Below are 218,712 nucleotides of genomic sequence, written 5' to 3'. Positions count from 1 at the left end.
AACCAAGCACCTAGGCATGCAGACTTCTACAAACATTTATGAAAGAATGGGAGCTCAGTGAATTCCAGCTTGGTACCATGATAGGTTGACCATCTGTGCAACAAGTCCAGTCATGAAATGTCTTACCTACTAAATATTCCAAACTCAACTGTGAGTGGTAGAAGCAAATGGGAATGACAGCAACAGCCAAGAAGCGGTAGGTCTTATAAAATCACACGACGAGGTTATAGCATAAGCTGAGGCAAATAACAGATCAAGAACAGAGCGCTTCAAGGACCGAGTTTCCATGGCTGAGCAGCTGCGTCCAGTGCAATGCAACGCGTCAGATGCAGTGGTTTAAAGCAGGGGTTCTTAACCTTCTTTTGACCTCGGGCCCCAACTTTTCCACTACAAAGTGCCCCAGGGCCCATTCAGATATTAACTGTATTGAATACATTATTGCTTTTGGTTTGATTTATATTTAATAACTAAATCAAATCGACTTCATTTTAACAGCTAAAACCCATCTTTTCTCTTCATCTGCATTTTTGATCTGAAAGTAGAAACAACTATAACGAGGAGAAATGGAATTTTATAGGTGACAGATTGTTCTTCTGACCAATAAGCTGGAGTCAGAACCTGTGATTTATCCTCCCTGACTATTGAGTGATTTTATATGCTGATGTTATTTTCTTGTTTTGAGTCAAACTAAATTTCTATAGGAACTCTGTGTTAAAGGCTCAATGCACCAAAATGAGTTTTGATAAGAGTTTTTTTTCTCATGCAAGGAAAGACACAAACTGCTCAGAGGGATTAAAGTTAAATGAGCTCATAGCACTACGTTGGCTTTATCAGCCCTGCACAGAACAGATCGGTCTTAGACTCTTTGATTCTCTTAAATAAGTAGAATCTGAAACTGAAGGTTTTAGATTAAATCTGATTCCTAAATTAAGAAGTAAATCTTAAAGAATAATCTAGGTTTGTAATTTGGAACAAAGTTTGGTTAACTAAAACTATCTTGAACTGTGGAGGGTTAAGTGTGACCTTCTTAGCTGCAAACCTAGAACTGGTCTTGTACCTTTTATATCTGCCTTACTGTGACATAAGTGCTGCAAAAGGGTTTTATTTCTCTCTCTCTGTGTCTCTCTCAGTCCCTCTCTCTAAAATATTCATTTTACTTTATTTTCTCTAAATATGATGTAGGTTTGAGTTTTCCCTGCTAAATTGTGATGGTCTGGGAGTCTCCTATGTTCGACCTGCCTGTATGTATGTTTGTTTATGTTTTGTTTTGGCTCCCCTCCCAGTCCCCTGCTTCTTCCTTTAAGTGTGTGTGTGTATTCTAGCGTGCCAGTTTATGGGCGCCATCAGGCCGGAAGGTGTTTCCCGTGTTGAAGCCGCCACACCTGTCTGCCGTCTAGATTGGCCACTACTTAACTGTTTGACTGAGCTTCAGTCAACGCTGGATTGTTGAGTTACCAAGTAAGTGAAGTCCCAGCTCTGAGTGGAAATAGTCTGTACGTGTGTTTCTCTGAGTTCACCGCTCTGATCTCTGTACCTTGTCTTGTGTGTCACAGGAGCGAAGTGTTTGTAAATGTCGAGTGTTGGAGTTGTTTTCCTGTCACACCTGGACCACCAGCACAATCCTGCAGGATTGGAAAGTCCTGCATTTGGGCCCCATTCTCACCACGCACCTTAACATAAATAATAAACACTTTGATTGAGAAACTGCATTTTGTGTTTACTTTTTTTTTTTTTTTTTTTTATCTTTGTCTAATATTTAAATTTGTTTAATGATCTGAAACACTTTTTCACATCAATGTATGCACGTAGAAGTTCTGTTCAAAAACTATGAACAGAAACATTTCAACAATGTGAACCAAATCAAAGAGAAGTAGAGGCATGGCAGTATATGGATGATTCAGATCCACTAACAAACACAAAAACTAAATTTGTACAGGTTTTCTGTATTTTTGTGTGTGCATTTGTTTTTTTGTTTTGTTTTTTACACGAGATAAGAATGTTTCCATACACATACTGAGTGAGGCCCAATGTTTTTCATATGAAAATTGTATCTACTTAGTCCTGCTTGTATGTTCCTTACATTGTGCATTCATATCCATGTAGCAATGTTAAGGGTTTAACCAGCCAAAAGGAAACGGTCATGGTTGCAGGGAAATCAGATGTCAAGAGGGAATGTGCCACTCCACCTTGGAAGATGAGGGACAATTCAAACTTTTTATATTTTGTGTTTACTGGTTCTTGGAACATTCAGAGAATATCCTGACCACATTATTGAAGTTTACAGATACAGTACATCTGTATGTGCACAGCTGTGGTCCAGTGGAGCCTCAGCAAGGATGAATACTGTCAGAAACTGAGGTTAGACATGAACCACCTCATGTTGTGTAGCTTTCTGGATGTTATACTTGTTGGACTAAATACTTATTTATTACAGTATACAGTACATAAAATAAAAATTCACATGTTTTATGTAACTAAAATGTTTAATTACGTGGGTTAAAGAAAATACGAACCCCTAACACCTAATGAAATGTTTCTTATATTTTTTTAATGACCACATTTTGTCATATTTATATATTTATTCATTTTCACATTTTCATATTGAGATTTACGTTCACATCTATTACCAAATCTTAATATTTGTATTGTTAAAAATTCTCTCGTTCTGGTTCCAGTCTAGTCTATAAACTTTAATTTACACTAATTTAAACTTTTCGATTGCTCATTGGATAATGAAAATATTCTATCCACCCTATATAACAATAAATTTAGCTTATTGCTCTTTTTTTAAATACACATAGGCTGTTGCTATTGTTTAGCCTAATTGTGGGTTTAAGATTTTTAAGTACGCCCAAATGCAACAGAAAAGTTTGATGTGAAAAAAAAAACACATGAAGGAAAAACGAAACGGATATGGGACACTTTTATTTTATTATATTTCCTGTTAGTTTGGAAACCGGCGACAGGGGACGTACCATAATACAAATAACCTCGGTGATCATATCTATGGTATAAACTTTTTGTATGAAATATATTTCAATTACTGATAATCTTTCGTCACACAACATATAGTTCACTCAAAATGAATATCAAAAAGGTTCTAAAACTTGATTTGAAATAAATATAATGTTAAGCGCTATATAAATACAGGCCATTTACCATTTACCATAATGTTGACATAGTAACACCCCTCACGGCAGAGTTGGTCTCGCCCGAGTTCCCTGGGCATCAAACGCACATGTTTTCACGTCGGGTGTGTTGTGTTAAGGATTGTTCCAGCATTAACAGCATTTCTGAAATATCTGTTTGTTGTCACGCTTCTGTTTGCTCTCCAGAGACTACAGTTACAAACAGTGAAGCACCACAGTCAATGAGAAATACTTTCAAATCAGCGTCTGTCGAAAACACTAGAGCCGAGGAGGCTGACTCGTGGCTGCATGCTGCCGCTGACTTCACCAGACTAGAGGTATGAATGCTGTCAGCACACATTATATGTGTGTGTTTGTGTAGCCTTTCGTGACGCTTCTTTATTTCGGATACGCATGACTTCGTGTTGGTATTAGCATGAGTGATCGTTGCAGCGAGTTTGCCGGTAGCAGCGCTGGGCTAGCTTCTCGTTCCTTGTTGTTAACAGCCCCATGTGAACAGTGTGCTGCTCATTCGGCTAACAACAGTATCAATTAATCTAATCAAAAGGACACAAAGAGGCGAGACAATTCAGGGACTAGTGAGTCAGCTTGTGCATTGAATAGGTCTCGCTTTTAGGCAAGAAAAGTTAGAAAAACCCGAGTTAGCCGGCGGCTGCTGACCAGTGCCACGTAGCTGGCCGGCTAATGGGAGGAGAGCCGCGAGCAAGTTGTTCACAACCGCTGCAGGAGGCTGCATCATGAAACCAACAAGATGGACTGCCAGTGGGAGAAGCACTACCCTATAGACCTCTGTAATCCGAGTAAAAGTACTGATACGGCGGGGTACAATTCTCTTTTACATGCAATAGCCTCCGGTATTCGAGGGATTACCCTCCCAGGGGGCCACAAGTTAGAGACCACCTGTGTTGTGTTGCGCCCTGCTGACCTCATGCTTGGATTACTGAACAGGGAGGAGCTCCGGGAATTTGAAAGTGTAATATAATATAAGTTTTAGCATCAAAACATGCATACACTCGATGATCCGATACTGTGTGCAAAGCAGACAAACTTGGACTCGTCAGTTATTATACGTGGTGATTTTAAGAAAGCAAACCTCATCCTGGAAGTGCCTAAACACAGCTAGTTTGTTACATGCTCGTCCAGATCCCTATTACACTACAGTAGACAGTGCTAATCACATGGTCCCTGTGACATAACTGGTAACATTTCTTAACAGAATGTAAATCCAAAGACCCAAAGTGATTATAAAATTTTGCAAACTGCCCAAAAAGAGAGGCAGCATAACTGCACACATGTATAATCAAAGGTACAAAAAACAAAAGATGTCAGTGGACCACAATGAAACGCATACCGACTACAGAGACACAAGGTGGCTCCTTTCCTCTTTCTATGTAGGGAGCCAGTTATGTACTTAAGCTACTTCCTGTATTTACTGGCCTTATCTTTTCCCATCAGGCTTTGAGACTTGAGGAACGACACCATGAGCTCCAAGGTGTGTAAGAACTGTGGCAGTTCGGACATTGATGTCGACCATGCACGCGGCGATGCGGTATGCATGGGCTGCGGCTCTGTGCTGGAGGACAACATCATTGTGTCTGAAGTGGAGTTTGTGGAGACGGGAGGTGGAGGGTCGCTGGCTGTTGGACAGTTTGTCTCTGCAGAAGGTGAGAAAGACAGGACATTTGCTGCCTGTTGCTCTGCTGTTTCTCTAGATCTACTGTGGATTTCTTTCCTGTGTGGGTTTGAGCTGAACCAATACATGAAGGACAGACTAGTGGACTCACTGACTGGACAGTTTGCATGAAAATAGGGTTTTCTATTGTGTACATGTGTACTCGAATTATATATCCACTGTACATAAGTCAAAATGTGTGCAAATAATTCCCGAGAGCTGAAAGCTCAGCCTTCTCACTACTATAAGCTTTGTTTACCAGCGTCAGCCAATCAGAAAGAAGAACTGCGCTCTTAAAGGGCCTCAAGGTGCTTTTATATTGTAAGGTAAAGAGGCTACAATAATCAAGAGAAACCCCCAACAATCAGATGACCCTGTATGAGCAAACACTTGGCTGCAGTGGGAAGCAAAAACTCTCTTTTAACTGGAAGAAATGTGTGATAGAGCCAGGCTCAGGGAGGGGCAGCCATCTGCCAAGACTGTTGGGGTTGAGGGGAAGGAGATGGGACAAAAGACACAGCCATGTAAAGTAAATGCAAGCTCAAAAAGAAAAAGTGCCCAGAGTCATCATTTTCTTACAGATTGGGCGCAAAGATTAGACACCTCCTCACATGCTGTACACATGTCTGAAAGTTGTGATCGGTTCAACCAGACAGTGATTTAGAGCTCCAAGGCACCAACAGCACACACATGCTCACGATGTTCAGTTCAGTTACTCGATTTAACAAAGCTAAAGCAGAGCGCAGCCTAGTCAGCACTCACCTTTCACCCGAACTTTACTGTGCACCTGTTGTCAATAAAAAGTAAATAAACAATTCTCTTATAAATGAGTGAAAAACTGGAACTTTTTTGTTATTTCATGGAATATTAACAATAAAAATGTAATTACTTCAGGTATGTATTGGCTTCGTTGGTTAAAAAAAACAACTGTAAAATGTGACAGCTGCAGTGATGGAGAGAAATTTGAGACTTAACTGCATCTATTTTGCAAAGTTGTATAGAGGGCTGGACTGGAAGCTTTGGTGCGCTGGTTCTCGTCCCAAGATGCATAGTTGACACCACTATAAGAGTTGTTTAGACGAATTACACTCAGTTCTCATAAAAGAGTTTTAGCTTTAGAAACAAAAAACATTTTTTCTAAATGGGGAAGCATGGGGGGTCCAGGGGGGAAACCCCCCGAATGAGCATAGGAAAGTTGCATAGAAACTGGCTGTGGCTGACTTTTGTGCATCGTTATTATGGTTGCCATGGGCCTGTGGGATACCCAGGTGCTCGTCGCTGTCCTGTATATTTGCAATTCTGCCTCCTGCTAGCTACCAGGAGGCAGAATGATAACATTTATAATGGAACAATGTCAGACCAAAATGCACTCTAAAAGCTCTAATCTGCAGCATTGTCACTTTGGACTAAAGAGTAACAAAGAGTGTGCAATTAGTGCCAAATGAAATCTCTGTTCTAAATGCTGCTTGTGGCTGAAGGTGATCATGTGGATCAAAATGCTCCACTGCTGGTATAAATAAAATACTGATGGCTTTGGGTTTGTGTCTAATGATTTTACTGTTTACACAGTCTGACTACAAGAAAACTGGACAAATTCAACTGCTGACATCAAAGAAGCATAGACTGCATAAAAAAAGATGGACTTTGCTACCAAGGTCTGAAAAGTGGCATCAGAACCTACATTCTTTTTCATGGCCAGTAGATGGCGATCTCTGTGGTTTCCACAAGAGATTTGGTCAAATGAAAGTGTGAGAAAGAGCCTTACTGTTCACTCTCACTCTGTATGTCCTCAGTAAACTTTCCCAATGAGCTTATGGTCTTAATTGCTGGGTTTGTGTCTTATTTAATACAATGTGATGTTTAATTTGTAAAATATGGTTACACTGGAGTAAAATAAGCTATAACGGAGTGTTTACTTTTGGTTGGGGGGACAAGCTGTTTGTGAGTGTCGAGGTGTGGGACCTGATTGACCTGAGGCGCTGACCAGAGGGCAGCGGGTCAAACAGGCGGCGGGCGGGTGCAGAGGGTCACCTGTGATGGCCCTGGTTATAGGAGGATCTGGCGATGGCTTCTTAAGTGTAAAGAAATGAAACTGTAGGATTTACTTTTGTTTTAAAGCTGCAGCAGCGAGCTAAAAATGGACTGCAAAAGCTGTTTTGATTATAGATGATTGTGGTTTTCTGCCTTTGTGTGTGACTGTGAAACATGGAAGCTTTCTGCTTTATTTTTTCATGTTAGTTAATGAAATGTCTGAGTAAACTCTGTGCTTGGTGGGACATTGTATACATTTTTAAATATCAAACAATGAAGATGATAATGCTAAGACAGGAAATTTGGCCATCTATTTCCAGGAATAACGGCAAAGTTCTTGTTTCTAAATAACTAAATAAAGAAAAAAGAAGAGAGAAACACTTTTTGAGTGTTTTGCTGAAAATCTGTTTCTGTGCATCTTCTGTCCTTCAGATGGAGCCAGACATCCATCCTTTGGTGACGGGCACTTCTCAGGGATGGGCAAGGCATCCCGAGCTCAGACGCTGCAGAGAGGTGAGTGGCCATTAGATGGCACCACACTCCACCTTAAAAGCCTACGGGAGTTTAAGGTGCATGGTGTAACCTCAAGTCAAAAGCAGTTGCGATGCTGTGTGAAATATAAATAAAAACATAATGGTTTGTTTGCAGATCTCATAAACACACATTTAATTTTACAATAGAACACAGAAAACTGAGACTTTACTACTTAACAACAAAAAGCTGAAAACGTAGGCACTCCAAAGAAAGAGCTGGAGCATTGTGCGCTGGCAGCAAATCAGTAACATGACTGGACATAAAAATAGCATCTTACAGAGACAGAGGACCTCCACATTCACACATTTACAAATAGTAGAGCAATTTCAAAATAATGTTCCTTAGTGTAAAATTGTCATGTCTCATAATATCATACAAAGACTGAGAGATGCTGGAGAAATCTGTGTATTAGATGGATTGGATGTTGTGTGCTTGTGGGACTGCTTTAATAACACGCATAATTCTCTCATGCAAATGAGCGGATTGTCTCAAGAACTCAAACACAAATCCCCGTGCCAACCATAAATGCAGATTGAAGTTCTGTCATGCAGCGAAGAGGCCACATGTGCACACGCTGCCTTCTCTGGGCCAAAGTTCACGACTGAGGAAAATGGAAGCTGAATTGAAATCAGCCCTCAGTTCAAAAGCCTGCATCTGTGATAGTACGGAGGCGCTTTAAATAGTTGTTGAAACATCTGTATGCTCTATTGTTTATGAAATATAGGTTTGAGATTTGCAAGTCAATGCATTCTGTTTGTATTTACATTGCACGTGGTATTGCTGCATACTGCAAACTTTGTTTTCTTCATTTGCTTCTTTAGTGTCGGGATCACCCTTCAACACGTGATCCGAGGTTGCGTTTTTGTGTGTTCATGCAAAATGCAGCTTGGGCAATAAATGAAGGAGGAGACGACTTTAGGTCTTTTGCACGGGCATCAATAATTCATTTAATCTTATTTCATGTCGAGTGTAAACTTCTCCTCTGAAAGCAGCTCCGTTGCAACACGTTGGTGTCTTTGACTTCACTCGAGTGATTAAAGTCTTTATATTTTCAGAGGTTTACTTTGAATCATTTTATGCTGTTTGCTCAAAGCCCTCCTCTCGGAAGTGCAGCTTTGAGCCACAGCAGCAGCTTGCTTTCGATCTATAACAGTATGAAACTATTATAGTGTTTGTTCATTACACCCAGCACTCAGCAGGGTTATGTACCAGGAGAGTTCACAAGAACACTGTAAACCCCAAAAGATGGTCCCAATAAGCAGTGTGTGTGGTCAAGCTTTTTACGTGATAAAGCTTTAAGTTTGTAAAAGTTGTGAATAATAATAAACTGTCATTTAGAACAAGTCTCTTATGGAGTTTTTGCCTTTTAAGGGAAAACTGTGAGGCTCTGTTTGCAGACTCCAGTGTGGGTTTTTATCAATCACTTGTATCCATCTATGATATGTCGTACCACATCGTGTGACTCAACCTCAGCTTGTCATTTAGACCAGCACATGCATGCTCATGTGATTGTGTGTTGTCAGGCTTGGTGTAAGTGACGGTTATTTCTGTACGGAAGCTGCTTTTATTTAGTTGAAAATCCTCATCTATCCAATATGAGGTTGTGGGAGGGGGCTGGAGCTATCCCAGCTAATGTTGGGTTAGAAGTGTTTTAAAAGGTCATTTTACATAAAAATGTATTGAGGCAAATAAAGTTTTAACAGCAAGAAACTTCAAGCAGAAGCAGGCTCAGGGAGGGGCTGCCATCAGCTGTGGGTGAGGGGAAGCCTGACTCTTCAGCTGCTAAATTTGCTAGTATTTTAAAGGCGTTTTTTCACTTGTAGTTCGTTTATTCTGGTCCGAATCAGTTGGTGAGTTTGTAAACTTGTAGCTTTTGTTTTGTAGCTTGGTTTGTTTTCACACAGAGAAAAATCCAATTAAACCAAACGGCATCACTACAAACCACGTGAGGATGTTCAGTCCCCTTATTGGCCAGATGTGTCGGGGTGGAAGAAAGAACCACAGCTGGGATTAAAAAGACTAAACGCCACAGCTGTGAAAGCACCCCAACTTCTAGTTTTTGTGTGTGCTTACTGTTTTGGTGTTATGCCTTTTTTGGTAGTACCCAGCAAGATTTTTGTTTTAGTGTTTTCTGTGAAAACAGCTGAGTGTTGTGGTGCAAACACCACTGAGAGAGCAGCAATGGTGAGCCAAAACAGTCTTAACAGTGAATTTAAAGTCACCATCATGTGCTGTAAAGCTTTGAGGAGCTGCACATTTTCTGCCACTTAACCAAGTGACGTAAAAGCTCACCTTTCTGAAAGCAGAGTGTTTCTAGTACATTTGAGCATGCTCTCTTCATCCGAGGTGGTGTGAGAGTTGTTCCAAATGGGGAAAATCAGTATTCACTTTGACTCCAGTGTCCTCCCAGAATGGATTTTTTTTTTCTTTTTCCTCTTTTGGATTTTCTTTGTGTGTAGGATAAGCTGCTGTCAGCTGATATTATCAACCTGTCATGCTCTAAATTGAAGTGCTGGGGGCCCCTGTGGGAACCTCGAGGGGTCTTGGTGGGTGTCCCTGGAGCTCTTGCTGACACGGGACTTTAGTCTAAAAACGCATCAGCAACTTGCAGACACAGACGAGCAACCGCTTGGCTGCTGGCAGCCGGACAGAGAGCCCAGACGTCGACTGCCAGCAGCTGGTTACCGCAGCGACGACCGTCTGCTCAGCTGATGATGTTTAATGCGACAGAGCCACGGAGTCACAGGGCTGTCAGACTGCAGCAGGCGCTGAGTAACGGCAGTGTGCGCATGGATGCAGGGGATTAGCAGGGAGCGATAGGAGGGTGTGGATTGAGGAATACTGCTGTTAAATGCTGCGTGTGTGTTTTGTAACTGGGTGAGGATGGAGGCTTGTATGTAGGATATTTCTACCATGCTGTTTGTGTATGTGTGGGGGGCTTTATTCTGCTGTCACATGGAGTCTGAAGGATGGTTTGAACTTTTAGGAAAGGATAAGCTTGCAGCTTATACATGCTCATCAGCAAGGAGATACAGTGTGGATATAACTGGGAACAACATAAGAGTATAAAAACACCTCGCTCTGTTGTCAAACAACTTGGGTTTACATTAAATACCCTGACGCTACGGAGGGCAGCCTCGTCCATGTTTTTACACTGAACATCATCATGTGGTGGAGAGGAAGCAGGAGGAGCTGCCCGGTCCCCAGCTGAGGTCAAGATTAGTTTTCATACATAAAGCCTTGATTACTGAGTGACCTCACTGTGCGAGTCCACTGAGGTCCGCTCGGTATGAATCACGTTCATTTGATCATCACAGTGAGTGCGAGAGTGCATGTCAAAATAGTGCCTGTCCTCATGTTGGTGACCGTGCAGACCATGTGGTCCACAGTGCACCAACTACACATGGTGGAAGACTTCAAGTGGACTTGGAAGTATAGCAGGAATGACTACTTGGTCATCAGATTTCCAGCTGTGTGTGTGTGTGTGTGTGTGTGTGTCCACAGTGAAGTATAATCAAGGCTTTAACTAATGATGTTTATATAATAATAAACCCTTTGCATGGAAGTCGTGCACATTCATTCATGAACAGGCAGATAGCCAAAGATGCCACGTTGCTTGCGTATGAGATTGTTGGATTAAAAGCAGTTAAATGTAGGAAAAAGTACTTGCATGACTTTCTGTGTGAATGGTTGAATGTTGAAAATGAATGAAAAGATATCCTAGAGTTTCACTCACCTCCACGTATAAACTTTGTTGATAGAGCAAGCCATAATAGCCGTAATATCAGTTATTTTAAGTAAAATAATGAGTCCAAGTTTAATTTGAGTCATGAAGGGGATGATTTTTAATGTATGACATTTGATGTCCTTAGTTCCCAGTGAAGTTTTCAATTTTACTGCAACTATTTATATTATTTATGTATTTAAAGTAAAACAAATCATACATGCCAGGATCAATTTTGGGAGAGTCAAACCAAACTCCTGTTGAAATCTCCAACAGTGGGTTAAATTATTCCACAGGATGCTAAACAGTGTTTAGTCAGCCTCTCAGACCTCCATATTTCACACCATGTAGTAAATGAATGTGATGTTTATTCTTAAGATACTCGAGGCTCTTTAAATACTGGTGTTGCATTTTAAATTAACCTTGTTAATGAAAACTATTGATTTATTTTCCTATTCACAATTCAGTTCTAATGCTAATATTAATCATTATATTGATATGAGACAAACATAAAAACACCATGGCCCAGACCTCCCTCTCCTCAGCCACCTCCTCTGGGTTATTCAGGGGAACACACAGCATCTGTTGTCAATGAATATGTGGTACAACTACTCAGTGGGCTTTCTTGCTTGTGCGGTTGTTGGTGTGTGGACCAGAGAAGTATACAAAGAGCTGAAGAGCTGTTTTTCATTGTGTATTTTTTAGTCTTTTTTGGGGGAGGGGTGGGGGGTTCTCTTAGTCCCGGAGAACTCCCCTCTCGCACGCTTACCTATTTCAGTTCCCTTGTCAACCAATCAGGTTTGACTGATGCACAGCATCCTCCACATCCATAACATACATTTGAGGTATTGGAGGAATGCATACGAGCATGTTTGCAGTGGTAGGCTGTCCAAAGGGAAATGCATACGCACACAAATGCAGTTGCTGGCCTATAAGGGAGCAGCAAAAATTAGCATTTGGAGGGCAACAGGATTTATGACCTGTGCTGCAGCTGACCACCAGGGGATGGTCGAGACGTTCTGGCTTCTTTTTTGCGGAGCTGTCATGCTGTCCATCTTTTTATACAGCGACTGTGCTTCCAACTTTTTTTCACAGGTTTATATGCTGAAATATTGGAAAATGACTTAAAAAGAAACAAGTGAGGGACGGTGTTGTCCTCGTGTATTGGTTATTAGTAATGCCAGTAGATCAAGTTTTTGTCTTTAGTCTGTATGCTACGCTAACCATGCTTGTGCATGCTTCAGTTCTACTATGCAGGGTTGAGAGTAACATTGATCTTCTTAAATATTTCCTAGTAGCTGAGCACTGGTTTTGTGTGTGGGATGCTGTGTTGTGTTGGTGGCTTGTGTTTGCCAGTAGCAGTGAGCTGGTGATGGTGTATACACGTGTGGGCAGATTTATGGGCGTCTGTGGCTGTTTGAGTCTGCAGGCGTCTCTGAGAGAGAAACAACTCTTCTTCTTTCTTTCTCTTCCTCCTACTTTCTTCTGGAAAGGCTCCCCAGTGGCCGTCTGCGCCTTCGCTGTCTCCCCACCGACTGAATCATGTCTGGCAGCGGAGACCCCACCTCCTCCTGTATTTGTGTTGGGCAATAATGTATCACCAGCCCCTCGTGTATTGGTCCACGGTGTGCCGCAGTGTAGGCGTGATGACTGGAATGTAGATTTAAAGACCGCTTCAGGCGAAAATTTTAGTGTGAAAACACGCTTGAGCTCAATATGAAGTTATGATGTAGCAATACAATGCTGTACTAAGTCTTGAGCCATCCTTCATTTCTTTGTATTTTACCAAGAAAATGAGAAATGGGTACAGTGATTTGTTGAAACATTTAGAAAAGCATGGAAATACATTATATAGGAAAGCTCAATAGTTATAGGGTTTATAAGATAATACTAATGATTAATGGTTTAAGAAATATGATATTGGTCAATTATCTATATATGTTTGATTTTAAGTTATTTAGAGTCCTTTATATTATAAGGTGAAGACCCTGCCATAATATAGAGAAACTGAAAACCCCAACAATCAGATGACCCCCTGTTAGCAGCACTTGATGACAGTGGGAAGGAAGAACACCCTTTTAACAGGAAGAAACCTCCGGCAGAACTAGGCTCTGGGAGGGGCGGGGCCATCTGCTGTGACTGTTAGGGAAGGAAGACGGGACAAAGACATAGTGTGGACATTAGTTGGGATGATCACCTTTATTCTTCAGCACATTCTGAGCTCTCTACAGCAGCTTGATATTTTTCTGAGTAGTCTTCAGCTGTCAGGCTTCTTGAAGGAATTCAGAGCTCTTCTTTGGATGTTGGCTGCCTTTTGTTTTGTTCGCTGTCAAGATGTTCCCACACTGCGGAGGCTGATAGTGATAGTGTTCCAAATGTGTGTTTTTCTATGTAAATACTCTTTTACTGTGTTGCAAGTGTGTTTGGGTTTGTTTTCATGTTTTGGCTTCAGCACACCAAGTTGGCTTTTATGTGAATATTCTTTATTTCCAGTTTGAGTCACACCTCGTCACTTTTTTCCACTAGTTAGCTTGTAGTTACTGAGTGGTGCCTTCCATGCAAACTACATGTGGCAGCGCTAATCTGCTAGCAACAAAAAGCAATCACAAGAAGGTTTTTGGTGCAGCACCCTCTTTGGAACCAATTTCCTCCAATGACAGCCAGTAACCACTGACCAGCATGTGTGGGAATACATTTTCCTTGTGCAACTGGTAGTTGTATCACTTCACAACTCTTGAGCAATGTGAGGATGGTGTCACGTGAGAAACCTCCATACAGCCAATCAACAGGAGAAAAACTAGCAAAAAAAGAGATTTAGAAAACTAGAAAAGGGCGATTAGATGGATCAGATCCCTTGTTGTTATATTCTTGAACCTTTCGTGTCTGATTGTAACAACGATGCAGGCCAGTTCTAAAAAAGTCAATCTGCCATTAATGAACTCTTCATTCATTCAGACTGTCTGTACTTCAGCATTGCACGTCCAGTCACATTTTCTGCCTTCTTCTTCCTTTACTGCAAACACCGTGTTTGGTTTAATACGGCTGTCAGTGAGACACTGAAAGATTTAACTGGCCTATATCTCCTCCACTTTGTTGAGCGGTGTACATGTTCGTCTTTGCTGTCCTTATCTTACCTCTTTAAAAAGAAAAACAGACTGGAGTGCATTTATAGCTCCCTGGATGGTTCCATCAGATGTATGTGTAAATGCCACTCTCCTTCAGGGTGTCCCAGTTTGTGTCGGTGTGAATGTTATAAGGTGGTGTTTGGGGGTTTGAGCTGAAGAGTGAGGTAAAGGCCAGTAATCTAACTTTAACCTGTGAGGAAGAGCTCTAATTAAAGCTGCATCCTGAGACTCTGTCCTACTTATCTGTGACGCAAACTTGGTTGGAGAGGATGGCAGTGAACATTTTCGCAAAGGATGCAACAACTTCAGTGCCTTATTCTTCCCTTTTTTAAAACCTTGTATTGGGGGGCAGCCCCCATTTTAAAAATATTTTGGTTCCAAACTGTTTATCACAGGGATTGTGGGATTTTGAGGACACTCGGGCCTAATGTTAGCTAATAACAAGCTGCTGTTGTTGCTTTTCAGGTGTCCAGAGACTGGAGGATTGCATGTCTGATCTGCTGATGATAAGTGATTGGGACAATATCAGGAATAAATAAACATGTTTATGCATGTTTTCAGGTGTAAACATAATGTTGTACTGTGGACATTTATCTGCTTTCTGTGCAGAGTTTTTGTTTCCTGTTCTCATGCTGTCCTCTATAGCCCAGCATGAGCAGAGGTCTCTTTTTTTTCCTCTTGCACTTTCCCATTGTAGTGTACATTTCAGTGTTTTTTTTTTTCTGTAATGCAACCGTTCTCTGACTTGTATCCCCGTGTGTGTGTGTGTGTGTGTGTGTGTGTGTGTGTGTGTGTGTGTGTGTGTGGGGTCGGGGGGGCAGGTTCATTCCACTGCAGGGCAACCTGCCACTTGAACTTGTGTTAGAGCCCTGACAAGTTCAGGAGGTGAGGCTTTAGGTCAGGAGGAAGAGGTGCAACTGAGAGAGGAGAGAAAACGGCAAATGTTAAATGGTCACAGTTTGAAAGAGCGATTTGTGACTGTGATTTGTTTCTAACCACATATGTAACATGTTTTATGTATGTCGGGGCAACATGGTGACTTTCACAAACTGGTGCTCACTCGATTATTTCGAAGTTCATGAGAATGTGTGAATTTGTCTTCCAACAAATTGATGTGTAATTGCACTAATCACTGTATATTTTTGAGTACTTTTTTCACTGTTAAATAACTTAGGCTAACTATCCTATAACTCTACTGTTACCTTTAATTAGATGTAAAATGAACCATCATAGTCGGAGAAGCTGTTTTACCTGTTTTGGCTGTCTGTCCACTTATGTCCACTAATTACTTACTGTGGCGTTAATCATCCGTTCCTGTATGTGAACACAGTTAACTGTGACTCAGCGCTCAGCGGTTGGTCTAACCTTTCTCCTCATACTTGCCCTCTATCTGTGAATAAACAGGGCTCTCCACATCTGTGCAAACACAGCTTTAGAGAGCAGCTACCTACACCCGATTATCTATTCTGTGGACAACAATTGGCATCTTAACAATAGGATGGTGCTTTGGCGATGTAGTAAAAGACTTCCTCCCACCCCGGCTGTCGCATTTATCTTGTAGAAAACTTTGTCCTGACAGTAACGTTACAGTTCTCTCCATGTCGTAAAGTAAACATTTAAACATCATTTAATTATGTAAAATAAGAAACTTGGTGATCAAAATTTGACCCTTTTTCCCGCCACAGTTCTATAACACTGTAATGAAATGAAACAAACGTCTCTGTCAGGCCTCTAAGCAGAGCTGTTGCAGTTACATGTGAGCGTCTTAATCCAGGAGCTCACATAGAGACAAACATACTGCATTTATTGCATATGAATTGTAGGAGGATTAGTCAAATAATAGGAGAAGACGTATAACCCAGGATTATTCATTCTACCGGATTTACTAAGGCCACAACAATCAATTTTGTGCATAAAATTCTCTGCTGCCAAACTAGCACGTACAGTTTTATTAGAGCTGGTGACGCAAGAGATCAAGACCACAAACACTCATCCAGACGTGGTTTAGGCTGACAGCGATGGGGTATGCGTATGTCTGACGAGCTCGTGTTGACATAGGCTGGAGCAGTACGATGAGACACGATGAGCCGAGTCTCTCACATTCCCAGACACCCAACTCAGTTTAGTAGGTTACACACATCTGGTTGCGTGCATGAGAATGTTTGACATGTGGAGTTTATCTAAGGTCACGAACTCACAGAAATGCATTGCAGCACTGTAATTATAAAGTCTCTCTGGAGCCTCCACCTGTGGCTACACCTGTACTGGTCCGTGCAGTGAGCTGTGGAAAACGTGTTTTTTCTGTTATTTGCGTGTAAAGATGTGGTTATGCAGGTCTTTGTGTGCCCATTTACATTTGCACACGTGTGTATAATGAAATCCGTCTGCCTCTCTACAGGTGTGTGTGCCCCGACATGCTTGTAGATGATGCTGGGCATAAAGTGATGCTTGTGTAATTACCACCATACTGATGTAGCAAACTGCTAACAGAATGCTTTTTTTATTGCTCTGAACATGGACTGTTGTTTTACTGTCTGATGGGTTGTTTAGTTTTCCTATAGGAGGTAATTCAATTCAATTCAATTTTATTTATATAGCACCAAATCATAACAGTCATCTCAAGATGCTTTAAACTTAAAAAACGCTACAATAATAGAGAGAATCAGATGATCCCCTTTGAGCAAGAACTTGGCGACAGTAGGATTAAAACAGGAAGAAACCTTCATCAGAGCCAGGCTCAGGTCAGCCATCTGCCCCGAGCGCTTGGGGCTGATGTGAGGAAGACGGAACAAACAACACCTTGTACTACTGGGGGAGGCTGTTCCCTAAAGGATTATTATTGCCATATAGGGTTCTGCTTGGATTTATCATATACGGTATAGTGGATGGATCTAGCGTCTGTGACGTCACCCATTGATTTGCAAAGTCCTGTTATGGAGCCTTGAGCTGAGCATTTTTTCTCTTGCCATGTTTTTCAAAAAAAATTTTTTTTATATCCTGGATGTCCTTAAAATGCTTGTCGCAAAGGTCGTCCATATGGACAGCTGCAAATTTAGGTCGAGTTTGAAAGAGTTGATTTTGGAGCTTCTTTCTTGGCCGGCACTTTCAGTCCATGGAATTTCTGGGTTTTTCCCTGAACATTATAAACAACTTCCTCTAATCTGAGGCTGGCAGTTTGGGTTCATCCAGACGTTGGCAAAGTGGTGACACATCTGAGTAACTTGCACTTATATACAGTTGTTTAAACTGATCTAGGAATCTGAAGTTGTTTAGAAATGGCTCGAGAGATCTTTGTGTAAATCTACAGTTCGCTTTCTTAGATCTTGATTGAGTTCCTTGGACTTTCTCATTGTTCCCTACAAGGTCTTAAATAATCAGGCCCCATCTTATCTTAATGACCTTGTAGTACCATATCACCCTATTAGAGCGCTCCGCTCTCGCTCTGCAGGCCTACTTGTTGTTCCTAGAGTATTTAAAAGTAGAATGGGAGGGAGAGCCTTCAGTTTTCAGGCCCCTCTTCTGTGGAACCAGCTTCCAGTTTGGATTCGGGAGACAGACACTATCTCTACTTTTAAGATTAGGCTTAAAACTTTCCTTTTTTCTAAAGCATATAGTTAGGGCTGGACCAGGTGACCCTGAATCCTCCCTTTGTTATGCTGCAATAGATGTAGGCTGCCGGGGGATTCCCATGATGCATTGAGTTTTTCCTTTCCAGTCACCTTTCTCACTCACTATGTGTTAACAGACCTCTCTGCATTGAATCATATCTGTTATTAACCTCTGTCTCTCTTCCACAGCATGTCTTTATCCTGTCTTCCTTCTCTCACCCCAACCGGTCGCAGCAGATGGCCGCCCCTCCCTGAGCCTGGTTCTGCCGGAGGTTTCTTCCTGTTAAAAGGGAGTTTTTCCTTCCCACTGTCGCCAAAGTGCTTGCTCATAGGGGGTCATATGATTGTTGGGTTTTTCTCTGTATCTATGAAGCGCCTTGAGGCGACTTTTGTTGTGATTTGGCGCTATATAAATAAAATTGAATTGAATTGAATTGAATTGGTCCAGTGAATGCTGTCAAACAAATCTGATTCATTCTGGTGAAGATAAACTACCAGTTGTTGTCAATTACAATCACAATTATGATCAAAAGGTAACACAAAGTTAACACTGAGCCTCATTAAGATAAGAAACCGTAGAACCTTGAACACCGCTTAAAATATTTAAGTGAATGTATGTACAGTATATATTTAAAGGCATCAAAGATGTATGCCGTGCAATTATTCCATCCTGGTAAAATAAAAGTCCAGAGAAATCATGAAAAGCCCAAATGACCATGGAATTCAGGCCCATGTTGAGTTGCTAGAGAAAGTTGATGACAGTTGCTGAGCTTAAGCAACTGTGGGCAAAATAACTCCTGGTGATGCACAGTGGGTAAATTCTGAATTAAACTTTTCTAGTTGTTGAGGCAAGTGACTGAAGGGTTTATGGGCTCAGTGTATCACTGATTGACATATTCCAGCATGGTATATTCATTAGAGAGGTACTGAGGCAATAGGAGCTTGGTATGAGCATCAGCCACAGAATGATGCATGACAGATGAATAGCTTTCTGTGTGTACGCCACTTTAGAATGACCAAAATGTAAAAAAATGAACATAATGTTCTGTTAAATATGATTAAATGAGTGAGTGAGCCTTTAAAATCATCAGGAATGGAGCCGATGGACTTTTTGCCCATAGTCTCCTGTAAAAGAATGGAAGGTTTGGGCACCATTGTTGTCTTTACTTTTTAGATCTGGGAGTTATATCCGGCTTTAAACTTTAAACTGGGTCTGATTGGTATACTTTATTGTTTTTGGTTGAATGGATGCTGGAGTGTGTTACTGTTTTTGGATGATGCCCTTAATTGTAACAGCTTTCTGAATTTTTTTTCCAGAAGACGCCGAAGCGATTTTTGCTGTCATAATAAACCTAAAATGAGGCGAGTATGGAGGGCATGTTTTTCTTTGGATGTGATGGTTTGCTTCTTAAACACATCCACAGAAAAGAAACTAACTCTCCACGTGTCCATCTCTCACTTACATTTCAACTAAATCTTCTTGGATAGTCATAGATGATATATGTCAGATTTCTTTGGAAAAAATCACTTGGACTTCCATGAAATTCTCCCTGTAAATTTATTGAATCACATGTCGTCATCATCAGGTCAAAGCTTCCAATATGCAAGAATTATTTTCCATGACAGCTTCTGGGCGCACTCATGCAGGCAGGAGACAAACCTTGCAGTCACACGCTGAGCTCTCCCCTGAAACTTGTTTTTCTTCTTTTCTGTATCGATCCTAAAAGTCTGCAGGTTGCAGAACTCTTGTACTTTTCTTTGTTTCTGTGAGCTGATGTCTGTCTGTTTGTGTCCCCAGCGAAACAGCACATCAACATCGTGGGGAACCAGCTACAGATGAACCAGCACCATATGGACACAGCTTTGAACTTCTACAAGATGGCACTCATCAAACACCTGACCCGTGGCCGCAAAGCCTCCCACGTCATCGCCGCCTGCATCTACATGGTCTGCCGAACCGAGGGAACGCCGCGTATCCTTTCTGCTCAGAATAATAAGATAAAATGTCCAGCATAGGTTCCTTTTACATATCCTGCTCGACTGCATTATTTCACTTGTCTAAATGTTTTTATGGAGCATTTGCAAAGAAAATACATCTGGATATAAGAGCAAAATAATGATTAAGTATCAGCAAATTGAAGGTCTTTGCCCGTGTTTATATGAAAGTCACCCTCTGAATGGCCTACCATGGCGATGCTGTGCTTCATCCTGTTTTATGGATGAAGCTTGCCTTCACAGCTCTGTCCCTTCTTAGAAGAAACACACAAAACATATTTTTCTGCATGCCTCTTACTGCTTGTGTTACGTGTCCGTGGTGCCATATATCTGGCATCTTTTAAGCGATTGTCTCATGGCAAACAGATATGTGTCCCTCTTTCGCAACAGAAAATAGTTCTCGGTCTCACCACTCAATACACCATCTGCCTTAAACATCAGCTTTGTAGTTTTGTTTGCTAGCTGACTTTCTAGACTGTAAGTGTGTCTGTCTGATGTGTAGGGTCAAGGAATGCAAATTAGCATGACTCCGAGAGCCAAAATTGAGAGATTAATGGGAACTACATCAGGCTGAGTTGAACTAGAATGATAAATTTGAAGTGTGTCAAGCTGGCAAGTTAGCCATCTGCCTGTGTGTTGGTTTAAATGAATGTAATGAAGAATGCTCTCTGAGGGGAAGCCTGATCAAAGAAGTTTCCTCCATAACCGAGCTGCTTTTCCTGCATGCACCAGGGAACCCTTTCCTTTCTATTGCGCTCCTCCTGCAGCGGTTGAGCAGATGTTCAGTATTAGCTGAGACAAAGTTGCAAGTTAAATTTGCAAACCCGCCTTTTATACCGATGGAGGGTGGCACAATAAAGCCAGCAGGTTGCTTTTGATGTGAGCCTGCGGAGGCCGGGCCGCCTGTCACCGCCTTTCTAAATGTTTCATACAGCGCTAACTGCAGCTTATTGAAGTCGAGAGTGATGTGTCATCATCGGGATAATGGGACTTTTTGGTTCATCCTTTTTTCATAAGCACAGAAGCTCTTTATTTATTTATTTTCTGCTCTCAGTGTGGGTTCACTCCTGACTCACTTCACCTCCGAGGGTGATTGCGTTATGTAACTGCTGCACAGAACGGCCGCGATAGGTTTGCCTAATGAAAAGAGGCGAGCAGGGTGTAATGCATTCCTGCTGCATTGTTTGCTGGGCTTTTGTGTTTGTGTGTGTGCGCGCGTGTTGGCGCAGGCCTGTCTGTTTGTGCATGTTTTGAAGAGTGTCACTGGGGTAAAAATAGCTCCGCTCGCTTCCTTTTCCACAGCTGGGTGATTCTGTAATGTTGTCGCAGGGGAGGATGAGGACAAAGACGGAAGGAGAAGGAGAGTGGGGTAAAAAAGGGAAACATCCGTCAAACCTGGGGTTTAATTTACGAGGAGCGGCCACACTGTTGGGATCATTCATCCATTTTCAGACGCTCACCGATCGTTCATGTGTTGTGAATTTTCTATTTGTCTTTCTGATCTTCCTTCAATACATTCTTTCTATTTTCAGTTTTCCTGCTGTCTCATAATTCTGTAGTTTCCCATAAACTTCTTGTTTATGTTATGCTTCTTCTTCACTGTGGTGAATCATCTGCCTCCATCTCATCCTATGCTTAGCATCCTGTTGTGCTCTCAGTATATCCATGACCCTTCTCTGTCTTCTACTTTTCCTCCTGCCTGTAAGATCCATCTTTGACATCTTTTGTCCAGTTATATCCACTGTCCCTCCTCTGCATGTGTCCAATCCATCTTGACCTTGGATCTTTAGCCTTGTCTCTTGGTTCTGTATGATGTCACTGAGAAGGGACGTGCCTAACAGAGCGATCTGCGAGTAGAAGAAAGCTACTTTAAGGGAGGATGGCCTTACATACGGTTGGCATTAAAATGGCTTGCTTCTGACGGTGGATGAACTGGAGTCTTGCACTAAGGACCAGGTTTTTACTGAAATAAAACAAAAACAAGGTTTTAAATGATAAAATTATACAGAATTTATTTAAGCCTTTTACCATCATTAACTTCTTTCACTGCAGCTGAATACAGTCTCTTCTTACATGTTGATGGACCTCTGAGTGTGTCCTTCTGAGAGTGGCCACACTCAGAAAGTAGGGCAATTACTCTGCAGCCACAGCCGCCTCCTGGCTGCATCACACCGCCTCTCTGATCTCGCTCCAGAAACTTTGGGTCTTTTTACCTCTTTTAAGGCGGTCTGTCCTCAAAACTGCTCGGACTGTTATTTTTGGAAATGGTACCTGGTGTAATCATTTTTTTGCCAGATAATTACAGTTAGAGACACACAAACGGGCGGTCATTTCCATAAAGCGTCTGGTGTGAAACAGCAACAACAGCCTTTACCTGTTTTATTTTGCACAGCAGTCTACTCAGTTCTTTTGGTTTTGCAGGGCATCTCATGTCCAAACCACGCGCATTAATCTGTTGCTCCTCCACTCTCTTGGTGTTTCAGGCTTTCAGCAGGTTTTTGTAGCTGAGATTTGCTCCCATTCAGCCACAGGGGCAATAATGGGGTCCAACAGTGATGTTGGCTGATGAGGTCTGACTCACAGCTTGTGCTCCAGTTCATCCCAAAGGTGCTGATTGATTGAGGTCAGGGCAAAGTGGGAAAACCTTTTCTTTATGGACCTGTCTTTAAGCTTTGGTGTCGTTGTTGAGTTTAAAAATAACACTGAATTGATCGGCCAGGGTTTATGTCCCCCACCCCAACCCAAGGTATCTCAACTTCTCAATTTCATAGTTAAACATCAGGTCTGAGGGCTGCAAATTTAGAGGCAAAATGCATTAAGAAGAATTATTGACCAGCATTAACAGGAATGGCTGCTGCAATCAAATGCTGTTTAATATAAGTACGGACTTGTGACTGATGTGAAATATTATAAGAGCCACTAAGATGTGTAACGGGGGAGGAGGGGGGAGATCAGAGGATTAAATATCTCCTGCTGTTGTATAAGATCTAAGTAGCCCCCTCACCCCACGGTCCAGATGTGTTGAAGGACCTGCTGCTCTTTATTTTCCTGATTAATGGAATCATCTGCACTTTCCAGACGGGATGTGCCGGGATTATCTTTTTGCATTTCATCTGCACTGCTGCTAATTCCATTGTGCGGTCTTTTTCAGAGGAGCCCCGCTAATCCACATAGGCAGCCTGGAGACAGGTGCACCTGTCGCCATAGAGACCAGTGTGTTCAAGCTGGTCGGGCACTGGGAGGACAAGCTATCCAGACCCTGGTCAGGCATGTTGTGTCTTTTTGTCAGGCCTATTGGGCGATCGTGGCTCAAGAGTTGGCAGTTCGTCTTGTAATCAGAAGGTTGGCAGGTCGAGCCCCGGCTTGGACAGTCTCGGTCGTTGACACTTCACCTACCGCCTACTGGTGATGGCCAGAGGGGCCGATGGCGCGATATGGCAGCCTCGCCTCTGTCAGTCTGCCCCAGGGCAGCTGTGGCTACAACTGTAGCTGCCTCCACCAGTGTGTGAATGAATGAATAGTGAAATTGTAAAAGTGCTTTAAGGGTCTCGAAAAGCGCTATATAAATGCAATCCCTTATTATTGTTGTTGAAGAGTCGCCTGGTTAAAAGTGACACTTAGGTGTCATTTGATTTGTGTTCACTGAATTTTAATTTGGTCGTTAAGGTTATGCTGGTGCCCTCTGAGCATGTGCAAAGTCATACAATCAGGAAATCTACCTGCGCTTAGTTTCGTGGGTGGGTAGGGGGGGGGATCTATAAAACTGTCTTTATATTCATAGTACTGTGCAAAACTCTTGAACCACCCATCATTTCTTTACATTTCAGGAGGATGGGGACTAGGTGTAGTTAAAAAGCTCAAAAATACACATTTATAAGACAAAAATAGAGTTTCTGTAATTCAGACAAGCTTGAAAATCATGAAAATGGTTCTTCGGGCTTCCTAGAGGGTGCTGGCTACCTTTTTATTTGTTCTGTTAAAATGATTCCACACTGCCACAGTGATGTTGGGCTCTGGTGAGTTTTGCTGTGTTATTTTGTTCTATCCAGGTTGGCTTTCAGTGCATTAGCACTGGTTTGGGATCATTGTCATCCTGAAAAACAAAGTTGTCATTCAGATGCTATTAGATGGTATCTGATGGATCTCTTCTGCATTAATAATTACAGAAGTTTTGTCATGAGCTCCAGCACCAGACTGAAATATAGACCCAAACCATGACAGAGCTTCTACCGTGTTTTACAGATGGCTGTAGCCTGCTGATGGCTGTCCTGTCTCTTTCCTTCATGTGTATTGAAGTTAATTTGAAGCAAAAAATCTCATTTTTGTTCATCACAAATTGGACATTTTTGCCACAGATTTTCATTCCAGTTCTTGTGTAATTTTGATTGCTTCATTTCTTTCTTTACGAATTACTTTGACAGCCATCCTTTTACTGAGACCCTTTCTGATGAGGCTTCAGCAAACGGTAGATGAATCAACTGAAAGGCCAAATGCATCTGTCAGGATATGACATGATTTCAAATACTGTTTATCTGCCCTAAAGAGATTTTTAGGACTGCAGAAAATACTAACATGTTGGTGTTTACCAAAGAAACAGTAACAAAGTGTCATTTAACCTCAGCTCTTTGCTAAATATGCTGTTATATGTAGATAAAACTCTGGCTCATCCACTGAGTACATAACTTTTTGTTTGTTTGTTTGTTTGTTTTATGCTTGAATGACTCAGAGGTCAATCTTTTAAGTTGCTTAACAAACATTTTGAAATGTAATGTACAAGGACTTGAGTGAAAATGAGTGGGAAAAACAGCCGACGTCAAAAGTAAAGACCTTCAGAGAACCTGGAGAACTGTTGTTCAAGATCACCTAAAAACGATGACAGCCTGGCTCTTCTTCTGTTTGACTGTTTGGAAAAATACAAATCATGACCTGAACATTTAGTGTCCTTGACCTGGTTTTTCTCAGACATGCTCTTGGACCTCAGTGATATTCTGCAGGTAAGTTTTACTACGTCTATATTGGATGATTGATTGATTTGTTTTTGGGTTTTTTTCATATTATCAGTGAATTCTTTGGTCTTTAGAACAAAATAGGGTAAAAATGTCCACATCAGTTCGATTTAAACTCTGAGTTGATTAGACTGTTTATATTAGACCATATTTCTTGTATTCTTTCATGAAATCTGCTGTAAATCCCTATTAAAAACTGTTAGAATGAAATAACTTGGATAAAAATGTCTTTCTCACTTTGATGCGTCTTAAGGCCCAACCCTGTTCAAGCAAACCAATTAAACACACTACCTTCTACCACTCCTCCCATAGTGCAGGTCTCCCTAGCTGCTCCTGCACTCACGCTTTCCCTCGTGTGAGTAAATCTTTCTCGTCTGAGTAAATCTTTCTCGTCTGCATGTGTATAAATTTAGTAAGCCCTCCATTTGTCTGCGTATTTAATTCACAGTGAGTCAGGGGTGTGGTGTTGGTGAGGATGGGACATTTCTCACAGTCACAGCTGGTCGGGGGCTTTTATTTTTATACACCCAGCTGTCCTGGAGGAGCCGTCCACCCCTCCCCCACCACCAGCACCACCCTGGCATTTGGGGGTTGGGAATGGATTTGTATTGGATTTTAGGTGGGTGGGGTTGTGGGGTTATTAATGCTGAGAAATGTGGCTGTAGCTGCTGCTGCTGGGGCGGTGGGGTGTGTTCTACTCTACCAATCACTTTTTATGGATCCACACCCAGACCACTTGGTCTTCCTAGCATTGTTTGGGTGAATGGTCAGCTTTGTCTGTCTTAGGCTGTTTTCTCAAAGCTGCTTAAACGGAGAGACTCCATTGCTGAGGGTCGGATCGATACCAGCTGCCTTTGCATCCAGCTGACGTTATGGCAGTTTAGCATGTTGGTCATTAATTGAGTGGTTCAGATGTTTCTTTCATGTGAGAGCTATATCTTTGCACACATGCAGAGTTTTGTGCAACAGGTGCTTTGGGTGGTGACCTCCGCACTATTTGGATGCTTCGTCAGTCTTTGGGGGAGTGTCACCACACCAGATGTTTGCCAGTTGGTGGTAACATGAAATTGAATCATTCCTGATCCCAGTGAGTGTTGTTCTTCATGAACAAATGCATTTGAGTTGCTAGTCTGGCTTTTGGCCCTCAGGGCTACAGGGACGCAGACAAAGATGATCCTTTGAGTGCTTTTTAGGATGCTGTGGGTTGTCATATATTTATTGTCTTATAGACCAATCAGGCAGAACATTCTGTACACTTGCGTAATATTATGTTGGCCCACATTTTGCTGCCAAAACAGTCCTGAACCATCAAGTCATGGACTCCACTGGACCCCTGAAGGTGCGAGCCTCACATGTCCAGGGTCACCACTGTTCCTTCCTTGGATCGCTTATTGATAGATACTGACCTCTGCAGACTGGGAACCCCCAGCTGCAGTTTTTGAGATGCTCTGACCCAGCCGCCTGGCCATCACAATTTGGTCCTCGTCAAACTCGCTTAAATCCTTACGCTTCCCTATTTTTCCTGCTTCTGAGGACTAACTCCCCCCCCTAATATATCCCACTGACTAACAGGTGGCATAATGAAGAGATAATCCGTGTTATTCACTTTACCTGTGAGTGCTCAAAATGTTATGTTTGATTGGTTTCAGCTGCTAAACTTTGTGCTAAGATTTCAGTCTGGGATCCTGGTTAACAATCGGTTTGGGATCATTAAGCAAACTTGCCATTTGCCCAGTTCCATTGTTTGTGGTATAAAGACATGCAGACCTGCTGACAGCAGCTGTTTGCCTTTGTAGCTTTCAACTTTATCAAAGAGCTGTTTATCCTCAGGCTTGTCAGAGGAGCTGCCTTCAGTCATACGAACCACATCAGGAGCTCTTTAATTGAAAGCTGTTCCCCTCTAAAGCCCCAATCACTGTGTCCACCTGTTGAACTGTGACGTATCAGGTAACCACGCAGTAGTTTTGATTGTGGGGTGCTGGGGGTTGAACTTTGACCGTGGAAAGTTTGATTTAACGCTTCGATGGAGAGGAGATTGTTTACTCCTCAGGTTCTCAGGTTCAGCCACTGCTGAACTTTAAAGTCTCAGGCGTGACTCGAATGTAACGTTCAGACCACATGAGTGAATGTCACTTGTCTGTGATGACTGTTTACATCACGATGTTCTGCGTAATAGACGATTGACAGTTCTAACACTTATTTTTAGGATATATCTGCATCTTGTGCATCATACAGAACAAAGTTTCCAAAATTGCGTGAAATATTTGCAATCTCTTCGTTCTTTTTCATTCTTCAACAGATTATAGAAACAGTGTGACTCTCGGTTCCTGTCTTACAGTGCAGCGTGTACACATTGTAAAAATAATTGTGTGCTTTTCAGCCACCTCGAGACTTCTGATTAATTAAAAGTTTTAATAAAGTGGCAAATCCAGCAAGCAAGTATAATTAGGCAAAAACAAACTACTTTATGAGTCCAGCTGAAATTGAGAGTGCCTCCGGTAATAAATCTCTCTGCACAGGAACACGGTGCACAGCTCCAATCAGGGGACGGGGGTCTGAAAACTGTGATAGATGTGTACAGCGGGCAGTTTGGGTCACGAGTTTCCATTTTTGCTTCTAAAAATGACCTGTTCGGCACGGTGTTATTACATGCACAAAAACAGGACCCAGATATAAAATATAAACTTGTGAGCTTTTGTCAATCACAACAAGAAATAGCAATGATGTATTGAGCTTGCAAACAGCTGGTTATTTGTAGTTTTTCTGTATCCAGTAGAAAAACAATATTTGATGAAGATACATCCTTATATTGACACTCTGTTAGCTCCGGTTTTAATGTTTTCCAGCTCCGGAGAAAAACGCCTGTTCTTAAGGTGCTAAAGCTTCACCAGCTCTTCTCTAACTCTGATTGGTGTTTGGTGCTGGGCAGATCAAGCACACTGTGTTTTTGTGCTGTTTATGTCATCATTGAAATGAGGTTGGCTCCTTACTGTTTCATATTCTTGTGCAGATTACTCTGAGGAGTCGGTGTGACTCTGTATATCGTAGTATTAATGATGGCGAAGATGGCGTTTTATCAGTCACACAGTGGTGACTGCACTTGTTCCACTTCCTCCTGCTCCTCTATTTCTGCTTTCATGTAGAAATTCCTCGCTGGAATCAACTTCCCAGAATAGCAAAGCAGCATCTGCCCCTGCTCGACACCAGGGGAGGCCTTGAGCAAGAGTCCGTCTGTCTGTTCCTAAAACCTCCTCGTTTTACTCCCCCCTCCCCGTGTTCTCGGGAGAGTTGGTCTGAAGGAATGACAGAGAAGGGACCCGAGTTCACGACCTGATCCTGCAGCTTTCACTGCCGCCTCCTTCAAATTTCAGCCAGAGCAGAATTTAATTCCAGGCTGCAGTGCTGTTAATTCGTTAAGAGATGATAGATGTGCAGCCTCGTGGCTTTGTTATGCAACAGTATCCATCATCAGATCCTTTCAGATAAAGTAGGGGGTGGGTGGGGGCACCCCCAACCCCCTTTTTTTTAACTGCTGAGCCTTCTGGAGATGTTGTGGGGTCAAACACAATGAAACATCTGTGATGGGAGGTTCCTGTGAGATAACCCTGATGACACACAGCACCATTCACCTCCTGTTACCTCTCTTCCTTTGACAAACCTGGTTTCTAGTTTGCTGCTCAGCCTAGTTTTAACCGCACAAGGGATTTCTTATCAGATCCTCTTCCAGAAAGTTTGAATAGGAAAATGCATCAGCCCCAGTTTATCAAGCATCAAGCACTGATTTTTGCAGTCCAGTGACCGGCAAGTTTACTTATTCAATAACGTAGAACACAATTGACACAAAACTAGTTGTATGGTTTTAACAAGTAAGATATACTTCATATTTTATGACTTTCACTTGTTAGGTGAATGTGTAAAGATCCCAGGAGGAGACACAAATCCCTGGAGTTTTCCTCCCCTCACCCACAACTGGTTGCAGCAGACACTCCAGCCTGAGCCTGGTTCTGCAGGATGTTTTTTCCTATTGAAAGGGAGTTTTTCCTTCCCACTGTCACCAACTGCTTGCTCACAGAGGTTGTTTGTTGGTGTTTTTGCTGTGTTATCGGGTTTCTACCTTACAATACACAGCATTGTGAGGCAACTGTTGTCTCGTGAGAATTGTTTGGGGACGGGAAATGACTGGTCGGACTTTGTGTTGTTAAAAGAGCTCCTCTACTGCTGCGAATCTTGTTAAAGTACTTATACGCACACTCTAAGTTCTGCATCGTATGCTTGTGCTCATCTACGCAGGTCTGCTTTCACACAGTGCTGCAGAGAAACATGCAAACACAACTTTTCAAAGTGACACAAGTGATGCAGCCTTAAAAAATAAAAGTTGAACAGAATAAAATGACAAAATTCACTAGATTAGGGTTTATACAAATTATTTATGGATTCGTGTCAGTTTTGATGCAAAAAAAGGTAAAATTTTTATCTTCACATGATTTATTTTGGCTGCCAATCAGTTCAGATGCCAAAGATGGTCAATTTACTGTCATTTAAAACAAAGATGAACAGCAAATCGTCACATTTGAGAAGCTGAAACAAGTCTGCTACCAGCAGTTGCCTTCACTTTAACATGAACCAGTCAGATTATTCAGTTGTTGTGCTTTATTTGTAAATCTAGAAGTCTCTAAGGGGCTTTCTTAATCATCAGTGACGAAGATATTTAAGTTGCTTTTAAAATTTGATGAGTTCATCACAACAAGCTAAAGCGCCACTATTTTCTGGGCTGTTCAGAGTGAGGAAAAGTCAGGACTGTCCGGACCGAGCAGAGAAACCAAAACATGCGGGCACAGCGAGTGCAGCTGCAGGTGTTTTCATTAGAGATGAGTCTACAGTTCCAAATCACAGACATATTGAAGCGTGATGTTCTGCAACCTTCAGGTCAATTATGTAACCAGAACACTTGTCCCGCCGGTGATGCAACGGCCTTATTTCATATCCTGATAGTGTGCTTAATCGCACTCTACTATAATTCTTTAAGTGGCTTTGAATGGATTTAATGGCTCCTGGACTCAATAGATACACTTTTCCTGGCAGTGCGAGGTACTTTACGTCTGCTGAATAACATCGTTTACTCATCCTGGGTTGTCTCATCCACAGGTGAACGTCTACGTGTTGGGAAGAACGTTTCTCGTTCTGGCCAGAGAACTTTGCATCAACGCTCCTGCTATAGGTATTTGAGCTCCACTTTACTCTGTTTACTGTGAGTCGTGTTATAAAAATGCTGAATCAGGTGTGTCATACCTTTCACATATTGTAAAAACCAGAAATGTTCACTATAGATTTAATAACAGGGAAAAGAAGCTGGAGGATGTCTGCTGGTAAATTATTAAAGAAGTTTAAATCCCCTCAAATGAAAAGCTGTATACACTCATTTATCCCTTCATGCAGTATACCTGTTGAACTTCTCTGTAGCGCATGGCAATCATAGCCAATCATATAACAGCAACTCGCTGCATTTATGTTAGGCAGCTCAGATTCACAGAATGGTCCAAACGTAGGGAAATGTCTAGATAGCAGCAGATCTCTGGGCAAAAATGCCTCGTTGATGTCAAAAAGGACAGCTAGACTTCTTCACGCTGATAGAAGGGCAACAGAAACTCAAATAACCACTCATTACAGCCAGGGAAGAGCATCTCTGGAGTACAACATGTCAAACCTTGTAGCATATGGACTTCACAGCAGCAGACCACACCAGGTGTCACATCTGTGGGTTAAGAACTGGAAACTGAGGCTGTAATTCACACAGGCTCAACAAAATTAGACCATAGAAGGTCAGGAAAACGGCCCAGTCTGCTCAGGTTTGATTTGTGCTGCGACATTTGGATGGTAGAGTCGGAATTTGGTATAAAGAACATGAAAGCGGGGACTGATTTGTATCAGCGGATCAGGCTGGCAGTGGTGTAATGTAATGAGAGGTTATCCTCATGGGTGTGGAGCTGACAGCGACTGCATGACAACAACTGCTCAATATGGACCAAGCTCTGTGAGGAATGTTTGCACCAACTTTGTTGAATCTTTGCAGACATGCATGGAGAGGGTCCAGCCCAGAACTAGAAGATAAAGTGGCGAGTGTATATTACAGCTTTCTGTAAAAATATTATTTGTCAAGTGGCCATAAGAGTGAGTTATTTCTTCACACTGTTGAAAGCTCCTCCAGAGATTGAAACTTCCAGAACTGGGGAAAAACTGTGACGAGGTGGAGGGCGGTCACACCAAAATGTTTTATTCTAATTTTTCTGTTTTCCACACTTTATCTAATTATCTAATAAATAAAAATGGTCCTTGTTATTGTTTCTGAGAGCAGCCTGTACTTTTTGTGAAGTACGGCATATTATTAGCCTGTTAAACTCAAGAGTTTGACTTTTCTACATTTACAAAAACTCAAATGTGACCACCTTTGATTTTTGTAAGGCTGGTCTGGTCTGCAGCTACCTGGAAGATTATGAGCTCTGATGTCCTTAAATTGAACACGACGAGCCGTCCTGCCAAAGCAGAAGTGCATTAATATTAACTATAATGTACGAAATATTTTGGGAAACTGTCAAAGAAAATCACTGGTTTAGGCTTTGCTTTCCTCGTGCATAGCTTTGCATTTCCATTATAGTGTTTTGCCAGCGTTAATGTAACTGTGCTGTCTGTTAAATGCACTGTGCAGTTTATTTAGTAGGAAATGAATCCAAATCCTCACTTGGAAAAAGAGGCAGAACCCTTATCAGTCCTCAAATCTGTGCCTGCCAGACTCCATGCAAGTGAGGTAGAAACCTAATGTGTAGTTCCCACTTTAGTTACCAGAGGGCGCTGCTGCCCCTCAAATCCCCCACTCCCTCACCCAGATCCCATAAGATGTCACATGTGCGGCTTTCTCACATTATAACCTTTATATTTCGGCAGGTGTATAAGCATTCTTGTACAGAACACATCTGCTCATCAACAGCATCAAGCTGTTAACAGATAAATTGTATTTTACAAAAAGACACAACGTTTCTGAGGCCGTCCTCTGAAGTGCAAAACGACTCTGTTCTTGACACGATTTCTACTTTTTTTTTTTTTCTGCATTAGAATCGAACACTACATAAAGTTTGCTCCTCAGGTGATATTGCTGCCTGGACTATAGTAACAACATTGTATATAGACTTGCAATTACACAATTTGAAGCAGACCCTACTTGTTCCAGTTCTGGAGCTCAGCTTGATTACATAACCACAGGTCACTGTATTAATGTTGTTCCTACAGCAGCCGCAGCCCTTGAAAAACACAAGCTTCTGAGCAAATAATGTTAAATCAGCATTTAAATAAAAAAATAACATTAAATTAAATAAGATAAAACAGCTCCGTCGCTTTTAAAATAGTCTCTTATAGAACTAACCAGGCCATTTAGTGTGACATTACTCAAGTGTCTTTTAATGCTACATTACTTTGAAGGTTGGGAGGCAGCGATAGACCTAATTTCCCATCAGCAGTCCAGAGCAGCTTATGCATAGAACACAAGCTCGGGGATCTGTCCTCCCTGTACTCCAGTCCCGTTGGTGCTGTCGGAGGAGCACTGGAACTGAAACGTGACCTTCCCGCACTGCACCTCCGTCATGCCCTCCTGGCCGAAGTAGCTCAGCTCATTCCCGTCCAGGACGGCGCTCACTGTGTAGAACGCGTCCTGCTCCACCTGAACGGGATGCTCGAACCACACCGGGAACGTGCTGCTCGAGCCGTCCGACACAAACTTTGTCAGGTTCTGCGCCAGGATCACCCCCTGTCTCTTAAGCTCGATTTTGACGCTGTACTCGGCTTTGCCGCCGCTCGACCCGTACAGGCCCAAACCGGCAATAAAGATCCGCTTGTCCACAGCAAACTGGATGCTGTCGCACCGGCCGCGGTAGCGCCACTGGTTGCTCCGGTAGGCCGAGGACTGGAAGCGGTGGCACCTCTGAGGAGCCAAGCCCTTCCTGGGATTCAGAGGGAAGTCTAGTTGGGGCTTTTTAGCCGCAGTGTACCACAGGAAGACATTGTGCGTCTCCTCCAGTGTCAGGATGTCCGACTGCGCAGCACCGTTTGCAAATTCGTCCAGGCTCATGGTGGGGATGCGCACCAAGAACAGCGCCTTACCCAGTACCTCTCTTTTGTTGCGAGTGGTTGGCCCCAAACCCTGTCTCTTGCATTCTGCCGTGGCCCAGTTCATGACCGCCTCAAACACCACCACTTCTTTGGTGTTGAGGGTCTCCCGCCGCAAGATGATGTCCAGCGTCTGCAGGTCGATCTCACAGAAGCCCTCCGAGCACAGCGCGAGCTCGGCCTGCGCGTCGATTACTTCCCAGCAGCGCTGCGTCAGCTCGGGCTCCTCAAACAGGCGGCTCTGAGAGAGCAGCACACAGGCATTCTTGGCCTCCAGGCTGGTCTCCAGGAAGGTGACGCAGGCCTTGGCCAGTGCAGGGACGATGTACTTTTTGGCAGCATACAGGGTGGCCAGCACCGTGTCTGCCTCCAGGTCGATCTCATCGCTGTACAAGTACCTGGGAGAAAGAAAAGAGCCTTAAATGTACAGAAATCAGACTGGCTGACAGATGATATGCTGACTAAGAAGATACAGCGATGAACACATTTAAGTGACTCTGGCTCCACGTTTCTTCTTCTTCCTACTGTATCAAGAGACTCGGCAAACAAAAAAGGGAATTCTTTTCCTTCCCAAAGAAGATTATATAACACCATTATACATAATCCTACCGTTTTCCAGAAAGTCTGCAGAGCAACAATCTGTGCTACGCTTTTAGCCAGCGCTACTGAATGAGCAACAAAGGCATGTTATTTATAACTACTAGTGTGCATAAAGGCAAACTGTCAGGATGAGGAAAAGAAGGGGGGGGGAGAATGTTGCCAGTCGAACAAAGAGCGCTGAGAAAACCAGCAATTACAGAGCACCGCGCCGCTGCCACGGCTCTCTGGTGCTCCCAGCATTTTGGCATTCGCCTCTGCTTAGCTTTGGATGAGTAATAATATGCTTTGAAGTGACACTGACTGTGCTTGTCATCTCAGCTTCTGGTTGGCTGTGCGAAGGGATGGTGAGTGGCTTACTTCAGCAGAATTAGAAAAGCAGCAGGTTCCACATCTGGAATATGGATCTCAGACTCCTCCTCCGCCAGATCGCTGTAAAACATGGCACAGAAGACGGAGCTTCCCACGGCCAGCACGTACTGGGAGGGGAGGAGACGGATGCGTCAGAGAAACCAGAGGAGCTCGTCTTTCACAAGTTCAACACTAGAGCCGATATATTACCTTGCATTGTCCTCGGAGCTCGTATTTAAATTTAAAGCTCAAATATCAACATTAGTTAAGTTAGTGCGTAAGCTTCCCGTCTTTCTCTGGTTTGCAGCGATTTTTCCGAGATGCGCTCCTTACCTTGTGTGCGGGAAGCTTCTGCGAGGCCCCCAAGGGCCCGACAATGAAGTGGACATCAGCCATCAGCTCATTGTTAAACATCAAGGCGTTCCTAAAAACAGAGCAGGTTTCACAAGTAAGCCTCAACTATTGTATAACATCAAGTCCTCCCACACTGCTTTTGCCTAGAGACACTGGTTATTTTCATAGATTTAGGGAGGATGCAGGGGAAAAAAGAGGACTACCCTCTTGTTGTTTTCTCACTTTATCCCTCAGCCTCGAAAATGTCAGCTCATTGGGATCTATGGAAAGTTCCCCAGAGTGCTTGGTGACATTTTTAAAATGTCTTGTTTTGGCAGATCAACAGTTCAAACTCAAGTGGGATTTGTTTACTGCCAGAATAAATTAAAGAGATTAAAGAACGGTAGGAGCAAATAAGTAAAACAAACAAAAGCTCATGTTGGTTTAGATAGACGCTCCAACAGTAAATCAGTTTTCTAGAAACTTGTCAAAGTGTGCTCCAAAGTAAAAGTAAAGCGAGCATGAGCGATCCTCACAGCAGAGATTTTCGTGCACTTTGCTGCTGCCAGCTTCCGTGTTAATACACCGAGTCAAAGCGGCTGTCATTACTCTGACAGCGTCTCTTTCGCACTGCGATCGGGCTTTTTGCGCACAGATCAGGCGGATAATTGTCCTCTGTGTTTCTGGAGTTACCTCTCTCGGAGCGTGGGGTGGCTGCACTGCCAGCTGGGTGGGTCTACGTTGTTGTTGTTGATGTTTTGCTGGGTGGTCGGGGTGGTCGCCGCGCTCCCTCCGCCGCCGGCGCTGCTCCCGCTGGCCTGGCACACCTGCAGCTCCTTGGTCTTCTCCGCGTCAGCCACCGTAGTGCCGTTGGCCAGGTTGGTGTTGTTAGCGGGGTACAACTCCGCAGCCATCTTCTTCTCCTGCTGCTTTTTCTTGCTCGACAGGGACAGAGTCAGGATCTCATAACATAGCGGCAGCCGGCCCGGCAGCTTGGTTACCTTCTTGGACTTTTTCAGTGTTTCTGGAAGTAGCAGCAAATAAGTCAAACACCTCATGATCCGGCCATGATGGAGCAACCTGCAGTCTGCCGTTGGCATCTGCACGAGCAGCCGATCTTCTGGGTTTTTTCCTCCTCCCTCTCTCTCTCGCTGTCTCTTTAATACCCGGTGCAATAAACTGCTGTCGGGCTCGACATGAAGCTTGTCGCTGCGGTGGATTGAGTATTTTTCTTTTTTTCTCTTTCCTGTGCGGTCCGGTTCCTACAACGCCGGTTTCAAACGGCACCGACAGCGAAGTTTACGCGACAGCATCTAAATATCCCCCCAGGCCCACTGCTGTCCGTTTCCACATCCACTCTCAACTTTCGACCTCAAACACTTGTTTTTTTTCCCCGTTCCTCGGCGGTCAGCTCATCCTCTCCGAGCGCACAAATGTCCGCGAAGCTTCGCTTGTTTTCTCCCTTTTCCAGCGAGTGGGTAATCCGGATAGTCGCAGCTGGTAGTCAAATCCAGCCTATTTTATTCCCACCCCGCCTCTGCGTTAATCCTCACGCACATTTCTCTCCCGATTTGTTTTCCCCCTTTTTCTCCGAATCGGCTGTAGACCGACACGAAGCCAGCTACGATGTTCCGCTGCTGCCGAGGTAAATAATCATTTGTCGGGAGTTTTTAAGCTCCGCTCGGTTTTTTCGCCCCCCCCCCCCCCCTCATTTTTTTTTTTTTTACTCCTCCCCGCCTCCCCCTCCTCCTTATTTTTGGTCGACTCTCCATGAACGCCCAGGGCCCGCCGAGGACCAATAACAATCACGCACCGCGCTGACGTGAGGCCAAAGAGGCCCCTCCCTCACTAGCTCCGCAGAGTGCGTCACAGGACAGACGCTCTGATCTCTCCTCCTCAGAGGAGGAGCAGGGCTGGAGTGAAAGACAATACACACCAGGGGGACAACATAAGTAACCCCCCCCAACCCCCCACCTATGCAGACACACACTTCTGTTTAGGACGACCCCTACAGATGTGTCTTTGTGTTCCCGTGTGGTTAATAAGTGACTTAAAATTTGTTTGGTGCCATTGGAGTCACTCTGTGGCAGTCCTGGGACTTTTGTCTTTGTGCGCTTTTTTTTGTCAGTTTTGCATCCCATTTGTATAAGTCTTTGGTCATTTTTAAAACATCTTTTATTAGACATTTTTTTGTGCGTCCCATTTGCCAGTGTTGATTTCATTTTATATTTCTTTGGTTGTTTTCTCTCTGTGGTCATTTTTTGTCTGAAGATCATGCATTAAACCTGTAGGCTGACAAGTTGTTTGTTCCTCTGCACAGTTAACAAGAATTGCTCCTCATAGGACAGTGGTCACATTTTAGATTAACTTGCTTGAGTGTTGTGCAGTACTGCAGATTTTGGTGTTTATCCTATACAGAGTAAATGCAGGGCCAGTATTGCTGATACTTTTAACTCATAAAGGCAGTTTATGTAGGGGAGAGCGGCGTGTCATGATTAATAAGATGAATCATCATCAATTGGCAAATTCTGAACACATTTTAATGACCGCTGAATCCGTAGAGTGTCAGAATGTAGTACAGTAGTACATTTAGTTAAATTTTCATTTCTAAAAAATATTTATTTTACACAATTCAGTGGGCTACACACTGAACTCAGAGGATAGAAACAAGGTATCGATCCTACCTCGCTGGTAATGATCTGATACCAATACAGCCTTGCTATCAATGCTATTGATACCCCCATCATTCACCTATTGTTCATTTTACAAACACTTTTGTCCTCGTTGTTCAATTTCTTCCAAATTTTTAAGGATACACTTCAAACTATTCTACATATGCCAGATATGGCATGTTTTTGGCTAACAGCTCTTTGGGAAACACCTTGTTGGTGCAAAAATACTATTTTTATGCCTGTCAAACTGACAGTGATAACAGTGACTGTATTATCTGTATTTCTTTTTTTAGTAATTGCTTAATTAATTCTGTTTAGTTACATTAATAACATTGTAAGTACAGTGATAAATAAAACCATTACTTACCCTGCATCAGTGTTTATTCAGTTATCCTTTTCTGACAAAATCAAGCAGTAAGTAATTAAAAACTAATGCACGAAGGCAACAACGATGATGAAATGGATTTAAACATTCGTCAACAAAAGGAAACGAGATGAAAATATTGTAGATGAGATCTAATTAGAACTAATGAAGTTGTGTAGGTAGGCGGGATGGGTTTGGAAGTGTTCCAATCAGAAGTAATAACCTTGTGCAGTAAGGTTAGTCACGCACATTTGATCTGGCCCCCGGGAAACGGTACAATTAGCTTCCATCCTCCCCGTTTCTCATGAAAATGAAGCAAAATGTCAGCGTTTCAGAGGAAAAGAACGATGCACACGTTTCACATTTGATTTCAAGGAAAAAACTTTAACACTTTATATTATTTAACTGACTCAACTTTAGTTTTAGTCTACTATAGTCAACTAAAACAAAAAAATTAGATGCCTAAATTATGCCTGCAACAAAATCAAAATTAACAGTGCCTTGCAGTATATCAATATAAAGTGTCTAACAAACTAGTATAAATGTAACAGTATTAGCAAAACTTTCTGTTTGTTTGCTACATTGTAAATTCCTAAAAGCTGCTTGACGTCTAATTCTGGTCATTTGTGAAGTAAGTGATCAAACCAACAGCACGATATCATGTACGGCGATTTAGCTTCAGTGGAGTTGAAGACCAGAAAATGATTTATGAAATTTTATTAGGCTTTAGGTCGCACTGTAGTGCTGCCGTCTTGTACTGCCGTTCATCAATCACACACAGAAGGATTTATTAGAGAGACGGAGTCCTGTACCCAGAGTAACACAAACTAGAATAGAGAGCCATTGCAGTTTTGGGGGTTGAGGGAAGGGTGCAGCTTCCCCATGACTGAATGATAACACTTTAATGCTATTCATGAAGCCCTGCTCCCACATTTGATTGAAAGGAGCAAGTTCGCGGCCCTTCTCTGGGGGTGGTCGAAGTAATTTGGGGGAATAGAGGCGAGGCAGGTTGAGGTAAAGTGGCTACACGAAAAAGGTAAACTACAGCACTCCATCACAGAAAGACTCCTGGGCTGTTTGAGCATCACAGATTGATTATATTCAACGGTGAAAGAGGATTTGGGCTGTTTTTTTTTTTTTTTCTTAAACAACCTATTTTAACAGCCTGGTTTTGAGTTTACAGACACAGAGTAAAAAGTTGGAGCAGTGATGGCCAGCTCTGCACACGTATCATTACACGGTGCAGAGGGGGGAAGGGATCACCCTGGATCTTATTACCAGCTGGCTCTACCAGCTTTCCACTGGGCTGCTCTTTAAACAGAGCCTCTGACTTCAAAAGGTATTTGACACAGTCGGGGCACAAAACTCGACTTTTAGTCTTCAGGCTACAGTGGGAACCGGATTCCTCCTCATTTGAGTTTTAAACTGGATTTCAGAGCATGGTAAAATCATTTTTCACAATAAAAAGCGACTAAAGGCAAACGGGCCACCTGCCAGGCAGTTTCATGGTAAAAGCAGGTGGTCGTGATGTTTTTAAAAAGTATTTCGCATAAAGTTTATGACATACAAAACTGTACAAGTCTCTCAGAGACAGAAGAAGCGAGCAGAAAGTTTAAGGAGTGAGCTTGCGATTGGATGATTGCCCATCCAAATCCTTTCGCCAGCTGAGAAAATGTGGATGGAGTCGCTGAATGAGAAACAGGCTGCTTCGAGGTGCACTCAAGCTAAATGCTAATCCTCCAGTCCTCCAGTGGAGCTAATTAGCAGCCAGCAGTCAGAAACTGGTTTTAGTGGGAAGCTCACAGGTGGTAGTAAGTTGAGATCTGGATGTGTTTCAGGCTGGATTTTGGTCATTTTTTTTCCCTTTTCTTTTTTTTTCTTTTGGCCTAAGAGAGGAAAAGTGTACTCGCTCTGGCATTTTGGTCTGTTTACTGTTCACACAAACCAGGGCTTGTAAACAAAAATCCATGGGCACGCGAGCAGCAGTTTATTGGACAGAGCTCTGGCTAAAGTGCCATCAGGAGAGGCCTCTGGCTCCATGGTTGGAGAGAAGCTGAATTAAACTTGAGCACAGTGGCCTTGACTTTCCCGCAGTTTATCTTCTCCAATCAGTCAAACACGAAACAAATGTTAAATAGGATACTTACACTCATAAACTGTGTAGCGTGCTGCAGTTGCTTTAGATTACATACAGGAGCTGCTCATTCCTCAGAAAGGTGATGGGCAGTATCATCAAATCACCTTTGAAAAATAGCAGCTGAGGTATCAACAACAACAATGATGTCCGGTTAGGAGGCAAAGGTGAAGGGCATCATAGATGACGATGAAGCATGAAACAGGATGGTGGCATCTCCTCACAGAGCTGCGCATGATCATCAGGCATGAGCACATTTAGTTCACAACCATCAAAATTAGCTCCTTGACGTCAAACAGTCAAACAACCCTGAAGTCTTTTGTGCGTTCCACCCAGTGTGAGAAAAAGTCTTCTCTTTGATTGGCCTACAGCTTCAGATTAGGCTCATCTAAAATATTCACTTCAGTTCAATTTTAGTTTTATTAATATAGCTTCAAATCACAGCAAAAATCACCTCAAGGGGCTTTATAAAGGCCGTATCAAAAAGAATCTTTTTCAAACGGTTATATATTTTTAAAGTGGTGCACACAGAAGCTTGAAATGAATTTAAAATAAATGTCTGAATGTAAAGTTTTACTGTTAGCTGTGTTGTAAGGTAACCTCCCTGCATAATATAGAGAAAATCCCACCAATCAGATGACACCTTATGAACAAGCACTTGGCGACAGTGAGAAGGAAAAACTCCCTTCTAACAGGAATAAGCCTCCAGGAGAACCAGGCGCAGGGAGGGGCGGCCATCTGCCATGACCGTCTGAGGGGGGAGGGAGACAGGACGAGAGACACACTGTGGAACAGAGTCAGAGATTATAAATAATGAATGAATGTGGTGTATAAACAAAATGAATCACAAAAAGGAAACGTTTTGTTCACTAACAGAATATCGTTTTTTGTTTCACTGTAAAAATCAGAAATTATAGTAGAAACAAGAACTTTGTCATTTTAATTGTTTATCTATGTTTTTACTTTGGCATATTATGAATGGAGATGAGGGCATAGAAAACCTGAATGGTTCCTTGATGCTATACTATGAACTGTGGATGTATAGCGTCCACAGTGTTGCATTATTATGTTGACTTTGAGAACTCTGCTGTACCAAAGAAAAGTACAGTGGGGGGAGTACAGAGGCATTGTTGTACATTTTTAAGGCTGTCCTTGTGATTAACTTGGGGGAAAAAAAAAACTTTCCTTTTGCCACCAGACCCGTGCCTTTATATTCCCCGTTTTGCCCAAATGCTGGAATTTGGCGATAAGACCCGCGAGGTCTCCATGACGGCGCTGCGTCTGGTGCAGAGGATGAAGAGGGACTGGATGCACACGGGGCGAAGGCCGTCGGGACTCTGTGGAGCAGGTAACTACAAGCTGAAGCAGCACTGGGTATCTTCTTCAATTCGCAGGAGGGGTGCTGGTAGCAGCCCCGAGGCTCTGAGCAGCGGGACTGAAAATCTGAGGAAAGAAAGTGATTAATGCTCTCTGCTGGAAAGTCAAGGTGCCCTTAATCAAGATGCTTTAACCTCAGTTTCTCAGAGAGCCGATCAGTGACCGGAACGCTTTGTTACATGTTTTAGTGCAGTACAAGAGGCTCATTCTCTCTGACAGGGAATAATAAAAGAAATTTTAATTTTGCCACATTTTCCTGGTGACTTGATCAGTGTGATAAGGAAGTGAATGTAAGCAGATGCACTCATGGGGCAGCTATAGATCAGTGTAAGAAGGGCTGCATGCACCTTCAGAGCTCTAACACAAGGATGTATCTGACTGCTATATTTTGACAGAAAGCAGTGGTTCCCAGGTTCACACTGTGCATGCTTACACTACTAATTATGACTAATTTTTACCATGAGATTTGTTCCGTGCACTTAAGCCCTCCTGGCCTTTGATGCTTGGAGGCTCACACACAAACAGTTTATTTCTCTCGCTGTCTGGGTTATCGTGTTATCACGACATGATTCCCAGGTTAGGCAGCCTGAGCTGAAAGATGCCTGTCAGCACGAGTTGTTTCATAGAAACTTGTCTTCCTGCCAGTTTTAGTGGTTTTCAGCATGTTTTTCTAAATGCTGAGAACGTCTCTGTATAAGCTTTATGTCTTAGCATCCCACTCTTCCAACTACATGAAGATTTTTGGTTGCAAACGCGATACCTGTCTGTTAACTCTCCAAAGAGAGCTGTAAAACCTGTCCAGAGTGATGTGTTTGGAAAGTGTCAAATCTTCCCACAGCGCTTTTAACATATTAGAAGGTTTTTGGTAGTGTCTAACACGATAACTCAAAAGGTTTTGAATGAATTCTCATAAAGCTTTGTAGGGGTGTAGAGTGGGGTCATGTTACCAACCCATTAACATCTGGCTCACATCCACCAACATCTTCCAGGTCAACCTTTTTAAATTCGATCCCAAAATGTTTTATATCTATAAAGTATTGTTAAGAGAAGCAGAATGAGCTGCCTGTATAGTTATTAATATACTGTAGTATAATATTATCTAATAAGGTTATTCATGTCTAGTTATTTACAAATCAATAGCTATTACCCATGAAAAGTAAATCTGTCATGTTGCCTTTATCTGATTTTTACTGCACTACAAACTTCTTAAGGTATGTTTTTAAAAAACAAAGAAAAATAAATGAATATATACAAATTACAATAGTCTTCCCTTAAAAGTAAATACTGCCCAGAGAGTTAGTGCAGGTTTGTGCTCTCTGACCGCTTCTTGTTTTATTTGCACTTGTTTCATTTCAGCTTAATGTGAGAGTCTTTGCTGTCGTTTGCGTTTAGCTGGTTTCTCCTCTCTCTGCTCTTGATTTTACTGTCGGTGTACTCGTCACACGTGAGTAGTGGAGGAGATTTGACGCTGGTGACAAAGGATAACAGTTGTGTTAGTGCACTGGGATGAAAACTTCCAAACAAGTGTGAGCTCCAACAGTACAGACGAAAAGTGGGAGATAAAGAGAGCTCTGTTGTTGGAGCTCTGTTGCCTGAAGCATGAAGAACGTGTTGTTGTAGCAGGAGGGAAATGCCTCCAACTTCTGAGTCTTTGCTGTTGGCTAACTCTGCGCTAGTCTACTTCTCACCTTAGCAGCTGCTGCACTCCTGCTGACATGCAGCACAGTACACAGAGCAATGTAGACCTGAAGTGCGTCGATCCGCTCTGGATACCCCATCTAGCTTTTGAGGCACTATTGGACTGATACCTGGTCCAAATATCAGAACGGTGCTGGACAGTTAATAAATGATACATGATTCAGTTACTTTTCTAAGTTCACAAAGTCATTTCAGTTAGTTTTAAGTTTTTAAAAGTCCAGTTTTTATCTTTCAGCTCTAAATGCTGATGGGGGTAGTGTAATCACCCCGCCGGGTGTGGACACGATAACTTGGTCGAGTCTTGGTGACCCTGACCTCAAGGTCAAGGTTAGAGGTCAGGTTTTCTGAAAACTCTAAGTTTTCAATGGAGCTTGAAAAGAAAAGCGACTGAACCTCTTTAAGTTCATGAAGATGTTTCACGCCTTATCTGAGAAGCTTCTGGAGTTGATTGCAATGACTCAAGTGCAAAGTCACCGATGAATTTCAGATTGACACCATAGGTGCAGTCTTATAAAATGAGAACATTAGATTATATTAACCAAAGACGAGCATCGTTTATTCACGGGTGCTGCACGCTAACAGTCAGCTGCACCTCTCGCAGTGTTTGCAGCCTTGCTGAGTGTTCCTACTGTGGATCTTTTGGTCACCTGCCAGTGAAACCTGTGGGAAAGCCGATCCTGCCAGCACCTGTCTAAGCTGGCTGCAGCGTGTGAGGTTTTGGTTTCCCACCAGGTACGTCATCGTCTTTACGGGACTTTGGTGGTGCAGTTTATATTAAACAGCTGAACTCAAAGGCCTTCCTTCCTTATTGTGTTGTGATTGCTACAAAGCCCAGTACATTGAGGCTTTGTGCATTACCTGCTAAGACGTCCTGAAATCGAATCGCCGCCTTCTGCTGCTCCCTGCATGTTTACTCCCATGGTTTCAGTTTTCATCTTTCTCTGTTACTCTGCTGGATTACCTTAATATTTAATTACTCATCATAAATCTTTGAGAAGGAAGCACTCAAATGGAAGAAGGAAAAGTTTGTTCCTAAATATGATGCAAATATCACTGTTGACGGTTTTAAACATATGCAAAAAAAAGTTTGTGCCAGGAGAGACGAGTTTATAAGTTGCTTCTTGTGATTTCAAGGGCAAAGAGCTTGTGAATGCGAAGCGACGAATGTATTCAGCAAGGAAAACTTGCAAATCTGAAGTCGTGTGGTTTTTAAGGTAATGGCGATGAAAAATGTTTGAGAAAGTCCTCAGCGGAGCTAAAAAGCCACCACTTCACTCCTCAAGGCTGTTAGAAGTGTGCATGTGGAAGTGGAAGCACGCATCTATCTTTTAACAGGCTCTTGAGCGAGGCAAGTCTAATGACAGTTACATAACTGTTCCCCTTCAAGGCTCACACTGCAATTCATTGCATAATATTAGCGTTGTTGTTTCTTCTTTTTTTAATGTGGGGGTGGATTTGTTGGCTCTGAGGTGCCCCAGTCTTGTTGGCTCCTCTTCACTGTTTAAGGTGCACATCTAAAAGTGCCTAAAACCATAAGCGCATAACTTTTTTTTTTTTTAGTGTTTAGTCACATCTCGGCCTTTTCTCTAATCATACACGGACACACGTTTTGTTATTGCTTCTGTGCAGATTCTGGTTAAATCTCATCCCTGTGTGTGTTTGCTTGTTTGTTTCCAGCCCTTCTTGTAGCTGCTCGACTACATGACTTTCGGCGCACTGTCAAAGAAATAGTCAACATCGTCAAAGTGTGCGAATCCACGCTGAGAAAAAGGTGGGCGATCAAAGTTTGTGATTTGGTAGAAAATCCCGGCTGTGGAGGCTCGAAGTTTATAGGATTTGTCTGTTTTTGCCAAAATGAGCAGCAGAAGTTCCTTCTTTAAAAGTTCTGCTGGTCCAGATGATCAGCCCAGATGTTTAGTTGGATCTTAATTACCTAACTTATCTTTTGCCTTGTAACGCCACTTTGCGTTAGACTGACAGAGTTTGAGGACACGCCGACCAGCCAGCTCACCATCGAGGAGTTCATGAAGGTGGATCTGGACCAAGAGTGTGACCCGCCCTGCTACACAGCCGGACTAAAGAAGAAGAAAGCCCAGCAGGTGTTTTTCCACACAAACCTCAGCCTTCAATTCACCCCAATTAATGTGCCATAGCATTAGAAACGCACATGCGCATCAATTCTGATCAACTCAATTACTCATGAAATGACCCATTCATCCCTCCACAGGGAATATTAAAATTTCATCCTTTATTATCTTGATGGTGACATACAGCCCTCAGGCTTTCCCCAATAATGGATGAAGGGTATTAACCTCTAAACTAACAGCATCAGTGTTGTCGGTGTCCTCACACTTTGTGGGCTCTGTAAAAGGCCATCGTGCTCTTTTTAAGGCATTGTCCCACATACTTGTTGCTTTAACAGATAACAGGAGACATGCCTGATGATTTAGGGGTGAGTGCATGTAGAATATATCTGGTGCCTAATTTTCAGGTCTTAAATTCCATATAGCTTCTGTACTTCAGTGGTTTTGGGGGTTTAAAAGTCCTTTTTTCCCCACTCACCATTATTTGAGTAAAAAGTATTTCACAATAGAAGTTTTACTTTGCTTTATTCCTTCTAGTATTCTAAAGGGATTTTGCACAACAAAAAATGGACTGACCTGCAAGCAGAGCTAATGAAACTTGAGCTAACTGCATGCGACTCCCATTCATCATACATGGCGTGATGATTACTCATTGCAGAGGTTAACGTCTTCATTTTTCTGTCTAATGCCAGCCTTCAAGAGGAATCACCTCACTCTTGGGACATTTCCACAGCGTGACATCTGGCCAGCCTGCCATTTAATTAAATACAATGTGATTGTAAGGCTGGAAAATGTTACTTTAAAAAAGGCCGATGAAATGAAGTTAACATGTGAAGGTGTCGTATTGGGCTCATGATTGAAGACGACCAGCTCGTTAATCAGAGATGAAAAAGGCTTTATTACTTGAAAGGCTGTTACTGCATTAACCCAGGTTCAGGTGACACTTCGTACTAGGATTTATCATAATCATGATTTGAAAAATGAAATCTGAGTATTCTCCATATCAATATTGTTGATGTTTGATGAATGCGGTGGCGATTTCTGTTAAAAATTAGGTATCATTAAAAAGAGTCGTTGCTTTCTGGAGACGTTTACAGCAGTTTGTTCATTCTTGGCCACAAAAACTGTAAACTGTAGCCTGACAGCAGCAAATTCTCAAGATCTTGGGTTTTTCTTTGTGGAAACTGACAGATGGGCTTCAGAGAGTCGGAGCGTACTTGTTTTTCACCCGGCTTTAACAAACAAAAGCTGTGAGATGTGGCCAAAAGTTAAAAAGTGGTAATTTTTTTTTACTGATCTGACTTTACTGGTGGAGCTTTTGCCCAGTAATGAGCTGACCTTTCTCATGCCATAATGTAAAAAAGAGGAAACATTGGAGTTAATGTAAAAGCTTTGTGAAAGTACTCACAGAGTGCTGTTCTTTAGTCGAGTCTCACACCAGCAACATCAAATCAAACTCACGCACGTTATACACCGGGGAGGAAAAAGCACTCTGAGAGCAAAGGGTGCTGCCGTCAACCACCCCAGAGCCCTCGTGTTATAACCTTCTTTTATTCTAAGAGGTTTTATTCAGCGATCGTTTCACCCTGTAGCCACTATTAGAGAGGAAGCTACTTTCATTGTCTCATCCAAACCCTCTCTTTTCTCTCCCTCGCTGTAGCTGGAGATTGAGATCAAGAAAAAAATGGATGACGTCGAAGGTATGAATGTCTCGTCGCTGTCTGTTTGCCACCACAGACACAAAGTCCTGGCTCAAGTTTCTTTTATTTTGTTAAGTTTTCAGAAAAGTTTGTATGTTAAAGATGGACATTTGGTTACATGTTGTTGTTGTTTTCTTGTTGGTGTTTGTTGACCTCGACTAAAAGCAGATCAGTGTTGGATGTGGTTAAAGCAAAGAAAACATAAATAGAGGACATGATTTAGGCTCCGTACAACTTGTAATTAACCTTGCATTATGTTACACTGCTAACATATTGTGCTGTAATTATGGGACTATGAGAAATATAATTGAATGGGTTAGCCTAGAAAGCCCTAGAGAATCACGCAATCTAAGTCTTTATGGAAGAGTTCCTTTGACATTGTTTTACACCTTCAACAGGTGAAATTCAGGAATACCAGGAAGAAATAGATGCAGAGCTGGAGAGCAGCAGACCCAAACTAAGAGGAGTGTACGCTGCCTATGCTAAGGGAGGTGAGTGATTTCAGAAACCCTTCTCATGTCCTCAGCTGTTTATGTGCTGGGGTAAACAAGACCTTGCTCTGCTCCACGCAGGGTTTTCTGGAGGTTTGGGAGGTTTTTAGTGGTGGACCTTTCAGTGACTGAACACTGCTGCTTGCTTATGTTGGCTAATGCATATTTTTTTTGCAGCAGCACTGTATGTATGGAGTGTTTTTTAAAAGCCTGAGAATCCAGACAGTGTGACCAACTAAAGTCTGATTTGCTGTCCATATTCTTCCGAGGTTGTACTCTGGTATGTCAGGAGACAGGTTTGCTCTGGAGCTTTGGCTCTGTGGTAAAAAATGCAAATCCCAATTTTCACAGGGACAGTTTGAATTTGACCTCTAAGGAAATATCTTAATAGGAAATAATATCTTATACTGCTGGAAAGCCTTAAACGGTGCCACATTTGTAAGTAAAATCCATTGTTCAGCAAGGTTGAGTATGTGGGTTGTGACCATGAAACACTTGCCAAACAGTTTATTCTGCTATTTGTTGGGTTTGTTTGTTGGATTGGATGATTGAAGTCCGAAGAAACGAGACATACGGGCGTTTAACAAGCTGGGACCTCAGTAGCATGTGGAGGAACCGTACACTGCCACAGCAGCCTGGTACCACCTGATCATACTGGTCAGCAGCTGTGAGTGTAGCATTGTTACAACAAAGAAATAACTGAGCAGACACAAATGTCTTTTCTTTCTGTGCTACGTTTATTTATATTTATGTTCCCACTCATAACTTGTTACCATTCTATAAGTTTATTTAGTTCTTTATTGGCGTCTCATTGTTGTATGATGGTGAGCAGACCACAGTGGATTTATTGCCAGGGGCCCTAGTTAAAGAGGGTTTTATTTATTTATTCATATTATATTCTTTGTATAGACCTTAAACTCATGTTTAAGGTGCATGAGTTGAGTTTGTGGTGCAGTATTAAGGTTAAACGTGATATTTGAGTGACGCAGGCCTGAAAAGCCAACTATGAAGGCACTACATTCTGTATTGAAGATAAAACCATTGACCTTGGATTATAATAAAATAACCATTTAAAAAATGGCACCATGACCGGTCTGGAGCTAAGGATAGAAAAGCTGTCTCTCGGCATTTTGTCTGTTAAACAGTGTTTGAGCGTTTAGCTGCTAGTGCGGCTACCGATTTGCAAGCGAACATCTCGTAGCGTGAATTCTGAACACCGAGCCGACGTGTCAGCGAGTGAATGCAGCAGCAATAATAGAAGCTGCTGCTGATTAGGTTGAGTGGGACGCCCAAATCCAGATATCAGAGGGGAAACACCGCTGCGTTAATGCGGGATGACGCTTTTATTTGTCTTTCTGTCGCTCACTCGGGCAGGACGAGAACTCTGAGCTGCTGTTTGTGAAAGGCCCACGCAGGCCCACCCAGGAAAAATAAGACACAGCAGACTGCACTCCCTGTTGCTCTCACCCTTTATCTCTTTCTACCTTTGGCTCTTTATCTCAGCCTCAGTCTGTCTTTCTTCCTCGCACACAAACAAGCCCCGGTATCCCTCTGTTTCTACGCAGTGGGGGGGGTCGCAGGTCTGTCACTGATTTCAGGCATGTTGTTCTTCCAGCTGCCGTGACGCTTTCAAATCCGGCAGCAGTTCGTTTCTTCTCAGACCGAGTTGATTTCCCGATTTGAGGTCTCGAGCCTGTGAGGGGACATTTTAATTATGGCTGATTAAAGGACACATTTTAATTAGGTAGCAGGACAGCCACAACTATGATCCCAATTACTTTGTCAGAATATGAATATTTATCACCATTCCATTTTCTGCGACTCGGGAAGCCGAATAAATTCCCTGCACTTGTGGGATTTTAGATCAGTATCTTGACCCTTTAACTGCTGTGGCTGCTTTCAGTGTGCTGGAAAATGTGGGTTTGTTTTTTTCCACTAAATTATGTTTAATTTGAAAACTCTAACTATGGTGTACAATTATGCAGTCTTATTAATCTTCAGGGAATACTCAGGAGTTACGAACTACATAAAATGAAGCAAAGTAAAAGTGGGAATTTTTTCAAGGACAGATGTTTTATTTTATTTTATTGTGAGTCTGAGAATTAAACAAGTCACCTGCCGGTTATTATAGCATTATAACTGCATCCCTATATGCTGTTAAGCTGACACACATGAATGGTTGTTTCAGTCGCCTTGTCCAGACACGTTTGTGTGTTTACATTTTAATAAACATGGTGACAAAAGTTAAAAGCTTTCAGTGTGTTGTTTATGGTCCAATTATCTAAATAGCTTATCATAAAGACTTTGCACACAAAGTGGTAAATGAATGACACATCCCCACGTTTGTCCTGCTCCACAGATTTGGAAAATGATGACAAAAACAACATTCTCTCCATGTCATCGAAGCTGGTGGACGACGAGGAACCAGAAGACGAAGATGAGCTTCGAGCTGTGGCCAAGCACTTTGGCAAAGACCTTAACGAGCTCACACTGGAGGCTCTGATAAAACTGGAGCAGAAGAGACCAGAAGACGAGGAGGGGAACCAGGAGCAAGAGGACGACGGGGACTTCCCACAGAGAAAAGCCCCATCGCTGGCGTTCCTCCTGGGATCGATGCCCTCATCAGCCACACTGGGCCTCTCAGAGTCCATCAGCAGCTGTGTCACAGACGAGAAGGAGAACGGTAAGTACAAGTTATTTATCATCTTGGAATAGCTCCATCCTTTTTCTTTATTTATTTGCAACATCGGACATGAGATTATTGCTGATTTCTGTTATAATCTCATTTGTTTGTCGTGTCAAGTTTCGTATGCGACCAACATTTTAGATTTATTTTCTTTAACCTTATTTGTTCCTGCCTTGTTACACTGCATTTAATGTGCCATAAAAATGATCCAAGACAAGTAGAAGCTTAATAAACCCTGACTGTGCAAACAGTAGTTTAAAAAGCAATTTGAAGACGGCGGTGCGTTTAAGACGAGACGTCAGGCATTATATCGTCTGCCTCAGCAAACGTCTTTATAAAAGCAGGTGTACCCTTGAGAATGATATGATTCAGAGTGCTGCAGTGATATCATTCATCCTTGACTGTGTCTCGTACGTTCAGTATCACCATAATAATCCATAATCATGTTAAAGGATGCTCTCTCAGGTTTAATTGCAGTAATTAACTGGGCTCTATGAATGAAATAGGCTGTGCTGTGTTTGAAATGTCTCCTGTTCTGCGTTACCTTTTCTTTTCGAATGTGTGGGAGGATGTGTAAAACCAAACACGCTGAACAAAGGAACACAAGACCTCTTCAAAATAAAACAGGAAACATAATGACATGACAACAAGAACTTGACAACACAAGACACGCAGACATGAAACACATGAAGGTGAGGGAGACTTAACACAGGGGTTGAATACACAAGGGGGATCTAATAACAAAGAATTATAATGGCAACCTAGGCATAATAGAAATGAACGTAGAAAACCTAAAGGACATAAAAATAAAGCATGTGTACTCCAAACTGAACTTTTTGTCGGTGACACGAACACTTTTCCACCTTTAGTTCAGCATGAATACTTGAATCTGTTGCTGAAATAATTTCAGCCAGTTTATTTTTGCAGCTTCTGTTTAGAAATTATAAAGTCTTTATAAAACTTGTCTGTGTTATAAAGTCTTTCACATGTAAAAGCCTGGTTCTGCTGGAGGTCTCTTCCTGTTAAAAGGGAGTTTTTCCTTCCCACTCTTGCCAAAGTGCTTCTTCAAAGAGGATCATTTGATTGCTGGGGTTTTTCTCTCGATCATTGCAGCGTCTTTATTTTACAATATAAACCTCGTTGCAACTGTTGTTGTGATCTAATGCTATATAAATAAAATTAAATAGAATTAAAACTAAACTACTCGAGTGTTCTCCAGTATTCATGAAAAAAGAGCCAACAGATCATACATCTGATTACACCCTCAGTCAATTTGACTTATTAACAGTTTCAAAAATAAACCATTACAGGAATCCATCATACATTGTGTGTAATTACTTAATTACACGAGTAGGATGCACTGCACCCCCACCCCTTCTTAGCTGGGTGCACAGAGGTGTTGATGGATGCAGTGTAATGGTGCCATGATGCTGCATCTGTTCTGATGTAAAAGCCTGTTTTTACAGCTCTGAATGGGAGGACGGGGGAGTCATGAGAGGCTAAGAGTGGAAGGTGAAGTGTTTTGATTGATTGGGGGGGTAGGAGAGGTTATGATGTGGCTTTATGTTCAGAGAACATCATGCACCTTAAAGGTCAGAAGGTTTGAATCTCAGCAGAAGCTTTTTTGTGACCATAAATATTGACCTAGGTCCCCTTTAAAAGTCATTTCTGAGACTTTTTCTCGACAAATGCTCTTAAATTTTTACATTTATTTCCCTGAACAGCACTTAAGACCAAGTACCCTTTAAATGTCAAGTTTTGGTGGGGCCAAAGAGGATAGCCAACTGTCTGTGATTCATATTGTTAAGAATAGGGATTGACCAAAGGGTTGTAACACATTAAAAAATCATGGCTTTATATTCACCTCTGTTGTTTTGGAACAGTGGCTTGATATAGTAGGAAAAGCAAAATAAATGTGTAAATTATGTTTTATTTTGAAAACTTAAAACTTGGCTCAGTGATGGAGTAGCAGGTAAATTCACCTTGGGTGTAACAGAGCCCCGATTCAAGAGTGGGACGGGACACAAACCCAGCCTCATGAATCACAAACTATTGCACTCCTAGTATCTGTCTGGCCTGGATAAATGGGAGGGTTACATTAGGAATGCCATCCAGTGTAAAATCTGTACCCAATCAACAGATCCATCCTGATGAGGAGGAATTAAAGGAGCAGCCAAAAGTACCGTGAAAACTCAAAACGGTAAAAAAGAATGCGGTTGGCTATAATACTTAATATAATAGTTAAGGGAATCAGATACTGCTCTTAAAAAAGAAACAAAACAAAACTTACTTGACTTGAACTACTTGGCCCAAATTGTCCATCTAGACTGTTTTTTGCTGGTTTGGGAGATAATGACATGTCGATCTTCTCTCAAATATAATGAAACTAAATGGTCTTTGCCTTGAGGCACTAAGAACTCAGAAGCACTATAAGTCTTTCCAGAAATTTCAACCCTGTTGGGGAAAAATCCATAAACCTTGTGTATTTTTGTGTAGTTTCTTACTACCAAACTACAATCGGCATGAGAGAGGCTTGTTGTGCTTTTCTCCAAAACTGGACAACTCGGCACGAAACAATCTAGCTGGATAAAAAGCTTCTCGGGCAAAAGGGAGTGTTAAATTTCACAGTGGACTTTCCTTTTAAATGAAACATTAAAGTCAGCAGGGCAAATACAGTTTTAGATTGTAAAGATGGGAACACCAAGTGGGAACCTCCACGGCCGAACAAATGAAGTGCCAAAAACTGCAGCTCCACTAACTCACACTTGAGACAGTCAGTCCTTAGAGTTAAAATACCCAACTTTACAGCTCTGAAGAGTTGGTTGGCCTCTATGGATAGTTTCTTGTGTCATAACAACCATTAATAACCATGCAGAACATGATTTACTTTTTATAAATCATCATCTGGTTACTGGATAATTTAGTTGTACATGTACATTGAGCTGGCTGCCACTGCAACTCTGGAGTCACTGAACTGGACCTCTGACATGTGTGTGCTATAGGTTAGAAATATCTTCTTGAATTATTCTTGTATCGAACTTTGCACTCCAGTTTTGGGTAGTGAATTCTTTTATTTTAAGTTTTAGCACTAATTTACAAATGTGAGTGTCAGGCGTTTTATATTGTAAGGTAGGCCCTACAATAATAAACACAGAGAAAAACCGAACAATCATATGACCCCCTATGAGCAAGCACTTTGGCAAGAGTGGGAAGGAAAAACTCCCTTTTAACAGGAAGAAACCTCCAGCAGAACCAGGCTCAGGGAGGGGCGGGGCCATCTGCTCCGACCGGTTGGGGTGAGAGAAGGAAGACAGGATAAAAGACATGCTGTGGAAGAGAGACAGAGGTTAATAACAAGTACGATTCAGTGCAGAGAGGTCTGTTAACACATACTGAGTGAGAAAGTGGATTGAAGAGCAAGGTTGCTAGCATTAGCAGATAAGTTAGCACTCTACACTCAACCAAATTTGATTAATTCTGCCTCCAGTGAAACTAACGTGGTGGCTAAAGCGCAAAATGCTGCATTTAGAACCAATTTCATGGTGGATGTGCTTATCTCTTAGTCTGTCAGTAACACTGTCTTCCTCTCTCTTAGGACACACTCATCTTGGACAAATGAACTGAATAATTATGATTATTCATGAATAATGATTTGGAACGTGTTACATTTTTATTCAGTGCAAACTCCACTTACGTAGCCATTAAATCACAGGATGCAAGTTAACGTGCAAGATTCATGAAGATCGCACGTCTGCCACTTTAAAAGCTAATCATGCTAGCACGATAGCATTCAGGTCGGAAGTTTGAGATATCTGACGGATGAACATCTGCACAAAACTCATGTTTTTCAGATGTTTTTCCATCTGGGCTTAATTGGAGCATTGACGGAGCATCAACACCATCTGTACTGTTAGACTGAAGAGTAGGCTTATTGTACAGTCAGCAGTTCTCTGTGTTGGTAGATATAAGTAACTTTAGAGAGCTAATATCTCAGCTTGAACAAAATAATGTCAACACTTTTCATTACCCTGTTTTGAGACTTCTACATCAGTAAGATTCTCCATTTTTATTATTTCACAATACATTCTTTAAGCAATAAATTGCAAAAAAGTGGAAGAATGCTTGATGGTAGCAAATATGTTACAAATTAAAGTTCATGTAAGAAAAATATATTTAATTCTTGTGACTTTTCAGAAGGTTCAGGGCATGAACTCTATTATCATGAAAATATAATTTTCTGGCAGCTATTTCATGGTTCAGGCTTTTTCATGGTTAATGGAGAAGATTAATTAACAAAAAGATGAACATTTTCTAAGAATTTCGTCCACGGTTGGTTCCACAAGCTTTTGTGAAACATGGCCCATTTTCAGAAATGTGGAGAAGACTCCACTACATGTCTAAAATGTAAATGAAGTTCCTGTGGCTGTGATACATGAAGATTATCACCTTAAACACATGAACACAATCTGAATATTTGTGGTCCATGAGAAGGTCTCCATAGCTTGGGTCAAACCAGCCATTAACCTGATGAAGACGTCCCCAATAATCCCACTGATGTCATCCTATCGTGGGGAAATCTGCGACCGTGGTGAGGTTCAGAGTGAGAAAAGCCACAACTGCAGTGAATTACAGCGCTCTGAATCATAAGAGCTTATGTTAATTGTAAATGTGTCTCCGTCTTTATTGGCTTTGTTATGGAGTGACGTTAGTTTGAGTCATCTTACTCGATTATTGTCGCGAGGCTCATCGGATGTGGCCATGAATGACAAAGTTGCCATTAAAAATGAAAAATGGGGCATGATTGAAGGGTTTAATGGTTGGCTGGTGGGAGTGGAGGCTGACCTCAGCGGGGAGCTGTGTGATTACAGGGGAGGCGTTCAGTCCCTGGGGTCTGTCCCCTTCTTTCGGGTTACTCTGGAGGTTTAAATACTTTAACAGTGTTACAAACCGTCATTTGTGGCAGTGGTTTTCAGACTTGATTTGACTCTTACACAAGATCCACACCAAAATCTGTGCTGTTTGTGCGTTTTCTGTCCCCGTTTCTGCTTCCACAGTTGACCTTATTTAATCACGTGATTTGCAAAAACAAAATAAACTTAACCTCCACCATGTTTACTGTGCTGCTGTTGGATTTAAAAATACTGCCTGAAAGCGACCTGTCATGCTTTTACTCTGTAATTAGTCTAATTAGTATAATTTTGTGATGCCATTGAGATACAGCGAAAGGGAGGGGAAAAAACATCCTGATTTCTGGGTTTCGGGTGTTTGCCAATGTTTGACACGGTGTAGATGTATGTGTGACTGCTGCGTGTAGACTTACATACACAAATGTGACGTAATTACTGTGTTAGCCGAAAGCTCTCCATCATGTAGCTCTTTGTTTTTTGTTTGGAGGCCTGTTACTTGGAGGTGGACACACACAGAGGTTTAGTGAATGCAGGCTGGTCCTGGTTCATCTGAGGCTTTGGCTAATTGGGGTGGATACAGGAGGGGCTGCATGAGCGTTGTGGACCCCCTTCCCCCTCCCTCTGCTGCAGAACCTCAATCTTTGAAGTATTAAGTGGACAGGGTACCTTGTCATTAGGACCGAGCCTTTCATCTGCACACTCCAGTGTGTATGTGTGTAGGTTTTGTGGACATTGTTAGTGGAGGGCAGGGCACTGGAGGAAGTGAAAGGGTGTAATTTTGGATTCACTTGGGAAAAGGGAAACGGCAAAGGAAACGAAGTAAACGAAGTAAAACGAAGTAAAAAGAAAACGCAGATGGTCTGGAACAAAGTCACCAGTTGATCTTTTTAGTTTTAAGGTAGATGGAGATACAGAGCACACTTGGGTTTGATTGTGTACTTACCCGCATTGGCATTTTTTTTTTTTCCTTGTTAGTTTTTAGAATCCCACTTTGGTTGTCAGTGATTCAGTATATTGACAGTGTGTAACTCACAGCATAAACCAAAAGCTGAGGCTCTAAATATTCTGCTACTGTATGATGTCAGAGGGGTCATCTCAGCCATACAGCTCTGGCTGTTGGCACAGAAGCCCCGCCCACCTACCGTTTGTGTTTGGCGTGGCGGCCAGTCAAAAGAAAAATGGCTTAAAGGGAGAGAGAAGCTGAAATGGCTTTTTTTTTTTTTTTTTTTTTTTTTTTTTTTGAGATAATCTGTCTTATTATAGGATTATTTTGTAAAACTACTCTTGTAAAAACCGTACCATGAAAACGGAGAGCTGGAAGTTATCATCATAGGTCACTTTTAAAAAAATAGCAAAAAAGCCAGCCTACTTACAGAGAAAATTTATTCAGAGTTTTGTCAAACCCTAAGAAAGAAATCTGAGGTTTTTAAGCTTTTCCCAGACATCTCAAAGAATGAAAAAGTAGAAAAATAAATCTTCAGCTGGCTAAACTGTCTTGCTCTGATCTATCCACACAAATACAATACAGGCTACAATTCTTATTATTGGGTATTTAACCTACAGGCCAGTGCGGTAGAGCTCTCCGGGGGGGTGAGAATAAAGGACAAAGTCGGAGCCTCTCCTAAAGAACCTTACGAGTGCCTGACCTCAGGGGAGTTTCCAGGACTTTTTCTTTCAGTGGTTTGGCAGCGGGAACTGCAGGACATCATAATAATTGGCAGAAATGAATTGTGTGGAAAATTGGCGCTGTGCCTTACTGATGTACTTTATTACATGAACAGTAGCACAGCACAAGAGCCTGCAAATGGGTTTGTGTGGAATAACTGTTTTTCAAAGCGATGAAACAAGTGTTTGGTGCTCGTTACTCAAGTAAAAGTAAAAAGATTCACTATAGAAGTATGTTTAAACTCCCTGATGTAAAAGTTCTCATTAACCATGTGCAATCATGAGCTCGTGCAAACAACAGAAGACTTTCCTTCTGAGAGAGTATGAGTGCTCCATCCATTTGTGTTACTGAAAGGGAGGTGGCAGCCTTCCTAGTTAAACTCCATTCTGCCTCTCCTCGTTTCACTCCTCTCCGTCACTGACAGCCTGTCGGAGTTATGGCATTTTCATTAACTTGTGCTATCAGAGGACAAAGTGAGCCCGAGAGCAGCCTGGCTGACCAGCAAATGCGCCGGAAGAAGGAACGTGACTCCAGCACCCCCCGATGACTTTGTCACATTCGCCTGTAGTCGAGGTCTTCGGGGAACTCTGACCTGCGCCATTAGAGGCAGCATTGATTGAGGCACACTGTTTTCAGCGGAGCACTTAGTTCAATCAATGACGTGTGCCCTGACCTTAACTACCTCGGTGAGAACAGCTCTTGTCAAACCACTCTGCTGTTTTTATTGCCTGCAAACGTCTGGGGAGAGAGCTGTTTGAAGTGAGCGAAACTCTAGATTTTAGCAGGGCCTTTTGCACTTTTAAGAATCCATTTCATTTCAAAGACCTAACTTTATTTCACAGCCCATTTTTGGGATGTTAGGCTGTTTAAGGAAACCAACATCGCTCCCCAGATAAGAACTTGTTCTCCTGAAACATTTTCTTGCATCCATCGTCTGCACTAATAGCAATCGCTGCAGTAAATCGTGGCTCTGAGCACTCCAGGGCGCAGTCGAAGCTCTCCGACAGATCTCTGCTCTGACAGCAGCTCTTTTAAATGAGCAGCATCTGTCTCATCTCTTCCCCGTCCACAGAGGAGTTGTTCAGGGATGAAAGGAAATGTAAAGTCTCATCAGTTTCAGCATCACCATGCTTTCACATCTGACTGCTGAGGTGGTAAAGTGGAAAAAAAGCTCTGCGAGCTCCTTTGTGTTGTGTTGTTGCTGTGCTAATGAGCAGAGAGGCAGCCCTTCAAACCACGAGGTCGCCGGTTTGATCCCAGCAGCTACAAGTGTTCCCAACGTTGATCGAGAGAGCTTCATCTTAAGTGTTTTTCCCTCTAACTGTTTCTGGTTAGGAATGAAAAGAACATTTCCTAAAAACATTTATGCACCTTTTCTGTATTATCAAAGATTTTGAAACCAGAATTTGCGAAACAAAGGAAACTGCGTTTGGATACTGGAAGGATTCGCACCACATTTGCTGAAAATGGGTCAAACTTTGAAAGAAGACAAAGTGTGGAAAGATGAATCTGTGACCAAATGTCTTGTGAAGGACAGATCTCAGTAGTTAAAGCGAGTTGTTGGAAAAGCTGAGACACACACACACACACACACACACACACACACACACACACACACGCACGCGACCTTCTAACAACCCAAGTAATGATTGATTTATCTCACAATTAAAACATGACAGCACTGTTTTTTTTTCTTTTCTCAGATAGAGAGGTATGACATACAGAGTAAGAGTGAGTCTGGCTATTTAGTAGGGCTGCACGATTAATCGTTAGAAAATCGCGATCTCGATTTATACTTATGTGCGATCTCATTTCCAAATGACAACGATTTAAAAAAAAAAAAAAAAAAAGACGACGACGATTGTACCGCATTTTGATCCGGGACGTACTCTGCATGAAAACAAGCGCTCACTCTTCCTGCTCAACAAATGACAAGGGCGGAGCCTTATACCACGTGATACAGAAGCTGTGCCGTGTGATGCTAACATTAGCAGGGAAAAAACAACGGAGAGCACGTCAGGGATGACGAGAAAGTGACAGGAGAAAATCCGTCCCGGTCAACCACCCAAACATCAATAACGGGAACCTTATACAGCGCTTCCCTATACCCGTCGAACTCCCGCAGGCACAAAGAAATTACGGAGGCTATCACTTATCACCTGACCAAAGATATGGCTCCCATCAACACTGTGCAAAACGAGGGATTTAGGAAAATGATCAACACCCTAGACAAATGCTACACGGTGCCATCCCGCAACTATTTTTCTATTGTTGCACTACCTGCTCTATACACGCAGTGTCGAGCAACGGTGGAGACGGAATTTCAAGCAGTACAACATTTTGCGGCAACAACAAAAGTGAGACATTTGTTGTTTTTATGTTTATTTATTGTTTTTATATTTATTGTTTTTATGTTCAGTCTCAACTGTTACGAAGTTGATGTACAGTTAATAAGTGCAATAAATATTTATACTGGAAAAGAGAATCGTGAGAGAATCGTGATCTCAATTCTAAGCCAAAAAAATCGTGATTCTCATTTTATGCGAAATCGTGCAGCCCTACTATTTAGTATGAGCCCCAATTACCAGTCTGCCTGGATACCCTATCAGTCGATACTGGTTACTTGCTTGTACCATTCATCACTGAGCAGGTAAAAACAACAGTTACAGCTGAGAAACAAAGAACTGCACAAAAGGTCAGGCACATTAGTCGTTTTATAGTTTGCTAGATTTTTATTTTATTAGTTTGTTACCTAACACTAATTAGCAGGGATGTAGTTTCTTGCACCTGTGCATTCTTTCATTGAAGGTTGCTAGCCATACTCTTGACCAAACGTAGTCTGAACAAGTTCCCCCCCTCCTCCAGAAAACAACCAACAAAAAGACATGCAAAGTCCAAAATCATGGCCGATATCACAGTATCGCAATGGTAGATAGACGGTGCTCAGTGATCAATAGAAAAAAAGAGTTAGCCCTGCAGGGAAATTTGAATCAGGTATTCCAAGCCAGGGCTTAATATGACTGCTGATAATCAACAAAAACCTAAATGCAGCACTGCTGTGATCACCTATTAAAAAGCACAACATGGGGGGGGGGATCAATGGAGAGACCAATCTAATTACAGAAAGTAGGCAGATAAGTGCAGATAATGTTCCCCTGCAAACAAGCCACAGCGTCAGTTGTTTAGTTAAAGAGTTGATGTGTGTGTGAAGTTGCACAAAACAAAGTGGCAATATTAACATCTGGATGAACAGAAGTAGGAATTTAAAACCTCACTTTGTTATAGATGATGTCAGCACACAGTCTGATTGCATCATTTAACAAAAATGTTAAATGGCTTTAACATGTGGGTCTTCCATATAAAGTGTAGGAGGGGAGATGAGGTGGAGTATTTTAATCTCAGCACCTGCTGAATATATTTAATGGAAGGCTATTGTTCAGTCAGCAGCAGTGCAAACCTGTGGCCATCATCTGCTGCTGATCAGCAAGAATGAAGCGAGTTGTCCCTTTAATTAATGATGGCTTATTGCTAATATATGCAGATAATCCATTCACAAACTCGTCCCATTGGCTCACTGTGAACGTTTTCCTCTCTGCTGCCATGACAGCTGGTCAGGCCTGAGTGTTTGCAGTGCCTGGGGCGGTACAGTAGAGCTTGACGGACATATGGCCGGATGGACACAGGCCCTCAGAGGAGGGGAGGACACAATTGGATGGCTGGCAGACAGACAGACAGACAGGCGATGGCAGTGCAGGGAGACGGGCATCAGTGAAACACAGAGGCACAAGAGGACGAAGCAAACAGTGTAATGTTTATTTCAGGCCCTCAGTGTTCTCCGTGGACAGCCCATCATATGCTTTCAGTGAGTCAGTACAAGCTAAGCTACCTCAGCAGCAGCAGTGTGGTGCAGAATATGAAATCAGGCAGCGCGTGTGCGTGTGTGAGCAGCAGCAGTTAGCTGTCAGTCTCTCTGGTGAGATGGCTGCGGCAGCAGCCCGTCACAGCAGCCAGCTGTGATCGGAGATGATGTGCGTCTTCTGGCCCGAGGAGGCAAAGGGAAGCCGTCTCGTCTGCCGCCGCCAGCCTGACAGGAGATGACAGCTACCGTTTAGCAGGCAGGCAAAGGCAGAACGTGGTGCTCGCCTCTGGCTGTTACGTCATTTCACTGTCTCAACCTCCTCCCTTCCTCGACCTTTAATGCTGTGTCACTGGAGTTTTAGCAGGAGTCCCACCCAGACCAGGCGTGTCTGGAACTGACACCACACGCACAGTTTTTGTTTCTGGTAATCACAATTCCATGATTTGAAATGCAGTTTGAAGATAATGCTTTAAATATGTGAGTATTTCAACGTTTTAGGGAAGAGGTTTTGATGTAGTGATGGGCATACAGATCATCTTACACAAAATCTTTGTCTCTTGTACAAAACAGATGCTGACTATAATAAAAAAAAATGAGAGTATACGCCATAGACACAATAACAGAGAATAACAACACCAGGGGAAAAACACCAAGCAAAACAACTGAGTTTTACTGTTATTCATCAGGTTCTTGTGGCACTGACATTCATTAAATAACATTTTAGGTGCTACTTTAGTCTGAGGCCTTGATTAATTAACACCATCACCTTCAAATCCAACTAAGAATTACTCTTATGAGACTGTGGAATTTAACTTTTCATTGAATAACTAAACCAACTAAACAGTCATTGCAAAAGACCAAACCCTGGGACTTCCCTTCCAGGTCACTTTTACAATAAATATGATTTACTTTGATATAATTTCTCAAAAACAACAGACTTCCTCAGTCTTGGGTCAATTCAAATTGCATTTCTGGCAAAGTCTTGAGTCAAAGTGGAAAGAGCGGAGCGGCGGCTCTGGTGTCTAAATCAAAGGTAATGTTCTAATGTTGTCAAGACGAGGTGCAGATGAGGTGTTTCCCCCTTGCTGGAGGCAGCAGATGGAAGGATTGTTTCTTAGAGGAGCAGGCCAGCAGCTCGGAGGTTGCTGTTTCTGCAGCTCTGCGTTCACAAATGTCCGTTCTTCACAGGTTTTTTGGAAAATGTAACATGATCGTCCTCAACAGATGGGAGTATGGAATTGAAGGCTGTCAGAATTAAAGTTTCTACCTTTAATTCCTCTTCAATTACATTTTTTAGGGTTGGTATAGGTGCTAAGTGCTAAAACAGTGTGTCTTCTTGTTTTCTCTCAGTTGTTTTCACATAATCTCTTTTAGATGCAGTGATGTCCTCATGAAGCTTCACATATGAGCCTTAAATTGGAGCAAAGCCAAAGCATTTCTAGCTGCTTGGTTCCATATCTTCAACCCAAACTACAGCCTCATTAACACCACCTGCAGTCCTGCTGTTTATTTTTAAACATCACTGCAGTTGGATGTGTTCTGTTAACAGTAAGCACACAAACCTGTAATACAGAAGCAAGAAAAGTCAACCCGAAGATCTTTGTGTTCATAATAAACAGGTTAAGCTCACTGTGGGTGTGAGTTTGGAGCGTTCACAGATGTGCAGAAAAAAGGGCATCATCTCTAAGAAAACAGGAGTTCCTGATAACAAATCCCAACGTGTTTCAGCCGTAAGAGTTTTCATTGTTGTTCTGAATCGGGGATGCGATTGAAATTTTTCCTCACAGAACATGAAAACAAGAAGCTGAACTGCATGTCAGAAGTTAAAGTTCTTTGAACATCTCAGACTGACGACGCACAAAAGCAGAAAGGGATCCGAGCAGGGATTCCCCACCAGCCCCACCTTTGATTTGGTGTCTCGGTCTCTGATTACATCCATAGAAAGTTTATAAATGTTTCCCACCAGATGAGCAGACGGTTTGGGTACATGTAAAACACAGAAGGCTGATTCATCGGTGTGGCAACAGCAACACTTGGCTAAACATTCCAGTGGCTGTAATCTGACATTTAGGATGTTTGATACTCATCCAAACCAATACGCACACGAAGCATCGCTCAGTTTCTAACATACATTCTCCAATATTTTACTTCTTTCTTTTTCTCCTCAGCTGTGCTGCTGAGACAGCCGCGGCCGGCCACGAGCGCGCTCCTCCTCATCCATCAAAGAGTCGCGCAGTTCATGTGGGGATATTCTGACAGTGTGGATTCACTCAGTGTGGATGATTTATTCATCCTGCTCTTGTGATGTAAAATAGCAGACTGTTTCGGAAAATATCGAAGCGGGGACAAAATTGACAGAACATCTCTTTGATCAAAGATATTTATTCAAAATATGGAAAACATGGCGCGCGCACTGTTGAAAGGGCCCGTCGCTTTCAATGCAAACATCTGTTGTGTTTATGAGAGAGCACGGTGTAGGCAGAGGGAGGCGGACGCTAAACATCACGGACCGTTTGAGATTGTTCATAACAGTGGAAACAAAAGTGACGCAGTGTCGGCTGGTCCGGTGTTTAGGCCTGTTTGCTTGCTACTGTTTAGGAGATTTCTACTAGATGACTGTTTTGGTTTGAATAAATCTTTACTGGCACCAGTATCAATAAAGATAATGTTCTGTGCTGGAGAAGGGGAGCACACACGCTACAGCATTTATTACATGCAGTCCTTAGCAGACCATTTGTTGTTTGGTCGAATGCTTCAAATCGTGACAGGCGCTTTGTTGTCCAGTCCAGGCATCGGATCCAACTCTTATGAAAGGAAAAAAAGAGAGCGAGCCTGCATAAATTTTTCATCATCTGTCTGAAATGAGATGATTTTTACTCCTTTTTGCATTCTTTGAGTTATAAAAAGTGTTTTTCTTGTGCTTGTTTGTGGATTCTGGGGGAGAGAAAGGCGAACACACTCAGTTTTACTGCAAGCGGCTCAGACTCCTGCAGGACCTCCTGTGATACACTAAGGGAGGATCCATGGTTACACCATCCAGCTCGAAGTATAAGCCTTATCAAAAAGGAAAGTTCAAAGCCTAATCCTAAACTAGAGAGGGCGTCTGTCTCCTGAATCCAAATTGAAGCCTGCTTCCACAGGAGAGGGGCCTGATAGCTTCCTCCCACTCCACTTTCAGAAACTCTCGGAGCCCACAGTCTGAGAGCGAAGCCCTCGAAACCTATTTTGCTGTCTCCTTTTCAAAACCAGATCAAGTTTTGACTTAGAAAAAGAGCAGTTTTGTCCAGCTTGTGCCCCTGTGGCCTGAGGAATCCAGCAGAGACATTATTTGAATGTCACTCTGCCAAATTCAAATGCTAGTGTTTGAACAGCGATGACAAAGTCGTTCTTTAAATATCTTTTAATGCAGGTGTGAGGCAGCAAGCGCATTTGCTGATACCCGTTTAATCATCTCATTTCGTCACGTCCTGCTGAGTACATCTCCATAACAGTAGCCGATAAAAAGGAAAATTAGCATTTTTATTTGACAGACTTTGTAGAATGTCACTTGATCACTTGCTCATTTGGATGGAAGCGCAGCAGCTGACAGAGCTCAGAGGGTTAGTGCATGTGGCTAAAGGTCTGTGGAGTCTTGAGTGGCATTTATTGCAAAGTTACATCACATAATTAGGATCTGGAGCAGATCTGGTTTGTGTTATAGTTGAAATAAAAAAGGGCCATTTAAACAAACAAATGAATAAATAAACTTAAATAAATATTAGAAAAATAAATCCATCATACCTTGATCGCCAGAGACTTTATTATATCATATGTTTTTTTTGTTGCTGCCAAAAAAAGTCATGAAAGCAACAAAAAAGCTTTCGAGCCTGCAGCACTGAGACCAGCAGTTCATTCAGACATTGCTCTCTTGCACACACATTTCTTTAAAAAGTCAGACTCTATAGTTTTTCTACATGCACGCTCAAACCAGAGGCATCAAACCTTCGTTAGGGACTATTTTTAGCAGCAGATTAAGACCCATATGGCCACCAGAGTGAGTATTTGGGAAATTTGTGCCACAGAATAAAAAGACATTGCAGTGTGCACTCATTCATTTTTACATTATTATTAATTATGATCAGTTATGGTTTTGTTAATCATAGTTTTGGGATTTTAATGGAGTTTGTGCAAAATGATGAAATGAAACAAAATATAATTTAAAGTCCACATTTATGAGGAAACTTTTCAAATATAAACAAGTTGGCTTCATTATGCTTTCTGGGGTATTCCCCCCCCCCCTTCCCCCCCCCCCCCTCACTCACTCACTCACTCACACCCATTTTTGTGTCTGGGGGAGGAGGAGAAGAAGCAGGTGGTTGAGTGGGCGTACGCTCAGCCTCAGCTCCTCCAAGGTCAGTGGAGGTCACGTTTTAATGGGCTTGCCCAGCCCACCCGTGTCAGCGAGAATCTCTCACTCTATTTATTGCCTCGGCCGGCTGGTTATTTCTTCAGGGCAGCACTGGCATCGAGCCTTATTACCTCATAGCACTGCAGAGAAGGACTTTTACACCAGAGCTGCCTTTTTTTTTTTACATACGAGGCATTTAGCCAACAGTCTGGTCCAGGCATGCTTTAACATGAGTAGAAGCAAAGAGTAAATATGCAGTAGTGTCCAGCTTGCAGAAAAAAAATTCAAACAAAGGCAATTTTTATCTGTGACGTTCTATATAAATAATATGACTGGCAACATATGAAGTAGCCCTCTTTGCAAAGAAAATATTCAAAAAAATCAATAATCTGCTTTGCTCTCTGCACTTTTCTTTACTTCGATCACATTAAACCCCGTCTGTTATCATATTCCTCATTTTATTAAATGTGTATTTCAAGCTCTGTAATTGCATCTCTGCACTGCAGCTAGCAATCAAAGCGCATTCACACAAATGATTTATGCTACATGCAGGGAAGAAGACTGCATCGTCACAACAGCATTACTGCGTCAGACCGGTTGCTGTGGCCTGTGATCCAAACAATAGTTTGTCAGACATTCGTTCCTGTGTTTCATTTACAGAATCTCAAGAGCTGTAGACTTTTATGACTGGCCGTACAGTTCTGTTAGCTTGGACTATTAAACTAATAATTCTTTAAACTAAAAGCATCCGAGCGTTGAATCCAGAAATCCCTCTCAGCTGCTACACTCACAATTCTATTGGATGTGCTGAAAACATGCCCAGCGCCGACTGGGATCAGTAGTTTGCAGCTGTGCTGTTGGATTTTATCATACGTTATCATTGCAGTCCTCCTCACTTTGTCATAGTCATACTTTGTTTCTAAATGCAATCATCACTCCGTGCAAACATGGTACCTGTCTGCTGAATAGAAACGCTGTTTCCGAGAGAAACCTGGTTGCTGAATGTAAACCGCAGATAATAAGACCGCTGGTTGTACTGGGTCAAGGTGGATGCTTAAAAACTTGGCTAGATGCCACAAATGGGCTGTCAAAAGCTGTACTGCCCCCAGTGGGCAGTAAGGTGTACTGTCTTAATCAACAAGGACAGAAGATTACTAGCTAAAGTTTCTCCTTAGAGCAGATCGTTCCTGCTTGAGTAATTATTTAAGCTGGTTTTTCAGTGCACACCAGAGCCAGTGCGTAGAAGTATCGCTTGGTTGCGTTCTTTGTGCAGCAGTTTCATTCACTTCACCTCTAACAGCCACCGTCTAATCTCAAAGCAGAAAACCTGACAAATGAAAACATCTCCCGTCACGTGTCTCCTCCCTGCGGCCCCCGTGGCCGAGCTGGGCGCAGGTCGAAGGGTTTGGGTATGTAGGAGTGGATCAGGATTGTTGCTGACATCAAGAGCTGAGAGTCTGGATAATGTGGGCTGCGTTTGAAGTGTGGATGATGGGTGATCCTGCAGCACCGAGGCTACACAGCCCCATTCATCCCTTAGATCACACACACTCAGTCTTTGTTTTTTGTTTTTTTGTCTTTTTTTTTTTTTTTCCAGAAGGGGAAGGAGGTAGAGGGGGGAGGGGGAGAGGACATGAGGTGTGGAGGAGTCAGCAGACTGGTGCTTCCTTTTAATTCAGCCAGCGTGGCTTTTTTTCCCTCCATTTTTATCCCCGCTCTCCCTTCGTCTTCTCTGTCTGTGTCATTTCTGTCAGATCAGGCCTAAATGAAATACAGCTCAGGATTAGAGAAAGATCACTGAACTCCTCTTAAGCCTCCCTTTTCTCTGTCTCTCTATCCTAACTTTTCTTTCCGTCTTAACTCATATTTTACTGTCTTCAGTCTTTTCTCTCTGCCTGGTCTCCCAGCTGCTGTCCTCTCATTCCTCCTCGTCCTCCCTCCTGCTGCCTTTTCTCCATCAGTCTGTTTGTCTCTGTGTCCTACCTAGCTCATTCTTTCTCTCTTAATCTCCCCTGCTCTGCCTCTTTTTGTCTTTATCTCCCTGCTTTTCTCATTTTTCTCCCCTTGTTACGACTTCAGTGTCTCTTGCTCTCTTTGGCCTTTCCATCTGCTGTTTATCATGTCTTTGTGAGAGTAAGGCTGGGGGTTTTCCGTTTCTCTTAATGTCAACAAATGTTATCAACCAAAATGTCCTGCTGTCAAAATTTCCATTAGGATCAGTATAGTTTGACTTTCTTAAGAAAAATGAACTATATGGTTGTGCGTGAGTCATGATTTGGACTCACTATACAGAAATCAACACCAACATTTAGATGTTCCTACTAACAAGTATGCTTATCCAAAGCCAGATTTGACTTATTTTTCTACCCCACGGGGGCCGATAACTCCTTCACCTGTCAGTTAGATATGCTTTATTCTACTTGTAGAGAAATGTACTTTCGACCACATGCTGCCAAACCGGAGACAGAAGCACAGACTGATTGCTGTCTTTTGTAGACAATGTGGACAAAGTGGTTTGTGAGGACTTGCGCTGACTTTGTGGGTCTTGCCACCTTAGCTTTCTGAAACGAGACGTCACAAATACGGGGAATGTTTGATTTCTCAACCACAAGTAGGCCCCACCCAAAAGCAGACCCTCTTTATTGTTTTTCTAGACACCGATGAGATCATAATGTACAAAGTAAACGTGCTGTTCGATGTAGGAGTTGAAGTTTAAGAGTGTGACTGTGAGCACATCAGGAAAGTGCTTACTGAGGTCATGAATTAAGGGAAACAAAGTACTTTGCAGTAGAATTTATATACCGCAAGACCAAAGTTGCTGCCCCCTGCTGGTCATCAGAAGGAAAAAGACGTGGGTTTGAAGCAGGGGTGTCCAACTCCAGGCCTCGAGGGCTGGTGTTCTGCAGGTTTTAGATGTGGTCTTGATCCAGGACGGCTATTTAAATGGCTAAATGACTTCCTCAATGTGTCCTGAAGTTCTCCAGAGGCCTGGTAATGAACTAATCATGTGATTCAGGTGTGTAGACCCAGGTTGAGATCTAAAACCTCCAGGACACCGGCCCTTAAGGCCTGGAGTTGGCCAAGCCTGATTTAAAGCATTATAAAGCTGCGTTTAATTTTCAGCCAGCACGACGATGAGAAAATGTCTTATAAACAACAGATTTGGAGATCACTGTTTTCTGTTTTTTATTTGATTTTTACAGAACATCCCAACTTTTTGGAAATCCCTTGGCTCTAACAGTGGAAAACTAAAAGTTAAACATCTGATCATTTGAAAGATTCCTCAAGTTAGCCACTGTTTTTGTTTTTCACTTCTGCACAATGTAATTTCATCATTGGCCAAAAAACCCGTTAAAATCACGAACGAGCCGCGGTGTTGAAGGGTAGGGCTGCAATCTAATCGGTTTCCTGTTTGGAATACATCTCAAACTTTTCACCACCCCTCCCCCTATTGCAAAAAATTGCAAAGACCAAAGCGCAGCATTTGTCTTTTTGAGCCTGGCCTGATTATTGCTTTGATCGCTTGGGATGACAAATGTCACTTGTGCCAGATTATAGGTTCAGTAAGTAACAGGAGGACAAGCTAAAATAAATATTTGAATGTTAATGTGCTTTCCGAAGATAAGCTGAGGCATGGACAGAGCAGACTGAGGTAATTTTCCTTTAAACATGCTGATCAGCCCGGTCAGAAATCAAATGTGTTTGGTAAAAGTCATGAAGAAGTGCAGAGGAGGAGGAGGGATACACAATATTGTTGAAAGATGCATGCACACACTTTTTTTTCCCTCATCTGGTTCTGGGGTCAAACTCAAAGGGTTGTTTGGGTTGTATTTGTGCTACGAATGGCTGAGCAACAAAGAAACGAGAGCTCTGGAGGAAAAGTAGCAGAGCGTTGGATGTGGGATCATCTCTTTCAGAAAGTTGCAGATAAAAGGAGCGACACTGATACGCCATATCCAACATCTAAAAGCTGTGGAGGAAGGGAGTTTCCAAAGCTATCTGACACGCAGTTCAGGCATAAATCTAGCTTAACTCTGCTCAGTACCAGGCTGGGACTGCATTATTCCTGCCTGAAGACACCCGCACAGTGGGAACTCTCAAATTAGCATGTACAGGTAACATTTCTACTCAGTGTGGAGCTGGAGGAAGGCCACGAGTTTTAGTGGCCACAGCTACAGAACTGAGTCATCGAGTTTTAATTGATTATAAATTGAGTTAAACGCTGAAAACCAATCCTCAGTTTAACGTTTGTGGGATTTCAGTGGCTGTAATTAATAAAAGCTGGTTTTTACTAACCGATGCATTTACTTCAGATGTGCCCCAGTAAATGCACATTGCCTCCTATTTTAGCCTAAAACTACAGGGGCTAACTTGTTCAGGAAATTGTAAAGCATGTTTACAAATGAAACTCTATATGTGCGAGGTGTTTTTAAAGCTTTATGTCTTCAGTGGGATCCAGCGGTTTTGGAGGTGGGAGCACAGGGAGGCAGGAAGCATTGAGAAACAGCCTAAACACGTTGTTGGTTCTGGTCTTTTTCTGGGATTTGTGGACACTAAGAAAAATAAGGATCCTCAGCGGCCGCATTATGTCTTACTTTTTCTGCTTGGCTCACTCACCAGCCCCCCCCACCCCCCTTTAAATCTCTTGTTCTCTGCCTCCTTCACCATCTTCAAAAGGCTGTCTACTTCACCTGTTAGCGTTCGCTCCTGCGGGGCACATTTTCTCAGTTTCTTTGTGTTCTTTTATTCTCTCGTCTTTCGTATTAGAGGTCCTCTGCGGTGAAGCATCTTTTTCTCCTGACCACATCAGACAGGCCTGCTGCCACCCGGGACACTGTGATATGTGGGAGACGGCCAAGAAGGGGATAGTATTAGGGGGTAATTCTGAAGCAGTAAGAGAGGGGTTGAGGAGTATACGTTGGGTCAGGTTACCTGGCTGTGAGGGCCACGAGAGAACAGGGTGATAGGGTTAACAGCTTGCGGTGGATTAGGCTGGTTGAACACCACCTTCCTGTGAGTGATTTTTGCTTTCTCCTTGATTTTTCTTCAGGCCAGCCGTATGCCTGAAAAGAAATTGAATTTGGCATCTTCTCAGACAGCTGTCGAACCTGCAGCTGTGAGCAAATAAGTGTCCTTACTGTGATGCCAGATAAAGGAGCTTAGCGAGTAAAATATATCATATGTGGGCTGGAGCCAGTTAAATCACATTGTTTATGGAGGGATGAGCCATCCCTCGTGTTCATGCACAGTGAATACTGAAGTGAAATTTAATGCCAAGACGAGGCATTCCTGCTCTTGTTCTGGAGTCACCTATCAAGGTCGCATGACTGTTGGGACCTGAATGACTAAAGCCCATCCATCTATCCATCCAGATAAAAGGACTTTGCCTTGTAGATGGTAGTTGGTTGCTAGGGGGCTTTAAAAGTTCCAGATGTCTAGTTAACCCTCTTGTGTCTTTATCATGTCATATGTCGATCAACAGTATCCTTTGCTGAAGCTGGTAGTTGCTTCAGTTTACTCACCTCAGAGTTGACACTGGTCTGATTGTATCCTCACGTGGTGTTGTCTGGACCTCTCAACGATGGCTCTCGGGCCTACTCTACGTTACAGTGTGTCTAGTTAGCGTTTAGCTTAGCACTAATTAGCAGATTGTGTTTCTGTATGTGTGCAAGTTCACGGATGCAACTTGCTAAACGAGCTTGTTGATTTTAGCTGATAACTTGGAACTTAACTCTCTGGGTGTTGCAGCTAAAATGCTGAGGCTGTACCCGGTCTTTAAGTCTGACATCATTAGCCGGTTCCAGGTTCAAACTTTGCTTCAGGTGCCAAAGTCAAACAAACACTGCAGCATCACTGAGAGTTAAAAACTGTCTAAATTCTTTCATCTTCATTAAAATGATCAGTGTGGCTGCTCTACCAGGTGTAACAATTAAGTTTAACATCCGGGCATCCATGAAAACACAATTTTTAAATTTTAGTTAGCAGGGAGTTAGCTTGCTAGTTTCCATCTAAAGATGATATAATCTAAAGATGATGTAATGACTGAGAGATTTGTGATGTAATTAAAACGTACAGCTCTGCTATCACTTCCAACATAAATGAAAACTAAACGGCAGTGACGTTTGTAGGGTTACTGAAGGTGGGCTAGCTGGTATATAATGATGTGCTACGTGGTGGATAGCTACACAGCTATGGTTAGCATAATATAAACACAGTGAACCTGGAGGATGAATGCTAACCTTTTTTTCTGAGCTTTAAAATGAATAGCGGTAATTAAAACCGAGAGAGGCCGACACTGGTCACTGCCTTTTTTTCGGGGCTTGAAACGTAATCACTTAAAGACCAGATGAGGCTACAGAATCCAAAAACTGGTGATGTCACAGTGTCTATATCCATTGATCAAATAAAGGCCCGCCCTTTAAGCCAACCTTCATGTGATTGGCTGCTTCTAGCAAACAGAAGTTGAAAGGGCAGCTGGGTGGGGTTCTCTCTGACATTACGTAGCACTAAACCGGTCAAAATAGTGTTTGAGCTCAATCCTCAAACAGCACTCAGAGGCGCGGTTAGTTTCATGGGCTGACTTTTTTTCTGCTTTAAATACCGACACAATTCACTGTAAGCTGTGTGTTACAAATACAAATAAAAAATATTATATAAAAATATTATATAATAAAAATATTATATAAGCCACTGAAAGTCCAGATCTCAGAATGATTTTAGCCATGACTGCCTGTTTCCCTGCTTTTCCCTCCATTAGTGCTTCCCCTTTGTCTTAAAAGTGTGTGAATGTGTGTGTGAATGGGTGGGTGACTGAACGTGTAAAGCGCTTTGGGGTCCTTAAGGACTAAGTAAAGCGCTATACAAATACAGGGCATTTACCATTTTACCATTTAAAAGAATTTATTACCACATTGTCAAGAGTAGGGTTTGTTTGGGAAATTGTGTGTGTGTGTGTGTGTGTGTGTGTGTGTGTTTTCTTTTTTGGTTCTTTTTCCTCCTCAGCACTGATGTGCAGGCAGAGCTGCATCTCTGAGCTACTGAGCTGCTGCCAAAAGACCTCAGGCTTCTGTCAGCCTGGACAGGAAGAGAAAAGTAGTTTCTCTGCATGCACAAGGTCATCAGGGAGGTGATTTCTGTTTTCTTTTAGGATTTGGAAGTTTTGTGAATGTGCTGCGAGTCGTTCTCCCCCCCCCCCACACACACACACACACTCTCTAATGAGGTGATGTAATCCACCACTTCTTATTCATAGTGACACAAAATGTTTCTGGCCTTCAGCAGTTTCCACTGAATTTCCACTGATGAGGGCCAGATGGCTTAAATTATTTTGTCTTCTGTGTAATAATGAGATAATCTCATTAAAGGGGCTTGGATTTAGTGCTTATTTAGCCCAGCCTGACCATCATGCGTTTATGGTATCCTACTACTTATTCTAAATGCATCATTAGACCTTCGAAGTAACATAAAGCACATGTTTTGTTTTTTCCTTCAGTCATTTTGAGATTCTTCAGGTTTTATCAGATTTTTATCTTGTATGAAAAAGTGTTGATCTGTTTTCACAAATAAACACTGAATGACAAGTTCAGCTAGTCGGTTGTACGATTGAAACCAGGAACAAATTCATAATGCTTCAAGGTTTCTTAAAAGAGGATTTTGTTTGTTGTTTCTCTGAAGTCAGCAGCATCATCCAAATAAAAAGATTGTTAGCTTACTCTGAACAGAGTGGGTTGTGATATTTGGGTAGTAAAACCTTGTTCATAATCTATTAATTGCACATTACTTGGTTTTTAGATTCAGGCACCACCTCCTGCAGGACGGTGCACCCCGGCTCCAGGAAGCTAAACCTGCATAAACTACTGCCTATGTCTAAATGCCAGCCTGCCCAACAGGACACTGACGTTCTGTATCTGTACCTCAACAGGTCATAGCTTTTTGTGCCAGAGAGAGGAGACCTTAAATTATATATCTGAGAAGCTGGTGCATGTTCTGTGGTCTCGTACAACAAAATAGTACTTTCCAAAAAAGCTTTAGTGACCTGCTCCTATTAGTTTTCTTTCTCTGTATGTCCAGATTATTAGACTTCCTCTAATACCTAGAATTTCACCTCAGGTCCTCACTAAACCGATTATTTAACACCATCGACACAGTGTAAACAGCTTTGTTTTTTTCAAACGTCACATGTTTAGGCTCACTCTTGTGCCATAATGAAAGTGGGGGTGTAATAGATATTCAGTTGGATGAAATCTGAATGTTAAAAGTTCCTCAGTGCTTTGAGTCTTCTCTGTATGTGTGTAGTCCTTCACTGTGAAGTTAGCTGTAGATGCTGCATTTATCATCAGGCTGAGTCCCGATTACTCGTACCTGAGGAGACGTGCATCTCCTTGTTGGAAGCAATAAAGTTATATATTGGTCCTCGACTTCACGTGACATCCCTGCCTGTTGGCTCTGCACCCTTCACATCTTCATTAAAAAGACGAATAGGCAGGAAAGTGAAATCGAAGAGCCCGATGTCTCTTATTTCAGCTTTACCTTCCTGATATACCGAGGCAAATTGTCAACCTGCGGTCCACAGATTCTCCTGCACTCTCACCAAGAACAATTTTATGGGTTTGATTAAAATTAGCAAGTGTCGATATATCAAAGCAGCGGCTGAATAATAACTCAGTAATTGCTCCCTCCCCCCTGCTCTCTGCGGGGTTGGACTGGTGTTATCAGCTCTGTGTCGCTGCTTCTCTGCCTCCCGGAGCTGCCGATCTCTCCCAGGGCTTGTCTCTGTCTTATCTCGGCCCCGCACTTCATGGGGAGGAAGTTCTTAGAGGGCTGGGCCCGACAGATAGCGACTGACCTGTCTCTTCCTCTGGAGCGGTTTCTTTTTTAAGGAAGCTGCAATCTGCTAACTGAACTAAAAAAAAAGCTGACTAGAATTAGCCCCCCCCAACCTCTCCACTGGTGCAGCAAACACACCCTTTACTGTCTGAGGATGAATGTATTTCTTCTTCTCTGCCTGCTCCCTGCCTGTCTGTGCACCTGTCTCTCCTTAATGAAGCTGCCCGTGGACTCAGGTGGCTCTTCTTTGAAGTTGCCGCCGACTGGGAGTTTGAACTTCAGGAAAGAAGGGCCCCTGTGAACATGTCAAACACAGAAAGCCTGACAGAAGTTAAATGACTCCCATAAACCTTTTGCTTGCTGCTTCTTCAGATCGAGCCTTTCAGTCTTTGCCTGTCTGATGTCTGCAGGCAGCCAGAGAAACACTGCACTTTGTTGCAAAACAGCTAATCAAGGTGGAGAATCTTTTGGAGTGAAAGCTGTTGAATTTCCATTGATGGTTTCCTTCTCCTGTCAAAGCCGGCACACGCTCCCGCTTCTTCCAAAGAAAGAAAAAAGTCATCTTTTGTTTCCTTTTATCAAAGCCAATCAGATTTTCTTTGAAATTTCTTTTCCAAAATTGGACTTTGTGCAACCGGAAGATTTGAGATACCGCTTTCCTTCATCGACACATCCTTCACAGGTAGGAGCGGGAGCGTGTCTCGGCCATCTTATGAAAAATGCAAATCGCTGTTTCAGCATCCCAGTGTTTCAAAATAAAGCGTGCTGAAATCTAGAAAGCGTATCGTAATTGAAAAGAATGCGTGTGAAGGTAGATCGGCTTAAAGTGAGTTAAGCCTGTTAGCGTCTTATTAGAAGTCACAGTGCATTTTTCTATTTCTTTTTTTTAATTTAGCGATTTCCTCCTGATAGAAGATGCTTCACAGATCTTCCACAAGGAAGAGATTTTATTTATTTATTTATTTGTTTTTGCAAGCTGCCGTTTCCTGTTTCAGCCCTTTGGGATGGGACGGCTGGAGTAAAAACGTGTGTTACAGCAAATCTAAGAGTGTCCATTCTGGTGTGTGTCTCTGTGACAGATGGTGCTGCTGACAGCGGGGAGCTCGACTTGAGTGGGATAAATGACAGTGAGATAGAGCTGGTACGTACCTGCTGCGTATGCAGCTCCAGTCACGCCGTACACACTACAGATTCACACATGCGATGTGCCTTCAATGCCCTGAAATCTTTCTCAATGTAGAAAATTCTGTTAGCTTTTCCTGTAGAAGAGTTAAAATCTCATCAAATGTTTTCTGCTATTGCAGAACTGTTAGCATGTAGCATGTTAGCTTGGTAAAAAATAGCTAAAAACTTGGACATGGTTCATTTTCAGAATTTTAAAAAACAAAATCTTAAAACTGTAAGGCAGCTACAGGGACAAGAAATACAAGACAAATCTTTGCATTGGACAGATTATCTCTTCACTCATCAATAATAATCATAAGCAAATTGTGCGTGCTCGTCTACGGCTTCTTTTGTTGCAAAAACAACTGACTCTAATGTTGAAGTAACCTGTTTGTTAGTGCTGTTGTCTTTCTAAGTCCCGCCTCTGCTTGTTTTTGACTGGCTGCTTAAATGCAAAATAGACAAGCTGGATTGGAGGCCAGAAAAGCAACTTATTGCAATTTATATTTTTACAAAGCTTATCACGTCTATAACAGCCGTGCACATTTCAATCACATGTAGGAAACTCGACTACACGTCAATGACCTGCAAACAGCAACTTTCCTCTTTATATAGAAAATAGGAAATGAAGACAAAATAGGCCTCAAAATGAATAAAAACATAAATAAAAGCGTGAGCCTCGCTGTGTAATGTGTTTATCTCAGTCAATAGAGTGCAAGCTCTAATGTGTTGTGTACGATAACATTGGATTCACAGGGTTATTTGCTGGGATGTGGGAACATGGAAGCACATCGTTAAAGAGAAGTTTGACTCAAACTGTGTTGCTTTCTTCTTTCTGATAAAATATGTAAAAACCAGGTTGGTTAACTGATGATTAAGCGCAGAGGTTAGCAGCAGGCTGTTTTACCTTAAAAAACTGGGAAACTCCCTGTAAAGTGAACTCCTGCCTCTCCCTGTGCTCCTCTGCAGTATCTGCTGAGTGACAAAGAAGTCAAAATCAAGACGGCACTCTGGATGGCAGAAAACTCCACCTACCTCAAAGAGCAGAAAGGTACCTTTGAGTATGCAACACGATCTTAGTGTTTCAGTGGTGAAGTTAATGCTCATTGGTTGGTTTGTCCCAGAATCTACCTCCTACTTTTAGTCCTCTATCAGCCAAACAGAGCTAAACCTCCAAATGAACCTGAGCGTTCAGGTTGTGTCATATTTATGTGCACTATCTATAAGTTTGTATGCTCAGACTGTTTCTTTTATTTTCTTTCAGAGAAGGAAGCCAAGATAGCGAAGGAGAAGGCGCTCGGGATCTACAAAGAGAGAAAGGTAACAGCAGACGGTCTGAAAAACTGTGAGATAAGGGCGGGCATTTTTGTTTGAGCTCGCCAGGATGACAGAAAGTTTGTCTGAGGCGGTAAATGGTCAGGCAGCATTATTTATTTGTTTTTTTTTTTTGTGGTCAGGCAGGGTGAGAGTTGATCAGTCAGACAGAAAATGGCCAAATGGGCCGTAACACAATTTGTCAGCCGTAAAAGCACCGGTCACATCTGATGCCGCATGATCTGTTCATATCTCCCAGCTGTCCAACCAGCGGCTGCCTCAACTTTGACCGCTTATCTACTTGAAATCTGCACCCTACACAATCCTGTCAAAAAGCCGCTCATTCTTCTGCTTCGGCTATCGGTCTGTGCGCTAGACTCATTGTGCCTGAAATGTCTCAGATTGTTCTTTTGACAAAATGTTTCAGACCCGAAAGAAGAAAAAAAACACCTGAAAAGTACCACAGATATTAGTTTGCCTGACTCGTTTTGCAGAAGGATCTGTTTAACGAACATCATTAAAGCACCCATATTCCCTGTCACACATATTCACAGGTCACTTTATTAGGTATACCTGTTCAGCTGACAGTACAAATATCTAATAAGCCAATCATATGGAAGCAACTCAGTGCAGTTTGGCATGTAGGGAAGGTGAAGAGGACCTGCTGGAGTTCAAACTTCAGGATCACGATCCGGTTGTTCAGTGTTGACGCGACGAATCCTACTTCCGGGCCTAAAGTAGTCTGCGTTTAATATGGCTTTTGTGTTGTTAACATGTTTAATGTTATGTATTTTCTTCTATTTGATCTCAAAAAGCTCCTAAAACAGTCAGCGATCACTGTTGACCTCCCTCGGCTTTTATTCCCGCTAATCATTTATTTAAGCTCAGTTTTTAAAACCTTAGGATGTAACTACAGCCCAGCCCATGCAGCAGTATATGAATGACTAACCTCGTATTGTGGATGGATTATCTCAGTTGTTCTCCTGGCTGAAGTTTGGTCCTTTTACAGCATCCTGCCATGCGATTACATTTGTTTCCGACCACCGAGAACACTCACGTTAACTTTTATTGAGTGGAAAAAAAAGTTAGCTTGTTTATATTATGCTAACATAGCTGTGTCGCTAGCGGTCACCTAGCACATCATTATATACCAGCTAGCCAAACTTCAGTAACCCTACAAACGTCACTGCTGTTTAGTTTTCTGTCTTCATTTATGTTGGAAGTGATAACAGAGCTGTACGTTTTAATTTGTTTCCAAAACCCCGCAGTCAGGACATGCTATATTGTATTTAGATAGAAGCTAGCGAGCTAACTCCCTGCTAACTTCTAACTCCGTTAAATGTCATAAATTCCGTTTTCATGGATGTCTGGATGTTAAACTCAGTTGTTACACCTGGTAGAGCAGAACGCTGATCATTTTATTAAAGATGAAAGACTTTAGACAGTTTTTCAACTCTCAGTAATGCCATCGTGATCGTTTGATATATGGACCTGCAGCGGAGTTTAGACCCAGACACGGCTAGTGACGTCAGACTGAACAATCGGATTAGGAGCAAAAGCGATTAAAAGCAGCATAATTGTTGATGCCACACAGACTGCTCAGAGTATTTCAGGCAGAGGTCACAGGCAATGGTTGAAAAAGAGAAACTATCCTGTGAGCAGCAGTTTTCTTGCTGATGCCAGAGGTCAGAGGAGACTGGCCAGACTGCATTGAGCTGACAGAAACAAAGGTATGCAGAAGAGCAGATGGGCAGCAATGGCAGAAGAGCACGCAGTGTGCCACACCTGTCAGCTGAGAACAGGAAACTGAGTCCACAGCTGGCACAGAACCAAAAATGAGCAGCAGGAAAATGTTTCCTGGTCAGAGTTAAACAACATGAAAGTACAGATCCATCCTGCCTTCTATTAACAGTTCATGCTGCTGGTGGTGCAGGGGTTTGTTGAGTTGTTCTGAAGGCAAAAAGGGGGCTTGTTGATCTGTGTGGTGTCACTGAACACGGTTAGCCAAAATATGCACTCTCTGGCTCTGAGAAGCCCCACCCACTGATTGGCTGCCCCTCATAAAGCTTGTTTACAAGGGACAGCCAATCAGAACAAAATGGGATTTAAATCGAGGGGGAAGGAAGCTTTTATCCTTTCAGAATAAGGTAAATACAGATTATTATTATTATATAGATTATTATATAGAGTATTATAGATTAATATACAGATTATTTTGAACTGTGAATCATGCAAACAAACTCTAGTAAAGTTGAGGAATAAAAGTAGTAAAGTTGTGTGGCTGGAAATAAGGAAAGTGGTCTCCTATAAAGTTTTAGTAATGCGTGTCCCACATACCTCAGGAGAACTCCTGCAGGCTTGTAATAAGTGCCTCAAACTCTCAGGCCTAAATGCCCAACTGCATGCCACGCTGAAATGATCAGATAAAGATGTAAACAGTTGGATGGACCCCTGCAAACTTACCCCATGTGTAGTAAGTTTGCAGATTCAGCTATATATATATATATATATATATATATATATATATATATATATATATATATATATATATATATATATATATATATATATAATATATGTGTGTGTGTGTGTGTGTGTGTGTGTGTGTATATATATGTATGTGTGTGTGTATATATATGTCAGTACCTCAGTACTGTGTGTAATCTGCATGCAGTCGTTAAACCTGCCCATCAGGTTTAATGATTCTGTGCAGGCAGATAATCATTCAGGCAGTAATTTATTCAAAAGAATATCGCTGGAGCTGCAGTTTGTCTGTGAATTATTTTCTGTAGGTTTTACTTGTAAGAGGAACAGTGAATAAAAATACATTAAGATGCAAAAGTTGAGAAAAGGGGGATATATTACTGCCCGAGGTAATGTAATTAAGTATCACTAGAGTCTGACCAATACTCCAAAAGCCAATTTTTCAGTGCTTAAACCAGTCAAAAGCATCACATTCTGAGCAGTGAAGAGCTTAAACCTGTCAGTCTTTAGCGATAAATGACTGAAGTAAAAACTGCAAAGTGAGATGGACAGTGAGCGGTACTGTGAGCCAGACTGAGACTAAACACAGACAGACGGGCAGTAAGTCCTGTGGAACTGGTTTCTTCTCATTTGCCATTACTGGTTTTGGCTCAGCACAGGCCCTTTGTTAGACCCAACATCTGTTCACTGGTTTTAACTAGCTGGATTAACTGCAGTGGAACAGATCTAATGAGACACGCAGCCTCCCGACAGCTCTTATCCAACCAGCAGCAAACTGTCACATCACTGACAAATAAGTGGCTGAATAAACAACAGGAAGAACATCGTGTTGATGCACAAAGGATTTGAGCATCCTTTGTTTCTCATTTGGTAACCGTTAATATTCTGTGTTGATTAGCTGCTGAATAGGGAAGAGGGGCTTTCAACTGATCACATCAAGTGTGTAAAGAAACTTGTTTAAAAGTGTGTTTTTAAAAGTTTTAAGGAAATCTCTGCTGATCTATGTCATAATTTAGAGAGGGGGTCAAGGTTAATGCAGAGTAACTGAAGCTGGGTGATAACCTCAATAATTGAGATAAACTGCATTTGTACAGAAACACGTTGGGTTTTATATTTGCCTGAAAAGCTGTTCTTTAGTCTTACCTTTAGAGGGCAAATCCTCCATGGGACCCAAATGCTTTAATATAAAGACAAACTGTTTTCAGATAACATTTGAGCTTTGTCTGGTTCAAAGAACTGATTGATCAGGACTTGTTTTGAATGTATGCGGTCCTAGCCAGGACAAAACTTTAATTTGGGCCTCCAGGAAAAGTCGTTTCTGCTGAGGGAGTAACGACTAATGAGCCCTTTAAGCAACAACCTGTAGCTTTGAATTTTTCACCCCAGCAGTACAGGTCTAGGGGTGACGATGTTGGTTCACTCCTGTGCACTAATTGGAAATCAAACAACAATTTGACTGGTAACCATGACGACATTTTGTACATCCTTTATATTATTTATCAGCCCTGAAGACCGTTATTTTTAATGCGCGAAATATTCACACAAATATTATTTGTCCGGTGTGTACAGGTCAATGTTTGCATACTAATACATTACAGTAATTCCTGCTAAACCTAAATCTGCATAAGATAAGTGTCTTACTTTGCTCATATAAGCATGTAGCTAAGCCAAATTACAGCCCACACATACCTGGTTAATCTGGAAGCAAATACTTTGTTTTGCTGTAATGTGTTTTCCAGATGTTTTGCAGATTATAAAGTGTCCTTGTTTTATGAGAGGCGATGTTAAGCTTTAGTTTTGTTTGAAATCCCGACAGCCAAGGGGCCCCAATAGGAAACACGCCCCGATCCGAGCTAACACGGCTGACGAGGCCATTGAGAAGATGCTGGAGCAGAAGAGGATCTCCTCCAAGATCAACTACGACGTCCTTAAGGACCTCAACGTCAAGCCCTGCGCCAGCCCAGCTCGCAACGCTGAGTCCCCAAAGAAGGAAAGGCCAGCCGCCAAGCTGGCCGGACGCAACCGAAGACCCGCCCAAACTCAGCTCAGCCTCAGCACGCCTCTCAGTACTCTGGGAAAAAGGTTGGTGGAAAACCTGGTTTCTAATAGTGAGCAAAAAACATTAAAACAAAGATTCCTGAAGCCTATCAGCAAACTGCCCACTTCCTAATGGACCTCTGAGATTCTGGCTTTTAAAGCAGAGTGCACATAGAGGGAACTTAAATCAAATTAATATATAGTGCCCGCTCTTTGCCTTTTAAGCAGTACTGTTTCTTTCTCAAGGGATTTGGCAGCCTTTGAAAAACTCACTACAGGTCTGCTTCTGTAGATTTACAGCTTGTCAGTGTCTTCTCTTGCTTCACCTTTTCCCAGGCTGACTCCAGAAAGTTTAGATCCGACCTCTGTCGACCTGTTACAAGACTCCTTTTTATATGACACAAATCCATCCCACAGATTTACCAAACATTTGTAGAATGGTTGAGTATTTATTCACGTAGAATCAGAGTAACAAAGCATTTTCATGTTTCCCCAATATGCTAGAATCACAGTGAAGATTAAAACGATTGGGTTACTGATTTGGTCGCTCAGTTATGCTCCAGCTATGACTCGATTCTGCCTGAAAAAAAAAAAGATTCATGTGGTGCCCACAGACCACACTGATTCCTGGCAGTAAACAGCCATTTACAGGCTCTGACGACTGCGTTTGCCAACCACAGAGGTCCCTCTGAAAGCCGGCTCAGCTGTGATGCTTCTCTGCTACATGTGCTGCAGTGTGCATGTGTAAACACTGGAGCTGGAACCATTGTCGTGGACGCAATACACAACTGCACCATTACACCGGCATCTTTTTCTACATTATGGTCTTTTAAAAAAATGATATTGATACATATCAGTGACACGTTTCATGCTCGTCGTACGTTTCCCAGAACTCTCAATGATTTACATAAGATTCCTACTTTTTTTGAGTGTGTGTGTCTATTATCTTGTAAGCATATTAAGCAGCTAAAAAAAGATCTCTTGATGAGAACAGCTGTTGTGCCAGCCACTATGTCATCTGTGGGAGGCTCTTTTCCAAAAACATTGTGTGGATAGTGAATTAATTGTAATTTTACCTGCTTGCGTTAACGCTCTCACCTGTCATAACGGCTAAAGAACATGGATCCATATTTACTTTTGTTTGGATCTGCTCAGCCTCCTCTTTCACTCCCTCGCACCATTAAATAATCTGGAATGCAAACAACAGATGCTCAATTGAATCAAGGCGAGATGGATGGGAGAGTGTTTGCTCAGGTCTGATCGGCACCAGCCGCTCCTCGTCTGCCACCGAGGTCAGACTCGGCTTTTTGTTTTCCTGGAACAAGGAGGAGAAACTGCCTCATCCCGACTCCGCTCGCCCCAAAATAATCACCTGCGACAGGAGGACAGATGTTCAGTCTTCTGTTATCCTTTTTTTTTTCTTTTCCCCTCGACTCCTGTGGGATTTACCGTATTTCTTTCTTTTTTTTTTTTTTCCTTCAGCGATGCACCTTGTCTGCCAGGATTTGTCCCTTAGCGGTTGCTCACCACCCCCCACTCCTTTCGTGACATGCATTCACGGGACTGATCCACACTGATCCTTTCAGACGAATTTAATGGGTTTTCTGCAACAGGGAGAAAAGCTGAGGGGCTTTTTCCCCCCACTTTGTTTGGTAGTGGGGGAAATTGGTTTCCTATGGCTCTGTTTTTAAAACTCTTTCAGTTAATGTTGGTTTTAGGTGCCATCTTGAAGCTTTATAGCTCTCCTATAGAGGCAGCTGTTTGGTGATTAAGGGGATGTAACCCCCCCACAGGTCACCCCCTCCCAGGTTCTGTGGTTAGGTGAGCTCAAGTCATCTGGTTGCAGTTTGCTAGGCGTTGGTAAAGCCTGTTCTGGGCTCTGCGATAATGCGCTGCATTTGGTCTCAGACCCACAGAGGAGTTCAGATAAGTATGCCGGTTATTGCAGTCGGGAGCCTTTCAGAGCCCGTTTCTTTTTTAAGTCAAATAAAATATATTTATAAAAGACTGCTTAACAAAATGGGTTTGTCACTTTGCTCTCTACAGAGTGACAGGGGATGTAAACACACATGAAAACAGGGGAAGAAAAACATTACAGTCTCTTAAGATTTGAGGCCAAAGCCTGCGAGTGGAAAGCGGGTCATGGAAACAACAACAACAGCAGCAGCAGCATAATCTGGAGGCAGATATGGAGATGGGAGTATTTCCCTGGGTTTCTTCTGTCTTTAATACTTTATTCTTTATTTTGCGATCATGTGTTTCTGTGCAGCGTGTTTGACTATTAACAATCGGAGGATTAACCCAGAACACGCATAAATAAATAAATGAATACATCAATAATGGACAAAAACTGAAGCATAAAATACAAATTAAAAAATGCAAATAAGGAATAAACTACACTGAAATCTGATGTAAAGAGACTAAAAAATGAAACTGAAATAAAATATAAAAACATGAAGATGAACCTAATATGCTCATCTCTGATTCTTATTAAACTTGTGTAGCTTTGAACGATGTGCACTTCAAAATGATGCTCGTGCTTTTTTGGCTCCTCCTCCCTTCTAAACAGCTTTCCTCTAATTGGCTGCACACGCAAACAGAAGGTTTTGAAATCAGTCGGATGAATTCGGTGCTCGCAGTCAGTGCTGCTTGTCTGACATGACCACATTAGAGATATGTGCTCGTGCTGTCATCATTACAAATGACCGAGTCGAGACGACTGTCTCAAACGGATCGCTCTGAAGGTTAAGATTACTCATACATGCACTGATCTAATTATGTGGAACTTTGGCCAAGGTTAGGCTTCAGGTAAACAAACACATTTATCTATGCCTAAGCACTTTCTAATACACACACTCTCCAATGAATGCATTGGGGGCAACTTGAGTTTCAGTATCATACCTGAGGATAATTCGGCATGTGGACCGGGGAAGTCGAGGATCGATGACCTTCTGATTAGTAGATGTCCCGCTCTACTACCTGAGCCATAGATGGAGGGAAAAAAAGCACAATTGGTTAATAAAAATAAAAAAAAAGAAAGTGACAGAAAATAACAATGTGAGGTTACAGTTTAATACAAAGTAGAAAAAGGAAAAACTCAACATAAGCCTCCAGTTGTTGATTAAATCAATAGACAGCCACTCTCTCTGGCAGAAACAGCAACCACTCCCTCACTGACAACATGATGGATGACACAAATTATGACACATTATAGCTTTTCCCATTTATAGGATGGTAATGTGATGCATTAGTGATCATTGTGGGGAAATTGCTTTTGTGCTCACAACCCTCCACGGGGAGGTCAGAGGTCAGGATGGTGAAGCTGCCAGTGATTCAGTGTCTTGCTCGAGGACACTTCAGCCTCTTCACGCACACGGACACTTCACTGTATCTCATTCATCCTAAAGACAATGCTCAAGGACAGAGTAACTCTGAACGATGAAATGAAAACAGGTTTTTTGAATTGGGTCTTCAGTTACAATGAACAATGAAATGATCTTTTTTTTTCTATTCATTCCTGTGCATCATATATCCTGGAGTCATGCCGGGTCAGGTAAACAGTTTCAGTCAAACTAAAAGGTGCTTATAAAGGCCGGATCATGTTTTCATGTTTAAGAGCATATTAATAACACCTCAGAAGAAAAAAAGTCCTATAATTTGTATCAGTGTAGTTTGTTGTTGTGCCTCAACAAACAACTTGCTTGCACCTGAAGATCACTTTGAAAGTTCTCCTCCAGAGTGGAGTGTGAGACGGCATATACCCCACAATCACTCAAGGTTGAAGGAACACTTTAAGTTGGTAGTAATAGCATGTGTGAGAAGAAAAGCAAAGCTTGTTGCTTTGTGGACATGATACACCAAGGCAAGCAATCGCTCTTTTCAAAGAATGACTGCTGAAAACTGTGGTGGCCCTGAGAGGTCAAACGCAGTGCAACTTGCAAAACATCAGTATATAGAGAAATGCTGCAAAACCACACAAAACACAGTGGAAGCTGAATAAAACACTATGGAAATAGAAAAAACACACACAAAAAAAAACCCTAAAACACAACAGAAGTGTTTTGTGGAGAAAATAACAAGCTAACAGTAAACGGCGAATAGCAAACGTGTTGTTTTATTTGACTTTGGTTGTGTTCTGTGAGCTTTAGCAGCATTTTTCTATTCGCTGTCACTTCCTTAAGTTTCAGTGGGTTTGACCTCTCAGGGTCACTGTAGAAACACTGATTTTTACCTGTCAGGGAACAGAGTTTTGTGACTATACGATGCTACTTTTTGTCACTTTAGTCTGTTAGTTTTGACCTGAACTAATTCAATACCAAAATGGCAAAATCACAGGTTTTTCAGCTTTGAATGCCTTCGAGCCAACGATAACAACATAAGAGGTCTGGACTCAATCTGTTCACGATGAGCTGTTGGGCAGCTGGTGCCTTCCGCATTTTCTCGAGATTGTGACTTATTAATTTGACATTTCAAGTTGTTTTCTCGAAATTTAAGTTGCATAATTCCAGATTTCGAGTTATGGATCACAATTTGTTTTTCCATTGGAGGAAACAAGCTTCCACAGTTTGCCGCTAATGTGTTCACAGCACTGTTTTAGTTTCTGTGCCGGGCAGAACCTCAGACTTCAAACAAACTGACCTATGCCCAACTGAATGAGCGCTGGTGAAAACATTGACACAGCTATAAAAAAAACAAACAAACCCTGCTTTTAAATAAAATGTATGAAATGTAATATTTCCATTTCAGATTGAGCAGCCATGGTTTTTGATCCACTGCACAGCACTGCTGCTGATCATATTTGACCCCCACGCCTAGTATTTATCAATGACTGAAGTTTGCAAGCAGCAGCTATGGTTACACCAAACCAGTAACAACAGTAGGCTGCAACAGTGCTGGATCTGAGCTGCTCCAGTTGGCTAATGGCTGCAGCCAGAATGGCAAATCTCTTCCTTGGAAAGCCGACATGCTCCATGAATGAAAGCCCATCTCCAGTTTCATGTTTTGGCTTTGATCTCCTTGAAGGAGGGCATCACCGGCACAAGCCCCGTCTTTGTGTGTTTAAGAATGGATGCCTTCTTTCTAAAGTGTTCGACCTGTTTGAATTTTTAAAAACACATTCCCGTGCTATCAATGAATCATTGATGCGGAATCGCTGGTTTGAATCATTCATCCCACACTTGCTTCTTTCTTTTATTTTCCTGAATGGATGCTGGCTCCGTCCATTTATGCAGAAATTGCTGAACTCTGCACTTTGTTGCCTTGAATGCACAATAATGTTTTCAACCCCCGCGGTTTTCCGGCTTTCTGTAGCTCTATCCATAAGCCATTAGCACCGAGAAAATGCCCCGAGGGCTGGCGAGCAGCAAAATGGTGATAATCTCCCATTCTCTCATAGCATGTTAGTCGTGGAATGAAAAAAATGGCAGAGACAAAAAAACAATCTCAGCCAGCGGCCGTTGAGCGCAGAATGGTCTCTTTCAGCTCGGCGGTCGAGGAGCAAACCGTTGCCTCGGCCCGTGAAAAGGTTGTTGTGCTGGTTATTGAAAAAGGAGAGGGGCCTGGTGTCAGGGAGACCTATGAAAGTGCAGGAGACGGCCTGCTGACAGTGCAGTCATTGTGCCCTGTTTGGAGGCCGCGCTGAGGGGCTACACTGAGGCATTGTGCTACCGTGGCCTCCCCTCCCTCTCCTGGTTCCTCCTACATGTTCCTGGCTGCTCTCAGAGCTCCGCTGAAGGGGCTGCTCTCAGATTTAGGTCCTTGCTCTGTGTCGTCCTGGAGTTTTCCTCATTTCCTTCTGTCTTTATGTTATTTTCATCATTTGTGGCTTTTTGCAGGTCTGTCTAGCTGCTCTGATATCCACCGAAATGCATGAACTGCATCATAGATACTGATACTGAGCTAATATTTAACATGTTATTTGTAGTTTGTTCATAAATTCTTTCTTTTGCTATATTTTGTTTCATTTTGACGTGCCTCTATTTTATATTCTGTGTGTTATGTTCTGTTTTATTGAATCCAAAGACCAAAATAAAGATTAAAGAGTCATCTCTAGGTCCTCAAATCAGACAAAATGTGGTGCAAATGAGCGCTGGCATCCTGCCCTGGAGCACATGACACTTTCTCTGTCATTGGTGACAGGTTCACTAAAGATTCTTGTGCATTCTTTGCTTACTATTAGGAATTATAATTAAAATGCTGTTTGGGCATCCATCCATGCATGTGTAAACAGCATTTTAATGTGATTAAGCTCTTTTGAAAATTAACAATTAGACAAAACAGATCATCATGAGGGTTTGAAGAGCTCTGCTGCCTCACTGGGAACTGCGATGACTAGTGGCACTTCAGCCAGTTTAATCCAATGTGATTTATTTATTTAGCACCACTTCATACAGCAGGTCTCTCAAGGCAATTATACTCTGTAAAGACCCTCTCTGCAAGCTCATGGTGACAGTGTGAAGGAAGAACACCCTTTTAACAGGAAGTGCTCTCTCCCTGGGACCAGGCTCAGGGATGCTAATTATTTGTGAGGTTAATCCAGGTCATCGGGTTTCTGCAGAGTTTGCAGTGCTCAAGTTAGAGTTTGGAGTGCTGAATAATGACGATTGGTTAAATATGCTCATGTCTTATGTACACAACATGCCACAATCAGGACGTTAATCAGTCTTAATTGTTGCTGAGACGGAATAAAATTTGTGTACGCTGATAGAAGTATTTTATCTCTGTAAGCTTCAGGACTCTTCAGCTCTGTCTCTAGCTTAAAGTTTCACTGATTCTGTCTCCCAAAAAGGACCCATTTTCTTCACCATGTTGCCATCATCACATCTACTCTAAGAAAAGGCTTTTACTAGCTACCTCTCACTTTCTTTCCTCCCTCTTTTTCCATTCTACCTTCCTTCTCGTTTCCCTCCTCCTTCACCTGCTCCATTCAGCATCTCCTTATTGCTCTCTGGTTCTTTCCCATCCATTTCCTCTTACTTTCTTCCCCATTTTATTCTGCCTCTCCAACTTTGTCTACTTCATCCCCCTTTTTATCCATTTTCTCTCCTCTCTCGACCTGCTTCTCCTTCTTCCTCCTGCACTCTGTTCTCTCACCTACTTTTTGAATTGCTAGCAGTTAAAAGCCCTCAGCAGCAGCTACAGGCCTGTCGAATCACTCTACACCATCAGGTCTTCTCTAGCTTTGGGCTCTCACAACTCGCTAACGAGTTCTTTGTCTTTCTTTCAGCTCTTTTTTTTTTTTTTGTTTGTTTTTATCCTTTCATCTTCGCTCTTGATCAGAAGTGTTTGCACTTTACAAAATGTGTAAATTTGCCTCACTGCACTCAGACACGCTGGATGGTTCGACATGAAAACAAGACGTGGAAGTGGGGCAATGACAGAGTCTAATGAGGCCACTTTGAGTAAACAAAGTTGTAGGTTTGAGGCTCTGTTGACATCTTTCTCGATTTATTTAGTTTATTTTTTGTGGTCAAATGAACTGATGGGGTTTTTCTGTCATGCTTGTATTATTATCTGTTGGTGCTCAGTCTGACAGACTGTGTTTTCCTGTAAACTACTTATTCTAAACTTTAGAGGCCTGAAGAATTCTGGTTCGGCATTTCAAAGGACACATACACCGATCAGGCATAACTTTATGACCACCTGCCTCATTTTGGGTGGGTCCCGTTCTGACATATTGGAGTCCACTGGTCCCCTGAAGGTGTGCTGTGGTATCTGATGCCAAGATGTTAACAACAGATCCTTTAAGTCCTGTAAGTTGAGATTGGACCGTTTGTTCAGCACATCCCACAGATGCATGATTGGATTGAGATCTGGGGAATTTTGGACAGCAAATAAACTCCTCAAACTCGTTGTTGTGCTCCATAAACCATTCCTGAACCATTTTGCTTTGGGGCAGGACGCATTATCTTGCAGAAAGAGACCACGGCCATCAGGGAATACTGTTTCCATCAAAGGAGCAATGCTTAAACAGGTGGGATGTGTGAAAGTAAGATTCACATGGATGACAGGACCCAAGGTTTTTCAGCAGAACATTGCCCAAAGCATGCCGGCTTGCCTTCCTATAGTGCATCCTGGTCCCAGGTGTTCCCCGGGTGATTGACACACCTGGTCATCAACATGATCTAAATAAAAAAACATGATTCATTACACTAGGCCATCTTCTGGCGCTTTCAGCTGTGGACAGGGGTCATCAAAGACACCCTGGCTGGTCTGTGGTTATGTAGCATCAAACTGCAATGACAACTTTCTGTCTGGTTCATCACTGTGCCTTCCTTGGACCACTTTTGATCATGCTGACCACTGCAGAACGGGAACAACCCACAAGAGATGCAGTTTGGGTGTGATCCACTCGTCTAGCCATCACACCGTACTCTTGCCCATTTTCCTGCTTCCAACACATCAACTTTGAGGATAAAATGTTCACATGCTCCCCGACACACTAACAGATGCCATGTTGAAGAGATAATCAGTGTTATTTGCTTTACCTGTCAGTGCTCACAATGTTATGGCTGATGGGTTTATATTGTAATGTGTTGGGGGTCCACCTCGGCGCATTTACACCTAACATACAGAAAAGATGCAGCTCAAGACAGTCTTTGTTTTTCTTCTTCCCATAAAATCATAATCATTGGAAAGGTTTGACCGCAACACTTTTGGCTCGCCTCTGCTGGAGTGACTTAATCCATAGGACCGTTTATATTTCAGACCTCGAGAAGCAGAAATTTGAGCAGCTTTTTCTGGCAGAGCAGCTTTGTGAACTCAAGATATCAGAAATTCACATTAGTCTGAAGTATCCTGTGCCGGTTTTATTTTACTCAAACGATTGCCTACAAACTAATTCAGATGCTCACATGACCACCACAGACTTCTTGTCTCTGCGGTGTTGGGCCTGATTTCTCTTTCTCTCTCTCTCTTGGCTTCTTGCCTGCTGTTATCTTGTCTTTGTCTTTGCGTCACCCCATTTCCCCCCCCCTTACTCCTCCCTCTTCACTCCCACCCACTTGTTTTCTCTTGCTTTGTGTTCCTACTAACTCAGCCCTTCAGGGACAGCAGGCCCCTGCTGTACTCAGTGTACTGGACAGTCTTTAGGTTTAAATGTACCATGCACTCTTTCACTTCTCCTTCTTTCTCTTCCCTCCCCTTCCCTCCTTCTGTATCTTCACCCTCCACCTCTTTCAGCCAGCTGCCAAACAGACCCTCCCTGTTCCCTCAATCCCGACTGGAGGATGGAAAAGCAGTCTTCCAGAAATAGCCAAGATAATTGCCCTCCAGTGATATTTTTTTCCCTCTTCTGTCGCTCTTTACACTTCTTTGCTCCTTCATCTGTTCTTTCCGCATTCAAAGTTGTTTTTTTCCCTCTCTTCTCTTTTTAGAGAGCTTGTCTGATTCCAAAGCTTTTTTTGGGAAAAAGAAAAGAAAGAGACGGGGGAAAATAAATTCCTCACTGCATTTTTTTCCCCCTCACACAGAGGGCAGCCAGGACAACCATTTTGGTCTGTGTTGGTTTTCCAGAAATGTAAATCTGACCCACAGACTTAGCCAGTGCTTGAGAAAAACTAGAAATCTCAGCAGGTTTCTGGCCAGATGTTGCCGCTGCCACCGCTTCTGCGAGGGACAGAAACAGCCAAGGGGGAAGGAAATGCTTTCCAATTTTGGGTTTGAGACTTGCTGGAGCAGGTGTCGTGAGAAAATCTAGAGTACATTTAAAGAACTGAACAGAAACAGGAAACGCTGACAAAGGAGGAGCAGCTCCAGTTAAATCTTCTCCCGCAGAGAAGAGGAAAAGAGCGGGCTGAACTTTACCATTTGTAAAGTTTCCATAGTTTCCTGCAGAGCACACCCGATCGAAGAGGATGTTTTCCTACTTAAGTGACCAGCTGCGTTAGGGGAGGGTGTATAATTTGTCTGTGGTTTGCAGCACCTCCCTGGAAGCATTTGATCTCCCTGCTCTCCCCCCTGCAAACTGTAACCAATTACTATTGGGTGCTGGTGGAGGTTTGCAGACCCCCGTCCGCCCAACATCCCCCACTACTACCACATGTACACGCAGGGACTCTCCAGAAGCCATGTCATGTGGGTGGCACGTACTGCCGATGAGATTAAAAGGTTGTTTACGCAAAATTTGAGGCTTTTCCAAAATTTAAGGGCATCAGTTGGTAGATTTATAGTGTTGTTCTTTCACAGCCTTTTAGGTTTTCCACATTTGGTGTGCTTCAGACTCATCTTTGAATCGATTTGGCTTTTTCCTCATTGACCTACACACATTACTTTTCAGTGACAAAGAAAAAGCATGTTGTTGACTTCAAAACAGAATAGGGGAGTATACCGTTGGGCGAAGTAGTTGACCCTGTTTAAATAATTAAACTCAGGGCATCTTTATTATATCAGTGGTCCTTGAGCTACTTCTGCTTCTTGATTAGAGTGCACCTGTTCTCTAATTAAATCCAGTCGATGTAATTAGGAAAGTCACATACCTGCCTCCATGAGGTCTCACAGCTATATCTCGGTGAAAAGCCCATGAAGAGGAGAGCTATAAGACAGGACTGTGTCAAGGTGAGATCTGGGGATAAAAGAACATCTCCACAGTGTTGAAAGTCTCTAACAGCAGCCAGCATAATCCTAAAATGGAGCAACTGTTTTCCTAGATCTGGTTTCCCTGGTTGTCAGACTAGTAACCATAAACCCAGTGGGCACTGTAAATTAGATCCAGTGTTTCTTTCTGGAGTTGAGACCTTTAAAGGACAGCCATGGTTGGAGCACTCCACCAGTCACACCGTTATGGAGTGGTGAAGAGCTTTCCTTGTTTAAAAGGCATATGACTGCCGTGGTTGGAGCACTCCACCAGTCACACCGTTATGGAGTGGTGAAGAGCTTTCCTTGTTTAAAAGGCATATGACTGCTTGGAGTTAACCAAAAGGCATCCAAAAGGCTTTCAGACCACGGGATGCGAGACTTTTTTTGGTCTGAGGAGACAAAAATCGAACTGTCTGCCCACTATTTCCAAAAACATGTACAGAGGAAACTAGGCACTGAGAATCACCTCATTAATACCATCCCTGCAGTCAAACACGGTGGTGGTAGAATCATGCTGTGCAGATGTTTTTCTGACTGTGACATGAAGACTAGTTAGCATAGAGGGACAGGTGGATGAAGAAAATATAGAGCAGTTCTAGGTGAAAACCTGAAGCACACAACTAAAAAAAAAGAGTGGTTTCAGGACCTGAAGGCTTTCTAGCACCTTTAAAGAGTACTGTACTGTACTAATGTTCCTTCATCTAACCAGTGGAGTTTAATTTATTCTGAAGAATGAGGAAGCTGTCAGAAGACAAGTGTGCCAGGCTTTGAGGTCATTCCCAAGAAAACGTGTTGCTGCTGCTTCTGTTGACGGTGCATTGTAGACCTGATTTCTTACTTATGGTTTTTTCTTTTAGTTGCAAAAATCTCAGAAAAGTTCAAGTTGAAGCTAAAACAGAAAATGTGAAAAACTAATGTGCGGCAAACTTTCCAAATACACTATAAAATGAGGTTCATTCAAATTTGAAAATAAATAAACATTGATCAGCATTTAGCATAACACCGGGGAGGGATTACATGAACAAAGACAGCCAGCTATACTTTTAAGATTCGGATATTGATGCCCGGTTTTGTATTGTTGCATAAAATTACTGTTGAGGCTGCTAGTAGTTAGCAACCCCTATCTAATTATAATCAAACTATAGCTGCAGCCTAGGAGGCAGATACTCAGTAACTGATGGAGAGCAAAAGTTGAGCTTAAAGAAAAAATAATATTGGATTTGAATTTCACAGGTTTGCACACAGATAACTCCAAAATAAGGACCATGTTGCTTTCCATCTGATGCATGTGAAATAAGCCGATTTCACCACTTTTCAATCATTCTGTTCATGGCTTAATGTCGTTTTCTTTTTCCAGCGATGAAGAAAAACTACTATATTTATTGCTAATCGGCTAATAGAAATACCAAATCATAGAGCGATCAGGAATTACACACATAAATATCAATATGATTCAAATGTGTTATGTTCAATCAGAAGAAAAAACAGCAGAACGGTTTATTTGTGAAGCTTAAAAGTTAAAAGATGAGCTGTATATTGTTTCGTTGATTATGCACTAATTGCTTTAGCTCAGCTTCTAAATTTAAGGAAGAAAATGTCACTCCAGCCAAATGGGACGTTTATATCTGTGCAGTTGTTGTACATAATGTTATGGCTCGATGAGATAAAAGTGTAAACTGATCATGAGCCCTCTATTACTCATTGTAGTTTGCCTCATAATCAGGCTAGTGATGCCATGACGTGCTATTCCACACATGAAAGTACATCCCAGGGGCTAACAGGCCTGTGGAAAGGGTTTACTGCTGGCTGCATGATAAATTAAGCTCATTCCACATACATTTACGCTGAGGTCTTTAGCTTCCACACTCATGCAGAGAGATGTTAAGATATTTAATCCCTTGCACCCCCTCCCCACCCTGCGCAGACGAACCCATTTCTCAATGAAGCACGAAGAAATGAGAGCATCCCTTTGATTCTGGACATCCGGCTCTACTCACAGCGGCGACAGCAGCTTTCCCTGCACAGCCTCTTCCATCCAAACAGCTTTCAACGGCCAAACCTTTGTTCTCCAGCGCGGCTCGCACTGTAACTAATGGGACAGCCAGGGCTGGAATTTTGAGGGGAGCTCTAAAACTGGGCCATTTGGAAAACATCCCAGTTTTTATCCACAGCTTAGCCACAGAATAAAGAAAAAACAGCCCAGCCAGCAACCGAAAATGTTGACACTATAAGAGTTGATGCTATTGTGGTAGTTCATGGCCTCACGGGGCCACAGCACAGCTTAGCAACTGAAGACTTGTCCCCCTCGGCGCAGGGTGAAGGGACACTTTAACACTGAAGTACTTTTTCTTTTGTCCCTCTTTATCTTCACTCACAACTTGGTCCTCACTGTCTTAAAACCCAATGTAATTTATTATTTTCTGTTTAATATTTTATTACTTTTACTTGCTAAGTTTTATTGACACCATCCCCTCCAGCTATTGCCAGTTAGCGGCCTCCCTCAATCGCCTTTTCAGTTCAAGCTTAGTCTCATTGGCAGTAAGCTGATTAGAAACGAGCCGCTAAGCCCGGCAGAGAGTGATAGCCTAACAGAGAGTCGCTGCAGAGTGGATGAGCGAGGGAGGGGAGGAGGGTGAGACAAGAGGGAGAAAGCTAGTCAAGGGATAGAAAGTGAGACAGAGGAGGGTGAAGGGAGGGCGAGATATGCAACATAAGGGTTTGTGCCGTGCTGTATTTTGAACGTCTGTATGAAACTGCAGAATACATTTGAGGAAAAAGAGAGAAAGGGTGAAGGAGAAGCTGCTAGTTTGACCTTGTATAGAAGAGCCAGCATTGATCTGAGCATTTGAGCATCTCTGAACACGAAACATGTGAAGTCTTTTCCCTTTAGAACGACTCAATTCTTCATAGCATTGAGTTACCTTAGAGAATTACGGTGCATTAAGGCATCTAACTAATGCTCAGTTGGTAAGTGTGCCAAAAAATATCACACACACCATTGACACCAGCAGCCTCAACATTTGATATAAGGCAGGATGGATCCATGCTTTCATGTTGTTTACACTTGTCTGACCAGGAAACGTTTTCCTATTGTCCAGTTTTGGTCCCGTGCTAAGTATAGACTCAGTTTCCTGTTCTTAGCTGCAGGAGTGGTCACTGCAGGGTGTACCTAATGAAGTGTCCCGTGAGCACATATGAGCCCAGTGAAGCAGCAGAAGTTGATAAATGGATAAACAGACTAGACGTTTAAGTGAAGTGGTGTCAGAGGCAAAGCAGCAGTTGAGACCTTGACCGATTAAAGTTGAAGCAGGTAGAAAGAAACGAGCAGTGTTGCCGGTTTGCAGTTTACAAAGACAAACAGGAGAGCTGTGACCTCTTATTTGAAAAGAGCACAGAGAGAAGAAGCTGACCTTTTCAAGAGCTTACAGGAAAAATACAAATTGAAATACCCCCAAACCGCTTGTTGATGATGTAGCTTGACCTCCTCCTTCTCAGTTTACATCACGATGGTGTAATGTGTTATGCTTCTGCTTAACGACAATGCATTTAGGTTCTTTAAAGAAGCATTAAAGCAAAGCTTAGAACAAAATGGAGCAAGGAGTGAGTCAGTTAAGTGTCCACTTTCCATATGGATTTATCGTGTTTTTAGCGTTAATGTTAACTTAGCACTCTTCACTTCTATTGGTGTAGATTTGGAGAAACAATCGGTCACATAATGGAGAATATATCAAAGCAGAAGACGCAGCTTTAAGAAAAAAAAAAATACCATAAATTATGTTAGACGTTTTCAGTCTAAAACTGAAAAGGGAACTGGACCGTGGATGGGCATGCATATTGATCTGCGGACATCTGTCCCTTAAATGACAATGTGAAAACAGTGCGCTGGTGCTTCAGAGGCAGGAAGCTATCTTAATCTGCAGCTTGTCGAGCATTACAGTGAGTTTCAGCTCATTATTTCTTTGTGCGGCAGCAATGAGCAGCTGTTTTCAGTTGAAAAGCTCTTAAAAAAAAAAAAAAAGCCTTGTGGCTGAGGCAAGCTCAGCAAGACGCAGCAGACACATGCAGGTAGAGGCAAGCTGGTGAGCACAGCGGAGCTTTAGCAGGCCCATATTTCCCTTTGCAGGTTGGTAGCACAGCTAACAGGAGCAAGAATACCTGATACAAAAAAGTATCCATGTGTAATATTGCTACTCCGTGAGCGGTTAATGTGTGAAAAAACTACTTATGTTCAGATGATAACATCACAGCAGCTTCACGGGTCATACAGCAGTGGTCTGGTGCGACTATGTTGATGGTGGCATGTTTTAGGTCCATGGGTTTGAAGATGGTTTAAAGAGGAGAAGAGCCGAGTAGGAAGCATGTTGAGCGGATGTGACGAAGCAAAGGAAAAAGCCAGGCGAAGACACGAGATGAGGCGGTTGTTTCTTGCTCTTTATATTGTTCAAATGGGATAATTTAGGGGTTAAAAGGACAAGCTGCAGCGGTATAACAATGATTATGTAAAACTAGATTTACCTGTTTTTATTATGATGAGTTATTAGGAAGAAAAAAGAGGTGTTGAGGAGGCAGGGAGGATTTACAGACTCACTTGAAGAGCAGATTAGAACAAATACAGGAGGAGGAGGAGATGTGATTCAGCACAAGAAGAGGATGTTCAGTACACGAGGTTCCTTTTGAAGAAATGAGCTTCTCGCCTACAGTGGAAGATTTTTGCTTTTTTCCAGAGACAGATGGTACACTGAAAACTCGTCTCGCTGTAATCGAGTGAATTGGTTTTTGAGAAAATGAATTTGCACTTTTTTCCTGGGTTCCACTGTTAGTCTTGTAATTGTTACAAAAATATTTATAGTTTGTTTAAATGAACTATTCATTCCCTTATTCCCTTGTAAGGGAAGAATTATCAGGACAAAGCCCAGAATGTGTCATGTGAAGTCTCTGAACATATGTTAGAAAGTCACCCTACAAACAGGTTATAGGCATATCCTATATAAATGACAGTTATTGTAGTCATTTATTGGCATGGATGGAGACGCTAATGCCATACAGGAATTGTCCTGTATGGCATTAGCATCTCCATCCATGCATGCATCCACTCCTGAACTCTACATAAAGCTGGAGGCATCAGTTAGGTTTTTGCAGCATTGTTCTTTAAAAGTGTCCTACATTATCTGTTACTTTAAAAAACTGCACAATATCACTTACTACTTATAGAAATTTTTTAATATTTTTTCACATAATTACCAGTAAACATTAGAAAACCTTAAATTACAGTTCCATATAAAGTTGGACAGCCAGCTAAAATAAACAGTTCTAGCCAGAGTCTCCTGTAGACACAGGTACAAACCTGACTGCTCATCTCTGCTTTTGTTTCCTGTTGAAAAATCAATCCTGGCTGCTTGACTGGGGTCAGCATGCGCCCTACTCTCATTTTATTCTGAGCCTGTGCTTGTTGTTGCTTGAGGGTTGTTGCTTGTTGTGTTTGTACAGTAGTGCACACGATGCCACTGTCTTCCGAGAGGCAAAGCTTGGCTTAGATTGCTTCATGCAACAGGACAAAGATCCCAAGCACATCAACAAATGTACAACAGACTGGCTGAAAAGAAAGAATCAAGGTGTTGAAGTGTCCAGACCTCAACCTGAATGAAATGGCCTTAAGAGAACTGTGCATAAACAGATATCCAGAAACCTCTATAAGATGAAGCAGTGTGGCAGACTAATAAAGTTCTAAAGAAAACAGTTATTGAAGTTACTGCAGGTAAAGGGGATTGTACACACTGTTCAATCATCTACTTAGTTTTTCAGAGATCGGTGGAAACCTTTTCACACGACTGTTGGTGTTGTATGTGAGCACAGTGGAAGGTTAATTCATCTTGTTTTGTCTTCTTTGTTCTTGTGATTGTGATCACACATGTAATTCTGACTCTCTGGTCACCCGTCCGGACCGACAACTCTGGAAATCAGCCAGTTGCAGACTCTGGCCGGTTGATCTGGGAATTTCTGGTGGAACACATTTCTGCAAAAAATGTAAACTGTAATGGTTTAAAAGAAAAGACCAGGATGCTTCACTGCATACTTCTTAGGCTTGTTTGATTTCATATATTTTTTTGTAGATACAAATATTTTCTAATTATGTAGAAAATGGATACAAATGTATCCAAGTAACTGAAATTTTTGTTACATTCATATGTTAATCATCATGTCAGTTGAGCCAATAAAATAAAACTCAGCATTTCAAGTGCAATTCAACCAAAACTTGTGATCAAGCATTATTACGCAGATATTTACAGATTAGCAAGCAGTGAGTTTCAGTACTTTATGAATCTAGTTTCAGCAGTGACAGGTGCTTCATAATCAAAATGTTATAAGTGCCAAACTATGGCGACTTTGTCCGTTAAATGTCTTTGTAATTTTCAGCTTAATGTGAACTAATTTTAAGGGAATTTTAAGAGCTGCTCTCAGGAAATTAGCTGAAAACTGTGAGCGTTATAATTCAAATTATAGCAGATATTCCTACACTACTGCAGAGTGTTTTAATGGAGTCTTCGATTGATCTTTGGACAGTAGGTGTCAGTGGCTGCAGTTATATGCTGTGTATTGTGTTTTTGGGATACGGATGGTTGTCCATGAGAGCGTTGCGTATGGCCTCGCTGTGATCCTCGGGGGGGCAGAGTGATTTATAAGTGCACGCTGTCTGTCACGGTAAAGCCTGACTAGGTGTCAGGAGCCACTCCCTGCTGCTGTAAAGGGTCGCCATGGCAAAGGAGAGCTGCCGAAAAGTCTATCGCCACACGCAGCCACCAACTCTTATTGATGGCCGTTTGACCTCTGACCCCCACAAGCGAGTGCAGTGAGCTCAGATTAATAGCCGCTGTCACACAGAAACCTCATACCTCCAAAATGTAAATAGCTCCTCTGGGAACACATGTGATTTAAAATTTACACGCTGTCATCACCAAAGTATTTTTTCTGTTTTTGATGTGTGAGGAAAGTAAAACAGCAACTTTCTCTTTTATTACATTTATTCATCATTTAGCTATTTTCCCCACATTTACTCATTCTGGCATAAAGAACATTTTCCAGAGAATTAAACTGCCAAACCTAAAAAACAAAAACCGTGATACAGTATTGACTTTATTGTCATTGTGCATGTACAATGACAATAAATGGCTATTCTGTTCTATTCTATTTTTTAAAAAATTAGACATTTAAACAGTGTCATCCTCGCTGCCATTGGGATCTTACAGCTTAGTAAGGTAATCAATAAGCTAATAGAGAAAAGTAGTGAAGGTTATCATTAGCTGTGACCCTGAAGTAGCAGCATGGTTTCCAAGTACTTCACACATTCGGGTTAACAAACTGCAATTGAACATCACACAATCGCAGCATTGATTCGTCCAATCAAAACTCTGTCGCCGGTAGAATTTAAAATATCTTGTGCTGCACACAGATTTGCACACTGCCTGAAGTGCCACATAATGTAACCCAATAAAGTTGAAAATTAAATCATGAAGTTAGATGATGTTAGATATTGACGTACGTAATTGACGTGAAATTTAGCGGAAATATTTACAAAATCCTGAAACGTTCTCATCTGCTGAAAAATTGCATCTACCAAGATCTCTTCTTCTCTTTTTCACCCCCTCTGACAGTCAATCTTTAATTATTTAAAATTTTACAAACTAATTATTCACATAAGCCGAAAGCAAACACCAAAGTCTCACATTTAAAATGATGGAACTTTGCTTGAACGTGGCTTCAAACCCATGTTACTAATAATTTTGTCTTGACTTCTACTTAAGTCCTTTTTTTGCTACTTTATATGTTAATATTCTTGCGGTAAAGTAACCTATATCTAAAGCTGCCTGTTTAGTATAAAGTACAACATTTTATCTGTAATGTAGTTCAGCAACTTGACACGAACTTCAGTTGCAATCAAACATTTTTTTTCTTTACATTCACTGCTGTGAAAAGTCTCAGGTGCCCTGCGATCGAGGTAAAGAGGTAACCTGAGCGATAGCAAATAAGAGAAGGTCAACTGCTATTGGAGGAAATCATTTACACCTTCGCCATGTTAACAAAAGGTTATTCCTAAGAAACAGGACTGAAGTGCTGAACTTTAGTGGAAGGACCAAACAAAAAGAGGTAAACACACCTGCGATCGTGTCTGAGAGCACCAGGTGGAACCCAAACTGAAAATCCACGAATAAAAGACCGCAGGCGTGTAAAGTAGAGAAAACGAAGGTCTGAAATAGAAAGGGAAGCAAAGTCTCGAGCATGTCCTTGAATACTGAGATGATATGATTTCCTGCTGACGGTGGGAAGCTGGTTCCACAGGGAGGGATTATAACTTTTAAATGCTCACTTCCTTCAGATAAAGTTGAGGCATTTCTGCATACTAATTCAGAAAAGTTTTTCCGAACGAAATGTCAGTAAATCCCCCGTCTGTGCAGGATGCAGCAGTCGATTCCGTGGACAACTTTGCTGTTTTCTTTCAATTATTTCTCCAAAATTCTGAGAAAAGGTTAAACACAGACACACTGGTGGAGAAAGGGACTGGAGCACTTTATTTGAACTTCATTAATGAAATTAAATATTTATGAATGGGTAACATATTTATTGTCTATGATATTGGGAGGAGGAGGTGATTTCAGACCAGCCCTAAATTTTGCTTATTAGTTAACGAACATGGACACATCGCTGTCAAAAGACAAAAACTAAAAAAAGTATCTCATCAAAATGACCGCAGCACTGGTTATGTGGATGCGGCTGCTCTGAAAACAGCAGCTCGTTTGACTTTCCCAAAGGGTCACTTTGTTTCCATGCCTCCCGAAAAGATGTTTACCACTCTTTCTTTTTAGCAGCTTCACTTAACAGATGCTTGTGGGAAGAGCCACGCTACTGTTACCACTGTTGCTATGCCAGCCCACCACCGAGAACCAGTTAGATTGGGGGAAGTGATAATTGATGATCCCCTCACCTTCTTGTTGGACACGTGTGATGCTCGAGATTAAGGAGTCTGAACTGAGTTGAAGATTTGATCTGTTTGGTTGTTGTCTTGCTGTGAGATTTATAATTTGCACTCAGAGGTTCGACACTAGGACCAGTCTGTGAATGACCTGAAAGACAATGCAGTATACAGTCTGACCACGTCGAGCTCTGGGTAGTGACTGAAAGAATGAGTCTGCAGATACAAGTGATTGAAGTTCATTTACTCTGCATGGGTGGGTAGATTAAAGACTGGATGACGAGCACAGATTAGAATCACAGAGCTATTTTTAGTTTTTTGGGCGTTTCATCAAATACCCCAGGAGAACCTGAGGTAGAGCCCAGAACAGCTTACATTAAGACCACTGCTTCCTGACTTAGTATTAGTAGAAGAAAAAAGGTAAGATTGTCCTACATGGTTGGTGTTAATTGTGTGTTCAAGATTAAGTGCCCCCTCAACTCAGATTTTCTACTCTGAAAGTAGTAGCATGCTAACAACCCCAAATTGGCGGCAGTAAACGTAAACAGTAGTGAAACTGTAAATCAGAATCCCGATGATGTCGCTGAAACCTTGGAAACTGTCATAATCCCATTTGAGAAGCTTGTACCTTTACAGTTTTTTTTATCGATCAGCTGACCTATTGATAGACTTAATCGTTTCAGATCATGTACTTTCTGGGCGTGCGGGGAATTGATGAAACTGACAGGTATAATTGATGGGACCAGCAAGACATTTTTTCCCCGGGGATACAGAGGTGGGACCAAGTCATTGTTTTGCAAGTCTCAAGTAAGTCTCAAGTCTTTATCCTCAAGTCTCAAGTCAAGTCTCAAGTAATGTCAGGCAAGTCAGTCGAGTCTCAAGTCACTGGTGTAAAAGTCCGAGTCAAGTCACAAGTCTGAAACTTTGAATTTCAAGTCCTTTCGAGTCTTTAAAAAAAACGAAAAAAGAATGTTGCAGTTATGCTAAATGTAAATATTAGACCATGTAATTTTAAAATCTGTGTTTTTCCCAACACATGACAAAATAGTGAACTTAGAAAATATACACAAATTGTGAAATTGCACCTCTTTAAAATGCAGCTCAATTAAACCTAGCTCCAAGAATAATTTTCACCGACAGTTCTGAGATAAGCTGCATGTTATTCTTGGATGCGGTTGTAGGACCGGCTTTAAAATCGCATGACAAAAATATCATACATAAATAAATGATATTTTTTTAAAATATCATTTAAAAAAAAAACTGCATCACCAACGTAGCCTGGACAACATTTGCTAGTTAGATGAAGTCAGCCATCTCATCGTAGCATATTTATATGCATATTTATAATCATACGGTTCTTGGAGTGAGTGCATACACTCATGAAGTTTAGTAACTTCCGGTCACTGCAACAAGCCCAGGTACAGTTTACCGACGGATGGGTGCAGGACCTTGAAACGCACCGTGTAGAAAGTAAAGACCATCGTACGTATCATAAGTTTACCAGTCTCACAAATCGTCGTCATAAATACACATTCGTTAACCGTTTATTAATAGGACCTTTGAGCTCAATGGTAATTAATTAGTAGTGGAAATAATTTCTGGTAGCATCACAGAAATGTAGCAGTGACAATAATACTGTATGCTGTAATCGTACTGGGCAATTAGTGATACAAAACAACTGTTTTATCCTGTGAATGAAGTTTAGTTAGTTTCATCCCATCAAGGTTCCTCTGTTTGTTTAGTTTACTTTCAAAGACATTCATGGCATTATTTCTGTGGTATAAAGAGCTGCGCTGTGCTGTAGTTCAAAGAGAACAGAAAAGTGTTTAGACAACTTTCCCCTAATTACGTCCTGTGAAGTTGGATGCATCAAAGCCTGCAATTAGTTCGGCTACCTTTCACTTGTTTGTTTTCTTTCACTATACTTTCTTTCTTCTAACAGACCGTAGTTGACTTCCGAGCTGACGTAATGACACGTTGTGCAGCAGAGTTGGGTATAATCTGTTTTCTATGCAGAGGCTTTTCTGGCTTGGAGATTTGACTTTATTTTATTTGCACTGTAATCTTTTAGATCTGAGTGAGAACTCTTCTGTTGGAGGTGAAAGGGCATTTTCACTGCTCGAGCTGCACCGTCACACAGGAGAGTCGGCAGTCACGTGAGAAATGACTGTGAGGCGAGAAATGTAATTTAAGCATCATGTCAAATCATGTAATTTAAGTACCAAAGTGTGCACGGGATAAAAATCATCTAGAGTTTATTTTAGAAAACGAGCGTGACTTTGTCGCCACAAGGTCTGGCTTTGAGTGTGTTGCTGCTGTTAACTCTTTGATCTTTCAGACTTATGACTGATCTGTTTGTGTAGATGGGGGTTAATAGCTTGTGATCCTCCCCATTTGTGTGATTAGTGGCGTGGAAGACTGTGATCCTCCCTCTGGTCAAACTAGCAGCCTTTGAAGAAGCACGCACTCAGTGTCCCTGCTTCATAACACCGTGACACCTCACGGTACACTCCAAGTTCATTTTGTTAACAAAAGTAGTAATATTTTAATATTCTAACTCATAGTTTTAGTCTGAAGTCTAATCGATGACCTGCATTCGTATGCAGCTTGTTTGTATGATTGGTGAAGTTCATTGTCTGCTGTTTGTTTTGCTAAGAAACAACTTGATGAAGCTGTCAAAATTTGTTAGCAAGCTGGGTCCATTTACTGTGATGATGTGATTTGTGCTAATAAAATACCCAAATTTCACTTCTCAGCACTGGAGGCCCATCTTCTTCTGATTTATGCTCGAATCATTCATAGGTCAGTGCTAAGTGGCCTTACAAACGAAAATGGTCAGGTTTAAGTACTGACTGAAAATGAGTGTAAGAGCCTGGAGAACTATTGCTCAAGAGCACTTCAATAAAAAGAGCAGATGTTTCTGTTTCTGGCTGAGGTCTAACCTCTATTGTTTATGTGGTCAGGTTGGTATAATATAGGAGGTTTTCTTAATCCTTTATCTGGTTAAATAAAGAAATTAAAAAACTACATACAACTTTTCCACGTTTTTCTACATTTCTGTTGAAATTTAAAATCGACATAAAAAAATTTAATTAATTTTTATGTGTGAATTAAACATTTGTGGTGCAAATAATTTTAAAAGAAAACCAAACTAAAATATCAAACTTAAACTTATTTATCATGAGCCTGAAAATCAAAATACATTCTCATTAAAAGGCCAACTCAAAATTACTCGCACTCCTTCCTTGTTCCTCCACCAAAAGCTGGGCTGCATGGCTTTCTTGTCACACAACTCTCATTAATATGTGTGTGTGCGTTTAGCCCACAGCCGTTAACAGCCACCCGTCTCGCTGAATCTCTAATCTCTGTTCACAAGACTGGTCATGCTCCCCCAGAATATCTGCAAAGGAAGAGCCCAGCGCCACAGTAAGCAGCTGGGTGCTAACTGACCCAGAAATCCCATCCATCTGGAGAAATGTCACAGCTCTCATCAAATGGCCACGGATGGGTTAGTGGGTTATTAAATGCGGCCCTGTGTGTGCATGTTTCTGTGTGTGTGTGTGTACCAGCTTTCACAAGTGCATTAAGAAACTGATGGAAATCCCCCAAAAATGAAGGCGCTAATTTCACCAGGAACATCCACGCAGCATTGTTGCAATGCACAATACAAACGAAAAAGTCTGTGACGATGTTCTTCATCTGTTTCTTGCTGTTAAGCGTTGAGCTCCTTCTGAACCTTGCTTGTTATTTGACATGACAGACTTCAGTACGGACCTCATGTGCCTGTTTGTTTTTTTTGTTGCATCATTTATAGTCTTGTCTTTACTTTAGCCAGCCAAAGTGAACTTGTATCAAAGGTCTCACTTGCAGAAGGCTCAAAGTTGTGAAAGCAGTCGCACAACTTAATTTCCCAAGTTAATTATGACATGATGTGCAACCATTTGTTAAAGATGAGCAATGTTGGGAAATAAAATGGGAAAGGTCCAGTGTTTTTGGGGAGTTTGAACCATACCAAGACTGAAAAGTCAGTATTTTCAGTTTCATAGACCAAGTTACTGATGATGTTTTTACAAATGCAATCACATTTTTACTTTGTTTCATCTAACATAGCTGCAGCAGCGTGTCAGATTGTAAAAGTGAAATGAAGAAAGTAATGTCATTACTAGGTCCTACATATGATTAACTTCATGAAGTTATTAAGAAAAATCTCATTACTGTGGAATGAGCCCACTTTGCCTTTCATCAGCAGTGGTTGGCTGAGAATTTTGAGGTCGTTTGGAAGCGTGTTCTTGAAAACTTGGAGAATTTCCTACAGTTTGTCTGTAGATTTAAGGATCAGAACATGGTATCTTATCACCTGCAGTATCAACTGTTATTCAGCCCAAGTTAAACTAATCCCAACTTTGAGGCGAGCGATTGAAGGAACCACCAGCAGGAACGAAGGATAGCACACAAGATGGTTCGTTATTCAATTAGAGCCTGTAATGTTCACGAGCTACAGATCTGTTTGATATTTGGACAGAGCTAAGGTTACCTCACTGTCCTCTGTAATCCTGGACCGATTCCTTGAAGATGAGATCAGATCTCATTGTGGGCGAGATCATCTTTTACAGCACTCCTCGTTATTGTGCCTGAAGAGAGTTCAGCTGAATGTCTGATTGAAGCCTAGAATGACCCTTAAAACGCTTTTCTGAACTGAGCGGTTTCTTTCATGTTTCAGGCCTGCTATTGGGACAGTGACTGGGTGTGCATCAGATGTTAGCGAGGGTATGTTAGCGAGGGTGGTCTTTGCCTAAGCAGCTACCCTTGGAAAAACCCGCATAAAATTATTCTATTTGTCAAACCAAATCTTTGTTGATATATTGAGGTGTCAAAACTCATTATCAGTGGCACAGCAGAGGTTGTCAAATGTCTGTTTTATGGGTGAAAGAGTTAGTAGCGTTAGAAGAGTTAGAAAGTATCGACTGGACCTCTGAACATGTAGTTCTGTGGTATCTTCCTGTGGATCATATTGTCCGGTTTAACCATGTTACATCCATAACTTGTAGCAAAGTAAATGACCCTTAAGTGTGTTTGCAGACAGAGAAACACGTGCTGTATTAAACCTAAGTTTAGGGTAGATCAGACCAGTTACCCGGTCCTGGTGTTCGTATGCCCTCCAGGAAAAATACAATTTTGTCACATTTGATGGAAAATATCTGAGTTACTTCACACTGCTGTTTGTACAGAAGTACAGATTCTGCAGTTGTGTGTTACAGTGGCTGATTGTGTGTTTGACGGTATGCAGATTTTCAGGATTGTATTGTGCTTCTTCCTTCGTGTCTTTGCATATAAACAGCCATCTATATAACCCTTCACCCTTTTGAATCTGCAGTACCAGGTACTGTGTGTGTGTGTGTGTGTGTGTGTGTGTGTGTGTGTGTGTGTAATGGGGTTAGTGCTGGATGGACTGGCCAGAGAAGAAAACACAATCAGTTCTTTTGGCTGAGTCTGTGTCTCCTCTTGCCAAGCTGCACACCGGCCCACAATGCACTGCAGCCTGAATGGACACGAATCACAGGCACACACTCTTTGTGGGGGAGTGTGTGTGAGGCTGTATTGTGCGTCTGTATTTGTGTGTCTGGGAAAGTATGAGTGGGCACTGCAGTTTCTTGTGTGTGTATATGTGTGGGTGATTATGCCTGATTTAATTGTGCCGAAGAGCTGAAGGAGTGTGTGTGTGTGTGTGTGTGTGTGTGTGTGTGTGCGTGCGTGCGTGTGTGTGCGCACGCGTCTCCAAGGATCTAGTCCCCAGCTGGAAAATCGAGTTGGAAGCTCAGATTATTATCATCTTTTATTTACATCCGCGCTCATCGCAGAACTAATTTTATTCAACCCCCAGTTTGCAGATTATCTCCCCTCCTCGCCTCCATCCTTCCTCTTTGTTATCTTATTGATTGGATTATTGTACGAATAGTGAAATTATTCCCTTATATTGGTTTTGCCTCAGTTCATTTGCGGAGAAATGGAAGTTGATCCGAACGCAAAAAAACAAACGGGTGCAATCATCTCGATTTAAAAAGCAGAGGCTCGTAGAAACATCCCTCCTCGATGCTAACGAGCAAAACAACAACAAATGTCCCGCGAACGCCGGCGCACAATGGAAACGAGAAGAGAGACGACATACTGCAGAATGATTAGAAGCTCTAATGACGAGCAGAGTTATTGCAAAATGAAAATGGCTCCGCTGTAGGAAATGAAATCATGGGGGAAGCGAATGTGGTAATGGAGCGAGTGTGTATTTTGACTTTATACACACCATAAACAATCAGAAGAGTCTGTTCAGTGACAGGTTGCTTCTCCCCAAGACAAGAACTAACAGACTTAAAAACTCCTTTGTCCCACACGCCATCAGACTGTTTAACTCCACTCGCAGCAACGGGTTTCATTAGGAAATCTGACTCAGTGTAAGGCACTCCTGAGACTCTCTGTATGAATTTGAAATGAAAACATTTGTAATAGTGTACAAGAGGAAGAATCAGATTCAATTCAACCGCACAGTTTTATTTAGCTCATGTGCGGTTGCAAATTTGAAGGTTTTTAAAGGACCAGTTTGTCCGATTTTCTCCCGACATACATGACAAAACTTTCACTAAAAGCTGTTCATGAATAATCAGTGTTTGTGACAACAACAACAAAAAATCAGTCACTACGTCAAACTTACTAATCCAAAAATTATGACATGCAACAGAAGTTATAGAAGTTATCTGCATAGTTACAATAGCAAGTGCTTAAAGTGTCAGATGAAGTGTATGTCATGGTCATTGACATGCACTCCAGCACATCACTCCACATAGATTACTTTTTGATAGAGATCGGTGGATCAATCTGAATATTGATACTATTGATACCAATGCTGTGGTTGTAACTTTTAACCCTGAATTGTGTTAAAAGTTAGTTTTCTTAAAATAAAAAGGATATGTGACACACGCATTCTGAAAAATCTGAACCATTTGTGTTGACTGTCACGTCTATTTTATTTATAGCTTTATTTCACATTTAAGCAACAGAAGTTGCCCCTCAGTGCTTCAGAGACAGACACGTTTATGTTCCAGGTCTAAAAAAAAAAAAGTTTCAAAATAAATGAAAAGCTGATGAACAGTGATGGGAATAACGGCGTTACTTTTTTCAGTAACGAGTAATCTAACTAATTACTATTCCTATCGTTACAACTAATGGTAAATGATTCTTATATAGCGCTTTTCTACTCTCCCGGAGTACTCAAAGCGCTCTATACAACATGCCTCATTCACCCATTCACACACACTCATACAAGCACTTCTAAACACAAGTGCAACTAATAAACATTCACACACATTCACACTCCGATGAACGCATCGGAGGGCAATTTGGGGTTAGTATCTTGCCCAAGGATATTTGGCATGCAGACTGGAGGAGCCAGTAATCGAACCATTTATTTTTCAATAAACAGACAGTTGAAGCTGTGTTCAGCCTCATCTTATATCAGTTGCACGGAAGTAGCTGTAAGTAATCTGGACGCTACAGCTTTAAGCAGCTGCGCGCTCCCGTGGACGGCAATCACGATCACTGTCTAGCACAACACCTGGAGCTAAGGGAGCAAAACAATCACATGAGTGCTGCTGTTTGACTGAGGGAGAATAAAGTAGTCGTGTTAAGCCAATCACATGACCACTTAAAGATAAAGCATCAAGGTGATATTTACCAGTTTTTAAATTGTGTTGATAGGCCACGTAAAACCAGAGTCATGATAAACAATATATACGCGCCGTTTTTTCCTCAATAGTTTCGTCACGTTTACTGTCTAAGGACAGCGCAGCGAGCACTCTCTGCTTATGAGCAAAAAAAACCCCAAACAAAAACAGAAGTTTTAGGAGTGAAGGCAAGAGAGAGACAGCAGAAAAAGAGAGTTTTGAGATGTGAGAGATTTGTGACGTTTAGCGTGTTTGGAGTGTGTAGTTCATGTTGTCTTGTGTAGTTAGTGTGTAGTTTGGATAGTTTTATGTTGTGTGTCAGAACAATGAGGCGACTGCTGTCTCCAGGTAGAAACAGGAGTGATGCACCTGCTGCTGTCAGACCTGCAGGTATCAGGCTGTGATGTTCTCCTTTATAGTGGACAGAAATATTTGGAGTGGCACAAATAATTTGTGTGGCATCTTATTGAATGCAGAACAGATTGTTCTGTAAATAGTTTGAAATGGTTATTTAAAAAAATCAAGGTAAAAGGTAAATGGATGCAAATAACTTTGTTGTTTGCAAAACTTGTGCATAGGACTTTAAAATTGACAATTTATATTTGCATTTAAAGTTATGAAATATGATTCATTAAACATGTTTAGTGGTTGTTACAGTGAAAAATATAACTTTTTCTACTCTGATTTTATGTTTTTTGTCTGATTTTAGATAAATTGTGTTAATACAGTATGTCAAAATGAAAACATAACTGTAAATTCAGACACGTGAGGTTGTGCTGAAAAGGATGATACCAAACAAGGCAAAGTAAATAGTTTTTAAAGGTGAAATGTAGAGGAAACATCAAAAGTAGTTAAAATGGCCAATTATACCCTGGACCCCAGAGGGTTAAACTTTTTTTAAAGTAACACAATGGTTACTTTTTGAGTAATTAATTACTTTTAGAATATTAACTCAGTTACTTTTTTGAAGAAGTAACTAGTAACTATAACTAATTACTTTTTCAAAGTAACTTGCCCAACACTGATTATAAACTATATTATAAATGTATTTTATTAAAATGTGTTCAGAATTTGCAAAGTCATGACACACTGCTCTCCCCTACATTAGCAAGTATTGTTATCAGTCGCACAAATCAATAGTAGAACTTGTAGTATTGCACAGTACTACTTTTTAAATGTACCCAAAGACATACAGGCAGAGGTATCATTTCCAAAATGTGTTTTATTATATCCTAAAAAAGACAAATACATGATCATTAAAATAAGCTATTTTAAGAAATAAGTGAGGCCATAATGCTGAAATAAATAATGTCATAACTCAAAAAAGTGACCTGGACAAATTTATTTTGCTTATGCAGGTAGCATGCAAAGTCATTTAGGGAAAAATGATAAAACTGCTATAAAAAATAAAGAAAACTACACTCCAATTTCACTAACCCTGTCCTGAGACAGCCTACGTGTCTAAAATGAGTGGAAAGAACTGCCCACTTACTTTTAGTCCACTCCTTCTCCATAACGTATCAGTTAATATTTATCCAGATTCTTCATTGATATAAACATTAAGAACAATATACATACTTTTATTTCTGATAACATAATATTTACTCTACATAACACACAAGTTATTATCATACTGACTTATTTTTACAGCTCCAAAATCAAAGCCTCTGGTTTTTGGAGTGTTAATTTTAAATGAGTTGTATGCAAAACTACATCAGAGATGCAGTGTCACATCTGTTTTTTTTCCTGGGATCATAGTTTAATATTTGGATGTTCTATCATTTGGCGATTATCAAACACTAAGTCTAAGTACAGCTGATGGGGAATCTTGCTTTTGGTCTTTGTGTTGTCTTTGGGGTTTTTTGACAGCACATGTTGTGACAATCAGTCTTAACGCTGTGGAGATGTTTCAAGTTGACAGCCTCTTGGGGTAACATGGTTTTCTTTATAAATTTCATGGTGGTCTATCAACCACTGACAAGATATTTTAGTCTCAGTCAAAGTGGTGGAAGAGCTGAGAGCGGTATCAGCACTGGAGAGGTTAAAACTGCTGTTTCCACAGCACTTACTCGACTCTTTTAACCTTCATTGACCTCAGTTAAATTGTCTTTATCTGTTCATTCGAGGAGCATTGGTGTTCTCATAGCCCTGTGACTCTAACCTTTGACCCCACTCGCTATCAGTCGCTCTAACTGTTGCAATTACAGGAAGTGGTTTGATGTCAGCCAGAGCACCGATTTAAAATTAGATTTTTTTTCCTATTTACAAAAATATCAAGCTCATGAAAAGGTATTCCATGTGTTATGTAAAGTGTCAAAACACTGACAAACATCCCCAGGGTGTTACCCCGTTAACACCCTGGCTTATTCATTCACTCACTCACAATGGCTTTAAATCAGGGAAACATTTGTCATTGTCTTAGTTTACAAATTTATTACCAAAGGTAAAATGTTCACACCTTTCACTCCTTTTTCTTTTTCCTATCAGTATGCACGGCATATCTTCCAAATGTGATTATGAGCGACTGAGAAACCTGCTGAAAAGAACGACACACTCGTCTTCAAACAGCTGGCACACTAGCTACGAATGCACCACGACTGGCTGCTACGTAGAATTAAACTCCATTATGTAGAACTGTTGCAGCTGATTCAGCTAATTTGTGTTTGGCTTCACTTAGCAGCACAACACAACAAAGGTTAGCTAATTAAGACTGTTTATCTGGAGGAACTACTGCCTTAGTTCTGTGAGGAACAACCTTGGAATAATCAGTCAACACTCCTGAGTCTGTTTTTCTTCTTCTTCCCATTCTGATATTTCTGTGCGCTCTTTTCTTCCTTTCTGCTTTTCTCTTTCTGCTATTAGCTGATCTTATTCTTTAATATTGTTTTCCTTTGTTCTCTTAATCCAAGCACCTTCCTTCTCTTCAGGCTTCCCCCGCGTTCCCCCTCCATGCCTCCCCATGCCCTCACCCAATCTTTTTCCTCATTCGCTCCCGTGCTGTTTTGCCCTCTATCCCTTCTTCTTCTTCTCACCCTTTTGCCCCCTTCCACTGCCTGTTGCCTAACGACATCACTTCCTCTCATGGTTCCACCGTCCCTCCCTCTTTCCACAGTGTCCAGGTCAGGGCTCATGGGAGCCAGTCTTGTCTAGCACATATACGGGGCCCTAAATAGTTCTCTCAGCGGGGAGCATTTCGCCGGCCTGGCTGGGATTTTATAATGAGCTTTGAGAAAGGAGGAGGTGGGGGGAATGATGATGTTGGGGGGTGAAGATGCCACATTCACTTTTACCCCTCCTCCCCTTTCCCCCCGGTTAAAGCAGATTAATTAAAAGCTCACTCGCGCTCTGCGTCTTATCAGTGAGATTTGAGCACTTTACTGTAAGCCTCTAGGGAGAGCTCAGCGCCGGGCCGGGTGGGCAGAAAATGGGGGTGGGGAGCCTCGGGAACAATGCTAATTCCAGCCAGTGGGGTGGTGGGACGGCTGCTTAGGAATTACTGCCAGTGGTGCGTTCATTGCTGATTATCTCCGCGACTGTCTAGGAAGAGATTGCACTCACAGAGACAGACAGTCGCTCTGCCTGTCACTCACAGTTTGGGCTCATTTCTCATTCACACCATTTTTTTTTTCTTTTCCTTTTTTTTATCGCAGTTGCCTAGAAATGTGAGCTAGTCGCCCTGAAGCCAACAGAGACCAGCTGCACTAAGATAATACAATGCTCTACCTGTGTTGTGTCAAGAGTTAAATGCTGCATCAGCGTCAAGTACAAATAAAATGTGCTTTTTTTTCCTGTAAGAGTGGTTGCAAAGAGCCATCCGACATACAGCAATGTTCTGCTGTCCCATCTGTCCAAATGGCAACAATGAGCAGGAACTGGTATCAGCAGGAGCTATTGTCATTACAATTTTTATTAATGATTATATCAGCCATTATTTCATCCCCAGAAGGCTGCTGTGATAGCTCGATTTCCCTTGTTCCTGTTCTGCTTAAATTGACTGTAAAAGTCCTGATTATTTAGTGGAGCACAAAGGAGGTCCTTTATTATTAGTCATGCTAGCAGTGTGCTTTTACATGCTCTCCAGCACATTGGCTTAAACTGTAAAATGTCAACAACAACAACAACACCGAATCCCTTCACCACTAGCTTGTACTTGTGGGAAAATGTTACTATACTGGGTATGTTTAGGTAACACCTTGCTAACATGAGCTTACTGAAGATAAACGGGTATGTGAATCTGTTAGCCAATCAGGGACAAAGAGAGAGGACACGAATGCGGTGGAAGAAAGAAACGAAGCTGAGCAGAAGCAGGCAGGCGGTGTCCTCGCTGCTGAGGTTAACAGTGAAATGTAATCTGAACTGGCCTCAGAATAGAAGATTTTATTATCTTCTAATGTCTGGAAAAATAATGAATATCTTACTTTCAGGCTTTTAGGGGTTCATAAAATCCGCACATTTAATCCTCTTGTAGACTCACTGGCATTTCAGATTGTGCTTCAGTTTGAGTAATGGAACTCATTTTCTACAGTCGTGCAACTTCAAGGTCATAAAGCCCAGCCGCTGTTAAAAATCAAGGTTAATTTTAAGTATTTTATGTCATTTCAGTGTTTGCTGTTCAGCACTGTTAAAACAAAGGGGAGCCCATTAGTCTGTAACCTTTGTAGGCAATGTGTTTGCTTCACTGTAGGACTGCTGTGCTGTTCAGTTCATTTCAGTTTTATTTATAAAGCACTAAATCGCAACAACAGTCACCTTAAGGCACTTTATATTGTAAGGTAAAGACCTACAGGGACAGTGTTTGTCCAGTACTGATGAATATTGCTGGTTGCACACACAGACTGTGTGAACGAAGTCCAGATGTGTTGGTTGGTTTGGTTGTTGTGGAAGCTGCTGTTTATGGGGTGCCATATAACATCAAATAATCTAGTTACAACACCAAGGAGATAGAGTCAATGATTCCACTTAAGAAGCACGTTTACAACCCAGTTCCAAAAGAAGCTGGGATGCTGTGAAACCGCAAATATCATTAACCCGATTTTATTCACAAAAGAACCTAGAATACATAGAAAATGTTTCATGTTTGAGTTTGATGTTAGCAATGTGTCAAATACAAGCTAGCTCCTCTGCCTCACTATGATTAGTAGGACTTATGTTGAACAGTAATAAAACAAATGAGCTAAAGAAAATAAAGAAGGCTAAGTGTGATGATGTTGCTGTCTGTGTTGCAGGCTACAGCCATTCATCAGCGGACAGCCCAACAAAAAGCTGGCCACGGAGCAGGTAAGTTTCCATTCATCTTCACTGCATCTGCTCTTCCTCTCCGACACTCTTGTGCACTACAACACTCGCTGCCCCGCTGCTCCTAAAATGCACGACACCTCAGTCACCATGTCGATCAGTCGGTTAACTTCTCACGTTTACTTTAACACACTCACTCAGGTTCAGTCTTCCTTTGCTTCACTGTATTTTGACTGTGCTGTGTGAATAAGAGTATTTTCAAGGGGAAGAGCAGCCTTGATATTCCTTACAGTGAAAGTGATAAAGTAACCAGATTGATGGTCCAGTCTTGTCATCACTGCTTTACTTCATAAAAAAAGGCTTTTCCTGTGAAGTCTATGTGAACCAACAGGGAAGCGGGTTAGGCAATAATAAGGCTTGCAACTTAACATTGAGCAATTTTTAACATTTTTTCACAGGGTGGGGGGGGACGACAACCACTGCTGCCAAATGAATACCTCTGAGTTGTACTGCACTGTGGGTGATGCTGCAAATCAGTGAGCAGGAAAGCTTTATAACAAATTGAATTTGTGATGTAGAATGAGAAAGTACCTGGATTTATCCTGCTTCTTTCACATGGTTTGTCATAATTGGTTTCTCAATTGAATTTCCTATTACATATAATGATAAGTGATTATTTATAAATGTGTCACTAACCTCAGTGAAGCAGAAGGTCTGGTCCTTATTTGTGTATTCAAGGTGATCACCATAGCTTGTGAGGGTGAAAAAATCTGGTCATTTAAGTAGCAGAGGGGGTTGTTGATTGGTTTTAACTGCTTTAGTTTTAATGACATTAACAGCAGGTGCACTAGAGGAGCAACGAAGAGACAAACCCGAAACAGGAATGGTTTTAAGGGTGGAGGCCACTGACGTTTTCCCTTCCTGATCTTTTCTGACTGTTTTCACTTGTTTTGCATTTGGCTCGAGTCAGTGCCACTGCTGGTAACATCTGGTAACATTAGACAATACCTGGACCTTACAGAGGTTCCACAGGTAGTCCAACTTCTCCATGACGGCACATTAATAAGTGACATTTTCAGAAGTTTTACTCTGTCTCCCAGAACAGTCTGAAGAGCATGGCTTAGATGCCAGGAGACAGGCAGTTACTCTAGGACAGCTGGACAGGGCCATAGAAGGCCTTTAACCCATCAGCAGCTTGCATCAGCACTGGGAGCTACAAAAGTACCTCTAGCAGGTCACTGGTGTGAGTGTCTCTGACCAAACAATCGGGAACAGACTTCATGAAGGTGGCCTGAGGGCCCAGCGGTACAACCTCTAGTGCAGGGGTCTCCAACTCCAGTCCCCGAGAGATGCTTTTCATTTGATTCAGCTGTGTTGGAGTGGGGGTGCATCTAAAAGCTGTAGGACCGTAGCGCTCAAGGACTGAGTTGGAGACCCCTGCTCTAGTTGGCCCTGTGCTCACTGCTCAGCACCGCGGTGCCTGATTTGCATTTGCCATAGAATACCAGAACTGGCAGGTCTACCATCTGTTCTTTAACAGGTGACAGCAAGTTCACCCTAAACATGTGACAGACATGTGAAGGGGTCTGAAGAAGCCATAGCTAAGGGGGCACATAACCTCTATAAACTAGGCAACAGAACCCTGACTGCCATTAGGTAGTCACCTGACCAATAGAAACGCAACTCAACCCAATAGACATTATGTTTTGCTCCATCCGATGCTGCCAGGTTACCCCTCAGAGTGTCCGGGAGCTCAGTGATGCTCTGGACTCATCATGTCATTAGGAGGATGCCCCGATGTTGTCAGCCATGCATACAAGCATGTGGGAGCCAAGCAGAATATCGAGTACTATATCGTCAAAATGGACTAGCTTGACTAGTTTATTTTGAAATCAGTCCTCTGTGGGTTTATCGTTTTCATTTCCATCAAACGACATGGCGTCCTTGTGTTCCTAACACATTACCCGGTTCATATCAGTATAGATATCTGGTTCTTGTTCTTTTTGGCTTTTGTTTGAGCAGTGCATATTAAGATGCAGATGAACTGTGACACAGAATACGATGTAAATCTGCAGAGAGCCTGAATTAATCAGAGGAGTGATATAAATTAGGCTTCACATAGCCACGCAGTTGTTGTTGGTTGGATACATTTATTGTTGATTTTGGTCTTTTTATGTTTGTTTGACAATAACCAAACTACCATGAACCTTTGACTGTAGCAGACTTATTGTAAGTCTGTGTCAAGCTCTCCTGCTCAGCCAATAAAAGCTGATTGCTGATTTCTGCAGAGCAGGCAGCAATAAATGTGTGAGAGGTGAACCGCTCTGTGTCTTTGTTTGGCCTTGCTATATTACTCCTCCTTCACTCTTTCTTTCTCCCGGGCATTGACTGCTTCTAAAAATTTTTTTTGACAGACTCTTAAAATAAATATAGCCTTAAACTTGAACATAAAAATGTCTTAAACAGCAGCTTCAGGGTTTTTTTTTTTTGGTTTTTTTTATCACACTGCAGTGATACAGTAGGCTTTTGTTGGCCAGTTTCCAATCAGTCCACACAGAAGGAGTTTACTTTCGCTAATGTGTCTTATCTCCTTTACTAAACTTAGTTAGACTTCTTGGCTTTGAACAGTTAGTTTCCAAATGTCCTCGTTCTGACCATTTATAGCTTCATAGCTTTCCATTCAGAAATGGGGCAGTCTCTTCTGCTTTGATTTTTAATTTGATTTAAATTGGACTTCATTTCAGTCGAGGGTAGTGTTACTAGTTTCAAAGTCTTAAATGTAGCTTTCTTGACTTCTTCTTCCTTACTTTTTTCCATATCTCATTTTACACTTCCCTAACAGTCTTTTAATCCCTTGTCATTCTCATTTCTTATATAATTTATTTCTCTCTTTTCACAGCTTTTTCCGTGTTTCTCTTTTTTAACCACTCTGTAGAGAAGCAGCAGGAGTTTGACTTGACGTGCAGGGTTTGGGAAGTAAAAATGTCAGTTTTTTTTTTATTTTTTTATAGTTGAGATCAGCTGACTGACAGTCGGACCATTTACAGGATTATGTGGATGAGAAATTCTGTCAGTGGAATCATAAGTATAAAATGTGAGCTCCTCCATTAGAAAATACCTGGTTTTAGAGCAGCGCGTCTCGGCTCCTGGCAGTTCCATCTCCTCACTCCTTGCTGTGGCCTGCGAGTAGCAGAACTGTTGATGATTGGTAATTGCCGAGGAATATCCCGGGTTAGAAGATCCACAGTGTTGTTGGGATTTAACACCAAAGACTGACCCACATCAGAATTTAAGTAGTGAGTTAATGAGCTCATAGGAACTGACTTGGTACTTGTTGGAGAAACCCTTGTTTGCAAAGCACAGCGGTAGGAGCTTTCTTGTTGTTGATCACCAGGTTTGCAAACATCTCAGGAGAGATTTTGGTCGTCTCCTCTTTACTGAAACTCTGTCCTTTAAGCTTCTTGGCTGCTGCTAGCCACATCAAAGTTTCAGCTCCCTCCACAGATTATCTACAGTGGGGCAAAAAAGTATTTAGTCAGCCACCGATTGTGCAAGTTCCCCCACCTAAAATGATGACAGAGGTCAGTAATTTGCACCAGAGGTACACTTCAACTGTGAGAGACAGAATGTGAAAAAAAAATCCATGAATCCACATGGTAGGATTTGTAAAGAATTTATTCGTAAATCAGGGTGGAAAATAAGTATTTGGTCAATAACAAAAATACAACTCAATACTTTGTAACATAACCGTTGTTGGCAATAACAAAGGTCAAACGTTTACTATAGGTCTTTACCAGGTTTGCACACACAGTAGCTGGTATTTTGGCCCATTCCTCCATGCAGATCTTCTCGAGAGCAGTGATGTTTTGGGGCTGTCGCCGAGCAACACGGACTTTCAACTCCCGCCACAGATTTTCTATGGGGTTGAGGTCTGGAGACTGGCTAGGCCACTCCAGGACTTTCAAATGCTTCTTACGGAGCCACTCCTTTGTTGCCCGGGCGGTGTGTTTTGGATCATTGTCATGTTGGAAGACCCAGCCTCGTTTCATCTTCAAAGTTCTCACTGATGGAAGGAGGTTTTGGCTCAAAATCTCACGATACATGGCCCCATTCATTCTGTCCTTAACACGGATCAGTCGTCCTGTCCCCTTGGCAGAAAAACAGCCCCATAGCATGATGTTTCCACCCCCATGCTTCACAGTAGGTATGGTGTTCTTGGGATGCAACTCAGTATTCTTCTTCCTCCAAACACGACGAGTTGAGTTTATACCAAAAAGTTCTACTTTGGTTTCATCTGACCACATGACATTCTCCCAATCCTCTGCTGTATCATCCATGTGCTCTCTGGCAAACTTCAGACGGGCCTGGACATGCACTGGCTTCAGCAGCGGAACACGTCTGGCACTGCGGGATTTGATTCCCTGCCGTTGTAGTGTGTTACTGATGGTGACCTTTGTTACTTTGGTCCCAGCTCTCTGCAGGTCATTCACCAGGTCCCCCCGTGTGGTTCTGGGATCTTTGCTCACCGTTCTCATGATCATTTTGACCCCACGGGATGAGATCTTGCGTGGAGCCCCAGATCGAGGGAGATTATCAGTGGTCTTGTATGTCTTCCATTTTCTGATGATTGCTCCCACAGTTGATTTTTTCACACCAAGCTGCTTGCCTATTGTAGATTCACTCTTCCCAGTCTGGTGCAGGTCTACAATACTTTTCCTGGTGTCCTTCGAAAGCTCTTTGGTCTTGGCCATGGCGGAGTTTGGAGTCTGACTGTTTGAGGCTGTGGACAGGTGTCTTTTATACAGATGATGAGTTCAAACAGGTGCCATTCATACAGGTAACGAGTGGGGGACAGAAAAGCTTCTTACAGAAGACGTTACAGGTCTGTGAGAGCCAGAGATTTTCCTTGTTTGAGGTGACCAAATACTTATTTTCCACCCTAATTTTCGAATAAATTCTTTACAAATCCTACCATGTGAATTCATGGATTTTTTTTTTCACATTCTGTCTCTCACAGTTGAAGTGTACCTCTGGTGCAAATTACTGACCTCTGTCATCATTTTAGGTGGGGGAACTTGCACAATCGGTGGCTGACTAAATACTTTTTTGCCCCACTGTATAGTACCGAGTCTGGAGACATGCTAGGCCACTCCATAACCTTAATGTGCTTCTTTAGCCACTTCTTTTTTGCCTTTGCATTATATTTTGGGTCATCGTCATGCTGGAAGACCCGTCCATGACCCATCTTCAGTGTTCTGGCTGAGGGAAGGTGGCTCTCGTTCAAGACTTTATGGTACGTGGCCCCGCGCCTTGGCCAATCTATGCGGTGCAGCCATCCTGTACACTTAGCAGTGTGTGTTACCAGTGGTGTTCTTAGTGACTGTGGTCCCAACTGCCTTCAGGTCATTAACAAGCTCCAACCGTGTAGTTCTGTGCTGATCCACCACCTTTCTCATGATCATCCTCACATCAAGATCATGCATGGAGCTCCAGAGCGAGGGGGGCTGATGGTCATTTTTATATTTCTTCCATTTCCATGCCGTTCAGGCATCGTGCAGGCCGACGATCTTGTCCCTGACGTCCTTTTGGGATGGAACTGGGATGGATAAACTGTTTCTTTGGACAAGTGTGCTTTATACATGCAACGAGCTGAGATCAGGTACTCCTGATCTCAGCTCGTTGCTCGTTGCATTAATTGATAGATGGTAGTCGTCACATGGTAGTGTCAGAATTCTTCCTGGTATTCACGTATTTCACTCAAAGTCACGCAAATCACTTTGTAACTTTTATGTAATGTGTGCTTTGTATTTTTTAATTTATTTTTTGGTTGATATTCTGTGTCCATTAACATAAAACTACAATCAAAGCTAGAAACTGTTCATTTGTTTGGAAGTGAGCAAACTTATAAATTCAGCAGGGGGTCAAATACTTGTAACTGTATAAAAAGCTCTGTAATATTTTTGGCTGAAAAAAAAGAAACACTATTATTATTTTTGTCCAACTTTTAAGATTATTTAGCAAACATGTTATTGAGATTGATGTTAAATAAAACACTTCTGTTAAGAAACCAGCAGTAAACACAGTCACACATGCTGTTGAGAGAGTGCATGCTGGTTTGTGTCCCATATTTGAAGACTTTATAGAAATAAAGTGAAGTTATTTAATGTGGGGAAAAAAACAACCCAAAAAGCTTTTGAGTGAATTTGTCATATTTGTGGCTCTTGTGGTGTTAATGATGTTAAAAACAACTAAGTTGAGGGGAATTAACGATATCACTGAAACTGTAAGTTGCCGTTAAAACTTGGTGAAAAACATGCCAGCGAATCATCTGCTTTTTAAAATCTCCCAACTTTTCTTTTCCCCCCCAAGTCCTGCAAATCTCTGCCTGCTTTCTCTTTCCTCATCTCTTCCCGTTATTGCCTCACTCTGCTGCTGTCCTCTTTTTTCCCATCGCTCTTCTTTTCATATTTCCTCTCTTTCCTCCACATTCCTTCCAATCCCTTCGTCTCCCCCCTCTCCTCTCCTCCTCACAGCCTTTGTCTCCCTCGCCATCATGTGCTGCTGGCAGCCCTGAATAGAGTAGCTCAGGGAGCTCAGGCTCTGTCAGCTAGGAAGAAAACATTGCCACAAGGGGCTGGGTCAACAAGGCTTGTTACTTAGCAACCCCCCTCACCTTCCCTTGGGAACTGGAAGCAAACGGCCGTCGCCATTGGCTGCGGCTGCTCATAGCTCGCAGCTCATGTTATGTAATGTTGGCATTTGATTCCAGCAACAGGGCCAGATTGAAAAGCGATGTGTTCTTTGAGCTCTACTTGCCAACCTGTTCTGTTTCTGTTCGTTGCCTTACAGTAACCAATTTCCATCACCCTCTCCAGCGACCCAGCAATTAGTCTGTACAGTTTTTCCTTTTTTTAAAGCCAGTCGAGGGAGGAAATGATCAGTTTACTACAGAGAACTTGAAACTGGCGCAGCTGTTCTTCTCTGCCCTTTCCCCTATTTGTCTACTCATGTTTAGGCTGAGCATCAGGCTGGAGGAGGCAGAAGGCAGCGCAGTTAAGAGATGTGGGGATTTTCAAAGAAGCTTAGAAATCTCAAAAGGGTGATGAGGTCACAGGAGGAAGGGCTTTGAGCTGTGCACAGCCTCGCTGGTGTTGCAGATATAGCCTGCTTATGCAAGCAATAATTTTGGCAAGTGATGGCCGAATGTATTTGAAGTATTCTCAATGAAGCTTTCCGGACAGCGATAAAGTTCATGATGTGCACCAATTTTAGCTCATCCTGCAGAAACACAGCGACCTGCTCCCTCACCCCAGGAAAACACCTTTACTGTGATAAAATTGATGCAGAAAGATGAAAATATGCAAAACCTCTGCTTGATCGGCATGGTTGTGGCTCAGAGCGAGCTGTCTACCAATGAGAAGATCAATGGTTACTTCAGTCTGTGTGTTGAAGTATCGTTGGGCATGATAGTGAACCCCAATTTGATTGGGTGAATGAGACTTGTAGTAAAAAGAGCTTTAAGTGCTCAGTTAGAGTAAATAGGACTATAAAAGTATCCGTCCATTTACCCTTCCTTTACCCATCCACACTAATTCACACATGGATGCTAATAATGCAAACAAATTTAAGTGGTCTATTAAATGTCATTAACCTGGATACTCTCAGTCTAACAAACAATTATAAAGTTTTGATTGTTGAGCGACTGATTGTTTGTAGGATCTTGCTGTGTGATCCGATCCAGCTGATGAGCCACTGTAGCTCAAATTACCAATAACGTTAATGCTGGTAGTGACAGGAAGTCGTCAGAATACAGAGTGGATTGCAGTTTGTTGTATGTGGGGCTGCATAGCTGCAGACCAGGACCAACACATTATTAGGCAGCTGGTCATAATGTTAGGCCTGATCAGTGTAGTGTTACACATTCTCCATGCCATGTGCACTAATGCACCTTTACACAAAAACAAGCATTAATACGAGGTAACTTTTGAACTAAGTATCGTTAAAAGTTTCACATTTTTATAGACCTCAGTCCACTCCACACATGAAGTGATTTCCACTACAAAGTCATGATTGTATCCATTGTCCATGGCTGGACCAAGGAATGTTTTTTTGTTTTGTCCCTTGCATACATGAATTTCTCTAGAATCTCGGAATCTGTTAATGATGAAATCTGCAAATTGATTGTACAATAATAATCTGAAGAATCTGCACATGCAGTTCATCAAGGAGCGGTAAACTCCTGCCCTTCTTTACTTCAGAACAACTGAGCGTGTCTCAAACGCTCTTTTTAAATTCAAGCATGTTACTAATTGGTGGAATTATTCGTAAGATGTTCCATGTTTTCTCCATCTGTTCTCAGCATTGCACAGCTTTTTCCTTCTCTTTCTTTCTTTGTGGTCCCGGCCCAACTTTGAAATGTGTCCATTTTTCTAAAAATAATTAAATAGCTCTGACTAAATGTCTGCAACTTGATTAAATTCAGTTACAGAATTTGCAAGTCATGGAATTAATTTTTAGTTACTTTTTAGAAAGCTTTGCTACTATTTTGGAAACGGGGATGTAGATGTAGTGGCTGGCATTATCCAAAACTCTTATTCCACACTGTGGTTTGTTCCCTTTAACTCTTTTTTTTCCTGCTGTCTTGTGCATGAGTAACTCCAGGCTATCAGATGTCTACATCTTCACACCAATAAAACCTTCTGAGCGCTCGTATTCCCCGGTTGCTTTCTCGCTCCTAACAACCAATTCCCTTGTTAGAGGGCTGAAGCTTAAAGTAAGCTAAAATAGTAGATATTCGACCGCTGGAGAGCTTGCTTTGAACATGCAACATGATATTTGTAGTGGAACATTATCTCTGTGTAATTATGAGCAGCAGTGCTGAATAGTTCACACCAACACAAAGAAACTTCGTGTCTGTCCCTCGTCACAGCTTCCTCTCCTCTCATCCTGACCCATTTAACAGCTCTCACCTCCTAATTAGTCTGGAGCACCGTTTTTATGTCGTTATGTTTTCTTTTTAATTATTTTTTTATTTCCCCCACATTATGACTGCTGTTCAGCGGCAGCTAATGAGCTGGTGAGGTTAAAGCCAGCTGGTTTCCACTGTGAGGAATAAGAGGAAACAAAAGAGAAGCAGAGAAGGGAAAGGAAGGGATAGCAGAATGTTTTTGCACTGGATTTATTTATTTTTTTAATTTATTGTACAATCATTTGGTATTTATCCAAATCTGAGGATGGAAAAAGCACAAGTCTAAGCCAAGAGAAGAAGCAGTGCATAAAGGAACAATCGGAGAGATGGAAAAAGCGAGAAAGGATGTGGGTAGAATTATTATTATTATTTTAAATGAAGCAAAACAGACGAGATGTGAAATAAAAGAAAGGTGGGAGGAAAGCAAGGAAGGATGGAGGAGGAAATGAAAATTGAAGGGGGAGAAAGAAGGCAGGAATGAAAGGCCCAGCAGGAACTCCTACAGGTTTTAGCCGAGGAGAAAAGAAATATCTCTCCGTCACACTGTGGACCCTCCACCGGCCTCTGCTCCAGCTTTATAATTAGCCCTGGCTCAAAGGAAGGCAATAATGTGTAGGTTCCCTTGTAGCTGCAGTTATACAACTGCATGAGTTCCCTCTAAACAACATTTTTTTTATTTTAAAGACATTTGCAGCAAAAAAGCGAGACTTGAGTTTAGACGTTGTATTATTGTCTAGCTTATGGCAGCCTGGAAAGCAGAAAAAAATATAATACCCATGCACATCTGGCCTCCCTGGTGCAATAGTCTGTTTGATATCTGTACTTTTCATCACTAAGCAAAATAAATAAAACTCAGATTGGAGTGAAGATGTGATTGTTCAGAATGAGACTGGAGGTACTCCAGTGTTTTCCAAGGGGAAATTTTCTTTGTCTTACAGGGTTGAATATATCGACACGGAGCGTAGTATGTGTACCGGAGTTTAATTTGTTTCTACTACCGTAGGGTCATTTTGACACACTGACATCAGCGACATGAAGCTGTATACCAAACATCTGGACCAAGTCATCACTTAACTTCCAGTGGTTGGTGGCTTATTAGGTATGGATGGACGAAGCAGAGGTTCCCCTGCTGGACCGTGGTCAGCACGTTTTAATATCCAGTTGTGTTTTCTGCTCGTAACTTTTCTTATTTTCCTAAATGCTGCAGCTTTGTTTTCAGTTTGGTTGGTTTTGCTTGAGTTTCATCTGTTTGCAAGTGCTGCTTGTTGAAGCTTGAAAAGCCACCATAAACTGCAGTTCTGCTTATCCAGCTACAACAGGAAGCTTAAAAAGTTGTTTTTTAACTCTTGCCTCATGCACAAAAAGCAAAAATCAATAACAGCCATTCTCCATAAATGCACTGATCAACCATTACCTGCCTAACACTGTGCAGCTCCCTGTCATACCTCTGGGCGTGTCTGCATCCCAGTATAGCAGGACAATGTTGACAGCAGAATGGCTCCTTTGCATTGAGAGGTGGGGACTTGATCTTGAGCAGGAATGTCAAATTCATTTTACATGACAACAAACTTAGAAGTCCAAAATGTGCCCACTTTCACATTGTTCAAAGACATCCAGTGGGCCATATTGGAACCCTTTTAGGGGCAATTTTGGCCCACAGACCTTAGGTTTGACACCGCTATTCTAGAGCATTCCACGAATGCTTGGAAGTAGGATCTGGTGGCTTTTTCCCAGTGTTACTTGGGTTAACCTTGAGTAGTGTTTGTTCTGCTGGAGGAGACTGCTGCTGTCAGGGAGTGCTGAGTGCAGTTTACAGTTTATACATATTTAATCTCTGGTTTGATTTGTTTTCCTTTTTTTGAGTGGGGTTGCTTGATGGGTCATGAAGGCAGACAGCTCTACATTTGTACTGCTGACATTTGTTTCATCATCGATTCCACACCTGGAAAATGGTCCCCTCAGAGTCCTTTCCTTCCACCGAGTCCTTTTTTTTTTTTTTCCCACCTATACCACTTGTTTACTTTCTCCTGCTGCTGCCGTCACGCTGCCTACATTTCCTGCAGTTTCAGGTGGGTTGATTTCTGATCAAAAACAACTCTGTTTTTGTCTCCCAGCGTGCGACTGGAAAGACTCCGCCGGTTCAGAGTCACCTGCAGTTGCCCTCGAGGGGAATTTATCACATCTATGCACAAAACATGTGACAGCTCAACCCAGACAATGTGAAAAGCAGTGAAAAAAAAGAAAGGGCACTCTAATTACATTTTTGTCCCTCATGCTCACCCTTAGCCCTTCACTTTTAATTTCACAGGCTTCTGTTTTTTTATGAACTTTGAAGGGTGTTTTTACCCCGAGGCTCTGATTAATTTCTCATCCTTTCATATGATACCGAGTGCAGTGTAGACTATGCAGATTTAAAAAAAAAAAAGAAAGGCAGAATCTAAAATGAGGTAATAACTTGTTGTAAGATAAGGTTGTGGTCGCGCTCCGATGCTGTATTTAGTCATATGTGGAGAAGTGCGGCAAATGAAACCTCTCACCACGGCGCGTACCCTCCACCTGCCCTACAGCTCCACACCTCCACACCATCACAGATACTACGCTGTTTGTTATTTTTTCATTTTAAAGGAAGTGGGGCATACGAGATCAGATCTGGCTTAGATTTCCCGAGGGCGAACTTGTGTCCTGCCGAGGAAAATATTAAAAATACTCAACGATGCATGTCTGCTCACAAGCAACAATATTTCCTGTTTGTACAGATCGGCAGCTCCAACCCCCTGCCGCTGCCCGTTGAAGCCCCTGCCAGCGGGGTGGTGGTGGAGAGCGGGCCAGTTGTGTATGACGACGTCCCCGGTGATGAGGAAGAGGATGAGGAGGACGAGACTTGTGTCAGTGCCTTGGAGATGCTGGGCAGCAATGGTGGGTTTAACCTGTCTGCTATCTTCTGACTGAAATGTGTAGGCTGACTGAGGCTACAGCTTTCTGCATAAACAACCTATTTAATATCCAAAAGTAACAAATCCAACTACATTTTATTTTCATGCACACCTTTCTGGTTGAACAGTTTCATCTTTTGAGCATTAGTATGATTTCATTTGGCTTCTTGATGAAAGCAAATCCATGCTGTACCACATCGCTTTTGTCTAAGTATATGTTCGTTGAGTATGTTAAGGAGCTCAGGTATCTCTGGGTTTTATTCACAAGTGACAGAAGAAGGGAGCCGGAGATTTACAGGCTGTTGCTGGACTTTGAGGTAAAGCGGTGTGAGTGAAAAACCTCGGCGATAGCCTGAGCTGGGTAGTGACAGAATGATGAGATCGTCAATACAAAGGGCAGAAATGAGCTTTCCCCACGGGCCGTCGGGGTTCGGCCTTAACAATAGGTGGAGGAGCTTGGTCACTCGAGAGGGTCTCAGAGTAGAGCTGGCACTCCTCTGCATCAAATCAGGCATTTAAGGTGCTTTGGGCCTCCTGGATGCTTCCTAGAGGAAGTGTTTCAGGAACGTCCAGCCGGGAGGAGACCCCAGGTGGCTGGAGTAAGGAGGTCTGGTTACCTCACAGGCATGAAATAGTGATTATAATCACATAAAACTATTGTCTGAGTAAATGACTCAGTTACTGTTGTCTCCATTTACTACGTCTGAGTAACTTTTTGCAGCTTTTTAGCTTTAAGTCAACACATCGTCACAATAAAGATGCATGCCTCTAACCACTTTGTGTAGTTTGCTCTGCTGCATCTATGCTAACAATAACTTTCACATTAAAAATGTTTTTGGTTAATTGTTGAGAATAACTTAATGAGAAATCACACTGAACTGATAAAAAGCGAATTAAAGTCAGGAGCCAGGCGGCTCTGTAAACATGGAGGGAAATGATGAAATGCTGATGGAAGTGAGAATTCCTCAGTGCAATTTCTCATCTTAACGTTTGACTCTAGTTGACACTTTGAGTGGCAGACTGCTTTGTCACTTCTCAGTAAGACTAAATGTGTCTGGACTGTGAAACAGTTGGAATCGTTTTTTTCTTTCTTTTAATGAATCTGTCTCTCTGGGTCTTGGCTCTCTTTCTGCTCGGACTCCCGGCACGTTTTAATGAGCCCTCGGTAAGATTACATTTCTTCGCTTTATGTCTCAGGCTGTTAAACTTTAAGGTCTGACTCTGCTGCAGTAAAAAAAGTCCTGAGCTGTTTAATTGATTCCTGTAGGGGGGCTCTTTGTTTATTCTTGGCCAGAAGGTCAGGGTCAGCCTTGTCCAGCCTCTGAAGCTGGACGAGGCTGGGGGCTCAAAATGAATGCACTGAAGATGACACCAGAAACCAAAATGGTTTCGTTCCAGGCTTCAAACATGTTGATTTTTACATTTTGATGTAGAAGTCACTAGAGAATGCCTTCTTTTAGAGCCAGCCTCAAGTGGTCATTAGAGGAACTGCAATTTTTGTTACCAAACTTTTTCTTGATCTTTTACTTCCACTTACCTTTTTACGCTGAAACTTATGTCTCTAATCTGTATGGGTTGGACAAAAAATGAGGTTGCAACCTCAGTGTTAAAGTTCAAACTGTCATAAAAGTTGTATTTTTGCCAGAGCAGTGTTGCCGGATCACACTGGAAGAGTAGCATTAGCAGTAGAAGAAATTAAAACTTGGCTGTTCGCAGAGTTTCGGCACACACCAGGAAGTCTTTATGGATGAGCATGCATCTCGGAGGCTGCTGCAGAAGTTCAATCATTTCATTCTGACTAGAGATACCACCAGCTGACTGCAGTTTCCCAGAGATCTGAGAACATTTTATTTACTTGCATCTCAGAAATCCATTTTGGCTCCAGGCCATTAGGATAAGAAAGGAAGGGAAGGATTCCCTGTTGTTATGCAAAATATACGGTCCAAATAAAGTTCCTTTATACGTCTTCATTAAAATCTTACCAACTTGTCTCCACTGACACATTTTATGTGATTTTCAGAGTGCGTACCGCAGATTTCAACACCAAGTCATCATTCTTCATTCAGTGTATCTAAACCCTCTATTTCTCCCCCACCCTCCAGATTACGGCTGTGACGGAGATTACGACGATGGATTCTAGCGGCAGTCCCTCTCGGTTGCTATCCTCAACTAGTGTGGACAGTTTTGAATTCCCAAAAGAATCAAATGTTTACTACGGGACACTAAGTGGCTGCAGCTACAGATGGTGGAAGCTGTAATGGCGAGCTGAATGGGAAATTCCCATCAGGAATAAATGTGTGCGAATAAATAATAATTAAGCTCCTCATTCCATTTGGTGTCCCAGCTGGACTGACCTGGGAAGACATACTTACTGAATGCTACCAGAGATGGTTAGGTGGAAGTGAGTGGTGCATATGTATTTATCAGTGCAGGACACTGGCAGACTGTAGTGCTCACACTGCGCAATCAAGGGTTGTGCTTCCAGTAAGAACTGGCTTAGATATTTGGGCTAAAGCAGAGGACCTGCAGCAACTTGTAAATGAATCAAATGAATCAATGAAGTCAAAAGGTTCTTCTGATTTGTAAGCTGGTAGACACTTGCCAGCACTTGCTTGCTTGTTTTGCCTGACAGTGAAACTGGACGTCCTTGACTTCAGTCAGTTCGGCTGATAGTACAGTGAACAGATTCGTGGATACATTAACTGCAGTAGAAGGACAGCTAGTCTACGCTTGAATGCATTGTAAAGACCAGTCAGAGCATTAAACCACTAACTTCCAGGGCCTACCAAAACCACTCTACCTGTCAGGATATGGGCATCAAACCTCTGAGTTAATCTTGAGGTGTTTGGTGGTAACTTTAAATGCTGCTGGAACAACAGTCGTGAATGTAGACCTGTTATAAAAAGTTGTAACTACTTTACCTAAACTGAGCCCAGTTTGAAAAGTGTGTTTCTCCTGACCTGCAAATACCAAAGCAGCGGTGATGTTGAATGGATGAATGTTCACAAATGAGTCCCTCAGATGTTATAACACAGCAAAAATAAACGGATCACTGCATAACCTAGTCTGCTTAAAGCTACACTTTGAATTCTTAACACTTGACCGCGCGTCACTTCCTCTCAACTATAGCATCCTTGGAAAAACAAGCAGGTAGCGTGAGATCAATCATCAGTATTTGCCAAGCTAACATCGGTTTTCTGAATGCCTTATCGATTTAGCAGACAGACGCGTGCTGTCTGCTTAAACCCAGTATTACATACACGTTGCCTTCAATATGTTTGAGCTAGGTTATGGGTTATGTGCGAGTAAGGATGTCATTTTAATTTAAAATGGAGTTGGTTAAAGGAATACAATATTTGGATTTGTTTTGATTTTGCTGTCGATTTGGTTTGTACTTGTCTTAATTATTTATTGATTTATTTGGTTATCTATAATTAACGCATGAGATGGTATCATCTGATTTTCCTTGTATTCCTTATTCCTGTTGCAGACTACAGAGGTATTTCTGCAAGATTATATTTTCCAAATGAATAAGGGAGTTCAGCCAGAGTGACGTCTGTTTTTTTTGTTTGTTTTTTTTAATGAATTTTGTGTTGAAATGATGAGTGAAGCAGACTGTGGCCTTTTCACTGTATCCACATAACAGTATTTAATGATGCATCCTGGTTCACCCTGACTGATTGCTGCTGCTGCTGAGTCTTCATGTTACATCTGCCTAATGTTGTGTACCTTTACTGCTGCAGTAAAAATGCACTAAATGGATCCAAAAATGTTTTTTGTTTTGTTTTTTTGTCTGGTTTTTGAGAAATGTCAAGTGACGATGTAAATGCTTTCTCCACATCGCATCTGCTGTTTCTGTCCTGAGATGTTCTTTGAGTCCACTGTGTTCCCTCCATAATACAGTCATTATTTTTGTCATTTTGCCTTTCTACACTACAATGGATTTGTCTTTCAGCCTTTTAAATTAAAGGAATGAACAAAATATTTCACCAACCACTTAAAATTAGAGCTGGTTTTCACAGGCTCAAACGTATCTGGACTAATGTTTGATGAACACGTTCATGGAAAAATGTGTTTGTAATTTTGTCATTATTTCATGACAAACTTAGGAAATAAAACTCTATGGTATAATCCAAAAATTTGCGTTGAAATTAATAAATGTTTGTGAGAACATATGCATACAGTACATACAGTTGAAGTGAAGCAAATGTTTTGAATGTCCACAAAACACGGCTTACCTCAAGATGCAAAAATCTGATCTCCAGAAAGATAAGACTGCTAGAAAATACATTTTAAAAGAGTCTTGTGCAATGATGGAACAAGCTTCTTTGGACAGATGAAATCAAAATGAACTTGCAACGTGTGATGAAGGAGTAGTTCATGATCCACAGTACACCACATCATCTGCCAAACATAGAATAACTGATCTGCGTGCTTTCATTTCCAGTATTTATTGATGCTATGAATAAAGTGATCTCTAAACTTCAGAAACAGTGAGAGCTTCATTGTTCAAATGAATGACCCAAAACATACAGCATGCATGCCTTTAACTCACTGCAGTCAAACCTGAAGGCAGACAGATCCACAAAGAGCAACAACTAAAGGTGGCTGGAGTAAAAACCCAGGTCGTGTTCAGACCTGAAAACAGTATAAAGTTTCTATCTTAATGACATGTTTGCATAACATTGTGCAACAGCATGCAGCAGACATGCTGTTGAGGTGTTTTTCTGTTGGATAACGTCTGAAACACCCACCAACCCGCAGCAACCTCAAAAACACAGCTGTGCATACAGGGGATTATTGCTTGAGGAACTTAATGGTGGTAAACAGCCCTGTTTTGCTACCTTTGGGTGACCTGGTGACTTTCAAAAGTTCCAGACTACAACAAAAAATTGTTAACGAACAGATGACCATATGCCTGGCATTACTGTCTGTTGGTGTTTGAGGAGCCTTGCTAACATGCAGTTGTGGTCACATGTTTAAATACACTCATCGTGAGAATTTGGGGATTCTTATGATTCCTTTTTTCCAGCATTTATCTTTAATGACTTTAAATAACAAGAATTGTTTCAGCTTTCTGTAATCTACACAGGGTCACTTGCACTTTGGCCGGGCACCTTCTGTTACCATCAATATTTGACCACTCTTCTTACCAGAATTGGTAGATTTGTATTGGTTGTTTAGTCCACATCATTTCAAAGTACGGTTGACGTCAGGGCTTTGGGAAGGCCATTTCTTAAGCATTCCAAAACCAGCTTTGATATGCGTTCAGGATCACTGGATCCTGTTGGAACACTTGTGTCCAAGTTTCATTCATCTAGTTGTTGATTTAAGGTGAAGTTGAAGCATCGGAATCAGTCGGTACAGTTTTCTTAGGTTTGAAATCTTCACCTTTCCTGGAAACACTCCTTGTCATTGTGGCTAAAAGCTCAATCTTTCGCTTGACTGATAATAAAACTTCATTAGCCTCTTATGTAAGGGTGATGGTTTAGGTCTTCTTCCAGACCTTTGCAAAGTTGTAACTTCTACTTATGTACAGTTGTTTAAACTGATGATTCTGGAATCTGCATTCTCCAGAAATGGCTAAAGAAACTTTACCAACTTGTGTAAATCTATAGTTTTCTTTCTTGGATCTTCACTGAGTTGGACTTTCTCATTGTTCCATGTATTGGGAAGTCCAATGATCGCTGTCAAGCAAATCCTTCTGTTTTTTTTGGCCTGTCCCGTTTGGTTCTTTAGCCGTCAGACTTTATGTCCGAAGGCCAGCAAAGATACCCGACGGATTTACTTTAACAAGTGGATCATCACAACCTTGCTGTATTGGTCCATTTGATCAACCTTATTATTTATTTTATTTTTTATTTATTGTTACAGACGGAACAGACATGGCCGGGGGATAGGAAAGGGAGAAAGAAAGATAAAAGAAAAGAAAAAATAGAGGGACAGTGAAAAAGGACACTTAAAAGAAAAACAAATCTCCCAGATCACCTGTTGAGAGAAAAAAGAGCAAAATAATAAACACAGCACCATCGCATTAATCTAGTAAATAACAGTAAATACTAAATATTGAATGTTGTTGTGGAGCACGCAGGACCGACAGCGCACAATGTGCTTTGAGGTAGCAAATCCTTTTAATGCCACAACAAGAAGCTAGCAGCTGTAGTCAATTGTTAGGTGTTACAGTAACACACTTCTTTACTCAGGCTGCAATACCATCGCACACTGGACTTGGTACAAGCTCTTTGCACATCATATTCTACCTATAATTTTCCCCCATACATTGAGTACTGTATTGTTCTAAATCAGGAGCGGGGGAACTCTCTCGGCCTTGAGGGCCGGTGTCCTGCAGGTTTTAGATGTGTCCTTGATCTAACACAGCTGATTTAAATGGTTAAATTACTTCCTCAGCATGTCTTGAAGTTCTCCAGAGGCCTGGGTGTGTTGGCCCAGGGTAATCTAAAGCCTGCAGGACACTGGCCCTTGAGGCCTGGAGTTCCCCACCCCTGGTCTAAATTAGAGATGGCACGATACCACTTTTTTATGTCCGATACCGATACCGATATCATAAATTTGGATATCTGCCGATACCAATATGAATCCGATATAGTGTTTTTTAATCAACAAAACTGTTTTTTAAAATATCTTGCTGCATTTTGCAAGTCTGCAAGTTCATACTCAAGTTTAAAACAACAACTACACTAAAGCTATTCTGTTATACCTGTATACAAAAAAAATATTTCATAGTTCAGCAATACTGATCAATCTAATAAACTTAGACCTACACCATCCTCCCTATTCTGGTATTTTAAAGAGTACTTAGTGTAAATATTAAGCAACCTAACTAATAGGGTTCCAACTCCCAGCAACAACAAAAATAAATAAATAAAAAATAGGGAACCACCCCTCACGCTCCACCTCATGATGCTTAATCGACGTAATCAACCTTAATTTGATGAAGTGTGAAAAAAATGCACAGAAATCAATTATTTTTCAAGAAATATTAAATAGATTCAACATCTTTCTTCAACAAAATTGCAGACAGCACAGATGGTACCATCCCAAAGTAAAAAGTACTATAGCTTACTAGGGTATATATATTAGACTTAATAGTCACTATATACAGTAATTGACTTCTATTCATTTTACATCAAATTAAAACTTTGGGTGTCAGATAATTATTTATTAAAAGCTAGACATTTTAAATGAGAGTAAGAAAGAAAAGTATGTCTTTGTGCCCCCTTTTCCCTGTTCATGCCCTATCGGCCCCCCTGGCTAAACTTTGCTAGATCCGCCCCTGCACAGTTACGTCAGCTACATAGAAAAAGATCCTCGAGTAGAAAGTAATATTAAATAAATTCTAACAACAGCTCATCAAGCTTAAACGTGCTGCTGTTGTTCAGCCGCTGGTTTCCTCTTTCTGGTGCAAAGTGGGGCAAAAACAAACAAGACAGACGGACTCGCGACAGAAAAGCCGATCAGCTGATCATTAAGCAGTTTCACGATTGAAGTAGCAGCCGGAGAGAGGCAGTCGTTTGTTAAGCTTAACGCAGGAATGCTTTACAAACATTCAGAGATGGACTTACACACTTGCTTTACTTCTCTCGGGGATAACTTTGTCGGAGATGAAATGCCAGGTTGCTAGCGAAGCTCCACATGCTATCCAGACCACCGACAGGTCCCGCATGCCACAGCCGCTCTATCACGTGATGCATACTGCTCCGACGTGCTAACGTTCTGAGGTGAGTTACGGCGTGTTGCAAGTTTTGTGAGGTGCTTTCGTGATATTTAATGGATCGGATTACATTTTTTATTTTTCTCCGATATCCGATCCAGTAATTTAGGTCAGTATCGGACCGATACCGATACGTAATATCGGATCGGTCCATCTCTAGTCTAAATACAAGTGAAGGCTGTCTTATCATCATTAACTAGCGACTTCAGATATGTTTGTTTGAAGGCTTAATGTTGTTAGGCTAGCAACTATTTTCATGTCCATTTATTGCGATTCTTTCAGATTAGTCAACCTTTAACACGCTTCCTTAGCCCAGTTTAATCTGGAAGTGTTTCTGAGGCCTTCTGTAAGCTTTTTTTTGTTGCTGCTGTTTTTGCTGCTATGTAGGAAATAAATTCAGGACAAGTGAAAACAACTTTGTGGCTTCTTCTGGCATCTTTAGCTCTGAAATGAAGCAGGGAGAACATCCAGATAAATCAAATCAAACAGACCAAAAATTACAGCTGTCACAGAAAATGAGCTGAAAAAGACGAGCCTGATAGTGCTGTCAGAGAAAATCACTCGGGGGAGAGAAATGAACATGAGCGCAACACCCACTGAGAAAGTGAAGTCAAAATTAAAGTGGCCCAACGCTGTTAAGCTGTCAAATGGCTATGGAAGGAAGAGAGAAGGTTCTACGGCAAGCTTTGCACAATGTTAACAAAGCGTCACTACAACACGGCTGCCTTTGTACTCCACTTGGTAGGAACTTTAGAGATAAACAGAACCTACAGCGTTATTTTAAACGTGCTCGTTTGCTTCTGTTGTTTTGGAACGAATTTGACTTGGACTCCTCTTGTTGACTTGCAGTGAACTGGGATTTTACTCAGAGTGACGTTAGTTCAAATGATCATGATTGACTTTGACTCTTGACAAACAACTTGAGGCTTGATTGCTTAACCATGAGCATCATGCAGGCACAGCCTCACTGTGTTGAGCTATTGTTAAGGCTTATATGTCTATGTGTATATGTTATATGATTTTGTTGAGTGAATGTTATTCTTTTATTTACTCAGCGCTGTGGCCTTTGTGTATTTTTTATATACTTCTCTTCTTTTGCACTGAGCATTTGTTTTAAATCCCTTGGTCGTTATGAACTTTTTCAGTCTTTGTTTCACTATTTCTATGTGGAATTGAACTCAGCTTGAACTTTTATAACAGACGCCTGCATTAGATCAGGCGCAATCCAGCATCAAGACAGCTTTTCATTAGATAAGGAGGTTCACTGGTACTGCTGGATCACTTGAAGTCTATGGATTCTTGCAGTTTTCTGAAGGCATTGTTGTTGCCTGAGACATTGAGTAACCTATCTCTTGGTGCGTGTGAAGATATTCTATGGAAAGATGAGTCACTCATCAGAGTGGGAGGAAATCTGAAACAGAGGCGGCACTTTACAATCAGATGATGTATGCTGAAGCCTCTACACACCACGCTGTTTCCTTTTGAGGCAAACATTTCTTTGCCTTACAAAGCTGTGAGTGTTATGCGGCTTTATGGGATTCATGCTTTTGTTGTAGACCCATTTATGGTATTTTTGCAACTATTGTTTCTTTTAAGTCGATGTGCATGCAGAAATATGAGCTGACCCAGGGAAAATAAAGAAAAACTGCCTGATGTAGTCACCAAACTCTATGCATAAGATATTTAAAATCATGATCATGTTTTGGGGCAGAACAAACCAACAACTTGGTGCTCAAAGTCAAAACTAACAATCAACATATTGACTTAATAAGATAAATGTCAATTACATGAACTGCATAAGACTGTAAGGAAATGAGTGGATAATGTGTTAGCCATGGGACTGACTGGTGACGGGTCACTTCTCTCCCTCTGGGAGCTGGGATAGGCTGCTATAGGGCGAGAGGCGGGGTACACCCTGTACAGGGCTTTATTTTGTGCTTCCTTGAAGAGGTTTTGGATAAATTGTTGGAAACTTAACTACCTTAAGGAGTTGTCTTCGCCACTGTCCTTTGCTGTCGACTCAGCTGCTCTCCGTGTGGAAAAGGGAGGAGTTTCATACACAGAGTGTAGGACATGGCCAAACTGAGAGCAGAGGAAAGGACCATAAAACAACCGGCCGTGGCTACGTCATGTTCAGTCTCCAGAATGGCTGGCAGAGCTGATCCCGTGTCCGTCCCATCACCACCAACTGTCCGCCCGTCCCCGAGCCGGGTTCTGCTGGAGGTTTCTTCCTGTTAAAAGGAAGTTTTTTCTTCCCACTGTGGCCAAGTATTTTGTATTTTTATTTTTTATTTTTTATTTTTTATTCCTATTTATTCTATTTATCCCCTTTGTATATTTTATTTATATTTGTCTCTGTATTTATATATGTTTGTGTGTGTGTGTGTGTGTGTGTGTGTGTGTATATATATATATATATATATATAACAATTCTGTAACTGTAACTTCGGTCGTTGCTGTGCTTTTTGGAAGTCGAATTTCCCAGAGGAACCCACCCGAGGGATTAATAAAGTTCTATCTTATCTTATCTTATCTTAAGTGCTGGCTCAAAGAGGTTCATCTGACAGTTGGCATTTTCTCTCTTTACTTTACAACATAAACCGCCACGAGGTGACTACTGTTGTAATTTGGCTCTATATAAATAAAACTCAATGGAATTGAATCTTAATGCGATTTCTTCAGTAATTAAGTTTTTAAACAGATATTGTTAGTTTGAAAACGGGCATGTTTCTCAGTTTAAATAACAGATCATATCTGGGAAACCTTAAAACATTAGGAACCTTCATATTTCAGAGCTGGCAAGTTAATTTCCAAAACGAAATGAATAAGATGAGATCTCATGAAAGTTTAATAACCCACAAGGAGAAAATCAGGTTAAGAAACCCCCCCCCCCCCCCCCCCAAGGACTTCTTGATATACCTCACAGTGTACCATCATTTGTTTTAATTTCGTGCGACTGGCCTCGGCTGTAACCTTCTTTAAAACGATGAAGCCGCATAAACGAGGATCACTGACTGAAGCTTGTCTTTTAATATTTCCTGACCTTTAATTATCCTCAGTTAAATGTCGCTCTGTAAAAGTTAGTGGTTAATGACCTTGTTTTAAAACTAACAAAGAAAAAAAAACATCCAGAGATTCAATTTTCTACGCCCAGTTAATTTGGAGTGCATCTAAATGAGTCCTATTAACAGATTATTATACGGCGTGAAAATGTCACAAGTAAGCCCTGAGCCGTCTTGGGGAATTACCATCCTGTCGATACTCACCAACATCTGAAGCTAAGTTGAAACAGAAGGGCGCCGCAGGCCTTTTGGAGCAGAAACATTTGACAAAACTATTAAATTACACTCTATGTGACCCTCCACCAGTGTCCCTTTTCAGGTCGACTTTTCTCCTAAGACGCTCTGGAAAATAATTTCATGCTTTATGATGCTATGTAATTGTGCTGTCAGGTCAGCTTTCTAAGGCCCCCCTCTTGGTTTTCCACCCACTCCCTCTTGCCTGCTTGTTCTCTCCCCAAGGGCCGACTGTACCTACACAGCTTTTCAGTATTTGCCAGCTCCCCCCTCTGCACTTAAAAGTTTTACTGAAACTTAATCTTCCTCCGACACCAAACTTTTGCTCTAACCTTTACGCCGCAGCTGAGTGAGGGAGGTAGGAGGAATAAGAATAAAGCGTGCTGCTTTTGCAGTGTCTGCGACCTTTTTCACCTTTTCCGCAGCGAGCGAGCGAATGGGAAAAGGATTCCTTCTGCCAGTGAAAACTGTCCCTTGTGTGAGCTGATTAAACAGATTTATTTATTTATTTATTGTAATTCTCGTGAGCAAAATTCTCTGTAAGCGTGACTTGAGGAAAAACTCGGGATTTAAAAAAAAAGAGAAGCTCGTCTTTCCTTCCCTAAACTTCCTCTCTGCTCTTCCCGTTTCCGTCAGTACAAAGAAAGAAGCACAAGCAGTTTTTTTCCTTAGGTGCTTTTTCCGGTGTCTCACTTTCCTTTCTCACTACTCTCTCATCTTCACCTTAATCTCACACTCTCTTTGTCTAAACAACTTCCATCCCTTTTCCTTCTTCTCCTTTTCCCAGCACCTCTCCTTCTTTCTGTCTGACCTACTTCTCGTCTTTCCTTCTTTTCTCTCCTGTTTCCTGTATTCCAATCTTATCTGATCTCTCTCCTCAAAGGATGAGTCTTGTTTTTTTTTCTAAACTTGGTGTATTTCCTAATAATGTGTCTTGCAGATTTCTTTACACTCTCCTCCTCTGTTGTAGAAATTCAAGAAAATGAGGTTGTTGATATCAGAGGAATGATCACATTCTTTCTCTGACTTTCGTTTCGTACGACGTTTTGTTTTCCAAAATCATTTTAAATGTCTGTGGTGTTTACATTTGCCTAACAAGGGAAAAAATGTGTGGCGCTACCTGCTGTGGTGACCCCATGTTTATGTTTTTGCAAAGCTGAATGGAAGATGCGCCTTTGAAACTCCGCCAAGCAGTTTGTTCATCATTCTGTCTCTAAACACGATAGCAAAAAGGTTTGAATGAATTCTGATCACATTTTTTAGGAGTATAGATTGGGGTCATGTCAACAATCCATTATTCAGCCATTGTTATGTCTATCAAGGACTTCAATTCAATGATTTATTGGTCAAAATTAACAAAAAAAACCTTATAACTTAGAAACTATGATTCTTACAAGTGTGTGCTGTATTGTCAACATATAGAAAGTACCATATTAAAGATCATGTCACATTTGACCTTTGACCTCTTCTTCAAAGTAAATAGATCTGAAGGTCAAAATATCAAAGTTTAACATATTTATTACATTTAAACATTTAAATGAATTTTCCTACACAGTGACATAAATGCTAATACTCAAACTCAAAGTCATGGCAAATATATTAAAATGGGTTTCAACAGGGCAAACAACAAAAACCTGCACTTTGCACTTTTTTTTAACTACAAACTTCTTAAAGTACATTTAAAAAGACCAAAAACAGCAAAATGAATATATACAAAACACAACATGATTCCCTTAAAATAAAAAACCTGCCTTAGTGGAAGTTTGCACACTTGGAGCGCTCCTTGTTTTACTTGTTCCCTTCAAACTGCTATGTTAAATATTAAACGCATTTAAAGGGAAATGCTCTGAGCTAAAATGAACTTGACTTGACCTTGAAGGCCGCGCACACACCAGCAAACGCTCATAACATGTGAGCAAACCCAAGCATGCTGGCAAGCCAGGAATATGCTGTCTGGAGGCAGTCATATCAGCTCTCCATTTTCTTTCTTACACCCCCTGACACTGTGTCCTCAGGACTGCACATCTTGCATTCATAACAATGGAATATTAAGGGGGGGGCGGTACGAGGTAGAAACAGCTCATTAGCTTGTTCAGCAACGGGACAGTAAGTTCACACAGTTTATTCATAAGACAAATATCTTCCATCTACTACTGTCTCATAAAAGCCTTCTAACCATTCGTCTTTTGTGGAGCAGTTTATGCCCCTGACAGAGGTGGTTAAATAAAAGTTGATGGTGCAATAGAGCGAGTGCACTGGGATAGCTCTTTTAGTCTGGGACGCTGTGTTCCCACAGTGGTCGGCCTTCACAAGTGAATCCACAGATGGCAGCGATTCCAGTCGGTTCTTTGAGCCACAGACCTGTGACACGCAGGGCTGACCAGCTCTCTAATATTACTCCCTCCTCTATTCCCTGCCCTATCATCCCTCTATAATTTGCTTTCCTATTTAGTATTCAGTGCTTCCCTTCTTTCCATTATTTTAACCGACATCGGTCCTGCTTTTTAAAGAAATATTCCTCCTTTATTTACCAAACCCCTAATGTTTTCTCTCTTAACCATCCCTCCATTTGTAATTTCTCTAATGCCCCCGCTCTACTTTATTCTCTATCCACTTTCTTCACCTCTCCTTCCCCCCTCCACCTCCACCTTTTCTCTCCAGTCTTTTTAAAAGCCCATCATCATTTCTTTCTCATTTTTCTCCATCGCATTTCATCCCTCCGTCGGTAACTCGTCTTTTTAATGCCCCATCACTCACTCGCTTTTACCCCTCTCCTTCATTGCTTTCTTCATCTCATACTATGCCCCCTCCTTTTTATTTGCTCCTGTCTTCTCCCTCTGACAGCTGCAGTTTAGCCACTGAGCTAACTTCTCCCTGGAGGCTGTGTGTGTGTGTGTGTGTATGTTTGTGTCTGACTGTGTGTTGGTGTTCGACTCAAAGGCACCTTTACTAGGTGAGCCAGCCTCCCAGACAAATAATATTCTGCTGCACTTGTGGGGACCCATGATTTACATAATGCATTCCCACATCACAACAAACCTAACCCCATCTGCAACTTTCATATCGACTTATCCACGCCTCGCCTCGTTAAATCAAGTGGTAATTTTGACTTAGTTTTACTCTTTGGGCTAAAATTGTTAGTTTTAGTTAAAATAGTTAAACTAGAATAATTTAAGCATCTAAGATTCTGTTGACTGCAGTATAAAGTGTAAAACTTTGTTGTGTTCGTATCGATATTTAGGTCCGAAACACCTAAATATCGATACCAACCCTGGGAGTTGTACTGGATTCATACTAGCGTGATAGCATCAATATTTTGGTTCTTTTTTCAAAGTAAAAATCACAGGGATTCAGTAGTCGTTAAAATGTGTTCAGAATTTACAAATTGATGATGATTCATCTCATAAATCGTGAAACACTTCTCTCACTTTATAAGCTGCCTTTGTAGGTTAAAAGCATTGGCATCGGTGTTGGTATTGGCAATACTGGCCCTGCATGTACTTGGCAATCTACAGTATCACACAGCAGTACCGGTGAAAATTGCTCCACACTTTTTACAAAGCGTCTTATTTTCTTTGACATCAAATGTGAGAAGTTTCCATACGAACAGACTCAAGGTGTCACTTCTGATTGGATGAGCTCCAAACTCGTCCCGCCTCTTTACACAGCTTAATTGGTTCTGAGCTGATCTCTAAACTATTGGTTAACAAAGTTTTCACTGGTTGAAAGTAAAGTACATTTTACCAAAATAATTATCTTTAATTTCTAGAACTGTTTAAAAAATATTCTGGGTTTTAAACTATCACGCTTCAGAAAATGTGCTCACCTCCACATCTCTGATGGTACGTTGCCCTCAGTTTTCCAAACCTTTCTAAAACTATATACTCACTTTGCAAGCAGATGTTTACTCCCCTGAAGATAACTTTAAATTGCAATAATGTTCTCGCTTTGTTTCTAAAAGTGTTCATACTGTCAAGGACAAAAAACTGAAGCTGGTCCTCACAAAGACAGAAGCACGGGAACGGACAAACTCTCTTTCCTTTTTCCAGGCCTGGACCAGTCTGCCTTGTTTCTCGCCAGAGCCATTTTCCTAATAATCCCACCCTTCCTTCCCTCAAAAAATCCCCCAACCCCCCTTCACCGCACTGCGTTTTCCTGCATCAGCATATCAAACTCACCCCCCGCACCCGCTCTGCATCCCTCCTATAACACCACAACCTTCCTCCGGATTGCCTTCCTCACCCCAATTATTTCCCGGGACCTTAGCTTAGAGCTTTCACTTTCCTGCTCTCTCTTGTAGCCGGGCTCTTCGCTAACCTTCCTCATTCTGCAGCGGGCGACGTCTATTGTGTAGTAAATACATAGACATATTCACGTTACCCTCTGTGGCTGTTTTCTCTGCCATCATCTGGATGAATGCTCCTGACAGGTAGCTTAAGGGGGGCAGGGAGATGTTCCTAGTGCAGTGGTCCAGAGGGAGCTGAAGGACAAATCCTTCTCTGGTTTAACTTGATTCAAAGTAGAGCCGTTCTTATCATTTCCCATCTCTCTTTTCTTTTAATGTTTTTGACTGTGTGACAACATAAATGCAGCATTTGCATTGCCCTAGATACAAAGGCATTCACACCAAAACAAGCAGGAGCTCCAGCACAGACTGCTGAGGCATCGATGGCTACAGATATAAGATTATTATGGCGGGGATGGATGGTGGAGATGCACAGTGGTCTGTAGGTTTACAGTATGCGGGCAGGCTAAAGCCGCTTAAATAATGTGCCTTATATGAAATGGCCAGGGTATTAACTGAGCCATCAGGTATGTAAGCTGATACTGACATCAACTCATCTGCTGAGACTAAGTTGGTGAGTGGCTGGCTTAGAAACCTAAAGTCAAAGCAGTTTTTCCTGTGTACTGTAAACTGTCAGTTTAGACAGAAAATAAAAGCTGTTTCAGGACGAAGAAGGCCAATTAGAGGTACTTCTTATCAAACACAGCGCTTCGCTCTAAATCCGCGTTGGCGCCTTATTTTTGTGACTGAAATTTTGAAAATGACAGTCTCCTCCAGTCTTCTGACTTTAAAAAAATCTATACAGTAAAGACTGGAGATTCACTACAGCCCAGATGTGCCTGTCGCTGCTGGAAGAGGAAGAGTCTGCAAAGTTAAAGTCTGCTGTTTTTTCCAGCCATTTCAGACGCTATTGAGAAACTCTAGCAAATGTCCTAAACTTGCTTTAATAATAAGCCACTTAGGCAGTCGGTCTGAGTGTGAACAGACTTCACCCACAGCGGGATTTACAAAAAAAAAGAAAAGGATGCACAATGTGGAAGTGGCCATGGCTACCGTTTGAGAAATATAGCCGGGGAAAATGGCGCCATGTGACACTGAAATAACCCTCCTCGGCTCACTGCTGAGTGCTACAGAGAGAGAGTGCTGAACCAATTCAGTCTGAACAGCATAGAAAATGAAGAAATTAGTCTTGGCTGTGGAGCCGTCCAGCTTCTTGGCTCCACAGCTGAGCTGAATTCGCCGCAACAGAGCGCCGAGCTCCTGTCGTCCCCCGGTTCCCAAACATAAATCCTTGACGTTTTTTGGATCAACGTTCGACTCGGTAAACACGTGGAGGAGGAGCAGGAGGCTCCAAATCTCTACGGCCACAGATGAGTCTGGTGCTCTGCTGGGAGCTCAGTTTTGATGTACGGTCCCATCTCTGTAATTGAATTCATTAAGGAATAACCAAACCCCCATCTGTTCAGACAACTCCCACGACAGCTATCACACACACAAACTGAGACACCTAATATACAAACACACATAGAGCTGAGCTATTGCACTAAATATACATGCACATCTCGTTCACGTACAATTGGGCTGGCACATGCATCTGCGCGGCTTAAAATCGGAGAGCACTGATAGAAGAAGATAAACTTATTAGAAAGCGTGTGAGAGAGCAGAGACAAAAACAGTGTGTGGCAAAGTCAGCGAAACTTGCAATCTAATTTGTGTAACATTGATTTGGTGGGTCTAGACATCAAGTTAAACTTTTACATCTGATCCTGTTTTTCTGTGCGTCCATGGGGCACAGATCAATCAATCGGTGTATCAGTTACAGATACTCCTGATGTCAACTCTTATTGTGTGTAGAGAAGAGATGTCCACAGAGTCAATTTCTTCCATTTCAACTTCTCCACCACGATGGGAAGACCAAAGAGACCAAGCTCCATGCAAGAGCGTACCTCACGAGGTGAGGATGATCGCGAGAAAGGTGCTGGATTATCCCAAAACTACATGGGAGGAGCTTATTAATGATCTTCAGGCAGTTGGGACCACAGTCTCCACACTGATAGCGCATCTGCAGGCCCATATTAAGTTTGCCGGTGAACATCTACGTGATTCAGAGAAGGCTTGGGAGAAAGTGTTGCTGTCAGATGAAGCCAAAATCCCGCTCGTTGCAATCAATTTGACCTGCTGTGTTTGGAGAAAGAGAAACCCCAACACTAGAGCCAAGCTTTTGGGCTGTTATTCGGCTAAGGGTACAGGACAACGTCAACGCTTTGAGGGGCCAATGGACGGGGCCAGGGACGCTAAAATCTATAAGAAGCTCCATCCCTCAGTCAAAACAGTCAGGATGGGGTAATACAGGAGTGGCTGAATAAGAAGCAGTGGCATCAGCCCTATGGATAATCTGTGGAGGGAGCCCATAAACCTGAAGGATTCAGAGAGTTTCTGTAAAGAGGAGAGGACTAAATCCCTGCTGAGATGTTTGCAAACCTGAAGACCAAGAAACATTTACTGCTGTGATCGCCAACAAGGACTTAGTCATGTTTTGCTTGGGAAGCAAATACTAACTCACTACTTACTCAGTACTCACTCAGTGACATTCAATAATTTATAACTTCTGTGGTATGTGTTAATAATCTCTGGCTCTCCACCTCAGCTTGTCTTGGCAGATGGCTTTCCCTCGTTGAGCCTGGTTCTGATGGAGGTTTCTTCCTGCTAAAAGGGAGTTTTTCCTTCCCAATGTCACCAAGTGCTTCCTTATAGGAGGTTGTCTGATTGTTGGGGTTTTCTCTTTATTATTTTAGGGTCTTTACTTTATAATAATACAGAGAATACAGCACCTTGAAGTCACTTTTGTTGTGATTTGATGCTATATAAGTGAAACTGAATTCAATTGTTTTGGTTGATATTCTGTCCTCCATTAAAATGAAACTACCATAAAAATGAGAGACTGTTCATTTCTCTGTAAGTGCACAAACTTATAAATTCAGCAAAGATCAAATAATTATTTCTCCCACTGTAGTTCTGAATCGAGTGGGATAGAGAACTTGTAAATGTATAAATGTGTCTTTGCAGTGCACAGAAACAGAAATTCTCTGGACACGGTTAACTGTGTGTGTGATGAGTGTAAAAGCACTTGGGATGATTCAGTAATAGAAGGATGTCGCATATAAAGAGCAGCAGGACATCAAAACATATGACAGGCAGCAGATTTACAGTGAAACCCTGCTGGGAAACACAGAGCAGTATGATGTAAGCCTCCTGCTGTGTTCATTTATAGCTGCTGTGAATGTGTGTGTGTGTGGTTAGACTCTGTAGCAGTGTGCCTGCATCTGCCTGAGCGTGTGTACCCTCTTTTGTGGTGTCTCATAAGAGGTTTAGGTGGCTCGTGTGCAAGTGTGTGTGCGTGCACCCTCTGTTGTTTTGTTTCATTGCAGCCCTGTAATTACCTTCAGTCAGATCTGCTTCTGTAACACAGGTGGGAGACACAGAATTTAATTACAGGGTAGGAGCCATGCTACAGCCCACCTGCGTGCGTGTCTCTTTGCACCTGTGTGTGCCTTTGCTCTTTTTGCATATACATATTGGTGTGTAGATGAGTTGTGTGCAACTGTACACGCTTTTCTTGCACAAATTGCATGCAAAAGTTATACATCTTCTTTCTGCTGTGGTTTCTGTGTAACCTGTGTGTGTGTGTGTGTGTGTGTGTGTGTGTGTGTGTGTGTGTGTGTGTGTGTGTGTGTGAGGCAATGATGGGGGAGAGTGAGCAAGTCTGAATAAAACTGAAAGAGACAGAAAAAGACAAAGGGAGAGAGAGCGAGCAGGTTGACCACCTGGCGCCTGATCAGCGGCAACATGATGGAGATTAAAAAGACCACGAGAGGGATTTTTGTTCCTCTCTCCTTCTCTTCAGATCGGGCTGTGTGATCGGCCCACATCTTTGTTCTTCTGCTCCAACACACGTCTTCAGCTGTGAGCGTCAGTCATCAGTGAGCTCAAAGGGCTAAAGGTGTGCTTCATCATCCTTGTTGCTAAGCAACTCAAAGTTTGACAACATCTTGGAAGCTGTCTAATTAGCTGTGGATGGCTGCTCTCCGCAAATACAGTGGAACAAGTCTGCATTTTGTGGTTGTGTCTGTTGTGGGGCAGCAACATATCAACGTCAAGCGAGCACACCAGCTTCAGGTGTTCAAAAGCTGACTGGTAATGTGCTGCCAAGTTGTGATGACACAATGTAATCTAGCAGGCGTTCGGTTCAGCTGTTTGGGCACAGGTGTTGCATTGTTGACTGTGTTGCTATGAGACAAGCCCTCGGGTACTGCAAGGAATAAAGCAAACTGCCTCGGCTTGTACATGCACAAGTCTGTTAAAAAATATTATAATTAATGCACTGGCGGACAAAAAAAAGTCACTGTAGTCTTAAGGTGCAGCAATACTGGAGCCACAAAAGTCCTCTGCCTTTGAAGGCTCACACACAAAGGTCACAAGTACAAGAGTGGAGTCATGTTAACGATTCATTAAAATTTGGCTTACACCCACCAAAGTGTTCAAGGTCAACTAATGATTTATTGGTGGAAAATTGACAAAAAGCCTTATAAATTAAAAACTATAATTCTTAGCAGTGTGCTGTGTATTGTCAGTAATAGAAAGTACCATATAAAGATTTAAAATATCATGTCACATGTCACCCCTGACCTCTCCTTGAAGGTCAATAGATTGTCATTAGCCGTTTCTGGCCGGGTCCAAACTCTGCCTCAGGTCCCAAAGTCAAACAAACACTGTGGCATCACCTAGAGTTAAAAACTGTCTAAATTCTTTCACCTTTAATAAAATGATCAGCGTTCTGCTCTACCAGGTAAAACAATTAAGTTTAACATCCAGGCATCCATGAAAACACAATTTATCAAATTTAACAGAGTTAGAAGTTAGCAGGAAGTTAGCTTGCTAGTTTCCATCTAAACCTAATATTCCATGTTCTGAACGAGGGATTTATGATCATATTAAAACGTACAGCTCTGCTATCACTTCTGACATAAATGAAGACAGAAAACTAAACAGCAGTGACATTTGTAGGGTTACTGAAGTTGGGCTAGCTGGTATATAATGATGTGCTACGTGGTGGCTAGCTACACAGCTATGTTAGCATAATATAAACACATTAGCACAGTGAAGCTGGAGGATGAACGCGAACCTTTTTCCACTTGATAAAAGTTAGCGTGAGGGTTCCTGATGGTTAGGGGCAAATGCAATCGCAACCAAACTTCAGTCAGGAGAACAACAATGCTGCATGGGCTGGGCTGTAGTTACACTGTAAGGTTTTAAAAACTGAGCTTTAAAATAAATGGTGGTAATAAAAACTGAGAGAGGCCGACAGAGATCACTGCCTTTTTTTAGGGGCTTGTTCAGATTAAATAAAACAAGATAAAAAGCATTAAAACATGTTAAAAACATAACAGCCTTAATAAACGCAGAATAGTTTGGATCCGTAAGTAGGCTTCATACGTCATCACTTAAAGACCAGATAATAATAATAATTAAAGCTATGTTTCTTAATGCCATGGTTTGTATAGAGAACATATAGGGAATGATTTACAGGGATTTTTAATATGACATTATTCTCTTAGGACTTTGTTAGTGACAGCTAAAATACAGCTATGACACATTTTCAACTTTTCAACTTATAGCTTGCATTGAATTTTTTTCATTTGCATATGTAGATTTCTCAGTTGAATTACATGTATTATGCATTGTATCAAACACACTATAAAACTAATTGAAGTCAACCAGCTTAAGCTACAAAAATCTGTGCTCTGTCTGTGTCACAGCGTGCTTTGTTAAATTAGCTTTGTTTCAATTTGTATGCTGTTCATTTTCAGAGGACATTGTGCATGCACTACTGGGCCAGGACCAGTAAATATGTGCTGCACTGTACGGCAACCATTAGCAAGTACACAAATTACTGCAAAAAGACACAATTTCTATTAGAAAAGGTTACTAAACCACTAAACTGCTTCTATAAAATGTTTTCTATTTGTCAGAGATTCAACATGTCATTTACATTTATCATCCGTAACTAATGATGCTCTATAAATCATTCTATTTTTGGAAGAAATTCCTAACATTTTTATGAGGGTACTTTGTTTTACTTTTCAAAGCCCTCTGTGTCTGCCAAACTCATCACGAGCCTGCTGCACTATTGCCAACCTCATGGCCTGTTAATGCTGCCAGTTCACCATGGGCCATTATTTTTCTACTGGTCAGTGGTGTCTCCAGTTCAGAGAGGACTCAGCAGTATTTGCACGGCTACAAACAGCACAACACACAGGTGCTGAATGCTAAAATGAGATTTCTATACTTTACAGACCAAGGACGAAGCCATTTTTTTTCCTTGCCTGAAGTTTATCAGCTGTGTGAGGATTTGAACCAGTAAAGCTCACTGCAGTAGAAAAAGACAACTTGCTGTATGTATGTGTATGTATATGGCAGTGCAGAAAAGGGCTGGTGATGCAGCCACTCCACAAATACACAGCACAATATAGAAGAGCCATCTCTATAGGCAAAGACTCAGCTGTACACCTGCATTTAAAGGAGAAGGAAACTCTTTCGAGGATACCAGTGTTTGCATTTTGGACTGAGAAGCTCGATGGTTAAAGGAGGTCATCAACATCCACTGTGAATGACCATCATTGGACAGAAGTTGTAGCTAATGACACCAGCTATCAGCTTTCTACAATGCAGTTCTGAGATCCCTTCTTAGGTGGTTCAACCCAGATTGTCTTGGGTGACCTCAGTGGCCTCACGCACATGGTTTTACACCTTAGCTCATGTCAAATATCTTCATCCTCCAGGATGCCAATTCTGGTACTCTATGCTAAATCCCAACCCACGATGGTTGGAAGTGAGCAGAGGAGGACTGATTGTCTGGTCAGAGACGTTTACACCAGTTGCTTGTGCTGCCTTCATCCTATTCCTCTTTCCTCAAGGGAAATGATAAATGGACTGGTTCTTATATAGAGTGTTTCTACACTACCTGAGCGCTCAAAGTGTTTTGTACAACCTGCTTCATTCACATAAGTGCTTTCGATCGCCCAAGAATATTTGACATACAGACTGGAGCAGCCGGGGATTGAACCACCAACCTGATTAGAAAATGACCTGCTCTACCTCCTGAGCTACAGCGGCTACAGGTCCCGCTGATGGGTTAAGGGCCTTCAATAGCTGTGTCCAGCTTTCCTAGAGTAAGCGCCTGTCTCCTGGAATCTCCTCCGTGCTCATGAGACCGTGCTGGGAGACAACAAAGCTTCTGCCAATGGCACAAATTGATGTGCCATCGTGGAGCATTTGAACTACCCGTGCAACCTCTGTAGAGTCCAGATATCTCCTTATGCTACCAGTAGTAACACTGACCCTAACCAAATGCAAAACTAGTGAAAACAGCAGGAAAGAGGAGAGGGTAATGTCATTAAAACCAAAGCAACTGAAACCAGTTAACAACCCCGCTCTGCTACTTAACTGACCAGATCATATCCAATGAGTTCAGCTGAGCTAAGTCTTTGCTCTGATTGGAAGTGTTCCTATATAAAAGTCCAGTGTACATGCTGGACTTATATCCAATCCATTCTCTGCAGTTTATTTAATTGTAGGTCATAGCAGACGGATGTTCATTAAAGAACCGCTGGCTCTGATGGCCTGTCTCTCTCACTCCATCCATCCTCTCCACTCCCCTGCTTCTCCACCCTCCTGCTGCCCCATTCTCTCCTCGATCACTTGTGGTTGATGCTCACAGTAGTGCCCTTGAGAACAAAGGTTATAAAACCTCAGCAGTATAAAGCTGCATGTGTCTGCAGTTACTCTGATTATCCATATGCACTGTGTTATTTTCTTTGATCAACGTCTTTTGCTATACCAGCTCATGTATTTTCATGAGTTTACAAGCAGTCATATGAATATGTATTTTGTTTGTTTTAGTTTTTTTTCACCACTAATAAAATAAAAATTCCATAAATTCTATTCTGTGCGTTTATTAGAGGTGGGCAGACTGATCTAAATATTAATAGTATCGATATCAGAACTAATATTGGTATTGGATCGATACTTTGTTACTGTCCACTGAATTAAATTGAGTTAAATAAAATATATGTCTGGTTAGGTTCTCTTTATACTGCTACAATCTCAGCAACTTGTTTTTATATTTCTAAAGCATGCAGATACAACACAGTCACTTAACACTGGCAACATAACTTTTTCTGCTAGGATATTATGAATGTAATATTCACAACAGAGAGCCTTTGTTACAATCTTTGATGCAGTGGGTCATCATGTTAATGCTCTTTAGTCAATTTACAATTCAAGTGGACGAGTCAGTGATCGCGGTCTCACAGAAAGCTGCACCAACATGTTTCAAAAGGCACAACTTTTACTCTGAAGGCAAACAGTCTCTGCTCAACAGTTGAAAGTATATCCGACTATAAAGTATAAAGGACAGATGGAAAATAGGACCAGCAGATGAAATGTCAGACTGGTCCATTGTCAAGCGTACTCAGCTGTCGTGATCATAAAAACAGAAAAAGCTACGACAGAAAATGATCATTTGAGTTTGTACTTTTGAACACAGACACGCACATGAACAAAAACCAAACCCAAATCATCAACAATGCGTATTTGTTCTCTCTGCTGACACAGTCTAACACACAAACAGACACACTTATGGACAAAAGCATGTGTCAGCTGTCTGGCCTGTTAGCCTGACATGATAAAGTAGAAAGAAGTGAGAGTCTCCTCCTGTTTCAGCTTCCTGTTTCTGTCTGTCGTTACTCCCCTGCTCCCTTTATCCTCTGCAGCTGTACATCCAGCTCCATTAGCTGCCTGTATGAGTCCCTCTCAGCAGATAAATCATTCATCCCCTGGCGGCCGGTTGCTCTGCAGCTCGGTGCACTGCTGCACACTCCCCTGTTTGCGTGGGAATGATGTGTTATGAGCTGCGTCCACATGACCTTGTTTTGACACTGCGGAGAATAGCTGGCTGTTTGGACTCTGCAGCGAGCCTCATCACTCCACCCTCCAGTTTCTGCATGGATTGTTTTCCAGACAATGACCACAGAGGTTCACACGCGCTGCCGAGCAGGATGCTGCGCCGCTGTGTCATCAGTTAACGATCTCGCTTTCCCTACCTGAGTGCCCGGAGCAATCTTCTATCAGGGACATTGTGTTAAGAGGAAGGGACTGGGCAAGGGGGCATTAGAGACCCGCCCAAGGGCCAGAACACTATTTTAGGGCTCAGGAAAATCAGACTGTTTACAACACAACAGTGAAACTGTTTATTGGGAGCTGAGGTGATAATTCATCTCTGCTGTGACAGCATGATGATATAAGATATCCACAGAATTGTGGTTTGGCCAAAGATCAGCCTTTGTCCAGCCAGAGTTGACTGCAGTGAGCCTCTAACTTACTTTTAGGACAGGATGTGACTGGCTTGTGACACTGTGTGAGTCTCCACAGAAATCTGTTGGGAAGACTTAAAAACGGTCAAGTTTGTGTTTAATGAATAAATATATCATGTGATCACTGCTTGTTAAATGCTGACACAGCTTAACATCTTTTAGTCTGCCCTTTTTATATAAACCCTCACAGACTTCACTAGCAGGTTTCCACAGAGTGCTTTCTGTGACAGCGCCTTTAATCCAGAGAATTTAGTCTTACGGGAATTCGCTGTTGTTCAATATTCATGCCTGAGATCAAATCGAGATATTTGCTCAGGGCCAATCCTGTCTCACATTCAGACCATGAAGCCCAACTCCTTGCCGTCAGCGATGAGACTCCCTGCTGCTGGAGCCTGTTGATCCTGTCAGCCTGTAGAAGATCTGCCATGGGGCTCATAGGTAGAGATGACACCCGACATATGGGAGAGATAAAGCCTGAGGGCCAGATAGTGTCTGCTTGGCAGTTCTGACTGGTCCGTTAGTGGAGCTGAATGACTTTATTATCGTAGTGGCACTGCAATAACCCTGCTTCCTTTTGAGAATAGTGATGTTTATGCTACTAAAAGCTTTCATTAAGCTTTAATTTAACTAATCAAAATCTTTACAGTGTCGGTTTTCTTGATTTTTTTTAAGAATAATTTCTTACTTATTCTTAAAGTCGGGGTTCGAGTCCACTGAACGGCTACCCTGAGGTACCCCTGAGCAAGGTACACACAGCTCCCTGGGCGCTAGATTGGTGGCCCACTGCTTCACTGAGTGAATGGGTTAAATGCAAAGAGGAATTTCCCCATGGGGATAAATAAAGTATACATTATCCTTGTCTCCAGCACCAGTAGATGCATGTTTTTAGCAAAGAAGCTGCAAAAATCTACCTCACACCATCTATTCTGGACCAAAGTGAAGAGGAAAAATGGTGCATTTGGTGTATAAATAGTTTGTTTGTTTTTTATTTATGAAAACTTTGCCTTTGTTAAGACCCCCCCCCCCCACCCCACACACACTCACAAATATATATAAAAAACTTCAGATTATTGTTGTTTCTCTGTTGGTTCCTTTAAGTATTTTTTTCTGTTTAACTGTGCAATAAAGGAAACAACATAAACGTCTAAGCTAGCCCTGGGCTACAGAAGGTTGGAGTTGAACAATAAAAACATCATCTTTTGCCTGATAAATGGCTCAAAGTTGGCACTGATTTGATTGCATAAACACAGACCACTGGCATGTACAATAACAAATCATCTGCAGACAGAATAAGTTAACAAACCGAATCACACGCGGTGCCACAACTCGCGATGAAATCCCACCCGCTCCTCCTGCTGGTGCCCATCAGGCCTTCGCTGTGGGGCTTTTCCTGCTCACCTCCTGAGCCATTACTTATTTTATCCCCCTCGTCTTTTAAAGCGGGTTTCACCCCGTCTCTCTCTCCCTCGCTCTCAATGTGGACTGATTTACGCAGCACTCAAGGCTTGTTGGGTTTCTGTGTTTCACTTTTTGTAGGAAGGATGGTTTAATAAACTGCCACCCTGCAGGGTTCAGCAGACGAGGACTTGGCATTCGCTCCTCTGATGCTAAAACTCCTGTGATGATCCTGCATGTGAGAGGAGGAAGGATGAGGAGTGTGTCTGAGGAGTTAATGAGGACAAGGAGAGGCTTTAGAGAAGAGAGAGAGAGAGCAAGGGTGGGAGATTGGCAGCTCTGAGCAAAAGAGCTGGTGGTCTAACAGAGGGTGTTTATAGCCAGTGATATGTCAATGATAAAAATGAATGTGACTTGCAATATTTAGAAATTGTGCAAATTCAATTAAAGAGATAATCCATTCTCAGACTATTTGACTGTAGAAGACTGAAATGAACACAAATAAGAAAATAATACCGTAGACAAAAAAAGCCAACTTTGTTCTTAAAACTAGAACCTTCTGCCACACAAACAAGTACTTTTCCCTCTAAATTCATACAAACTGAAGCATTGTGCTAACTCAAGCTTAATGCTGCTGCCAGAAATCTAGACATTTCCAATAAACAAGGACAGTTATGAACACAGTTCTGCTTCAGTGTGCTTACAGCCAAAAAAATAAGATGTTAGACTTTCATTTCTGTCCTCAGTAACAATCAGCAGCCATGCTATGAGCTTTGTGAAGTTCTACTAAATGTTTGCTTTGTGTTTTAGCGTTCTGAAATCACAGTCCATCCGAGACAAGACAATACTAGAAGGAAACATAATGACAATACAGGGGAGAGTAACACTAACTACAATGAACAAAGAACACCAGACTCTTACAAAATAAAACAGGAAACACGGAGACATAGACATGGAGATAAAACATGACATGAACTTAACATAACCACATAGACATGAAACATGACATGTAGACGCACGAACCAGGGAGACTGAGTACAGGGAGATGACATAAGGGACTAAGAAACCAAGGACTAAACTACAAACTAGAAAACAACTAGATGCGTTAAACTACACATGTGGATACAAAAATATGCATTAGAACTTAAACCCTGGGCCTCATGGCCCAGTACCGTGACAGTTAATATTTTTCTGTCCTCCTTTCTCTCTCTCTCAAAAAAAATCTAAACTCCACCAAATCATTTAAGAGTAAATACAATCTGCCTTTGCTCTGATTGGCGCACCAGCAACTTGATTTGAGTGATCACGGGTCACGTTCATAGACTTCATTCAGCGGTGCCACTCACCCTAATGAGCACCCTAGACTCCCAGCTGTCTCTGTTTGGGTTTACATTATTTACTCAGTAATTAGTCATGAAGCTCAAGCTTTAGATGGAATATGATGCACAAAGCAAAGTACTAGAGAAACTACACACACACACACACACACACACACACACACACACACACACACACACACACACACACACACTGTCTAAAGAGAAAACTTTGTTTATTTAAGAATTTACTGTCCAGCCTTATTAAAATTAAAATGTAAAATGAATGTCTGGGAAAATGAAGCTGTGACAGGACACACTGCACTTGTTGACATTGTTTTATATAATGCAGTGAAGTCATCTCCATTAATCATAAGCTGTGGCAGAAGTGTATCTAGAAGTGTATCGATGGAGAGCACTTATTTGCTATAAATACATTAAATTGTTTTTAAAGGCAAAAAAGAAAGGCTACAATTTTAAATATTTTTATGAAAAAAACTTCCACCAAATAGTTGCACTTAGCTCGAGGAAAATTATATTTGGATTGGACAAACATTCGAACATGCTCACAGTGACAGTGTCCGAGTGGTGAGCTGAGCCAAAGAGTAGATCTGTGATGTGACCAGAGAACTGTAGCATAAGAAAAATGAGATAAGTATTAGATTTTGCAAGAAAAGCATGAAGTGTGAGAGCCTGTTACCAACGTGGGTAATTTGAAAAAACTGGCAGTGAAGAGACAGCAACGCTGGTCTTTAATATCCTTAATAGATTGCTCCAGATTAGCTCCGGGACAACATGGATTCAGTGGAAATTTCCCAGCAGCTCACCTGGACTGTGACACATTTCCTCCCATCTGTCCAGAGGACTTGTCTTATGGTTTGTTCAGATACAGCTTTGCAAACCTAAACTGTGCTGCCATGTTTCTTTTAGAGAGTGGAAGTTTTCTCCTCTATCTTTTCTTGCACAATAGTCGTAAGCCAACGCTGTAGTTTCAAATAAAACATGATTAACTGGACATGTTTATCCTAATTTTTATAAATTAGCACATAATGTTTGACTCAATATGTTTAGAAAATAGTTGCAATAAAGCAGTTGGAGTATTATATTATGGAGTTCCACAGGGTTCAGTGCTAGGACCAATTCTGTTTACATTATACATGCTTCCCTTAGGCAGCATCATTAGAAGACATAGCATACATTTTCACTGCTATGCTGATGACACCCAGCTCTATCTGTCCATGAAGCCAGATAACACACACCAATTAGTTAAACTGCAGGAATGTCTTAAAGACATAAAGACCTGGATGGCCGCTAACTTTTTGCTTCTTGATTCAGATAAAACTGAGGTTATTGTACTCGGCCCTGAAAAGCTTAGAAATATGGTATCTAACCAGATTCTTACTGTGGATGGCATTACCTTGGCCTCCAGTAACACTGTGAGGAACCTTGGAGTCATTTTTGACCAGGACATGTCCTTCAACGCACATATTAAACAAATATGTAAGACTGCGTTCTTCCATTTGCGCAACATCTCTAAAATTAGAAATATCCTGTCTCAGAGTGACGCTGAAAAACTAGTTCATGCATTTATTACTTCCAGGCTGGACTACTGTAATTCATTATTATCAGGATGTCCAAAAAACTCACTGAAAAGCCTTCAGCTAATCCAAAATGCTGCAGCAAGAGTGCTGACAGGGACTAGAAAGAGAGAGCATATTTCTCCTGTTTTGGCTTCCCTTCATTGGCTTCCTGTTAAATCCAGAACTGAATTCAAAATCCTGCTCCTCACATACAAGGTCTTAAATAATCAGGCCCCATCTTATCTTAATGACCTTGTAGTACCATATCACCCTATTAGAGCACTTCGCTCTCGCTCTGCAGGCCTACTTGTTGTTCCTAGAGTATTTAAAAGTAGAATGGAGGGAGAGCCTTCAGTTTTCAGGTCCCTCTTCTGTGGAACCAGCTTCCAGTTTGGATTCGGGAGACAGACACTATCTCTACTTTTAAGATTAGGCTTCAAACTTTCCTTTTTGCTAAAGCATATAGTTAGGGCTGGACCAGGTGACCCTGAATCCTCCCTTAGTTATGCTGCAATAGACGTAGGCTGCCGGGGGATTCCCATGATGCATTGAGTTTTTCCTTTCCAGTCACCTTTCTCACTCACTATGTGTTAATAGACCTCTCTGCATTGAATCATATCTGTTATTAACCTCTGTCTCTCTTCCACAGCATGTCTTTATCCTGTCTTCCTTCTCTCACCCCAACCGGTCGCAGCAGATCGCCCCGCCCCTCCCTGAGCCTGGTTCTGCCGGAGGTTTCTTCCTGTTAAAAGGGAGTTTTTCCTTCCCACTGTCGCCAAAGTGCTTGCTCATAGGGGGTCATATGATTATTGGGATTTTGTCTATCTATGAAGCGCCTTGAGGTGACTTTTGTTGTGATTTGGCGCTATATAAATAAAATTGAATTGAATTGAATTTACTGGCAATTCTTAGCAATTTGTAATGCATCCCGCGCTGCAGTTGCAGGACTGGAGTTGATTTTTTGGACATTGCAGCATTCCGATCATTCAGCCATAATACCATCATTCTTGCTTTTTTATGGTTCAGAAAATGAGACATGGCAGTGTGGACGGAAAGAACTAGCCGAAAGATGCATGTCTGTGTGTGTGAGAGAGTTTTTAACCTCAGATCATCCCAGGCAGTTCTCTGTTGTCTTGTTTCAGTGCAATGACAAGGTGTTGCTATGACAGTGTGAACCACCGAAGGGTATATAATGCATTTGTTAGCCCACCCACCCAATATCACCACCAGCTGCCACCGACATATTGTTCACCAGCTGCTTTTGCCTTAGTTGCTCTGGTGCATGATTATAAGGCATGTGTGGGGTGAGCAGTGTCTACAATCATCAGGAACACCATAAGCACTGGGCGGATCGTGAGATAAAAGTTTCAACTGATCATCGGATTGGCTGTTTTCAGTAACCCCCCCCACAAAGTATCAGTATCAGTCGCTGTTTGTTTCATTTTGCAGACGTAGCACGAGTATGTCACTTTACTCAGATACTCATCTCTGAGGAATATTAAATGCGCACATGCTGCATTTACGGTACAGTGACTGAGTGCATTATTCATCATATCTTACACTGCGTTAGCGCTCCCTGTGAGCACCTGCTACGTTTCTTTGTGGATGCAAATCTGAAATTATGTGAAAGTACTAAAGCAAAAAAACCCAAACAACCCAAAATCCAGACTGACAGGCGCTGATGCAAACAGAGGAATTCATTTCATCACTGGAAACAGGTTTAAAGTGGTGAGATTATTAAGCTGTGGCTCAGCCTCACAGTGGAGACCAGGCCCAGCTGACATCATTTTAATATCTACCTAGGGAGCTCTCTGATTGGCTAGCAGTCCCGAGGAGAAGGTTCTCATTACGGTTGTTTTGACATCACCCTCCTCCAGATCTGCACTCAGCACTTTCTTTTTGCTTAATTGGTAACTTGCAGAGAAATGATACAGAGTTGCGCACACTGTTAACAAACGCTCACATGTACAGATACAGAAGGAGTGCTGCTTCAGTAAATTTAAAGACTGAAAAAGAGCAGCTCCTAACAGGAGAGATGAGCGGCTGATTTTGAATTTTTCTTCCAGGATTTCTAACATCGAGCCGTTAGAAATGAATGCTCTTGTTTTGAAGTACATAAGCCCTGAAGTCTGAGGTAGCCTTTACATTGATTGATTCATCTTGAATATTTTATATCTTTTTTTAAATTTCAAATGAATTTTACTCTTAAGAGATGATCTATGGTGCAAAACAAGAGTTAGCAGCAAGCTGACTAAGATGCATCAGATAAGCTGTGCAGGAAAACACCAAGGCTCTGGAGAAAGATAGACTTTAGACAATTACCTTAGTCTTATTCTCTCGTGTTCTCCCCGGATTTATGAATATTCAGGAGGAGGATATTTATGGCTGCTAATGAATATTCTGCACAAAGTCTGCTTCATAAATCAGGCGAGTAGAGGGAATTGGATAGCCACTGGGTGCTTCTCTCAAGGCAACAAGAGAGAAGAAAATCAACTAACTCTACTTTTGAAAGGCTAATTTGATGTCATTATTATTATTATCATTATGTTTTTATGCCAACAGCCAGGGGGAGACTGCACTGACTCGCTCGTCTTGAACCTGACCCACATATGGTATTAACAATCTAAAATAATATGTAGGTGTAAGTGTTGTGGAGATTAAACGGGTCATTTCACAATAAATATCAAGTGGGTGTTTGAAAGATGTCAATCAGAACGCTTCCCTCCGCTTTGTCCCAAAGCTTGAAAGCTGCCAAAGGTTTCATGCAGCTGACAAAGTTTCTCAGTGAGGAATCGATAACAAGAAAAAAAGGAGGCAAAATAATCTATAAGCAGTACGATTCGCCCCTGCAAGCATTTCCATAAACTTGTAGATGTGAATGTTTTCTCAAGGACATTCTGATCCACGCTCCTTCTTCGCTGTTCTCAGAAGCAAATTAATCCCTCTACGCCAACCAAAAATGAAATCTATTTTTAGTGGTTCATTAAAGTCACTTCTATGTAGCATCCCACACCAACATTCAGACTGGAGTAATTGGTGGCGGGGGGTGGGCGGATGTGGGGAGAAGGTTCCACTCACAACTAAATCTGAACGCGTGCCTTTCGAATGTGCAACTCCTGCATCGCTAACGATGATTTGTAGCATTAATCAAAGGCTCTGCCGTGGGTGCCAATCAACATGATTACAGAGAGGAACTGGTTAGGATCACCACAGCAAACGATGATGGGAGCTGGGCACATGTATTTTTTTTGTTTGTTTGAAGAGGTGTGTGTGTGTGCGTGTGATAAGATGATGGCAAGACAGAGAGACAAGTGACAGCAGCTGTATCTTCACTATCTGAACATCTCTGAAAGATTACTCTAATTATGTAGGAGTAGTGTTTAACTCATCAGGACAGTTCACGTGTTCACCTCCAAGCATGCAGCTGTCCAGCACAACACAACTTTAGAGTTTCACACAACTTGTTCAACTCCCCTTTCCTAAAAAGATATGTAAGCAACAGTAACTTACTATATGCTATATACTTGTTCACATCCTCAGATCTCATGTTATGTAGATGATGTCCAGAATGTATCATTCGTAAGGACAACACAGAGGCGCATGCATATAGAAGTCTGAGGAGCGAACAGCCAACAATATTTTTACAATCGCATGCGCCCACAGTGATTGAGAATCCTGGATCCATTTCATCGTTTGTTCTTTAGTGTTGCTTTTGATCAGGCCTTCAGTTTTGATAAACAAGTTGTTATCTTGTCCCTAAAAAGTCCCATGTGACATCAGTGCAGTCCTCTTAGGGTTCAGCTTAAGGTTTTGGTGATCACTTTCAGAGCTCTTCATGGTAAAATTGTTAGTGAATTCTCTATACTGATATTTAACTACTAGGTCTTGGTGGTCAATTGATATATGCTTGTTTGTTACCTCAGTCTAGGATAAGATAAGATAAAATAAACCTTTATTAGTCCCACACCTGGGAAATTTGTTGTGTCACAGCAGAAAGTGGACAGTGCAAAGTTACAGCAGCAAAAATAAAGAAAAACAATTGAATAGAATAAGATAAAAGAATAACACACTATATACAATAGAATAAAATACTATGTTGTCAGAAAAATTACACTTAGTGGTATTGCACATGTATGGATGTGTGTGTCTGTCTGCACGTGTTTGGTCAACTGCAAAGTCTTTGTTGTGGAGTCTGACAGCAGAGACCTGCAGAGTCTCTCCGTCCCACATCGTGGGTGCTGCCGCAGCCACTGAAGGAGCTGCCCAGTGCTGTCAGAGTCTGCTGCATGGGGTGGGAGATGTTGTCCAACAGGGATGACAGCTTAGCCACCATTCTCCTGTCACTCACCACCTCCACTGGGTCCAGAGGGCATCCTAGAACAGTCTGTTCAGTCTCTTCCTGTCCCCTGCAGAGATTTTGCCGCCCCAGCAGACCACACAGTTAAATATGGCTGAGGCCACCACAGAGTCATAGAAGGTCTTCAGGAGTGGGCCCTTCACTCCAGAAGACCTGAGCCTCCACAGCAGGTACAGCCTGCTCTGCTCTTTCCTGCAGAGGGCGTTTGAGTTGTTAGTCCAGTCCAGTTTATTGTTCAGATGACCACCAATGTACCTGTAGCTCTCTACAGCTTCAGTGTCCACACCTTGGATGTTTAGTATTTAGTGTTTATGGACGAAAGGAGATAGTTTTGGCTCCCGGGTTGTGAAACTCGCTTCCACTGAACTTGAATCCGTGAAAACTGTTGATACCTTCAAGACAACACTTTACACTGTGTGTAAGGAGGAGTTCTGATAACGACATTGAACAATACAAAGCTAATTTCACAATGAAAGCCACTAAAATACAATAGTTAAGAAGTTATAACTTTAGTCGTGAAAGATAAACGATCTTAATCTATCAGTAATTCAAAAATCTGCTAATAATCCATTTCTGCTAATATTGTGCCAAAATAACTGATGAGCTCCATCTGGCAGTATAATGCTGTAACTGAGCAGGGCGAGAACAGCTTTCTTTGCTGGAATTACTGTATTTGCAAATGTGCAACATGATACTTTCAGAACAGGTAATTCATAGATGACATTAGCAAGACGCAACAGCTACACATACTGCACAGGTTTCAGGTGGACCATAAAAATACCAGCGTAACTAGGAACTTCCTATGACAAGCCCAAACGTAAAATGCAATTAGAAAGGTACAAAGATTAGCGCCCCGTTTACTGCTTATAAAAATTGGTGTAAATATAGAACATTTGCAGAGATGAACCCATTAAATTTCCCTGTAGATCCCAATTATTTTTTAAAAAGATTTTTCCTGATATATATATATATATATTTTTTTTACACACAAATAAAGTCAGTAAGGCCTCATTTGGTCACATTTGCTCTCCAAATATCTAATATTAAAAAACAGCCAGTGGAGACTTCAGAGGAAATTAAATTTTCATATAAGCCTTCCTTGCTAGCTTCACTAATCAAGACCTCGAAATTTCTAACACTGATATGACGCTTCAGCAGAAACAGGCTCATGGACCCAACGCCCAGAATCAGAATCAGAATCAGAATCAGAAAGGGTTTTATTGCCAAATGTTGAGCAGGTTTACAACATTAGGAAATTGCTGCGGTGCTTCAGTGCAAACATACTGTCATAAAAATATAAAAATAAGAATAAGAATTAAAAGTGCTAAGTAGATAGATAGATATATACATGATATATACATGAGTGCAGGTGGTGATCAGTGCCAAACATGAAATGATGCAGTGAACACAGTGAACACAGAGCTACTTTATGAAGCGTAACATTACTAATAATCAGGATGTGTGAAATGCTTTGTACCCAGTGATTCTTCTCAAACTCTCCAAGTGGGTACAATCAACAGCATTGTTCGGGCACAATGGCAGTGACCATACAAGCTTTAAAGCCAAATAGAGTAAGCTTTGATCAAATTTTGCTCATTTGAATCTTAAAATCATCAAACATTTTCAACCTGGGGAAAAAACACTTCTGTATGATAAAGACTAGAAAGCTCAGGCACTGTGGGAAGTTGGAAGATCTGTGTTTGTCAGAGCAAACCTCGAAATCTCTGCAGGCTTAGAAGAGACACAGAAAGAAAGAAAACCAAGATGACAATTTCAGACTCGTGAAAATGCAAAAGAAACTAAATAAAGTCAGGTTTGGCACTCACTAAGAGCATGTAATAACGTGCATTTCAGTGTGAGAAAACAAACTCCTTCCTTCCTTTAAGTGCTAATCTAACTCTCCTCCTCTCCTCTTTGATTCCTTTCCTTTCTCCTCCTGCAGGGCCTGTTTCAGTATCATGGTGACTGGAGGGGAGCTGCAGTTCTGCAGGCATCTGCTCGTTTTGTTAGGGCCCGCGTGCAAGTAAACACTTTCGCTCGTGACCATCTGCCCAAACTCAGATCTGCATGGGAGCTGGCAGACTTGGATGGTAAAGATAGCGAAGGAGGGATAAACAGATAGATACAGAGAGGAAGCAAATTTGTGAAAGGAAAGTGGAAAAACTGAGAAATGTGGAAGAAAGGACGTATGAAATACAGGACATTTAGTAACCAAATGTCACAGTTTTGAGCATTTTTCTTCATTCAAAAACGATTTTACTAGTTTTACTACTACCAGTGCCAAACCACAGCGTATACCGAAATGACTGTAGAATTAATTGTGGTGAGAAGATTCACTGTCTCACAGTATTATAGGAGAAAAATAATACCATGCAAACAAACAAAGCAGATTAATTGGGGTGTTCCCCAGTACTAAATAATTATTTGCTAAAGATGGAAGTCAGTGCAAATACAGGCACTGCTTGCCACCAGGCGAGTCAGAGGGGCCCCGAAGGCTAACAAACATCAAACTACAGCAGTGGCAATGTGCAAAGTTTGCAATGACAGCAGGAAAGACATGACTTCCCTATGGAGGCCCCATCAGAATCCACTCGCTCCCCTCACAAGCAGCCTGCATGACTCTATTTAAACAAGCTCAATGACAACAAGGAAAGACACTCAGTGAAAATCGAGGAGTTATTCTTGGGAGTGACAGATGAAAAATGAGGAAGAGGGAGAAAAATGCAGTGGTGAGAGGAGCTGATGACATTTAATAATAATAATAATGATGATAAATAACTGAATGTGGCTAGTCTAACCTTAAATGTGGGAGGGAGAAACTCGAATAATGTAACTTCCACATTTTGTTTCTTTTGTTTAATTTTTTGCTTAACATTAGTCGATTTAGCTCTACGGGCAGTGATGTGACTGAGTCACCAGGAGTCAGAGCCGTGACACTGTCAGCTGACATGTTGGAGTAACTTGAAGGGGGGCTCCTTTAAATTTTTGAGTGATTGCAACATATGAGTTAAGGGCATATCAACTTTAGGTCCACCATCTCACCCCAACCAGTTGTGGCAGATGGCCAACTCCCTGAGCCTGGTTCTGCTGGAGGTTTCTTCCTATTACAAGGGAGTTTGTCCTTCCCACTGTTGCCAAAGTGCTTGCTCACAGGGAGTCATATGATTGTTGGGTTTTTCTCTGTATGTATTATTGTAGGGTCTACCTTACAATAGAAAGTGCCTTGAGGTGACTTGTTGCGATGTGGTGCTGTATAAATAAAACTGAATTGAATTGAATTGAATAAAAATCCCCGCAGTGTCATTCTGCACAGGACACACAGTAGTTGTCCCTCAGCCAATCAGGGCAGTGAAGGTGGGAAAAACAGTAAGGGATTGATTTTTATTTGAGTGATTAACAATCAATAGAGCTGCAAAATGTGAAATCTGCTTACTTTGTGGACATCACATTATTGTAACATACACAAAAAGGTTATTTAAGTTGCTAATAAAATCAAACCACCTTACATTTGTACTGATACACTTCCTGGCACTTATTTGGGTGGGGGTGTGGGAGCCGAGGGAACACAGAAAGACAGACAACCATTTAAACGCATATTCACACCTAAGGCCAATTTAGAATCACCAATTAACATGACACACACACACACACACACAGAAAAGGCCCTGGCAAGACAGTGGATTTGAACTCAAGACCTACTGGTTAGCTTTAACCTCTCACAGAACCTCTTCCTTTGAGGCAACAGTGTTTAGCTAGTCGTGAAACATTATTTGAAACATAGATGCTAGCTAGCTGCATAAGTTGCCTTGAGTTGCAACCATCTGTTAACAGAAACATCAATTGTTACTTTGAGTTATGGGTTTGCCATTACTCAGGATGGTGACTCAGTCATAATCTATTTAGTAGTTGTTTATCAGTGAGAGCTAATGCCCAGTCTACTAACTGGGAACAATGGCTTCCATGGTAGCTAGCTTTTTTCCTGGCTCAGATTTTGTGCTTGCCTGTCATTGTTTACAAATGCAAAAACCAATAAAAAGCTTATGTAGATGTTTTCAAGGTTACATTTCAACAAATCCAACCTATTATTTGTTTTTCATTGAGGTTACCTACCCACATGCAACCAAATGCAGCAGGTCTACAAGACTACACTATAAGCTAACACCCAAAACAGTGTTCTTTGCCTACAGGTCTGTGAAGGTACCTAAATATTATTAGTGTAAAAAGAAAGAGAAAAAATAAAGAAAATGAGAATCTAAAGAGAAAAAATGAGAAATTAGGCAATCTGCCAAACTTACAGCATTAAAGCTCCAGCCTGTGTTTTAGTCTGAATCCATCTGCTTGTCTTTTTGACTGGTTGTATCTGACCATCTGGTTTCATCGTGGCCTCCAATACAGTGAACAAAGGGGACAAATAAAAACACATGGGTGAGATGTGGACATTCATCCACATCAATCCATCGATGAAGGTAGTCCTAGATAATCTCTGAATCGAATCGGCTTTCCATTTTCGTCAGCCTGTCATGAGCCTGTAATAACTAGGACATAATTGGGTCTCGTCACCGTTGACCGTCTGGAAAATAAGAAAAACTGAAATTTGTGTGTTGCCAACTGCCAACGATCATGACAGGAGATTAATGCAATGCTGTTCTGTCTGTCAGCAGCATTTTACTGAGTGTGAGTGATGCTGGATATCAGCAGATACAGCAGCATTCAGTGAGAAAAAGGTATGACACACAACAAACGAAAGAAATCCTCTAACTGAGATGAAACACCGCAATTTTAGTTGCTAAATAGAATCAGAAGCTTAAATTAAAAATAGAGATTTATTAAAACAAGTGCTGGAAGCCGTGTTAATTTCATGTCCTGCTGTGAGGATATATTTGGAAAACAAGGAAATGTAATAGGAATTCTGTTCTGTTTATTAATTATTGTTTATCCAATCATCCTTGGCTTTGATGTACAATGAAATGCTGAAATTGTTATTTTCTCACTAGATTAGTTAATGCATTTTTTTATGCAAAAGTTTCATTACCTAATTCCAGCTTTTAATACAAGACTTTATATGGTTTATATGCTTCTTTATGGTAGTTCAAATAGTGGAAACTGAAAACCTCATAAACCCTTATTTTACTCACAATGAAACATTTAAGACATATTGAATACTTAAACTGAGAAAATGCTCTTAAAAATATGATCTCATTTTGAGTTTGATGGCAGCAGCACGCCTAAAGAAAACACGCCATGTTTACCAGTTTGTAGAATCCACTCTTCATTTAACAACAGTCCATAAATGGGTATACCAGTTGTTGGACTATTGGGAGAGGAATGTTGTCCATTCTTGTCAGATATAGGATTCCAGTCTTTGGTTGTCTTTGATTTATTTTTCTTTTCGTGATGTGTTTAAAATAAGTGAAAAGTCTGGATTGATATTCACACCTCATCTCAATATCTCTGTTGAATTTCCACACCAACAGAGATAATGGTAAAGCTCTCTCTGATGAGAAACCTCCCTCCGATGCTATTTTTATACCCAGTCATGTTACTAACCTGTTGCCTGTGAACCTAATTAGTTTCAAAATGTCTTTCCAGCTGTTTCTTTTCAATCCACCTATTTTTCCAGCCTTTAATTATCCATGTCCCAACTTTTTTTAAAGATGTATCAAATTAGAAATGACCTAAGATTTTTCATGAAACAGTAAAATGTTTTAGGTTTACATTGTGAATAAAGTATTAATTTGTGAAATTTGCAAACCCTTAAATTTTACACTAAAGTTCATAAATTGGGTTTGTACATCAAAGATTATGCATATTAAGCATTAGTCAGAACTAGCAAGTGAACAGTGCTGTGACTTTTGTGACTGAGCACCAAATTTTCATTGGCGGTCAAAGGTTAGCTACCAATAATTGTTTTCTCCCTTTAAATGAACATTGCCTAATAACTTTACAGATGGGCAGGACTGATAATGTCTGCTGCCTAGCTTCCACATAAATGTTATGTTAATATTATTAGCCATAGCTGCTACCTTAATGATCACAGATGGCTTATGTGGTAATCAGGTAATTGCTAATAGTTAAATGACTAACATTAGCATGTGTGCTAGCCAGGATAATGTTTATGATAACTGTGTGAATGGGTGGATGACAGGTTGTGTAAAGCGCTTTGGGGTCCTTAGGGACTAGAAAAGCGCTATACAAATACAGGCCATTTACCATTTACCATTTATAACTGTTTAATACTTCAATATTGCTGGAATGGGAGTGTGACTGCTGTTACAAAACTCTTCATTGAGAGTTGTTCAGTGCTGTGAACCTGAGTTACTCCAGCTGCTAGTGAAAGATGGCGTGTCTGCAGTCGTGCTGTGTGAAGTTGTATGCCAACTGGATGAGACAAAGACAGCACAGCTGGTACTGACACTTTTGTGTGTCATTATTCTTATTGTTATTTGCAGTACTAAATTATGGATATTTATAACATTTACAGTGTGGCACTACCAATGTTAACCTAAGAAAGTATGCATTTGTGATCATCCTAAAAGCCTTTTTTTTTTTTTTTTACACTTTCTGTATATACAGCAACACAAAGACAAAGGCAAAGCCTTCCTGATGTGGGACATACTGCATTGTGTGAACTCTATTTGACTCGGATACGTCAACTTGGTAGCTGATTTACACTTTTAAGCATCTAGATGGAGGGCATTCTTTTTCAGTGAGCCACTTTTTCACCTCAGTATACTTATCCTTGTCTTTATGTCTCTAATAAAAATCCCACCATCTCCTTGCTTTGTGCACAGGTTTGCCTGCTTATTTTTCAGGCTGTTTCAGGCTGCTCTGACCTTATTCTGTCTTCCCTTCGGTCACATTTCAGGTCTTTCTGCCTATCAGAAAAGTCACAAAAATGCTTCATCCTATATACAAATAAGCAAACATTATGAAAGTGCTTGAATTTGCACATGCTAAATGAGCAGAAACAGGGCAGTGCTTCCAACACACAGCGATAGCAAGCTTTCTGTCGCCAGAATCACGAGCCCAAACCAGTCAATGTTCCAATCAGATGCAGTTTACTGCAGTGCAGTAAGTCATGCACTTCCTATTTTAACACATTTAACATTTACTGAACGTGTTTGTAGTGCATTTTGTTAAAACAGATGACAAACCTTAACAGCAGCTTGTACAGTATATCATAGTTTGACAAGCCACCTGACCAAACTGTCTGCATTTGGCTTTACAACCATGCGTGCATCCTATGACAGCTTCAACAGTTCCGCATTTATTCAGTGTCTATTATTCCAACAGTAGCCCCTACCAGTTGACTTGCTTAAGTGTTGGTGTGATTTCAGTGTTGATTATAGTGATAATGAATGTCTGCATTATTAAGAGGTTCAATTCTGCTGCATTTTTTTGTTTAATTCCATCTGAATTTATTTGAATGTTATAATTTACATCTGAAAATTACTCTAGAATTTGTGGTAATTTTCTGGCTCATTCATTAACTTTGAAGCTTATGTTGTGAAATTTTAGGTTATTATTAATAACAACATTACCTGCTTGGTATGGTGCCTGGTTCAGCCATTAATTAGAGCAGAATGTATCTGGCTGTTGAAATCAGACTAAATGTTATTCTGTGTGTGCACAGCTGGTGAGGCTGGACACGGTGGAGGGACAATTTGGGAACAGCGAGATTGAGAGCACACTTTACTCTCAAGGGCCATTGCATTTTGGAATTCCAGCACAGACAAAATGCTCGAACTTGGTCAAAATATCTCTGACAACCAATTTTGTAGCTTATTGTGGCACACGAGTGAAGATACTGGCATCGAGCGTGCAATGCTGTCTAATAATGTGGCGTAAACCACAGGGGACATTCAGGATAAGAAATTCAACTATGGTACTTAGACAAAGAGGAAATGTGGATGTATGAGTTTGAACGGACACACAGCAGACTGGGGGCAATAAGCAGACTGAGAAGACTAATAGAGTAACAAAGTATAAAAAACAGTTATTATTTCCAATTTGGTGGTTGGATGATTTTCTCCAAGCTGCCCACATATTTGTTATTTATGGTGCTTCAGAGAGCCAAGACGCAGAAGTTCTCCTCCTCCTCCCACACCGGCAGCCGTCTGAGGCGAGGATACCAGATCTGGGGTTTTCTGAAGTGTCTGTTGTGTTGCCATAGATAGAACATGCCAGGGGCTTTGCTGGATGGATAGCCCATCTCCCTGCAGACAGGACCCCCAGTCTGGTAAACCCAACGCCCACATCCCCTGTTCCCCTCGCTCCCCTCCCACACTGTCTGTCGGTCTGTCTGCACGGGAAAGGGAAAGACTTCAGTGTTTCTGCCCTCAGGTTGGTGAAAAATACACACAATACACATGAAGTCAAACAGCAGAATAACAGAAACATGTCTGCTTTTTATTTTTAACAAGGGATAAAAATTAGCTTCTAGCCAGGATGTCTGTAAACATCCTCCATGCCAAATGTCTTGTATTTGAACCAGCATCTCCATTACAGTAGAGTTCATGCAGAGTGAACACGGGCAGCGTTGCCTGGAAGGAACGGCTTCCAAAAATGTTTCCCAATAAGCATTTGGCTGCATTCCCACAGTGGGAACTTTCTGCTTGGATTACAGCTGCTTATGCGGTCATATCTGTTTTAAATTCAGTCAATCATTAAACTGCGGTCAACCCATCTAAATGATATTAGATTGACTTATTTATTTATTTGATGTTGAGCGACAACCCAAGCATTTTTGTATTTCTGGTTCCTTTGTGCCAAAATTTCTAACACGTGGTTAAAGTCTACGGCGGCATGCCATGTCATCACATGTAAACACAGGCACTCAGCAGTGGAGCCTAAAATTAGCTTTACTTTTCTTAACATGTATAATTCAAATATCTCATCAGCAGTTTTTTTACTTTCAAAATGATTTTCTTTCTGATTGAAACATAGAAGCATCCACCTTCCATGACCCACAGAGCTCACAAATCCCACTGGCATTTCTGGGATGACCTCAGCCCCACACATGGTCCTGCCTCCAAGTGTAGGCTAGGACTACCTCTGAGACTGGCAATCCACAAACTCCAGCCACTGATGGCCTCATTACAAACAGCTTCAGCTGTTTTATTCTAGGCCTGATGTAGCAGACAAACCTTGTAGATTGATGCCTGTTTGTCCATACAGTAAAACAGTATGGTGGCCAATAACATGCTAACGTTTATGTTGATCCCTTAATATTTCCCCGAATGCCATTCTCTTAATAATCACTTAAGACATACTTGAGGACCTTTTAAACTAATAACCTAACTCCTGTTACTTAGTTAACACTTAGTGTCAACCTGTTGCTTCTTTAATGTTGCTGATATGCGAGCAGCTACAGTAAATCTTGTACAATGCTCTTTCTCATATGAGATCAGTTTTTGTGCACGACTCCAGACAGTTAATAATAAAACTTTCTTGTTGCTATTTTCCATTTTATTTTGAAATCACAGTCGACTTTGGTGTTAGCTGAAAAAAGCTGCAAAAGCTACTTTTATGAAGACAACTATCCCTCCCAAACACTATTTGCTGTATTGGCTTTAATTACTTTTGACTGGAGATGGAGGGGGGCTGGTAAAGTGCTTTCCCCCAAAGAAATCGCACTACTAAAGATCTTAGCTGTGCATACATGAAGCCTGGTTAAGATTTCAACATGTAGCAGAATGACAAATAATTGAAATTTCTCATGCAGCACTACAAACTTGATTCAGCTGAGAGGCCTGATGCATAGAAAAAAAAAACATTGAAAACTCCCTGATTGTTTAAATCTGCTTCCCTAAAGAACAACAATATTATTAACTAACTTCAGCTCACTTAGGTTCAGCACAGTGGAGGAGGTGACGATGATGACTGTCACTTTCATTTTCCCTGACACTGATAGTCAGCAAAGAACTCAGAGAGAAATATACTGATATCTAACAACACTATACTCACTATACTTGCCACCACGTTCCTGAGTTTTACTTTTACACAGCTGAACAGGAAAATGTGAAAGTAAAGGCGAAACTATTAGTCGTAGATACTCTTTCCATACCTCGCAGCCTGCTTAACATATTGAAAGTCTCAGCACAATGTGTTTACATAACCAAGCGGTCGTTTATATTCCATTTTCCTGCTTATTTCACATTCTGTTTGTATGCTGCTATTCTAGTTTGGTTTCCCTGCTGAATCCTGTTTTTCTGCTGCAGCAACAACTTTTCCTCTGCAGGGATAAGCAAAATAAATCTCCAATTTAATAAACAGAGTTGCTAACATGAGTAGAGTGTAACTGGTACTAAATCTGCTAGTAGATTATAATCTCAAACTGATCAAAATCTTTTACTCAAAGAGAATTTAATGGTGTGGGATTCCCTGGCACAATGTTAGTATACATTGCCCTGTGCTTAAGTACAATTCAAAAAAAGGTTGGATGTTGTGTAAAATATGAATAAAAACACAATGCAATGATTTTTCACAATAGGACATAAAAGCTGAACCTTTTTACTGTTTCATGAAAAATATCAGCTCATTTTAAATTTGATTGCAGCCACACGTACTCTGATAGGATGCCACATGTGCAACAAGTCCAGTGCTGAAATTTTCTCACTACTAAGTAAACGTGGTAGGCACGTAAAATCACAGAGTGGGGTCAGTGAATGCTGAGGTGCACAAATGTCTGCACGTTTCTGCAGAATCAATTGCTGCAGACCTCCAAACTTCATGGAGCCTTCAGATTAGCTCAAGAACAGTGCATAGAGAGCAGCTGCATCCAAGCCTTACACCAGCAAGAGCAATGCAAAGTGCTGGATTCAGTGGTGTAAAGCACAACGCCACTAGAGTCTAGAGCAGTGAAGACGTGCTCTCTGGGGTGACAAATCATCCTTTTCTGTCTGGCAATCTGATGGATGAGTCTGAGTTTGGCAGCCATCAGGAGAAGAGTATTTGTCTGACTGCAATGAGCCAAGTGTAAAGTTTGGTGGAGGGGGGATTATGGTGTGGGGTTGTTCTTCAGGAGCTCAGCTCAGCTCCTTAGTTCCAGTGAAAGAAACTCCTAATGCTGTCGGACATCTGATGTCCTTTCACAGCCCTGCATGAATGTGATTTTTGAGGCAGTGCTGCATAAAAAAATTCACAGCTTTGGCCGAGGAACACTTCCAGATATCACTGTCTGTAAACGTGACATCCACAAAAGCAGGGTAGAGCTCTATCATCCAGAAATCTTCCTGAAGTTCTTTATGGAAAACACTGATGCTAAATCCTCTAGAATAAAGAGGAGAGGAACCAGCCAGCTTTTTATCAGCATTCAGTTTAAAAGCCTGTATCTGCGATGGTGAGGATGTGCACCAGTCTCTCTGGTATTGGCAGCTTGAATATTTGGAAAGGCAACACCATCACTGGAAGGAATCTACAGGTTTTACAGCAACATATGCTCCCACGGAGACAATGTCTTTTTCAGGAAGGCCTTGAATATTTCAGCAGGACAATGTAAATTTGATCCTGGCAGTGTAGCGGGATTCTCGTAAATAAATGTCCTCAGCTCTGAAGCCCTCGGGTTGCATTTTGAAATAGTACTTCACAAAAATGACCACACATTTTCCCAAAACCTTATCATGGACACTTTGTTGTAGTAGTCACTCTTGAAGACTTCTTTTTCCAGAAACTTGCGTGTGGCCAAGTGAAAGGTTTCACTGGGTCTGTAGAACCAACAGCCATAGAGCCACTTCTCACCTGCGTCATCCTCCCAAAGACGTTCTATACAGGGCTGCAGGTTTGACGGCTCCACATAGACAAAGTCAGCCACGTTTCAGGTACTGTTTCCTGACTGTACACACCCTCTGGCTTTGACTCCCAAAGCGTGTGTACAGCCGACTGCATCCCACGTCTGGTACAACACTATGGCTTTGCAGTAGAGGAGTCCAGCTGCTAAACTGGCTTGCCTTCAGTCCAGACATTTCACCAACAGAAAGCATTTGACAAAAGGAAAGAAAAGAAAAATACAAGAAATAAAAATCAGGAATCTTGAGCTGCTACAGTCCTCTATCAGACAAAAATGGAACAGTCCTCTTCCAAAAGTCCAGCAGCTGGTCTCCTCAGCTCCCACACATTTACAGACTCTTGTTAAAAGGGATGGTACACAGTGGTAAACATGGGCCAGTCCCAGTTTTTATGAGACATGCTGCTAACATCAAATGTAAAATGAGACAATAATTTCCTTAAAGTGGTTCAAGGCTCAACATCTGATATGTTTTCTATACTTGACTGTGAATAAAATATGAGTTTATGAATTTTTGCAAATCATTGCCTTCTGTTCGAATTTCGGTTTTACGCAGTGACCAAACTTTTTCAGAATTAGGGTTGTAGTGGTGAGTTAACCTTCACACAGCTGCATTAGTCAGATGTAAAGACACATTTCCTATTTTTTTCACAGACCTGTAAACACCTCCAAACTAAAGCTGAAACTCAGTATTTTAACCTCACAGTCACATCTTTTCTTTTTCTTTTAAAGTCTACTAAGCCATTACAATTCCAACATAACAAACAGAATACCTGCAGACTGCACTGTAATTACTTGCTACAACCACCTCTGACACTAATGGCACTCACATGAAAAAGACCCACTGATTGCACCCCTTAGGAGTGGACACAGAGGCTGTGCAAATGTGCAGTCATTAGGAACAGTATGGCTAATTGCGGTGTTACCTCTGGAGCAGATTGAGAGCGCAGTCTTTACATTGCATGTGTTGTTGTAACAAGTTTACAGTGTGATGTTTGGGGGATCTTAAACATGCCAGCAACAGCACGCTTTACTAATTTCTATTTAAATTTTGTGAAAAGGTGATAGGTCAGAGGCACATCTGTTTAATTACAGTGAAATCCTAATACTTGATTTTAAGATTCTGAATAAATCTGTAGGGAAAAAGGTCAGTTTTTAAGGATTAATGGGTGCAGACTAATGGGGAGAATAGTATCATATCATACATTAGTGGCCAAGTCGCTGTTTTGGTGAGCACAGACATTGGTGACCCTACGTTACACTTTGTTACAGTGTTGTAGAGTGTATAAATGTAGATTTAGCTTTATTCAAGCCAAAAATAAGCAGAGACAAAAAAAAGAAAAACCAGCTGTAAAAACACCATTAAAACAAAAGCTGGATGCTGATATCTGCCTAGAATTACAAGCTCCTCAATATAGACTGACTCTACCTTTACATGACTTTAATAATGACTTAATTAGATGTATAAACGAAATAAATTTTCATTAGAGGTTTTATTAACTTATTTGTTATATAGCTGCTGTCACAGAAGATAGTCCATCATTATGAGCTGTGGCTGATTTGGCTGACATCCAGTGTTTGCCATCAGGTTAATATCTGCCTGATATATTAGCAAAGCAGTATTATGGTCTGCCCCTATTTGTCATTGTTCACTTTGGAGAAATGAAGTTGTGGAAAGTCACTGAGTACAGTGGAGAAATTGCCAAGTTGGAAGTAGCTGCGGGGTCACTTAGGACACACTCTCACTGTATTTGCTTTCTCCTTCTACCTGATGTGTGTGACCAGTTTAATAATCTTTCAGAGTAACAATAGGTGTCTCCAACAGAAGTTGGACTGTTTGCTTAGCGTATAGATTATAGCTCTGTCTGCAAAAGCCACCAAGGACAGAGGAGAAAAAAGAGAAAGGGAGAAATGGGAAGGGAGAAATGAAGCCTCAGGATTGGGATGGGGTGGGAATGGGGTAGAGGGGTGACCAAACTGTCTTCCCACAGTTTTGCAGGATCGTGAGAAAGAGGATGAGGGTTGAGCTCAGCCGTCTGGAATATGGGTAATTGATTTAAGTTGTTTCTGGTGGGGAGGGGAGATTTAGCTTGCCAGTAATTAGTGCTGATTTCTGACAGCGTGGTGGCTCACCAGGCAGAAAGTCCCTGTGGTCAGCTTTATGCCACGAGATCAGAACCCCATTAAAAGAAAAATCTCACCTTTTGTGTTTTGGAAATCTTACAGAGAAACCAGTAAAATCCACAAAATCTGCCACGGTGATATAACAGCAGCATCCATCAAATAGGATTATTACAAACATTTAACCAAAAAAAAGCAACAGTTAAAGGCAAACAGAATTCAGATATGACAGAAATGTGAAGTCATACCTGATAGAGAAGTGCATCAAATTGTAAAGGAAACTCCTTGTTCTGTTGGGAATTTGACTAAATACATACACACTGTGGTATCTGTAACTTATTGTGGATCTCAAAATGTTATCATTAACAAGTACAATAATTTTTTTTTTCTTTGGTTGTTTAATAAAAAAAGATTTACGTACTCATAAATATACACTGATTAGTTGTTAATTACTTTTCCAACATTCTGATGAATTCTCAGAAACCTAAAATTAATCCATTAAAAGTGACAACTGGTTTGTGGAAGCTGCCATATTGCTCTATCACCTTGAATACAGTGTCTGAGATGGACATCACCATTCTGCTTAATTGTCTTTCATGTATGTTGCTAGAGAATAGAACGTACATGCTACATCTCATCCAAGTTAATTTTAAATTAAAGATTACAAAAATATTACCATTTAACATTTGCACACATATATTTTTATCACCTCTTTCTCATTATGTTTGTTTCCTCCTTCACCACTGCTCTCTTTCCTCCCTCATTTCTGCCTGATCGTCTTTCTCTTCACCTCAAGCCTCATTTCCTGGACTGGACACAGGGCTGTAAAACATGAAAATGTGCATAAACATGCTAATTTATTCTTGATATTGTACCGAACTATTATCAGCAGCTAAGATATGCAAACTTCCCGTTTCCAGACAGCTGACAATGTGCCTGCTATACATCAACAAACATTATCCTAGCATTAGCTAGCATAACGGTATGCCAGCTAATTCTCGGCTCGAGTGTCCTAAAAATCACATTTTGATTACATTCTCACATTGTATGACAATTTATTCATTAAGTATTCAAGTCCAACAATGTTAGATTCACTTCAAAGACCACTGCACTAACGCTGGCTAACAGCAGCTAACTGTGGCAAAAACAGAAAAGTTCTGGATATCCTCAACAGATCACCTCAGTATCGCTGTCACTGAACAGAAGTGAGCTTCACTGAGTCTGTGACTAATGTCGGACTCCTTTCATATACATATTTATCTGCGTTAATATTGACATTAACTAGCGGCTGAACTTGTGGGTATAGTATACCACAAACGACCTTTTCAACAAACTCAAAGAGCCTGGTGTTTCTGCAGGAAGCAGACATTAAAGTCAATTTACAACCCCCTGCCAGTACTCTGGCTCTAAATATGAAAACGTACATCTGTTTTCAGATGGTCTGATTTTTTCATTTGTTTGGACAACATTTCAAACATCCAAACTGTGTCACAGATGAAAAAAAGCACATTTCAGTCTGCAGTGTATAATTCAGGGTTTTGAAGCAGCTCCTGGTTTCCCTGAAGCGTCACGGTGCCAAGTCTGACTTTGCTCTATTTTAAGCCGGCTGAGTGAGATAACCTCCTGGGTGAGAAGGAAGTAAGCAAACCTGCTTTATTTTGACACAGAGCTTCCCCTGAAAATGTTTTCCTCTCGGTGGAGAGGTATGAATTATATATCAAGACTTCAGTTGACGATTGCAAAATATTCACAAATACAACTGATTGAAAACAGTCACACACTGAAATACTTCTTGTGAAGCAAAATACCTTTGAAATATTTTCCAGAATGCAGAGTAATGTTGTTCTTGCTTCTGCATGCATGAAATATGAACTCTCAAATGTGCCATAGATTTTGCAGGATCAAAACGACCTGGGAAAGACGCCAGAAAAATGTAGGTAGAATCACATTATATAACCAAAGGTATATGTACAGATAATTTTGGCTATATAAAATAACTTGTTTGAAACAAAACATACACGAGAGATTCAATGAAGTACCCATATGTTATCCTTTAATGTCCTTTTAAAGCTATAGGCAGTAATCTGCAGCTATAACAGTTTCTACTCTTCTGCTTTCAAGCTTTCAATGAGCTTTTGGAAGCTGCTGGAGGGATTTTCTCCCATTCAGCCACAATAGACTTAAGCCCACAATGATGTTGGGTTATAAGACCTGGCTTGCAGTCAGCTTTCCAGTTCATCTCAGGGGTACAGCACAGGCATTGTGTGGGTACTGGGTATAAAACTGCCTTTGTGCAGGGGCACTCTCAGATTGAAGAAGGATAGCTCTATCTGCAATCTTTTAATGCAAATGTGGAGGCTCAATATTGTCTAAAGTATGTGCAAAGAAAGAAGCCCAACATAAAAGAGAGGTGGTGTGTGCATCTTAAGTGTGCAGGCAAGTCAAACTCCTCCGCAAAACCTTTTCTGGGAGATAAAGGGAGAAGCCAAGCACACCTACATATTTATGAAAATTAGCAAAGGTTCAAACCTATACAGGCTACAGCTGCAAGACAGTTAGACTGTTAAGGTTCAAAATATTGGGGATGGAGACAAGAGAAAAAACCACAATAACAACACTGGTCCGGCCGGGTTGAGTCAAACGATGATTTTAATGAACACACGCGTGGGAGATGGACACTGATGCAGACATGCAGGACTGGACACAGGGCTGTAAAACATGAAAATGTGCATAAACATGCTAATTTATTCTTGATATTGTACCGAACTATTATCAGCAGCTAAGATATGCAAACTTCCCGTCTCCAGACAGCTGACAATGTGCCTGCTATACATCAACAAACATTATCCTAGCATTAGCTAGCATAACGGTATGCCAGCTAATTCTCGGCTCAAGTGTCCTAAAAATCACATTTTGATTACATTCTCACATTGTATGACAATTTATTCATTAAGTATTCAAGTCCAACAATGTTAGATTCACTTCAAAGACCACTGCACTAACGCTGGCTAACAGCAGCTAACTGTGGCAAAAACAGAAAAGTTCTGGATATCCTCAACAGATCACCTCAGTATCGCTGTCATTGAACAGAAGTGAGCTTCACTGAGTCTGTGACTAATGTCGGACTCCTTTCATATACATATTTATCTGCGTTAATATTGACATTAACTAGCGGCTGAACTTGTGGGTATAGTATACCACAAACGATGATGCAGGCGCAAGACGGACGAAAGCGAAAGCATTTGCCAAGAATGTTTTCATTAATCAAGCCTCAAAGAATGTTTTCATTAATCAAGCCTCAAAATCTCAAAATGGTGGAGCATTGCTCAAACTTTTATAGCCTCTGGTGCAGGGGTGCCCAATCCCGGTCCTCGAGAGCTACCGTCCTGCAGCTTTTAGATGCATCCTTGTTCCCACACACCTGAATCAAATGAATGGCTTGTTATCAGGCCTTTGCCAAACATGATGGCATGCTGAAGAGATCAAACCATTTGATTCAGCTGTGTTGGAGTAGGGATGCATCTAAAAGCTGCAGGATAGTAGCTCTCGAGGACCGGGATTGGGCACCCCTGCTCTGGTGCCTCCACCTTATCATACAAAGCCTAAACATTCACATGCTTTCTCTCACACAGCGCCTAAGCTACGACCTTGGCTCCCTGTTTATCTGCTCCTGCTGAAATAGGGCAGAAAACTCCAGCACACTCTGTTCTCTTCTACTCAGACAAATTAGATTTCTTATAACTGCATCATAAAACAATATCATTCATTCACAACAAGTCAGCAGTTTAATGTAATGCAAATCAGTTTAACTAATGCAATAGTTATCATCTTCTTCTGATTCAGGAGAATAATGCAAACTAAAACTACATAATAATTCACAATCTTTAATTAGGGGTATAACATGGCATAAAATAATATTATAATCTAACAATTGCTACATACAGCCTTTCAGATGATTTACCAAACTTGTCGATATGTGTGATACACATTAGTATATCTGGGTTGGCAACTTTGTTGTTTGTAAGCCTGTCGTATGATCATGGGTCGATGTTTCAGTGCTGGTAATGTAAAACAAGAGCTTTCTCTCAATCCCTAATTAGAATTCACATGGAAGAACACTTAATAGTGTTGAATTACATTTTTATTATTTCCTCATTACATTACTGCAATGATGGTAGTGTATGATTATATCAAATCAAATTTTCAACCCTAAAAATGAATAAATTAATCAAAGCTAACAGCATTTTGTCTTTTTGTAACCCCTCAATCTGGGATCCATCAGACTTCCGGGCCTTGAAGAACGAATTTACATCTATATTGAAATATAGCAACTGAGTGTGGTGATTCACAAGGAGACTTTACACCAAAGTGAGCAGACTGTTAAGGTGGATATTCTTGTATTAAAAGTTGATTGTCCAGATGGTGGCTCAGAGTATGCGGTGCTACGCAGAAGCCAAATTACTGGTTCCATTGCTCTGTAAATAAAACGGTGCTCTGTGCCAAATGAACACACCGGCCTGGATGGATGTGTGGGAGACTAATGGCTTAGAATTAGCTGTAGCTTGTGAGCTGTCTGTCAGTGCTGCTGGCTGGTAAAAGGCACTTTGAGACATGTGGGTCATGCCTGCCTCCGCTACACAAGGCCACCCGCTTCGTATTGTGGAATTATGGGTACACTTGTTTGCATACATGTGTTGACCTCCTTTCTTTTTAAAGCAAAATTTTTCTCTTGCAGGAGAGACTGTCTTGCAGCGTCATGCTTTCTGGAAAACATGGCTGCTAATGTGGTGAGCAATATGTTGCCAGTCTGAATCCTAGACAGACAGTTTGCAACACAAGTCAATGACTCTCTTTGCTCAGTATTTCCTCTCTTGCTCCACTATCCTTGCCAATAAAGACAAACAGTGTCCGGAAACTGTTTTTCCAGCTGAAGGCTTGTCTTTTGATTTGAAAAGAGAAAATCTGGCATACTGTCACTAACCTTTCCACATTTAAACATAAATGATTTGTTCTGGAGACAGTTGATATGATGTCTGGCAACTATGTTTCCTGAGCAAAATACCTGTTAAAAACTATAAAATACCATGTACAGTGGGGCAAAAAAGTATTTAGTCAGCCACCGATTGTGCAAGTTCCCCCACTTAAAATGATGACAGAGGTCAGTAATTTGCACCAGAGGTACACTTCAACTGTGAGAGACAGAATGTGAAAAAAAAATCCATGAATTCACATAGTAGGATTTGTAAAGAATTTATTCGTAAATTAGGGTGGAAAATAAGTATTTGGTCACCTCAAACAAGGAAAATCTCTGGCTCTCACAGACCTGTAACGTCTTCTGTAAGAAGCTTTTCTGTCCCCCACTCGTTACCTGTATGAATGGCACCTGTTTGAACTCATCATCTGTATAAAAGACACCTGTCCACAGCCTCAAACAGTCAGACTCCAAACTCCGCCATGGCCAAGACCAAAGAGCTTTCGAAGGACACCAGGAAAAGTATTGTAGACCTGCACCAGACTGGGAAGAGTGAATCTACAATAGGCAAGCAGCTTGGTGTGAAAAAATCAACTGTGGGAGCAATCATCAGAAAATGGAAGACATACAAGACCACTGATAATCTCCCTCGATCTGGGGCTCCACGCAAGATCTCATCCCGTGGGGTCAAAATGATCATGAGAACGGTGAGCAAAGATCCCAGAACCACACGGGGGGACCTGGTGAATGACCTGCAGAGAGCTGGGACCAAAGTAACAAAGGTCACCATCAGTAACACACTACAACGGCAGGGAATCAAATCCCGCAGTGCCAGACGTGTTCCGCTGCTGAAGCCAGTGCATGTCCAGGCCCGTCTGAAGTTTGCCAGAGAGCACATGGATGATACAGCAGAGGATTGGGAGAATGTCATGTGGTCAGATGAAACCAAAGTAGAACTTTTTGGTATAAACTCAACTCGTCGTGTTTGGAGGAAGAAGAATACTGAGTTGCATCCCAAGAACACCATACCTACTGTGAAGCATGGGGGTGGAAACATCATGCTATGGGGCTGTTTTTCTGCCAAGGGGACAGGACGACTGATCCGTGTTAAGGACAGAATGAATGGGGCCATGTATCGTGAGATTTTGAGCCAAAACCTCCTTCCATCAGTGAGAACTTTGAAGATGAAACGAGGCTGGGTCTTCCAACATGACAATGATCCAAAACACACCGCCCGGGCAACAAAGGAGTGGCTCCGTAAGAAGCATTTGAAAGTCCTGGAGTGGCCTAGCCAGTCTCCAGACCTCAACCCCATAGAAAATCTGTGGCGTGAGTTGAAAGTCCGTGTTGCTCGGCGGCAGCCCCAAAACATCACTGCTCTCGAGAAAATCTGCATGGAGGAATGGGCCAAAATACCAGCTACTGTGTGTGCAAACCTGGTAAAGACCTATAGTAAACGTTTGACCTCTGTTATCGCCAACAAAGGTTATGTTACAAAGTATTGAGTTGTATTTTTGTTATTGACCAAATACTTATTTTCCACCCTGATTTACGAATAAATTCTTTACAAATCCTACCATGTGGATTCATGGATTTTTTTTTTCACATTCTGTCTCTCACAGTTGAAGTGTACCTCTGGTGCAAATTACTGACCTCTGTCATCATTTTAGGTGGGGGAACTTGCACAATCGGTGGCTGACTAAATACTTTTTTGCCCCACTGTACCTACTTTTGTGCTCATCTCATACATAAATCTCATAATATGGACAGCGCTTATTAAAGCTAAGTGATTGCTCTAATGAAATAACTGGGGTTCTCTCTGTAAAATTGCAGGCTCTTGACTTGTAATTGAATAAAGAACAAATATGTACTGTAAATAGACATTGATATACAGTTTCATAAAATTATCAAATTGCTTGTTTTCTCTAACCAATGGACCAGACTGTGAAAATGTTAAAAAACAATAAAGTAAAGATATTAAAGAGAGAAAAGCTGTGAGTGTTTGTGTCTGGAAGCCTGACTCAGCAAACTGAAGACACAGGATATTCCACTGCTGCATGTCATTGACTTCTGTTTTCGCCCTGCTGTAGTTTGTGTTTCTTCCTGTCTCCCTGTCCTGCTCTCTTATTTTTCTCAGTCTGTAGATAAAAGTGGCTCGCCCTCACTGAGCCTGGTTGTCCCAGAGGTTTCATCCTGCTAAAAGGGAGTTTTTCCTTTCCACTCTTACCAAGTGCTTGTTGTCGTTCTGCTGGTTGACCCAGCATTTTGAGTTTTTTGTGTTTTGGTGACTGTTATGTATTATTTAAAGTTCAACTGGCTATTTCTGAGTTAATTCTTATTACACCTGTGAGTTTACATTTCCTTGTTTGTTAGGTTCACCTTGTGTCTCTGTCCTCTGTGTCCCTCTCTGTGCGTCTCTGTTTATGTGCGCATGTGTGTCCTTATGTCTTCTTTCCCTTTTCTGTTCCCATTTTCTCCTCCTTGTGTTCCATCTCGTCTCCCCGGTCCGTCATATGTTTTTATGTCTTTGTGTTCCATGTCCTGTAGTCAAGCTCGTGACAGTCTATGTCTCACTGTTTCCTGTTATATTGTGACAATTCAATTCAATTTTATTTATACAGCGGGAAATCACAACAACAGTCGCCTAAAGGCGCTTTATATTGTAAGGTAGACCCTACAATAATACATACAGAGAGAAACCCCAACAATCATATGACCCGCTATGAGCAAGCACTTTGACAACAGTGGGAAGGAAAAACTCCCTTTTAACAGGAAGGAACATCCGGCAGAACCAGGCTCAGGGAGGGGCGGGGCCATCTGCTGTGATTGGTTGGTGTGAGAGAAGGAAGACAGGATAAAAGACATGCTGTGGAAGAGAGACAGACATTAATAACAAGTATGATTCAGTGCAGAGATTGATTCTATTAACACACATCTTGGGTTCCACGCTCAGTGTGTGTCAGTTTTGTTTCCCCCTGTCTCATTAGTTAGATCGTGTTCAGCTGTGTTCCTTCATTTGCCCTCCTGTGTTCTGCCTGCCTCGTTAGTTCATGTGTGTTCCCACTTTAGTTAGTTTTGTATTTCTGGTGTCCAGCAATAAAGCTGTGTTCTTGTGTTAAGTCCTGCCTGACAAATCTGCATTTGGGTCCAACCCTGCCTGCATCACACAGCTAGTTTATGACAGTGTTTGCTCATAGTGGGTCATCTCATTGTTGAGGTTTTCACAAATACTATACAGTTCTTATATTACTCTATAAAGTGCCATCAGGTGAATGTTTTTGTGATTTTGGGCTATATAAACACATTTGGAATGAATTGAATTGTGTTGCCTATAGCCTAACAACACAGTGCAGGAGTATTAAAACACGAATTAATCATATTTTTAATAATTCTCAAAGGTCAGTGAAGTAATTTGACTCAACTGCAGCTCTTTCTTGTTGTTAGTGTAATTAATGTGTTTAATTGTGATGTCTTTAAGGCACAAAGCACAAATGGGATTTCTGAAAGGACTATGATAAATCTAAGTCTAAACCTATTCTGAAATAAGCTTGATGTATCAGGACAGGAAACAGAGCTCCGTCCTTATACTGGTAACTCACACAGGAGTGACTGAGTGAGTGAGAAGCCTTCCTTTGAGGTGTGTGAATGAGCGTGTCTGGTGACAAATGAATATGTCAGTGATGTCTCTGAAGATGTCGTCTGCTGCAGACTGCTGACTGCAGCAACAGTGAGATGTGGCTGAGAAAAAAAATGGATAGAAGGGTGGTATTTTGTCACCTGTAATAGTGGAGTCTAACTCTATTAAGGTATTCATGGAGACTATACACAGGAGAGAAACTCGGGGTTTAAAAAGATATAACCTGATCTCATGTTGTTTTTGGTGAAAAATCAGCAGGAGGCAAAAAGCTGAATAAAACCTGCGGTTGATCTGCACGTGGAGGGGGTTGAATGAGCTTTGTTTTCATGCTGTAATGAAGGAGGATGTACAAAGAAGTCTTTAAAGGCTTTCCCTCCAAATATGCATGACATGAATATTTCATGTTTCACCAGGAGGGTGTGCACGGAAGCAGTAAGCTTCAGGTAGCTGACAATGGCTAAATTAGTTTCCTCCCCCCTTCTCTTTTTCTAATTCTTACTCTTCATTGTGTGAAATGAAACACATCCACACATTGCCTGCCTGTGGGGGGGCAGGCAATCAAATCGTTAGCCTCGATTTGACAGAGCTGTCACTTTACCACCTTGTCAAGCCAGCCTGTTATGCTCTACTTAGCATCACAGCAGCCTAGAAAGAGTGGAGAGAGGAGAGGTCAAAGGTTACCACAGTCACTTTTACTAAACGATGCTGCAGTTTAGCTATGCTGTTCTTTGTCCTAGAAACAGCATTACATTAAAGAGAGACATAATGTAAGGGAGTGATTGTTGCAGTCCGACCAAATGTACTGGCCAAAGGTCATCATTTTTACTTGAAGCATAGGCTGTGAATGCAGCTTTTGTGCCACTATAGGTTTTGTGCTGCTGATACAGTTGTTACCATTATTCAAAGGTGCAAGATGAGGTTAAAGGTCATTTTAATCTGAGAAGTGCAGTATTTTTTTCTGTCTGCCACAGGGGCAGCTGCAAGATGCTTCACTAGACAAAGCCAAAGGTTGGATTTTGTAAAAGAACAAAAGGTGCTCATTTAATCTGATGATGTGTGTTTTTTATTTTATTTTAAAGAAAAATGTCTGTGCTCAGTGACCAGAGCAGCAGACATGAATACAAACCACAATCAAGAGGAAGGAAAAAGACACTTTGAGTATCAGAACTCAGAAAGTTAGTATATTTCCTGAATGACTTTGAAAAAAGGCATTCATCAGCAGTGAAAGGCTTGTGTTGTTGTGCCTGTTTGTTGTTTGTGTGTAGTTATGTTAAGTTATGTAAATGTCAGAGTGTGTTTCACAGGAGAGGCCAGAATCTGAATAACAGAGTCAAGGTACACTGTCACTGGTTGTGGCCCATTTACGAAAACTTACCCATACTGTACTAGTGTTAAAACAACATGAAACAATTCAGCTGTTAGGTGCTTGACAGATTAGATATAGATTCATCCAAGAAATCTTCATGTTATTTAACAAAACAACAAAACAGATTTCCTGCTGAATGTGCCAAAGGATGTCAGGAACAAGATTGTACACCTGCAAAACGCTGGAATTGGCTACAAGACCATCTGCAAGAAGCTTGGAGAGAACGTGAGAACTGTTGGTGTGGTCATCTTGAGTCTGCAGCTCCGTGCAAGATCTTGCTTCATGCACTGAAAAAACTCAAAATCTTACCAAGTATATTTGACTAATTTCTAGTCAAAATATCTCATCACACTTAAAATAAGACATAATCAGCTACAGAGTAACATTTCAGTGAGATATATGAACTTGTTTTTAGACAGTGAATCTTGGATCTGGAGAATTTTCACTTGTTCCATTGGCAGATTTGTTTCACTTATTTCAAGCAAACATGTCTTGTAGTAAGTGAAAAAATCTGTCAATGGAACAAGTGAAAATTCTCCAGATGTGTACAATATAAGCGCCTTAAGGTGGCTGTTGTTGTGATTGGGTGCTGTATAAATAAAACTGAACTGAATTGATCTTTAATTTCCTTGATTTATTGTTTCCTCTTCCCTCAAGCAGGACAAAGTGTTTTCCCAGACTTCCTGAGGAAGGCACAAGGAACTTCAGAAGTCATGCTGAAAAAGAAACAATTGCCAAGTTTGAGCTGGAAAATTTTATGGATGGGATTGACTTCCTGTCATCAGAGGAAGTGATGATTATCTATATCCTGTCAGGCTCTCTGAATGCCAAATCAGGTTGAGGTACTTCTCAAATCCCTGTCGCTGTCTCACAGAATTCCCTGGGAGGTCAGGGATTAGGAGGCCTCATGTCCTGTGTAGGTTTGTGCTAATCTTTGGATGTTTTAACACCTTTCCTCATTCGACATCCTCTCTCAGCTTCCTTTTATCCTGCTCAGAAGCTGCGACAGCCTTGTTATTTTCACTGATGACAACATGATGGGAAACATCAAATTCCTGCAGGCTTCCGTTCAGGGTTTGGACAATAACAGCAAGATAAGATCTCAGTAAAGAGAGATTTATGTTCCCATAGGATGCACAGCTAACCTCACTGAAAGAATTGTCAACACAAAGAAACTAAAATTCATACAGACTTTCTGTTACTGCTCCATTTATCTTTAAAATAAATTTAATCTTCACCCTTGCTGCAGCAGATTTGCACCTGATTGTTGGTGACACTGGATTTCTCCACTTTATTGACTTTTCTGTGCTATAGTGTAGCATGTGGGACGAATAAACAGCACCTCGCTGCACACGCACCTTAACAGAGCTGACTGTGAAACTGTGATGAAAAGCAAATTGTGATAAAAGCTTTTGACAGCAGCTGATCACAAACTGACAAACCAAGGGACAGAAAAGGGAAATGGTAGCAATAAGAACTCACAGTATTTGCGCTCAAGCTGGAGTTTGCCCTGCGGAGAGGAAACATATTTTCCATTTATAGCTGATGATATCGAGAATGGCCTAACCAACAGGTAACATTCTGAAAAATGAAGTATTGCCTTTGTTTCTGACTTGATGCCATGGACATAGAAAATGGAAAATATGGAGAACAAGTGGAAACAACAAAAAGCTCAGCAATAAAACCATGTAACAAACTGTTATTTTACCCTAATATATTCGTAAAAATGCATTAAAAAAGACCACGCAATATAATTTCTAAGATAATTTTGCAGATAGATACTGTATCTCTAAAAGTACTTGCTTGTCTACCTACACACATAAAGGAACTTGAGTGACATCCCATTCTTAATCAATAGGCTTTGATATGATGCCGGTTCATCCTTTGCAGCTATGACAACTTCAGCTCTTCTAGGAAGGCTTTCCACAATGTTTAGGAGCATATTTATGGGAACTTTTGGCCATTCTTCCAGAAGCACATTTGTGAGGTCAGACACTGATGTTGGATGAGAAAGCCTGGCCTGCAGTCTCCACTCTAATTAATTTCAAAGGTGCTATACTGGGTTAAGGTCAGGACTCTGTGCAGGCCTGTGAAGTTCTTCCAAACCAAACTTGCTCACCCATGTCTTCATTGACACTTTGCATTCCAGTTGGTGATGTAAGACATAGATGCATGTCCCTCCAACATGGAAACCTAATCCATGCACTGCTCTTGAGCTAATCTGGCGATCTTAAATTTAAATCAGTTGCATTTATTTTATTTTATTTCTACTTTTATTTCCAAATTATTTCCAAATCACAATACCTCCACCAGAACCAGGCTCAGGGAGGGGCAGCCATCTGCCATGACCTGTTGGGGGTGAAGGGAGATAAACAGGAAAAAAGACACACTGTGGAGGGGATCCAGAGATTACAAGGTTTATACACAAGGTTTATACACAGTCTTAAACTGTAATCTTAAATTAGATGCTGGACTTATGCTAATATGGGAGAAATCTGCTCTCTCTTTCTGGTACTCTGACTGCAGCATTCTGGATTAACAACAAGCTTTACAATCAATTGTAAGCGAATCAATAAAAGATTAATCAGCAGCTGAATTAACTGGAGGTAAGCCTATGGATTGTCCAAGGACAGTGAAAATACAACAAGAATGCCAAACAGCTGCTAACTGATTCACTGCCAGTAGATTTGATCCATATTACAGTTATTTTACACATGAATCATAATTGTTATATTTGATCTAATTTATTCATTAAGTAAAAATAGATTTTCTTACATTGCAGTTAGTGCTACAGGGCGGTGCAGTGATTAGTTGTGTGTTAGGATTGTGTTGATGCTCACCAAAATGCTCCAGACCAGCAAAATGTCCAAACCAAAATCAAGTAGAAGCACCTGGCAGTTCCTTACTCAATTCCCATGGAAGCAGTAAGTGTGTATTTCAGTTTTCACAGACTCTTTCTGAACTTTAGTTTCGGTCACGTGTTAAACATATGAGGTCGGACCATGTATGTCATCCAGTGTCAGCCAGAATAGGTTGTTTAAGTCTATATTTTATTACAGCTGGCATTTCAGTTTCATATGTGTAAAACTGTTGTACTTCTTTATTTTTTTTACATCGAATATTTTGAGTATATTTGGAAATATTATTGCTTTAGATACTGAAAATAAGGACTATTTTTGAAAAAAATATGACTACATTATAAATAATGTGAAATTCTTAATTTTACAATGAATAAAATTACTCACAATAAACTATTATAGATAACTGACCATCTTCCCAGGAACAGACATCTCAGAAAATTCACACCAAGGTCAGACAATACAAGTCAATACTCTCAGAGACTGAAGAAAACCCAAGAGAGAGAGAGAGAGCTGTGCATAAATGAATGAACCTTAATGAACCGAAGAAATGTTATAAAGAAGAGATATATGAGAGTGAAAGTCATACAGAAAAATAATACTGAATAATAATAATAAATAATGACAAATTATTATGTCATATGTTGTTGATTTTCATCGTATGTTGTATTTACTTAATTTTAAGACCCATTTTTATTATTTCTTGATATGTAAAACTTGTAAAATGTGATAGAGGATGTACTTTCATTTTACCATGACTGACCCTGCACTGGCTGTTAGGATGCCTGGGTCGTTGACCTAGGGCTTTGAGTTTATATATTATTTATCATTTCTAGTCTTTGGGTTTTTGTTAGAGTTCTTTCTTATGGTTTATGTCTCTGTGTATTCCTTAGTTGCTGTCTCCCCTGTCTGCTATATCCCCGTGTCCAGTCAGTGTCTGTGTCTGCCCTGGTCCCACGTCTCTGTTCCCTCTGTTGTAGTTGCCTGCCTGTGAGTCTGTGTCTGTAAGTTCAGTCTGTGTTATGTTTCCTGTTTTATTTTGAAGGTCCATGTCTTATGTTAATGTACCTATTTTCGCTTCCCCTTGTCTCGTTAGGCCTGATTTGCCCCAGCTGTGTTTCCCTCCTGTTACCCATTCCCTGATTGCTCCCTCTGTGTATTTAAGCCCTGTGTTTCTCTGTGTCCGTGTTGTGATCTACTCTCATCTTGCTGTGTGTTCTGTCTGTCTGTCTGTCTGTCTGTCTGTCTGTCTGTCTGTCTGTCTGTCTGTCTGTCTGTCTGTCTGTAAGTAAGTAAGTTTATTTTGGATTTGCAGTTTTGTTACTGTTTGAGTTTAGCATTAAAGCTGTTTTGAAGTACACTCTTGCTGCTGAACGTCTGCACTTTCGGTCCTCCTTACCACCACTCCTTCCTGCACACAGCCCTAACCTGACACTGGCAGCATGCATCATAAATTAGACTTGTTGTTATTTAAGAAGCATACCCTAGATAATCCTGTCTTTTTGTAAAAATGACCATGATTTCCAAAATTACCGAATGTTTTATCTAATATAGCTTAAAATTACCGATTGAGCCCATGAAATCATGAGGAAAGTGTCAGGTCACAAAGGACGGGAACCAGGGACTATGTTTGAGTTCTTGCTGCAACCAGGGTACTCATCTACTGCTGACTGTTTTTCTTTGGAGCAACCCCTGCTTTTTTCACTAATAATACTACCATTAAACTTTATGACTTTCCTTACTACAACACTTCACTGTTTCTTTAAATATAAATGAAGTCCTTAAATGGATTCTGTACCCCTGATAGGTTTTTGTTGACATTAAAAGCAGAGCCATACACTAAGACACCATATGTCAACTGTAAGTGCCACTACTCCAATTAATTTGTAAATTAAGCTTAAGCACTAAATCACTTTTTTTTTTGCAAAGCTTGTGCTTTATTTTTAGGCTATCACCAATCAAACATCCACAATAAAAGGTTCAGCAATATAAATACAGACTATCGTTTATTATCTGCCACATTCACAGCATTCAGCTTTGTGACTGGAAGTAATTTCCCACCCTTGCACTTACTGGACCTTCATAGCTGTGAAAAAGTAAACCTTAAGTGTAAATACTCCACATACACTTATTACGCACACAGGAGGAACCGGGAGAAAGTATAGAAGAACTCTGGGGTCACAAGAGGCCATTGCCACCTGTGAGGCGGCTGTTGCTCGTGATTGATGTTTCCCTGCAAACAGAAGCAGTTTACGTTCCTGTGGCTGTCATCTTAACTCTTATCATGGAATGTGCAGTGAACTGGCCGGATCCCCCCCCTGGGAATGAGAGTGAGTCTGGAGGGAATAAGAGCAGCAGGGCATTTCATTGAGTCTGTAGAAATACTCACTACTGCTGCCTTTTTCTGCTTCTTTTCTCACCTGAACTAAAGAATTTAAACACAGAGTGTTTTATGTTGTCCAGGTAATTAGAACCTGCTTCACTAACAATGCGGTTCAGGTTCTGGGGAGGCCAATCCGTGACGTGTTCCATTGTGTGTTCTCCTATCCAGGTATGCATTTACTATATTAGCAGTGTAATTGGGATTGTCATTCTGAAAAAGCAGCTGACAATCACATACTGTCCAGATGATACAGAACGGTGGATCAAAATCTGATGCCACTTTTCTACATTCATAATCAGTTTTGACAACATCTATAACATCACTAAAAACAATATAATTGTATACCTGTCAAACTGTGTTATGTTGAGCATTTTTCATAGATTTAACTACAGAAATGACAACAAATGATGTGTTTTTTCAACTTCTGCTAAATACAGTGGTGTGAAAAAGTGTTTGCCTCCTTTGTGTTTTCATAGTATTTTGCACATTGTAACAACCGTTTTTATTGTGGTATAGCACCGCTAGGGGGTGTTGTCCTACAATTGTAGTAGTTGGGGAGTCTCCTAGTGCGTGTGAGGGCAGTGGCAGCCATTACAGCCGAGCAATCAGAGAGAAACCATACCGTTGTAACGGGCTAGCGCTGGTGACTACCTAACCCCACACATGTATGTATGGGCTGAGTAGAGCTGTGGAGACCTGGCTTGTATGGTCTTATGTTGCTAACGACAAATAAAGGTCTGTTGTTCTACTTAACCGAATGGCCTCCGAGTTGTCCTGCTAACGTCCACACCACATGCCTGCTGGACCTACTAGCCACTCACCAGACTGCTGTTACAATATTTATCACAATTAAATGTTTCAGATCATCAAACAACTTTTAATATTAGACAAAGATAATCTGAGTAAACAGAAGATGCAGCTTTTAAATGATGATTTAATTGATTAAGGGAGGCAGGTTATCTAAATCTACTGGTTCTGTGCAAAAAAGTTATTGCTCCTCTTCTTAAATCATGAATTAACTGAATTAACCACACTCAGGCTTTAATACTGGCAGACCTGTTGAATCAAGAAATCACTTGAATAGAACCTGCTTGACAAAATGAAGCATGAATACTTGGCCTGGTCAAAGTCCTGAACTGAATCCAATTGAGATGCTTTTGCCTGACCTTAAAAAGGGGGTTCATGCTTGTGAACCTTCCAGTGTGGCTGAATCACAACAATTCTGCCAAATTCCTCCACAAAGCTGTGAAAGAGTCATTGCCAGTTATCGCCAGTGTTGGTCAAGTTACTTGAAAAAAGTAATCAGTAACTAATTACTGATTACTTCCCCCCAAAATTAATCCCGTTACTTTTTTCAAAAGTAATTCGTTACTTAGTTACTTTTTAAAAACATGATTTACAACCTAACTAATAAAGCAATAGATCTTTCAGCCCAATTTTACTTTTTCTGCATAATCCGTCATATAAAATGTAATCAAACGGAAAAAGTCCATTTTTAAAACTTGTTTTATCAATTTTAATCTTTTAACTTTACGCATCAAGCAAAAATTTAATTACATGCAACATTCTTTGACTGGAAGAAATTTGTTTAACATTTAAACCTATTTTCTGCACATTCCAGCACATAAAATAAAATAGGTTTTTGTGTTTACACTCAGTCTTTCAAATAAATGCACATAAAACACAGCAGAAAATAAAAAAATTCAAAGACTCAGCGGTCCTGTTGCTCTATTTTCACCTGTAAAGCAGCAGTGGGGCAGGCGGAGGTTTGCCCTGGTGCAGGTGTGCCACGGTCAGTTGAAGAATCCGCGTGTTCTTGTCACTTTTTATGGAATCAAACTCAAAGTAAGGTCAGTACTTCCACACTTAAAACGCTGCACGCTCATACTCTCTCCCGCACTTGATATATGATCCATTGTTGATCTGCACACAGCTGTTGCCACGAACGTCGCACTCGCTTACGTCACTGTCATGCGACACTCTCGCAAAAAAGTAACGCAGTAACGCAGCGTGCTTATGGGAAAGCAACAGTAATCTAATTACCTTTTTGCAATAGTAATCCCTTACCTTACTCGTTACTTGAAAAAAGTAATCAGATTACATTAATGCGTTACATCTCTGGTTATCACAAACGCTAGATTGCAATTGTTGCTGCTAACGGTGGTCCAAACAGTTATTAGGTTTAGGGGTCAATAATTTTTTCACATTTTTTCCCTTAATAAAAAACACCTTAAATTAGAAACTGCATTTTTTATTTACTTGTGTTATTTTTTGTCTAATGACAAACATTTAGGTGTGACAAATATACAAAAAATAAGAAAGTGCCCAAAGACATGATTTAATTGGTTCTCTGCTGAGTTGTTTGCCATGTATAGACATGAAACTGGTTCAAGACGTTCAGAAAGCCTGGAGAACTACTGCTCCACCTCAAAAAACACAAGAGCTTGGCTCCTTGGAAGCAAAATATAAGCTAACCAGGGTGATTGAATACATTTGCACAGTACAGTACAGACACAGAGTCTACAGTAAATCTTAAAATCAATAAGTGGTCTACCTAAAACTTTCTTTAATTCAATTTATCAATTAGGTTATTCTATGCACATATATACAGCCACAACTGTATATACAATATGTTCGGTTTTGCACAGTTTTGAAAGAAGAATGCTGATAAATGATGTTATTTATGCATTTATTCATTAGCGAACAGGGGAATTACTTGCTGTAAATGATTAAGAAAGCCATGATTGAGACTGTTTCCAGTGACTTGCGACTTGTCTTTGAGTTTACCTTCAAAAAGACAGAAAATAATAAGCGCTAAATGAGCCACAAGGTGTTCTTTACCAGGCAGTAGATGGTTTAAAACAGTAAAGCATACAGCATGCGTTAATGGTTTATCTAAATGCCACTGAAGTAGCTCGCTGGCAGGTTTGGGGGACAACATTCAGAGCTTTTCAGCCTTTGCTGATCCCTGTTGGTGTTGTTACTGAATGAAAAGTGAGGCCGAGGCTTGTTGCCAACCGCCAGGCTAATCAGGCTGGGACACTGCTATAAAAACTCACCTCTACTTGTCAGTGTAGCTTTGTTAGTTATTTCATGGTCAAGGAGACAGTGGAGCATGCTGCTGTGGATTTGACCTCTGTGCTCATTGTCAACACCGCTGCCTTGCTCTCACAACTTCACTCAGTCAAACAAGTGAGCTGAACATACTGTACTGTGTGTTTTTTATCGATGTGTTTTGTCAGCTTTTTGCTTGATGAGAGTCTCAGGTCCCACGGGGCGTCAGATGGAACACCTGTATCCTCTGTGGCTCTTTAGGGGCAAAACTGTACATCACCAACCTTCACAGAGACCCAGTCACCCTCCTTCAACCTCCAACTTTGTCATCAAAAGCAGAACTTTTATTCACCTTTAGTTTCAAAGTGCAGAACAGGAACATTTTAATATAATGAATCCTGAAATTTTAGCAGTGTTCCCTACTTGCATTTTGATTTAAACAAATCAAACATAAATAATTTTTAACATCTCGAACAAGCATACAAAGAGACAGAAGCCAAGCAAGAAATGATGGCTGCTGATGTGAATGTTAAAGCATTGAGGCCAACTGAAATTTCATTTACTTGCATGTCCTGTGGCTGTTTGACTATATCATGGAGTTTCATCGGATGATATAGTGGTGATTGGAAAGTACATGAGCTAACATTCTGCTGGAAAATTTAAGATTTCTTTCTTGTTAAAGACTGCCAACCTGTCCAGGATGTGCCGTACTTCACACCCAAGGATTGCAATCCTGAAATGGATAAGCACAAGAAAGTGGATAGATGGATGTCCATGTTAGGCACAAAGATTAGTTTGCTATTTATTACAGATGGTGACAAAACAGTCTGTGTTAAACCCTAAATTCAGAAGCCTGTGTCACTGTAATTGCCCAGTTCTCAACCACTTTGTCCTGATCACCCACATAGTTTCTCCCTGCTGACCCACTGCTTGCTTCAAAGCGGTCATCTGATTGTTGTGGCTTTCTCTCTAATATTGGAAGGCTTTCATCTTACTATAGCTAAGCAAGCAACCTCACCACAAAGTTACTGTAATAAAATGCAGTAAAAGAAACATTTTATGGGCGTCACAGTGAAGTGAGACTGTGGCATTCGTCAACATGTAACTGCTACTCTGCAATGAGCTGCTGTACTTTTTACGGCAGAAAACACAACAGGCATCATAAAATAATTTAAAAACGGGTGAAAATCTCAGTTTCGATTTAAACTCAATTTGTCTTTCAACGCCACTCATTTTTTTTGGTGATGCACTGAAGCACTGAATTGCTAAATTCCTATTCAATTTATGCAAATCCCCCCCATCCCCCCACAACAATAGCTGGTGTTGCAAAGTGTTGCATACTGTAAGCCAGCTAAAGCGGCGTGTTGGAGCCCAAAGCAGAGCTCCCTTCAGGTTTCACAGCACTGTAGCTGCATGGGTAGTTTGACACCAGGGGAGCAGAATGAATAATAGATGTGTGTCACTTCACCAAAGCGGATGAATATTTCACGAAGGGGCACGGGAGGGTGTGGAGAGAACAGAAACGCAAAATGACTGAGCTCAACGTGCTGCTGCATGCAGTCTGAATTTCATCTAAAAATATAGACTCGCATGCGCCGAATACCACGAGGCCACATCCACAAGAAACACATACTGTGGTGAGACAATGTACACACATGTATACTCACACATACACACACACAAAAGAAGAAAAAAATCATGCAAATGCACTCAGCTGCATAGGCACGGAAATTCACATGTCCCTCGGTGCAGCCTGGATTAGACAATATGAATAGAAGCATGGAGAAAGTCTGAAGACATTGTGGTGCCAGAGTGTTTCTGCACTGTAATCCGGTGACCAAGCAGCTCAGAGAGTGCATGTCGAGGCCAAAGAGGTTTTAAAGTTTGGCGCTGTGTAAGTTAACTCCATTTCAACACATACTAAAAAAAAGTTTGCGTCTCCCTATCACTGCAGTCGTATATGTTGAAGTGCTACTTCTCTGGACTAACTTCTAAAGGTCATGACATGATGCTGGAAAGTACAACTGCTAATAGGCATTCATAAGTATTGCATGGGTCACCTTATCTGATGCACACATTCATGAATAATACATAATTGTTCAAACATATTAAATAATGTATAACTGATTTAATATTTTAGAATGAACAATCATCATAACCATTGCTTAAAGTGGGCCCATAATGCTCCATATTCTTTATTTTTGGACACTCAATTTAAAATATTATTTTTTTTTCTTTTACTAAGTTCACTCTCTGTTTAAAAGAAACAGACATATTTTGTTTTGATTGACCAAAAAGTTGATGGCATCCGTCTGCATCGCGTGGGCTGGTGTGCGTGCTGTATGTGTGAGAGGAGAAAGTCTCCTGGCAGGGCTCATTCAGTGCTGACCTGCGTGACCTGCGTAACCTTCAGTTACAAACTGAAGGTTTGAACAGCAGGAGGGTGGGGCTTCTACTATTAGCCCTTTTCCTCTAGTACCTACCAGGTTCAGCTCTGTTCAACTCCATCCATCCATCCATCCTCATCCGCTTTGTCCGGGGCCGGGTCGCGGGGGCAGCAGCCTAAGCAAAGAGGCCCAGACCTCCCTCTCCCTAGCCACCTCCTCCAGCTTATCCGGGGGAATACCAAGGCGTTCCCAGGCCAGCCGAGAGATATAATCTCTCCAGCGTGTCCTGGGTCTGCCCCGGGGCCTCCTCCCGGTGGGACATGCCTGGAACACCTCACCCAGGAGGCGCCCAGGGGGCATCCTTGTCAGATGCCCGAACCACCTCAGCTGGCTCCTTTCGATGTGGAGCAGCAGCTGCTCTACTCTGAGCCCCTCCCGGATGGCCGAACTTCTCACCCTATCTCTAAGGGAGAGGCCAGCCACCCTTCGGAGGAAGCTCATTTCTGCCGCTTGTATCCGTGATCTCGTTCTTTCGGTCACTACCCACAGCTCGTGGCCATAGGTGAGGGTAGGGACGTAGATCGACCGGTAAATTGAGAGCTTCGCTTTTACACTCAGCTCCCTCTTCACCACGACGGACCGGTGCAGCGTCCGCATTACTGCAGCTGCAGCCCCAATCCGTCTGTCGATCTCCGGCTCCCTTCTCCCATCACTCGCGAACAAGACCCCGAGATACTTGAACTCCTCCACTTGGGGCAGGAACTCATCCCCGACCCGGAGTGGGCACTCCACCCTTTTCCGGCTGAGAACCATGGCCTCAGATTTGGAGGTGCTGATCCTCATTCCCGCTGCTTCACACTCGGCTGCGAACCGTTCCAGTGCGAGCTGGAGGCCCTCACCCGATGAAGCCAACAGAACCACATCATCTGCAAAAATCAGAGATGAGATTCTGAGGCCACCAAAGCGAAAGCCCTCCGCCACTTGGCTGCGTCTAGAAATCCTGTCCATAAAAATTATGAACAGAGCCGGAGACAAAGGGCAGCCCTGGCGGAGCCCATCACCCACCGGGAACGGGTCCGACTTATTGCCGGCAATGCGAACCAAGCTCTTGCAACGGTTGTATAGGGATCGAATGGCCCGTAGCAATGGGCCAGACACCCCATATTCCTGCAACACCTCCCACAGGACACCCCGAGGGACACGGTCGAATGCCTTCTCCAAGTCCACAAAACACATGTAGACTGGTTGGGCAAACTCCCATGCACCCTCAAGTATCCTGGAGAGGATAAAGAGCTGGTCCAGTGTTCCGCGACCAGGACGAAAACCGCATTGTTCCTCCTGTATCCGAGGTTCGACTAACGGACGAACTCTCCTTTCCAGCACCCTGGCATAGACTTTCCCAGGGAGGCTGACGAGTGTGATCCCCCTGTAGTTGGAACACACCCTCCGGTCCCCTTTCTTAAAGATGGGGACCACCACTCTGTTCAACTCATTTTGGTTTTTTGGGTTTCAATTAGCTGGTGGCTAAATATGTCTATTAGCTAGTCAGTGGTGTCACTCGCGGAGTCATGAAATTGACTCTTTCACGGTAATGAAAACATGCGATTTTTTTAAACCCAACAACGAGGGAAAGGCCTAAAAAACAACACTGTGGACCCTGAGCCTGACAAAAACCTATACACTGAGCAGCAGGTATACCACCACCTCGACATCCTCCATTGTTTTGGTGTTTGAGTCGGAGCATTGCTATAATGACCCCACAGACTTTAGGTGGTACTTGATTGTAATGGAAAACAACGGAAACCCAGTAGAGTCAGCCGAGTTGGGTTGAATTGAGTCGAGCCAAGTAGATACTAGTGGAAAAGGGTGTAACGAGGGTTGTACTTATTGGTTGAGAGGAGCGGTAGAAAAAAAAGGACAGTCAGAAAAAATTACGACCACACAGACATAAGGTCTGCAAACACTTTCCTTTCACACTCCACAGAGGGCAGTGGCGCATACTTGTGACATCACTAACCCTTACCTTAAGTTGTCTTAAAGAGACACCACACTATTATGACTGTTACAAGGGTGTGTCTCAGAGTGCTGCATTAGGTGTATCTACTCTCTTTAACATCAAACACAACCAAAAGCAGAAATAATGACAAGGAAATTGATTATAGACATGTACTATACTGTCCTGATTTTTTAGATGGCCATGTTTGATATAAGTATGCATCAATTCAATAGCATTTGGCGGAAAAATTAAGCCAAAGAACTGGTGCCAAAAGCCGAATTTGTTTGAATGACCGCTTGAGGCTGTTTTTGCAGAGATAGTCTTCATAGATGTAAAATGTCCAACTTTACATCATTTAAATTGTCTTGAGTACTTGGAAAAAAAACTGGACTTTGTGGTTTGTGACCACATATTGTCTGGCAGCTGAATCTTTGAAGATGCACAGTGAAGAACTTCAAACATCAACAAGGGAAAAGCAGAACAGCAGATGCAGCAACACTGTCATCCCTTATGTGGCAGGTTTGTCTGAAACTCAAGCATGACATCCCAGTGCACTTGCATCAACCGTCAGCACCTACAGACAAACGATGGTTCATCCCAAGGTCAAAACACCAAAACAGAGCTAAACAGCATAGGGTGTGCTGTGAGGCAATTTACGCCCACAGACAATGACCATCGTTGAACAGTAGTAGGGGTTTACAACACCAACTCTCAGCCACCTACAATGCAGTCTGGAGATTCCTTCTTAGGAGTTTCAACCACGACTCATACCTTAACTGTGACCTCAACAGCTCACATTGGGGTGGGGCAAGTGTCTCGCAGAAGCTTTACACCTTGACCCTGGTGATGGTAATGATCCATGTTTTGTTTCACACCACTGGATCATGCAACAACACACATGATCGTTAGTAGAACCTCAGGGGAAGGTTCACCACTTATTAGTAATACTAATGTACAGTTTTAGATGTAGCTTGCTAACCAAACTTGCTTGCATTTATGAGATGACTTTAGATTGGTGAAACATTAATGATGATGATTGTACAGCTCCACTAAGACTTGCACTATGAGCTTCCAAAAGTCATGCTCCTTTAAGCATATCTAGCACAACTTCCTCCACTACTTTCAGATAAGCTAGCAGCATAGTTATAGTGATGCAATCTGTCTGATGATCAGTGAAATTTGGAGTAAAGGGTTTCAGGCGGTCTTGAAGTAGACTGGCGATCTGTACAGGGTGTACCCTGCCTCTTGTCCCATAACAGCTGAGAGAAACTGCAGCTCCCCTGATCCTAAATTGGACAAACAGTTCAGAAAATAGATGGATGGATTTTAGTCGTTTACTGTCCACAGCAAACAAGTGCTGTGAATTTACTGATTTTTTGTTTTTATTTTACTTCTTGGGGACAGAATACCAAATACCATCCATCCCATAAGCTAGCCTCTGATGAAATGAGGCTAAAAAGGTACAGCTTGGACTGATTTTAACCCAGTCTGACAGCATCGAGGTGACCTTGATGAGTCTGAGTCTGAGGATAAAGAAGCCAAAACAGAGAGAATAAAAAAGCACTCTGTATTCAAACGTTGTATTGTTTTCTCTTCTCCCTTGGTGTTCTTCGAACCAAGAACTGGTTACTTATTAGAGCCTTGATGACATTAGCAATGACTGCCAAGTAACAGGATTATGTGACTAATTGAAATCAGTAGTCGGCTTGCTGTTTCCTGCCTCACGCCTGCTTCCCCCTCACTAATATTAGTATTGAACTAATACTTTGATATGGTTTGCTTGTAGGGCTGCTTGCACAGAGCTGTTAACCTTGGATGTCTTTTTTTTTTTGGTCGGTGTTGTTGTTGTTGTGATTCGCTCCGTTGGCTGTTTTCTCTGCAGAGGTGTTGTCGTGACTCATCTGTCTCCTGTCAGCAATGATGGCATAGAAATTTCATCTCTGTAGGAAAGTCCCATCCTTCAAAACTGTCTGCACAAACGCTCATCAGGAGTTTTCCCCCTTGGGTTCCTTATTATTTTAGTTCATATTCTTAGTTTTTCCTCTTTTTCCTCTTATATTTCCATGTTTCCATATATTAAGATTTCACTTCATGTGCTTTTTGTTTGTTTTTTTCCTTCCTTCTTCTTACTTCCAGTGCACTTTAACTTTTCATTCCTTCCCCTTCATTTCTTGTTTTTGCATTTCCCCTTTCCTGACTTTACTTCTTGTTTTCTCCTTTAAGTTATTCTTTTATTTCACTTCTCTTCTTTGGCCTATTTTCTTCTTGTTTTGTTTTTCCTATTTTTCATTTCCTTCCTTTACTCCTCTTTTCCTCCTCACCTGCTCCTCATAGAGCTAAGTTTATGCACATTAGCTGGATCCCTCCAAAGGCCTATTGAGTCCTCTCCGTTTTTCCTCCGCCAGTCTCATCCTCTCAGTCTGAATCACTTGTCCTCTGAAGGTTACAAAAAGATTCCTCGTTCTTTATTTCTCTCTTCTTTACTTCCTTTCTAAATTACTCCTCTTCCCTTTTCTTATTTCTCTACTTTTACTTATTTTTTTGCCTTTTGCCCTTCTTTATTTATTTCCTTTATGCCCTTTGTCTTTATTGAAATTTTGTTTCATTTGGATCCAACCTTTCCTTTCCTTTCCTTTCCTTTCCTGAGTCCTCTTTCCTTTGCGTATCACTGGTCTGCTTGTGTGTTTCAGGGGCAGAGCTCACCTGGCTTCCCTCACTTGTGTGAGATTGCTGATTATGCACCTGACTGCTGTTGGGCTTGTTACTGGTGTCCTGTTTAGGCTGGAGGCTGTTCTTTGTTCTATTCTAGATTGGTGTGTTGAGAAGGCATCTTATCCCCTCTTGGAAATCCATTAGTATTACTGCTTTCTCTGTCGTTATTCAGTAAACTGTCTAAACCTTTTCTTCTGCATTCTGTGCTTGTGTCACGGCTCAACGGCACGAGGGAACAGGGATGGACACAGGCGCAGAAACCAACCCGGAAGCGAGGTGACAGAAAACAAATGATTTATTTCCGCCCACAGGTAAACAAAGGTGAAACACAAAGCGACGCCACCACACTAGTGGCGCGTAGGATTCGTCGGTGATAATGAGGGCGACCTAGACACCTCTAGGAGACGGCTGAACAGCGGGGACAGCGGGGAGGTAGAAACAGGACTAGGTAGGGGCCGGGGGCACTGGAACAAGAGGAGATCACGATCAGAGGGATCCAGCAGACAACCAACAATCCTCCGCAGTTGAATTGAATTGCCTTACTTGGTTTCAGATGGAGGGGACAGGTGGAGCGGAAAACCCGGAAGCGGTCGAGGCGTGGGGAGGCAGGCAGGTGAGCGGTGGGCCGGCAGGCCACGTTGTGTAAGCAGCTGGCGGCCCAGGTCCAGGAGGACGGGAGCGAGGGGAACAAGATCTCCACTCCGGGTGCTATCGCTGAGGACAAGAAAAGACAGGTCAGTCATCACACGGCGTTAAGACAAGGTTTAGGATGCTCCACTGAACTAACATGGGAATAGCAGATACTCAGGCGATGAGTGGTTGAGAGCGCAGGTCTGATATACCGCTGGCACGATTGCTCACAGGTGGTCAGCCAGGGAGGGGCAACCGGACTCCGCCTAAAGGAGGAGGAGCCGCTGTCTGAGACCTGCAGGTGCCCAACCAGACCATGACAGCTTGTGTCCCTCTAGTGCATGACAATTCTTTAAAGTTTTAATCCCTTTTACTGTAATTTTTCTTAGTCTTCTATCCTTTTTTTGTTTTCATTTCTCTTCCTTTCTTTACAATTTTTAGCATCCATTACTTTTCCTTCTTCCTCCTTTTCACCCTTCATTTCCTTTTCCCTTGTTCCCCTTTCCTCCTCTCCTGTGCTTATTCCCCTTCCTTTCCTTTTGAATTGTGTCCTGTGTTTACTAGTTTTGCTATTGTGCCATTCATTAAAGTAAACTTGAAATGACTAGAAACAGATGATGAGTAACAGTCTTTGTTAGTTTTAAATAAGACCAACAAAGTGCTTTTTGTTTATTGTTGTAGTATCCATAGATGATGGTAGAACTGACAGGTACAGGAGGAAGATGTCTGACATTTGCAAAAGGTCACAGACAGGATTTGAACCCATGTTATCAGGTTATACACCTTAGCCCAGAACCACCAAAGGCATACCGAGTCCCTCCTTTCTCTGCTTTCCTCCTCCTCCTCCTCTCCGACTAAGTGACTAGTCCTCTGAAGGTCACCAGAAGATTAATGAGCTGATCGCTGACAGAGGAAATGTGTCTGACACCGCGCCCTCCTGTCTCCCTCCTCCCGTAATGATCATCATTTTCTCTTATCTACACAGCAGCTGTCTCTCACAGCAGGATATTTTGAATGAGTCTGGAGGACATACCTGCCTTTCACCCTTCATTTTTCTCTTCACCCTGCTGTCTGCTATCCCTGCCATAATTTGAAAACCCCATTATTCCAAATCGGGTTACCATGAGGGATTTGGGGATCCAGCACAGTATGCTGTGGGCTTAGACAATGTGAGGTCCCCTGCATTCACACAAGAGTAGTTTTTACTTTTTAAAGCCTTTCCAAAACCGACTTTTTAAAGGAACTGCTCATTTTCACCCAGATTTCATGCCTGCAAAGACCCAAAAACAGCATTCGCAGCCCTGAGATATAGTTACAGTAAACTACATCCTACTAAAATTACCATGAGTCAAAATTATGTCGGTCAAAGAAAGCAGGAAAAATGCAAAACTGTAAATGAATGATGAATGAATTTCTAAAAAGAATCCACAGTGAATATGACAGCAATACATTTCTTCATATTCAGACTTGTAATATTTATTGTCATTTAGAAGAATTCTTATTTCCTCTTATTATTTCCTCTTATGTATCACTTATTATCCACACTTGGATAACTTTACTTAATACATTTAGGTTCATATATGTTTGAAGATTTACACAATTTGTTAAGTGAATCTGAAATCAAAGGGGCTTAAAACAAATTACCAATAATTAAACCAAAAAAGCCATTCTCTGCCTGGGTTGGAGGTTTGTTTTTCTTATTTACTGTCTAATACAGTCCCAATCAAAAGTTTAAGACCACTTGAAAAATAGCAACAAATCATATTTTGCATGGTTGGAATCTTAACAAGGTTCCAAGTAGAGCTTCAACATGCAACAAGAAGAAATGGGAGTGAGACAAAACTTTTTTAAGCGTGCAATTTATTGAAAACAACACTTAAACTGAAACAGGCTATTTTACAGTTCCAAACATGAACTCAGTAATGAGTAGCTCCGCCATTATTGTTGATCACTTCAAAAATTCGTTGCGGCATGCTTGATGCATGCATTTCCATGAGGTGAATGGGAAAATTTCACCAAGTGGTGGAGACGAACTGTTGTCCATTTTTGTAAACTTCCCCTGCCATCCATCCCCAAAGGTTCTCAATTGGATTTAGATCAGACAATTTCTCTTTGCTTTCAGGTTTTATATCGATTTTCAGCTCCTGCAGTTTTTCTATGTCAGCAATCAAGTTGAAACGGATTATTAACATTGACCATGGTTCATCCATTGTGCAATAGGTCGGATTTCTTTCCACTGAAGAAGCATTCACATGAAACTCATTGGAATGTGATCAGATACATGCTAAAAAAAACCCTACCTTGTAGCCACTTCCACCCAATAGAAATACTGCTGCATCTCCACTAACAGTACTGTATAAATACAGCCTAATCATAGTGAACACTGACCAAAGAGGCATGTTCTCTACATCAAATCATGGCTAGTATGTTGGTATCTAAAGTGTACTGGTTAGCACTGTTTCTTCACAGCAGGAAGGTTGTGGGTTCAAGTCCACCAGGCTGGGGCCTTGTTGTGTGCAGTTTACATGTTCTTCCCAAGTCTGAGTGGGTTCTCTCCCAGTACTCTGGCCAAAGGTACACAGTTAGTTTGTTTAGGTTAACTGATGATTTTAAATTGGCCACAGGTGTGAATGTGATTGTGAAGAGTTGTCTGTCTTTGTGTTATCCCTGTGAGAGACTGGGGACCTATCCAGGGCCCTGAATTGGACAAGTGGGAGAGAACAGATGGATGAACTAGCTGCATTGAAAGAAGCTGCTAAATAAAGTAAAAATACTTCACTTAACAAAAGTGAAGCCATAGTGGCTTCAGATGATGAGTTTAGTCTTTAAGCCAATTCTTAAGAGGGAAAAAAAAGACCAAACACTCGGGGTGGGCTCGGGTAGACCAGCATTTCAAAGTGGATGTTCAAAAAACAGATAAAACCAAGTTTGAGATTCATGGCGGTAAAGGAAGAGTGCCTGAAAAGAGTTTTTGATCCTTCAAACACACCGGGAAGCATACTCACAGGTTGAGTCCTGCAGTGAATCGGCTGCTGGGGGCTGATCGCCGTTTACTCCCTGAAACATTGTCACATCATGCAGAGATATCATTATCAGATTTGAAGAGGCTTGTGTGATCCATTAAGCTGCTGTCATCATCTCCCCGGCGTTAACGGCTCGTTTGCCCATGTTACCAAATAAACGGACAAACTAAGATCAAAACGTCTGGTTCTTGAGAATATATGGGAACTTTACAATACACTGTTTTCTCTTTCAAGTTTTAAAATGTATTCAGTGACTCTAGTGTTACGCTCTGATTTGTAGTGAGATTGCTTTCATTTCAGATACCTCCACGTCCCTTAACAACAGCTGCCAACGGAATGACACTCCTGCACAGTTTAATTTCTGCTTTCACAATAAACCCACACAATAACCATTTCTTTGAATAAAAGTGTTCCAGATCCTTAAAGAAATGGTTTTGAATGACATGTTTATTTGGCCATCATGGTGTTGTTCACATCATTTAACAAATTGCACATAATACAAATAAAAATAACACTTGAAAGAAACAAAAACCATGTTCCTGACATTCCTGACAGTTTGATGTGGTGGCAGAGAAATTATGTCTCTTCTGCTTCCTCCTCCTTTTCCTCCAAGTTCTGTCTTATTGCCTCAGGTTTCCCCTCAATGCCTGGGCAATCAGCCACACATCTCCTTTGAATTACACTTTTAAAAAAATAGTCCATGCTGTGGGTCCAGGTCAGAGCCTTCTAGAGCTAATTACCACTTAGCTCCAAGTGCCACTGTGAGTTGTGTTTCCCCGATTGAGGGAATTGGTTAGTGTGTGTATATGTCTGGTAGACAAAATGTGCGTGAGGGTGTGAGAGTGTGCACTGGCTCTGTGAAGAGAGGTTTTTTTTTTAGTTTTATATTCATTTTTTAGTCTTTGTTCTTCAGGCTTGTTTGCAAAACCTCAGAGTTGCACATAAATACACGTATGAGTTCTCACAGTACAGACGGAGGAACAGCTGTGCGAATGTGTTTGCGTGCACTTGTGGTTGTGTGGTTTACACACTCACATCGTGAGGTTATCTCTTTTTTAAATCAAAGTCCTCATAAGTCAGTAATTTTTAAAAAATAAATATGAATGTCCATGAAAGATTGCATATAAAAGCTATAGATAGCCACATTGATTTTGATTTTTGGAACTCATAATTTGAAGCCTCAACAACCCAACCACTGAGGGCCCACAAGCCAGTGTACTCCTGACCAGAGACGGGCAGTAACATATTACAAGTAATGCGCTACTGGAATCTGATTACTTCTTTCAAGTAATGAGTAAAGTAAGGGATTACTATTGCAAAAAAGTAATTAGATTACTGTTACTTTCCCATAAGCACGCTGCGTTACTGCGTTACAAAACTTTGATTTTGTTTGTGAGAATGTCTCATGACAATGACGTAAGCGCGTGCAACGTTCGTGGTAACAGACATGTGCAGATCAACAATGGATAATATGGAGTGCGGGAGAGTTTACGACCGTGCAGCGTTTAAAGTACTGACCTTACTTTGAGTTTGATTTCGTAAAAAGTAACAAAAACATTAGCGTCCACTGTACACTGCGTGTGAAGAAAACTTCTTTTCACAGCGAAAACCCCCCCTAAACTTATGAGCAAGTACCCAGTAAGTGAATGTGAAATTCACAGAGAAATCTCCTCATCCCTCCCACTGACATGACCGCTACAGCACCAGGCAAACCTCCACCTGCTCCACTCCTGCTAAACAGGTGAAAATAGATTTAAGAGTGACAGGACTCAGTGACGCTGAGTCTTTGATTTTATTTATTTTCTGTTGTGTTTTACTTGCATCTGTTTGAAAGAGTGAGTGTAAACACAAAACATTATTTTATTTTATATGCTGGAATATTAAGAAAATAGGTTTAAATGTAGACAAATTTTTTCAAGTGAAAGTCTGTTCCATATAATTTATTTTTTGCTAGATGCAATGTGCATAAAGTTAGAAGATTAAAGCTAATAAAGCAAATTTTAAAAAGAGACTTTTTCATTTGATTCAATTTTATATGATTGATTATGCAGAAAAAAATAAAATTTTAGCTGAAAGGTCTATTGCTTATTCAGGTTGTGTATCATGTTTTTAATAAGTAACTCAGTAACTCAGTAACTAATTACTTTTGAAAATAAGTCATCAGTAAAGTAACAGGATTACTTTTTTGGAGAAGTAATCAGTAATTGGTTACTAATTACTTTTTTCAAGTAGCTAGACCAACACTGCTCCTAACACAATCATCAAGAATAAGATTTCCATAGGGGATCGGCTGGGCCCAGGCTAAAAACAATCAAGTCCAATGGTGTTAGCCAGCAGGGTGCCAGTTGGAAACTCTACCATGTGGTAATCTGAAAGTATTGGGAATAGTGTTGTGGAGGTGAAGAAATTGCCAGACAGCAAAGGACAGCTGCTTGTGGCAGATGATCCAATGTGGTGACCTCTTAAGGGAACAGCCAAAAGAAGAAGAAATTTGAAGCCTCAACGTTTTGGCCATTGCCACTTCAGATTTTTGATGCCAAAGGTCATCATATTTGGGTGAGAGAATTGAGTGCTGGGCAACCCACTAATGCTGGTAAGCTTGGGTAGGCCTTAGTCACACAAGCCGGCAACCACCTGGTATCCTTCATTCACTCAGGAAAAATATTTATTCCCTGACTGGTTGGTGTGTGATTGCTGGAGACGCTTGGCTGTTAAAACTGGTAGCAAAGAAGGTGCTGTACCGGAAAACTCCCTGTGATTGCTTTGGTCACTAGTAAAATACTGCACCCACATACTCTCTGAGTTGTAGTTTCTTTACTATGGTCTGCAGGACCATGTAACTAAGATTTAACCAAGGCTGCTTTTGGCACACACGCACAAAAAATGGGAATGGTGAAAAAAAATAAAAATAAAAAAACTCAATAAAAATATGTCTGTGAAGGTTCTCAGTCATCCAGGTCATCGTAGTCAAAGGAGCTTGGAAAGAAAAGCGTCTGGACTTCTTTAAGTTACTTGAAGACGTTTCACCTCTTCTGTGTTGTGCCACAGAGCCACCTCCACAGGACAAGACTCAGCAGTCCATCTGCATCTTAAGGATAAAGGACACTCTTTCGAGGATGCCAATGTGCACATTTTGGACAGAGAGGAGAGATGGTTTGAAAGAGGAGTGAAAGAAGCCATCTATGTCCACTGTGAGCGACCATCTTTGAACAGAGGCGGTGGTTTACGGCACCAACTCTCTGCCATCTATAATCCAGTTTTGAGATCCCTTCCCAGACGCCTTAACGCCCACTCACATCCTGGGCCATCTGATCTCAGGAATTCGCATGATAAGGTGGGGCCAGGTTTCACAATGAACTCACCCGAAACTCTGGCTGATTGGGACCCACGCCCAATTTCACACCTTGGCTCAGGCGATTAGAGGATCATCAGGGGGTCCTTTTGTCCCTCTGTGGGGGGAAACTCCCACTAGGTTTATATCTGGGACTCTCCACCATTTGACTTTAGAACTGAAGAAGCTTCTCGGATGAGAGGTGAAACGTCTTCAAGTAACTTAAAGAAGTCCAGACGCTTTTCTTTGCAAGCTCCTTTGACTCAATAAAAATATGGAGTCCAGAAATCCAAATCACAGGGGCTATGTCCATCTTTCATATACAGTTATAAAGCAGCTGTCATGGTCCTGGGTTTTGAGCCCAGAGGTTTTATTTGTTTTTCTCTCCAGCAAAGCCTCCTGAGGTGCCCTGTCACCTCCTTCATCAGCCACCACCTTGGCCACCAGAGCGACTCAATCACTGGCCTTCCAGCCGTCCCCTGAAATTCTTCACTGATGGCTTTGTCCTTTGTGTTCTTGGGAGTCCCAGCCATCAGTGGCCTCCTACCAAACCACCATGTCTTCTCATATGCTGGTCACCCGGCCAGTCCCTTGAGTTGCTTCATCTCCTCCACCTGAACTGTTTCCTTTGAAGATCGGGCTCTTATTCTCCCCTTGTTTTTCTTTGTGTGTGTGTGTGTGTGAGAGAGAGAGAGAAATGGGTGAATTACTGATGTATGTGTATCAGAATCAGAATCAGAATACTTTATTGATCCCTGGGGGAAATTATTTTTTGTTACAGTGCATGTCAGTGTACATGGGCCTAGCACTTAAACTCCCAGTCCCAGGGCTGAAGTTATGATTCTTGCTGGAGAGTTAATCGGAAATAAAAATGCAAAATGAAATGTTAAACAGATTCACCAAAATTCCCCACAAGCAATTTCAAAATGACCACAATGAGGACTTCAATAGACCACACATTTATAATACAGTGATATACAATGAGTATAGTGGACACACACAAAAAAAGAAATCCACAAAAACCCAAAATATTACAGTGCAAAAAAATGAAAATGACTCTGACTGTACAGGATTCAGAATAACAACAAAAGCTGTTTTCACACATGAACTCCAGAAAGTCTTTCCTTCCTCACATGTAGCACTCGGCAGGAGGTAGTCTTCAGCTCACAGGTTAAATAAAACTTATCATCTGACCTGACTGCATTGAACACTCACACACACGTCCTTCAGGCTTTGGGTAGAAACATTCAGAACTGCTCCGCATGTGTGAAAATGGCTACACGAGCTAGAAAGGGGCAAAAGAAGAACTGCAAAATAAGCAGAAGGTCTGGGGCCCGTATACGTGTCTGTGCCCAGGGGCCATCGTTGCTTTATGTGTGACACGTGCGTTTTTAAGTGATGCAAATTTGTTGAAGTTTAATTGTAAACTCGCTGTCTGCTTCTTCTTTTTTTCTTCTGTTCTGCAGATGTCACACTTGCCTGCATAAGTGATGATTTCACACTCTCTCACAGAAACAATGACTGAGGCACACGTCACACTGTCTTTACAGTAAGTCATTAGTGAGTTTGCATCACACACAGTTATCATGCGAGAATCCTCCCATCTGCTCACACTCCTGCCTGGCCTCATTACCAGGGGCTCCCGTTGATAACAGACTACGGCTTCTTTTTATAAACACTCCATAAATTATTCCGCAATTAAGAGGTTTGGGCTGTTGGGTTTATTCTGTGAATCTGCCTGTCTACCGCCTCCACCTGTACTGACTGTTGACAGCTCTGCAGGAGAAGATGTGACAAATGTAGCAGGGGGAACTCCTCAAAGAAAAGGAGTGAACTTTGCGTTTGATCTCAGAAGATATAATGAGCTCATGTGCAGAATTCTGTTTACTACTGCTGGCAAATAATAGATTTTCAATATTGTGATGTGAGATCAGATATTGCCTGGGACTTTTTGTCCATGTGATGATATCACTTCCGACAAGGAAACTGCTTTTGGTCCTGCTAGTTCACTACTCTGCAGACTATCTAAGAACTTGTTAATAGAGTTTGGCGAATTCTGTTTGTACGTTTGGGAAGTGTGTGAATGGATCCAGGATTACTTTAAAAATGTTTCTGAACATAACAGGAGAAAAAATTGCACCGCGTTAGATTGGGAAAAAAAAAACAGCTTTCTCTAATGATTCTTCTGTAGGTCAAATTCATATATCATGATTGCTGCTTTGCTTCTGTAGGAACTTGGGATGAGAAGGGTCTCCTTCTTGGATCAACATTCCTTTCCTTGTAGAATCCAAATGACTCTCAAGGGCCATAATAGTTACAGCCTTAACCAGAATGTAACACGCCATAAAAGTTTGATTCAATTTTACTTGTGTAACACCAGATCACAACAACAGTCACCTCAAAGTGTTTAGATTGTAAGGTAAAGACCTTTGGTGACAGTGGGAAGGAAAAACTCCCTTTTAACACGAAGCAACCTCCAGCAGAACCAGGCTCAGGGAGGGACTGTCATCTGGCATGATGGCGTGGGCGAGAGGAGGGAAGTAGGACAAAAGACACTCTGTGGAATAGAGCCACATTAATGCAGGTTGTATCACTGTGGATCAGTGAGAGCAAAAAACCCACACCCACAAAGGAAAGAACCAAGATGGTTGCTCCTTTGTTGTTTGTTACATCCACCTATATAGTGAATTTTATACAGCTGATGGTGAGTTCAGCAGTCTTCTGTTCTTTATCTTTCTTGTTGTTGTTGGTTTTGAAATCTTGCCACTCCCTACTTCAGTCTGTTTATTCTACACTGAAAACTGCCCTGAATAAAATCCCAAAGAAGCAGTTTAGGCAAAAATATACAGCCCCCCACCCCAAGACAGCCTTTTAAGGTCCGCATTGGAAAAAAGGCCTAATATAGATCCAGACGAACATTTTCTGTTACTGACTCATGATTTCGAGAAGCCTTGCTGGAGGTACAGAGGGTCTGAAGATATTTTTATCTATACTCCCACAACTCACAGTATGAGTAAGTATAAAGGAAGGGCATTTGAAACTGGCCCACCACGCTGACCAGGCCTCTCTTCTAAGAATTCCATTTATAGGCTACAATAAAACTCTGTTAATTACAGCCATAGCCAAAATTTCCTGTAAAGGAGAATCCCACACAACTTGCAGGGAGGGGACCGAGTCACACACATCTCCCTGCTAGTCACATTTAAGGACATGTTGAAAAATAATCTCCCAGTTGGTAAAATTGTAACTTACTTCATTTTTTATGATTTTTACATAAAGATTTTTTGCTACGACAATAGGCAATGGAAGCAGTTACTATAAATAGCCAATGGCTCATGCACAAAGCCAAAATATATGTACTTTGGTTTTAAAGTTTCCTTCTATCAAGGGCTTTTTCTTTTTTCTTCTCAAGTTTTAGTTTATGCTTTCTTGATTAGCTTCTTTTTTTGTTTAGCAAACTTTGTGGAACATTCACGTTTGAGGACTTGGGCTTTGTGTTTTTGGGGTTTATTAATATTTAATTTTTATGTTTAGTTTTTCTTGCGTTGTGTATCTTGTTTCTGTATGTGATTTCCTGCTGAGTCACTTCCTGTTTTGTTTTGTTAGTCATTTCTGTTTTATGCCTCACTGTTGGTTTGTCTTAATTAGTTTCAGCTGTGTTTTGTTACCTGTCAGTTTCCAAACATTTCATGTGTGTATTCCACATGAACATTCTTTACATCCTTTACCACTGCTGCAGCAGCAGCACTCCTCTTCACAGTAACATCCTGGCTCCACACCTGCTTTCCACCTGCAAAGAAAAAAGATTCCCAGCAGCCAGCATTAAATCCTCAGCCTCAGATCTTAATCATGTTGGATGAACTGGTCTCCCTGTTTTTTTGCTCAACCGACCAGGATCCACACCCAGTCTGAGGTCCAGCCTCAATGTCATCTGTCTATGTGATAGAGCTGTCTGGCCTGACATGTTTCATACTGTTCTAGTCAAGCTCCACATTAGATTCTGTTTTCCCTGAGCCAATCCTTCTGTCTATAGAAGTTCCTGTCCTTGTCGTTGTTCTTGTCAATTCAATTCAATTGTACAATGCCAAATCACAACAACAGTTGCCTCAAGGCGCTTTATATTGTAAGGTAGACCCTGCAATAACACATACAGAGAAAAACCCAACAATATGAGCCCCTATGAGCAAGCACTTTGGTGACAGTGGGAAGGAAAAACTTGCTTTTAAGAGGAAGAAACCTCCGGTAGAACCAGGCTCAGGGAAGCCTTCCTGAGCCTGGTTCATCTGTTGGGGTGAGAGAAGGAAGACAGGACAAAAGAAGAGAGCCAGAGATGAATAACAAGTATGATTCAATGCAGAGAGGTCTGTTAACACATAATGAGTGAGACAGGTGACTAAAGAATAAATACTCAATGGATCATGGGAATCCGCCAGCAGCCTACATCTATTGCAGCATAACTAAGGGAGGATTCAGGGTCGCCTGATCCAGCCCTAACTATATGCTTTAGCAAAAAGAAAAGTTTTAAGCCTAATCTTGAAAGTAGAGTTCGTGTCTGTCACCCTAATCTAAACTGGGAAATAAGACTGCAGTGCGAGAGCGAAGTGCTCTAATGGGGTGATATGGTACTATGAGGTCATTAAGATAAGATGGGGCCTGATTATTTAGGACTTGTATGTGAGGAGTAGGATTGGAGCCAATGAAGGGAAGCCAATACAGCAGAAATATGCTCTCTCTTTCTAGTCCCTGTCAGGACTCTTGCTGCAGCATTAACTGAAGGTTTTTCAGGTTTTTTTTTTAAGGACTTCCTGATAATAATGAATTACTGTAGTCTAGCCTAGAAGTAATGCATGAACTAGTTTTTAAGCATCACTCTGAGACAGGATATTTTTCATTTCAGAGATATTGCACAATTGGAAGTAAGCAGTCATATTTGCAGTACATATTTGTTTAATATGTGCATTAAAGGACATATCCTGGTCACAAAGGACTCCAAGGTTCCTCACAGTGTTACTGAAGGCCAAGGTAATGCCATCCAGAGTAAGAATGTGGTTAGATACCATATTTCTAAGATTTTCAGGACTGAATAAAATAACCTCAGTTTTATCTGAATTAAGAAGCAGAAAATTTGAGTTCATCCAGGTCTTTATGTCTTCAAGACATTCCTGCAGTTTAACTAATTGGTGTGTGTTCATGGATAGATAAAGTTGGGGCTAATAGCAGTGAAAATATGCTATGCCTTCTGATGATACTGCCTAAGGGAAACATGTATATTGTAAACAGAATTGGTCCTAGCACTGAACCCTGTGGAACTCCATAATTAACCTTAGTGTGTGAAGAGGACTCTCCATTTACATGTCCTTTCCTTATAACTTCTGCTCAATTTTCTGCCCAGCCTCCCAAGGTTCTTCACTGTTGGCCCCTTGGAGGGGAGGGGTCCCACCTCCTTTCCCATTGCTGGCTACCTGCCGGCTTTCAGAGGTGTCCCATCTCCTTCACTGCTGGCCTCCTACCCAGCCCCTGGCAAATCCTCACCATCTTTATCAATTGCTATCTAATTGCTAAGTTAAACGTCAACTGTTGGCCACAAATGTGACCTCTGCAGAACTCCCTTCACCCTGCTTTGCCCACAGGTTGACCCTCTGAATTGTCCCTCTGCTCTGCCCTGCATTTGGGTTGACCTCCTGAACTGGTCCTCTGCTTTGCCTTGTGGATGTCCGACCTTCTGAACTGTCATCCCTGCTCTTTGGACTCCCCTGCTCTCTGCTGTTATTTTTTATTTCATTTTCTCTTTTGCCCATAACTACTCAAATACTTCTTCCGATTATTTTTCCTTTACTCTTTCGGTCTAGTTTGTTTTTTCTTTCCCTGATCTGTCAGTCCTCTTTCTTTTCTCATCCTCTCTTCCCTCTCCATTTCTTTCTGTCACTTTCTCTTTACTTTCTCATTTGTGAATCTTATTCCACCCTTTAATTCTCAGCCTCTCCTCTCCTCTGGTCTCGGTCATGGAGGCGAAGCTCCCCCAGGCGATGGTTATGTAAGAGCTTAGTGTGCTGATGTGATGTGTGGAGAAGTGTTTAGGCGGCCGAGATGCTCAGACCTCTGCCGCCAGACAAACACACACACACACCCTCTCTCTCTCTCTCTTGCAAACAAGCTGGCATTTTACCATGAGTTGTACTTATCTGTCCAATGGAGACACAGAACATCTGCACAGTAGCTCTTGCACATGTTAAATTCTAATCTATTTTTTATGACCAATGTCACTATATCGCACCATATTTCCTCTGTTACCTCATAAGTCTATATTTATACAGGCTTACACATTCTTGCTCAAAGGTTTAAGGCGCATTAGATTCTTATCATGTCGTCATGCAAAAAACACAATATTCTCCTAAAGTGCTGTCTTCAGAAGAGTCATGTAACACATTTTATGGGCTCAACATAACTATGATATCAGTCAGTCTAGAAGTACACGAAAAGATAGAAGATGTTCATTTGCAATGCATTTTACTTATTAGAACTGGTGCTGTTTAGGGTTTAAAAGGAGGACTCGGTCAAAACCATTCGAGTCAAATAAACGTTGTTTTCCATTTTCCATTTAATTAAAGAGAGCATGCATCACTGACAGAGATTAAGTCACAACATGAGGAGATGGGCGGGTTGCAAAGCAGCCTGAAAATATGCATCTCCAGTGTTAACTGTGTTCCAATCAGCTCAATGACAGTAAGTTCTTTGACACCAGTCCTGGGAAAATGTTTTTCTGTGGTTTGGCTTTCTTGACCTGAATCGTTGCCGTTTTGGAAAAGACATTTAAACAAACTGCTGAAGTAAAACTATGGAGACACACACTAATGCGTTTCCTGGGCCATGCACAAAAAAATCCAACATGTTTTTTGCTGTTGTTTACTATACTTTTCCATCTGTGTAGAATATTCATGCAAAATTTTCTCCAGAGGTCCATGTGTCCCAACATCACTCCAACAGGGCTTGGAGCATCATTTAGTCCACGTGCTTGCCACTGTGTTTATCTTCTGAAACACAAGACACTAAATATTAATGCTGCATGACGAAATTTACCCATGTAGCAGACATCCAGTCCATCATAGTGCACGCATGCTTTTCAAAATAAAAGCATTAAGTAAAACCTGTCCTGTGGGAGATATTCTACAGATATTAGCACTGGAAACTGCTTTCCAATTACACTATCAGAAATAATAGACTGAAAGAACTCAATATTCAGTTAAGGTAATTCAGTGCAATGGCAAGTAGAATTTATTGTTTGGTATTTTCTCACTTTCATGCCCCGCATGTTAAAAATAAGGAAGCTCTTTTATTGTGTTTGCACTCGGTTGTGCAGTCTTTATCCCATCAACACACAACTAAAGCTGCACCTACTTTTTGGGTCACTGGGTCCACTGCATCAGTCAAACCGTGAATCCTGGCCTGTTAATGTTACACTCAACCTACTGAGCCACAAATTCTCTTTTGAATCACACAAACGAGACACAGAAGCATGTGTGGAGGGAAGGAAGCGAATACTGGAAACTGTGACTGCGGCTGCCTGGCGACCATACGGCCTCGATCCCACTCTAATAGGCCTATTAGTCACAGAAACAGACTGTGAGTGATTATGAGCAATCAGGCTGTACAGAGAAAGACCACTAAGGGAAATGGGGTGGGGGGATGGAGTGGTGAAGATGGAAAAAAAAAAGAGAGAAGGGGAGGAGATGGAGAAGGAGAGCAGCAGATAGCAACAGAGTGAATGTTAAAATCGAGGAATAAGAGGAAATGGGAGATGAGAGGAGAGGCAGCAGAGGGTCCCCGAGCTGCTATTATCACTTTGTACAAAAAAGGTTAATTAAGTCATTCAGAGCAGAGAAAAAAATAAAACATCGACCAGACTGGACGTACTTCAGCCTCCCACCATACGTCAGACAAATCAGATGAAATCAGCTGGAGGCTTGTATTCAGGAGTGGACAATGCAGGCAGGCTAATAGGCCGCCCAGTTAAAGACGCTCATTTGTCAACATCACCATGGCAAGGCAATACAGATCCATCTTTGACATGTGTGTGTGGTTGGACCCGCCACCACTTCTGCCGCTGATGCAGTATGGCTGCGGTCACCATGGCTACAGCTAACGCAGCTCAGCGGTTCACTCTCATTAAGGAGCTAATTGCCTGCTGTGGAAATATTTTTCACCTTTGGCTGATGAGGTCATCATCAGCAGATAGCTGAGGGGCAGAGCTGCACTTTTAACGGCCGGGGAATGACGAATGAAATGTCAAATCTTTGAATAAAATGATTTAAATCTGCTTTAAAGTGTGAAATCTCTGAAATTAAATGCAAACATGTCCTTTGAACAGCTTTGTGTGCTTGTCGCTGTTCTCTATTTATTAAAGTGCACGCAGTTGCCTTGTGCTTATTATCTTTTGCTGTGTATGATTTATCTCATATTATGTCTTATATTACTCATTTTTACTCATATTCACATTATGCATGTGGATTTATGTAGTTACAAAATTATTTACTGCAAATATAAATATTTATGTACCCTTTTTTTAATGAACGCTCTTTTTTTCCACTGTGTATTTATGAGCATATGTTTATTAATGATGAATCAGTGAATGCGTTTAATCTAACTGGCAGTCCTGCCATAATAAAAACATTTTCTTTTTTTTTTTAGATGCAGCAGACAAGACTTTACATCAAGACCAGCAATCAAATATATATTCAGCCAAAACAAATAGAAAACTCCATCTATCTTCTCAATCACTTGTCCCATTTAGTGTTGGTGTGGTGGGAGTAGGGTAGTGGAGCCTATCCCAGCTGTCATGTGGTGAAAGGCGGGGTACACCCTGGGCAAGTCGCCAGTCTATCACAAGACTAACAAAGAAAGATAGACGATCATTCACCCCCACATTCACACCTATGACCAATTTGGAGAACAGGAGAACATGCAAACTGTACACAGAAAGGACTCCTGCAGGCCGGTGGAGTCAAGCAGCGCTAAGCATCATACCACTGCTCCACCCTGCAAACAGAAAACTCTCAAGATTACTTGATTCATAAGCCTGATGACTATATATGCCATTACAATCCCATTGCACTGTAAAACTACAAAAATTGCAACTGACTGATTGCACAACAGTGTGCAAAAGGCTTTAGCCACACATCTTTTCTTTATGCTTTGCAAGAAAAATTCAAAATAGGTGAGGTGATTGTGTGCAAACATACAAAATACTTGGAAATATAAGACAAAAACACAGTGTGTACAATTCTAATGAGCTTGAAAGTTAATATTCTGCATGGCCACTTTTATTCTTCAACACAGGCTGAACTCTTTTTAGTTTAGACTGTGTTGTGTTCAGGCAGATGTAGTCTTTAGGACTAATTCTCCAGGTTACTTGAAGGACGTTTAGTATTTCTTCTTTGCATGTTGGCTGTTTTTTGTCCTGCTATTTTGTCTGGGCTCTGGGCAAGCCTGTGCATGTGTGCTTTTACTAGGTATGCTCTTACTGGCAGTGTGTGTGGGATCACTGTCATGCTGAAAGAAATCAAACTGCTATCTATCAGCTTTCCATCTGCTTTCCAGATGTGCAGCATGGTGGATGAAAATCTGACAACACGTTTCTGTGCTATTTGTTTCTGCGTTCATAATTCAGTCAGTTTTGACATGATCACCAACACCACTAGCTGAAATGTTCCCACATTATGACAGAGCACCCAACATGTTTTACAGACTAGTGTATCTCTCTGCTGACCTCCTCTATTTACACTGATGATGACTTGAACCAAAAATTTCAAATTTTGATTCATCCTTGCATAAGACCTGATGCCACTGGTTTTCAATCTATCTGTGAAGGTTCTCAGTCATCCAGGTCATCGTAGCCTAAGGAGTTTTCAATCTAATTTTGGGGTAATTTGTGTTTTCTTCCTGTCTTCCTTCCGTAACAATGACTTCTTGCAGCCTTACTTGCACTGAGTCCATGTCTGATGAGGCTTCAGCAAACAGTAGATGGATCAATTGAAGGCCTGGATGCATCTGTCAGACCTTGTCTTTATTTTTTTTTTAGGCCTACTACTTCTTATTTTGTTCTCTATTTATTTCATTTCTTTGATTCGGACTGCACACCATGCTGAGATGTTACTTGCTAGTAACTGTTTTGGAATCGCCTTATTAGTAAAAAATCAGTCAAACTGTGTTTTTTGTAGATTCAACTAAAGAAATAGGAACAGAATATTTTGTAACAGGCTGCAAAGTGCCTAAAGTTCTCTCTTTTGTGTAAACACAACACTGGTTTATCCCTTGAGTCGGTCAACTTGATTCATTCAGTTTTCAGTCTCTTAATGAACAAAAACGTTCATACAGAAATGCTCAGGCACAAGGACTGGACTGAAAATTCATGAAAAAGCTTAAACTTTAAAAGAAAATTCTGAGGAACTATTGGTTAAGACTAATAAAAAGAAAAATAAACAATAGTCTGTCTCCTTGAAGGCAAAATAAAAAGCCCAGACCTCCTGTTTGCTGTGGTAGGAACTGTTTGAATGGAGATTCATTTTTTAAAAGGCTAATAAAAAAAAATCAAAATTGGCCTTAAACAATAACAGTTTGTTTCAAGATGCTAATGTGTTCTGCCTCATTTGTTCGCCACACAGCAGTTTACCTACATGCTGTGCTACTTCACAACGGAGAGTGTGTAGAGCAAAAAGGATCCAGCATCTCTTCTGTGCAGTTTCTATGTACTTATATATACAAACAGAAATAAGTTGACACTACATCAGTTAACATTGGGCTGCAAGCGTAGCGGTTATTCACACACTCTTCACTCAGTGCTATTTTCCAAGGCTGTAGCACTAATTTCCTTTTCTGGTGAGGCTGAGGCAGAGTGTTATAATAAGATGACCTAAATGAGGATAGATTAAACCTCCACCAAAGTGCTACCTACTAGCATCACATAAGTAGTAACTATTACAGATGGGCAAATTTGAACAACAAAGCAATAAACTTTTAAACTAATCAAAGTGGAAACATTCAGGAAACAATTCACTCTTTGCTCTTTAACATCATTGTTCCTCCCCGCTCTCTAACCAGAGGCTTCCAGTGTGATGTGTCCCGTTTCGGCTCTGAGTGGATCTCCAAGTGTTGCCCCAAATTTAACGCACATCCCTCCCTCATCAATCGTGCCGTATCACGGTGAGGCAGTAAGCAGGCAGAAAATAATCACTGTAAACATGATCACAATAATAATGATGGTAATTGCTTCTGCTTACGCTGCCAGCAGTTCTCTAAAGCCCTGTTTGTTTTCTGATCCCTCTTCACAGGAGTCATTTTGGTCTAATGGTCCGTTTAATCTCTCCTTTTCTGTCTCCTCCCTCCCTCTCGCTCTCTCTCTCAATCTCCGTTCCCTCCTTCTCTTTGTCTGAAATGGAGCATACAACACACTAAATGGAGATAATAGAAGCTCCATTTTACAGCTAAGAGGGTAATTTGCAAACTCTTTGAAAACATAATTCTCGTAACAGCATAACAAAGGCGATTGTTGCTTTGTCTCTCTATTTGCCACAAGTCTAATATAATATCCTTTCGGGTCGTTTTATGATTTAAAAAGTTTCACAATGCGATTTGAAACATTTGAAACAACTAACACCTCAAAACAGTCACTTATCCCGAAAAAACCTCAGAATTTTGTTTCCTAACAAAATGCTCATGGAACAAATGATAAACACACGTTTTACAGCGTGTAATGTTGTTGACTGTTTGTTTAAAAAGTCACCGAGTTAATCTGCCATGGACCAGGGCTCAACGGTGACCAACTACAACCTGTCTTTTGGTGTTTTAATAAGAAATCTGCGCACTTTATGGATTTTATTGTAAACCCGCTGGGTTGTGCATATCCTCCTGAGAACGGAGGAAGAAATAATCTTTCAACTGTACTTTTTTGGTGATTTCGTGCCTATTTGGAGCTAAAGAGACCACAGAAACTCAAGAGATACCAATGGAAAGCCCAGGATCTCCTCTATTTAGTACATCTGGACTTATTAGGGCATGTCTGTGAAGGTTCCCAGGTCATCGTAGTCTAAGGAGCCTGGAAAGAAAAGCGTCTGGACTTCGTTTCCTTGAAGACGTTTCACCTCTCATCTCAGAAGCTTCAGTTCTAGCAACTGGTGGAGAGTCCCAGATTTAAGCCCTGTGGGAGTGTCAGCAAGAGGGTCATCGACCCCCTATTGCTCTTCTACCTAATCACACGAGCCAATGTGTGAAAACGGGTATAGGTCACAATCAGCCAAGGTTTCAGATGGACCCATTGTGAAACCTTGCCCAACCCTATCATGTGATTTGATTCAACTCAATTCAATTCAGTTTTATTTGTACAGCGCCAAATCACAACAACAGTCGCCTTCATATTGTAAGGCAGACCCTACAATAATACATACAGAGTAAAACCCAACAATCATATGACCCCCTATGAGCAAGCACTTCGTCGACAGTAGGCAGGAAAAAAATTTTTTAACAGGAAGAAACCTCCAGCAGAACCAGGCTCAGGGAGGGGCGGGGCCATCTGCAGCGACCGGTTGGGGAAAGAGAAGGACGACAGGATGGACGGGTAGCTTAAATAAGTCAAAGACACAGACCAAAAACAAAAGTCCATTACAGAGAGCATAAACCAATAGGCTGGCTCTCAGGAGGACATACTGAAAGTTGACTTTAATATTTAAAATCAAACTTGACTAAACACTTTATAGTCAATTTTATATCCACGTGTGGTCAAAATCATAGTATGATGAGGTAAGCCCAAATCAATTACCTTTTGCACTTTTTAAAACTTTCATGTTGTTCTCTTTCTTTTTCTATTTCAAAAATAATAACTCCACTTTTATATTGAACTAACTTTGAGATTTAGCTAACTTTAGCACACATGGCAGTTTAGGACAAGTTGTCCCTTTGACCTTGTTGTCACAGCATATAGTATTATGCACACTATTATGTATGGATGTATTATGCATATATTTATTAAGGGGTTCTTAATATTAATATTAACACGTAATTCAGAACTTGTTCAATGATCTCATACTCATTGTTGTAAAACAAACAAAAAAAAAAGTAGAAAAAATATATTTGTTAGAGTTCAACCATAAATAAATGTTGAAATGGGCAACAAAAACTAGCCTGAGCGCTAAAATGTCCCCAAACCCCTCCATACTTAGCTCGGCAACTTATTTGCTGTCAATTTACTATCTGTCTGACTCACAGGTAAAAGATCCGAGACGAAAAATACTGTTTTGTTCTACGTTCAAGAACAACCGCTCTTTTTCATTCCCTCTTTCTTTCTCCCTTTTCTTTTCCCCAGTCAAGTCTGTCCCGTGTTCACCAAATGAAAATAAAATAAACAATAAAAGCAAAGATGAATCAAATAGACCAATACGGCAAGGCTGGGATGGTCCATTTGGTAAAGTAAATCCGTTGGGCATCTTTCTTTGCCTTTAGACAACAATTCTGATGGCAAAAGAACCAAATGGGACAGGCAAAAAAAAGACAAGAAAAACAAAACAAGCGGTCACTAACTAAAAGTGTCATTTGTATTCTAGCATGCTAATGGCATAAACTGCTAGCTTGGTTAAAGAATACACCCTATTTAGATTTTTTATTAAACATTTCATCAGGGGAAAACTAAACTGTCCACTTGAGCTGATTTATGTACTTCAGGGAGTTTGGTTGGAAGCTTTTTAAAAGCACCATGATCCAAGCCACTGGGGTAATTGAGCATTTAGACTTAATTACAGGCAACATAATTGTACAGCTGAATAAATGAAAACCACACTGTACAATGCCAGATTTACTAGTTGGTTTTTAAAGGTCTTAGTCTGTTGTCAACTTCCATAACGCTAACAGTACAAAAATACTGGCTGGGCTGATATTCAGTTCAATCAGTATAATAGTCTATTTGGTGAAACTGAGAGGTTGCGGCCCAGTTTGCAAAGAGGACTTTCTAATATTCTGCAGATGCACTGCATCACTTCAGAGGCGTTCGAGCGGAGCTACAGGGCGACTGACAGACTGGCAGGCTGGTTTCTGTTTTTTCCCCACAGGAGGAAACGTGTCCCTAAGTCAAATTAGATCCGCTGACATCTCCTCGGCTCTCCCTTTTCCTTGCTGCATGTTTGACCGAGCCTGCAGTACATCTAAGGCCTCAGAAGACAAGTTGTGGGAATGGCAGAGCCGAAGAAAACGTGCCACGCTCTGTCACAGATGGCACCGCCGAGCGCGCCCGAGAACATCATGCTCTGCTGAGGAAGCGTCAAATTGAATTTGTTGGAGGAAAACAGGTGTGCTGAGTTAGGTGCTGTCGTATTAATGTGGCTTACTGTCTCTCTAACACACATATGCACACACATACACACACACATATGCACAAACAAGCACTTATGTTTGAGTGAGGACAGCATGAAGGACACACACACACACACACACACACACATACACACACAGAGTTAAATTTTAAGGGGTAAAAACATTGCAAACCTGTACTCTCTGCCCCATGTTTTTT

At 41.5% G+C, this 218,712-nt stretch overlaps 2 protein-coding genes and 1 long non-coding RNA gene across 4 annotated transcripts; 1 reads left to right on the top strand and 2 right to left on the bottom strand.

Moving 5' to 3' along the window:
• Positions 1 to 3,180: 3,180 nt before the first annotated feature.
• brf1a (BRF1 general transcription factor IIIB subunit a) lies at positions 3,181 to 128,656 on the top strand. Of its 2 annotated transcripts, XM_085256274.1 has the most exons (20): positions 3,181 to 3,253; positions 3,336 to 3,466; positions 4,605 to 4,813; positions 7,285 to 7,365; positions 19,642 to 19,815; positions 24,801 to 24,832; positions 29,990 to 30,062; positions 40,648 to 40,797; positions 44,202 to 44,295; positions 44,497 to 44,623; positions 46,269 to 46,308; positions 46,707 to 46,799; positions 49,159 to 49,482; positions 74,210 to 74,271; positions 75,264 to 75,345; positions 75,559 to 75,614; positions 79,909 to 80,174; positions 112,607 to 112,658; positions 124,341 to 124,500; positions 126,620 to 128,656. In XM_085256274.1, the coding sequence occupies exons 3-20, from the start codon at positions 4,630 to 4,632 to the stop codon at positions 126,655 to 126,657; spliced, it is 2,088 nt and encodes a 695-aa protein (XP_085112400.1). In that variant the 5' UTR covers positions 3,181 to 3,253; positions 3,336 to 3,466; positions 4,605 to 4,629; the 3' UTR covers positions 126,658 to 128,656. The 2 variants fall into 2 exon arrangements, with proteins under 2 accessions (XP_085112400.1, XP_085112399.1); XM_085256273.1 differs by having other exon boundaries at positions 3,201 to 3,466.
• LOC146551540 (BTB/POZ domain-containing protein 6-B-like) lies at positions 31,752 to 35,968 on the bottom strand. The gene is made up of 4 exons (XM_085256275.1): positions 34,973 to 35,968; positions 34,280 to 34,370; positions 33,956 to 34,074; positions 31,752 to 33,396 (listed from the first exon to the last, which is right to left on the bottom strand). Exons 1-4 carry the CDS (start codon positions 35,377 to 35,379, stop codon positions 32,364 to 32,366), a joined length of 1,650 nt encoding a protein of 549 aa, XP_085112401.1. The 5' UTR covers positions 35,380 to 35,968; the 3' UTR covers positions 31,752 to 32,363.
• A 68,879-nt stretch (positions 128,657 to 197,535) lies between the features above and the next one.
• LOC146551538 (uncharacterized) lies at positions 197,536 to 198,123 on the bottom strand. The gene is made up of 3 exons (XR_014889974.1): positions 197,968 to 198,123; positions 197,724 to 197,894; positions 197,536 to 197,644 (listed from the first exon to the last, which is right to left on the bottom strand). It is a non-coding gene; the product is annotated as an uncharacterized LOC146551538 (long non-coding RNA).
• Positions 198,124 to 218,712: the final 20,589 nt, after the last annotated feature.

The sequence above is a fragment of the Mchenga conophoros genome, linkage group LG19, assembly GCF_057382185.1.
Source record: "Mchenga conophoros isolate Kocher_MC1m ecotype Shallow Benthic linkage group LG19, M_conophoros_male_GT1.1, whole genome shotgun sequence".
NCBI lineage: Eukaryota > Metazoa > Chordata > Actinopteri > Cichliformes > Cichlidae > Mchenga > Mchenga conophoros.
The sequence above is the reverse complement of the archived record's forward strand: the minus strand, read 5'-3'. Positions and strand labels throughout refer to the sequence as shown.

Excerpts from the sequence above, each read along its gene's own strand:
- brf1a (XM_085256274.1), top strand. The coding sequence starts at position 4,630 with ATGAGCTCCAAGGTGTGTAAGAACTGTGGCAGTTCGGACATTGATGTC. Across the intron at positions 19,816-24,800 it reads CCGAACCGAGGGAACGCCGC|ACATGCTCTTGGACCTCAGT; the intron begins GTATCCTTTCTG and ends GGTTTTTCTCAG. Across the intron at positions 75,346-75,558 it reads CTACCTCAAAGAGCAGAAAG|AGAAGGAAGCCAAGATAGCG; the intron begins GTACCTTTGAGT and ends ATTTTCTTTCAG.
- LOC146551540 (XM_085256275.1), bottom strand. The coding sequence starts at position 35,379 with ATGCCAACGGCAGACTGCAGGTTGCTCCATCATGGCCGGATCATGAGG. Across the intron at positions 34,075-34,279 it reads AGAAGCTTCCCGCACACAAG|TACGTGCTGGCCGTGGGAAG; the intron begins GTAAGGAGCGCA and ends CTCCCCTCCCAG. Across the intron at positions 33,397-33,955 it reads GCTTTTCTAATTCTGCTGAA|GTACTTGTACAGCGATGAGA; the intron begins GTAAGCCACTCA and ends TCTTTCTCCCAG.